At 36.4% G+C, this 273,338-nt stretch overlaps 3 protein-coding genes across 4 annotated transcripts; 2 read left to right on the top strand and 1 right to left on the bottom strand.

Annotated features, from left to right (window-relative positions):
• The first annotated feature begins 5,017 nt into the window (after positions 1-5,017).
• On the top strand, positions 5,018-30,835 carry LOC145688361 (tubulin alpha-3 chain-like). Its single transcript, XM_081762512.1, has 5 exons — positions 5,018-5,093; positions 9,848-10,070; positions 15,639-15,940; positions 23,527-24,054; positions 30,438-30,835. The coding sequence occupies exons 1-5, from the start codon at positions 5,091-5,093 to the stop codon at positions 30,732-30,734; spliced, it is 1,353 nt and encodes a 450-aa protein (XP_081618638.1). The 5' UTR covers positions 5,018-5,090; the 3' UTR covers positions 30,735-30,835.
• A 50,291-nt stretch (positions 30,836-81,126) lies between these two features.
• LOC145688342 (E3 ubiquitin-protein ligase RNF38-like) lies at positions 81,127-213,029 on the bottom strand. Of its 2 annotated transcripts, none has more exons than XM_081762491.1 (13): positions 212,619-213,029; positions 195,595-195,793; positions 191,759-191,885; positions 189,515-189,606; positions 184,810-184,970; positions 158,878-159,019; positions 108,594-108,752; positions 104,811-104,951; positions 104,458-104,655; positions 102,863-102,990; positions 96,548-96,718; positions 92,413-92,548; positions 81,127-87,570 (listed from the first exon to the last, which is right to left on the bottom strand). In XM_081762491.1, the coding sequence occupies exons 2-13, from the start codon at positions 195,778-195,780 to the stop codon at positions 87,508-87,510; spliced, it is 1,704 nt and encodes a 567-aa protein (XP_081618617.1). In that variant the 5' UTR covers positions 195,781-195,793; positions 212,619-213,029; the 3' UTR covers positions 81,127-87,507. The 2 variants fall into 2 exon arrangements, with proteins under 2 accessions (XP_081618617.1, XP_081618608.1); XM_081762482.1 differs by having other exon boundaries at positions 212,629-213,029.
• A 288-nt stretch (positions 213,030-213,317) lies between these two features.
• On the top strand, positions 213,318-216,666 carry aqz (aaquetzalli). Its single transcript, XM_081762502.1, has one exon. The coding sequence runs from the start codon at positions 213,976-213,978 to the stop codon at positions 214,498-214,500; it is 525 nt and encodes a 174-aa protein (XP_081618628.1). The 5' UTR covers positions 213,318-213,975; the 3' UTR covers positions 214,501-216,666.
• Positions 216,667-273,338: the final 56,672 nt, after the last annotated feature.

The raw sequence follows: 273,338 nt of genomic DNA, 5'->3' as shown, positions 1-273,338 counted from the left end.
TTTGTTTCATAATTTCATTATAATTTTTAAATATAAATTCAGGGCTTTTTTTTTTTTTTTGCTAAGATTTGTTTCATGAAGTTTTGTTAATGTATAATTTCTTTTATTTATATAAAAAAAAATCTACAGTTGAATACAGTATAATCAATCTCTATTATGCCTGTGGATCAACAGGTACTTTTTTTCTTTTTTGATCTGATAAATTGTCATTGGTGTTAAAGCTGTATCGATAATTACTTCGTATACTTATTTTGGATCTTATCCAAAATTGTATGTATAACTAAGATTTCTGTGTCTATTATATCGCAATAAAATTTGAGAGAGCTGATTTAATTAATTTTTCATTTTCCTTTATTGTGTGTTTAAAATTACAATAAAAGCACACTTTTATTGGCATTGCTATCCCAGGGTCACATGCTAATTTCGTTGCCATATCATATTGTAAACTATATTTTAAGTCGAGTTTACTTCAGTACATAAAAATTAATACTGATCTTTTTTTTAAAAGAAATAATAATAATGTTCCCCTCAGCTTTTGAATGGACCATCCATGAACTTTTAATGGGACTTTTCAAGCTGGACTGACTCCTGTTGATCCAAATCAGCACCCTTTCTCCAGCACGAAATCACCAGCGCTGAGTCGTGCTGAATCAGACCTATGAGTGCCTAGTCGAACCATGTTTGGCCTAGGACCATAATTTGCCGATTCCAAGAGTTTCGTCCAATATATGGCTCAAGCAGCACTCTTATTGGCCAAATTGAATAATGACGTGTATATCCTTAAATGAGTTTCTGTCCAAGTAGAAAGAGCACTACACATTAATTTTATTACTGTCTGTAATTTTAACATTGATGGTGTTGATGGTGATTACAATTATTACATTGTCTTTTGCAAAGATCGTGCACTTTGAAATACAATACCTTGTTTTGTTTTCAAATTCATATACAAAATTTGCGTTCCAGTCATTCGACTATGCAAATTGAAAACGTCTTGGGCTTGTTACGTTTACTATAGAGGTAAAAAAAAAAAGTCTCAATATCTTTTTCGAATTAACTTTACGTGACAGTTCAGTTTGTAAACTAGTCTTGGTTTAGAACACAAACAAACTATTTGCTAAGCAAAACAATATATTCGCATAAAACACTACATACGTGTTAAAGTTTTTTATGTGAATATATTGTTTTGCTCAGAAAATAGTTTGTTTGTGTTTAAGTATATACAAAGCATAGCTTCTACTTATGGAAAATATTATAGCTGGTTTAGAAGTATTTTGCTACAAATAGCGTTGTTGTATCTTTATAGATAAGCCATGTTCAGTGAAATTTCGCAAGAAACGCCTACCAATTTGTACTAGGTAGTCACTATTATATTAGCTAGCATTGTTCGTGAACTGTAAATGAAATGAAATCTTTCAGTTTTACGTCCCATGCTAATGCCGGATAGGTTAAAGGAGACGATGATTATGAAAAATGAATGAAATGGTGGAATAAAGAAAGTGGGAAGAAACGGGAGAACCCGGATAAAACTCACGAGCATGGTGTTTGTCCACCACAAAGTCCACATAGCGTGAGCTGGGATCGAACCAGGACACCAAGCACCGGAGGTGAACGCTCTACCACTGAGCCACCGCGCCCTCGAAAGCATTGTTCGTGTCAACATAAGGATAACAACTGGAGCAAACAATGTAAATTGCATTGCCCTCCATTGGAGCTTAACGTCCCTTTCCACACCACGTTTACATTCAAACGTTCAACTACTGATTAACGTGGGATCGGAACCATAAGAGATTTCACGGGAATCGAATCCGGATCTCCCGGGTCAAAACGCGCATGCTGACGATATAGTCACGAGGGAGCTCTTGATAGTATAAAATTAACCCCCTTTTTCCTTAGAATGAATATACTTGAATCAACTTTACATCACACGCTCCACTATAGGTATCCTTAAGCTTAAACTTTAAACCAGTAGCTCATAGGGGCTCGTCTACTGGAAATATTGTGAAGACTAAGCGAGGGAATCGCAAGCTGCTGACAGAAATAAACTGTGAAATTACGAGTAAAGTACAACTTGCAATTACAATTTAGCTTTAGCAAACTTCACAGACGTGTTTGACATTTTGTGTGTCCTATTCCTATTCAATAGCTCCCTCGTGGCTAAGCGGTTAGCCTCCGCGCCTTTGGTGTAGGAGATTAGAGTCGATTTCCGGCTGAAGTTCGTGCAGTTCGGATCCTACATTAAGCTGTAGGTCTATGTCTCATATATTCTCGTTGCTAAAAGGAACACTAAACTCTAGATTAAATCAATTATTCGTATTCAAGATTTTACTAATTAAAATTTTATTAAATAAAAACTAATGAAAATATGTTGAGTAATTTGAGGTTTAGCATCCCGTTCAGAATAGAAGCTATGAGACGTGGGCCTATAGCTTAACGTGGAAGGTCCCTCTGGAAATCGAAGGCGTAAGCTAACCATATAGCCACGAGACAGGTGAAGATAAAAATTTATTATTATTATTATTATTATTATTATTATTATTATTATTATTATTATTATTATTATTATTATTATTATTATTATTACTTGTAGATTTAAGATTTCAATGGCGAATCTTAAATCGAAGATGGGTCAGACAAGAAAGGCAGGTAAGTAAAGTTGAGAACCATTGCTTTAAACTATATTTCTGCAGGTCTTTCCTGCTTCGCTCTGCCCTGGTACGGATTTGATGCAATACTAGCTTCTAGTGATTACCTGCTACAAACAGGTGCGTGTTTCACACACTTAACGACATAGTTATACCCTGCAATCCTTATCAGGAATAGGATCCTTATCTGCCACAAAATACTTCTACATTTCGAATACGCGAAGAACCACCAGTTTTTGTTTTTCTTACGAAAATCATATTTTAATGTTTTAAATAGGCCTAATCCATCAGCGGATTTCCATTTTGCTAAGAATTCTTGCCAGCAAGCATGTTTCATAACCCACTGTAGGCTCTGAGAAAATGTAGGCACGTAAACATCACATGGGGCGATGGTTAAGTGCAAGGATGGGAGCTATGATGTCACCAACCCTTCCATTAAGTACTGCTTTGTGTTCGAACTATTCAGAACACGAAATTTTAAATTAGTTTGTGAATGTGTGATTAACGTACGTGGAGTCGTTGTGTTTCACATTGACTAAAATGCATGCATTCACTGTCGAGAATAAGCAAGGATGTTATAAAATAGAGGATCTGCCCATACGAATCTTTATCATATGAACTCAGTGAAACCAAAAAACAACCGAGAATGTCTGAGCCGGCAGATCTGATTGGCTATTCTCGTTTCCCGCATGATTGATCGCTCGAAACATTGCAATCTTAGTGGCGCAGAGTGGGCAGAGTAGGTATGGCGAAGTTGTGACGTATGGCTTCACGATTTTGTTGTATGGGCAGATCCTCTATTTTATAACATCCTTGATAATAAGTCTATTTTGGTGTTTTACTTTTGTTACATTGATTTTACTAAACTACGAAGGGGACCAACTTCCAAAGCACCACTACGAGTTGTAGCGAGTTCCCAACCAGTAGTCTTTCGGAGATAGAAAACATGATAGAAGATACCAACTTTTGCATAAAAATGAAGTATCTACAAAATTTGAGTAAGACCATACATAAAGCGTACGGTCAAGGGATCGGACCGTATACCGTACGAGAAGACAAATTACCGTATATGTACGGACAAGAACGTAGTTGGCAAAGCTGGCTCGATCATAAACTGAACAAGGTACTGATCAATGACATAATAAGAAACGAGAGCTGATGTAGGCCTAATGTCACTATTGGATCATTCCATATAGGATCTCTTGGGATGAGCAAAAATGCGCCCAAGTATGTAAATGTTCTAACCCGTGCCCTGATTATCGCATTTATACAAAATTGAATTTTTTCTATGTTCGATATTCGAGAATTTATTTACTGCTGCTATTGCAATTTGTTTAGGCTGGTCCTTTTAGTTTATTATACAGATAAACCGCACAGCAAAGTTAGACTATTTGTTTCCTCAATAACATCATGGCATGTCAATAAATGAAACTTTTAATAAATGTGTGATAGTAGGCAAAAATTATAGATATGTTGAACAATTGCATCCGAAATCAGGAGCAAAATTTAGTATTAGTCTTCCCAAATTTTCCGGACAACAACCCAACGCAAAATATATTTGAGGAATTATGGACGTGAAAAAAGTCGCGGAGTTGCTATTGGCGTCATATAACAAATTAACAAAACCAATATCTTATATCGAATATTGCAAATCAATATGGTGCGAGGCCCCAGAAAATATGGCATTATTTCGTACAGGTTGCTGTCACAAAACATTGAGTAGACACTAGCACATTGCCGGGTTAAGATTAAGGAGTTGAAGCAAGAATGGAGACGAGTGAAGGAATATTGCTCCGAATATTCTTATCCATCAATGTGTAAATTAAACAATTCAAGGGTAAAATGAAGCCATTGAAAATAAAAAGGAGGAAAAGTTGTTGATAGAAAAGTAATGATTTCATTATCTTTCATGGAAGTGTTATTTCAGAGATAGGCCTATATCAAATAACAAATTCTTTGTCACAACATTACATTAAAGTGTATATTTATCAAACTACTTTTGAACGTCACATCTCGCGTGAAGCGTGTTTATGTATAAAGCTTGGGATAATCATGGAATGAAAGAATGATGGACAATTATTTCTTCGTTTCTTTTTAAGGTTCCATTATTTATGTGTTATCCAACCACCAGTCAAGCCACGAATTCTCCAGAAAATACTGCCTACAACCCATCTCAAGGTGTCAAAAATATGGAGATTTTCGGCTTAAGTTAGTTTGCTTTTATGCAAAGTTCGTATATACACTTTTACGGTTGCGATGTTCATTATAGTGGTGCGAGAATATTCAAAAACATCAATAAAGGTGAAGAAGAAAGAAAGAAAAATGTTCATTAATAATATATGTCTGTGATCATATGATAACATTTTCTACACTTCAAAATTGTTTATAGTCATATTTCGGTACAAAATTTTAAGGTTTAGTCCTGTCAAATTTATTGAAAAATTAAATATGGTAAGTTAAAAAACTGATAAGGAAACAATTACTTAACATTACATTTAAATAATAAATCATAATGTAGTTGTGCAGGAAGAAAATATAGTGTCGTAAGAGTATATTGTTTCAGTCAACAAAATTTTAAGTTCTGAATTTTCAGACAATATGATCTATTAGCTTACTCAAACTTTTGTATCGCTTAATATATATTACCAATATATTCATTTATTTTATAAGCTATAGCAATGAACATTTATATAGTTCGCATATGCTATAAATTTGTTGCCTTTACTAACAATATTTCCTCATTTTTGAATCTGATTCAAAGTCGAGTAGTCAAATTCTTAGTATGCCCTACGTTTATTTTTCGTGAGCGTGTTTCTGAATATTGGATATGAAAGATACTCTATCAATATGTTTCGCATATGATTGAGAGAGTGTCCTGAGGCATTTCTGCGTTGTGATTCACTGAGATTCTATATTTCGATGCATTGCTTCGAATACGAATGAATCGCGTAAACGAACCATAGTAATTGGAACAATGAATGAGAACATTATCCAATAGATAATCAACTACTAACCGGTAAATTTGCAACCAGAAGAGCGTATCAAAAAGTTCGTACAATCACCTAGAAGGAGACGAATCCCTTGAACATACGTACAGTGGCGAAGGGTGATAGTTTCAAGAGGGTAGGCCCAATGTTCTACTACTACTACTACTACTATTACTACTACTACTACTACTACTACTACTACTAATAATAATAATAATAATAATAATAATAATAATAATAATAATAATAATAATAATAATAATAATAATAAACAAATTAGACATAAATATTTTACTACAGAAACACAAGAAGACAAATTCACATAAATTTAACGTAATTGTAGTCCATCGACAGCACTTGTTCGATCTGAATCTCAATTTTCATATTGAAATTCACGTATGTGACTCATAGCTTATCTTAGGCCTAATTTGCCGTAATGCAGTTTGTTTTAATTGAGCGTAATCGGGTTGGGAAGGTGGATTATCACATTATTTGCACTTTAAAGAAATATATGAGGCCTTATTCAGAGTCGTTCTGACGCACGATTAGTGCAATACTAAAGAGCTCCGCTAACATATTTTTCCTGCAGTAGTCAGGCTTTTAGTATGACGCAAATCATATCCCAAAACTACTCTGCATAAGGCCCATGTTGTTTAGTCTATGACTGAAACAAACCCTGCTTGTAAAATTTCGTCGTTAATTATATTCTTCAAAACACATGACAAGCATTCAATCAAGTCATTTTGTGTGTCACTTAATTCCCCTTCAAAAGCAGAATCATACTTAAATACTTTTCATACGTTGCTCTTTATATGTCAACAACCCGAAATATTTTTTGTACCAATGCATGCAAAACTCTCTTGCCCTCTGTTTGTTCTATTTTCAACACAGGCGTTAGTCTTCGTTCCTTAATAACACATGAATTTTCATAAGACCACTGATATAGAAGATTCTTTAATAGAAATTATATTATGTTCATCTTCTGCACTTACTGACATTTTCTCTCATTCACTTTTGCGAATGTAAGAAAAAAATGTCACTCACAATATCTCAAAAACGCACACTCTCTACTCAATTCTAATGAACTGAATGAGTCTGATTTCGTACAGGCTTGCGTCAACGTAACGGAATAAAGAGGTATAGCACCTTTCGAATAGCTTGCTCCAGCTTTTGCGTTTCGTTAGAGGCCGCAAAATTAAGCAAAGTTGGTACGGAATGGGGCCCTACAGTCTCTTGCTCTTTATTTGTTTGACATATCGACTTGAAATCGAAGGTCGCAATCAAAACACTTTATGTAGAAACGAAAGTCGATAAGCGCTGAGGCCGATCTCTTTCGCAGGTTATTTCCAACACGTTTTCTCGCGGGATTTTCTGAGTAGCTTAGCGGTAATTCTACTGCTGCCTGAGACACTGCTCGGTGAGCCTCCTAGCAGTGGTGCTAACCACGATTTCTTTATCAAACAATATTTTTTTCAACTTAGAAAACTATCATACTTTCTGTACAAAGGAATTGGATTAATTATAAATTATAATTTCTGAAAGTAAAATGGGTAGGCCGGCCTCAGGGCCTCTTACGACCCTTCGCCACTGCATACGTATTATTCCTTGTTTCTTTTAAGTTAAGTATACAGGATATTGATTCCTAGGTATGTACATTTTTTTACAGGCAAATCACTCAAGGCATAATGATTGACATATTTGTGGCATGGCACATTATCAAGTTCCTGCCATCTCTAGGGAAATCGGCTAAAAATATCAAGAGAAGATAAAAGAAGTGTATGGGAATGATGATCTTATGTGATGGTATCTAAGTGGAAACAGAAATTTCAAACTTGACACATGACCACCTCAGATTCCCTAGAGCTGGGCGATCATCTTTTATAGATGATGTCGTCATGACGGACAAAGTGGAGATCATTCTGGAACACAGAAAGATAGCCATTGGTGTATTGTGGCTGAAACAGTTGCTAGTTATAGATCTGTTTGGAACATAATTCATAACCAGCTGCATCTCTAGAAAGTGTCTGTACGCTGGGTGCCTTGTATACTTATCCTTTTCCACTAGAGAATTCGACAGTGAGCAAAGGGAAATATTGGATCGTTGTGACTATAATGAAAAGGGCTTTGTTGGCCGACTAGTCACAATGGATGTAAATTTGACTCAGAAACAGAAAAAATGAGGAAGCAGTAGAAACATTCCTAAAAAGGCAAACGTGCAAAAGTCTGCAGTGATGCTGTAAGTATTCTGGGACTGTGAGGGGATTATAATGACAGACTCCGCCAGAGGATCAAATTATCATCAATGTAATTTTCATTTTCTACTTCTGTTACGAGACAGACTGAAGACCACATATCGAGGAATGCTCAGTAAAACGGTGCTGCTACTGGCAGACAATGCATCAGCTCATTCGCTCAATGCATCCACAACGAAAATAGTGCAGTAATGACATGAAATCTTGCCACCTACATGCTCACCGAAACTAGCTCAAGTAATTTTTTTTATTCTTCCAGAAATGACGCTTTCATTCTAATGACGCCAGAGCTCCTTCGTGGCTAAGCGGTTAGCGTACGCGCCTTTGGCGTGGGAGACCCGGGTTCCATTCCCGGCGGGAGCTCATGTGGTTCGGATTCCACGTTAATCAGTAGGTCCACGTCCCATATAGCCTCGCTGCTGAAAGGGACGCTAAACAAAAAATCAACTCAACTAAGGACGCCATTTGGACAGCAGATTGACGTCAGTTCTAAAGAAAACATAACCCTCTCTTCTGGTTTATAGGCAGGCGTTTGGTGCACATAGTTCGATTTCTGGTAGGAGAACAAAAAATTTAATTTCAAAATCTTTCGGTACAATTAATCATCCGTTTCTTTAGCCTAAATGGCATAACCATGAGGTGTTAAACTAAAGAAAGGTAAAAGAAAAAATGTGTTTCCAAGCTAAAAGTATAGACTTCAACAAAAACTACTTATATAAAGAAAGAACCGCTGGCAAAAATGATCACGAAGCAAGATGACTACTTAGAGATGGGCTAATGCCATCATGGTCTCAAAGGTTTTCAAGAAAGGACACAGTTGTTTTCTTCCAGGTGATGAATTTTCTGATATATCCTGGTTTTTATTCTGGTCAACGGGCATGGTGGGTATTGGTTCACTTTATTCTTCTTGACGACGTTGGGTCCACGCTGTCTTCAGTTAGAATATACCTACAAGATTGCTAGGGGAGTACTATTCCGCCAGCCACATACTGATGGCAATGTGGAACAGCCAATCTCAGGCAGAGAAGATACGGAGAAAAAGGCCTGTTCTGTTCAATACACATTGAAGGCAGTCAATCAGTATGCAATTGAGGGAAAGAATTGGTGTATCGTTTGTAAAGCTCCACGATGAATGAAATCGTGGAAAGAACAGTAGTTTGTTACTTATAAGAGATATGCGTGACCTTGAATACTCAGAACCGCACGAAAATGTGGTTAGATTATAAATCGCTCATCCCAAAAACAATGGTATCAGTCATTCCCATGCAAAACGCAGCTGTTGTCTGCTAGCGCCATTCGATAGTGGCATGTTCTACCTGCAGGAAGAAGTACTTACTTTAGTTGTGTGAATAGTATAGCTGCAGTAAGAGGCCTTATTTTGGAGAGTTCGGTTGTGAAGTGTAACGAGTGTACATCGGTATCATGAAACGAATTAATCCCATGAATGTTGTCAAACTGTTAGAGGCAAAGTTGTGACGTGCTGAATAGGAAAACGTAAACTGAGTTGAGGATATGGAGTTTACGAATATGTTATATAGCATAATAATTCACAAATTTAATGAGGATGACGAAGAAATGCATGAAAATACGTTGGATAGATATAGTGATTCTAAAGCATAGGCAGAGCCCATACTTGAAGTTGGCCCTTCCAGCAGTACAAGACTTTCATCCCCAGAGCAACAGGAACCTTCAAGTGAATGTGAGTACGAACTATCTCCACCCAAAATGTCGAGAGCCAGTATATTATGAGAATCGATTACAACATACTGGAGAACATTTATGAAGACTATTACAATGGTGGCTTCAACTCTTATAGCAATCGATTCTCTCCTTTTCTATTGAATAACAGCCCTGAAATGTGGGTGAGGGCCAAATTTTCATAGACTCCTATTACATATAACAAAAACTTTAAGGAAAATTTAGAACGAGTAGTAAGAATTATTTTGTTTCTTTCCTTTCTTGGCAGAGGGAATGTCTTTCTATACACGTTGGCCAAGCTGGAATTCAAATAGGAAATGCTTGTTGGGAGTTATACTGCATTGAACATGGGATTCAACCTGACGGATCCATTCCTTCCGACAAAGCAGCTGGCGAACATGATGATAGTCTTTCCACTTTCTTCAACAGTACAGAAGCTGGTAAACATGTACCCAGAGCAGTTCACATTGATTTAGAACCAACAGTCATAGGTACAGTAACTATTTAACATAGCTTTCATTGATAGTGTGTCCCACTTTGTCACTTTATGTGATGATAGCTAGTATTATTAATAAAATCAATTTTAGGATTTAGATTTCTGGCCTTCACGATTTGAGAGATGACGTCCCTTGGCGAGCACACAATCCGGGAAAAGGGAAGGAAGAAAGGATTGGGGAAGGAAGGAAGCGGCCTGGGACCTATAAGTTAGGTACCACCCCGGCATTTGCCTGGTGTGAATGAGGAAAACCAAGGAAAACCTCATTCAGGGTGGCTGGCCTGGAAAAGCGTGTTACACTTTATCGACCGAGTGATCCCACCGGGAATCGAACCCAAGACCGCTCGCACCGAAGGCGAGAGCGTTAGCGACTACGCTACGCGGGGCCACTAATAAAATCAATTATTTTGCAGTCTGAGAAGAGGGGTGACTTATAGGAATAAATACTTTTACTTATTTGATGTTTTTAACTTTTAGATATGACCAATGACTAACTTACACTGTACACTAGAAAATACACCCACATGTTACTGCAGGCAACATTTTGTGTTCTTCCTTCTGAATCTTTCGTATCGAATTAATCTGAGCTCAATATCTGGCACGAAATTCGAACGTCTCGTATGAGCATCTTAGTGAACTATTCTCATCCCTTTTTTCCTTCCATTCTAGGTCAAACGTTTAAAAATGCTTAATTGCGTATTTAGTTGTTTTAAATTAAAAGTTTAAATATCAAATTCCATATCTTTAACCCTAAGGAATACCGAGATATAGACAACTGAAATCCCTACCCCATTTTTCCACATCTTTTCTTTTCTTCCTAGCTCAAATTCTTCGGCGCGGGAGACCCGGGTTCGATTCTCGGCGAAAGCTTATGTGGTTCGGATTCCACATTAAGTTGTAAATCCACGTCTCATATAGCTTCGCTGCTGAAAGGGACACTAAACTAAAATCTTATTCAATTTTATGGACAATAAGTGCTTAAATACGTGTTTAATTATTATAAATGACAAGTGTACAAACTAGTGGTTTCCAAACTGAAGAAGCTCTTCCCCTGAGAGGCGTGAAAAATCAAGAGGACACAAGCTACTAAAGAAACAAATGATATCTAAAAATATTTTTAAGTTGGTAAGATGTCAATTATTTTATTTTATATCTTACTACGGTTATCTAAACTTTGTATTGAACAAAACTCAAACTAAACACTGAGATTTTGTTTTCCCATTTCAAATATGTTGAGCAATAATATATTGATCAAACGAAAGGGATGAAGACAGTGGCGGCTTTAGCGGGTAGACACGCGTCTACCCAAAAATTTTGAAATAATATATAAACTCTGAAAGTTACAAAAAAAAAAGAGTAAATATATTTTCCACTATTTATATTAATGGTAGATAATTATTTAACAAATAGCATCAACCATTACTGTAAAAGTAATTTCCTAGTGTCATTAATCAATCAAATGTATATATGTATCCATAAGTGAGAGAGTTGGCCTACCCGAAATTAAAATCCTTAAGCCGCCCCTGGATGAAGATCATTAATACACAATAACTACCTACGTACAATCAAACTCTAACTTATTTGAGAATAATTTGAGTGAAAACAAAATAATTAAACTCTCGTGTAATTTATATAAACTCAATTAATATAAACACTTTTTACATTAAAAAACACAAAATAACGGCATCAAGCTACAAGTTATTTAAGAAATAAATATACAAAATATGCTTGCTTATGAATATGGATTATTGATTGTTACATACTGTAATTAATCGATGCATATGAATCACTACTTTAAAAATCGAACCTGGAACGCATACACATTGATTTTTCACGACACGGTTTTGATATTAATCTTAACGCGAAAATTCAATGGGTGCTAAGCACCCATCAGAAAACTTCAATGGATGCTTGAGCCACAGAGCACCCATATAGTCAGCGCCTAAGCATCTCTAATCTTAAGGAATTCCGATATATGGATCTCTTATTGCAACTCCCGCCTTTCTCTGTGTGTGTGGGGGGGGGAGGGTGAGAGTGTGTGTGTGTGTGTGTGTTTACATCTTTTTCTGTCTAGGACAAATATTTTAACCAACGTTGGATCACGCACTTAATTATTTTAAATGAAAAGTCTAAATACAAAATTCCATGTATTTAAGCTTAAGGATATGGACATCTTATTACCCCATAATTGTGGAACATGGGTTTAACTATTACAAATAAAAAGTCTAAATAGCAAATTTCATGTCTCTAACCTTAAAATCTTTAAGCTCTACGTCCCACGTTTATGCCGTTTAGGCTAAAGGAGACGGTGATGATGAAAGACGAGTGAAAATGGTGAAATGAAGAAAGTGAGAGGAAACGGGAGAACCCCGAGAAAACCCACGAGCACGGTGTTTGTCCACCACAAAGTCAACACGGCGCGAGCTAGGATCGAACCAGGGACCCCAAGCACCGGAGGTGAACGCTCTACCACTAAGCCTCCGCGCCCCCTCTCTAACCTTAAAGTAATCAGAGATGTGGACATTTTATTATAATGATTTCAACCTCATTTTTCCCTTCCATGTTGAATTTCCAAATACTCTTATTTAGTGGTATCATACGTGATGTCGCGAATCCTATGTGCTGTCCTAATTTCAAGTTTCTAGCTAGTCCTTGATCTGTCATTCATTCAGTCAGTCAGTATTTCTTCTTTTATATCACCTCGCCACTAGCCTTCGGCTAGTGGCGACTGCGCTCCCAGACCTCCACATTTGCTCGTCCTACGGCCTCACACCTCTTATACTCCAAACAGGTCTCTAATCTTAAGGGATTTCGAGATATGGTCATCTTATAACAATTACAACCCGCACCCATTTTTCTTCCTGCTTTTTTCCTCCATTCTAGGGGAAATATTAAAAAACACTGAAACACTTTTTTAATTATTTTAAATTAAATCTAAATACCAAACTTCATGTTTCAAACTTTAATGAATTTCAAGATATGGCCATCTTACTTTAACAATTGCAATCCCCACTTTTTAGTACCTGCCTTTTTTTCTTACCTTGTAGGGAAATCTCAAAAAACGCTAAAACATGCCTTTATTTTAAATGAAAAGTCTAAATACAAAATTTTATTCTCTAATCTTAAAGGATTTCGATATATATTCATTCTGTTGTAACAATTGTAAATTCATTCTTATTTTCTTCCTTTCTTGGTGAAATATCTAAAAACGGTCAAACACGTATCTAATTATTTTAAATGGGAAGTCCACGTACCAAATTTCATATTTCTACCCTTCAAAGATATGGACATTTCACTATATTAATTGCCACACCATCCCCGTCGAATTTCCAAAAATCCTTTCTTAATGATGCCTTATCTTACAAATCCTGTGCACTGTCAAAATACCAAGTTTCTAATTTAAGTGATTTGGCCTGGACGTTGATCAGTCAGTCAGGACTTCTTTTATACGTATGTGCGGATATAGAGATTCTCATGGTTCTCAAATTACTTACTACTTCTCTGTAGACTTGTCATTTTATTGTCTCGAAGACCAACGGTCTATTTTACTCAACTAACTGAATCAATTAACGGACACTTGCGCGTCAAATATTGATTTGATACACTTCGTCTTGCGTATATTTTGCACACATTTCAAGAGCACGCATATTTATGATTTCCAAACAACAAAATTATACAAGAATAAAATTATGCTCAAAATCTTCAAGAAGTCCAAGTAATCCTACGTTGATCTCTCTCACACCATATCATACAATGCAGAAGTGTTGCATGAGCCAAATTTATCTTTAAGAAAGAAGACATGAAGTTGTTAAATGAACTAACTAGATAAATACTAAATTTGCTTACTAAATTATCATAATTTTAACAAGAATGATATCTTTCCTCGTATCATAATTCAAATTCCACCACATAAAAGCGTGATACAGAAAATGCTCGTGTTTTGAGCTAGTGGTTATCTTTGGCTCACGAGACAGTAGCAATGCGGTTTGTTATGGAAGCAATGAAGCCTTAGAAAATGGTTAGACGGATTGCGCGCCACATTTGCACACAGAAGTCACTTAATTCATGTAAATTCCGCGGAGGGAGACGATGAGGTTGCATCTGACGTTCAATGAAATCCCAAAGATGTTCAATTGGGTTAAGAGATGGTGAGTTTAGGGGGTTATGACAACAAATAAAATTCACCACTTTGATCCTTGAACCAATGCAGCACAGCGTTGGCTTTGTGACAAGGAGCATTGCCTGCTGAAAGATGCCATTTCTAGCTAGAAATATGGACCGCATGAAAGGTGTACATGATCAGGAATGACCTGTCAATAGCTAGGATCCGTCATGGTGCCCTACACACAAACATTACCTGGCCCATAGATGAACATGTGAAAGTTCCCCACATTATGATGGAGCTACCACCACCATCTTCCTACTATGCAAGTCTCGAGCAGTTGTTTCCTTGGAAGATCAGATTCTGACTCGGCTATCGATCTGATGAAGGCAATATCGTGTTTCATCGGACCATGCAACAAGGTTCAATTACGATGGGCGCGTGCCTATTTTGAATTGTAATCGATGATGTCGTGCGTGGTTCATGTGTTGGACATTGACTGTGCAGGCCCATATCTAACAATGTACGGTGAACTGTGTGCTCAGACACACTTGTGCTTTGTCCACTGTTGAAGTCTGCCGTTAATTGTATCACAGTTGAACGAAATTCTGTTGTACCAACTCAACAATCAACGACGTACGAAATTTTTAGTGAGGTGTAGCCGCCCCATTTCTTGCGGTTTGGTGCTTGTTTCACTGTGCTTTTCTCACTTTTGGAAGACACTAACCACAGCAGCTCGTGAACACCCGATAAGTCACGCTATTTCCAAGATGCTCCTCAGTCGTTTGGTCATCACAATCTGGCCCCTATCAAACTCTGATAAATCGCCGGTCTTTCTTATTCTACGCACGAGCATCACACTCCCTGCTCAAGTGAGACCCCTGTTACCATCTAACGAGCGGTTTGCTGTACCCTACTTTTTATGTCAGCCCGACATCTGTTAATAATATGACTTCATGAAAATGGTACGAGGGGGCTAGGGGTGCCATTCCTCCTGCCTAGAACACTGTTGGCTCCCTAGAATACGTTTGGGCCACAGGCTTAAACGACCTGTGGTCATTTTGAAAATGAAAATTAAATTCAATCTTTCAGTTTAACGTTCCACGATTGTGCCCTTTAGGCTGAGAGATCATTTGAATGATTCCTTCAATTCTCGTCAGAAGTAAGGACCCATGACTCCCTTGCATAATACTCTAGTTATGCCAATTCTGCCAGGAAATACTTGGACGGAAAAGGCAGATTATATTTTTATCCCCACAAGGAAGAAACTGTTCCCTCTACCTAGCCCAAAGTTTTCCTCTCCTCTCTATGTAACTGGGTGATCACTATCAATCAAGGAACTGGTGTGCACATGCTATAAAAGTACTTACAGTAGTGATAATAGAGGTTCACTTATGTTAATCTCATTATATAATAAGCCTTCAAAAAGATTATAATAATAAACTTTATTGATTATTTCAGATGAAATCCGTACAGGTCCATATAAAAAGTTGTATCATCCTGATCAACTTATTTCTGGGAAAGAAGATGCAGCAAACAACTATGCTAGAGGACATTACACCGTGGGGCGAGAACACTTGCAAAATGTTATGGATCATATTCGAAAACTAGCCGACCATTGCAATGCTCTTCAGGGATTCTTAGTTTTTCATTCATTTGGTGGTGGCACAGGTTCTGGTTTCTCATCACTGCTGTTTGAGCATCTATCTTTGGATTTCCCAAAGAAATGTAAACTGGAGTTTGTTGTTTATCCAGCACCTCAGGTATAAGTTAATCCGTTGCGTGTTACTTGCCACGGTGTTACTTGCCACTATTGGAATTTCGTGTTACTTGCCACGGTTACCTTATCGCATATTTATCTATCTATGACAGCGTGTCCGTTGCCACGCACCTGCATCTAGATTTCACCTTGAGAGGGTGGAAGTAATTTACCTTTTTTTTTTTTTTTTTTGGCTGGAAAACTCATTCTAGTTTCTTATAACAGCGAAACACACTTCCTTCCACAAATTCTTCTTTATATATATTTCTTCTTTAATGCTGGGCGTTTCTCTATTTCCTCAATTAATTTTTCATAGTTTTTATCACTAATTAAAGACATGCTAGTCACTAATCAAAGAATGTGTTAGTTTCCATTGCGAACACTTCTTTTCACGCGCTACACACGGAACGAACTGTTACGTGAAAAAACTTGTAGAAAACGTTTGTTTTTTACCTTTCTACTTGGAGATATCTAGGCAACTTTTCTGTTGCCGTCGCCTCAGTGAGCTAACTCCCATAAGACTCAATGCATTTAGCCAGAGCAACAAGGTGGTTGCCCGACAAAATGTTGCCAGTGAGCGGTAGACCTAAGGCCTACCGCTCACTGGCGACAAAACAGTTGCGCAACTATCTCGTCGCTGTCGCCTGCAGTCAGCAACTTCACGGAGACAAAACAGTTTTGTTGCCATACCTTCGCTCACTGGCGACGGCAACAGAAAAGTTGCCGAGCATTTGATATCACAATTTACATAATCGGCAACCGGAACGGTTCGCATAATCGCTGGTTTCGGACATTAAAAAAAAAAAAAAAACTACCACCCATTCCAGTGGTTAAATAAATAAATTTAAATAAACTTTCGAAGGTAGCGTCAACAGGGGCGTTATTTCAGACTTCACTTGAGGGGGCAAGACCACCACCGATATAAGACTTTCATGTTTTGTACTAGTATATTAGTAGACAATTGATTAAAGTATATATATTCCTCAAACTCTTGGGGAGCAATTGCACCTCCTGCCCCCCCTAAATGACGTCCCTGAACGTCAATGAGTGACAAAAATAACAGCATTGTGTAAGCTAATATCAACGGGAACAATTATTCGAATCAAAAGATAAGATAACAAAAACAACGAAAATATAAAACGATTGGAATTAACTAACGGAACGAAATTAACAAAAGCGGCAATCCGACAACACTGTACAGTAACTGTACTCTCGATGTTCTACGTATAGCCATAAAATAAAAATTGGCTTTCTTCGTTCTTCCCGCGTATGCTTCACGTTTTAAAATTGGCCATTTTTATGCAGTAGGCCTACAGTTTTTTTTCTTTTTTATATTTGAAATGGAAAGAAACTTGAAAATGATAATTTTATCTGTATTTTTTTCTAGTTGTGGGAAATTAATGAAAGTAGTAGTGTGTAGTATGACAGCGATATGTCATTATCGAAAAGTGTACCTACCTGTGTTGTTTTTTCTTGGCTGGAAAGCTCATTCTAGTTTCTTATAACAGCGAAACACACTTCATTCCATAATTTCTTCTTTATATATATTTCTTCTTTAACGCTGAGCGTTTCTCTATATCTTCAATTAATTTTTCATAGTCTTTATCACTAAAGACATGCAAGTCACTAATCAAAGATTGTATTAGTTTCCATTGCGAACATTTCTTTTCACGCGCTACACACGGAACGAACTGTTACGTGAAAAAACTTGTAAAAAACATTTATTTTTTTACCTTTCTATTTGGAGATACCTCGGCAACTTTTCTGTCGCCGTCGCCTCAGTGAGCGGACTCCCATAAGACTCAATGCATTTTAAGATGTTGCGCAACTGTTCCGTCGCCGAGCTGTTGCCCTGCTGTCGCCCTGCTTGGCGACACCTCGGCAACTTTTCTGTCGCTGTCGCCTCAGTGAGCGGACTCCCATAAGACTCAATGCATTTAGCCAGAGCAACAAGATAGTTGCCCGACAAAATGTTGCCAGTGAGCGGTAGGCCTAAGGAAGGAATTATGGAAGGAAGTGTGTTTCGCTGTTATAAGAAACTAGAATGAGCTTTCCAGCCAAGAAAAAACGACACACGTAGGTACATTTTTTGATAATGACATATCGCTGTCATACTATACACTACTACTTTCATTAATTTCCCACAACTAGAAAAAATACAGATAAAATTATCATTTTCAAGTTTCTTTCCATTTCAATTATAAAAAATAAAAAAAAACTGTACTGTATAAAAATGGCCGATTTTAAAACGTGAAGAATACGCGGGAAGAAAGAAGAAAGCCAATTTTTATTTTATGGCTATACGTAGAACATCGAGAGTACAGTTACTGTACAGTGTTGTCGGATTGCCGCTTTTGTTAGTTTCGTTCTGTTAGTTATTTCCAGTCGTTTTATATTGTCGTTATTCTTGTTATCTTTTGATTCGAATAATTGTTCCCGTTCGTATTAGCTTACACAATGCTGTTATTTTTGTCACTCACTGACATTCAGGGACGTCATTTAGGGGGGGCAGGAGGTGCAATTGCTCCCCAAGAGTTTGAGGAATACATATACTTTAATCAATTGTCTACTAATATACTAGTACAAAACGTGAAAGTCTTATGTCGGTGGTGCTCTTGCCCCCCTCAAGTGAAGTCTGAAATAACGCCCCTGTTGACGCTACCTTCGAAAGTTTATTTAAATTTATTTATTTAACCATTGGAATGGGCGGTAGTTTTTTTAATGTCCGAAAATAGCGATTATGTAAACTGTTCCGGTTGCCGATTATGTAAATTGTGATATCAAATGCTCGGCAACTTTTCTGTTGCCGTCGCCAGTGAGCGAAGGTATGGCAACAAAACTGTTTTGTCTCCGTGAAGTTGCTGACTGCAGGCGACAGCGACGAGATAGTTGTTCAACTTATTTGTCGCCAGTGAGCGGTAGGCCTAAAGCAACAGCTTGGCGACGGAACAGTTGGGCAACATCTAAAAATGCATTGAGTCTTATGAGAGTCCGCTCACTGCGGCGACGGCGACAGAAAAGTTGCCGAGGTACGTCCAAGCAGAGAGAGAGGTAAAAAAATAGATGTTTTCTACAAGTTTTTTCACATAACAGTTCGCTTCGTGTGTAGAATATGAAAAAAAGTGTTCATAATGGAAGCTAATACATGTATGTCTTTAATTAGTGATAAAGACAATGAAAAATTGATGAAATAGAGAAACACCCAGCGTTATATATATATATATATATATATATATATATATATATATATATATATATATATATATAAAAGTTAGCAAGAATATTCAGATATATATTGAAAGAAGAAACTGCAGGAGGAAGTGTGTTTCGCTATTGTAAGAAACTGGAATGAACTTCCCAGCAAAAAAACAGGTATTTACACAGGAGTCTATTACATTTTGAAATGAAAATGAAATGAAACCTTGGAGTTTTGTTCCACGGTTATGCCGGGTAGGCTAAAGGAGACGGCGATGATGAGAATGAATGAAATGGCAAGATGAAGAAAATGGGAGGAAATGGGAAAACCCACACGGTTTTAGTCCACCACAAACCCCACTTAGCGCGAGCTGTGATCGAACCAGGGATCCTATGCACCAGAAGTGAACGCTTTACCACCGAAACCTATTAGATTTTGAATCTGATATCACAGTACAACTAAATGGACCAATATCATTAGGCGTCTAATTATTATTAACGCTTATATTACAGGTAAATCATTCTAATACACACATAGTACATGCTTACCTTAGTGTCACTATTAGCCTTTCTTCAGGTGGTACAGCTAGTCTGAAGTTTGTGTTTATCTTTGTTAAAGGTGCTGAAGGAAGACGCTAAATTTAGTTTCCATGCCTTTATGAGACAGCAAGTGCAAGGTATACAGCAAAAGAGAAGGAAAGTATCTTCTATAAAGTTTGACGAGAGAATACAACGAATTCTCGAGAATCTGAGAAGAGGCTGTGATTAAAAAAAAAAAAAAAAAAGTATCAGAAGTTTGAGTTACGTACAAAAGTTGGAATAGTTGATTAAGAAGAAAAGGGACACGCTGTTGGATTTTGTAAATAATTAATGTTTATAATCATAATCATTATGACGTGCGACGCGCAAGTGACAAGGTTCCTATTGGAACCACCTAGAAGTATGGATCGAATGTGATGTAAAGATAAATCATTGCGTTTCTTCCATGCTTTCAAACGGCAAAATGAGCGCTCGAATTACTGAAGAATTTCAATTGTTTGTGTAGATTTGCAAGAATACTCCTTTCATCAGAATCTTGTTTTGTTTCTTGTGTTTCGTCCGAATTTTGTGAGTTTTGTGACACACATAAATGTAACAAGTTTCCTATTTCTTAAATCATAAATTTGCTTTGTTTCTTGTGTTTCAGATGATTGTCTTGCTTTAAAAATTGCTTGGGAAATTACTCCCACCCCCTCAAGGTCAAATCTAGATGTATGTGCGTGGCAACGGACACGCTGTCATAGACAGATAAATATGCGATAAGGTAACCGTGGCAAGTAACACGAAATTCCAATAGTGGCAAGTAACACCGTGGCAAGTAACACGCAAACAGTTAATCTATTTCTCAATCTTATATTTACATTTCTAATTTATGATATTCTATCTCAGATAGCGTCATCGCTGGTTTTCAACTGCATAACTAAAATTAACATGTCGGTACTTAACAATCTTGGCCGGCCGTGACACCAATACCTGTGATTTGCTGATCGTAATCAGATAACCCATTTTAGCTTAATGAGTGTTTAAAAATGTTATATGGTGTCTAGAGAATTGAGGACCGTTTTTGTAAAATTTGCTTTCTGAAGAAACAAAGAACAAAGATGGGAGAGACAAAACCTACTTTTCAAGAGAACATTAGTAGATAAATCTCATATTTCAGTATATCATAAAATTGAATAAGTCATTGCGAAAAGGCCATATGTATGATACATCCCCACCATATTTTCATTTTAGTGTAAATTTGACACGTACGCAAAGAAACGCGCATCCCCTGTGAAAAGACCAATTGAATGGTGACATTATGTTACATATCCTAAACTATTGCCTCAATATCATCGATGCCATTGTACACGTCGAGTTTGTAATCCCAAAGTTTTTTTTCTTTCTCCTTAATAATTTACTTTGGTGGATATATGGCCTTTCAAATGACTAATTCAATTAGACTTTAACTTCGAAGAAACTTCGAACATACTGGATTTTGTGGAGATCTTTATTTTGATATCCTCAGCATATCCTAAAAAGTATCCTTAATTCGAGCCGTGTTTTTTTTTTTTTTTTTTTTTAGGGGGATGATCATAGGCGTAACTAGCTAGGGGGTCAAGGCGTTGGCCTATCAATAGCAAAGCTGGCCTTCTCGAGAATTTTTAAATGTACGAAAATGTGTAAGTTTATCTCAATTTAGGAAGCGTATATTCGACATATTTCGTCGTGACTCTACTTCGTTCACCCAGCGACATTTTTTTTTCTTTTTGTTAATGTGGCGTTGATGCCTGAATATAATAAACGTGACTGGGCCACTGTGATGGCATGTAGTATAGCGGATAAATTGCACTACATAAACTCCATCAATAAACATTATTTTTGCATTGTTTCAGTAATTAACATTCTTGACGAAATGCAGTTTATTTCGTTTATATGTGTGGTAAAGGATTATTATTATTATTATTATTATTATTATTATTATTATTATTATTATTATTATTATTATTATTATTATTACTGGTGGTGATGATGGTAATAGTAATAGTAGTCTTTCAATCCCTCCCAACTAGAACGTATAACGAAGTCATCTAGGGATTTGCAAACGTCTTACCTTGTCCATATTGTCAATTCCATGCTCAAACACGTCCGGTAACGTTAGGTGCGGGCATTCAGACTATATACCTAAGTACAATTATTGTTGCTAAGTTTATTAATATAATATTTTGTTTATTAATGTTATCAGATAATTACACGACACTAACGTTCTTTTGGTTATTATGCGAGAAGTAAGAAATGGACGGAGGCTTAACTAATTCAAGACTTTCATAGTATTTACGAGGAAGGATCAATAGGTTTTCAGTCTACAGTAGAAATTAAAAAATACGATCTTTTTATTATTATTATTATTTCTCAATGTGTTCTCCCTAGATCACAATATACTTGAGCAATCAATGTTCCAAGATTTGCATACCCTTCACACACACACACACACACACACACACAAAAAAAAAAAAAAACTTTCGTCGAAACTGTCAAAATACTCCTCTACCGCACACATGCCATCGTTTTCACTGTCAAATCTCTTTCCTCCGCAGTTGCTCCTTCAAATTTGGAAATAGGTCAAAATCACTTGGGACCAAGTCTGGTAAATAGTGTGGGTGCTCGATCAATTCGACGCCAGCATCATAAGTGACTGCCATTGCAACTGTTGACTTGTTAACCGCAGCATTGTCCTTTGGAAGAGCACTTTGCCTGTCAACTTTCCTCTTCGTTTCTGCTTGATGGTTTCGCGGAAGCTTCGCTTTAAGTTGGCGTAATAGTCACCTGTAATGGTCTGTCCACATGGCAAATAGTCAATGAATAAAATTTCTTTCGCATCCCAGAAGACTGATTCCATTATCTTCTTGGTGCTGGAACAATGCGCAATTTACAGGCGCATAGGGAATCATGGTGTTTCCACTCCATAAATTGCTGTTTCGTCTCCGGATCGAAATGATGGACTCAAGTCTCATCCATGGTTACAAATTGCTTGTAAAACTTTTCTGGATTACGCTTTATCCTAGCCAAAAATTCTTCGGAACAAACCCATTGCTACCTCTTCTGATCTATGGGCAACATTTTTGGCACCCATCGATAAGATAATTTTTTCAAGTGTAGAACATCAACCAATATTGACAGCACTGTACCATATGGAGCGTTAGTCTCCTCTATGATTTTGCGTATAGTCACTCTTCGATCAGCCATAACGATATCATGGATCTTGTTTCCTTTTTTTCTTTCGTCACTGTGCATGGGCGACCGGCACGTGGTGCGTCCATACATGACTCTCTGCCAAGTTTGAATTCGTGACACCATCTCTTTACAGTTGAATATGATAGAGAAGAATCATGGAACGTACTCACCAATTCTTCATGGATTTTTTTTAATAGGAACTTATCATTGCATGGTACTCGTCAGAAGGCTCAATTTTCAGCAAATGGCTCAAAACGGTTCATTCACATACCTGTAATTTGAAAAGAAAATGAGTTAGATATTTGAGATTTTACGTGTAAGACTTACTAAAGACTACAACACAACATATTAAATTTCCGAGGTTGGATCTTATTTATAAGGGCATCAGGCCGAAGATTTATTGATCCATCCTCATATAAAAATACCATATTATAGACAGTTTAGTATGAGTTAGTTCTGAGGTATATACAATAAACATTTTTGATAGCCTAATCTTGAGCGACTTCCGCAGACGGCTTGAGTAAACAAGTTATTTTGATTATAATATTCCTACGTATATTAGTAGACTAATAAATTTGTTTTGTGTAGATGTTATATAGCAAGACTATGTTTAATATGGTCAAGATTTTTTTTCTGTTTCAGATGTCGACATGCGTAGTTGAACCTTATAATTCGATTCTGTCCACTCATATTACCTTGGAGCATTCTGATTGTGCCTTCATAGTAGATAACGAAGCTATATACGATCTATGTTCCAGAAATCTAGGAATTGAGCGTCCAATGTACACTAACTTGAATAGGTTAATTGGTCAAGTTGTCTCGTCTATAACAGCCTCTCTACGTTTTGATGGTGCTTTGAATGTTGACCTTACAGAATTCCAAACTAACCTAGTCCCATATCCTCGCATTCACTTTCCGCTTGCAAGCTATGCTCCTGTTGTAAGTAGCGAACGTGCATTTCATGATCAGATGTCTGTTGATGAAATTACAGCATCTTGCTTTGAACCTACAAATCAATTAGTGAAATGTGATACACGAAATGGGAAATACATGGCTTGTTGCCTTCTATACAGAGGAGATGTTGTACCAAAAGATGTTAACTATGCTATTGCAGCAATTAAGAATAAACATCGTGTTCATTTTGTTGATTGGTGTCCTACAGGTTTCAAGGCAAGTGTGATATAAATTCAATTATTTTATACTTTCAAATAATAATAATAATAATAATAATAATAATAATAATAATAATAATAATAATAATAATAATAATAATAATAATAATAATAATAATCCAAAACCAAATTTAGATTTAAAAGGCCAGAGAAAATTTAGTTTTATTTGCACAGCTAGGCGAATCTTCTACTTTGCTGAGAGACGCCTAATTAGGGAACTATGTACACTCATGTCCAAAATGATTGTCGCATACCTACAACTGTCTTCTTGTAAGAATATAATTTGATAATGATTTTCTAGAGTAATTTTAATACTGATACTATGTGTATAATAGGGAAGTGTATATTTGTGGTAAATTTCATAGAAAAAGAATTATAAATACGAAAATTAGAATGAGTAAAACAAAATGTTGCTAAATGGATAGGAAAGTTTTATTTTCGTTTTATTGTTCTCATTTACTGCTCTTTTGACATAAAATTTGCCACAGACATGTCGTTGCCGATTATACACAAACTAACATTATAAGAAATATCGGGATGCGACAATAATTTTGGACATCAGTGTACAAACAAAAGTTTGTCTGTCAAATATGTTATTTTGAACTTAAATTCGGAATCTATTAGTTTCTCAATACGAATATAGTTGTCCTGTTAGCACCCAATAGTTTGGAAATGTAAAAACACATTGAGAGTGAAAAGTGAAGGCGGCGCAGCGGGGGAGAAGAAATTTTCTCCAAAAGTTAAGTTTCAGAAGTTAAAATCAACTTTGGGAGCACTAAATTACATGACTACAGTCATTAAAAAATTTACTGCATCAATTATTTCACCATTGAGGCAAAGCAGGTAATTAACTACAGTATAACTAAATCTCTCAGACTATTGAACTCCACGATCATCTATCATTATTCATAGTTTGTAATCACTAAGGTCGCATTTAACCCCAATTGCAACACTATGTACGCGTCGATGACATTATTTAAAGAGAATGTCCAAGGGAGGCTCTTAACAGGTCATGCTTTCGAGTGATGGATCGGAAAATAGGCTCTTCTATGAATTATCGTGCAAAAAAAAAAAAAATACTTGGAGCCTAAAGAATAATATGACCCAGGAGTAAAAGTGGATCTGAAAAGGTAGTGGGACGCATGACGTCACGCCGTGCCCGTGCCTGTCTTTGCCCATTGTATTTTTTAGGAAGTAAGGGAACGCCATAGATATTTTTTTTTGGAAGTGGGATAATGGCGTCCACCCGCATTTCCTCTCACTTTTACCCCTGATATGACCACAATGCATATAATTTACAAGACACAACGACGTAATTGTTTTTGCTTTCCTTTAAAAGCAACATCAACATTACATTATAGTTTATGTTGTTGAGGAAAGCACGGGGTGGAAATGTTTAATTCTGAACTGGTTTTGTTGATAATGCAATGTTTTGGTATGGTATGTTTTTAGTCTAGACAATCTAATCCTTCCACCTTTTTTTATTTTTACTTTTTTTTTGCATAAATTGAGAGGAAGAAAATTATTTTCCCCCTTGAAACAAAATATCTCATGTTTTTCTTTATCAACTGGATGAAGTTTCATTCTTTTGACACTATTCATAAAGGCTAATTTGTTATTGATAAAAAGTCCTTTGGTGTTTGGGCTATATATTTATTATCTTGGTAAGTCATCACACTTTACAATATACTTACCACAGTGTCGTGAAGACAAGAGTCAGGTTATTATTATTATTAGGTATTCTGCTTTTTGGCAGGTACTGGGACTAAACAGTTTTTTTTTTTTAATTATTATTATTTATTTATTTTAGATTTAGACCTGGAAATGTTTCTTCCACATTTCTCGATCTTCAGCTTCCTCTTTTAACTCTCAACATTTTCTTCTGTTTTTCAGATCATCTATCAGTTGTGTTCTTCTTCCTATTCCTCGCTTTTCTTCCATCATTCCTTCTATGGCGGTATGAAGAAGACAATTTCTTCGCAAAAAGAGTCCAATTCATTTTGCTTTCCTACGAACAATGCTGGTTAGAAGTGTCCTTTTTCTCCTATCCGTTTTAAAACATCTAGCTCTCTCTGTCCATTTTATCTTCTCCATCTTCCTCCAACACCACATTTCGAAGCTCTATAACTTTTTCTTCTCTAACTTCCGTAATGTCCAAATATCTGAATCATACAGTCCAATGCTCCAGATATAACACTTGACCAACTTCTTAAGTTCAATATTAAGCCTGCTAGTTAAGAGTGATCTTTTCCTGTTGAATGCTTTTTTACCTATGACAATTCTTGACCTGATCTCTGGTGCAGTAAGGTCTCTCGTCAAAATACTTCCCAGATACTCAGGCCCCTATTTATATATTGTGCGCCCTTGTGCTCTAAATAATTAGCCGCCCCCGCACAAAATTTTCCGCCCCCTTTCCGAAAAGACCAATATTAAAATTCAATTCATAGTTTTTGGGGTCACTGAGATGAATCATCATAGGTATTCTGCCTTTATTGGCAGGTCACTTGCCGCAGCTGAGAAGCTTCAATGCTCCACGGTCCTCCGCTAACCTTTTCGTCTTCGCGTATGATCTTTCTGTTTTAATATCATCCATTAATTGTAGTCTCCTTCGCCCCCTCCCTCTCTTTCCCGCCACCATACCCTCTAGGATGTCCCTCATGATACAATCTCTTCTCAGGCAATGTCCCAACCAGTTTCTCTTCCTCTTCCTAATAATATCTAGAAGTGTTCTTTTCTCACCCACCATTTCTAACACTCTCTCATTCGTTTTCCGCTCGACCCAACTAATTCTTTCCATTCTTCTCCACACCCACATTTCGAAGGCTTCCAGTCGATTTTCGTCACCTTTACGTAATGTCCACGTTTCCACCCCATACAGTACAACACTCCACACGAAGCATTTTATAAGTCTTTTTCTCAACTCTTTGTTCAAGGTCCCACAAAACAGACTTTTCTTTCTTTTAAAGGCTTCTTTCGCCATTCCTATCCTTGCTTTTATTTCACGTTCGCATTTCATGTCATTACTAAGAATACTACCCAGGTATCGAAAACTATTCACGTGTTCTATTTTCTCCTCTCCTACTTTTATATTTGACACAGACCCCTTCGTTCCAATCACCATGGCTTTTGTCTTTCTAACATTTATTTTCATCCCATATTCTTCAAAGTCCTTTCTCATTTTTTCTAACATTTTATTGATTTTCTTTTCAGATTCTGCAACAAGCGTCATATCGTCTGCAAATCTTATACATCTAATCATTCTACCTCCTACCGAAATGCCATCATCATCATGTAGGCTCTTTTTCACTATCTCTTCTAGATAGACATTAAATAGTGTTGGCGAGAGGCAGCATCCTTGTCGAACTCCCCTTCCAATTGCACTCTCTTCCGTCAGTTCTTCCCCTATCCTAACACTTACTTGTTGGTTCATGTATAAGTTTCTTATTAGTCTTCTATCTTTCCATTCCAACCCTATCTTTGTTAGAACTCCCAACAACAATTCCCAATTCACGCGGTCAAAAGCCTTTTCTAGATCAATAAATACAACATACACCTCTTTCCCTTTTTCTATAAATCTTTCACCGATCACCCTTAATAATCCAATAGCATCTCTTGTGCCCTTGCCTCTTCTGAACCCGAACTGCTCTTCCTCCACATCTTTATTTGTTCTTCCATATAACCTTCTGTTCAGTATTCGGAGCAGAATTTTAGCTGCATGAGATATGAGACTAATAGTTCTATAATCCTCACATCTCTTTGGGTTCGATTTCTTAGCCATCGGTATCATGATCGTTTTCAGAAAGTCTCTTGGCCATTCTCCTGTTTCATATATTTCATTGCATAATCGCCACAATTCTTTCTTTCCCTTGTCTCCTATATTTTTAATGAATTCTATTGGTATGTTATCTATTTCTGTTGCCTTTCCATTCCTAATCTCGGATATAGCATTTTCAAACTCATCCCGAAGAATACTAAATCCTTTATCATCCTCGCCTACTTCATTTTCCACTTCAACATTTAGGCTACACGGTCTATCCCTACTCTCATATAAGTCTTCAACGTATTCTTTCCACCTTCCTATGACCTCATTTCTCTCGCTGACTACCTTCCCATTGTTATTTTCTACTGCCATCATAATACTCCCTTGTTTCCTCCGAAATCCCATAGATTTCACCTCCTTGTACATTTCCTCATATTTCCCAACTCTTTCTAATTCTTCTATGTCCTCGCATTTTCTTTTGTAAAACTCATCCCTCGCTCTGTCTGTTTCTCTTCGTAATTCATTATTTAACTTTCTGTACATCTTTCTGCCCTCTTCTGTATCAACCTGTTTCCACATCTTTCTCTCCCTCATTTTCTGCAACATCTGCTCTATAACCCATGGTTTCTTAGCAGTTTTATGTTCACGGTAACCTACTGCTTCTTCTGCAGCCTGCTGTAAGCAACGTTTAATATGTTCCCACCGTTCGTTACTACCTGCGCCTATCCTTTCCTCGTTTGAACATTTTTCTTTGAATTTTTCAGCAAAAAGATTTCTTATTTCCTCGTTTTTCAACTTTTCAGTATTCAACACTTTGTTACCTACTTTTCTTCTGCCTACATTTTTCAGTTGAATATCTACTTCGGCCAGCACAAGATTATGATCAGAGAAAATATCAGCCCCGGGAAGGGTCTTCGCGTTCTTTAAGCTATGCCGATACCTGTCCTGAATCATAACATAGTCTATCTGATATCTTCCGCCATCTATTGGTGATTTCCATGTATATCTTCTTCTCTTGTGCTGATTGAACCAAGTGTTTCCAATTACTAGTGAATTCTGTCTACAGAAATTCACCAGTCCCTCTCCCCTTTCATTTCTTTCGCCTAAACCATATTTGCCTACGATACTCCCTTCCTGTTTTTCTCCCACAACTGCATTGAAATCTCCCATTAGAATTATGCATGCACCCTCCTTCTCCCTATCTATAATTTCTTCTATTTTCTCATAATTTTCCTCTACTTCTTCATTTGCATGCGAAGTCGTCGGTGCATATGTCTGTATCACCACTAGATCCTTCGTTTTCCCTTTAAGTCTTAACATCATAACTCTATCATCAATAAATTCTACTTTCACTACCTTCTCCTTTAAGCGCTTTCCAAGAATTATTCCTACGCCATTATGACCGCCCTTTTCATTACCTGAGTAAAACATTCTATATCCTTCGCTCTTCAATACGCCATTACCTTCCCATCTAACTTCACAAACGCCTACCAAATCTAAATTATTTTGTTTCATTTCTTCTTTAAGATTTTCTAATTTTCCTCCCTGTAACATAGTACGTACGTTCCATGTTCCTATCCTAAACCTTTTGCTCTTCCTTGTCTTTCTTTCTCTGTTTGTCTTCCCCCCATTATTACTTTCTCGTTCAATAGTCCTTCCCAAGCCATCCCCCTCCCGGAGATCCGAATGGGGGGATATTTTACCTCCGGAGTGAGTTTTAATCCAATTCAACTTCAAGGTCATACTCCACTCCCCAGAGAGGGAGCAAGATTTTAAAAGTAAACAAAAACGACAGATATTAGTGTTGAATTCATAGTTTTCGTGGTTACTGTGTTTAACGGTATCAGTTTTCATGATGTTCAAGTTCATCCTCACCGCTTGGGGTGGAGTGAGAGAGGATGACTTTTTAAAAATAATCAGATAAGCTAGCTAATTAGTAACTACTGTAATTAGAGCAAATTAAACACATTAACCTATTTTCTCGCACTTGAGCGGGACTCTGCGAGTTGCTAGTTTTAAATATTACTTTATTGTGAATCTTAAAAAGAATTCCAAAATTTTCCCGCCCCCTAAATTCTGCTGAACTGTGCTCGAGCACAGAATAGCACTTACCTAAATACGGGCCTGCAGATACTTGAAATTCTCGACCTCTTCAAATTCTTTTTGTTCTACTCTGACCCGTAAGGGCGCGTTTCCTCGGGATATTCTCATGACTTTCGACTTTTCGATGTTGATTTCTATTCCGTACCCGAATAAAATAGTGGGCTCTTGAAATCAAGAAAATATAAATAATGTTGGGAGTCAATAGACCGATAGTAATTACTTAGTTAAACGTGTGCCATTTTCTTCATTGTTTATCTCCAACAGCCTCGAGTAAATCTTCAGTTTAATTACCCACAATCATGTTCTGTGGGCTAAAGGAGATATTTGGTTACTGATATTTAGGCTAATGATTTTTGAAAAATTGATACAATGACGATTTACAAGAATATCAACACACACACACACACACACAAATCTCCTAACACACCTATAGTTGGCCTGGAATCAAAAGTCAGTCCCCTTATAGTAGAGGTGAACACATTTTAACTATTTTACTTACACATTTATATACATTGTAGGTTGGAATCAACTATCAGCCGCCATCAGTGTTTCCAAACGGTGACATGGCGAAAGTGAATCGAGCGGTTTGTCTGCTGAGTAATACAACATCAATCGCTGATGCCTGGCGTCGCTTAGATCATAAATTTGATTTGATGTACAACAAACGGGCTTTTGTTCACTGGTATGTTGGGGAAGGAATGGAAGAAGGAGAATTTTCTGAAGCAAGAAATGACCTCGAAATTTTGGATCTCGATTACCAGGAAATGCAAAAAGAGTCATTGTCCAGCGAAGTCATTTCCGAAGATGAATACTAAACCCAAAAAAAATCTGATCAAGCATATGATTTTTGTATGTTAATATTTACTATGTATTTTTTGTAATCCTTGTAAACTGTACTTCTAGGAATGTCTAAATTGTGTAATAAAGTAAAAGATATTTAAAGAATTACGATCATTAATGAAAGTTTAACACAACAGAACAAGCAAAACGCTATACGTGCGTTTGACGGACATTTGAAAATAATATTGTTCTTTCTCACTTTTCTCGTTGTATGCTAATCTACTGATTCATTAGTTGTATATAAATAAGGAAAGTTTTTAGATTAGAAATTATCAAGTTAGTATAAAAATGGATTTTGATTACAACTTGTAACCAGTAAATTCCAACTTTGTTTACCTTGTGGCCCCCTTTGTAAATCCTGCATACTTCATACACCCGTCCTTTCCGCTCGTTAGTCATACACACTTTTTCTCTGTCCCCTTCTACGATTTCAAATCAAGCATTGAATCTTAAATCTTCAATAATAATAATAATAATAATAATAATAATAATAATAATAATAATAATAATAATAATAATAATAATAATAATAATAATAATAATAATAATAATGCTATGCTATGTTCCCACCTTGCCTTTATAAGGGTCCTACTACATTCAAATGAGGTTGTAATTATTTACCTAATATCCACAAATATTTATTCCATGTTAAGCACAATATCATTTATAGTCCGGTGGTTAAGAGCCAAAATTTTAGCGAACTCTGCATTTTGTGACTAAAAGGTCACACTTCGCACAAATGTTTTTCAGACTATGCCGAACCATTTGCGAAGGGGAACCAAGCTGAAGTTCTTGGCGGATGGCTTTGCCAGGCATGGTTGCATACCTATAAGAGTGGATAACTATTTGCTGCATTTTATTCGGTATTTGACGTTCCTACGTATCCACTACGGCACAAAATGTGTAAAAATGATACGAATTAGTCATTAACTGAATCTACAAGGTGTGGCTATTAATTTCTAGGACTGCTCTAATGACACCAGAGCAGATCATGTGAAAAACGTACATTTTAATATGTTTCGAAGTAATCCCCACCTGCCGTAATACACTTGTGTGCTCGGCTGTATAGGTTGTGGAAACAACTTTTAAAGTCCTCTTTTGGAAGGCTCTTCAATGTCGACGTCACGTTCTTCTTGATGTCTTCAACATCCACAAACTGTGTTCCTTTCATGACTGTTTTGAGTGGAACAAAAAACAGTCTGCGGGGCCAAGTCAGGATAGTATGGCTGATGATGCAGCTCCACGATCTCATGCTTGGCCAAAAACAGGTTCACTGGCAACGCAATGTGAGGGCGAAGTTGTCGTGCAACAGAAACCAACTCCCATTCTGTCGAAAACGGGGACGTACTCTGTTAATTCTTTGTCGGAGTCTGGCAAGAACTCCTGCCTAATATTGTCCTGTAACAGTTGTGTCAGGTGTTGAACAAATTCAGGATGAATAAGTCCTTCACTATCGAAGAAAGCGATTAACATGACTTTGACCTTTGATTTTTGAAATGGAAACTTTTTCTGTTTAGGGAAGCTGGGAGACAGCCATTCTGCGCTCTGTCTCTTGGTTTCAGGATCGTATTTGTAGCACCAAGATTCGTCACCCTTACTATCGAATCCAGGAAAGCAGGGTCAGCGTCAGCGTTGTCGATGAGTTCACCACAGCGTTCATACTGAGTTGCTTTTGTTCGTCCGATAAACAGTGCGGAACAAATCTGGAACACACTTTGCGTTTCCCTAGGTCTTGCGTCAGAATTTGGCGAACCATTTCTTTGTGGATGTTCAGTTCACTGGCCAGTATTCGAATAGTCAGTCGCCGATCCGATGTTATAAGCTCGCGAACTTTCTCAATTGTTTCAGGCGTACGCATGGAAATCGGCCATCCGGTGTTGGCGTCGTCATCAACACTTTCGGGCCCGTCCCGAAAACGTCCATACCATTCAAACGTGTGGGAACGGGATAATGCTTGCTCACCATACACTTGCTTCAACATGCATGTGTTTCTGTCGCGCCTTTGCCCAGTTTGAAGCAAAATTTGATGCTCACCCTTTGCTCCATTTCTGCACTTCCACAACACCACTTTACTACTTCGACAACACTGCACCAGATACGTTTCCAAGCGTCTTTCGCAGCCAAGCTCTTGTTTCCAACTGGCGCTCGCTTCGGGGAGCATGTGAAGATGCACTACCTTCCGGACACAAGCAGCGCCTCTCTCGGGCAAGTGATCGGTTTCGTGCTGTGACGTCAGTCCTGGATATTAATAGCCACACCTTGTACAAACAATATCGGCATTGTTCGATTTAAAGAGGGCAGTCTGTGTGCCGGATTGCCTACATTCGAAGATAGCTCTTCGAATTTCAACCCTAAAAGTGTTTTATCCATCATATGTTTTGTCGAATTATAATTAGGTAATAGAAATCAATTAAACTAAAATAATGCTATTATGTTGGATTTCAAGTGTTGTTTCAATCAATTTAGATTTCAAGTATTGTTGTAAATTTGACACTAAATGGTACAGGAATAAAAACGGATACTGAAACTTCGAGTCGAAAGCAACCAGTCATTACAATTCCTTAACTTCTATGTTTTAATGCAGTAAAAAGAACAAGGTATAGCCAAGCTTCAACAGGATCTTCAAGACATGATCGAGAAAGAGAAGTGCCATTGCCTACTTATCTTGCCTTTAAAGTACATCGTCAGAGAAGAAAGCAAGACATAGTGGAGACAATGCATAGTTTAGGACTTTCGATCTCGTATGACCGTTTAAGAATTCTATCTACTGAAGTAGCTAACAAGGTTTGTCGATTATATGAAAGAGAAAGCATTGTGTGTCCTGATTTGATGAAGTGCAATATTTTTCTACCATCTGTTGCAACAACAATAACCACAATCCAACCTCATCGACAGCAACTAATTCATTTCACGGGACAACCATTTCGATAATGCAGCATACAGCTCATAAAGATGATGGGACTCCTCGTTCTTGCGAACATTGACGCTGTAAATGACAGATCAAACCCAAGGAAAGTTCACTCACTTCCTACGAAGTACACGAACGTTCCACCAAGTTTGTTAACTTTAAATGAATTATCTTCTTTTGAATATAATCAGCTTGTGATTCCTACTATTTCAGAAAATGCACTTTTATTGGATAGGTCTTGGGCAGATCAGGTCACATCTGAATCTGGGAAGCACCTCAATTAGGCATCCTATCATGAATCATTTCAGAGACTGCCAAATAAATCGACAACAAAAATTGTAATTTTACCACCGTTTGCGGAACCATCTCATTCACCTGCCATGATGCTGCATTCTGTCAAGAGAACTGTGAAAGATATCGTAAGACATGTCAATGAGAAGCAAACACCGGTTCTTGTTCTCGATCAGCCACTGTATGCTACATGCAAACAGATTCAGTACGCCCTTTCAAACAGCTTTCTTGGAGAAAATAAGTTTCTACTAACGGTGGGTGGGCTTCACATCGAGCAAGCAGTCATACGAGCTTCGGGCCATCTTTTGGAGATGGGTGGAGATTTTAATTCAAGCTGGAATTACAACTCAAGGCAAAGCGGAACCTACGCTTCGCGCTGCACATATCAAGAGGTCTTGTTATGCCCATGAAGTCACAGGTGCTGCTCTCACAGCTTTGCAATAGAAAGAATAAATCGAATCTTCTGATGGAGATAACTCAATGGTTGACGAAATTTGGAAGAAACATCGCTGTGAAACGCAGCCGCAGTTTCGATTCTGGATTACTATTTTGACATTGGAGTTGACTGTGCCCATGTTTGTTCGAGCTATACATGAAACAAACTTTGACTTGTACGTAAAACCTATTACCAACATACTTCCATGGTTCTTTGCATTGGGCCACATACACTACGCTCGATGGCTTGCAGTGGATCCCGATGTGATTGCAGCTTTCAAACGAGGTATCTTTGTTGCACGAAAAAGTTGTCGATCTTTTTCGGCGATGGCTCTCGACCAAGCTCTCAAGTAATTTAATTCCACGCTCAAAGGTGATGGGGGAATTATTGGACTGATGGAAAGTTCGGAAACATTACGGAGATTTCTTTTAGCATCCCCAGAAATATGTCAATACATTGAACACACGGAATTCACTTTTAAATGCGCAGATGATATTAAACATCATGAAACATCTAAAGCATTTACTGAAAAATTTCAGAAACATGTTCATTCGTTAATAATGACTTTCGAATATGCAGGTAGGTAATCCCTTCCTGGAAACAACAGGGGAACTTTACCGGATCGACAACAAAATAATAGTACAATCTGAAGCAGCTGACACCCTCGGAATGATGAAAAGAGAAGGACAATCGCAATTTACAATATTTGTTGAAGAGAGGCTGAAGAACAAAAGTAAGAAAGTTACTGATGCGATGAAATGCAAGAGGTTTTCCATATTCAAGAAACAATAGAAGAGACGGACACGTCTTGGTGAAAAGTGCACCAGCCTTACAAATGACTGTGTTGTTTAGTCGTCTCTACATTGCACGTCAATATCGATCAGGCGATTTGGACGAATTCTTTAAGCATGAAAATGAGTTGCAACCTCCGTTACTGACAGTAGGAGACTCTATACATCTGAGTCACAAATCTAGTTTGCTCAAATGCCTTGAACTTCTATAAAAGGAAGAAATTTTTCAAGAACCTGAAGTAGACGTGAAAATTTTTGATGGAGCATCAATTATTCATATGATTCCTCGAGGAGCAGCAAAAACTTTTGAAGAATAAATCGACAGTAATATTGTTGAATACTTCCGAAAACAGCTTGCAACAGTGAAACGACTCGGTGTGGTATGTGACGAATATTTTCCCAACTGCATAAAAGAAATGACACGAAGATCAAGGGGAACTAGTTGGAAATATCGCGTCTCATCTAACGCTCCAATTCCCAAGAACTTTCTTCAGTTCCTGCGAGGAAATGACAATAAGGGACAACTTTTTCGTTTAATCATTCCAAAGTTGATGGAGATAGGACAAATGAACAAAGAAGTTTATACCACCAAAGAAGAGTTTGCACTGACCACGGCTACCAGATCGAACATTAATTCTGTAAGTCCCTGCAACCACGAGGAAGCGGACACACGGATGATGCTTCATCTTAAAAACGCTGTCTCTTTTGAATATTGAAAGATGCTTTTTCGAACTGCGGACACAGATGTAGTGGTTTTAACTATCAGCGTTTTCGACAAACTGGCACTGGAGGTCATGTTCGTTGACTTTGGAATTAGACAAAGCTTTTGGTAAGTACGCAATGCCATTTAATGACGGATTTGATGTTATAGAGGTTGTTTCGCGAAGGGTGGAATCGGTGAAATCGTACTCAGTTGGTATTGGACTCAGCATTAGCTGTCAGTATACATATTTCACACTACCCACAGGGATAATTTCTTATTTACTGTATAAATAAGATCAGGTATGGTGTACTATAACTGCTCCAAATATAGACTATCCACGAATAATCACTTGACCTTCCAACAAATATATATGTCTATAAGTGGGACCACTCATGCTGTTGTTCCTTGCGAGCCAGCACTTCCCTCAACGCGAGAAAGTGTTTGCTTAAATGCACTCACACACAACTTCGTAAAATATCCCTTTATTTACTGCTAATCTAGTGTCACTGTATGCTGTGCTTACTTAAGTGATATTTCTTGTGATATTTCTTTATTCCAGATACATAAATGTGGGAGAAATTTCAGTCATTGCGACTATCAAAGGCAGAAGCACTTCCGATGTTCTATGCATTTACGGGATGCGATACCACATCATCATTTTACGGAAGAGGCAAGAAAACGGCATTTGATATTTGGAACTCAGCACCAGAAGTTACTGGAGCTTTTAGTGCAATGGCCAACGGGAATATAGATGAGGCGATTAGATCATTAGAAAAGTACGTTATGCTACTATATGTCATCGATTATAGATTCTGTAAATGAAACATGGAAGCATTTATTTACAAAGAAAAGAAGAACGATTGAATCAATCCCACCTACACAAGACGCACTGATTCAACGTGTTCACAGAGCATTTTATCAGTCTATGATTTGGGTTCAATGTTTGAAACCACTCCATGCCCTTCTCCAACAAACTATGTGGAGCTGGAAAGTAAGTGAACTAGACCACGATCCCCATTGCTGCAGAGACCTGTTTCGAGTTCGTTAAATGCGATTGCAAGAGAATATGCTCTGAGAATCGACGCAAATGCCGGAAATTTTTACTGATCTGTACTCCACTTTGCTACTGCGAAGGAGACTGCAAATGAACTGTTTTGAGTACTTTTTTCTAACTTCTTTGGCATCTATATTTCCTTTTAGCAATTACTTTATAGTGTAAATAACGTTGTGACAGCACACAGTATTGTTAATGACAGTTAACTATGGATTGCTCTTGTAAAGCAAAAATGATGGTATTTCACTTATATTTGTGCTCATTTTAAAGATATTTTTATGTTATAATTAAACAACTCTTGAAATCTGACACGAGTGACCATTATTTTCAGTTTAATTGATTTCTGATTACCTACTCAGGTATACAATTTGACAAAACATATGAAGGATCAAATACTTTTAGGGCTGAAATTCGAAGAGCTATCCTTGAATATAGGCAATCCGCCATAAAGACTGCCCTCTTTAAACCGAACAGTACAGAACTGTAGATTTAGTTAATGATTGACTCGTACCATTTTTACACATTTTGTGTCGTAGGAGATACGTTTGAATGCCAAATACCGAATCAAACGCTGTAAATAGTAATCCACTCCTGTTAGTAGTAACCATGCCTGGCAAAGCCACCCGTCAAGAACTTCAGCTTGGCTCCCCTTTTTAAATTGTTGACTAGACTTCTAAGTATGTAGCAAGTGACCTACCAATGATGGAAGAATGTTATGTCATTGATTGTACTTGTATAAATATAAACTTTATCCGGCTGCTCCAAGTAATTTCCCATTTACCTCGCAATGTTTTATGTAAATTTAATTAGGGTCTACAAGCGTTCTTCGTTGTAGTCGCCCTCCTCAAGTTTTACATGCCAGAGACGTCCATGATTCCAAATATAGGTGGACGAAGCGAATAATTCCAAATGCTATCGGTACCGGCATACTTTTTTTTTGGGGGGGGGGAAGTTTCAGTGTATTCTTCCTAATGTGTCAATACTAATACTAATACTAATACTAATAATAAAGTAGTAGTAGTAGTTCAGAGTATTTGTTCGCTGAACTTCTGTCAAGTCGAACATATTGGACCCTTGAAAAAAAAATCCTGTGCACGTCCCTGAATGTGCCCATCCTCTTGAAAGAAAAGTTTCATTCATTAGTTCATTTGAGAGTGCTGTTAAACAGTAAATGTTTCGTATTCGGCTAACTCGCTGAAATTCCGTACACCAGCTCTTTCTGGTACTTCCATGAAGTAATCTCTCCGTAATTTCTTAAGTTGGTCCTTCTCTTTCTTATGCGTCTTTTTACTGTAGAATCCTTCAAAGAATAGCAGTGTGAAGTGTGACCTTTTAGTTATAAAATGCAGAGTTACACCCCTTAACCGCCGGACTATTAGTAACTAAGCAACATGAAGACAGTAGGCCTATATAAACTGTAGACATTTGTTATCGTTTATTTTTAGAACAGTGCTACACTTAATAAGCTTTACCGGCACATAAAGCATACTACCATCATCAGCTCATAAACTTAATTAGATTTGAGCATGAATATTTATGTAACCCCAAGTTAGTTGGCGGGCAAACTACAGTAAAAAGACGCATAAGAAAGAGAAGGACCAACTTAAGAAATTACGGAGAGATTACTTCATGGAAGTACCAGAAAGAGCTGGTGTACGGAATTTCAGCGAGTTAGCCGAATACGAAACATTTACTGTTTAACAGCACTCTCAAATGAACTAATGAATGAAACTTTTCTTTCAAGAGGATGGCCACATTCAGGGACGTGCACAGGATTTTTTTTTTCAAGGGTCCAATATGTTCGACTTGACAGAGGTTCAGCGAACAAATACTCTGAACTACTACTACTACTTTATTATTAGTATTAGTATTAGTATTAGTATTAGTATTGACACATTAGGAAGAATACACTGAAACTTCCCCCCCCCCCAAAAAAAAAAGTATGCCGGTACCGATAGCATTTGGAATTATTCGCTTCGTCCACCTATATTTGGAATCATGGACGTCTCTGGCATGTAAAACTTGAGGAGGGCGACTACAACGAAGAACGCTTGTAGACCCTAATTAAATTTACATAAAACATTGCGAGGTAAATGGGAAATTACTTGGAGCAGCCGGATAAAGTTTATATTTATACAAGTACAATCAATGACATAACATTCTTCCATCATTGGTAGGTCACTTGCTACATATTTAGAAGTTTCCATATACAGTATGTCAGTAAAGTTGCGCAACCCAAAGTTTGATTGTGTATATCTTTTTAACCAAGAAGGATAAAGACCTGAGACTTAAAACAAATGTAAGCGTGTTCTATGTAGATATTTTCGAGATCATGACCGATGTTGGAATTTGTAACGTTTTGGTGTAGTAACGAAAGAAAAGTACCGAAAGTATAAAATAAAAAATGTACAAAATTAAGAAAATCAATATTCAGTTGCAGAAAACGGATTTCCTGCGGGTGATTCCCTGTGTATATGTGCAGTATGCATCAACATTTATCCATTGGTGTGGAAATGTAACCAAGTTGATTCAGTGTTGCCATGTAGAAAGGCTATTCAATGCAAATCCGTATTTTTTTAAATATAGAAACGCGGGCCCTGCCAACGCAGTTGTAAAATTACTGCAACAGGTGTGTTTTAGGTTAATTAATGATAAGCAAAAGAATTTGCACATATTGATAACCTGGGTTTTTATGCAAAAAAAATTGAGATTTTTTATACATTCAGAATATAATACGTTTTATTCCAGAGGTCTACAACAAATCGACTGACATATTTACAGTTAAAAGAAACTCTGATTATATTTCCCCTCCCCTAGAATTCTGATACCGGATCAGGCCTGCAACCAGAGGAGGGCTAGGGGGCCTGGCCCCTCCTAAACTTTTCGTGGCCCCTCCAGATCTCAATACAAAATGCTATTATTAATACAAAAAAAAGTTTTTAAGAGAATTTTTAATGACTTGGTCCTCCCTAACATCCATGGCCCCCCAAACCTCTGTGGCTGGTTTCGGGCCTGTACTGGAGATATATTAATCAGGTGGCCCTCTTACTTTACCAGATACTTACAAGAAGGAAACCAATTTCTCATTTAGAAACAACCAGTGGCATTATTTGGGGGGACTCACCTGACTCGAGCCCACCATTGAGTCCAATTTTTTTAAATGTATTTTCAGCAATAAGAAAAACTCTCAAAATTCTCACTTAACGTTTCTTGTCGAAATGCAGAACAAAACAGAATGACCCATTCCTCTTCACCTCCACACCCCAACACACACACACACACACACACACCCCTGTTTGTCTACCCTACAAAAGGTGTCTGCAAGCTGGGCCATAGGAAAACCGAGTATGCACTCATATCTGCTTTACCAATGGAGCTATTTTCCTGATACGCTCTCAAAAGTTGCGCCAGCGATAAAGCTACATTTCCAGAGGCACCAGAATGCAGTATCTCGAACCTGACTGGGTACGTACAAGTGAGCACCCAAACCAACTGGGCATTTGCAAAACGAGTAAATGTAACAAACGAAGACACTAACAAACAAACAAAGATATTGTGTGTAAAAATGTGTAAAATGCGAGTTCAGTGAGTAAATGTGAGTAATGCAATTAGAGCAATTCCTTTAAACACTAGTTAACTTTGTAGCAAATGAATCACATGGATATATGCTGTTGACTTTTTTGGGCCCTCCAATTTCTTTCCACATTTTCCTTTCCACCAATTATTTTATAATCATTCACTCTCATTAATCACACGTCTATTATAAGCTATAGAGGATAACCAAGGGGTATAAAACTAGAAATTTCATTTGATTTCAAATGGAATACTGCATTGATTCAATCCCCGAAAAAGTTAGTTTGTGGTGGACAACATCGTTTCCATGGGTTTTCTCGAAACTCTCCCATTTCCTTCCACATTCTCATTCTACTAATTATTCCATCATCATTCCCTTGCCTTAATCATCGCCTCCCTTAACCTAACAAGGATATTTGTGGGACGTTAAACTGTAAGATTTAATTTCATTTTGAAATGGAATGGCGAGACTAAAGTAGGGTTATATCTGTTTGTTTTTCGATGAAGGTTAGGGTTTCTTTTCAGCACCGAGGCTGTAAGAGAGACTTATAAGTTAAGGTGGAATCCGAACCACTATAATAGTTCAGATTTTATTAATGCTTCCGTGAGACCATGTGACCAAAGAGGCACGTGCTAGCTATAAGGCCAGCGGGAGAACAATATTATATGCCTAAAGAAACATGAGACAAGATACATTATTCATACCAGGTAGGAGACCCGGGTTCGATTCCCGGTGGGATCTCATGTGGTTCGGATTCCATGTTAATCAGTAGTTCCCGTCAGAGATGTTCACCCTCGCGAGGGTGGCCCTCTCGAGGGCATCCTCACCCTAAATTTCCCTCGCCCACAGTGACGCGAGGGCGAGGGAGCGCGAGGGCGAGGACAAGTTTTGGCCGCGAGGGCGAGGGTGCGCGAGGGCGAGGACAAGCTTCGATGGCGAGGGTGCGCGAAAGCGAGGAAAAGCTTCGACGAAGAGGGTGAGGGTGCGCGAGGGTGAGGGCAAGCTTCGATGGCGAGGGTGAGGGTGTGCGAGGGCGAGGAAAAGCTTCGACGAAGAGGGCGAGAGTGCGCGAGGGCGAGGACAATTTCGGCAGCGAGGGTGAGGATGCGCGAGGGCGAGGATAAGCTTCGATGGCGGAGGTGAGGGTGCGCGAGGGCGAGGAAAAGCTTCGACGAAGAGGGCGAGGGTGAACGAGGGTGAGGGCCAAGTGTTACTGCGGGAGCGAGGGTGCACGATGGCTAGAGACAACTTCCTTCAGGAGAACGAGGGCACGCGAGGGAGGAGGACAAGCTTCCTTAAAAGAAACTGTTTTGGAGTTTGCTGTTTGACCTCTTTTGGAGAGAGGCAAAATTTAAAATATTATCTGCCATGTCCCCTAGATGAAAAGTTAGTGTCATAGCAAGGTTATACATTAATCGTATTTTTTCTTTCAATTAATTGCAGTAGACAATTTCTCGTGTGTAAATACATAATTATTAAAAATAATAATGCAAATAAGAATAATATTTGATTTTTCCCATGAAAGTTTCCAGGTAGAAATAGCGCTACATTAAGAAGTAAGTGTGCCTCATTGTGGCCCTCCCTGTGCTGGAGACGTTTTAGATAAGAAGTGTCCACTACACTGTCATGTTTAAAGAGTGTTGGTAGACAGACAGACAGTCACTCACGTCATTCAGCAGTAAATGACAAGAGCGCTGATATCTGAACAAACACAATCAATGAGAGAACCATCAGAATGCAGTAGATCAGATGGAAAAAGACTTGATGGAATGACTTTGGTTCATAGATGGCCATAGAAAACTAAAAACGAAAATATTTATTGCAATTAAACGATTAACACGATTGGTATTATTGGACGTGAGTACGTTGGCTCAGTGCTACAGCCAATCTCTGGTTTCAGGGGTCACTCGTTCGATCCCAGGCCAAGTGAGTTCGTGGAGGACGATAGCGTATACTTGGGTTTTCTTGGGATTTTCCCGTTTCCTCCAGTTTTCTCATTCCACCTATTCTTTCATCATCATTCACTTGCAATTCCATCAGTCTCCTTTAGCCATCGATGGCATAACCGTTGGATGTTAAACTAAAGATTTATTTTTTTTATTTTTTTATTTATTTATTTATTTTTTTTTAAGATTGGTATCTTTGAAAGCGTTTTTAATATAGTGTAAGAATATGCAGCGCACAGTCTTGAAAAGGGAGACTATTTAGGGCGTCCAATAGGCTTCTTTCTGTGATCTGTTACCCTTCATTATCGACGTTTTTATTATTATTTTTTTTTCGCTAAATAGGATATTAAAATAGAATGATTTGGTTCTATATCGCAAGTTTTAAAGCTCCCTGACAACTGATATTTAGTCAGCAAAGCATAGGAAAACTTAGAAATAAAGAAACAAAACTACCTGAAGTATTCGGCTATGGTTCATCTAATCATGGGCGTCGTAACGAGGGGCTTGGGTGGTCGCGTTCCTCCCAGATTTTCGTCACACGTATGTAAGTAAACTAAGAAAATAAAAGCATATATTCAGGGGTGTAGTCGAGAATATACGAAGGTGTATTGCTCAATCTTAGTCATTTGCGCATATTTTCTGCTTCAAGGCGTGTAGTACTATATTCAAAACTAGCATAGTGAAATTTTTAAGACTAGCGTATACTCTGTGAAAATTTTAAGACTATGGTGTACGCCGTGTGAAATTTTAGGACTTGAGTAGGAAGATTTTGATAGTCTATTATTGCAACACAGCCCCTGCCCGCTGCAGCCCCTAGTTATTCGCCTCTACTTTCTAAACATTTTCTATATATTTTACATCCCTGGAGTTGGTGGCCCCGCATCGTGGTGGTTGTGGGGACATTATCTAAGCCTTTGGTCAAGTGACCTTACATTTGGACCTGTCAAGTGACCTTACATTTACATAGATTACTATTGAGATAAGTGGGTAAAACTGCATTCAGGTTTACACCTATAATTTCATGATTCTTAGTGTTCATCCTCCCGAAGGGGAACTTTCGAAGATGTCCTCAATTCTAACTATAGAGAAACGTTCTCACACAACAGAATAAACATAATTTCAAACCGTTCATGATCTATATTTAGAAAAAATAGCACTCTACTAACGTAATTTGCTGTTTTGGAAAATATAAGTTTTACTTATGAATATCTGGGAATCAGTCGATCTGTCTGTATTCTGACGTATTAGAGTTAATGTCCCTTTATAATTCATCACCGATGCCGATGCAAAATAGTACGTGAATCTATAGTTTATGGTAGGATCCGAACCACCATAATGCGTTCAAACTTCACTCAAGGGAATCGAACCTGAGACTTGCTGCAAAGCAGACATGCTTGCTAAACACTATACTAACTTCCTTTGTATATTTCAATATCATTAACTTTCAGTAATCACCGGTAATCGACCTATAACCAGAGTCGAAGTCTAAGAGGGAGTTATTGAAAATGTTTAATTATCCTAATTTTTATGTAAATATTTCACTTTAGAATATTAGCGTTTAAATACTCCTCTCCCCCATACAACTATTACACACGCTAATACTATGTAACAAGCAGTAACGACTACATATTATCAGGTGCAACATTTAATCAATCAACATATAACATATAAAGCTTATAAAATTTTAATTAGTAAGCTGGATTACATCTTATGAAAAAAGTTGAATAATTTCCACCTTATATGTTAGTTGTTTGACGTAACGTAAGCATGAAGGTAAGCTTAGATCTTTGTTCGAAATTCACATTGAAATGATATTCGCAAAGAATCTTCACTGGGCTGAATCTCTTTCGTTCCAGGTTGGCTACAAGACTGCGATAATCGTAGGACGTAAAAATGAAGAAACCAAAAAGAAACCAACTTAGCGAAGACCGCAATTTAAGTCAAACTTGAAACTTCTTTTCAAAAAGCAATACATTATCGTAGATGGCTATCTGGCGCTAGCCGAAATAAAGGTGCTCTATAAGACAGAGCAAAGCTATCAATCGTAAATTTCAAAATTAAGCTCGCGGTCTACATTCTAACTCTTCTCTCGCTCCATGTCGACTGTCCCTTCCAATAGTCTCTCAATCGTTTTTGTCTGGCGTTCCTTCCGGGTTCATATCCTCGGTTATTCACTCTGATTTGCGTCTCGATGAGAAAAGTGCATGCTCGTAGATTAACCAAGGTGAGGTGATGATAGGAATGCGGACGGGGAAGCAATCTGTTATTTTATTAATTGAAAAATTACAACGTAAGAAATGAATGACAGACAGCAAAGGCAAATGAACTTAGAAAAAAAAGTCGATAGGTGATTTAATTTGAAACGAATGATGATTCTTTTGACTGAAATGCTCTTTTAAAATAAAATGTCCCTTTGTTCAAAATAAGAAACTTTTCCATATGTCCAAATACACATGTCTTCACAATTTTATTCCCCAGTCAGAATTTTTAAACTATCCTATCTCTTCAAGTCAATAATTGTCTGTTTTGCGTTATTACTTTTCAACCACAGAGCAAAATAATTCAGTCACTCTACTCCTGTTTTAATGATGTATGGTAGCGTGTAACAAATTGTTGCGAGGTCCTGGGCAAGAAAAGTTTGTGATCGCCCTTTCAGTTTTTAATTGCTAATTATAATAAAATTTCTGGAAATCAATTAATCTACACATTTAATTATTTGTGCTAAAGAAAATAAAGTTTGTTCTCTTACTTTCCCGTTCCACCATTTCTTTCATCATCATTCACTTGCAATTTCATCCATCTCCTTTAGCAGTTACATAACTCTGGGGCGCTAAACTAAATATTTCATCTTTTCTTTCATTACTACAATCTTAAAGTTTGCACGTATTAAAGTTTGCACGACATTATTAATTGTTGAATTTGTGGATTTATAAAAGTCAGTGCTAAATCATTTTAGGCTCGATAATCTTTCCAAGGCCCCTGGAGGTGCAAAGCTCTGAGCGTGCCATTTAGGGAGGAACGGTGGCTCAGTGATAGAGAAATTACCTTTGTTCGAAGGGTCGCATGTTCGATTCCCGTCCAAGTAAGTTCGTGGTGGAGGACATCGTGTTCGTGGGTTTTCTGGGGATTCTCCAGTTTCCTACCACATTTTCATTCAACTATTTCTTTCATCATTCACTTCTGTCTCCTTTAGCATTTAGCTTGCATAATAGTGGGATCTTAAACTAAAGATTTCATTTTTTATTTGCTTTTACGTATTTGTAGTGTAAGGAATCCTTGAGACAACGTTTGAAAGTATCATTTCATAATTGTGGGAATTACTGAAAATAAACTTTCCAGCAATGGTAGCTGCCAAAAATGAACCAAAACCAAAGTGATAAAGTGCACAAATTAGCCCCTAGGGTAGTTTCTTGAGACAAAGTTTCATATTTATGGCAATTATTGAAAATAATTAAAAATGTTAACATTGTTAAGGTAGGACAAATGTATCTCTATTAGTGGTGAATATTAACAATATTTGAGCATCGAAATTAACCTTACAAGCACATTGACACATTTCAGTTTATATTTTAAAATACCAATTAACTTAGATTCACATTCAAATCAATGAAGTCATTCATGTTATAGGTTAGAGTGGGTATATATTTCCGAGTGATAATTCAACAATAGTGTTCTGAAGTATTTTATTTGTTTGTTGACGGAGTTTCAAAATTAAGCTCTTTAGATCTTTCCCTTTGAATTTGTTCAAATTCCTCAGTTACGCTACATACATCAGGGATGGCCAACGTGTTGACTGTCAAATTCTGACAGATATTCCGCGGCAGTCACTATGCCGCCACTCATCAAACCTTGATTTCACCCTCACCCTCATGAGAGCCGCCCTTGTGTGGCTGAATACTTATGCTTGCATCGTAGTTCAAGGAACATTTTGAAGTAAAGGCATTGGATACTGTTGATAAATGATGTAAACGTCACTATCGACCGAGATCTCTATTGTAACAGTTGTTCCATTTTAGGTGTTCCACAGTAAGTTATACGATGATATGTTTAGTTTCCTTTCTTTAGGACGTATGTTAAGCAAGGTCGGATCCAGGACGGACTTCTGGTGGGGGTGGTGGGTTGTAATACTGCTACTTAGAGCTACTTTTAAGAGCTCCAAACTCTGGGATGCGTTTTATTTGTATACATAAAATAAAGAAGTTTCCTCTTCTGGGGAGGAGCGATCGCCCCGATCACCCCCCCCGGATCTGCCACTGACGATAAGGAAATAATTCAACAAATAGGTTGAATAATTGATGCTCTGATCCTCACGAAGGAGGCCCTCTCGAGGCCTCCTCACCCTCAATTACCCTCGCCCTCAATGATATGAGAGCGAGGGTGCGCGAGGGCGAGGAAAAGTTTTGAGCACGAAGGCGAGGTCGAGCGAGGATAATGGACAACTCCTATCCCGAGGGCGAGGGTGCACGAGGGCGAGGACAAGCTTCGACGGCGAGGGCGAGGGTGCGCGAGGGCGAGGACAAGTTTCAACAGCGAGGGTGAGGGCGCGCGAGGGCGACGGACAATATCATTCGCAAGGGCGAGGGTGAACGAGGGCGAGGGCCAACTGCTACTGCGAGGGCGAGGGTGAGTGAGGTCGAAGTAAAATGAACATCTATCGTTCCCGTCTCATATAGCCTCGCTGCTGAAAAGGATGTTAAACTCAAAATCAACTTAACTGAAATATTCGTACCACCGAATTTAATATTTATGTTATAACGTCGAAAATGAAGTACTAAACGGTAAGAATACTGCAAAAGAAGACGAAAAAGGCAGTAAGTTTAAAAGTGACAAAGGGTGGATTTTAAGAGGTTAAGACATTATCATGTTACTTCAATTAACATTTAGCAACAAAACACAAATATACTATTATACTATTGAACGTCGTAATCTTGTATCACTTAAAATGTTTGTTTCTCTGGAATATTATAATATATTTGTCTAATCGAATCAATTTATCTATTTTACTGTTTTAGCCGTACTAACTATGAAACAAACCATAGCTTATGCTAATATGCAATGTTGTCAATTTTAATGCGAATGGTTAGCAATAATCTGTGCCTTCACTTTTCTGATAACTTTTTTTTTATCCATTTGTCTCACATATTTACAGTACTCTTACAGAATTTTTTCTACTTCGATCTCTTCATGAAATTCATACATATGCTCTTAAAGGATTCAACTGTTAATTTAATGAAAGAATAGCGAGACCATTGGAAACCAAAATTAGTCACCAACAAAACTTGATCCGTGGCTTCTACATGTGCACAATTGTTCTCTCGGTTTTCTGTCTTACCGACATGCTTCAAAGACTCACTGCCCTACGAAATATTGCGCAGCTCAAATGCTACACAATGCTTAATATATGAGCATTATATAACTACCTATGAGATTTCGTAGTTGAATTTCCCATCTTCAGGGAATAAAACCTAATTGCAAGATTCTATTCAATAATAATAATAATAATAATAATAATAATAATAATAATAATAATAATAATAATAATGTGTAACTGTTATTGTTCGACTACTAACATTTGTGCTAACCACTTGATAGACATATACTTTCAGTTGAGTTGATTTTGAGTTTAACATCCCTTTTAGCAGCGAGGCTATATGAGAAGGGAACTACTGATTAACGTGGAATCCGAAACACATGAGCTCCCGCCGGGAATTGAACCCGGGTCTCCCACTCCAAAGGCGCGCACGATAACCGCTTAGCAACGAAGAAGCATATTTGCTTTCGGCGCAGTTTTCATTTCTCTATTGCAAAAAAAAAAAGAAAATCGATATATTATTTCGCACTATACTTGTATATACATAAATGTACTACCTCAGTCTCTTGAATCATTACAGGATAAAGTTAATGTCAATTTAGCAGTACCTATACAAAATCCTATTTTTCAATATAATCCTCTCTGCTATTACATACTCCAATATCACCACCACAACTAGAGAAAGATCATAAGTCTAACCTCGACGTCGTAGAATCTCCACAGCAGGAGAAAACTTGTTTAAAACGATTTTTCTTCCCTGGCCAATAAAATAGTAGAGCCGTATTTAATAGTTGCACAAACCAGTTTGCATAACCAAAACAGAAATGGGAATTAAGGAAATAATCGATGAAGCAAAAAAAAAAAAAACTATTAGAACGGGGAGAAGTATACAGGAATCAGGGGTCACCACAAAACCTCCAAAAAAGTCCACAACAGAAGATGAAATACTGGACTTCGCAAGATGCAGAAAGCGTAGGCACTGTGCTTTTACCCATAGGCGCCGACACGAAGAAAACATTGGGGGGGGGGGCTCAACTACTCTAAATAGAAACAATGATTTAGGGTTAGTTGGTTGAAAAGCAACTGGTTTTAATCAGAGTGGATTTAGACACCTTGTAGCCAGGGACGTAGCAGGAATTTATTTCGGGAGGGGTCCAAAGCTTTTCGGGGGGTCCAAACACAATTTCAGGCTAAATTATATTAAAAATTGTAAAATTGCCCCTAAAATTAGACTAAATTTACAAAAAAGTCCGGATTTCGGGGGCGGGATCCGGACCCCCAGGGCCACCCCTGCTTACGTCCCTGCTTGTAGCCTAAGTTCTCCCTCCCCCCGCTTCGTTTGGTTAACAGTTTTCATTCACTTTCTCACTATTTACGTTCCCTGTTTCTGTGCGTCAATAATGGACTACTGACAACTCGTCACAATGCAGTTGCAGTCCTCTCAACTGGTCTAGTAGCTAGCGCGCGTCCATTTGGTGCACATAGTCCCGGATTCGATTCCCGGTGGGAGAGCGTTGAACTACAGTGGGTCGGATTTCAGCTTAAATTGTAGATCCATGTCTCATATAGCCTTGTTGCTGAAAAGATACGATGAATAATAATCAAATCAACTCAACAATACAGTTGCAACAATTCAGAAACGATAATGGCTAAGAATTCACTATAACCAATAAACTGTTTAACCTTTTATCTCATAATAAGTTCAGTTAAACCTCTTAATAACGGACATCAATGGGACATGACTATTTGTTCATATATGAAAGGCGACTGTAAAAGGGAGTGTTCTCTCCCGTAACAATACATATATTTGTTCCACTTTTCCACGCATTTATTCCGGTGATAGCAAAAAGACAGATTGATGATTCTACATCTTTCTTCGTATCGTTTCTCCAAGACTTCCTTGACATATACAAGCTATCGAGCAAAGGTTACACGTAAACAACATGACTGGTAATGTCCAGTCCAGTTATCCTGTAACTTTTAGGAAAATACGCCAGTGGTGGAACTTGTGGCATGTCAAGATTAATCTTTTGCAATAATGAAAGCAAACTCAATAGAAGAAAATAAAAATTGTACAATAAAATAGGAGATTGACAATTCTTTGAAGTATAGATAAAAATTTTCAAAATTGATGTTTTTGATATTAATCCTAATTTAGACCAGTCGCAGAAACATGCCATTCACGAGTTATTATACAAATACAAAAATGTTTTTATACACTCCGGACGGCATTGGACATTATAGGGCTACAGTCATAAGAATCCCTAAATCGGCAGTGTTCCAGAACAAATCTCCCTGTTCCAATGCATGTTCGAGATCAGGAAAACAAACAAATTCAAGACCTTATTAATGCTAGAATTATACAACCCACAGACGATAATAGCTTCGCCTCGCCACAAATTATTGTCAAGAAACCAAATACGAACGCATTTAGAATTGTTTTGAATTTACAGCAGTGTGAAACTTACATTAAATACCTGTGGGTGCCATTCCAGTCAATTGAGTATGTGTTAAACCCTTTAAAAGGCAAAAAATACATAACCACCTAATAAATTAGCACACAAGCTCTCTTAATTGCATCTAGGATGATTTTACATTGATTAACGAATAAGATCTTTTGCCGATGACATCGTGCTGAGAGGCTACACTTTTCAATAATACCTAAGGGAATTTTATTTTAAAAATTAAGAAATTTTTGTGCTTCACCTAAGACAAATTTATTTTACTCAGAGTGAATGTTCTCGTATATTTAGTATCAGGTAATTCTTTTAAAACCTCTGCAAGAAAGCTAAAAATATAGAGTTCAAGATTCCACCAAAAGAGAATTTTGCAGTTTTACGGGCTTATGTTCCTACTTACTGGCACATATCAAGGATTTTGCCATGAAGATAGAACGTTTTTAACAGATGTTTCCAAAGCAATGTTTGTGTTTTTCAAATAATCTTGTGAATTCTGTTCCTGATGTGGGGGATGTAAGGTTCAGTATCTCAGGTGTAAGCAACTACCATAAAGCATGCTTCATTCAGGAGCACGTGTTTTCTATTCAAAACATAATCACCAACAGACGGTGGAAGAAGGATACCATAAAGACGCGCAGTTGGTTCCGAAGGAAATTGAAGATGGTCAACCCTCTCTTCACCAACTTCCTCTTCAGAAGACAGTCATAAAAGAGGACCTCAAGTGGACAGAAGAATAAGTCCCAGTGGTGATCCAGTGACCTTCCTAAACTATTTCTGAGATCGTTTTGTGTTCCGGAGGTTTTGTAAACTCCGTATTTCTATAACTACCTGCCGCGGAGGTTGCAAAAGGCAAAGAGATACAACTATACTGTCTCCTGAAACTACGATGAGTAAGAAAGATATCCTTTCAATCACCAACCTAGACCGCTGTGGGATAGAAGATTTTACCTTTTAATCTTAAGTTACTTATCACCATCGACTTTGGTAGAGGCAAAAGCATTACAGCTAAGCCGCATGGTGTTGCTACTGTCGTTGCAACCACAACACCGATCTGAGAATAAGCTAGCAATTATTTATTTCTAACTAATTTACGGCTCTTAACTTGTTTCAGAGGCATATTGAAACGTGTGTCGCATGGATATTGTTCTCAATAGATTAGCGTGCACCGGAATATATATTCACTGAACCCTCTGACATTTACAGACCCGGCTATCTGTCCGCAAATTTGATTTGTGTTCCAAGATGATACTAGGCCTACCTTTGAAGACCCACAATGCGCAACTTCGGTTGGGGTTGAGGAAAAGGGGGATACTTCCTGTTTGTCGTCAGCAGTGATTCATTTTTTGTTTGAAGTTTCTACGTGCACTTCGAACAGAAAAATGCCTTTACCGGGTGGTCTCTCTCTCTCTCTCTCTCTCTCTCTCTATATATATATATATATATATATATATATATATATATATATATATATATATATATATATATATATATATATATACATACCGTAAAACTAAAATGATAAAAGTCATTCCAGCTCCGAACTATATCCACGTTGAAAATTAGAATGAGATCGATTCAGTGGTTCCAAAGTTATGAAGTTTACCAGCATATATTTACCCGCTTCGTTGGGTAAAATGAAAATTTAAATGCACAATCCCGTCTCTCATGTGTTCAGTCACCACGAAATATGCTGTTTCGTTTTTAATGGCATCGAATTAAACGGCATCGGAAAGATCACTGATCATCTCGGCTACCCCGGAAATCATGAATTCGACACTAATATTAATCGTTTTCGATCATTTTATTATCTCTCCCTCTCCCAAGTTGCGGACTGAATTTGGTTTTAAACGGGATCTGAAGTGTCATTCTTCATCTCAGCGGCCCTAAAAACTACGGATCAAACACTTATATCGAAAAATTTTGACCATTTTTATATATCTCCCCCTCTTCTATGTTGCGCGGCAGGAAATCGGATGTGTCACAGGTCATCTCAGCGACCTCGGAAACTATGAATTCGACACTAATATGGCTTATTTTTTATCCTTTTGATTTATTTCTCTTCCCCTCTCTCAAGATGTGGGGTTGAATTTGGATTTTAACAGCATCAGAAGTGTCACTGTTCATCTCGGCGATCTCAAAAACTATAAATTCAAGACTAATATCGGTCATTTTCGACCATTATATCCCCCTCCGCCATGTTGCAGCCCATGTCATTGGAAGTGTCACCGTTCATCTCAGTGATCCCCAAAAATGTGGATTCAGCACTAATATCGGTCATTTTCGATCATTTTAAATCTCTTCCTCTTCCAAGTTGAAGGTTCGAATTTGAATTTAAACAGGATCAAAAGTATCATTGTTCATCTAAGCGACCCAGGAAACTTTACATTCGATACTGATAGTGGTCGTTTTCGATCATTTTTATATAAAACTTTCTCCCCCTCCTACGACTTGCGGGGATGATTTTGGATTTAAACTGGATGGAAATGTCACTGCTCATCTGAATGATCGCGAGAACTACGGAATAGACACAAATATTGTTCATTTTCGATCATTATCATATATAGCTCCCCTCCCCCTCAACAGTGCTGCTGCACACGCCATCAAAATTGTCACCGTAAATCTAAACTAATCCTAAAACTATGGATTCGACACTAATATTAGGCATTTCCAATCATTTTTAATGTTTATTCCCCTCCCCTACGTTGTTTTCTTTCCCTCCCCAACTATCAAGGTTGAACTTGGATTGAAAAAGCATCAGAAGTGTCACTGTTTCTCTCATCGACCCCGAAATTTATGGATTCAACACTAATATCGGTCATTTTGATCATTTTAAATTTCTCCCCCTCCCCCTCCCCTACGTTGCATCGTGAAACTCAATAGCCTAAAACAATCCCTGCCCGAAAACTCATGTATGTTGAAAATTTGATTGAGATCGGTCGGGTGGTTCAGGAGTGATGAAGTCACAAAGCAGTCTTTTTTATTTTAATTTTCATATACTTCTCCTCCCTCACCCTCCCCTATGCTGGCTCGTCAATGTGAAACGATAAAAAACACCCAACGGCCGACCTTCATACATGTTGAAAATTTGATCGAGATTGGTTGTGTGGTTCAAAAGTTATTAGTTTTATTAATTTTTATTCATGCGTCCCCTTCCCCTCCCGCTCCTCTAGAATATACCGTTGAAGTGCAATTACAAAAAAGTTTCCACATCCGAACCTCGTGTAACTCGAAAATTTGATTGAGATCGGTCGGATAGTTCAAGATTTATTAAGTTACAAAAATAGTCACTTTCATTCTTATATAAAATGATTTTTATATATCTCCCCTTCCTTCTCATCCCATACATTGCTCCGTCAAATTTAAAAAATAGAAACGATTCCAGGCCTGAACCTCATCTATGTTGAAAATTTGGTCAAGATCGGTTGAGTTGTTCAAGAGTTATTAAGATTTATTTATTTTTATAGCCACTCCTCCTCCCCCAACCCTCAGTTCTACCATTAAACTGAATAGCCTAAAGCCAGCCCAGCCTCCAGCCTCAAACCTCATCCATGTTACAAATTTGATCCAGATCGGTCAGACGGTTCAGCAGATTTAGAGTCACAAACAGTTATCTTCAATTTTATCCATCTATCTATCTATCTATATAGATTTATTAGCATATATTACCCGTTTCGCTGCGTTGAAATAAATAATTTAAATGCACACTGATATTGCTCATTTTGGATCATTTTAATGTATGTCATCCCTCCTCATCCCCCAAGTGTCAGGGCTGAACATTGACTTAAACAGCATCAGAAGTGTCACTGTTCGTTTCGGCTACCGCAGGAACTATAGATTTATTAGTAGTATCTGTCATTTTTGACCATTTATATATATACATTTCCCCCAGCCCCATGTTGCGGGCCATGACATCGGAAGTGTTACCGTTCATCTCAGCGACCTCAAAAAATGTGGATTTAGCACTAACATCGGTTATTTTCGATGATTTTTATATATTCTCCCCCTCCCCCAAGTTGTGAGTTTGAATTTGGATTTAAACGGGATCGGAAGTACCAATGTTCATAGAAGGGATCCAGAAAACTATAAATTCGATACTGATAGTGGCCATTTTCTATCATATTTATATATCTCTTTCTTCCCCTCCCCCAAGTGGCGGGGCTAATTTTAGACCTAAACCGGATCGCAAATGTTACTAATCATCTGAATGATCTCGAAAACTATGAATTAGACACTAATAATATCGGTGATTTTCGATCATTATTTTATATAGCTCCCCTCCCCCTCCTCCTTCCTGCGACATACGGCATCAGAATTGTCACTGTTAATCTCAGCTACTCCTAAAACTATGAATTCGACACTAATATTAGTCATTTTCGATCATTTTAAATGTTTATTCCTCTCCACTACGTTGTACCCTCCCCCTCCCCAACTATCAGGGCTGAATTTGGATTGAAACAGCATCAGAAGTTTCACTGTTTCTCTCATCGACCCCGAAAACTATGGATTCAACACTAATTTCGGTCATTTTGGATCATTTAGAAATTTCTCCCCCCCCCTTTCATACGTTCCATTGTGAAACTGAATAACCTAAAGCAATCCCTGCCCCAAAACTCATGTATGTTGAAAATTTGATTGAGATCGGTCGGGTGGTTGAAAAGTGATGAAGTCACTAATGCAGTTTTTATTGTATTATTTTTACATATATATCTCCCCCTCCCCTCCGCTACGTCGGCTCGTCAAAGTGAAACAATAAAAAAAACTCTCAAGGCCCGACCCTCATATATGTTGAAAATTTGATCAAGATTGGTTGGGTGGTTCAAAAGTTATTAGGTTTTATTAGATTTATTTATACGTCCCCCTCCCCTTGGATCTAGCGCTAAAGTGAAATTGCAAATATGTTTTCAGATCCGGACCTCATGTATCTTGAAAATTTGATTGAGATCGATCGGATAGTTCAAGAGTTATTAAGTTACAAAAATAGTCACTTTTAGTCTTATATGAATTGTTTTTATATATCTCCTCCCTCCCCCTCCCCTAGGTTGCACCGTAAAAGTTAAATGATAAAAACATCCCATGCCCGAACCCTATCTATGTTGAAAGTTTGATCAAGGTCGGTTGAGTGGTTCAAGACTTATTAAGTTTTATTTATTTTTATATATGTCCCCTCCCCTCCCCCTCCCCTTCTTTGTACTGTAAAAGTGAAATGAAGAAACCATCCCCACCCAAACCTTATCTATGTTGAAAATTAGATCGAGATCGGTAGGGTGGTTCAAGAGTTAAGTTTTATTCATTTTCATATATTTCCCCTTCCCCCTGTCCCTCCCCTACAATCTACTGTCAAAATGAAATGATAAAAAACTTTTCAGGTTTTAATTTCATATATGTTGAAAATCTGATTGAGATCGATCGGGTTGTTCAAAAGTTATTAGTTCACAAACATGGTCACTTTTATTTTTATATTTATTGATTTCATAAATTTCCCCCTCCACCCCCTCCCCTACGTTCTCCGTCAAAATGAAATGATGAAAGTCATCCCAGTCCCAAACCTCATCTACATTGAAAATTTGATCCTGATCGGTCATTTGGTTCAAGAGTTATTAAGTTTTATTTATTTTTTATACGTCCCCACTCCTCCCCCACCCCTAAGTTCTACTGTCAAAGTAAACAGCTAAAAAGACTCCCAGGCCAGAACCGCATCTATGTTGCAAAGTTGATCGAAATTGGTCGGGCAGTTCAAGAGATTAAGTCACAAACATAGTCACTTTCAATTTTATAATATAGATTTTTTAAATATATACACCTCTCCCTCCCCTCAGTTCAAACGAAAAAAAAATAGGCATAGGGTTATTTTTACGTAATATTCATATCCTAGTTCGTACTGTGAATAATTCCTCTGCTATAGCTGCTAATTTTCTTTAACACTTCAACAAATACTTCATTGGCAACAATGGTGAACGTTGCTGCAGGGAGTTTGAATTGCTCTAGTTCCTGCTTGCAATACACACGTAGATGGCACTGCGTCGGAATACACACCGATCGAAAAACGAAATTTTTCAGTCTGGATACACACTTTTCACACACAAACCGGCTGTATCCGTATAAACGAGCGGAGTCAAAAGAACTCGCGGGGGGACCCCTATAATGGTCCTGCACGCGTTAAAAGTGAAAAACTTTTCGAGCAACCACTAAAAAATTCTCGCTTTGCAAAAATTGCTCAGAGTGCTGCTCTGTAGCCGATCGACCTACAAAGATTGGCGGGTTCACCAACGCACACACACACACACACACACACACACACCGACAAACACTTTTGACAAGCGAGTGTTATTGCAGCGAAACGCTTTAAAGAAAGACCCACTCCAATTCGGCTCTCTCTTTTCTTAGCACATTTCTCCGGCACTTGTTTGTTAATGTATAAATAGGCCCTACAGTATATATATATATATATATATATATATATATATATATATATATATATATATATATATATATATATATGTGTGTGTGTGTGTGTGTGTGTGTGTGTGTGCGTTGGTGAACCCGCCAATCTTTGTAGGTCGATCGGCTACAGAGCAGCACTCTGAGCAATTTTTGCAAAGCGAGCATTTTTTAGTGGTTGCTCGAAAAGTTTTTTACTTTTAACGCGTGCAGAACCATTATAGGGGTCCCCCCGCGAGTTCTTTGGACTCCGCTCGTTTATACGGATACAGCCGGTTTGTGTGTGTAAAGTGTGTGCTCAGACTGAAAAATTTCGTTTCTCGATCGGTGTGTATTCCGACGCAGTGCCATCTACGTGTGTATTCCAAGCAGGAACTAGAGCAATTCAAACTCCCAACGGCTGCGTTCACCATTGTTGCCAATCAAGTATTTGTTGAAATGTTAAAGAAAAATAGCAACTATAGCAAGGAATTTTTCACAGTAAGAACTCGGATATGAATATTACGTAAAAATAACCCTATGCCTAAAATCCTTTTTTTACTAGAGCTGAGGAGAGGGAGAGGGGAGGGAGACGTGTGTATATAAAAATATATCTATATATATATATAAAATTGAAAATCACTATGTTTATGACTTTAAATCTGCTGAACCGCTTGATCGATCTCGATCAAATTTGTAACATGGATGAGGTTCAAGGCCGGGCTGGTTTTAGGCTATTCACTTGAATGGTAAAAGTGAGGGGGAGGGGGAATGGTTATAAAAATAAATAAAACTTAATAACTCTCGAACCACTCAACCGATCTTGATCAAATTTTCAACATAGATGAGGTTTAGGCCTGGGATTTTTTCTATAATTTTAAATTGACTGAGCAACGTATGGGAGGAGAAGGAGGGGGAGGTATATAAAAATCAATTTATATAAGACTGAAAGTGACTATTTTTGTAACTTAATAAATCTTGAACTATCCGACCGATCTCATTCAGAGTTTCAACATACATGAGATTCGGATCTGGAAATATTTTTGTAATTTCACTTTAACGGTAGATTCTAGGGAAGGGGGTGGGGAGGGGGACATGAATAAAAATTAATAAAACTAATAACTTTTGAACCACCGAACCAATCTCGATCAAATTTTCAACATGTATGAGGGTCGGGCCTTGGGTGCTTTTTATCGTTTCACTATGACGAGCCAGTATAGAGGAGGGGGAGCGGGAGATATATGTAAAAAAATAAAAATGACTGTCTTTGTGACTTCATCACTCTTGAATCACCCGACCAATCTCAATCAAATTTTCAACATGCATAAGGTTCGGATGTGGAAACATTTTTGTAATTTCACTTTAACGGTAGATCCTAGGGAAGGGGGTTGGGAGGGGGACGTGAATAAAAACTAATAACTTTTGAACCACCCAACCAATCTCGATCAAATTTTCAACATGTATGAGGGTCGGGCCTTGGGTGCTTTTTATCGTTTCACTATGACGAGCAAGTATAGAGGAGGGGAAGGGGGAGATATATGTAAAAAAAAAATAAAAATGACTGTCTTTGTGACTTCATCACTCTTGAACCACCCGACCAATCTAAATCAAATTTTTGAACATGCATAAGGTTCGGATGTGGAAACATTTTTGTAATTTCACTTTAACGGTAGATCCTAGGGAAGAGGGAAAGGAGGGGAACGTATGAATAAAAACTAATAAAACTAATAACTTTTGACCCACCCAACCAATCTCGATCAAATTTTCAACATGTATCAGGGTCAGACCTTGGGTGTTTTTTATCGTTTCACTATGACGAGCCACCATAGGGGAGAGGGAGGGGGAGATATATGTAAAAAATAAAAATGACTGCTTTGTGACTTTATCACTCTTGAACCATCCGACCGATCTCAATCAAATTTTCAACATACATGAGTTTTCGGGCAGGGATTAAGGCTACTGACTTTGACGATGCAACGTAGGGGAGGGGGAAGGAGGAGAAATTTAAAAATGATCAAAATGACCAATATTAGTGTTGAATCCATAGTTTTCGGGATCGATGAGAGAAACAGTGACACTTCTGATGCTGTAACAATCCAAGTTCAGCCCTGATAGTTGAGGAGGGGGAAGTTGCAACGTAGGGGTGGGGAATAAACATTAAAAATGATCGGAAATGGCTAATATTAGTGTCGAATCCATAGTTTTAGGATTTGCTGAGATTAACAGTGACAATTTTGACGCCGTGTGCCGCAGCACGGTTGAGGGGAGGAGGAGTTGTATATAATAATGATTGAAAATGATCAATATTAGTGTTTAATCCATAGTTTTCGGGATCATTATGATGAACAGAGACATTTCCGATCCGGTTTAAATCCAAAATCAGCTCCACAATTTGAAGAAGGGGGAGAAAGAGATATATTAAAAATTGTCGAATATGTCCACTATCAGTAGAATTTATAGTTTTCTGGGTCGCTTAGATGAGCAGTGATACTTTCGATCCCGTTTAAATTCAGGTTCAAACCTTCAACTTGGTTGAGGGGGAGTAAAACGTTTAAAAATGGTCGAAAATGACAGATATTAGTGCTCAATCCACATTTTTGGGGTCGCTCAGATGGACAGTGATACTTCCGATGACATAGGCCGCAACAAGGGGGAGGGGGATATAATGATTCGAAATTGGTGTTGAATCTATAGTTTCTGGGATCGCCGAGATGAACAATGACACTTCGTATGGTGTTAATTCCAAATTCAGCCGCGCGTCTTCTGAGAGGAGGAGAGGGAAATAAAAAATAACCCATATTAGTGTCGAATCCATAGTTTCCTGGGTCACTGAGATGACCGGTAACACATCCAATGCCGTGCCGCACAACATGAAAGAAGAGGAGGGGGATATATATATATATATATATATATATATATATATATATATATATATAAATGTTCAAAATTATCCGACACTAGTGTCTGATCCGTAGTTTTTAGGGTCGCTGAGATGAAGAATGACACTTCCGATCCCGTTTGAAACCAAACTCAGCCCCGTAGCTTGGGAGATAATGAAATGATCGAAAATGATTAATATTAGCGTCGAATACGTGGTATTCGGGATCGCCGAGGTGATCAATAATCTGTCCGATGCCGTTTAATTCGATGCCATTAAAAACGAAAACAGCATATTTCACGGGTACAGAACACATGAGACACGGAATTGTGCATTTAAATTTTCATTTCACCCAGCGAAGCGGGAATATACTAGTAAAACCTCATAACTTTGGAATCACCAAACCGATCTCATTCAAATTTTCAACATTAATGAAGTTCGGACCTGCGATGACTTTTATCATTTTAGTTTGACGGTCCAATGTAGGGAGGGGAAGAGGGTGTATCAGACCACCAGTCTTAGACATTTTTCTCAGCTTCTAGCGCACATAGACGCTGGAAACAAAAAATGAATGACCAAATGGTACATGAAGAATCAAATGGTGATACTTCCATATCCAGTGGCGTAGCGGGAATACACCAAGGGGGTCAACACCAAAATTTTTAATGGAAAATGGTATCAATTTCGATTTTTTAGAAGTAATATTGAAAAAGAATTAACTTTTACGGGAAACACTTTTCGTTAAATTCTACGGTTTCGGATCTACGTCTATTATTTGTTGTATTGCTACTATCAGACAACCTGGTAAACTCATTTTTCTGTTCATAGTGCACGGAGACACTTCAAACAGAAAATGAATGACTAAATCGTATCTGAAGAATAAAATGGTGATACTCCCATATCCAGTGGCGTAGCGGGAATGCATCAAAGGGATTAACTCCAAAATTTTTAATGGAAACTGGTATCAATTTCGACTTCTTTGAAAGTATTACTGATAAAGAAACAACTTTTACGGGAAACACTTTTCGTCATATTCTACGGTTTGGTATCTACTTATGTTATTTGTTGAATTGCCACTTCAGACCAATTGCCATCTCAGTCATTTTCCTCTGTTCGTAGTACACGCAGACACTTCAAACAACAAAAAACTGAATGACCAAATCGTACGTGAAGAATCAATGGTGATGCTTCTATATCAATTGGCGTAGCGGGGATACATCCACGGTGGTCAACTCCAAAATTTCAAATGGAAATTGGTATCAATTTCGATTTCTTTGGAAGTATTATTGAAATAGAAACAACTTTAACGGGAAACACTTATCGTTAAATTCTGCGGTTTGGGATTTACGTCTGTTATTTGAAGTTGAATTGCTACTATCAGTCCACCGGCGCAGGCATTTTTCTCTGTTCGTAGTGCACGTAGACACTTCAAAAAAAGGATTCAAACTGGACCAGTAGTGTGCGTTGTGTATGCTGACATCTCCATTACTCTTGAAGGTTGCTACATCCGTCCACAGAATGTCCCGGTGGAAACATGGGTTTCCTGGCACTCATCCACTGACAAAACTAGACGGATATGTAAATCTTGTTCTCGGAGTTCCTGATTCAGATGAACATGGTCAAAATGGAGCACGTTGTTGAGCAGAATCCTCCAAACCGTCATGTTGCTTATCGCAGCATCCCTGGCGAATCGTGTTTTCGAGATTTGGGGAACCACATGGACTGCAGCAAGGATGCCGGGAGACCGTTTATCCTAAACACGGCGCCTGATCTGCTGACGTCTTTTGTGTTGAGAAGGGACATGCCCAGTCCTCTGCATACCAAGTGCAAGACGAAACGCTTTCCTCGACTGCCCAGCACGATTGAGAAACCGTTGATCATATAGCCGCGCAGCCTCGCGATAATCCTCCCGATTTCACTCAATACTATTAACATATCAAAAGCTACGATATTCGAAAGCATCGTTTGAGTTCCCTCAAGCACACGAAATAATAGGCAATAGGAGCCGAAATCAACAAACATTCAACACTTTATCTTTCAACTACAAACAACAAATATTCAACTGTTTTATATCGGAACTTTTTTTTCGTTTTCTTCTCTTCTTCTACTTTGTCAGATGGCACTTCATTAATGTATTTTTCGCTACTAATAACCATCATACAAAAATTTCTCCCTTTCCACTCCCTTTTGCAGCTTCTTTCCCTCTTAACCCCCGTCTTCACCTGTATCTCATTCTTATGTGCAGGTGTAGCTTTGGCGCACGACACTTTGAACTATTTACATGTAAAATTCAATTCTTTGTATGGATAGGCATGTTTATAAGGAACAAATGGCGACAGAATGAAATACAAAGTAATACTCTGTATTATAGGTTTACAAGTGTAGTGTTCTAGTATAAAATGATCACAAGTGATTTACGCCGGATATAATAAGTGAGTGTATATAAAAGATGGCACTATTAGATGTTATTTTCCACTGGCAGCATATTTTTGCACAATGTAAAAAACCTGTATTTTATATGTTCAAGTGCAACGTTACTGGAAAAAAATTACAAGTTTTATTGAAATTCGTACCATTGACAAAACCCATTCCTTTTCATCTTGGCTTGCGCACATATCCCCGACTGCTGACAGACTTGTTCCTTTCGGACGCACTCCCGCGCTAGCGTACGGACCCACCAACTTTATTCTTCCCTGACCCGAGTGGATAGCATTCGTGTTTTAATGGCCACCTAAGGCAGGTTGGTTTGAGTTTTTGCACTATAATATTTAATTATTCATCCCTGTATTTTATCTATGCCAAGTGAGACATTTTCATGTCGCCAAGGGAAACCTTTTAGGGGATAATAAGAAGGAAATTAGTAAAAGAATTATAAGTTATAACAATTGTTTCTAATGGTGCGCCAAAAGTAAACTTGTACGCATTCCTTTTCTCTCTGACTCTCTTTTTCACCTGTGTCTCAACGGTTTGCTTTAATTCTTCAGACTTCCATCCATCATCTTTTTGTATCATTTCTTTATACTTATTCTCTACATCTTTTTTCTTGACTAATCTCTTTATATCTTCGCTTTCTCTTTTATTTTTACACATTCTTATTATTTTACTATCTACATTTCTGTATTGTTTTCTTCTGTTTCTTTCTTTCGTAACTTTATTTTCTGTTCTCACCTGTTTACCATATTTGTTTTGGACTTCTATTATTTGTATTCTTTCCTTCTATTATTGTTGACCTTGTACGTATTCCCTGACTCATACTAAGGTATTCCATTTCTACTACCTGTTTGTCGGTGTGTCGGTGTGTCTACAGACCTGATTCCTCTGTTATCGATTTTCTGGTTCAAGATTCTCGTGTTTAACCTCTGAGTTTCGTTTTACCAATTAAATTCGATTAATTACTAGTGAACATATTTTCTTCTCTGTATTGGCTACCTGAATGGAGCTTAACATAAAATCTCCACTGAACTAAAACTTCGTTCATCTTCTACATTCGTATTTGCTTCTGTCATCTAATTCTTCTGTAATTCAGTAAGGATGAAGATCTTGTCTTCCTTCTGAATATCTTCATCAGGCAACTCATTGATTCTTCTTATGTACCTATTTGTATACCTTTTGGACAATAGTGTGCAAAATGATTATATTCGTTGCAATCCCTACATTGTGCGCTCCTAGCTGAACATTGATATCTAAAATGTTTTCCACATGCTAAACAACCATATTGATAACATCCATATTTTCCTGTGATTGTTTCAGAACGAAATCTATTGATTTTATATAGTTTGTCCTGGTAGATATTTGTATCTTTGGTTGGTCTTTTGCGTAATTCACTTGTAGCGAGAAAAAATGCTTTTGTACACTGATTTAACAATGCACATCGCATAGATATAGCAAATCATGTAGCAATACTGCAAAGGGAAGTAACCTTTTGTGAATTTTATTCAAGAGTAGAAAAATGAATGTAGCTGCTCTCACTCTATTATTGATCTTCATTTGGGCCTAATTATCTGTTCTATACTAGCAGCCTGTGTTAAATGGATACAAAATCTTTGAAAACATGGTCGTCCCTGCATCAGGAATCATAAAATTCGTAGTGGCGTAACAAGACGGAAGAGTGATGTAAGGGAGCACTGCCTCCTCCAATTTCAGGAGGGGAGTTGACTGGTGTCCAACTTTTTGTTTTGCACAAATTAGTACCTAACTCAAGAGTGCTAAGCATTTTCTGAAAGTAAACCTGGCAAGAAAAACATGTATTAGTTTACATTTTTATGGGAAAGGAGGTAGCCCCAGACATTTTAACACATTGAAGTGCCTCTTGGTAAAAAGATATAAAATTGCCACGAAATAACCCTGAAATATGGAATGTGAACTTTATTAACAAACTGAAGATATCGACATAAATGCCAAAATAATGAAATAAACAAATGGCAACACAGATCGCTAAATTTAACATATTTGGAATATTGGCGAGGACTAACGAACACGTAAGATGATTGAAAAACATCATATTCTACACATAGAAGGAACAATAAGAAAACCTACCCACGAAGCTAACAATGGTAACGTGTGTAATGATATCTGTTGATTTAATTGAGGTGCCGTTTCATGTACCCAGCCATCGCAGAATTCACACTACACCCAGCCTTCATTGAACGTTTCACCACAAATTATGAATTCAGTGATGCTTTCCTGTTAATATTTTCTCGTAGTCCGTGTGGTGGTTCATTAGCTTCTTGTTACGTTACTTTGCTACTTCGTTTGCTGAAGTCACTTTTTCTTTCAATTTGCCTCATATGGTATCGAAATCTACCCAGTTCTGGTGCGTGACGCTAAATGCCTCTTGCGATTTACCGGCAATGATTATAACTGTTCACTAATGGAGAGCACTTTACTAGTTGATGAACGATAAGATTCTGATTTCTCGGGCATATGTGGAGAACATAGATTCCCTGCAGACGATAAACAAGAAGTACCCCCCTTTTCCTCAACCCCTACCGAAGTTGAACATTGTGGGTGTTCACAGGTAGGTCTAGTGTATCACCTTACGACACGAATCAAGTTTCTGGACAGATAGTTGTGTCTGTAAATATCTGAGGGTTAAGTAAATATATTCCGGTGCACGCAAATCTATTGAGAGCAGTGTCCATGCGACCCACGTTTCAATATGCCTCTGAAACAAGTTTAAAGGCGTAAATTAGTTTGAAATAAATAATTGCTAGCTTATTCTCAGATGAGTGCTATGGTTGCAACGAAAGTAATGTTTTTGCCTCTACCGAAATCAATGGTGATAAGTAGCTTAAGATTAAAAGATAAAATCTTCTATCCCACAACGGCCTAGGGTGGTGATTTAAAGGATATATTTCTTACTCATCGTAGTTTCAGGAGATAGTGTAGTTGTATCTCTTTGTTTATTGCAGCCTCTAGGGTAGGTAGTTAAAGAAATACTCCTTTGCCTATTACGGCTTCAGAAGTTGGATTTGAGGAAATCTCCGTAACACAAAACGATCTCAGGAATAGTTTAAGAAGATTAGCGACAAGCACTGGAATTTATTCTTCTGTCCATTTGAGATCTTCTTTTATGGCTGTCCTCTGAAGGGGAAGTTCGTGAGGAGAGGGTTGACCATCTTCGATTTCCTTCGGAACAACTTCGCGTCTTTCTTGTATCCTCTTTCCACCGTCTGTTGGTGATTATGTTTTCAACAGGAAACACGTGCTCGTTAATGAAGCATGCTTTATGGTAGTTGCCTACACCTGAGGCACGGAACCTTACAGCTCCAACACCAGGAACAGAATCCATAAGATCATTTGAAAAATACAAATATTGCTATGGAAACTTTTGTTAAAAAGATTCTATTTTCATGGCAAAATCCTTATGTGCCAGTAAGTAGGAGCATAAGCCCGTAAAACTTTGCAAAATTCTCTTTTGGTGGAATCTTGAATGCTCTTTTTTGGTTTCTTGGAGAGATTTTAATAGAATTGCCTGATACTAAATATCCGAGAGCATTCAGCTCTGACTAAAATAAATTTGTCTTAAGTGAAGCACAAATATTTCTTAATTTTTGAAATAAAATTCCGATAGCTATTGTTGAAAACTGTAGCCTCTTAGCACGATGTTATCGACAACAAGATCTTATTCGTTAATCAACGTAAAATCATCCTAGTTCCAATTAAGAGAACTTGCGTGCTAGTTTTATGACCCATCACACATATGAGAATTTTGTACGATTTTCTTGTGTGATTGACCTCGAAGGTCATGTATCAGGGGCTTTTCGGATGGAGCAAGATTTGGTGGTAGCTCGAGGAGAGATCTAAGGTCGTTATGTATTTTTGCCTTTCAAAGTGTTTAACACATATTCAGTTTGGCATGGCACCCATAAATATGTATGTTTTACACTGCAGTAAATTCAAAAAAATCTAAAGGCGTTCGTATTTAGTTTCTTGAAAATATTCTGTGGCGAGGTGAAGTTATTATCAACTGTGGGTCGTATAATTCTAGTATTAATGAGTTCTTGAATTTGTCTGCCTGATCTCGAACATGCATTGGAACATGGAGATTTGTTCTGGAACACTGCCGATTTAGGAATTCTTATTTTGTGATTGTAGCCCCTGTAATATCCAATGCCGTTCGGAGTGTATAAAATATTTTTATATTTGTATAATAATTCGTGAATGGCCTGTTTCTGCGACTGGTCTAAATTAGGATATCAAAAACAACAATTTAATTTTTTATCTATACTTCAAAGAATTGTCAACCTCCTCTTTTTCTGTACATTTATCCTTCTATAGAACTCGTTTCCATTGTTGCAAAATATTAGTCCTGACATGCCACAAGATCCACCATTGCCGTACTTTTCCTCCTGTAATTATTCAAGAGACTGAGCTAATATATTTATGTATACACAAGTACAGTGCGACAATAATATACGGAATTGAAGTTTTTGCAAAAGAGAAATGAAAACTGCACCGAAAGCAAATATGTCTATGAGTTTCTTCGTGGCTAAGCGGTTATTGCGCGCGCCTTTGGAGTTGGAGACCCGGGTCCGATTCCCGGCAGGAGAACATGTGGTTCGGATTCCACGTTAAGCAGTAGGTTCCGTCTCATATATCCTCGCTGCTGAACTCTAAATCAACTCAAATGAAAGTATATGTCTATCAAGTGCATAGCGCAAATGTCAGTGGTCGAGCAGTAACAGAGTTACACATTATTATTATTATTATTATTATTATTATTATTATTGAATAGAATGTTACAGTTAGGTTTTGTTCCCTGAAGTTGGGAAAGTCAACTACGAAATTTCATAGGTAGTTATATAATGCTTATATGAAGCATTGTGTAGCATTTGAGTTCCGCAATACCTGGTAAGGTCAGTGATTGTTTGAAGCATGCCGGTAAGACAGAAAACCGAGAGAAGAATGGTGCACACGTAGAAGGCACGGATCAAGTTTTGTTAGTCACTAATTTTGGATTCAAATCGTCCCGCTATTCTCTCATTAAATTAACAGTTGAATCCTTTGGGAGCAAATGTATGGATTTTATGGAGAGATCGAAGTAGAAAAAATTCTGTAAGAGTACTGTAAATATGTCAAAACAAACGGATGAAAAAGTTATCAAAAAGTGAAGGCACAGATTATTGCTAACCATTCGCATTAAAATTGACAACATTGCATATTAGTATAAGCTATGGTTTGTTTCATAGTTACTATGGCTAAAACAGTAAAATAGATAAATTGATTGGATTAGTCAAATATGTTATAATATTTCAGAGAAACAGAAATTTTAAGTGATACAAGATTACGACGTTCAATAGTATATTAGTCATAGTATATGAACTAATAGTATATTAGTTCAATAGTATAATAGTATATTTGTGTGTTGTTGCTAAGTGTTAACGCAAGTAACATGATAATGTCTTAACCTTTTAAAATCCTTTCTTTGACAATTTTAAACTTACTGCCTTTTATTGTTTTATATTCTATCTTGTTTTGCAGTATTCTTGTCGTTTAGTACTTTACTTTCCACGTTATAACAAAAATATTAAATTCGATGGTACGAATAATTGAGTTGATTTTGAATTTAACGTCCCTTTCAGCAGCAAGGCTATATGAGACTTGACCTACTCATTAACATTGAATCCAAACCACATGAGCTCCCGCCGGGAATTGAATCCGGGTCTCCCACCTGGTATGAAGAATGTATCTTGTTACGTGTTTCTTGTAGGCATATAATATTGTTCTCCCGCTAGTCTTGTAGCTAGCATGACCTTCTTTGGTCACATAGTCTCATGGTAGCATTAATAAAATATGAACTATTATTGTGGTTCTGATTCCACCTTCACCTATAAGTCTTCGTCTATTACAGCCTCGGTGCTGAAAAGAAACACTAACCTTCATCGAACAAACAAACAAATATAACCCTACCTTAGTCTCGCCATTCCATTTCAAAATGAAATGAAATCTTACAGTTTAACGTCCCACGTTATGCCGTTAGGTTAAGGGAGGCGGTGATTAAGATAAGTGAATGACGATGGAAGAATTAGTGGAATGAGAATGTGGAAGGAAATGGGAGTACTCCGAGAAAACCCATGGAAACGATGTTGTCCACCACAAACTAACTTCTCCGGGGATTGAATCAATGTGCTATTTCATTTGAAATCAAATGAAATTTCTAGTTTTATATCCCTTGATTATACTTTATAGCTTATAACAGACGGGTGATTAATGAGACTGAATGATTATGAAATAATTGGTGGAAAGAAAATGTGGAAAGAAACTGGAAGACCCAAGAAAGTCAACAGCATTAATCCATGTGTTTCATTTGCTACAAAGTTAACTAGTGTTTAAAGCAATTGCTCTAATCGCACTGCTCACGTTTACTCACTGAACTCACATTTTACACACATTATCTTTGTTTGTTTGTTAGTGTCTTCGTTTGTTACAGTTACTCGTTTCGCAAATACCCAGTTGGTTTGGGTGCTCATTTGTACGCATCCAGTCATGGACGAGATATTGCATTCTGATGCCTCTGGGAACGTAGCTCTATTGCCGACGCAACTTTTGGAAACGTATCAGGAAAGTAGCTTCAATACTAAAGTAGATATGAATGCATTCTCGGTTTTCCTATGGCCCAGCTCGCATACGCCTTTTGTAGGGTAGACAAACAGGTGTGTGTGTGTGTGTGTGTGTGTGTGTGTAATAGCCATACTTGCATATCCGGATTCATGTTAAACACAAAATAGGGCTATGTTGTATTCAGTTTTGCCCCAAAATTTTCATCCCCCCAATTGAAAATTTCTAGATATGCGCCTAGAAAGAACAGAAGCTTCGTGTTATTGCGATCAAGAACAACTACTTCTCGACAGAAAACACGACGTATATGTTGTATTTCTAATTATTTTTCAACAATATTGAAACAAAACTGCAAAGTAGTTCGATAAAGGAAAATATCAGAATCTTGGAAGCTCTTCTGCAGCTATTAGCTATCCTCTGTTTTATCGCCAATGTTCGCAGTTTTCTGCCAAATAGCGTCGTATACACACATCTGTATAGTAAGGTACTAAACTGCAATCAAGCAGGTTCTTTCTTTATATATTTCTAGAATCTGTGATATCCTCAAATGGCCTAAATTATTTAAATTGACCTCATATATAAGCGAAGCTTACTATGAAATACTAAATTCAGTGATGAAATTTTGTAAAAATATTCTGTTTGTTACTTTCTTTCAGATTTTGTACTGTCATTTCATTAGTAAGAACAATTCAGAATTCTTCGAATTATGTGAAATTAAATATTGCTTGTAAATTATTCATTGTAGCCAGGGCCGGCCTTAGGTGGTACGGGGCCCGATTGGGAAAATTTTGCGAGGCCCCAGCTCTACAACCAATTTGCACCAAGGTCCGTAGAACCAATATATATATTCACTCTCTGTGCTGGTCTAGTGGTTAGTGCGTGCGCCAGTGGTATACATAGTCTCAAGCCCGATTTCCGATGGGAGAGCACACAAAATTTAATTTCATAATCACTCCCTTTCATTAATCATCCATGTCCTAAGAACAAATCCTGGGACGTCAAATAAAAAATATCATTTTCATTTCATTTCAAAAGTTTAATAGAAATTTTGCAGTCATAATGGATCTCAATCAAAATGTGCGCTTAAATTGTGTGTGAAAGTTGATAAACTACATATGGAACATTTCAATAAAAATTATATATATGTAAATCTTCAACTAGCAATATTAGTATATCATATCTGAAAAGGACATAGTCATAATACTACTTCTTTTAGTGATTGTGAAATGATTTATTTAAACAATTAATTTAGTTTAGTTCAGAAAAGACAAGACAAGACAAGACAAGACAAGACAATAGTGTTGGTTCGTCCCAGCGAAGTGGGGCCAGAACGTCTAGCCCTCCGGCTACTTTGTCCAGAGAGACAATTGTTGAATGATCAGTGGGCTGTTATCATGGACAAGTCCCATTTCCCTTTATAACGTTTTTCCATCTGCAAAATGTTCTGATGAAAACGCTCACCCTGTTCATTGCTTATAGCAGCAAATTTTTCAGAGAAATAACAAATGAAATGCAGACAGTGAATGAAATTTTAAATACATATTTCATCCTCTTGCTTCGCAATTTTTCGCGTCTACACGGCGCGAGCTGGGATCGAACCAGGATCCCCAAGCACCGGAGGTGAACGCTCTAGCACTTTTTTTAAAAAAAAAAAAGCTTTCTGACTTAATGTTCTATTTCCAACACTTTTCAGGACTACTAGACTCGACAGGGACACGAACACAGACACATCGAGAACAGTTAAAATTCCACCCTTGCTACTACAGAGAGACTCGAACCCCCCAATGGGCCACTGAGACACCGCGCCCCCCACGTTGGGAAAGAATCGAAGGTAATTATCAAGAACTACAACCTGTTTTTGATGACGAGAACATTGCCCCTTTCATAGTAGAAATTGGCGAATCCACATCAGAAAATGAACAAGCCAATTCTAATTCGGAATCAGAATGAAAAGTAATTATTATTTATTTTGTAACTTTGCTTATTTGTTAACTTCCAATCTCTTTCAACAGATCGTTTTGTAAAGCCCACGCCATCTTTTGATGCGCTAGATAGTGGATCCTATTCTCGATTGTAGAATTCAGCTTTCAGTGTCGTTCCTGTATCTTAAGTAAACTGAAGAGCCATTTAAATTGTGAAGTAGTGATATCGTGTCAAGAAACTCAGCAGTAATTGTGCTGTGCTAATTATACATCCTTGTGAAGCTGAAATTTGCCAGATTTAATAACTTTTCTAATACTGATTGCTCTAATCTCAATTATGAATCGCATGGTAATATATATATATATATATACATACATACAGGGGTGTAGCCAGCAGGTTTGTGTAGGGGGGGCCCGTCGTTTTTGAGGGGGGGCCAGCTACAATGTACAAAGCCAAAAAAAAGTGTTGCTGCTAGTGTTTTTGAGGCATGAAAGAAAGGAAAATTTCGGTTTTCTTCTGGGAAACTAAAAACGCTATTTTAGCTTATTATTATTATTATTATTATTATTATTATTATTATTATTATTATTATTATTATTATTATTATTATTATTATTATTATTATTCATAAATTATATTCAAGATACTTTTTATTATGCTTAATCAAGAACTACTGCCCGGGACCAAACGCTATACTTTTGTGCATAACTATAAAGGTAACCAAGAAAGTTCTGTCCCTTTTCGTGGAAGTCTGTGTTCAATTGGACCTCACACCGTGAGTTGAATGCGAGTGGAGATAAGGCGAACGTCAGTTGTTGGTGTGGGTATATCCAACATACTACCATGGGACATCCACAGAGCGTCATAAGAGCATGTATGCTGAACGAGTTCAAATGGAGGTCAAAAGCCGCTGTAGCGGGACAGAAGATATTCCAGGCCTTTGGTGAGGGTGTCGTGACGACGCGGACATTGTAGCGATGGTTTAACAAGTTTAAGGACGATAACGAAACACCCGAAAAAATCACGTGCCGGAAGACCAACACATGTACAAAGAGAAACTGGGACTACAATTCAGTGTGTGGAGAAACCAATCGGTAGCACATCCATCAACTTGTGAAGCACTACAAGTTGGGTCAATGGGTCTCACATATTTTGACTCCGGGCCAGAAGGAAACGCGGCAGTCGCCTGTGTTTATTTACTGTTTCGGAGCCATTTCTGAACAGGGCGTTGACATGTGATTAAAAGTGTGTCCTATACGAAGCTCCACAGCTCCATCATTGGTTAGCATCCAATGAACCGATTTCAAAACAGCCGAAACCAGCACTGTACCAGAAGAAGGTCCTTCTGTGTGTTTGGTGCATCGTGCATCGGGAACTGCTAGCAGCTCGACAGAGTATCAATGCAACTGTATAGTGTCAGCAGTTGAGCTGTGCTCAACAAAAACTCAAAACTCTGGAGCCATCGCTTCTGAATTGCAAATGGGTCCTCGTTTACGGGACAACGCTAAGTCCCACGTGGTTAAGATGACTCAGGACACCATTTTCCGCCTTGGATGGGAAACAATATTGCAACCACTATATTCCCCGGGTATTGCACCGTCCGATTATCACCTGTTCCATTCTTTGAACAATCACCTTAGAGGACGCCAGTTCAAATCCCTAGTAAAAGTCCAAAATGCACCTGATACTTTCTTCGTTTCACGGCCCACCAAGTTCTACCGCGATGGATTCCATGGCCTTCCAGAACGTTTTCAGAAGGTCGTCGATGCTGATGGGGACTATTTTTGATCTTCCAGGTTAGGTGACACATCAATGTTCGAAGGTGGTGGGTGAAAAAGCAACAAAACTTTTCTTGGTTTCCTTTAAATTTAAGGCCTTGTATACAGAACCTAACATGTGTTATCTACACAAGATTGATTTTCTTTGAAATTTCACTTAATTTGTTTACGGTTTCCTGACAAAAATATTTATTATTCGTGACTTAAAAAAAAAAAAATATTACACTAAGTAGAAATAAAAGAGGGAGCGAATGAAATCCAAATTGAATAAAAGCATTGTTTCTCACCAAATTTTCCATCCTCTGTCTTTTAAAACACTTGCTAAAGCATACAAAAATATACTTGTTAAAGCATATAAATCGCAGTAAATTGTGTAATCTGCTGTCACAAAAAAAAAAGTATCCTATTTTTCGATCGGTATAAGGAAGAGATACTATACTATTTTTCGATCGGTATGGGAAAACAATATTTCTCCATACTATTTTACCGTAAATTATTATTTGATCTAGGAATTAATTCGTGCGGTTGGTACGCACACATTGAAGCTGTAGTACAAACACAAAATACATAAATACCTTAAGAAAAATATTGTCCATCGCTAGCCACCACTTTCGCCCATCTGTCAGGCAATGTACGGATTCCGTGGCGAAAGAAGTCCTCATCCTTGGAAGCGATCCAGTCAGAGACCCATGTTTCGATATCTTCTGAAGAAGTAAACCGCTGTCCAATCAAATCGTTGTTCATGCAATCGAACAAGTAGTAGTCCGAAGGAGCAACGTCTGGTGAATACGGCGGGTGGGGTAAAACTTCCCATCCGACATTTTCTAAATAGGTTTTGACCGGTTTTGCGACATGTGGGCGAGCGTTATCATGTTGAACAATAAGTTTATCATGTCTGTTCTCCCATTCTGGTCGTGTTCTGGCCAGAGCTTGCTTCAAACGCATTAATTGTCGTCGATAACGTTCTCCATTCATAGTTTCACCCGGTTGCAGCAGCTCATAGTACACCACACCTTTCATATCCCACCATATGCACAGCATAACCTTTGCACAGTGAATATCTCGTTTTGGTTGTGATGGACCTGGTTCACCTGGTTTCACCCAGGCCTTTTTTCGTTTAGGGTTCTCGTAATGGATCCACTTCTCATCACCCGTAATAATTCGATGCAGAAACCCCTTTCTGCTCTGTCGTTGAAGCAGCAATTCGCAAATGGTTTTTCGTCTTTCAACGTCTCTGTCTTTCAATTCATGTGGAACCCAATGTGACATCTTTTGAATCATTCCCATGGCTTTCAAGCGTTTGGAGACTGTTGTTTGATCAACGCCTAATGCTGCTGCAAGTTGTTCCTGCGTTTGACACGAATCCTGCTCGAGCAATGCTGTCAATTCTTCGTCTTGAAATTTTTTTGGCTGTCCAGCTCGCTCTTGGTCTGCCAAGCCGAAATCACCACTTCTAAACCGTGCAAACCACTTCTGACACGTTCGCTCAGCTAGAGCATGGTCACCATACACTTCCACCAAAATACGATGACTTTCAGTCGCACTTTTCTGCATGTTAAAGTAATGCAGCAGGACACCCCGCAAAAACACTTTATCAGGCACAAATTGCGCCATGTTCACTTAACTACAAACTGGTGTTGTTGACGCTTTAATCCACTGCCCTATATTACGAACGATACGCGATGACAGGGGTTTGCAACACATGTGTGGATACACGGAACTGTGGGACGCTCCGTTCGTTGCGCCATCTCTTGTCCACCCGCACGAATTAATTCCTAGACCAAATAATTGCCAATAAAATTTGTTACTTTTAAATGAATGAAGTGAGATAATTTTACTATGATGTTTTAAAAGCTGGTCATTTGGGGGGGCCGGGAAACCATTTGGGGGGGCCCGGCCCCGATGGGCCCCCCTTGGCTACACCCCTGTATATATATATATATATATATATATATATATATATATATATATATATATATATATATATATTTTAAGATATGCGTAAGTTATTGTTGTACAACGAATTTTGAACTAGATTTAAGAACATTATATTTGAAATCCTTCATTGAAAATAAAAAAAAAAATGAAATGAAATCTTTGAGTTTTACGTCCCACGGTTATGCCGGTTAGGCTAAAGGAGACTGTGATGATGAGTGATGAATGAAATGGTGGAATGAAGAGTGGGAGGAAACGGGAGAACCCCGAGTAAACCCACGCACACGGTGTTCGTTGAAAATAAGTTTCTACTTATGTCTGTCGGTTATGGCAACACAAGTGAAACAGAAATATGGCAACATCGAGAAGAATGACACTTCACATGCTTCCGAGGACTTGCCGAGTATTGTGGAGATGAATATGAGCAGTGGTTGGAGAAGACCAGTAAGTTTGTCCAGAACATTAGGAATTAAGAGTTAACAAAAATACTTTGTGTGTGTTTCTGCTAACTCCTCTATACTTCACATACAGTCAGGGATGCCCACAAGGGGGGGCTATGACGCAAACTGCGTCATTGAAATATTTGGGGGGGTTAAAAATCTATATAAATATGATTGAGGGGGCGTAAAAGTTAATCGAAAAGGTTTTTTTTTTCATGGAAGAACACCTACGGATAGAAAATTGAGTGGGGGTGCGTCATGGACATGAGGGGGGGTGGGCACCACTGCATACAGTACATGCAATTAGCAATTTCGATCTTGCGCAGGTTCCTTTCGCTTCGAAGACTAAATTCCGCCACCATTCGTTAACAAAACCTATTACCAATCGTTTTTACTGTTATATCTAACAGTAGCATAGCGTGGTATTCCGAAATGGGGATGCCAAAGTTAGTCACTTGACTGATATAATACAATACAATGCAATGCATGTTCAATGTGTATTTTCCTTAACAAGTGAAAAGATTCACTATGCAGCAAATGTTGTTTCGATGACTTATGTTTTAGTGCTTTCTTCATGAAATTACCCAAATCAGAAATACCGTTTGAACACCACTCCGACTCCTTTGCCCCAAACACAATGCAGACGAAACATAACATTTTATTCCCTACAGAACACCCAGAAAGTCAAGAAAACCTATCGTCATACCACGAAGACTGAAATATTTGCGACTGATTGCTAGTTGTCGTTTTTATGAAAAGCTTTGGGGTAGGTCATATCCCTTTCAGAGAGCAGCGCTGCTCGTAAGTCAACCGAGATATGGTAGTTGTTAACAAAAGAAATAAATTAGTGTCTGGTACTGTTATCGTAGTCATCATTTGCTAAAAGTTAGTAAGGTAGCCGCCGAACACTTTCCAAGCTTTGTCTCTTAGTTATAAATGTAATTTTATTCATACTACAGTAAAAAAAAATTAAAAAAAAAAATTCATTTCAAATCACAACGCAAAAAAAAATTTATACCGCCAATTTTTCTTGACCACCAACGATCAATGTTGCTAATCAAAAGCATAAATCTAGTACAGAACGCAAGGGCATAGCCAGGGAGAGGTGAGCCAATAATTTATCACAAGAAAGGAGTGCAAACCCATGTTCATTAAACAACTTGCAGAAGCTTTATATTTAGCACGGCATAATTTGCAACCATCCCATACGATTACACAACACAAATAGCAGATTAACAGGCTGTCTGCTCATTAAGGCCCGCAACCAGCCATTAAAGTTTAGGAGAGAGGCACAAATATGCTAGGGGGTCCAATCGTCACAATTCTGGATCTCTTTTATCAATAACTACTCTTAATAATTAGGAGGCCAAAACATTTAAGGGCCCAGGCTCCCGTAATTGCACGCCTGGTGGGGCATACAGTAGCAAATGCGTAGATTACGTTAGATTACGTCTCAGCTCCTTTTCTGCCACTAGCATTGTAAACCGGCTCCACTTTTGTATAAATATTGTTTTCAGTATAATTCCCTTTATTTCTTTCTCCGCATACCATACTTCAATCTTGTTTTTTTCTTATTTTAAATGTCACCCCTAGAAATTTGTCATCTTGGGTCCGGACCTCAGGTGCCCGTTCGTGAATATGGGCCTGTTTATATCATTTGAAGATACAAATAGAAAGCACTTAAAGCAACTCTGGGGGCCTATTTCTGTGTATCTACTTCATTGTCAGATACCCAGATATGGAAGAGCACAAGTAAACTTTTTGAAGGGCAGAGGGTGGCCTACCGAATCGGTGACCGTGATTCTACAGAATGCATTATAGTTATGCTTGTGTGTGTGAGTCCTCTCAAAGAGTATCTGGCTACACTCTGGGACATGATATGTATTTATGATGTAGATTATTAGTTTGCCTTTAATTACGATTACAATTACGATTAAACCATAACTATTTTTATACTATCACTTACATAAGCAACATGCTTCATAATGGCGTTGAACTAACTATTTATGTTTTGTTCTATTTCCTTGACAGCGCTCGTACGTTCTATACAGAAACCATAGCTTAGTTCAAAATATATAGAGTTGGCAATACTTGAGCATACGCCAGCTTATATCTAAAGCAAATGTTCGGTTCCAAGGGATGACGGGGAGTAGTAAAAGAAGTAGTTGGGCATGCGCATTCGACAGAAAGCAGACGAAAACTCCGATGCTTGCAGTAGGCCTGGGTGCCCAAGGAACATAGCATACAACAAGAGGAAAGACAGAAAATGAGTGATGCGCATGCGTAGGTTCCGCTTGCCAAAGTAAACCGAGAGAGCGCATCCACAAGATTGCAGTGGAAATAATTGTGATAATTATAAGCAAACAATTTATAAATATAATGAAATACGTACTTTTTTCTTATTAACAGGGGATGCCGGGCATACATGCGTTCCCTTACGCTACGCCGCTGATATCTAATTAAAAGAACTGCATTTAACTTACGATTGCTTAGTATAAGTTGCGGATATTAGTATAGTCTACATACGCTTATCCACATCATAGGTATTCTGCAATATTGGCAGGTCACTTGCCACAGCTGAGAAGCTTCTACGTTGCATGGTCTTCCGCTAATCTCTTAATCTTTATGTATCGTCCATTAATTGTAGTCTCCTCGCCCTCTCGCTCTTTTTTGCCACCATACCTTCTAGCACATCCTTCATAATAAAGTTCCTTCTTAGCCAGTATCACAACCAGTTTCTCTTCCTCTTCTTAATATCAAAAAATATTTTCTTCCCCACCATTTCTACACACACACATTCGTTTTCTGCTCGACCCAACTAGTCTCTCCATTCTTTTCCACATCCACATTTCGAAAGCTTCCAGTCTTTTTTAATCATTTTTGCACAATGCCCATGTTCCTGACCCATACAATATAATACTCAACACGAAGCATTTTATGAGTCTTTTTCTCAATTCTTCATTCAAGGTCCCACAAAACAGTATTTTCTTACTCCTAAAGGCTTCTTTCGCCATTCGTATTCTTGCTTTTATTTCACCTTCACCAGTGTTCGAAGTGGGGGGAAAAAGCAGAGGCGGTATGTTTTGTTACAATTTTGACTCAACATACCGGCTATTTAAATATTATCTTGATCACTGAAAAAACAGAGACGGTATGTCCTCATTACTGAAAAACCAGATGTGGTATGGCATACCACCGCATACCGTCTCACTTCGACCACTGACCTTCACACTTCATATCACTAATACTACTACTCAGGTATCGAGAACTAGATACTGTCCTATTTTCTCCCCTTTTACTTCCACATTTGACACCGACCGCTTCGCTCCAATCATCATGGTGTTTGTCATTCTCATATTTATTTTCATCCCATGTTCTTCACAGCCTTTCCTCAAGTTTCTAACATCTTATTTTCTCTTCAGATTCTGCAATAAGCGCCATATTATCTGCAAACCGTATGCACCTAATAATTCTACCTCTACTGAAATGCCGTCTTCATTATGTAGGCTCTTTTTAGTATCTCTTCTACATAGATATTAAATATTGTTGGCGAGAGACAAGAGCCCTATCGAACTTCATCTCCTATTCTAACACTTACTTGTTGGTTCATATATATGAGTCTTCAATCCTTCCATTCGAACCCAACTTTCTTCCGAACTTCCAACAATTTCTAATTCACGTGATGAAAAGCCTTTTCTACATCAATAAAATAGCATATACGCCTCTTTCCCTTTTTCTATTAACCTTTCACCGATCACCCTTAATAACCAATTGAATCTCTTGTGCCCTTACCTCTCCTGAACCAGAACTGTTCCTTCTCAACATTTTCATTTGTTCTTCCATATAACCTCCTGTTCAGAATTCGATGGAAAACTTTTGTTCAGTGAGATTTTAAAAAAAAAAGACTAATAGTTCTATAATCCTCAGATCTCTTTGGGTTCGATTTCTTAGCCATCGGTGTCATGATAGTTTTCAGAAATCTTTTGGCCACACTCTTGTTTCATATATATTTCAATGCTGAGTCGGTACAATTCTTTCTTGCCCTTATCTTCCATATTTTTATGAATTTGATTGGTATGTTACCTATCCAGGTTGTCTTATCATTCCTAATCTCAGATATAGCTATTTCAAATTCATCCCGAAGAATACTAAACCCTTTATAATCCTTGCCTACTTCATTTTTCTACTTCAACATTTAGGCCACACTGTCTATCCCTACTCTCATATTCTCATAGAAGTCTTCAACATATTCTTTCCATTTTCCTAAGACTTCACTTCTCCCCCTACCTACCTTCCTATTTTTATTTTCTACTGCCATCGTTATACCCCCTTGTTTCCTCCGGAAGTTCCATTGATTTCACCTCCTTGTACATTTCCGCATATTTTCCAACTCTTTCTAATTCTTTTATGTTCTCGCATTTTCTTTTGTAAAATTTTTCTCTTGCTCTGTTACCCTTCGTAACTCGTTCTTTAACTTCCTGTACATATTGCTGCCCTCTTCTGTATCAACCTGTTTTCACGTCTTCGTTTCCCTCATTTTCTGCAACATACACTTATTGAGCAATGAATTTCACCTGTAAATTTTCAAATTTGTGACTGTCAACTATAGTTAACTCAAACTGCACAATATCAAGCTTCTGCTTCTACTGCTTCGAAGGTACGTACGTAAGTGATATCCACATTACTACACAGTATGTCGGAAAAGTAACGGAACCTTTTTCTTTATAGGCAACCACTAGCTCTATCTATTGAAGCAATGTGTATCATCGGAAAGCTGGATATCTGCTCAATAAAACAAGACACCACAAACATGAGAACCAACTAATAATGAAGTGTCAAGTTATAGCAAGAAAAGTGAGTGTATCGGGTCTCATCTCGTCACAAAAACACGATGGAGCAAAGAGCCAATATTAAATTTTATTTCAAGCTAGGTAAAACATTTACACAAACATTGGAAATGATGAAACAAGCATATGGTGATGACTCCTTATCTCGTACCGTGTGTTCGAGTGGAGTGGATTTTAGTTTAGCGTCCCTTTCAGCAGCAAGGCTATATGAGACGTGGACCTACTGATTAACGTGGAATCCGAACCACATGAGCTCCCGCCGGGAATCGAACCCGGGTCTCCCACACCAAAGGCGCACGTGTGTTCGAGTGGTATACGCGATTCCAGGAAGGTCGTGAGTCCTTAGAAGACGACACAAAGCCAGGGAGACCGAAAAACTGAAATCGCTTTGAGTTAGTGGAACAAGTGCTTAAAATGATCGCCCATGATGCGAATTCGACTGTGAGATGGATACTGAAGGAAATGAAATCTTTAAGTTTAACGTCCCACGGTTATGTCGGTTAGGCTAAAGGAGACGGTGATAATGAGTGAATGGTGGAAGAAAGTGGGAGGAAACGGGAGAACCCCGAGAAAACCCATGACCACGGTGTTTGTCCACCACAAAGTCCACACGGCGCGAGCTGGGATCGAACCAGGGACCCCAAGCACCGGAGGTGAACGCTCTACCACTGTGCCACCGCGGCCCCTGGATAGTGAAGGAATTAAATACGTCGGAAGACATGATTTACCAAATTTTGACAAAGGATTTAAAGAAACTGAAAGTTTGTGCTCGATTTGTTTCGCACACCCTAAATGACGACCGAAAATTTGCTCACGTTGAAACATTGCAAGGACCTGATTAAAACAGCAAGACGGAACAACATTTCTGGAATCGATTGTAACTGGTGATGAGACTTTATGCTTCAAGTACAACCCGCAAACAAACGCCAAAGTGTTACGTGGAAGTCCTCAAGTTCTCCGAAAGCGAAACAATTGCGTTTTTAAAAGTCATGTAAGAAGACAATGTTGATTTGTTCTCACAATTCCAAAGCTACTATACTTCGGGAATTCGTTCCACAAGATCGAACTGTTAATGGTGGATATTATATGGGTGTTATGGAAGCGAACGTTCGCGTAAAACCCGAGTATCGAGCGCTAGGCAGTTGGTCTTTATTGCACAACAATGCACAATGTCACAGAACCGTCGCAGTTCGTGACTTTTCTCTTAAGAACAAATGTGTTTGTTTCCACATCCTCCGTATTCGCCTGATTTATCGCCGTGTGCCTATTTCCTACTTCCAAATTTAAAACTGACTATGAAAGGAACATTTTATAACAATGTTACACACGTCCAGACTGCCGTGACGAGGGTCATTGAGGCGATTCCGGAAAAGGACATTAAAAATTGTATGCTAGCATTGGTTGAACGTGTCCAGCGGTGTATTGATGCAGAAGGGATATATTTTGAATAAAAAGAACTACAGTTGGTAAAATATCTAATTCGTTTCGTTTAATTTAAAAAGTTTCGTTATTTTTTCAACATGCCATGTATAGTAAAGTTATAGCATAGGGAAGGATAGTAGGGTAACATGAAAATATGTAGTTAGCAACAAATAAAAATACATATATTTCTCATATTCAGGTAAAAAGATTTTTATTAGATGGAAGTCATGTGCAAGCTTTGTTTTTAACCCACTCATTATCACTGGCTTCAAACAATTACGAAATAAATTGTAAATTCTACATAACAAAGGCTTTAGCGCAATAATAATAATAATAATACAAAAAGGTATTACTTTTTAAAAAAATTATTCTTTTTTTATACATACACACTTATTTTTGTTTTACCTAGATGTGAGATACCATCATAGGAAGAGAGATTTGGGAAGTATCTTTTTACACGAAGCTTACGAACACAAAAACTGAAGCTTCACATAGTTTCAATAACTGCTGTTGTTTTTCACCTTCAGTGCACCGTTTTTTAAAGCTTTCACACACACACCCAAAAACGATAATTTTAAATATCTACAAACACACATGTACATACAATTTTTCTTATTGCTTATATATTGATATACATTTAAACTCATTCTTGAATATAGGAAAGTGAAAATCAGAAACTACCCACAAATCGTCAACTTCAATATATACATTTAAAACTCACTAACTTGTTAAAATGACTGTCTTTTGTATATTCTATTGTCAAATTTAACGACCATAAAAGGGGTATGAAAAAATCATTTAAACGACTTAAAGCAAACTCATCGGAGATATATTTCATGGTAGCAGAACTGCTTTTAACCTTAATGATCATAGGAAAAAAGCCTAAAAAGCGAGAATTAATGGCTGGTGTACTGATTATACATCACTCAATGTCTGACTATTCATGGGCAGGTAACGAAGTTCATAACAGACAGCTACAGTAAAATAGAATACGCTATTAACTCTAACTTGCCAGAAGAAATACATGAAAAATTCATGTAAAAGGAGCGGAGAAAATTCTTGTAATTAATTGAGCAATTGTATAACGTCTTTGCGACGAAACCACTGGAACTTCATGGGAACGGGGTGCTATATTTTCTTGCTTCCGGTTAACCATGTTGTTTTCGTATACTGCAGGAGAAATTTTTCTCGTACTGACAGGCCCGTGACATCACAACAACGAAGCGTACCACCCACTTAGAAGCCCATATAGAGATAGAATGGGAGCATAGTTTAGTATCAATCCAAAAATGCTCACATGAACAAAGCTGAGTACATATCATTTTGCTTTTCGCAAAAAAGATGAATCATCAGCAAAAAATTTTCTCCCATAGTATAATTAGAAAAAAGAATCCCAGTGCAAGTACATGATGACCAAAATACATATGATTATATTAAGTATCATATAAAAACTAAGTAAATTAAATTTCCGATCTTCAATAAATCCTCAGGAAAAATTAAACGAACTATTTTCCTACCGCATTTTTCCCCTTTCTTTATAGAAAATCGAACAACCAAGAATAATTTAGTGTTGTGTATATATATAATACTGAATATAATTATGTAAGTACTTAGTATTTTGACACATTCATAACATACGTATGTGTTTTGCACAACATATAACCAGGATTCGGTTCTATATTTCAATAATTAAAATTATCGTGATTATCATTACTTGACCATTGATAAGTTACATACAAATAAATTAAAATTTGGAAAAAAAAGGGGGATAGTTTTAACTGCAAAATGTGACATACTCAGATCACTTAAGATGTATTTTATGCTTCATCACTGATCATATTGAACTGAGTTTTGTGGAAGCTAGGACAATGTGGCTACTACGATTTCCCGTATTACAACGATATTAAAGAGCTTATTCTTCATTTTTCAAATTTACGATTTTTTTTAAACCCCTAAAATGGTTCTATATCAGAACATAGTAACTTATGAGAAAAATTAGATCAGTTGAATAATATTATATGGTGCCCAAAGCGATCTGTTTTCAATGCACTACAATATACAATATGAGAGAACGGTACCTTGTACGTTTGAAAAGACAATAGTCAGCTATTCAACATATATCATGAAGGACAACTATTAAATGATAATAAATAAGTTGGAAATAACATCAAATGTGTGTTCGTGGTGTAAAGCATCCCAAAGCGTGTCACATGACCCCTTCTGTTAAAAATTTTGAACCTGAATCCAAGATGGCAGACTTCAAGAGCGCCGCCATGATTGTACTATACAGTAATAGACGCGGTTCTACCTTATCACTCCTGTCCACGAGATTATGCCACCTCCTTTAGCCGTTCTAAATTTACAAGGTACCTTTACCTCATAGTGTACTGATATATTGTGGATGCATTAAAAACTTGAAGGTCGCTTGAGACACTATTTAATATTATAATTAGAGTTATTTTTTAATGGGTTAATTTGGTAGGATATGGAATCATTTTAGGAGGATGAGATTCAAAAAACCTTTGGCTGCCAAATGTCGGTAGTTGATTATCGCAGTATGTGCACATTTCCGTCTGACCACGGATAGAAACTGCTCCTTTCAGTTCGTTTCTTCATCTATACAATTTTCAAGTCGGGCAGAGTAGCATCAACTAATTATTCACTTGCCGTAATATTATTAATCGTTTCTATACACTATGAAGTACCACACTGGGAAACAAATTATGTAACTGTCGAAAGAACTTGTACATGACGCCTTGCTTCTAAAAAAGAATTTGTACAGACACTAACAAACGAATCAAAATAGGGAAGTGAAATATAAAAAATAGTGACAAAAACCAACTTTTATCTCGTACCATACTAACAAGGTTTTTCTATTTTAAGAACCGCGAAGGACCGCATAGAAATGCCAATTGCGTCGGAATATTAATAAAATTTCTTTAGACAGTATTTTAGTAAACTTTTTTTAGATTTAGCAAACGTAAAGCAACAGGTTACTTAAAACACCAAATATAAAAATGATAAACCTCTTCTTAAGAAAGGAAAAAAAAATATATCTGAGATTATGATCTTCGCCAAATTCATTATACACGAAAACTACAGAATTTCTTCTTAGATACAACATATACTTCATAACAAACTATAAGTAATATTCAGGATAATTAACGTGGCACATTAACAAACAAAAAAGAAAATCTAATAAGTAAAACAGATCAACCTTACAACAACTTCTTCCTCAGAGAAATAACAGAATGTATATTAGACTACCACTTAACAAATTTGAATTACTTAAGAAAAAAAATCTGGAAATGGAATATCTTATTTGTAAACGCAAACTATTATTAGAAAATGGAGATAATTGTGGCTTGAAAAATCTCAATGAATTCAATGTGAAAATTGACGTTATGCTATCTAAGTAACAGATGGATCAGTGCCAATGAACACTAAAAAAGCCACGTGCCTATCTCATTTCTATTACAGTATTATTAAAACTGTTGCAAGTTGACAAAACATATGCTTACACGCCTTGGTTGGTTGTCCAGTTTTCACTTATTTACTTACTTTATATCGTTCATTCATGATTTTTAGGTCTAAATTTCAAATTAACAGCAGGAACGGAGCTAACAACCTATACAGGAATGAATATTTTAGCAGAAGTTTTAGTAATTATTCGTACAATCTTGTACTCGTCGATGATAATCTAAAGGAACTTGGAAGAACTGGAAAAAAGCTGATGTATATAATGCTTTAATTATTGTATGTCATATGTTTTCTACTTAACAATACATGAAAACCGTTATTGCACAATATATGAATCCCTTAAACAAAACACACAACACACACACATACAAACACACAAAAGATCAACGTTGTATCATCATATTTCAACGGTTTAAACTCAGTAGAAATAACAACGAAATTAAAGCAAGAGTGTTGTATCCTTCAATCACATTTTTTAAAGTACTGGATTATTTATGACTCATATTAAACAATGATAATTACGAACTATTTTCGTAATGCAATAATCTTGTTCTCAGCAAACAATTCCTTCTGAAAAGAATCTAATAATTCTCACAGATTCAGTCACAAAGATAAGGCAGAATAATATTGAAGGGTTTTAACCGAAAGCAGCTTCACACAACCAACAAATTGTAGTGAGATGGACATATTTTAAGATTTCTCTTTCTTTTTTCTAATAGTAGTATATACTGTTTAGAATGACGATTTGGGGTAATCTTCTGTAAAGAAAATAACAATCCGGAACAAAATGAAGTATAACCGGCTACTATGACAGCGTTAATCCTCGTATAGTTTGGTGTTATAACAGGCTTAGTTATTATATTTAGTCTATGAAGGAAAGACATTTTTCAATCATTTGCATATGTTTTCTTTCTCGTAAAACTCGGCGATGGACAGATTTCACTACGTACTTTGTTTCACACATGACAATGTTATGTCACGTACTAACTAATAATAGGGATGAAAAGAAAATAGAAAAATTAGGAACAACATGTATATAAGCAAAGCATACACTTAATTTCCAAATAAATGCAATGTTGATTAATATTTATGGTTTCAAAAAATAAATCACATCAAGTTAACGGAATGCATAACATTTATGAAATTTGCATCATTTTTTCTTTTCTTTTTGCAACAATGTAAAGAAAACAAAACAAGAGGGTGCACTAAAGGTAATCTCGAAAATATCTCCCTCTTCCCTTACAGGCATCGACAATTGATGGAACACGAGCGCTAATCTCAGTTCCAACAACAATATATTTTTTTCCTTCCGTTTTAAGCACAAATTTCATCATTCAACAACCACAAAACAGTCACAACACAGACATATTCAGTCTCATATCAAACAAACCTTATACACAAAGAATTGATTGTAGTAATGCACGAACATTATCCAGGTCTTATGCGAGCAGCCTGCTTTATTATTATTATATTATTATTATATAATGCATATCAGTAGTTATCATTTCCAATACTAAAAATAGAAATGCACAGGTTGGCAGTAGTTACACAAAAACTGCATATTATTTATTTTTGCCTTGTTATTTAGGATAAAGTTTAGGCCACAACAATAATGTTAACTTGAACCACTTGATCTTTTTAATATTCAAACGTGATATTTAATTTCTGCTAACAATGACAACACATTGAAAAATAAAAGCCAAATAAAACGTACATTTTTGTGCAATATTTCTTTTCTTTACAACTGATCTAGATTCAATTTCCTATGTTTCTATTAATCTAACCCTTGGCACAACTGCAAGACCTGGTGCACAGCATAATAATGCCCTTATGGAATGCCCCTATTTAATTCTCCCCCGTACAATACATTTTTAAAAAAAATAACAAAAAAAAATGGCTGAGCGTATCTATTTTCATGTTTGCTTTCAGGAAGCTTTGTTATTAATATTAGGAGGTAGCCAAAAAGTATTGAGGAAAACTAAAACAAAAAAAAAAAAAAAAAAAAAACCTACTTTCTTTGGCAGATACATACATACACATTCGCTCTCCGATTTCTTAAAATGTGAAGTCCAGACATGCGTATTCCCTGCTTTCTTGAACAAACTTTCCTTTGTTTTACTTTGTAATTTTTATTTTATTTTTATTTTTTTAATAATAAAAGTGAAATTTATCATGTACAGCTTAGAAGCAAATACTGCCTTTTTTCTGCATGCAAAGATTCGAACAACGAGATAAAGATGGAAAATAAGCCCTAATGTTTTTTTCATATATATATATCTTTAACGATCGACGTACTACCTACTTTATTTAAATATATATATTTTTGGCCGTCAGAAAGTCTTTGTCCTAAGCTGCAGACGACATTTTTATTTAAAACATTTTATATATATGTAGTATATATATATATATGTATATGTATAATCAGCTTACCACGTTTTAACACGGATTCACAGGGCATTAAGTTTATTTCTTTTAATAACACATAGAAAGTAGATTTCGTGAAGAAGATCATAGCTTGTCTCATAAAATTTCATTTTCTTAACAGTAAAAATCGTAAAAGAAAAACACAAAATACTCACGTTACACATTATTGGTGGTATGGTTTTAAATATCCTGAAGCTTTTATTGCCAATAAGTTCCTGTGCTTCAGACACACTCATTAAATCAAGTACACTTAAAGAGAACTGACCGATAAAAAGGCAGATAGAATCTGGATCTAATCGGAAATTCGGGCCGCCTATCCCACAAGGAAAAATTTTATCACAATCCTGAAGTATTGTGTTTGCACAAAATACATATTATTATTAATAATAATAATAATACGAAATGGTTAGTGCCAAGCCGGACAATTGCTATACGAAAGAAAAATTATGGTCCTGAAGATTTTTATTTAAATTTGTTTATATATAGATACTTGTTAAGGAAGCTGCCGAATAATCGAGCATCTTCATTTCAGAAAAGGTATATTTCTTTGTATTTCAACAGGAACTTCACATATCAACACAAAGTTTCAAAAAAAAGACGGGATTTTTTGTTCACATCTTTCAATTAATTACTTATTAATTATTGATGGCACTCTTTTTACTCCGTGTCCACTACTCCATGTTGCTCAAGTATTCGGAGGCATCACCTCGACAAATTGGGCAGGTTCTGTTAGACTGTAAAGTTTAAAAATATAATATTAGAACCTAGCAAATACATGGAAATGAAATCTAACCTTAGAATTCATATATGCTTATTCTAGCTCTGCATCTAATCAATAATCTATAGCTTTAAGAAAGATACAAAAAAATTTCGACAAAAGCAAAAACTCTTACATTAATAACTTTGGTTATATGAGCAGCAATTAACAACCATTAATCTTTTTTATGTGCCCAGGGAAAAAGGTTAGATTTGTCAATCTTCCCAAAAATATGCCAGATTTTATTCAAGTTAAAATATATCATTGCCTTCATTAGAATCATTTTTAAAAAGTTATACTCTCAAAATGTGTGTGATGAAGGCAATGATATATTGACGAAACTATTAGCACAAGTTTCTAGTTACAGGATTTTTTGCTTCAGGTTTTAGAATTTACTTAAAGTTACCCATTACAAATCCATTTTTATCATGGAATGCGTGAACTATATTCCTTATTAGGTTGTCTAAAAAGTATTGAACCTTTGGAAGTCAAAACTGAGAAGACATTGCTTGTGATTTGAAACTAAACTATGAAACCACACACACACACCATTTTATTCGTTGACTTGCCATTTCTTCAACACGATAAACCCGTTGCTATATAACTTTTGTGGTCTTTGGTCAAAAATTTATGACACGTAGTTTTCACAAACCACTTTTCAAACTAATTTAACAATATTCTGAAAGACCGAAACCAATGATAATCTGACGGTGCCAGATCTAGGTTATACGGTAGAAGTCACACCTTCCCAGCCAAGCTCTCTCAATTTCTGACCGGTCGTTAAACATGTATGCAGTCTGACGTTCTTAGCAAGATATATGACATCCTTTCTGTTGACAAGTTCAGGCCGATTCTTTTAAACCTGCACTCGCGCTAACTGGCGACAGTACAGGTCCGAGTCTATCATTCTGAATGGCAGCAGCAGCTCGCGTTGCAAGGATGCCCTTCCAATCCTACCAAACGCAAAGCATTACCTTCCTGAGCGTCAGTAAGAGCTTTGCCATAGACTTCAGAATTTCACTTCGCTTTGACCAGAATCTTTTTCGCACATTGTTGTCGTACGTTATCCACTTTTTATCACTCGAAATCAATCACTTCAGAGAAGACTCGAGTTCGTTACGTTCCAATAGAGATTCGCAGATATAAACGTCGAGCTTCTTTCTGTAACCAACTTTCTCCAAATGATTTAACACTGTTTGGTGGGATATGTTTAGATTATTGGCGGCTTACATGCCGGTCTTACTCGACTTTTGCCAGTATATCATCCTTTTTTGCTGCGATTGGTCGCCCACTGCGAGGAGCATCCTAGACGTCGAAATTTCAAGAACGAAAGCGAAGAACCATCTTTTGGCTCTTGCTTTTGATAACGTATCTTGCCCATGAACAGCACAAATTTATTCACGAGCCTGCGCAGTATTTGCGTCTTTACTGCAACAAAATTGTAATATGCAGCGCAGTTTTGCGGAAAGTTCACTCACCTTCACGACACAATACCTTATGACTAGTTATAAAAATTCAAAACTTTTTGCATATCTACTAACTATCAGCTGTCGAATGAAGTTAGGTCTGATTTGCTTCGACTTATATACCGTGGGATTTGAGACACTAACGTCAACTTGTGTGCAAAAGACTCAGTACTTTCTAGATTACCCGAAAATGAAGCTAATTTAACATTCTTGTGGCTACAGTTTTTTCCATTCTTTGAAAGGTTTCAAAGAGAGTAAATGCATATGTCTGGACATTGCAGCAGGGGAACATTCAAATTAATAGTCTTTATTCCACTTGGACTTCAGTTAGATGTTCTTTATTATGGGTGATAAACAGAAAGTTGTTAAGGAGATTACTTTAGAAGTATGTTACTTAGGAATCTGTGCTATAGTTGGTTTTGGTTTTGTAAATTTGACTTGGACTCCAGAAATGGCATTTCCGTTCTTGTCAATTGAAAACATTGATGCTCTACATGGATCATGTATAACCGAAGTTGGAAGTGGTGATGAGAGGATAGATTAAGTAAAGGAATAGAAGAGTATAGGGCTTAGACATGGCTTTGAAGACAGAGTACAAATGAGCTGCAAGATGACCTCGTCTTTCCTGTTGTATGGCAGAGAGCTTATCAATCACGAAGCCGAAAGTGAGGGTATAACAGTGGCCAGTTTGTGGCTGTACATAGAACCAAAAAATGGCTGGCGTCCAACTTCAGAGTGATACACACTCCGCACTTTATCTTACGAAGGCATTTCAATTTGTTGTTACGAAGAGAATCTGCAACGGTTTCTTCACTGAACAACAAGCATTGAAGACTCAATAGACTACAAAACTATGGAATTACATTCCAAGGCGCCATAGTATCAAGAAAGGTAAATAATTCCTGTATATCCTTAGAAACTTGCACTTCGGGAGTTACAGAAAATCCTAGCCCAAATTCCTTGACGTATGATTGTCTCTCTAAATTTGAGTGTTCCTCTGAAATGATCATAGTGCATGGATAAAATGAAGTGGGTGTACATACTCGTTTGAATACGCTGCTATTGATGAGGTTATTAATAATTATTTTCGGAACAAAATTGAATTCAAACAGTACTAGCTCGAACTAAGTAATTTGAACAAAATTATTTCAAATCTCTTCATAAAATGTGAGAATAAATTACGCGTAGATTGGGAAATATTAAAGCATCATTATTTTGCAAACTAATTTATACTCTATGTGCAAAACACATCACAAATTAAACTCTAGTTATCTTATTCTATTGATAGGATGATAAGTTTTTAATTTATAAAGTGTTTTGTATATATTATTCTGTTTCGCTTTTAATATTTGTATTTCCTGGTTTTAAGAATTTAAATGCGTGATTAGTAAGTTAAAAATAGTGAATCTGTATTTAGTTTCTTATAAGAAAAGAAAAGATTTGAATATCAATGTATGACTTCTGTATGTCGGTATTCTTCATTTTGAAGTTGGCTAAACACGAAAGCAGCAGTCGCTTTCGAAATCTCCCCAATTAAACCCAACTAGGGCACAAAACATGAGTATATTTCTTCAGTATTACTTACAAGATTTAGTACCAATAGAGCATAGTATTTTATTAAATCTTTGCTTTTGTAATTGCTACTGGTATATTCCTAAATTAGTAAAAAGGATAACTGTGAAACTCACCCATTGTTCCTTTCTCATGCATTTAAGACACATGCGAGTGGTGGTAATCAAAATTGATAATTAGGGTATGAACAGCGGATTTTAAAGAGGGTTAATGTTTGAAAATGTGCGATTAGACTGTGAACTGAACCCTGTCCTCAGCTTATCACGCAGATACGCTAACTGTACTGATTAGTGCACCAACATGGTAGGCCGAATAACCAAATTGTCTCCGGCAAAGTCGCACATTCTTAGCCTAAACGTAACTGAATCTACACTTATAAAAATAAAAACACCAGATGCTATAAAAATATCAGTTGACTCTTCTATTTCTTAATACGAGGGCGGATCAACAAAGACTGAGACTGATTATTATACCGCAGTTTCTTTTGTTGCCGAATGCCGGCACGTTTGATAGTTGAAAGAGTTATGTTTCATCTATACTCTCAATAGGTGGCAGCATTGTCTTATCGCTAAATTGGGGGTAATCCATTGTTTTAGACACTGCTTCTATTTCGCCTCACAACGTGCTTTGTATATGCATACAATGGAGGTTACACGAGGAGAACAGTATGGAGAAATAAAGTTTTGTTTTCGCTTGAACCATACAGCTTCTGAAACATACGAAAAGCTCAAGCAAGCTTGTACCGGAGTTAACAGTCGTGGTATCCAACGGGCACAAACACGGGACACATGGAGATGATCGTGCATTATTGAAAAAACACTACCATATGAAACTTCCAACACTTTACTTATTTACGTAATGTTACCCTTCGATCCTCACGGATAATCCCAGCAGCAGTATTGATGTTTCTTTCTGTCACAGCAGAGGCAGAAACATCAGGTCCACCTTGCTTAACGCATGAAACTCATGCTTCTTTGAATTCTTTGAACCACTGAAACACTGTTGCTCGAGGTAATGTACTTTCACCGTAAGTTTGCTTTTCGTATGTTTCAGAAGCTAAGCTACAGGCAAAAACAAAACTTTATTGCTCCATACTGTTCTTCTCGTGTAAACTCCATTGTATGCATATACACAGCACGTTGTCAGGCGAAATGGAAGCAGTGTCTAAAACACAACGGATTACTCCAACCTACCGATACGACAATGCTGCCACCTAGTGAGAGTATACATGAAACAACTCTTTCAACTATCAAACGTGCCGGCATTCAGCAACAAAGGAAACTGCGGTACAATAATCAAGTCTCAGTCTTTGTTGATCAGCCCTAATATATGCTCAGCAATACTTACAGATGAACGTCCATGAGAAATTTTGGTAAAAATATAAAACAATAAACTTCATATTAGGAATGAACTATTTGAAGCTCTCACTAATTTTACTTGCCTTAATCAAGCCTCGATCTACTTACATAGTAGGAAAGAAATACTATAAAACAAATGGACACTTCAAAATATACTTACCATCTGCTAGCACTTCTTTATATTTCCTTTTACGATTTTTTCTTATTCTTAACTCCATGTACAAAGTTCCAGGGGACTCAAATAATTACGTATTCAGAAAATCAGGATTTAAAGTACGTGCGCGTATGATTACTCGCGTACAGTTCATAACCTATATGAAACTACCGTACGACACACTTCTCTCTATATTAATGTCATGGGTTTTCTTTCGTTTCTTCTGTATATTTCTTTCATTTGGATGAAATTCAACTGAAAACACTTACCTTCAACCATTTGTCTACACACTTTGCATGAAACTCGTGAGCACAAGGAAGGACACGCAGCAATTGTCGTGCTTCGAAGTCACACATGCAGACAACACATGAAGTCTGGTCTGTCTGATGGGTGACAGCATTGTACCTTTAAAAGATGACAATATTCTTTTAATATTAGAGAACTCAAATTTTCTTTCCTTAAAAACAAATAGTTGTACATATTTTTATCACACTTTCATTACATTTTGGTAGCTTAAATAAGCAATAAAACTTAAGACGTAAGACAGACTTAAGATGGAAACGAAACAAAACAAACAAACTTAAGAAACAGTAGACAAAAGCATTACTTATTATTTATTTTTTAGTTTCATGTCTCACGATTCTTCCCGAACAAAATAACAATAATGAAATGAATGGCGAAAGGATAATACAGAACATTCACGACCTGAGCGGAATTCAAGTCCGCGACGAACAGGTCTTGAAATTTGAAAGATGACACTCATTAAATCCTTAACGACAGAAGCTTACTAGAAGCTCGTATTTCTTACTTATATTTTAAACTTATTCCTATTTTAGAATCAAGTAAACAATTCTTAAATCGAAAGTCGATTAAAACCGCTGTCAACAGTTCCTAGATTCGAAGCTTATGACCGTATTTCATTATACATATCCCGCTTTGTGTTTTAATGAAAATTACTGACGTCTTTTACAGAATAGATTTGTCTGATGGTTGGATGCTCGACGTCCCTTTTCAAAACCAATGCTATAGATACGGGAATTAATAGTTTAACATGGAATCTGGAATAAAATCATATAATATTCTGCTTTGCTTTTATCTTCTGTCTTCATACAATGCTCCTTTTAGTTACGTTTCATCATCTCAGAAAGGTACTATTACTGTAGCGAAAACATATATTTTGTATAGGCTTCACCTTTACTTCAGTAGAATTCAAACTGAAATATTCGATTAATGTTAATCCCTGTAAGCTAAAAATGATGCAAGTGAAAGAACTGAGTGAATGAAAGTAGTGAGAGAGAACATGCAAAAACACCGCGAAAGTCAACTGACATGATGTTATCCACTTCGAGCTTACAATATAGTCTGGCATTAAACCCATGTATTCCTTCCCACTGGAAACTAAAGCCAACTCTTAAGTACCAATTTAGCAATGATTCTTAAGAAAACATCCTCTAATTCTTATGTCGCTGGATGCTTAAGGATGATTCTGAAAAATACGCTTGCTCCCCCCTCATCTCTGACTCCAACAATTCGCTGAAAGGGTTCACTTCATATATCCGTCGACAAAAAGGTGTCCTGACTGAATAGAAAATCGTGGAGGCCCTAATGGAGCTGTTACTTCTCTATATGGAATGTTGATTTCTTAGCCACAACAGAATTCAATTTATAGAATTAACTTCTGTGCAAAGAAAGAAATCCTGCGACGATCATAAAAGATGAACTTTTTCGTAACGTACAAAATAAAAGAAACTATTGAGAACGTCACAATACAATGACTTATCTTAATCTTCGACATGAAGCATTTTGTTATCGTCTGTTGAGCTAGATGTATTTATCATATAAATACGAATGTGAGTTTCTGTTTGATTGCATCACGTAATGACTACTGAACCAATTGAAATGATACTTGGAATGATTATCAACCTTAGGACTCCAAAGGATTTTATAATAATAAACTGATTAAAATGCAAATCCTAAAGGGAAGACGGGTAGAGGTCATAACTTATGCGAAAATTTGAATGATGACATGTAAAAATATTCGAAAACGACAGATATAAGCGTCCAATCCATAGTTCTCGAGGTCGTGGAGATAAATAGTGACACTCTCGATCCCGTTTAAATGCAAGTTCAGACTCCACTGGCATGAGGGCGGGGAACTGAGAGGTGGAAAAATGGTAACATTACGTTTATTATTATTATTATTATTATTATTATTATTATTATTATTATTATTATTATTATTATTATTATTATTATTACACTTCCATTGCAACGTATGCTAAGAGAGAATCGGGTTCAAATACTTCCCATAAACCTATTCCTATTTTCCCTGTTCAATGATAGGCGTTTCAACTAGTCTGTACCACAATATTTAAGACAAAATCTAAAGAAATGAAACATTTTAACACTTCAACAAAACCAACTGATTGATTCACTTGTAAAAAGAGATTTAAAAAAAAAAAAACCTGCTTATAAAAACTAAGAAAGAATGATTATTTACTTATGGAAAGCTATAAAATGCATATATTATTTTAAAATATCTTACTTTACATTCTTATAAGGCACACTTATTTCAAGGTTTCGTTATTACTAATACAATATTACTATGAGCACAGTATTACTAGTAGTTATAATAAAATAATTTTTTCTGTAGACCAATCATTTGTGCAACGCTCTTCTGCCTTGTAACGGTCTTTGAGAGGACATTTCAGCAATTTCTCTATCACGATTTATGTTAGATGTATAGAATGAACTTGCATAGAACTTAATTTTATAAGTTGCATAGAACTTAATTTTATAAGTTCTTTCACTTGAATTACGAGATTGTGCAGAATAAAAACTCCCACCAACATGTTCTACGTTTAGGAGTGCAATCGTACCAATCATACAGAAGAAACGTGTGCAGCCTTGAAAAAAAGTATTTGTTAAACTTCATTATAAGGATGTAAGGTAAGATGTTTATACCTTTTAAATATTAAATATACGAACGCATTTAAAATAGTATTTTCACTAACTTACTCATATAGTATATATATATATATTTATTAAAATCACATGTTACGTACAGTAGTGAAGAGTCCTGAGTAAATGCTATGTAGCTTGCCTTATTGGTGACGAGCGCACTACTCTTGCGTAACTGTACAGACACAATCCCTTATATGGGGAGGGAGTGAAAACCACTGAGAACACACGTTGTAATCAATTGAATCTTACTTGAGTAAACATGAAGAGTGTGTACACTTTTATTTTAATTTGCAAAACGAGACAACTAAATAGAAAAACCAATTTGACACGAATAGCGTAACCACGTGGCGATCTCATATATATAAGACCTTAATGTATCAAAACTAACCTGATATTTGGCGCCATCCTGGTTTAGAACCGAAGAAAGCCTGGACAACGACGGAAAAATAAATTTTGTTTAAAAGGAGACAGTTTCAACATCGTCAACACAAGGTAGGAAAAAGAAGCTGTTTTCAAAAATTAAAGTAGTCTGCTTTTTCCAACTGAAAAGTCAGGTTTTTACTGCAAGAAAAATCTTGGCATTCGATAATTTTGATATGGTAACTCTAGGCTGACGAGAAACTTAGTCTTGCCAATTCACACCTTGCAGTAACAAGCATATCGTTCGGAATACTATTCCGAAAGGACATTTCTAGTTGCAGGCTTTCGTGTGATCGTTGTCATTGATAAGGAACAAATTGATTCTGGTAATTTTTAGTGAACTGTCTGTCAAATGCTGAAGTTTCTCTGGACCTGAAACACGCACACATAAAACGAGATAATTATGTTCCGTGGAATCTTCCTAAAAGTAGGATTCCCTCCCTCACAGCTGAGGATCTTACGTGGTGGTGTTGAGCATTTTTCTTCCTTCAGGACAAGGCATCTGGGAACCAGAAAACATTTCCACATGCGTCAGGGATCTTTGATAAATAAACCTTTATTGATGTATGTGTCATCAAAGTTCACTAGTTTGTAAAAAATTCTAAACTTTAATATCAGTGATTTCACGTTATAGGAGAGATTTGTTTTGGATGTATAATAATTTATGTCAGTGATAGTTGCTGCTGAAATCGTGGCATAAATGTAGATATTGGAATGGGTCTATCACACAACTACAGTTGTGTTTTTTTAACGTACGAGTTGGCAACACTACTTGAAATCGGGTAGGAAGAAGCTGGCGCATAATACTAGAAACATAATCTAGTATTTGGCTTACTATATGTTATTGAATTTGCTGTTTCTATATAGTTAGAAAGCTGATTATTATTTCCCTACATTTTACACGAACTTCCGGACTGTAATACAACTGAAATCGTTAAGGAGAAAAAAACCAAGTTCACCATCTACTTTCTGCCTTATATTAATCAACATAAGGAAGAATAAATATTTATTAATACTTACTTGTACGAAGGAAGTTGCTCAATCTCGGCCTTGGCCAGCCCACGAGGCTTTGCCTCTCCCAGCCTTTCTGCCAGGTTGAGCAGTGCCTCATAGTTTTCAGTCTCTGTGGAATCAGGGCTTCCCATTTCTGCTTGGCTATACGGAGAGAGAGGTGGGTTGGAGAACATGGCCCTGTAAATACAGCAAATAGTATCAGTAAACAACTGTTATTGGAAATAGTATTGGCCACTTTTTACGAATATGTGAGGAATATATTCCTATCTAGAACCTATATACTGACAAATTTGACATATATGAAACAATGGATATAAAATGAATGAAGAAGAAATTCAAGAGAGAAAAGTGAGTGATAAGGAAGGCTTCTAGGCTACTGTTACAACTCCTCTTAATCTTCAATATTCATACTAGAATATGTTCAATTTACATTTTGAATATCTAATACGTAACGCTAAAAGAGATCATGATTAACGAAATGGTAGAATAAGAGCGGACAAAAATTAAGAGACAAAACCCACTGACATGATTACTTATAACGGTATTTTTATGGTGAAATTCGAACTAGAATTTACGCCAGGACCGCTGTAATCACTACGAATACGATATTTATGATGAGGAGAAAAGAAAGTCGTTTCTTATAATCTTTACTCCAGGGTTGGCAAAAAAAAAAAAAAACCTATTTATTTAGCTTACTTATGGATAGAAAAAAATTGTGTGGCTTTAAAGTTCTATGCAAAACGGGGATATGAAGAATGCGACCTACAGCTTAACGAGGGCTCCCAGATTTACATTTTTCCTTACGAATTACGTTTTTCTGGCACGTTATATATTTTTATTTTCCTCGTAAAACGATTTCTTCCAATTTTAAAAAAAAATAAGTTAAAGAATCATAATCTAAATATTTTAAAAATGTATTATTCGATTTCGTTACTGCGATTTCATTTTAATTAGAGGAACTGAATTGATTTCTTATACACTGTTAACAACGCAACCCAGCGAAGTAACTTAGCATTCAGAGAGAAAATACGACAGGTTGCGTTTTTACCTCCTATCTAGGCGGCACCCCAACTTTATGATTAAGAATAATTTGTTTTGGCATCTCACCGTCTCGATTAATATTGATATACTGATGTGAGGAACGGAAGCTACTGTGAATTAATAAAAGCAGAACTACAAGTGCTTGCGAAATTAGTAAATATATCCTGAAAAAAGTTTTGAACGTATCGTATAAAAAAAAGTGTGTGGGAGTATGGCAATGTTCATCAAAATACAGTTAAGAGATAACAAAGATGTGTGTAATATATAGTAACTATGGTAACTAAAATAACATATCTGAGAAATTTTAAGAAATATAAATTAGAAACTAGTCCATATTCATCTGAGTCCGCAGATAATAGAAAAATTCTAATTGAGAGTCAAATCCAAGTACCAGTAACCTTAGGGGTTAATGTGAAGTTACCAATAACTGCAGCCAAAATCAACGGAATTAACCATATCTTGGGACGCAATTGGATCGATAGGATGATTTCAGGGTGGCGAAAGACTTTCAAAACCTATTTCCAGACTATAACGGAAGAACGTGAAGTATTATTGTTGCCAAAACAATCCGAAAAACGGAAGGTACGGAACGGAAGGAAGAAAGAGGGAGAGAGGAGGGGAGACGGCGTAGATGAAGCTTGAAAGCGTGGAAGGACAGAAAACCCAGGAGTGAGAGAAGAAGGAAGAAACATGATGTGTAAATGTGTGTGTGTGTGTGTGTGTGTGTGAGAGAGAGAGAGAGAGAGAGAGAGAGAGAGAGGGGGGGGGGACGTAGATGAAGGTTGGAAACAAGACTATGTGACAAAAAAAAGAACGAAGGAAGAGGTTGACGAGGAGGCACATGGAGGATATGATTGACTTACGACAAGAAAAAAAAAAAAGGTGAATGTTGTTAGAAAGTAAAAATAAAGAATATGGTTAACTTGGAGATGGGTCTGTATCAGCTGATAACAATACTGAAAATACGTGGTGTTAGAGTTTGAGTCTGAGATTATTATTAGTCGATATTATTAGTTGCACTAGTCGATTGATTAGTTACAAGATGAACAACTGCTTTTGGGTATTATCATTATAGAGTTATACTCTTAAATAAAAAGGTATTGGAGATTATATTTGTTGTTAATTATATTAAAGTTGCAGTGGGGAATTAAAACCTTAACATGAAGAACGTAAATTACTATGAAATGGGAAGAAAAACTGAACTATTGAGCACGTGATTCGGCACAGTGTTATAGAATAACCACTATTCGCTCAGTGGTTAGAGAACTCAGTCAAGGCAACGCATCTGATTCTTGAAACATAGTCATAAACTGGTGTAAATATTGCACGGAAACAAACAGGTCGTCCAGAAATAATAACTTCTCGTAAGAACAAGTTCATCAGAACTACAAGCAAATGGAAAGGATGTGTAATCGCTTCAGAAGTAGCATAAGAACTACAGAAGAGCCGTTCCCAAATAATATCAGGTAGGACGATGGTCCGAAACCCGCAGATTTATAGTCTTGAGGGTGTGATTGCAGTAAGAGAACTACTCCAAGCAGGAAACATTGCAAAAAGGTACTCTTGGGCAAAACCATACAGACTGGACCGATGAACAATGGACGAGAGAGTACTCTGCACTGACGAATCTAAATTTTAACTTTTCGGTACCCAATGCAGATGTTTGTGCGTCGCCTTTCCGAAAAGCACTTTCCGACTGTGTAATACAGTAAAACACGGAAAAATAGTGTCATTGTGTGGGGATGTTTTACATGCAAACAAGTTGGTGATTTAAATCAAATCAACAAAATAATTGACAAAAATGTATATCACATTTAAGTGAAGCACGCAATTCCACTACGAACGCGGATTTTGGGCCGTAACTTTGTACTACAACAGGATAACGATCACAAATATTCTCCCAAGTTATGCAGTAATTGTCTGAAAAGCAATAAACAACCTCTCATCATCACAAAAACGGAATAGCAGCCACAATCTCATCATTAGTCTCTCCATCCATCTCCTGTGGGATGAACTTCACGGGACAGTCCGTGACCACATACTAACGAATAATGAGTATCTATGAAAGGCTATTCAAAGCTGTTGGAATCGCACAAGTTGTATAAATGTATCAAACAAATGCCTGGGATTTGTAAAACTTTTATCAAGGCTCAGGACTGACACTTCGATGAACGCAAACTTTCTCAATAAATCTGTCTCAATTGAAGCAAAACAGTATATTTTCGTTTCATTATGTGAGTAATTATGTTTATTTTGCGAAACAGATGCATACAGAGGTTTGTATGGATACAATGTATTTTGTCTGGAAAATTCTGAAAAATCAGTAGTGTGCTCCGATTCTTGACTGACACTTACATATGCAGAAAATAATTTTGATTTAAAAAAAAAAAAAATACATTCATGCTTCCTCAGTTCGTAATGTATGAGAAAAGAACAAGATCAGAGTTTCCCAGTTTTCCTGATGTCGCAAACTTCTTGCGCGACTGTTAATTCTCCGCAGCTCTCCATGCAATCAACAAACATTTTTTAAAATATATTTTACGTATCATAAAATAGGATGATAAATTCCAACTTCACAACACTAAATGTGAGTATTCTTATAAATGGAGATATTAAAAAAATGCGATTATACCAGTTAGGCTTAACATTATGAATTTAACATCACCTAATTCCGCCATGTTAGTAATTTTACTTCTTCCCTTATCTTTTGGTATTCTATTCTTCTCAATTAACAAATGTACACTACAAATACCCCAGGTATGAATAACACGATAATCAATTTTAATGAAAATGAGAAGTCTCTCGCACCCCCTTTCAGTCTCTCGCACTTCTCCCGTGTCTGAGGATCACAGAATGGGAAACACTATTCTAGATGATTTGAGATACGAGGAAATTTCACTAATTCACACAATTTATGGCATTTGTGCTCTTATTTATTTATTTTTTTTTTTTTTTAATTTACTTTCGCTTAAACAAATTTAAAGAAATGGTTTAACCAGCCAACCCTGCTTTATTCGAACTAAACCTATGATATTACATAAAAGTGAGACGCTTCCATCTGTATTAATGGACATTCCAAAATAAGCTATAGAGTTGGATGGTAAGTAAATACACTACAGAAAACTACAGTTAAACTTCCTCCATTCATTCCAAAGTTGAGTTCCGAAGATAAAGCGATTACTCCCAACATGCTGGCATTGTATGCGCTGAAAAACCCAACTCCCTTTTCATGTTTTATTAATATTTTATGTTATTTATTTATTTTAAATCAGCTACGGTAATCATAAATTTCATTTGAACTAAACTGATTTCCACTTTGAACCACGATCTACATTTTTTCTTTCTTTCTTTGCAAAATTGAATGGTCATATAAAAATAATAATCTTCAGTAGAGACCTACGTACTATCTTAATCAGAACAAAACAGATATCAATACCATAGTAATAGTGTAGTAAAATAAATATCTGCTGTTGTACTGTAGAAAAAGAAACAATCTTCTGTAAAGCATTAGTATTGAGTTTTCTAACAATTTATCAAACTCAAACAAACAAACAAACAAAAGAAAGAAAGAAAGAAGGAAATTGGAATTCGTGATTTAATAAGTAAAGGGTACAACTATTAAAAAGTAGAAGCAAAAACGGCGGATTCCCCCCCCCCCCCTAAAAAGCTCCTTTTCAACATTCGGAACCTGTGAGTCGTATGTTCAGTTCGAGGGTGGCTGTCTTGCTTTTCAAACTGGCACTGCATTGGTTCTGAACAAGTCAAAACCCAGTTGCAGGTGTCATTTTCGTTGCCTAACCATTTTACCAAGTTCATGGAAATTACGTATCTTGATATCTGCGTTTCTAAATAATAGTTGCTAAAATTCATGCAGGCAAGAAAAAGGTAATATTAACGAAGAAACAAATAGAAACTATTTCTGTTTCGATTTAAAATCTTTCTTACTTTCGTTCTCCGTTCGGTAAACATTTATTCTGAAGTTTGTATCTATTCTACTAGAACCTAATATATGTTCAGTTTACAAAGTAAAAGCCAGAAACAGACATTTTGTATATGATGTTAGTTTAACATGGTAGTAAAACTTCATTATTCACAGAATTCCTTCTTTCTTTACTGTTGTAGAGTGTCAAGTGTTTGAAATAAGAAACTTGTTGATAGCGTTTAAAACTTTCTACCCCTCGAACTTCATCAGTCCAAACAAATGTTATATAAAGTTATAATGAAGATTCTTTATTTATAAATTTTAAATAGTAATTTTGTTCTACGTAATCTACTACAATTTCAGATCAGTTATTGATAAACTTTTTTTTTTTTTTTTTTCTGAAACACACTTGTTTTGGAACGTTAATCTAATAACTCTACAAACAATTCGTTCAAACTAGAAAACCACTGCACCTACCAATTGGTCCATTTTCTTTTGTGTCAAATGACCGATTGTTATTCTTGAATTTTTCAAAAGTTCTTCTTCAGAATGTAGTAATCCAGTGGTTCTCAAATTTTCTTTGAGGACCCCTTCCTACCTTCGCAACATATTACGAACCCCGTAATATCCAAAATAGATTTCAAGTCATAAATTTAAATTCTAATAAGCACTTACTGAATTGAACATCATTATTTACTTACCAAAACATAATCATTTTTTTTTCTTTCTTTTAAATTTTATTTAGTCTGGTGCTTTGTAAGATGACGGCCGGTCACAAAATAAAAACGAATAAGTAGAGCCTATCGATTTGATTATGTTTATTAATACAATAATGTTTACTGAAGGCTAGCTTAAAATAAAACCTAATTTCCCAACAGTAAGTCGCGAATCCCTTAGTGACCTCCCGCGGACCCCCAGGGATTCGCGGACTCTCTTGGGAATCACTACAGTAATAAAATGCTTTTTCGTTTTATAATGGAAAAAGAGGTATGAAACATACTGTTATTTCTTCATTAAACTTGAAATATTTTACGTAACTCAAACTTCCCAGGCAAAAACACTAAGAAAAGAAATCATTCAAGAAAGATTCCCGAGTCCTTGCATCTCTATTAAAAAGTAAGGAGAATTTCTTCGATAGTAAGTACTCATTTATGTATGTTATACAGACCAGTTTCTGCTCTCTGCCTACTTCAACCACCCCGACCTGTTGGAAGTTTCTCTCTTTACGCAAATAAACCTCAATGTGAGTCTCCCCTTCATGATCTTTCTTTTTTAAAACCGAAGATTGTAGTTTATTTCTGAAAGTCACTCTGGCAAACACAAAACAAGACAACGCTACCACAGAAACGTGTACTTACAGAAAATGAAGAAGGAACCCTGGGTACGGTGGAGGTGCAGGTGGAAGAGGTGTTCCACGCCATCGTCGATTGTTCATCCGTCGACTGGCTGCACTTGGTCGACGCATTTCCAGTTGACTGCTTCGCGTCTTTAAAAATAAAGTTCAAATGTAAGAAAAAATTATTACTTTGACAGATTCTGAAACAAAATCAAAACAAAATGAGTAAATATAAGAACGGACATTATTATACTTTGTAGCAATTTCACGGAGACTACATATAGTTGAGATGATCATGAATCCAATAATAATAAGATTAACGGTACCCTGAATTCTGCACTTCTATTAAACTATTGAAGAATTCATAATCTCTTGCATTACTGATTATTACTGAACAGAATATTATGGTTTTGAATTAAAATGTATTATGCTAATTCCAAGTTACGTTCTTTCTTACGACATACGTATCTTAAATATGCCTCATATCTGCTTTGTGTCATACTATCTGTTTGTTATAAGAGCAAATAGTGTATTATATGGAGCTGGCTTTAATGCGAGGCTGAGGAATTCAGATTTGATTGACAGGAACCCCCCCCCCCCCCTTCGTCAGCAAGAAACGGTCACTCGATGGTCCCGGGCAGGGTTGCCAATGTGTTGTCAAAAAATTCACCTAATACTCACTTAATTTAAAGAGTTTATGTAAATTATGCAATCCCTATCGAAAGATTTTTTTAAAACTCGTCATTTACAAATTTGCATAAGCAGTTACCGTATTTGAGTACATTTTGCATATTACTCACCTTCTATATTTTATAACCACCCGCGTGGCGGAGCGGTCTAGCATTACTTCTCTAGCTTCGTTGTGTATAGTTTGCCCTCTCTTACGCTGTGAAGCCATTGTCAAATGAATAATCAGCAACAAAACCACAACAGAACTCAACAAATAACCAACTCACACTAACTCTTCAGAATGACATTCACGTGACAATTTTCTACCCCTGGCAACGCTATTGTTGAAATTTTCCCCCTTCTGCCTCAGCCCTCGCTAGTAAACAAGCTAGCTCCCTATAATACGTGAAGGTTAAATATGTCACATTTTACTTTTATCGGCAGTTTAGTATCCATTTTCTCTACTTTTTTACTACGTATGAGTTTACGGCAACTAAAGTCAAGGTATCATTCAGCCATTAATCAGCAACTGATTAAGAAAAAGGAGAGAAAAAAAAAAAGTATTACACCCGACTGCAACAAACTACTCGGCATTGAGCTAAAACGTTCGAAGTCCAACTTTTTGTTCCTGAAAATATTATGATTTTCGATGCCATTGAGTCTGAAGTTAATATTTTGTTAATGTTACACATACTCAACTTCATGACATCAACACTAATTACATAGAAGTGAGGACAAATTACAAAATTAATTATGATTATATAATAATCCAAAGACAAGTTCATTCGGCACAAAAAAGTGATAACCAGATTACTATTAAAAACATTTCTGTAGTTTAAACTCTGATTGGATTATATAACGAGAAATAAAGCATTATTAAAAGTATACTTAAGAAGTTAGAATGAAAACAGCGTTCTTACCTTGTACCTCAGGCTAGACAATACTTACCTCAGGAAGGAAAATCGGAGCTGTCTGCGAAACTTGTGCTAGGCCTGCACTGGGATGAGCATGAGGATGCGGGTGAGGAGGTGGATGGCCATGAGGATGAGGATGAGGATGAGGATGCAGTTGACTGCCATGGAGTGACGGGTGGAATGTTGGACTGGGGCGACGTTCTGTCAGGAGATCCAAGTCACCATCTTGCCTCTGCAAATCAAGAAGAAATAAGATCAGAATTTATTTCACACGAAGGTCATGCACACAGAAAAAACGAATTCGTAGTACTATTATTATGATACTGTTGATGAATTTAATTTCTACGAGATAAATGGTTTTGAGCCTAAAATTTAGAAAACACCTACCTGCGGCTGCAAATGCTGGGATGGATAATGACTCCCATGCACCTGTAGCGCTGCTTGTTGTGGACTGAATCCTGTAGGCTGAGGTTGAGGAAGAAATTGTGGATATGACTGGTGTGGCATACATGTTCCGAATTGGGGCACCTGTGAAAACAAACAAAAGTATATATGAAATATTAAAACCCTTCCTTCAAGTTTAAAGTCAAAGCAAGTTAATTAGACAACAAAATGGCTATACTATCAAGATTTATTATTTTAAATAAGGATTATTATTATCATTATTACTTAGCAGTATCATAGACAAATTTTGGTGCAAGCTGTACACTATGTTGAGCCTTCTTGTGGAGTGCAGGAAGACTTAAGTCATTACTAGTTCATATGCAGAAGAAAAAGGTGGTTTGCGTAAATAGTAGTCATGGAATGCGGTGTTGCTATAATAGCACTATGTAACGCAAGAAAGGCAACAGGGAGATATATTCAAGCTTCTCCAAAACCTGAAAATCTCGAGAAAGTTCGCCTATAGTGCTATACAGCGATACACTAAACTTGAACTGTGGAAGACCGCGTTAGGCAATGTGCGAAGAAGTCTGTTACAAAGGCTATCAGTCATGATCTGCAAATTTCCAAAACGTCTATGTCGTAAACTGTAACTTGGGACAGCAAGCTTACAAAAGACGTACAGGACAAATTAAAGCGTCACTAGTGAATTAAAGCGTCAGAGGTTAATAGAAACGCAGTGCTTGCTTAACGTTACGCAGCAAATGGGCACAGACTAATCGTCTTTACGGATGAAAAACTTTTCACTGTTGAAATGTTCAATGCCCAAAATGATACGGTTGATCTCACAAGTTTACAAGCTGTTGCCAAAAAGGCTTCACGGCTCCAAAGGGGTCATCATACTGCTTCAGTCTGGTGTGGTGGGAGGTCACTTTTAAGGTCACTACCGAGCTCCATTTCTGTGAAATACGGGTTATCAACAAAGGTGTACTAGCAGACTGTCTTGGTAACGGATCTCGACACATCTCTCTTTCATGGTTTGGACCTTCTAGAAACATTCGGCACCCACTCATAAGGCTAAGAGCACTTACGAGTGGTTGGAGAAGAATGTATCAGATTACATTTCGACATGTAACTGGGCTTCCAGTAGTACAGAACTCAGTCCTCTAGACTACCAATTGTGGAGTGTATTGCACAGATGGCCTGGAAGAAACGACAGAACAATGACAGTTTGAAGCTATCTATTATGTAGGCAGTAGCGGATTTTCCTAAACAGTGCATAATAATGTGGCCACAAAGACTTAGGGTTTGCGTGCTAAAGGTGGTTATTTCAAGCAATGATCAAGTTTCACTATTCACAATGTATTGCTGTCCAACATAGTATTCAGACGTTACAATATCTCTCGCCTTATTGTGTCTGTTTACTGATTACTTTGTGACAGTATTTATGGTAATACTAGGTAATAATAATAATAATAATAATAATAATAATAATAATAATAATAATAATGAAGAAGAAGAAATAAGATGGTAATTGTTGCTGTTAGTGAGTATCTGCAATCAAGTTTTATGATTTCACAGAGTCAACCAAACATTTTCCAGTAGCCCAGTTTATTATATTTCATCACGTTTGAAATTTAGAGTCCTTTTTCATCACCAAGTCAATATGAGACGCGGACCTACCGAACCATCGCAATGCGTTTAATGCTCTCTAACCTGGAATCAAGGTGTGCGGGAATTTTGCCACAAGATGAATGATAGACTAATTTGTAACTTCTTCAAGGCTTGTTATGTAGTTTTCGTATTTTTCAAAAGGAGTTTCTTGCTTTTTGTATTGTTTTCAGCCTACCGAAAAACGTTAATTTCTAGCACTACATGTAAAATATTAACTGTAACTGTAAATTATAACACCAACTCGTAAGTGTATATAATCGTGTGTATATACATGAAATATTCAGTGGCTTCCGACCTTTTCGAGTCTTGCGCCCTGTGGTTGAATGCGGTTGTCCTAAAGTCCCTAAGTCATCTAGCCCAATTTACCCACGCTGAACGTAACACCTGAACAAAGCAATTTAAGAACCAGAAAAAGGCTTCAATTCTTAAAATTAGCCTTGAAGAATACATATAAAGGGAAAGGAAATTTTGTTTCTATAATTTGTCTTACATTAGCCATCTTTTCCCTTACTTTTTTTCCCGATTTTTTTTTTTCTATTTATTTTTTCAAACATACACTTGCCCTGCTCACTTTCCAAAACAAAAGGACCAACGTGCGTTTCTTTGACATACTTTTAAAAATCTAATAACCAAATTTTTAAGTGGGATTTGATATAGTTCATCATTACAAACTGATATAAAAGTCAGGATACGGATATGCAGCAAAAATTCAGGTTTTACTAAGTGGCTGAACAAAAGAAATATTTTATCAAAGAATAGAAAATTTTCTTTTGTAACAAGCTCAATTTTAAAAAACATATCTACTAACCAAGAAAGATTTAACCCCCGAGACAAAGTAAAAAGTAATTAGAAAAAGGACAAATCTCTTATTAGAAACCGGTAGAATAATACAATATTACTCATTTGAGAAGAGCTAAAGTACTTTCTCCTACAGTATTCCTAAAAGTCATTGAATCGTTAGCTGTTGATCGGATAATTATTATTTAAAAAAAACTTTTGATAATTTGTAAACGAATAATGGATTCCATCCAAGAATAAGAAAAATAACTCAAGAAATCTCAAATGCTCCCTAAATAGTCTATTGCCTCCTTTTTGTTCCAGCGCCCCGTTTGGGAACAAAAATACCCTCTTGGGGGCGTTAACACCCATGCTGAGAATCACTGAGCTGTGTAAAAACCTTTGTAATTAGAAATAGATCGCAATGAACTCATTTTGAATAAAGATTAAACATATAACTGAAATACCTTAATTATATATATATATATATATATATATATATATATATATATATATATTAGTGCGTTTCACGAATAACACTACCTGAAGAAACCAAGGTAGACAGAAACATGAAACCTTTTGTAACCTTCAAGGGACATAAAGGACAACATTATATTGATATGGAGAATCCCCTATGAGGTGCGCTCAAGGGGGTTACGGGGGTTAACTAAAAAAAAGGTTAAATAGCAACCCCCACTGTGTGGTACCTCGTTTGAAAGGTAATCACATGCAGAGACCACTTTTGGAAACTACATGTCGCTAGCGTGTCTCTATCCAACATCGCAGCCATCCATAAGTACGGTCGAAGTACGTTCCACGCATAACACTAAGGCCCATCTCCTGAAGAAACCAAGGCAGATAGAAGCATGAAACCTTTTGTAACCATGAAAGGACACAAAAGACAACATTTGTGGTCATTTTAGACAAGGCGTAGATATATCTGAACGATTGTGCAAATGATGGAGCAATTATGTTAGGAAGTGTTGTTGCAAAGGGTAAAGAAATTTCGTTCGTCAGTGCACTGATAGTTATCTAGGCGGTCTCATAGTTGCGGTTGCGTTTGTTACAGGAGCAAATTATAGCTACATCATATTTGAAACGACGAAATCTCGATCGCCTTTCTTGTCGTAAGGTGAGTACAGTTTTCTCTCTGGAAAGGAGTAACACAATACCTCTTGCTTGTGCAATATAAAATGGAAAAAAAAAAAAAAAAGTCTTCTTCGTAATTACGTAGAACACAACTGGAGACGCAAGCTCATAGGTGAGTGAAAATTTAAGAATCGTTCACATGGAAATCTATCACCATCTATACTTGCTTTATGGAAGAAAACAAATTACCTGGCATGTTGCTCCAAACTGAGGATTACCACAAGCATATACTTGGCAAGGTGGAAGATGAGACGGAGGTCCACTGGCCCCTGAACACACAGACAAATGTGGTCCTGAATACAACGAGAGCGGATGGTGGGATAAACTTACAGGCAGAGAGACTGGGACCTGAAAAAATACAAAAATAGTGGTCATGAAATATACACAAATATTAAACAAAGTATTTTAAAAATTACAAGAATCGGTTTCACATAACATATGCCTAATAAAGACGGTACAGAGTTGGAATGTGCAATATTTATCAGCACGCACATTTTAGAAGGATACAAATCGGGGGGGGGGGGGGGGGATCACCAAAAATTGGCATTCAGTTTGCTAATCTACAGAATTCTGAAATAACAACAGAGCAGAAATTTTCATATAGTAAATGAAATAAAATATTTCTAGTTTTACGTTCCATAATTAAGCCCTTTAGGCTAAAACGGACGGATGATTAATGAAAAGGAAATGACTTGAAGGAAGAGATAGGAAACAGAATCCCGAGGAAAGCTAAAGACACTATATTGCCCACCACAAAATCGCTTGAAAAATATTCATATAGTGTATATTTGTGACCTTTCCTGTTCCCATTAATACCTTCTCTATTTTTTTTCTCTTTTAATATCTAATTTGGTCTTCCTTAAGAAGTAAATGAACATTTAAATTTTGATGTTTACAAGTGAAGAGCAAACCTACTGTTTTCGAAACAAAAAGCTTGACATATGTTCTTAAGACATTTACTAAAAGTAAAAGCAGCCTGAATGCAAATGTATTTACACAATCTTGACAATGATTTACGCGCAACATAATTTCAATAAGCTAATATTTTGTTACTGAAATAGAGTATCTCAATATCTTCCATATTTTCGAGAGATGTACGTTCGCATAAGAAAAATGAGGTTTTACTGATTTGAAAATGTGTGTACAACATACAGTTACGAAGTTTTGTAAATGATCAACTGCTACAAAACAATAAGCAACATTTCCTTGATTCTGGTTTTTTTTTTTTTTTTTTTTTTTTTTTTTTTTTTTTTTTTTTTTTTTTTTTAATAACCAATTGTTCTATTAAGATGTTAATAATACAAAATATTATTTTCAAAAGTAAAAGTTCTCTTCAGAAATTCTGTGGGGTGTAAATTCTCTTAAATTACGAGGATTACGTCGTAAGTCACAACAACTATTTGCTTTTCTTTCAAATGGATCATAATAGGACAGATCGAAAGATACACGTTGAAAAGCTTGTGGCATGGACCGTCAAATGACTTTAGTAGATGAAGGAGGCCCTCTTGGAAAACAGCAAAACACAGACACCTGGACAACATTGGTTTATAATCGTATGAGCTACATTACACAAAACTGGACAGACTTAATCGTACACAGTACAGGTCTCGCAAGTTACTCTGGATGTTTAGCAACCTTTGAAATAGTTCATCTATGGTACATTGCCAGCGATGACAGAGTGTCTACTAAAATTCCAAAATGAAATTTCGTGACTTTTTCGTGACCTTTTCTTTACCAAATCCTAAAATTTCCTAACTTCTCAAGAACGAATTTGGATGCGAATTAGAACCGAATTTTCATGCATGCGATAGAAGCGTGCTTTGCTTGCGATTTAGTTGCGTCTACAGCCGACGTCACATTTTTGGTGGTGACGTTTTATAGAACAAAATTTTACAGTCTGTACTTATATCTGTACAGATTTTTTTTTTTAAAAAAAAAACCTTGACCCAAAAGCTAAATTTGTTGACTTTTTATTGACTTTCATGACCGTTTTCTGATTTTGTGATTTTTTGGGGACTTTCGTGACTTTCCTGACTGATAGACACCCTGGATGAGGAAGGCGTTGAATACTATTTGCTTTATGTGAATGCTAACGTGAGCCACCTCGCGTCGAAATGCTGTCACAAGGTCTGGTTTGTTAGCAAATTGTTTCCCACGCAATGGCTGTTTCACTTTGGGGATCAGATCATAATTGCATACACTAATAGAAAATATCGCAGGTGTGGAAGACCTTCCCATTCCCACCGCAGTAAAATAAATTTGACACTATCTGCTGTGTGCGCTGTTATGTTATCATGTAGGATAATGGTATTGTTCAAAAGTTCTAGTCTTTGATGCGTATTGCACGACGCAACTGAGACACTAAAAAAATACCTGTAATGATGCGCATTTAAAATGCTCCCCTCATGCACTCGATGACACACAAGAACACCTTGACAATCATACGCCAGAATGACCATGACCCAGGAGAACGTGGGGACGCGGCAGAAGTCCTAAACGGCGGAAGTCCTAAAAATCATTTCGCGGCACAAGTCCTAAACGGCACAAGTCCTAAACTGCAGAAGTCCTAAACGGCACGAGTCCTAAACGGCACAAGTCCTAAACGGCACAAGTCCTAAACGCCAGAAGTCCTAAACGCCAGAAGTCCTAAAAATCATATCGCGGCACAAGTCCTAAACTGCAGAAGTCCTAAAATTTAGGTCTAGTGCCTATATTTTTAGGACTTCTGGATGTCATCCGAGAACGCTATTCATCTGACTCTTGCTTGAGTTTTGGTTCATACGCACGCGCCCATGTTTCATCAACTGCAATTATGCGGTTTCAACATGGTATCTCGTTCTTCATCAAATCTCTCCAGATTGATGCGACATGTTATGTAGCGAGTTCACTTCTGTTATCTCACTTAAATGATGAGGCACCCACTTTGTACAAACTTTCCGCATGTTCAGGTCCTTTCATAAAATGTCTGTTTGTGGAACCCTGTTTGCACTTCTAATTCCGCAAGTGTCCAGCAACTATCATTAGCTAAACACTGTTTCATCACTTTCACCTCAAGGTCTGTGGACCCTACTGTTCCGCAAGAAACAGTAGGATCGAAGGACCTTGGCTTACTTGTCCGCAGACATAGGACCTTGTTCATCTTTCACATCCTTGTCCGTGGACATAGAAAGCCCACTGCGTGGCAGATCGGCAGTGGATACTGTCCCGTTTGAAATCTGCTATCCACCTCGGCACTGTTCGATAGGGTAGGGCACGCACACCTAGTGCTTCCCGGTAACTCTTTACTAGTTATAAGCACCCATCGTTCAGAACCTAGACAAAAGGTGAGGAAGATGAATGTTCTTAAAGAATTTCTCCACAATAATTTCATTGTCTGAGTATTTATCCTATGTTATGTAAGCTCGCACAACAACGACATAACGTTAGTTACAGGTAAGGCGTTCTTAGAAATCGAGAAAAACTTGCATACATTTGCGCCTCTCCGAAGACGACCCATCCCGAGCCGGAAATAGAAAAAAAAAGGCTTTATAGGCGATTAGATCTGGTAAAGATCTATCTAAACATAATTTGGTGGCTCTATGTCACTATGCATAAAGCTTATGACAGACAGACACACATTATTTTAATATTAATAAAGATTACTTATGGAATCTGTAACAGAGCTACAACTCCTTTTACAAAGGGTATATTATGCTGACAGATATTACGTTAACACAATGCAAGAGTCTGAAGGTTCATCATTAATATACAAATATTAAAATACAATGGTACTTCTAATCCACTTCAAATACTTATTTTTGTGTGTTATGAAAAAAAAAAGTGTTCCTACGATTTTGCCTGTACATGCCATTTACACTAAACAAAAATTTTTACGAAAAAAACAGACTCTTCCTTTCGATGACTTTATGTCTTATTATCCTGGATTTCATTTCATATCTAGAATTGATTGTGCGTAACAAAAATACTGAACACAAAGCACCTGTATTTGCTAACAAGAAAAAACTCTTACAAAGAAATAAAGCTACGGATGTGTAACTGAAACCGTAAAGTTTTCTTGTTTCACTTTCCTTACAAATGATTGTTGAGCCCAAGTTTTCAGCACGCTGCACACTATAAGTTAAAATAATGCCTAATTAGAATCTCTAATTGTATACCAACGAACATGGTTACACAAATAGCAATGTTCAAATCTAAATATGGTTACGGCCCTTATCTTAATAATAAACAGCAAAGCATGTTCAGAATTGAAATAAAATTAAAATGAAATCATTCAGTTTAATGTCTCACGATTATGGCCTTCAGGCTAACAGAGACAGATGATTAAGGTAAATAAATGATCATGGAAGAATTGGTGGAACGAGTACCCCGAGAAAACCTACGGAAACAATGTAGTCCACCACAAACTTATTTGGCTAGGAATCGAACCAGAGACTCCTCACCAGAAATAGCGCTCTTCCACTGAGCCAACGTGCCCCGTATGTTCAGTGTTATCAGCATCCATTTTAAAATAATTACATTAAATACAGTTTAAGTTGCAATTAAATCGTCTTAACATTTTTAAATTAGCAAATTCCCACATGCTAGTGATTTATTGGTGTCAGGGAATCGGCAGTGATACCTACTGGCGTGTTAGCGTGACTTTACTCTTGGGAACTGCATTGTTTGTCTTTTACAAATAGGATTAATACAAGTTATATTAATCCTAATCACTATGAAATGAAGTATTAATTCCTTCATAAATTTAAACATAGGACATTATAGCAGGGTTTTTCAATCTTTCGTAGTTTTAGGACACAACCGTGATTGAGAGCGAGCGAGTGAGACAGACAGACAGACAGAGAGAGAGAGAGAGAGAGAGAGAGAGAGAGAGAGAGAGAGAGAGAGAGAGAGAGAGTGTGTGTGTGTGAGTGTTCCTCCTTAGTCCTACTGCATATACACTGAAGATAACATAAATACATGTCTGATAGAGCTAAGACGTTCAATCACGATAACTAGTTCGAGAAATGTTCGACTTTTACAGCACACACACACACACATTATATATATTAACGATAATAGCACCTAAATTTGATTTTTTACTATATTTACGTGTGGAAGTGTAGTTATTATTTCTATCGAATTAAATTTGCGTTAAGATTACTCACAGAATTAAGAGTATTAATCAATTTCGATAAATTAAAAGCAAGGTATAGAAAAGAATATATGAATAAAATTGTTTAGCTGCAGATGATGCTTTTAAAAGAGTGATATGTCTCATTACACTGCTCAATCCTTCATGCCTAACATAGAAACGTACTGTCGCATGTACTATCTCCTAAAAGAACAAAATGATAACAGTATTTTCGCATCACTGGGTGAATTACGAGGTCGGCGACCTTGGATCGATTTTGGGCAAGTGCAGAGAGGTAAGCTGCGCCTACACCAAACTCACTACGTATCCTCTGTTTGCCACTCAATATTAAAATTCTCACAAAGATCACTAACAGGAATATGATGTAGCGAGGAGAAATAGGTAACAATGCTATCCTATGCTTACAACACATACCGCATTTAGCATTGTTTTTTATTTACTTTTTAAAAGTAAATTCGTACGCTATTCATTGTAGTTTCGACGACGTAGTTTGCCATGATGAGGTAGCTTAACAAAGGAAGTAGTCTTTTTAAAATGAAATTCTAATCTTGGATAAATATTTGGGATGTGTCTGAATGAAGTTGTCTTCATTAAATCGAATTCTTTTTGCCAATTTATATCGAAAGCAATATCAATATTAAACACTTTCAAACATGCATTTTCTGCGCTGGTATTATATACCAGTGGTTCCCAATAAGAAACAAAATTTGACACGGATCCTTTGTTCCTCGTGATCCGCCATCTCACCAATCAATCAAAAATCGCCATACTCTTGTCGCAGCATCAAAAACAATACAACACAATGAACGAACCGCTCAGCACAGAATAATGTCAACTTGCAGATTGATGTAAAATATCCCGTACTAATGGCACCAAGCGGCACAAGCCGCAACTCATCTATAATCTGCTCAATATTATGTTTCCAGTTTTTTTTTTTTTTTTTGGGGGGGGGGGAAGGAAGTACCCTCTCATATTTACGGGAAGGATAGCCTTAGATGTTATGTGGGACTCTTTTTCATAACAGAATGCATTAATTATTCAGATATTGACTTTAAAAAAATACAATCCTTTGCACATACTCTTTAGCGGATGCGATTGTTATGGAAATCATACTAATGAGATGAATCTGCCACTCCCAAACTATTTCTATCAAATGCATACCAAACTTCGCAATTACAGAATTCCTTAAAAATAAATAAATCAATCAAAAACATAGAAATGAAATATTTCGTAAGTAGACACTATCCAAATGATGCACCTTTTAGATTTGTGTTATGATGTGTAAAATATATTAGTTTCTGATATATTTTAGTTTCAACTCACTTGCATTCCCTTCTAGAAAGCAATATTTTGCGAAATAGAATGATTATTTAAAACAACGTACAGCCCTATATTGTAATTGATGGATGCGTAATTACATCCTTTGTCAGTAGCAAGACTATATGGGACGAAGACTACAGTTTAAATTGAAATCTCCCACCATCAGCAATCGAACCCAAAACATTACCACAGAGCCACAGATACTATTCCCTAGACCAGCGGTTCTCACCTTGTTTACCTGATGCCCCCTTCGTGAACCCTGCATACTTCACGCCCTCTCCCTTTCTTGCCGCTGTTTAGGCGATTTCAAACGAAGCAATTCTCGAATCTTCAAAAATAATAATAATAATAATAATAATAATAATAATATTTTTTATAATATTTTCAGGAAAACTTCGGCATACCATTGTAGTGTAGCTTTTATACTAAGCTTTGTTCTTCATGAAACCACGTTTCTTACCCAATTGTTATTTTGTATTTGTACGGCAGTTAATTTAACGCCTCTTACTTATAACATTCGTAATATTTGTAATTACGAGTGTAGTTTATTTTTGTCAGTAGCTTACCCCCCCCCCCCCCGTTTCTTCCCGCCTACCCCTCTAAGCTGAACTACTGCACTAGACAAACGAGGAGCCTGTTCAAGTTTCGAGTTCAAATGCTCTTGTTAAAATAAAAAGAGGGAAGTCATCTTGCTTTTATACCAATATCTACCGAGAATGAAACGGGAAAAAACTTCTACAGTATTAGCAGCATTAAACGGGGAAGCACGAAAATGTCTAAAGACGAGCACTAGGGATGGCCAATTCCGGGATTTTTACTTTCCGAAATCCGGAAAGTAAAATCGGAAAACTCCAGATTTCGGAAAAATTCCGAAATCGGAATTTTCCGGAAACCAGGAAGGTTTTGGCCATCCCTAAAGAGCACATACAATCGATACATCTTACTAAGCTGGACAGAATTATATGCATGAGTGTAAAGAGCTCATATGTAGTTTTCGAAAAGAATGGAGAAAACTAATTTCTTTCCTAACCTAAAAACCTGCTGTACAAGAACCATAGCAGAAACTCTCATCAAGTGGTACCTCCGATTCCAATTCTCTCTGAAGTCTTAAATCTTTAGTTTTCCTAACTCTTCTTGAGCTACAGGAGAGATAAATAAGACATCTTACCCCCACTTTACTGGTTTAATAGCCCCACCTATGTTGATGTAAGTTGGCTAGAACCTGCCTTCGAGCAGGACATTCATACATACAGACGTAAGTTTATTTAGGACCTATCGACAAGTTTTGTTTCCTCCGCGTTAAATATGTGGATTTACTAGTTACATATTAAATTAAATTATTTGTGGTAAATCTATTATTTTCATCTAACAAAGATGTTAATAAATAAGCAGACCTCTTACCAAGGAGAAAAACCTCGAAACAATAATAATCGTGGGGGAGAAAAGAACACTTTTAGGTATTATTGAGAAGAGGAAAGAAACTGGTTGGGACATTGCTTGAGAAGAAACTGTATCATGAGGGACGTGCTAAAGGGTATGGTGGCAGGAGAGAGAGGGAGAGGGCGAAGGAGACTACAATTAATGGATGATATAAACAGAAAGATCATACGTGAAGACGAAGAGGTTAGCGGAAGACCATGGAGCATGGAAACTTCTCAGCTGCAGCAAATTACCTGCCAATAATGGCAGAATACCTCCTACCTACCTGTTTCACATTGATATCCGTGCTCAAAATCTTTTGGGCATGTATGTAACAAATGTATGTTATAAATGTATTTTGTTCGACGCGACGTGGGAAAATAAAACTTTCAAATCTTTGCAAAAAAATAAACATTTTGGTAAAATTATTTTCTTTCGTATTTTGTAGCCTGAAACATGCTACCATAGTCCTTGCTATAATGAACTTATTTCTTCAGAGTTGTATGACACTACAACTCAAGTTGCACAAGAAATATCTAGTATTGACACTGATAACAGGTAGATAAATGTCCTATAATACGTCACACCAAGACACCAAAGTTCGGACACGCCGTAAAAGAAATAAGGGAAAGAAAAATAAACGAAGTAATAAAATACTGAAATACTGTCCAAATTCACGTTGTCCCTTTTCAAATGGCTCTCCCATGTTCTTTCTGTGTAGGTTAGTCCCGGGTTTGAGTCCCGGTGAAGTACTTGCGTCTGATACAAACCCAAGTAATGGGTCAGACTACGTCCAAACGAAATTTTACTTATCTTCAGTCGCTTTTGCGATATGAAACAAATGGTAATTTTCCTTACAGGAATAAATCGAGGTTCTTAGTTTATCAGGTCCTAGCCTTTCATGTACATATTTCTGTTATTCATTTCCTTAATTCAATGTCTGTTCTACTGTTGATTTTGTTCTTTTATTAGATCTTGAAAATTTATCTGTGCCATATATATTTTTAAAAGTTGGATTAAAAGTTATTACTTTCATTTAAAACCGTAGATGGTATCTTACAATGCATTATTATTATTATTATTATTATTATTATTATTATTAAACACAAAGTCACATTTTTCAAGTCCATCGTAACATGTATTAAATAGAAATTTGCCTATAACGAAAATACAATACCATCCACATGTCTTGCATTTATCACTTTTCTTAACATCTTTTAATAACATTTACCTAGATATTTTGTAGCAATTGTAACACAAAATTCCCTTAATTATTTTTAAGTCGCGAAAAACTAATTGAAATTGACCCAAAGTGTGTCACTAACATTGTATAGGGATGGAAACGTATTTAAATCAGTTAGCAATTCAAAATTTATATACAAAATTGTATAATAAACATATCAGCAAAACTGTTAACATCTTAAAAATCATGAATCAGTGTCTGATTCCAGCGCTCCTTGAATCAGTGTCTAGGTGGTATCATTTAGCTTTTCCTTCTCTCGCTATTCACTTTACTCATAAGGTTATGGGCTACCATTTACATATGGAACGTACACTTTTCCAAGTCATATTAGCTACAAAAAATGGTTTCCTTGGTTCGAAAAACTTCTATACATACCTACTAATTATATTTCAATGAAACTTTGTAGAGAAATAATTCTACGACACGTAGCATTTTATTTGGGTACTTTCGTGTAGATACTTGAGCGTGAGGCATACAAATTTACAATATATGGTACGCTTTTCAGAGAAAAGTTGGGAGAATTTACCGACCTGCTTTCGAATTTATGGATTACAACAATGTTTGTAGTATCATTCGAAAGCCTGTTTAATTCTAAAGACAATCACGTATGAACCATGGAACTACGATTATCAGGGTGCGAGCAGGAAATGTTATATATATATATTAGTGGCGGATCCAAGGGGGGACTATAGGGGCTATAGCCCCCCCCCCTTGACGCTGAGGTATACACTGGATAAAATGAGTTTCAATCCTGCTTTACACTGGATAAAACGGCAAAATATGGTTTAGCCCTCCCTTGATTATATCCTGGATCCGCCCCTATATATATATATATATATATATATATATATATATATATACGGATTACTTTAAATTATGGCATAAGTTAATCAGTATAAGCCAGTAGTGTTTTACCGTTATTAGGAATTATCTTAATGCACCTAACAAGATATTGTGTTAATCGTTATGTCCTCAGTATTACTGATTTTACACAAATTACAAGCAACTTGATTCAGATTTGACACTTGTTATTTTTATCTGATTTTCATTACGATATAACGGTATGTTTTGTATTTTAAAATTGTGAAACGAGATCTTCGATCTAGAAACTATGTCAACTAGATAGTGTCTTAAGAACTACTTCTATATACTCCGACAAGAATCAAGACATATTGCTAAGCCTGTTGTCTACATTGATTTAAATAAGGAAATTATATCCTAGAGATTAATTTGAATATCGCTATTATTCTAAATAGCTAGAAACATAAATAGATAGTACTGAGAAAAAGACACAATATAACTTCAAACTAAAAGAAGTTTATGTTAAGAAAATAGGAACTAATATAATCTGGGATTTAGATACCCAAGGAGTTAAACGCCTGGGAATTAGTAACTAAAAGAATAAACTTGTAACGGGACGGTCCTTAACACTTGATTAACACTTTAAAAATACATATTTTAAATAGGAAATTGCAGACTGGGAAGGTCCTACTCGTACCATAATTTCCGTACATTCGTGATTCATAGTTAATAGTACCTCCAGGAAAGATTTAAAAAAAAAAAAAAAAAAAAAAAAAAAACATGTCCTTGCCTACAAAGGTTCTTCCATTTATTTGAAATATGATTAGTGAGTATGAAGATAAATAATATCAGAACGTACATGCGCTGTCGAATTTTAAAAGATAAGTACACTTTAGGAAGCTCCTGTTTGTGCATTAATTGCCGTACTTCATGGTTCGTACGTCATTGTATTCAGAATGACTTAGGCTTTCAAATGATACTACACGCATACTTCACGGGTGCAAAATTCTGAAAAAAAATAAATAATAATAATAATAATAAATAAATAAATAAATAAAATAAAATAAATTTAAAAAGTTCGGATAGTGTGTTTTCTTTGGGTGCTGTTAGTGGGGTCCTATTTCCTCAATAGGTACCTCAAAAAATATTACATGCCCTAGGTTATATTTTTTGCCAAATTTCATTGATGTAGGTTAGTAAGTATGAATATAGAAGAGTTTAAAAAAAAAAATCAGGTTGCGACATTTTGACAAATAAATAAAATTTCCTGCTCGTACCCTGATAATCGTAGATCCATGGTTCATCCGTGATTGTCTTTAGAATTAAACAGGCTTTCGAATGATACTACAAACATTGTTGTAATCCATAAATTCGAAAGCAGGTCGGTAAATTCTTCCAACTTTTCTCTGAAAAGCGTACCATATATTGTAAATTTGTGTGCCTCACGCTCAAGTATCTACACGAAAGTACCCAGATAAAATACTACGTGTCGTAGAATTATTTCTCTACAAAGTTTCATTGAAATATAATTAGTAGGTATGTATAGAAGTTTTCCGAACCAAGGAAAACATTTTTTGTAGCTAATATGACTTGGAAAAGTGTACGTTCCATATGTAAATGGTAGCCCATAACCTTATGAGTAAAGTGAATAGCGAGAGAAGGAAAAGCTAAATGATACCACCTAGACACTGATTCAAGGAGCGCTGGAATCAGACACTGATTCATGATTTTTAAGATGTTAACAGTTTTGCTGATATGTTTATTATACAATTTTGTATATAAATTTTGAATTGCTAACTGATTTAAATACGTTTCCATCCCTATACAATGTTAGTGACACACTTTGGGTCAATTTCAATTCGTTTTTCGCGACTTAAAAATAATTAAGGGAATTTTGTGTTATAATTGCTACTAATGCAAGACATGTGGATGGTATTGTATTTTCGTTACAGGCAAATTTCTATTTAATACATGTTACGATGGACTTGAAAAATGTGACTTTGTGTTTAATAATAATAATAATAATAATAATAATAATAATAATAATAATAATAATAATGCATTGTAAGATACCATCTACGGTTTTAAATGAAAGTAGTAACTTTTAACCCAACTTTTAAAAATATACATGGTACAGATAAATTTTCAAGATCTAATAAAAGAACAAAATCAACAGATTTTAACTAGTAAGTAAGAGAAAATAATGAGAAAATGAGCGTCTTGTGAGTTTCTTCCATAGCATTTTTTTCTGAATCGAAACCTCTGTCTCGTTTGGGACTCAAATGACGGGTCTGCTATCCTGATCATAGGCACCCGAAGGGGGGAGGGCAGGGTGAGTCCCGGTCCCCCTGGCTCACGAAAATGTGTACATAATATAGCAACCATGGAATGGGCCTTCCCTAGAAAATTTTCTTCGGGCGCCCATGATCCTGACTGAGGACCTTTGGCTTTTCTTCACCAGTATTTTTTATGAAGGGACTAAAATTATCAATTGAGTATGAGTAGTACAAACCAAGGCGTACACATGCATAACGAAATCGTGTACCTGTTCGGAAAATGTATCGGTAAATATCAGTGTCCATTTGCCGATATCGATATATCGGTACATTCCTAGAAGATATGATAACGCATCATCGGAAGCCCCATGCTTAGTAGATGTTATCTGGTGTATCACCTTGTAGACCAGTAATTCCCGATCATCTTTACTTGGTGCCCCTCCCCCCGGTAAACCCTACATACTTCACGGTCTCCCTTCTTGCCGCTCGTTCGTCTGACCCGTTTTGCGATTTCAGATTCAGCATTGAATTATAAAATCTTAAAATAATAATAATAATTCTGACCAATCTAGATTCCAGCAAAGCCTCTGCATACTATTTTAGTGCATTATTATTATTATTATTATTATTATTATTATTATTATTATTTTACCAGCTTTGTTCTTAATGGAACCACAGCTTTTACTTAATAGTTATTTTGTGTTTTACGGAATTTAATTTAACGCTTCTTTGTTACAACATTCGTTATATTTGTAATTTCGAATGTATTTCTGTCATTCCTGTCAGTATTTTGCACCCTCTTGCTCATTCGTCACGTTCCTCAGATTGGGAACTTCTATGTAGACGGACGACTTCCCTTAGCAGAGAAGAATTTCTTATATGATACAACCAGTTACGATGTTGAACAGTTATATTTGACTGTCATTGGAATAGAAATAACTCTCTCTCAGACATACATTTTAAATATATATATATGTGTGTGTGATTTTTTTTCCTAGTATATATCTTCTATTATGCGTTCTATTCAAATCTCAATTACTTACCAATTTACTTACTAGCAGCCATAATTCAGAATTCGCAATAGGTATCGAATAACTAATTGTAATACCGAAAAAAATAAATAATATGGGAATAACACATCAACAGTTGTAAACGTTGAGTAAAAAATAAACATTGGGGTTTAGCATTTAATTCAACGTATTACATAATACATAACGCAGTGAAGTTACTTTTTGTTTTACACTTATAATCATTAGGGAACGAAGCTTCATCATTTCATAGTCGCATATAACATACATATCACATTAAACATACCATTCATCTTTATATTAAAATGTTAGGTTTATATGTCCGTGGCTAATTCCTTTCGATATTGAGGTCTCGAAAATCACAAGCTCTAGAAGCCTGCCGCTTTTCCTGGTCGATTCAAATTTTTCTGCAGATTTGCCAGTTCTCATTGAAATTTTCGGTAAACGTGCCATTCTTTTTCCATTTAACGTTTTTGGGTTGTTTTTAACTTAAGGGATTAACATTGTCGCTAGGGCGTTGCTAAGGTGGATATCCTTGTTGTAGGCAACCAGTAGAAGAGATGTATAGCAGGTTGAAGGACGTTGCAGGGGTTTTGCTTTAATTTGAATCTCAAAATCTGTTGCAAGCTGACAACTTCAAAGGCCTGTAGAGCCACACTGAGGTGTACTCGGATGAAATGGATTTTAAAAAATGCATTTGATATCATCTATTATTTCTTCAAGTTTGCCACAAACTCAATCCAACATCTATATATTAAAATGCTATATTTATGTTTGTTTACAGCGATTCACTCCCTTTGTGAGTCCTTCCATCCTTCACTTGTCTGTAAAGGGACGTGTACAAACATAGTGAGGAAATGGGGAGGAGACTCATGTTCGTATTAAAATATGCTGCTAGCTAAACCTGCGTATAAACACAGCTTATTCTAAGACAATCTTTATATAATACACTAAATGCAAACTTTATTGTTACTGGTTACTGAATATATCCAGTCTGAAATGAGACTAATTCCTTTCCTTCATATGATTCGATACAGAATAGAAATAGGATAATCATCCCAGACTTTCTAATAATACTGACATATTTAGAGCATTATATATATATTGAAATGAAGATATAATCAGTGGTCACCGATTACTACTTGTTAACAAAATGTTCACCATCCTCTTAGGTATTGATCAACACCAATATCATCTCTCTATGACTTAAGGTTCCCGAGATATAGCTCCTTAAATCTCCCGAAATCGGGACTTTTTTGGCCAATATCTTGGGAACGGTAAGTCATAGAGATATGTTGTTGGTGTTGATCAATACCTAAGAGGATGGTGAACATTTTGGTATTAAATAATGACCGGTGACCACTGACTAAACTGGCCACTAGCCAAATCACACAATTTTCCAGACAATTTAAAGATGTTCATGAGATGGAATCAAATATCTTCTTAGATCTTTGTTGTTTAAGAGTACAAAAACGCTAGTGCCTACTTGCGTTGCTCTTGTCAATTTACTTAATAAAATATGATACACGATACACGGTATTTTTACTGAAAAAATAGTATCTTATTAATTATACAACCTTTCGTCAAACAGTGTTAGAAACAATCAAGAAAACTAACATTAATACACAAATGTTCAGATCATGTCTTGCTCCTCCCACTTTTAACGTCCAATTGCCAGCACTGTATGTATGTAATAGAGACTAGTAAATGCAATATAACTGTCAAAGTACATTAACCCTAAATATCAATCACTGACTCTTAGAATTAAGTTTACACTATGTAAGTATTTGCTGCATTTTAATTCATTTTATGTGAGTTCGATTAAATTTAGAGGAAATACATTTATTGTGTGCAATGTAATATGAAATTCTGCTTTTTGTCTTCGTATGTCAAATTTTGGCCTTATATCTAATGCACCCTATTATAATGTAGATCATTTTATTATTGTGAAAATTCCTGATAATATATAAGAAATGTGTCCAAAAGTATCGGTGGCAATATCGGCCTCTTAAATATCGGTATCGGGTATCGGTACATCCCTAATATCTTCCACTTAAAATCAAGAAACGTCTATTCTCATTCAAGATCTAGTCTGAGGGAATTAGGAGTGTTTCACTGGGTTCCACATGCATTAACAAAAATTAAACAGTACCGTACTTCATAACTAAAACGTAACTATTTGCTTTTAGCGATAGCTATACCATAAGAGGTGGGAGTTATTCGATGTTAAGAACTTTTGAGAATGCTTAAATGTCAAAACGGGTGAAGGTACGGAAATTGGAGGCATTGGTACCTTTAAGGGAATTATAGAAAAATGAAAATGTGTTTAAAGGGTCCATAATCTGAAGCTCTTATCTATTCTTCGAACATATGTAGAAACTATAATATAAAGTAGGTTTGTCACTATTGAAAAAAAAAAAAAAAAAAGAGAGAGAGAGAGAGAGAGAGAGAGAGATTCGTTAAGCTTTCGTGATCCCCGCTACACAATAAAAGTCAAACGAAGAACGAATATGAAATCGTCTGGCTTTTAATGTACAAAATAAAGAAACTGAAAACAAAGAGATCCAAGGTCAAATAAAGATCAAAGCAATTTCTGAGTATACAAGCAATACCAAACTCTCATGTGAAGGTCGTAATTTTTCGTTCCATTGCTATCCACGGATTTAAATATTCCAAAACTATGAAAAATTGCGCAGAAAAAATTACAGCGTCATCTATTTCTGCAGCCTGTCTCCGGAACAATAAGTCTAAAACAGCCATGGTCAACAGCAACGACACAGTATACAGAGCTGACCAGAAATAATGGCAGTACAGTACAATACTGCTTCGTGAAAAATAACCACGAAGCAAAATGCAGTACCGGTTGGTAACAGGTTCTTGCTCTTTTGTATCCTCGCAGAATTGCGCATCACTGTAATGACGTGATATCTCTATAATTCCATGATTGTCTACTACATACTTTCTTCTTAATATTCTATGAGTTACTTAATCCATTCCATCCATCATACATCATTTTCTGATTTAAAGAAAGTACGATGGCTCAATGATAAGTGCTTACCTGTAGTGCGAGGGTACTCTGGGTTTGATCCTCGGAAACAAGAGTTAGTGGTGGACATCATTACGTCAGTGGGTTTTCTCGGGATCTCGTTTCCTCCCATATTTTCATTCCACCAATTATTTCATAATTATTCACTTCCATTAATCATCCGTCTCCTTTAGTCTAAAGAGCAAACGTGATGGACTAAAACTAGAGATTTAATTTTATATCAAACGGAAAACTAATGACGATGTGTTAAAAATAACAGAAAAAGATATCTAAATAATTAAAGAAGGAAAAATAATGTATCTGAACGGAAATTGTGTTCTACGGAATGATAAGAGAATGTAGAAAAAAAATGATGTATTGCATCAAACGACATAAGCACAAATAGGTTCGAGAGTATGGAAGCTACTTCCTTTCTCCCCCCCCCCCCCTTGCTAATAGCCTTTCTTTTACATACACACTGAAAAAAGAAAAACTTCCTCAGAAACAAATAAAAATGAAACGATATCCAACTCATCATGCGATAATCTGACATCTCAATCTGAATTTACGTTCATGCAATTCGATGTCTACTTTGAATACAATTATTTTTACCGTTAATTTTAATACAGTTTTCAAATAATGAATCACGTGGTAGATTTCCCTTTATACACATGTCTGTTTACTTAGCCTATTTATCTGGTATGACAAGGCCACTGCAATTCTGCTGAGTTCCTATCCCCAGAAACTGCCAACCGTTAAGATATTATTATTCCAAGAACTATGTCAAAACATCAATATATTCTATGAAAAAATTCTATTCAATAAATTTTGAGGAATCTGTCCGATTTTTATTTTTATTAAAATGTGAGTGAATTTAATGCATTATTTTTCAAATATGAAACACTTAGACCTTTCTTGGACTTAAATAACTATACCAGCAACTGTTAACCTAAGTTAAAATACTGCATCAGCAAACGTCTTAGGTTGTGAATAGTTGGCTCACAGATCTTGTTTCAAACTGGCATATATAATCAGGGATGTCTCATTGTTTGTTGTTGTCCGACAGACGGACGACTACTCTCTCCACCTGGTCTTACTGTCATCACAGCACGCTCCCAAGGACATACGTGACGATAACAAAGGAGGTCAATGATACCAACAAAAAGAGGGGAACGGGCGGTTGGACGAGGAGGGAGGAATAGTCGACATTGAAAAAAACCTTCAGTCAAAGTCATTTGCAAACACAACCTTCTGAATACCACTTTTGCTGTAGAAAGTAGTATGTTCTTGTAAACCATTGATTCAGTACTGTAGAACACTACATATTCTTTGTATAAAAATGTACACATTGGATTCATTTCTTAAGAAAAAAAAAAGTAATTACATATAACTGCAGCAACTAAAGTGTTGTATATACGAATATCACATATTCTATAACGAAGACAACAATTCTTTGTGTTTTTACCTTTTGATACATAGATCAGCATTCCGTAATCGGTGCGCCGCGGCACACTGATGTACCCTGCAAGGTGAAAGATCTTATCGAAACTTTAACCTGTTGTAAGCTGTCGAGTTTTACTTTGCGATTTTTTTCGTTATTGTTATTTTATTCCGATTACTGTATTCCATATACTTGAACACTTCATTCTGTACACTAATTTCTTCTGCCGTCGGTTGTGGGAACGAAACCAAAGACTTGTTATGACTTGTAAAATACTTGTTTCTGAGAAACTAGAGGAAGCAAGTTATGAGGTAGCAGAACTGACCGTAAAGGCCAAATAACAACACACAATAGCTAAAATGTTGCTAATGCTTGATTATAAAGAGATGGTAAAAATAGTTCAGGGTTTACAAGCTGCTGGCGAAATTTGAAAAATTCCTCTCTATGCTAATACAATCACTCTATGAGTTCATTTGTTACCAAAACTACTTAATATATTTATTATATCTGTCCATGTGTCCGTCTGTTTAGGAGACGGAAATTCAAGAACTATTCGATGGATTACCACAAATTTTAACCAAAATTTGAAGTATTAAAAGCTAGGAATCGAGTTCGTTGATGCAGGTAACCCATCCACTTGATTCGAAGATACGCCGCTCCCCGCCCATGTATTCCCCTTGTGGGTTAATATATACCCCTTGGTGATATGCAACTGAAGATGTACCTAAAAATCAGATTGGTTTGCAGAGTTCTTCATGAATAATTTATGTGACGTCACTAGTAAAAAGTTACGGAACAGTGTATTAGATAAATGTTTAAAATGTCTAATTATGATCAAGAAATGTCAATTTCACAAGAACCCTCAAGTGATGATGCAATGAATATTTGTAAATACGTTCGGTGGCGTATGCAAGGGGGTTCAGGGTTCAAAACTTCCTTGACAAGATAGTGTATTATGAAAACATAAAATATTATATAAAATTACGCTTGTCCTAAAAGGACTGAAATTCAGTACTTCAACCCTTCTTGATGAGATTCTGTATACGCCACTGTTTACCTCCCACAGTCCTGTCCTTTAGACTAAAGGAGACGGATGATTAATGAAATTGAATGATAAAATAACTGGTGGAAATAGAATATGAATGAAAACAGGAAAACCCACGGACATGATGCTGTTCACACTAAACTCACGTGGTCGGGGATCGTACCCGAGACTCCTCACATCATAGGTGAGCGCTCTACCACTGAGCCACCGTGTCTTTCTCCCATGAACATTTGTATGTGTGATCTTTTCTCATACGCAAAACTTACATTTAACTGTCACATAGTCAGTAAGGAAGAAGCATACATAAAAATTAAAAATAAACACCTATTCAAAATACAAACGCACTGTATTAATATATTATCACAGATTACTTTCGGAGAGCACCGGATTAAATGCTTGTAAAATATATGGACTGACTGAGTTTCAACGTTCTTTCTTAGCACAAAGGCTACATGAAACGACACTTACTGTTTGAAGTGGATTCGAATACTACTCGGGTTTTAATCCAAGACAAGCACTATACCAGGAATCAAATCCAGAGCCACTAGCACACACAGTACTGATGTTAGCCATTTGGCCACAAAAAAGCACCTTTGAGAAATATATTATACAAGAATTTTATGTAGTATAATCGTATTTTATGTATTATTATTTTTCTTCAGTACGACACTTTAAATTTACTGTTCACCTACATGACCGGTCTGCAGTATTCATATTTTTAATTACTTCTCTTCCTACTCAACCGAAAATTATTATTTATCAAACAATCCACATAAAACTGTTATTTATTTTTCATGTATTTTAAATTCCATATGTCTGTATGCTTGTAGCACACTGGATTCGTTATATGCAAAACTATTTTTTAAAATACCTGGATCTATTTATTATTACCATTATTCGATCGAATGTTGTTTGACGGACGGTGAATGATAATATGAAGGTATTCCTCTATTAATAAAATAATTTAAAGAATCCATACAAAGCTTTACCTTAAACTTTACTTTTCTACCTTTAACACGACTGGATCAGACTTCGCAGTTAACCAACACTCAGAATAGAGATAACATAATAATAATAATAATAATAATAATAATAATAATAATAATAATAATAATAATAATAATAATAATATAATAAACAAAGTTTTAAAAGTTACAAAAAAACGCCTAGTAACGAAAATGGCCATTATCAAATTATAAACTTGTTAATTCATACTGATTTAAAATATTTAATTTCTTACTGGAACTGAGTTATTTATAAAAAGTGTCTTTTTACTCTAAATTTTATCAGTTTTCTTTAGACCGAGTAATTTTGTTATTACTCATATACAGAAACTAGATTTTAAAAAAAAATGCTGAAAAAAACTATTTATTTTCTACTAAATTTTCAGATTTCATCGTAGTAGTTTTGGTTGTAAAGTGCATAATAATAATAATAATAATAAACTATATTATTTTCCCATAATATGTTCTATTCGGGTAATAATAAAGCCCTTCGTGAGATGTAAACCAATGGAGTTTAGTTGTAATAGTTAAAATATCTAAAAACAGAAAGGTTTATATATATATATTACCTGCCGGTATGTAATCCAATTGAAGTTAAATTTAAAGTAACTGAACTCCATTTAGATTATCTGCTGGTAAGTCTCTATTTATAATTCTTTGTTCACAACCGGGCACTGATACTCTATGTAGTACGACATACACTACTTTCGAATAGTATGAGTCTCCATTATGAAACAATGACAAAAATATATCTTTTATGCGTCCAACGAAAGTCTCTCCCGCGGCTTGTTTACAAACAAAAGGCAAGCTTCACTTTCCGATGTACTCTCTGACCCACGAAGCAAAAACCACACAACCTCCACTCTACAATTATGATAGAATTAACAAACAAACAAAAAAATCACTTCAAGATTTTCTGTTTCCTTCGATTACATTAAAATTTCCAAACACTAAACACTATAGTTCTTCGTTTTGTATCATACTTAACGAGGAAACGATACTATGTTGTACGGTCTTCTGTTGGGAGTATCCTACAATAACAAAAAATGAAGGAGTTCTCACATCCTTTTCATACGAAACGGCGAAAAATGCTTCTTTCTCAGCTCGTTCCAAGCACTCAGACAGGCATATTGGCAAGTTCCATTTGATCAGAGGACGTGAAAATTCATGGAAATAAATAAATAAGGCTTCTAACAAACTGTGATACTCACTGGCAAACAAAGCAACATTCTGGCAGGCTGTTCCCAGCTTCCTCTGCCTCTCTCCCTCGCAGCCTGCCTTGCCTTGCCTAAACACTTCCCGTCCCCGAGTTTCTGCTCGCTCGACTCTGCTTCGCTCGATACCGTACAAAACCGACCCACTCCCAGTCGAGATGGCAACGCCGCGCCCCTGGAAACGCCTCAAGCGCGCTCTGTTGATGGAGCACACATACTACCAATTCTCTTTCTAACGGGATCGATTCGTTTTCATTCCGTGTGGTAACCGAAAAGCACAAGAATAGGCTATATATCCATACACACACTATATACATACACTACACACATCTACGCAACGTACATATAAAGAAAACCTTACATCCTCATTGACGTCTCATTGTTTTATTTCAAAACTACATAAAAGTCAAACAAAAATTAAAGAAAACACGACAACTGATCTCAAATTTGTATCACGTTTCGACAAAATTTTCATAAATGCTTAACAAATCTGTCAAATTCTCAAACATCTCTACTCATCCATTTCAATAATCGTAAATTCCCCCTCATAAGAAAGAAGGAAGAAAAAAAACTAAACATTATTTAATGTGGATATTGAGGGCTATACCAGCATATATATCTCATACTATATTCAAGTGCTACACATTGCAATTATTTTTCTTGTATAGATGCTTAAACTAAAGCGTGAATTGTGCTGTCTTGTGAAACAGCTCGACACATCAACACTGATAGGGAGAGTCGATTCGTGCAGGGTAATGGTAACAAATTTTCTAACAACCCTCATAGCATCAATACACTAATGAAAATAAATATTTTTTCTTTCTTTTTTCTTATTTTAATGAAAGTTAACAAAAGATATAAGGTGAGACGGCCTAATATTCTTAGCTTTACAAAATTAATATCAAAGACCTTCCAATTTTCCTCGATTATAAATGTTCAAAGACAGACAATAAATGTCCTGATACAGACAATGATACGATCTTATCATTTTTAGTACAGCCACGGTAGAAAATTTCTGAAGTTTATATTATATATAGTATTAAATATATATATATATATATATATATATATATATATATATATATATATAGGTGGAAGCGAATAAATGAAATCGACGCGTAAGGTTTTTGTGGTTGCATATTTATGAGAACAAAAAATTATACAACCAATTACTGTTCTAATAATCATCTGCAAAATTTTCTTCATATAAGAATTCCAAAGAAATTCTCTACTATGCAAAACACAATATCATTTGAGAAGCAAAAGCTCAGTATATCAAAAACTAAGATATAAAGGGTTGCGATCAGTATTGTACGTTTCCCTAACCGTTTCCTCAAACACAACAGTCATAACGGAATTACGCATTTCAGTTTTTATTCAACGGAGACCATTTTACAAGAGATGCAAAAAAGCCGGCTTTTTTGAATCGATGGTTTTTTTCACATAAAAAGCCGGCTTTTTTTTTTTAAAAAAAAAACGAGAATTTTGGAAATTTTGGCTTTTTTCATTTTCATGATTTTTCTATCTAAATAGCTTTCTCATAGTATGTTCTATAGTTAGATAAGAATTCCATGACCTAAATGCGATATTTCGCTCTGAAATTCACCATCAAGATGGATGGAGCACATGTTTTACGAATTAAAGCTAACATGAAGAATGTAGTATTTGAGGGCAATTTTAGAGGCTATTTAACTTTATTTTAACTTTTGAGTTATCGACATCTTTTTTCTTCTCTAGATCATTTTAGTTTGTCATCCGTGTTTCATTTCTAAGAGCTTAGTACTCTAGCTTCTAGCGCCAAAGTTAAACTTGCCCGTTTTTCTATTTATCCGTCAAAGCGTACGTTTTTCAATATATCCGTCAAACCGTACTTCCACATTTCTGTTATACTGTAGTTGTGGAGTGATTTAGCAATAATTTTCCGGATACAACCTCGAATACTAATTTATACAAATAATCAATAGCGGATTTAGAAAAGTACTTTAGGAGGGGTTTTTCTGATTGTTTCGTTTTCTTTAAAAAAAAAAAAAAAAACAAAAAAAAACTCCTAATTTTATTTGGGAGGTGCTTGAAGTTTATGAATACAGGCATAACTAATATTTCGTTTCGCTTATATGTTTAGCAATAATCTTCCGGATACAACCTTAAAGATCATTTTATACTGAGAATCAGTGGCGGATTTAGAAAAGTATTTTGGGAAGGATTTTTCTTACTAATGTTTAGTTTTTCTAAACATTCGTAATTTTTATTTGACGGTAGCTTAAAGTTTGAGTAAAGGCATAACTAATAGATATTTCGTTTGTTGCAGACATTCCTTAACTTTGGGGTACAGGCTTCAGTCCGAAAGACCGCCCCCCTAACCTTCGTAAAACTGTCACTGCTGGTAATTAGTAATAATAACGATATAAAAACAATAAGAAAGGAAGTCGGCCAACTCACAGTACACGCACTATTTCTACTTCACAGATGGAATGAAGAAAAGCTTTGTCAGAATGGTCGAATGCTGGATTGAACTCCGGACTTCCCAAAAGCTAATCCCTCACTCATGTTTGTTGTGCAGTTGTATTTAGCTTAACTTAAATATATTCCGTAGTCCTTTTTTTTTTGGGGGGGGGGAGTTCCGTAATGATATGTTGAATCCCTCCTGTTAAAAATTCAGAAAACTTGAGGATTGGGTAAGCCATGATGGTGGTTATGTAAAACTTAACTGTAGAATTTCAAGAATATACAGAACCAAAAGCTCTAGATGTGCAGCTTTTAAGTGTATCATATAAATCTAAGTATTTCTCTTATGTTTTATTTTAATTTTATTTTGTTTCAAAAAAAGGGTATGGAATATTTTGAAGTAAAAATACTACATACAATTTTGCTAGTTATTTGTGTATTTTTTAAAGAGAAGTGTTTACTTTCAGGGTTGGCTGGTTTACCCCAACTTTTTTTTTTAATAACTGGTTTAAACCAAAAAAAAAAATAAATAAAAAGAACGAAAAATGCGAATCGTGTGAACTTCATGGTGACATTTCCAAATATCACACCACCTGCAATAGTTTTATTTCCCTTTCACCTTTTAATCAAGGTGTCCCATGTTCAATTCTCGGTCGAACCATAACCCTTCTTTTATGCGTAAACCAAGTAGCGGTTCAGATGTCAGTTTAAGCGAAAGTCTTCTCCTTGATAACCTCGGTATTTCGTAAGGATGTTAATCCTAAACATACGAAACGAAACCAAATTGTATATTCCTGCATGCCTAAATGCCTGTTGTTTTATAAAGAAGCCAAGATTGCTTAAATATATTGATAGAAATTGGCAAAATTTATCGATTGCCTACGTAGCTTCCACCATCAGCTTGGATTAGACTTTCAATGATATCTACGCACTAAATTTGTAATTTAATACCTCAGTTTTAGCGCACTGATTATGATACGTTGACCTTTAAATTTTATATGCAAAGCAATAACAGGATTTTCCCGTTATTGTCTTACATTTCAAGTAATGACAGGATTTTCCCGATGGTTAGGGCGGGAGCTTCTCAATTTAAGAAATTTACTGACCGGACTTCTTTAAGCTTATGGGAGTTCTTCCGGCATAACCCCGCTGTTGCATAATGACACCAAGGCGAAACAAACTTATTTCTGTGAATATGTAATACAAATACATAAAGCAAAGAATCTAAATAAAAAAAATCTGGTTTAAACCAAAAAAGCCTGGTTTAAACATCCCCCCAAAACGAGTTTTTGGCATTTTCTAAACAAACCATGGTTCGTGCCAAAGGAGGTTAAAAAATTCTTATTATATACATTGGTTAATCCTTTGGAATTCATAATGTAAATATGTTGAAGAAAAATCGTTTGAAATATCTTTTCGAAATTCATAGTTTATTTTCGAGGTTTTATATTATTATCAGCATCAACCACTAATTAAATGACTTTTTGTTATAGAGAAGCGAAACAAAGTCTGCTTTATCAATTTAAAGCAGAAATTTGAAAAAAGCCCAAAATTTCCCAAGCAAAAAAGCGAAGCAGAAAAAACCGAGTTTTTTTTCCAAAAAAGCCGTATTTTTTCCGAGCCCTTGCATCTCTACATTTTACACTTCAGAAATTATTAATTCTAACGTAGTATTAGAAGCGTTACAAAATACTGGTTTAAAAATGCTTTTCTCTTTCCTAACGGAATGTAGTACTTACAAAGCAATATGGAATAAAGTGATCAATGTTCTTTCAAATCTTGAATGTTTACCATTATTATTATTATTATTATTATTATTATTATTATTATTATTATTATTATTATTATTATGAACAACTTACAATTCAACAATGATTTCCAATTTCCCTCGTATTGCCTCGAAAATATGGACCATTTATTTTATAGTATTGCATATAAAATTAAAGTTGTTATTTCTTTGTCCATCACTATACAGAAAATATTTAAGAACAACTGTTGTCGGAATCTACAATTTCTTATGAATATTAGCTAAACCTGCGCTCTCTACACAGCGCATCATTCACATATGAGCATGAATCTCCTTGTCATTCCTCACATCTGTACATGTCCCTTTACAGACACAAGTGAAAGACGTATTGATACAAATCGGAAAGGGTATCATACAGGGGAGATTTTTTTCAATATCTCGTACCGTTTGTAAGATTTGAGTCTACTTCCGGTATGATCAGTCTTTTCTTTCTTCTTGCATGCAGTATATAATAAGCAAATACATTGCATACACAATTCATTATAATGTCAGCGATATGGTGTTCATTGGGCAAAACACTCCAAAAAAATAATTTTAGACTGGAGAAATGGTTATCCTTCGTTTTTCATTATCCTTTGACCATGAAACAAACACCTGATCACTAAAATTGCAATAAAAACAACGGCCACGTTTTCTTTTTTTAAAAAAAAAATCAATTAGAACTGGACAATCTATACAAAATTTGCAATTGATCAGTAAAAATAGCATTTTTCTATGTTTCCCGAGAACTCACTGTCGAAAGGATTGGCCACAAACATATAAACGTTTCTAGCATATGAAGTGTACAACCTCTTCTGCTTGTATCAGTACTTTTAAATATAGTGTATAGGTAGTGAGAATGAAACCGCGAGTGCTGGAACCTGTTGCTTTCATTTCAATATTGTATTTTCAAAGAGCCAAAATTGTAACTGACAATGAAAACTTATTAATTCAGTATCTCAAGAGTAGATCCAATCTCCTTTCTTTATCCGCCTATATTGAAAGCGGAACTGATAAATTTATTGCTTGTGGTTCGACTATTGAGAGCCTATAGTTTGGAAGACTACAGTGGTTTCACAATGTGAAACGAAACTCACTGTGTGAAACAAATCCATCCTGAATTGTAATTAGTCAAAAAAAAAAAAAAAAACTCCTCTATAGGTTTCTCACTAAGATCTGCTATCTTTGATTTTCCTAATAGCGTACTCCAGGGCAAAGTTTAATAATAATGGCGACAATATATTTCCTTGTTTCAGGCCATTCTCGACGTGAAAGTTCATGGACAAAAAAAAAAAAAAAAATCCTACTCGGACTTTACTTTGGGATTCATTTAAACGTATCTTAAGTTTATATTTCAATAATATAATTTTCAAGACATTACGGAGGGAACAGTAATCGTCAAATTCTGAAAGAATTTTGCAAAATGTTTATAATTTCAGAACCCTTCTATCGCTCCACCATCTCGCTTTATATATTACTCAAAGAAGAATATCTCCAGGAGAAAGGATAATGGAAAGCAAATGGTTTGTGCCGTTATTTAACGTACAATCTCATCATTCTCTTGAATTCATTAAGATACTCAACTGCATTAATTTCATCTCATGCTGCTCCGTGGGAAATAAAGGGAGCACGGTGGCTCAGTGGTAAAGCTCTTATCTCTGGTGGTAGAAACTTCTGGTTCGATCCAATGCCAAGTGAATTTGTGATGGACAACATCGTGTTTGTGAGTTTTCTCGGGCATTATTTTGTTTCCTCCCGCATTATCATTCTGCCAATCATTTCATAATTGTCTTCTTTCATTAATCATCCGTCTCCTTTAGCTTAAGAGCGAAAACTGTCGGACGTTAAGAGAAAGATTTCATTTCACTTTTTCTACGGGATTACAGTGATAACGGAAATTGTAGAATATTTCTATTTTCGGTTTCAATAGAGGCATTACAGCCAAAACTGTATTTAATCTTGGACCAATAAATTCATATGTATCCATCGATGATAATTTTTGCTTTATAAAGATCAAAATTAAAAGCAAACTTGTGAATTTCAACGTCTTTACGTTTCGGAGAGGGTAAAAGCCGAAGGTGGCATATATGTTTGGAACACTCAATTCATACAAAGAAACCTTTTCTCAACAAAAGCAAACTTGTAAATTTCTACCACTTCAGGTTTCGTAGAGGGTAAAAAGCGAAAATGCTCAATCTATCTCGGTATCTCTTACCAGTCTTTCGTCGCAGAGATCAATCTCCAAAACGGAAATAGTCATTTCTGCTACTTCCAGTTTCAACAGCGACCAAGAGTCAAGCTTGAACATATTTGCTTCACACCGGATGCCGAATAAATAGAGAGGTTTTGCTCATTACGGGGAAAACAATTTGAGGCACCCAATTCACATCAAGAAACCACTTCTCGCTAACTCTTACCACTTTTACTCTATGATGATAAAGACTGAAATTCACTGATACTTCCGGTTTCAAACACTTCTGGTTTTAGTAGTGATATAGGTACAAGAAGTGAATCTACTTTTGGAGATGCTGAATCCATATCAAAAACAGTTTCTCGCTATTTTTCATAATTTTTGTTCTATTCCAATTAACATTGAAACAGGAAATTGTAGTCTTCTACTATTTCCGGTTTGAATAGAGAGAGATACGGAAGGACGGAGATGGAACCTATTCTGGGGGGTCCTAAATTCCTATTTTTCACTACTTGCTATAGCTTTTGATCTTTATTACTAGTTTATTTAATAGTACTTTATTTATATATGATGACTTTTTTTTCTTCACTGTTTTTGCGTCATCACCTACAATTGAAAAAACTAAATGGGAACATAGTAAAGAGCCGTATAGATTTTTAAAAAAGTTCTGCCCGCATACTGACTTCAGTAGCGAATAGTTTTTACCACACCTGAAGTTGCAAGTTTGATATTGTTTAAAACTATTTGTTGGTAAATTTGAAATATGATAAATTATTGTGTCATATATACGTCACTGTTAGGAGTATGCGTGTTATTGTTGGAAGTACTGCGTCAGCATTAGGAGTATATATATATATATACACTCTGAGAAATCAAACAATAAAAACCATCTGGTACTTAACAGGTATAATATACATTTCTTACATAAGTAAAAACAACCTGTTCTAATAGAATAACAAGAATTTTAGGAATGATCCAAAAAATGGATCAAAAGATTGCGATCTTAGCCAAGAATTTTAGGAATGATCAAAAAAATGCATCAAAAGATTGCGACCTTTGCCAATAATTTGTTTTTGGATCAGGGTCCACAAAATTTTTGAACGATCTCTAAATCGAGTTTTCATATTTTTTACGGAATAAGCACATTATACTGAGTTAAGTGATAGTTTGCTACACTATATGCAGTTCTCCAGTTCTCCATTTATGAGGCCTACAAGAAAATATTTGATTGAGATATATTGGATATTTTGATCCAAAAACTATTAACTGCAGGAGATTGGAAACGATTGATACACCCTTTAACGATACAAAATATTCGTTTATCTCGGTTTTATTTGAGACTACACATGAGAATTTACCCTCAACCATTTTTCTTTTTTTGTTCAGCTCTATCGTTTGGTATATGCCTGCCTGCCTGCCCCCCCCCCTCTCTCTCTCTCTCTCTCTCTCTCTCTGTGTGTGTGTGTGTGTGTGTGTGGTGTGTGTGTGTGTGTGTTTGTTTGTTTGTTTTTGTTGAACGCAATGTTATGCACTTCTATATTTGCTGAATAAGTAATTTTCTTCTGTGAAGTGGGTAATAGATAGTTACATGTGTATATGAAAACCATTTATGCTTATTCTGTGTGTTCAAACAATTCTTTTCAACATGAGTCATTTCTCTCCTGACCTTTGCCTTAAAATAGAAATAATTCTTATTCTTTCCTTCAGAGCCTGTCTGAAAAAGTTTTAGTTTGTTAAACTATTTTTTAATTCGTTTTGTTTGTTTGTTTGTCGAAATTTAGTGTATCTTTTCCGACCAAGGTATATAAGACCTACAGGTTAAGGTGGAATTAGAACCACAATAATGTACAGAGTGCTCTCCGTGTGGAGATGAAATCCGGGACAACGTACACTATCTACTAGACCATTTATTTTTTCACAATACTGGTACTCCCAGGCACGCGTATCAAAAATACTGTATTTTATTACTTCTTCCATGTTTCTTGCATCAATAACCACACTCATTGTCTAACCATTTTCAACAACAAAATTTTAAATATAAACAAAAAAGTCCTTCTTCCTTTCAGTTATGTGTCTTCTTAACACAAAGGTAAGTGTAAATAGTTGGTTACCAAAACAATCCTCTTACTTATTTTCCTGCCACTTCTACTGCTAGTAGGACTACAGTGGTTCAGTGGTAGAACTTTTACCTCTGGTGTATGGGGTCGCTGCTTCGATTCCAGCACGCGCCAAGTGGGTTTTGTGGCGGACAAACACCGTGTGAATGGACATTCTCGGGTTTCTCCCGTTTCCTCCCACTTTCTTCACTCCACTGTTTCGTTCATTTATCATCATCATCATCTCCTTTACCCTACACGGTATAACTATGGGATGTGAAACTGAAAATTTAATTTTTCTTACGCTGGGACATTGGCTGAGGAGGAACTGTATCATGAGGGACATGCTAGAGGATATGGTAGCGAGGAAGAGTGGGAGGGAGGGAGCAAAGGAGATTACAATTGATGGACGATATCAAAACAAAATAATCGTGAAGATGAAGAGGTTAGTGGAAGACCGTGGAGCATGGAAGTTTCTCAATTGCGGCAAGTGACTTGCCATTAATGGCAGAATACCTGATGATGATGATAAGATGCTATTTTCTCCTAATTATCATTATGCAATTTTTGTTTTTCTCGTCTTACAATCCATTTTACAAATTTCTATGATCAAGGTATATTTTACGCACAGATGTTAGCTTTTAGTACAATATTTCTTACTTATATTTTTCGAGTGAGTAAATAAATTATATTACTATATTTTCTATCATTACAATGTCTTTAATATAACAATTAAATTCAAATTTGAGAATTCATCTCCAATGTCAACAGAATAAGGGGTATCAGAGGGTATTCAATTTTCATCCGAAAGTTATTTCCGAAGTTTAATTATCATACAAAGAAATTATCTGTCACGAGGCTGGCTTCTTGGCCCCGTAAGAAGTCAAGAGTATATCTTACGGAAGGAATAATAATTGATGTAATGAGGGGCGGGATCTGGAGTTAAACACTCCCCCTTGCAACAATATATTATAGAAAAACAAACATTTACTATACTAAGATATAATGTACATATAAAAATTGCACTTGTCCTCACGAACATGAAGTACAGTAGACATTTGTAAAATAAAAATGAAACTATCGGTACCTTCTAAACAGGATGAATCAGTTTCACACTTTATAGAGGGTTTGATAGCCTATATTATATTAACCTTTGGACAGCTGGGGTCCCCGCCCCAAACCTCTGCGTTTGCTCGGCCTAAGGCCTCGCAGCTCTTATGTATCAGCCTTTGCATCAAGCACTTGCTCTTATATGTCCTGAATTTGGCCAGTTGAGGGTTTCGCCCCTAGGCCCTCGCATTTACTTGGCTACGATCTCGCACCTTCAACCCACAATTCTACCGAATGTCATGTTTCTTATCCTATTTAAACTATCTAAAAGATAAAATTTTGTATCCCACGAAAAAGCTTATTTAAATAAAAGGATATTTCTATTGCATTTGATATATCTATCACTTATCCAAGTTTATCATGAACTCACCCCAACATTCTATATATTTGTCTATAGCTATTCACTTCCTTTGACAGTCTTCCAGTCCTTTACTTGTGTCCGTAAAGGGATTTGCACGAACATCGTGAGAAGTGGGAAGGAGATATACACTCATATTAGAACTGAGCTCTGAGTAAATAGGTTCAGCTAGTATAAGTTAAAAAAAAAAAAAAAAAAAAAAAAGGAACTAAGAACTTCCATTGTAAATCTGCACCACATTTTCGTTTGTCAATAATAAATATTTGAGTCGCAGAATTAATGTAGCTAATGAGAACAGAAGTAATTAACGTAATACTTAATTACCTTTATCACATCGGTAAATATTACTTGAGATACAACCTATGCAATAATATTTCCTTCCCTGGGAACATCCATAAATAAACTTACAAGTCAACTGTCGGGCTTCATTTTGTATCAGTCTCCGCAAAATCTGCGGATCATAATGCAAAAATTTCCTCCACAGGAAATTATATTATTTGAAAGGTCATCGAGGTATTACTCAGTAATTTCTTGACCTCTCTTTGTAACGATTGGCCAATTGCAACATACAGTAGTTACTAGAAATTTTTGAATGTGACCTCGAACTTTCATAGATGTTTCTGATGCACTAAGTGTTGACTCATGTTTTTTGAAACACATTTAAACGTCTTACATTTCATTTGCTGATACATTCATAATAAATAATACACTGAAAAAAAAATACTACTTATCTCCTTAACCCTTTCGCCTCTGTGTCCAATCCAATACTAAAGTTTATCGTGCTATTTTTTCATTTTTATAAAGAAATATTTGAGTTAAGAACATTTGATATCCTAGATTGACACAAGATGGAGCTATCCAGGGGGTAACTTGACTTATTTACACCTCTTAACTTCCTCGAATATATAAATATTTCTTAACGGTTAAAAGAAAATCAGGTTTGAAAGAGTTAAAATGGCATGGGACTTCTGTTAGCCTACTCAATAGCTCTGATTTACTCGTAGAATAAAGGCATAAGTCATGAATGGTTTCCAGTGAAATACTGTACCATTCCTCATGCAGTTCATAACTCAGTTCCGTCAGCGAGGATAAAGGATAGCTGTTCCAGATTCTTAGTTCCAGAACTGACTACAGGTATTCAATAATGTGGAGATTTGTGGATTATGTAGGCCAAGGGAGATGATGTAGTTAATTCCTATGTTCATGAAAGTAATCCTCTTCAGCTTCAGCAGTGTGAATTCGCGCATTACCATCTTGGAAAATTGCGTCATTGACCGGAAACATCTACACCATAGGGGATACGTGATCACCTAAAATACTAACATAACCACTGACAGTAATCAGAGGATCCACGGAATACTAGAGGGTTGCGGTTCATAGTATCACAAACTCACGAACATATTTCACTGTAGGAAGGAGACAGCTCGAAAGAAAAGCTTATCTGGGTGTCTCCACTACATAAGCACGACCCGTTATTGGAAACAAGATGAAGGAGGACTTATAAGACAATATCACGTTTCCAAACATCGACGGTCTACTTTCAGCATCAACTGCTCTACAACATTGGTGGTGTTAAGTATTTTGGAAATTGCAACCCGCCCAGATGTTCAGGGTATGCAACTCGCCTCAGACTATGATTGTCGCAGTAGGTTGTTCTAAGTATGAAAGAATTCTGCAGTCATTTTAGCCGCGTTCGCTCTACATCCTTGCTGGCAATTCTCTTTAACAGTCGGCGATCTCTGTCACTGATCTTCTCTTCCGTCTACTGTCATATGTTTTATCACGAGTTCTATAGGCCATAATCACCTTGGACACAGTTCCTCACAACACACTTATTACTGGTCACCTTAGACGCACTTGCGTGAACTACCTCCGCAATTACAGTCTGACCTTTTTGAAACTCAACGCCTCCCATTTTGCATCAGCACCTCTGCCTGGTCCAACATATGCATCACTTCTATCCCACCTAACATACTATAGACGACTATCCAACACACCACTAACAACAATCGGGTGCTGTACATTTATTCTTACTATTACCATCTGATTTATCTTACGTGATGCAAAATTCACATTTCCATAATTTTGATAACCATCTGTACTTTGGAAGGACATGGGTTAGTTATAGATCATTCGACTGCCTGCTGCCCGTTGAACTACATGCGATGATAATGAACACATGCTACTGCTTACGACGAAACAACGTCAACTAACGAAGTTTGAACAGGACATGGTGGATGCCAGAAGGAAGGTTCATTTCAAAAGTCGTACATACATTGAACTTTCCGCATGTCATGTATGGATCGAGAATATTGTATGGACAGTCCTACCATCCACCATGGACAGCACAGAAGCCGACACACGGTTGCTTAATAAATAACATGATCAACTGAATCTTGCTTGAACTGACTGAAGCAATCGTCGAGTCACAGTGACTAGTAACGTCATAAATTACCCGTATATTCAAAATAACTGTAGGCTATAGGAACAGAATAGCCACCAGTGTCTCTGATACTGCAACGTCACAGAGAACAGATTTCACTTCGGCTCATGATGTCGCTGCTTGATCTATAAAGAACTGAAAACGTGTGACATGTCTGATGAGTTACGGTTCCAGTTGTTTGAGCGGACAGTCGGCTTTGTATTTCGCGTAGAATCATGAAGCAATGGATCCCAGTTATTAAAAAGACATCCTGCAGTTTGAAGTGTCTTCTCGTGATCTGTTTTGGGTAAACTGGCCTGCTTAACCCAGCTAGTAAATGATACCTGTTATGTACAATTGCTTATTGAACATTTACAACCTTATATGATCTTCGCCTACCTGTAACACAATGAGATGTTTTAATATAATAATGAACCCGCTTATCGAACAGATGTGACTCAAAATAATCTCGAGATTTCAAAATACCACAGGGTGTCCACTCTCAAAGCGTTTTGAAATTCCCGGTTTTCCCGGCTCTACTAGATAAATTCCCGGTTATAACAGGCACTAAAAGACGAATATTTTGCGAAAGAGGCGGAAGGATTATTATTTAGTTCCCACCCGAACAACATAAAATTATACTATCGAAAGAAATTATATTTTCTTACCTGTTTTCATTACTTCCCGATAAGTGCATTGATTTTTTCTTCCAGAAGAGCAGCTTCTTTTTTTTGCCTCAGCAATTACCTTTACCTTTTTAGCTTCCAATTCCAGTCTTTCTCGCGTCACACGTTTTCTCTCTCTTTCCATCTTTTCCTTTTCACTCAAATCCTTCGCCTTTTTCTTCAATGTTCAGTATACCAGCATGTGCATTTCTGGCCGCATGTATCATATCTTTGTTTATTTTAATTAACTCCAATCCACCTAATGCACTCACACCATCATACACTTGTCTCATGGCAATAAGGCTCTCCTGTTTGATTCTCGAAAATGCATTCAGAATTTATAGAAAATCTTCTCTCTACTGATGCATTTCCGTGTGACAGTATCAAAATACATTGTATAAAATCATTGAGTTCTTGTACACTGTCCTCACTGAATACGCTAAGAAGTTCAACATAAAATGCATCCAGACGCTTCTCCTTTCTCTTAAACGTTTTGCACTGATGAATAGATTCAGGTGACGAAAATATCTTTCAATATTGTCCCATAATTTTATCTGCTTTGCTTCCGTAAACCATTGTTTAGCTATCATCTCCTCCAAAGATAATATCAAACGCTTCTCCGCTAGTGTCAGGTTGTGACCAATAAGCACCCGGTCGAGACACGAAATAGCTCGAGTAAGTTTGTATTTCAATGGTGACCTATCCATTATTTTACTAATCATCGCTGCGATAGCTTCTCTGCACGTTCGTCGCAGTGTTAGCTTGTCTAGATCCGTTATTTCCTTGATTCCACACATGGCATCCTTAGTTGCAAAGCCTATGTCCACATCCCTAGCAGGAAGAAGATTGTTTGGATCTGATATATCTATTTTTTGAACAGATGCACCTACTTTATTAAGAACATCACCCTTCACTATTTTTTCCATTAATCTTTGTACGAAAGAAGTGTGCTCTTCATGCAAAAAGGGTCCCATGGGTTGGTCTGTTTGAAATTCGGTCAGAAATGGTTCCACCAATAGTTGAGAAAAATGCTAATTTTGGTGCTAGCATTTTGTCGTGCAATTTTTTTCTCTACAAATGAGAACGTTGTCGAGTTAGGTGTTTTCTTGTTCTTCTTGACACACGCAATATATATAAATGAGGCAACATTAATAAGGCTCGAGATGCAACGTCACTGTTTTCTACCCATCTAACAGCACAAAACTTCTTTGGGAAAATATCAGATTCAATGTAATAAGCGTAGTCCGACCTTCGTGCTGGCGAGTCTTTGAATAAATAAGACAAAGCACGTAAAAATCCCACTAAGTCCCAATCTGTCTTCTGCATGTCGGTTTTGAACGCCCCATTAACTACATGAAGACCGCAACTACCAATGCTTAACAACACTGGACTTCAAGTATGTTGCAGTTCAAGTTGCAAATCTGACAATAGTTTAAAATTGACACTTGGCCCATCCTGAATAAGTTTCACCTGAATGAGTTTCTTTAAAACGTTTGAAGATACCTTTTCACTGATACCTTTTAACACATCTGACGCTGTTGAGTATCCGAGAAAAACAGATGTAAACATCTTGTTGTAACAAGAGATTTATTTGAATCCCAAAATCGTACATGTAAATCCATTTGTTGCCTCTGAGAAACTTTACTCAATGATTCGTCGAAACAGATCACAACGTAGGTACAGTGTTTTAATAACCTCTGAAGTTCTCGCTCGAAATAGGGTGCTAATCCAAACACTACTGTGTACCCCACTTTAGTTCAATGCTATTGCATTTTTTCTGCAATATCACTGTCAGAAAACATCAATTTAAATGTTGATGCACAACGCTCAGCTTCTCAGAGACACAATTTGTAAACACCAAAGCACCTCAGCTTTAGTAACTGAATCTGCTAATAGGGAACGTTTAATAGTCGGTTAAGAAGTAGAATGAATACTGCCTGACCGACAAGAAAAAGATGTGTCATTCTCAGTCGAAGAAGCAGAAGCTGACGCTTGACAATGATCAGTGGATGAACTTTGCTTACTATTAGTGTCGGACGAGTTGTTATGACAGTAATCGGTGGATGTACTTTGATGACTATTAGTTTTGGAGGACTTCTTAAACGCAACATGAGTTAATCCATTCACTCCGCAAATGAAAGTCCTCCAGCCGATTTTTCCACTGTATTAGGCAATAAAAATAATAAGAAAGCATAATAATATCTCGGCATATGTCGGCCTGATAGGGGCCAGAATTTCTTACCCAAAAAAGTTGCTTTTTTTAAAAGAAAAAATGCCTAATTTTGGTTACATAAGGTCAGTTTTGGTTAGGTTGGGTTAGGTCAGATCTGGTTAGGTTAGATTTGTTTCGTTATTTATGTTTGTACTTACTATCACAGTTAGTGATGTGAGGTGGAAAATTTTCCGCTATATTTTTCCGGAAAATTTTCCGTTCTAAAAAAATATCAGTAATCAAGTAACAATTCATCAGTAATCATAAAATTAGTTTAATTCATGTACAGAAATGTAAAAAAGGGAAAGATCGTTTAAAAATTCTGAAAATTTTCATGGCTCACACAATTTTCAATACTATGTAAGAACAAGTTAAACAATTTTTAATGAATCGAAATATTTTCTGTCTTATATGGAAAATTTGAACTTTTTATGAGTCGGAAAATTTTCATCATTTTGAAGCAAAGAGTAAAACAACTTTTTGTGAATCAGAAAGTTTTATTGCTCTGTAGAAACAAGTGAAAGGAATTTTCATAGATCGGAAAATTTTCATCACGATGTAGAAACAAGTGGAAAAAACTTTTCATAAGCTGGACAATTTTGGATATTATGTATGGTGATGTTAGGTGGAAAATTTTCCACTATATTTAACTGCACATTCAGCTACAAAATTGATTTTTTGTAGAGGCAAGTTAGTCAGCAACAAATTATAATTTTCCAATTAGCTTTCGGGAACCGGAAAATTTTCTAATATTTCAAGTTGGGAAGTAAAATTTTACACAGTATTTCTCTCTCTTTTTTCATCTGTGAGCTCCTTCGTTGCTAAGCTGTTAGCAGACGCGCATTTGGCATGGAAGACCTGGCTTCGATTCCCAGCGGGAGCACATGTAGTTCGGATTTCACGTTAATCAGTTGGTTCCGTCTTATATAGTCTCGCTGCTGAAAGGGACGTTGACTCAAAATCAACTCAATTCAACTCCTCTCTCTCTCTCTCTCTCTCTCTCTCTCTCTGTGTGTGTGTGTTTGTGTGTGTGTATGCCAAATGCAGAGAACATGAGTTCGTAGAGTACAAATATCCCATTCTATTATTTAAAATTTCAATTTATTAAAAGTCATGAATGTTTTCCGATTCATAAAAACATACTCCACTTATTCCTATATCGTTGTTTAGCTATAAAATTTATTGGTAGTAAATATTGTCTTAAAAAGGTTCATGAAGTGAAAATCTAACGATTCTTCATTTCAAGCATGTTTCAAAAATTTCAATGCGTTCTTCCCTCAGAATCCACCTTTCATCTTACAATATTAAATTTCGTCAGTTTAATACGCATAAGACGGTTTTCTCATAGATTTTATAGATTTACATTCTGCAACATTTATAAATAAGTAGATACAATAGAGAGAGAGAGAGACACTATGTAAATTTTTACTTCCCAACTTGAAATATTAGAAATTTTTCTAGTTCCCGAAATCTAATTGGAAAATTATGATTTGTCGTTGTCTAATTTTCCTCTACAGGAATTGTATATCTCAATGTGCAGCTAAATATAGTGGAAAATTTTCCACCTAACATCACTATACACAATATCCAAAACTGTCCGGAATATGAAAAGTGTTTTCACTTGTTTCTACATCGTGATGAAAATTTTCCGATCTATGAAAATTCCTTACATTTGTTTCTATAGAGCAATAAAACTTTCCGATTCACAAAAAGTTGTTTTACTTTTTGCTTCAAAATGATGAAAATTTTCTGACTCATAAAAGGTCCTTCAATTTTTCCATACAAGACACAAAATCTTTCGATTTATGAAACTTTGTTCACTTGTTCCTACATAGTACTGAAAATTGTGTGAGCCATGAAAATTTTCAGATTCTGTAAACGATCTTTCACTTTTTAACATTTTATACATGATTTCAATCAATTTTATGAATACTGAGAACTGTTACTTGATCATTGATATTTGTTAAGAACGGAAAGTTTTCCGGAAAAATATAGAAGAAAATTTTCCACCTCACATCACGGCTAAACAACGATGTAGGAATAAGTGATGTTTTTATGAATCGGAAAATTTTCCGTTTGAAAATTTTTCGGAAAATTTTCATCACTGTGCAGGACAGACAATTCTTCGATTCATGAAAATTGTTTCACTTGTTCCTACATAGTACCAAAAATTGTCTGAGCCATGAAAATTTTCAATTCTTTAAACAATCTTTCAATTTTTAACATTTCTATACATGAATTTAATCAATTTATGAATACTGAGGAATTGTTACTTGATCATTGATACTTGTTAAGAACGGAAAATTTTCCGGAAAAATAAAGAAGAAAATTTTCCACCTCACATCACGGCTATACAACGATGTAGGAATAAGTGGAGTATGTTTTTATGAATCGGAAAATTTTCCGGGAAAATTTTCATCACTGATCACAGTTTGTATAGATTGGCCCACAAGAATTTGTGCAAGAAACTTCAAGAATTTGAGCAAGAAACTTCAATATTTCGCTTACATTAAAGTGGATTATTACCGGGACCGGAGTGGCGATTGCTCATCAAACGCAATCCCACATTCGCTGTTTCATACATGTTCATGAACAATTTATTTATTTTCTGTGGTGTGGAATCACTCTAACAAAAGTCTTTCTACTGTTATTCCATACTGTTAAGAGAATAATGACCATCAAGACGTATTATGCTCCCTTGTATTTATCGTGCTGATGTTACCACGCGTGATAAAAAAGTTGGATTAATGACTTTCTTACTGGACTATTTTATCTTTTTTAGTCACTTCGTGATGCAGAAGTAACTTTTACCTAATCCAGAAAATTAATGCCCCCCTTTATTTTAGCATTCCGCACCTGAAAACTGCTTTCGTTTTACATATTTGCTCACATCCATACATTTGAAGTATTTTTAAAACCAGTTTTAAAGATACTCAATAAACTTGAACGCCATCAATAAATGTTTTATGAGAACCAGTCCTACAATCTCCTGATGCCACTTAAATGTCAGACAACGGAATGATCACAATATTAATATATTATGTAAAATGAGAACTACTGCCGCAACATCTTGCTAAAAGTTTTAAATTAGGGCAAGCCCTACAATTTCCTGAAGTCTCTTAATCATCAGATAAGATAATGGAATGATACAACTTACCACAGTACTAATGTGTTATTTTACGTAAAATAATAACTACTGCAGCAACATCTTGCTAACTTATCTGGTGGTTAAAGATATCAGAAGATTGTAGAACCAGACCTATTACTAAACAAGCAATTATAACTGCCAACTAGACAATCTCATTCCCGCAATTTACTATTCGCATTCATCTTTACATTGCTATTCATTTTAAACAAAAATAATAATAAAGAATATATCAAAGAAACAATTCGTGCTACTTAAAGTTGAATTGTAGTTAAATAATTATCCATATTTTTTTTTCTTAAAAGACCAAGGCCAAAACAAAAGACCGCACACATGATTGCTAACTACAACACAGCGCTCTTTCAGGTTTCAAACAACCCCCTTTGACGCATCACTACTCTATTCTTTTTTAAAAAATACAAAACATGGTCGATACGCGAACCACAACGTAGGATTCAAGCGGGCGCCTGTTTCACCGTTGCCACGTTCACTTGCGATTCATCATTGATCTGAATTCGGACGCTCCAAACGGTGGATACCGACAGGATGACGCTGGAACCGACCCAACGAATCATGAATTCAGAAGCGCCCAGCGACTTATCGGTAGAAAACAATTGAGCTACGCCTTGCGGTTTTAAATTTTGGCCTTCTTCGGCTATTATCGTCGTGTTTCCCGGTTCTTTGGAGAAATTGACGGCTTTTTTCCGGTTCATGAAATTCCCGACTATTTCCCGGTTTCCCCGGTGGGTGGACACCCTGTACCAGTAAGGCTCTATGTTCGACAAATACGAATGAACCCCTATCAAGCATGTATTGGATGTTGTGGAGAGATCTCTTCGTGCCAAAGATCTTCCACCTGCGAATACCAAATAACTGTAGGCAGCTACTGGTACAGCGCAATTCAATACCTCTCCAGAGCTCTTACGTTCGATGCCATGTCGTATTGCAGCACTTCAAGTTATGAGGGATTCTACATCATATTAGTTGCCTATGTCATATTTCCTGTTCTACTTAGTGTAATACTTTCATCTATTATATGTTGTCAGGTATTATGCATGACTTAGGCAGTCACATCTCTCACTATTAGAATTAGCTGCGAGACAGAGCTGGCGGATAAAAACCATCATACTTTCTGCTGCATTGTACATTAAATAAAACCAAGCTAATGGTTAGAGTTCCTACTCGATGAGGAAGATATGAGTTCGAATTCCAGAGGGATCCATGTGGTTCAGAACCCACACTAACCTCTTAAAATAAAAGTTTCAAGCATGTAAGTTTATTGTGAAATGACGAAGTCTTTTGCTCCAAAATAAGTGTGCAGAGGACGATGCCGAGGTTTCTCCTGCCGTGATTCATGCCACTTAGACGTTATGTTGATTCCCTGCGCTTTTAGACGTAGTTTCATAATAAACTTACATGCTCATGTTGCAGGTTTTTTGCTGCGGACTGTACCTAAGCTTTATTATTATTATTATTATTATTATTATTATTATTATTATTATTATTATTATTATTATTATTATTATTATTATTATTATTATTATTCTACAAAGGCTGTATATAAAAGATGACCGTAGTTCGATACCTACTACACATGCACTCCTGACAAAAAAGAATCAAAAATAATCGCCCAATTCAACTGCAATTCCATACATGCGTAGCGCTATGGAGGGTGTGTACACTACCAGAGTTTCAAATATCGGGAAACATCGCGAATGGCCACCAGACAGTAATATTCCAGTTACCATTGTATATGTCTGTTCAACGTTTATTTTTATTCGATATTATTTATTGTTTTTCATTTCTCTCTCACGCTTTCTAACATAAATTTCGAATCAGGATCCGCAACAACAGCCATATCATCTACAAATCCTATATCTAATCCTTCTACCTTGTATTGAAATACAGCCATTTCTACGTAGATCTGTCTTCATTGTTTCCTCTAAATAAATATTTAATCGTGTTGACTAGAAGTAAAACTTCCGTCAAACTCCCTTTCCAATTACACTTTCCGCTATCATTCTTTCCTTACTCTTATCCGTGGCCTTAACGACCAAATCTCTCGTCTCATATAGTTTAATACGAAATGGGTCATTTTCTCCCTTCTCTCCCTATTTTTAATAAACTCAATTGGTACTACCTATATTAACTGTCTCCCTGTTCCTTATCTTGTATATCGTATTTTCAAATCCATCCAGCAATATCATAAATCTATATTATTCTTACATTCTACTCACATAAACCTAATTACTTTCTTTTCATCTTCCTAATCACTCCATTCGCTCGTCCATTTTTAAACTGAATTATCATCGTAGTTTCTTTTTAACATTTTCTTTCCAAGAATTTTCCCCTTTTGCTTTTCTATGTAATTCCCATATTAGTCCTGTATATATTTTTTATCTTCCTCTGCACCATCCTGTTTCCATATCTTCCTTTCCCTCATTTTCTTTAACATCTCTTCAGTTATTCTTCATAATTTTCCTGTACTTTCTCAATTGTATACGCAGCAGTTGATGCGTAGATCTATACTAATACCAGATCCTTCTCCTTCCCTAAAGTATTTCTAACACAACTTTATCACAGACTAATTGTACTATTATTACCCTCTCTTCCAGATATTTATTCGAGTTATTCCCACATCATTTCGAGTTTATTCTCGTTTTCTGAATGTAAATTATTATATTCTTTACTTAGTAATTTCTTTACCTTCGTACTTATCATAAATTCCTACCAAATGTAAATTACTTTCTTTCATCTCTTCTTTTAGATTTTCTATTTTTCCTCTCATTTCCTTCTCGTAAGTTCTAGGTTCTTATTTGCAATCTTTTGTTCTTGTTTATCTACCTATTGTTACTTTCGGTCAATTGTCCCTCTCAAGGTATACACCTTTCCCGAAAATTCGAATGGGAGATATTTTACTCTACGGAAGATCATTGTACATAGTTTCCTCTTTCCTTTCCGGCAAATCTACGAAAAATAACAATAATAATAATAATAATAAAATAATAATGAAGAAGAAGAAGAAAAATGTTGTTGTTGTTAGTGTTTTCGTACTTTCCACATTACAACGTTCCTACTGTCCACGTTTGAAATTATATCAAGCTGCCGTACCGATCAATATGATTGCTGCAGCTACTACTGAAAGAACTGCTGCCTTCTCCTATGATACTGTCTGGCCAAACAGCATGGGTGTCCCGTAGTAGTTGTAAATGTCACCGTAGCACACAATTCTCTCCAACTGACACAATAGAATAAAGTAACCAGACTTACTGATTTTCGCAGCACAGTACTGTTTTTCACAGAGCTGTCCTGCGTGTTGTAATGACAACTAGAAATGTCTTTCTTTTTAAAAATGTCCAGATGTAACTCAGTTGCAATACTCTAATGAATCATTCATTATTCACAACATTTCGAATCACAGGCACTTTTTCTGAATGATAAACCGCTGTTTTCCAATATTCCTAAATAAACTATTGTTAGGAAAGGAAAACAATCAACAAATCATTGTTTCGCAAAACATTGTTTTTACTCAGAAGGCCTTGTTGAGATGTCGGTAAGGCAGGAAATGTTTTATTTCAAGCTACGACAGTGATGCCAAGCAAACTAAGTAGAAATTTCCTCATGCCAATCTAAATTTTCCCTCATTCCTGAAAATAAACCTATGCTCCGAAAATCAGTAAAAATAAATAAATAAATAAGTCTTTAACCCTATGTAAAGTTTCAATATACGTTCATAAAAATAAACCACACGCGCAAATGTTAATTATGTGGCTAATTAATTATAATAAAAATAAAATTATTTGATTATAATACAAATAAATTTGATTCGCTCATGTGCGACTTAGGTGCAGGGTATTTTCGCTTCCTTCAGTAGTGTTGTTTGTCTAAGTACATTGGTGTGAACAGAGAAGACGAGGTGCCGCCTGCAAGAAATTTTGATTGATTCATTGACTGTACTTTTGTCTTTCTTTGAGATGCCTCCAAGACGAAAATGCGTTCTAAATTTAACACTATAATTTCTATACCCATTCATTAAGAGAGGGAAGACAGTGATGTAAGATGAGAAAAATATTCAGCTGTTCTCCATTGCCAAGAGTGGGAAATCTGAAATAGATCGTCATTTAAAACGAGAAAATATAAATTGGCAGTTAGTACAGCAACTTCCAATGCAACGGTTTCTACAGTTTTTCAAAGTAACGATTTCGGATACAAGGAGCAAATGCTCGCGGCAGCAGAAGCATTTTTTGCGTTTCACACAGTGATTTTGTTCAACAGTCTGTGGTTCTAAGCTTATCAATTAAGTGCTTCGAATCCCACTATTCGTGTACAAGAACAAAATCTGAAACTATTGTAATGAATGTGATTAGTACAGTATATACAGTAATATTATAGTACAGCTTATATTACAGTATATACAAATTCTTCAAACAATTAATGAAGGTTTGAAAAACAGAAAAATCGTACGTGAAGACGAAGAGGTTAGCGGAAGACTGTGGAGCATGAAAGGTTTTCAATTGCAGCAAGTGACCTCCAATAATGGCAGAATATCTATGATGATGAGTATGAGCCTCTCTGCTACAAATGCTCCGACTGAAAGAATATTTTGTATAATGAATAATTTGTGTGGACTGATGAGAAATCTCAATTAAAAACAAACTCTTAAACACCTAATAATAACCAAATGTAACTATAATTGTACCTGTAGTGGATTACATGACGATTTTGCAAAACAGCACGTTACTGCATGCTGTACATTCAAACGAAAAATATGTAACCTAGCATTGTACTCATGTTTAGTTGGTAAACAGATGTTACATATTAATGAAAATAATTTATTATTTTTGGAAAAAGTTAGCGAGATAATGGATAAATAACAATTAACATGAACCGCAATTTTATGTTTCGTTAAAATTTTACGCTTCAACATATTAAAGTTTCCTTTTTCATTAAAGTGACTCCTTTATGTTACTTAATCGAATTGCTTTAAATTGCTTAATTAATCTTGTATTTGTCATTCATGAAAACATTTGTTGTTGTGCTAAATTACAAGGTTAACGTTAAATGAAATAAGGATTTGCGTATTACCGACGCAGAAGGCTATCAAATACTATTAGACATATACTTATGTCCTACTTTTCGCTTGTCAGAATCTGGTCACCCTACAATAGAAAAGATATAAATAAAGATATCTGGTATTAATGATTTCATAATCCGCTAACAAATTTTGCGATAAGGAGTAGTAAATTATATTTAAAAGTCATTTTTAAAGTACAAATACGGATTATTTATTGCTTTAGGTGTTCAATCGCCTTCTTAACTTTGATATGTAAATATATACCGTGGAAACGTATTGAAGAACATCCCGATATACATCGTCCGATTCGAAAGAAATTTGCACATAAAATTAGTGTCCGATAGCAGTTTGTACGTCGTCGGATAAGCGAGTGCAGCTGTGTGTACACAGCGATATGTGATGTACAGTAGACACTCTGTCATTCGGCATTCTACGGTTCGGCACATTCTATAATCTGGCGCCACCGAACCTGCAGTTTCTTCGGAAGGATTCGGGCACTGCCCTTGACGGCCAGGTCGTGCCATTATGCTGCTCGAGTTTTCTAGTTCGTACAATGTTTATCTGACTGTCAGTTTCCATATCAGTACAGTGATTTCTGCTTTCTAATGGGTTACATATTACATCTGCATAATATCACAGCTGTGTACATACAGTGTACTGTACTGTAAGATATTCTCAAGGTCCAACACAAATCCTTCATGTGCTAATTAACACTCAGAATGTGTGTAAACACGTAAAATAGTTTGCATTTTTACCTAGGGTGACTTATATTTGATATTCCCGTTAAAACTATATTGACGTTTGGTAGGCCGGCAAAATCGTTAATGCAACATGGCCATGGTCTTAACGTGGCGAATTAAAGAGCGCCTACTGTATGTGGATCGCAGCCCTTGTCTACAATAACAAAACTATGCCAGGGAACGCATATTGTGCAAATTAAGCTATTTCGAATGTTTCCGTGTGAGGCTGCGAGGTTGGATTGTTATTTCGTAGAATAAGCCAGCTGATCGCGTAGCTGACGTGTTAAAGGTTTGTTGATGGCATACTCGATTGGAGGTGGAGGATTTCCACAGGAGACGTGCTCCTGCAAAGCACTAGGGAGTTATTTGAATACAAGCACACAGGACGGAACCATTAAAGTAATCAAAAATACCGCGATACCCATATGATCACACGAACATTAAGCAATCGAAAGTTAGAAGAAGGGCTACATTTCGACGTTCCTCTCATAAGATTACCCCTGATATCTCATTGCTAATAGTCTTCTGTGGGGTCGAGATGTGAATGGAGGGGGTTGTATCTCATAACAAGAGTGGTTTCTTTTCCGAATACAGCGATAGTTTTATGTTTCCGTAGACGTGTAGGTAAGCGAGAAAATCTAACGTGTCTGCGATTGACATACACGGTCCAAATCTTGTATTCTGGTGTGAGAGACAGGCATGTTTTTCTCCTTCTACCCCTGACAGGTCCTATCGAACATGTGACATGGTACGACGGCGTCCGGCCCCAGCCGTGTTCCAACAACGATCACCACCCAAGTATGCCACTATACGACTGGCTGCCTGCCGAAATAGCTACTTGTTTCGCTGCTAAGGTGTCCCACGTAAAGTAAATACTGTACATTTCTTGAAAATCTTACATAATGCATTCGGGATGTGATACAGGCGCCATGTTGGGATCATTATCACCTATCATCACCATCTCCTAGGGGAAGAGTGTACAAACTCTGACCCAGATCCGTGAATTACCACTGGTCCTTAAATGAGTTTCCACTAGTGTATATATCTAAAATCGACGACAAAATATTCTAATTTCATTATATTACTTTGTATAATGGCCTACAAAAATCACTATTGCTCGAAACTAATATAGCCCAGCCACAATAACTGAAGTCTAAGAAACCAAATTCACTGGCACGTTAATAGTTTTTATAATATTGTACTGATAAATTATTTACAACAGTCTACTTAAAGTAAGTAATTTCTGTCTATCTTCTCTGTTTAATCATGTAATAGCTTATAATAGTATTCCTCTATTTGCTTCCTCATTTTGTCAGCGAACCAATTACTGTGACAGGATTGCAACTATTCAGTGATCGAAAAACCAAAGGTGATGTTCTTTCTAATTACATGTGAGCAGCTGACACTGCCGAAAGACAACTAAGAACAGGCGGGCGAAGCTGTGGCTGGAAACCATAAGAGGCGACCTGGGAAGATCAATAGGCCATAGTGAATTGCAAAATTGCTTTATAAAACGTGGAAACCAGGTTGATTCACGATGTGTAGCGTTTGACGTGTACGTCACTAAGTGAAGAGATCTAAGTTTCAAGAAACCCTATTACAAGATCCGAAAACTTTCCACGAATATGAACTGTTGATTCTGTATCTAACGAAGGAAATCCCTGATTGCAGAGTTCAAACACGTGAATGTTTCTTGCTCCATATACAGGGTGTCTACTGTAATTTCAAAATGAAATTTCGTGACCTTTTCTCTACCAAACAATAAAATTTCACAACATTCTCAAGAGAAAATTTGGGTGCGAATTAGGCCTTATTTTCATGCATGTGATAGATGCGTACTTTGCTAGCGTCTAAAGCCGACCATACACATATTTGGTGGTGAATTTTGTCGTTTTATAGAACAAAATATTTTCTAGTCTATACTTATGTTTGTACAGATAAAAAAATCGTGACTCAAAAGCTAAATTTCGTGACTTTTTCTTCACTTTCATGACCGTTTTCTGATTTCGTGACTTCTTCATGACTTTCGTGACCTATAGACACCCTGATATATACAGGTTTTTTTAAAGAGTTATATTCTGCAACAAGATTAATTTTTCCAGGAAATTAGTCTTCAAATATTCATACAGTATTAAGGAATTTTTAGCACAAAAGGCCTTATCCAAATATCAGACATTTCTTGTAAATATTGTGTAGATATTTTATTATCTATAAATGTTATCACACGTTTTAATTTATATATATATTTATTACAATTCAAAAGTATTCGACATTCAAATAAAATAACAACAGGCATAAATAAGGAACGGAACAATAATTGCTAACAGAATAACAGAAATATAATAATTTGAGTAAAATTGTAACAATTGCATTAAATAAATTTATGAAATAATTACGAAAAAAATAATTAAGTAAACAGGAAATATATTTCGATAGTCGAACGAAAGGAAGGGGTAGAAAACCACCTATCAACGGCATTATATCTAGTGTTACTGTATGCTTTTCTACGCATTCCAATGATATTATACCTTATTTGTATAGTATGTGTTCCAGTTGTATAAATGTTCAGTGTTGTCCTTTGTGTCAGAGAAGAAACACCTCATCTACTTCTTTTCCATGTGGTAAGGTGCAAAGAACCGACGACACGTTGCCACGTTGGATAGCAATAGATAATCGATGAATTGGGAAAGATGTTGAACGAATATCTCCAGTAACGATAGAAATGCGTCTGCCTACTTCTCTAATAAAATCAAGGCTTGCAGATCCCCAAACACCAATAGTCTCGATGGCAACTGGAGCAAAAATAAATTTATCAAGGACGTTGTTATATTTCTTTTGCTTTTGTACTTCTCTACGACTAGCAACAGCTCCAGCATTCACAACAGATAAAGGGAGACTTGAATGGGCAAATGTATCTGAACACGTAAAGTCCCATACTAGTGATTTGACTTTCAACCAAGGAACTAATGTCATGCCATCAGGTCGTTTACTATCTGAACGACAACATCCTGAAGGTTCACGCATGGAAGGAATTCCAGCTGTGGTAAGGGCTCGTAAAATGATATCATTTACAGAGGAGTGTCTAGCGTGTCTACCCATGTTCTTCATGCATGAAATGCCATGCAGGCCACGTTGGTTAACTTGATCCCCGCAAGCTGGACAGCGATGTGGCTCACAAATATCTGCACCTAATCTTAAGGCGATAAAGATTCGAAATGCCTCATTAATCATATGAAGACCTAATGGTGGGGAGGGTATTGCATTCAACCATGCCCCAGCATGTATGGATGAGGCAGCACGAATCCTCGCTTTATCCTCTGGAGCAATAACTGACTGTAAGAGAAGTTCATGAAAATGCGCTGCAATTGGTGTGTACCAAGATGCCTGAGAACCTCTTTTGTTAATTTCTGGAAGATCTGTATCTGTTAATTTTTTCCATTTGGTAGAGCCTTCTTGAACTGTGCCATCTGGGTCTAGGTGGTAACCTTGTGGAAGAAGAGCCTCGACTAAACGAAGAGATCCGTGGTAGGACGCTAAAAAGGGAGGAATCGCCATATCCACGGATCGCCGAATACCAAGACCCCCTAATCTCACACGTAAGGATGCTTGAATCCAAGATTCGTCGCTTAAGGAGCAGTTTAAAATTGACTCCAGACCCATTTTAAGGATATGATCATATTTCTCCAGTAGTGGAGTCTCAGCTTCCTGGTTAGTTAGGAGACTTATTCCTGGGGCAGTTTCGTCAATTTTTTTTAAATAATAGGTCGAACTTGGCTTCGTCTGACCCAAGAAAACCAACTTCACACTTTGAAAAATTCAAATACAGGCCAAGTGCAGATGCCTTCTCATTTATTTGTGCTAGAGTTGAAAGAACTACTTCAGGTTCATCAGCGATAGTTCCATCATCCAAATACCAAATATCAGTACGTTTTAATTTAATATTTTCATTGCTGCATGTACGCTCCCTAATGCAGTAAGTAGTGCCACAATTAGTATACTAGAATCCAGAAGTTTGTATAAAGATATGCTTCTTCTTCAAGATAAGAGTATGTTGTTTTCAGTGTCACTAGAATAATTCTCACTGCAAGAAATGCCAATATGAAGGGATACTGGCTTTTTTTCTTAATTCACCTTTATTCGACATTCCATACGTAAGCGTAAAATATAATTTCTAAGAATTAGCTAGATGTGCTTGTGAGTAATCCTGTTCTTTTGGAAAAGTAGTAGTAAGAACTACCGAACTGTACAGATTTAACGTCATTAAACGCAAGTAAGGTAAGTGCAATTAATTATTATCGATAAACGTCATTTTCTCTCTTTAAGAAAGTAATTGATGTTATCCATCGCGAAAACGAAAACACCAAATATATTTTCCCGATAGGTGCAAAAAAAGAAAGAAAAAAAAAAATACTGCGTGATCATAATTTTCCTTCACTGTATACAACCAAACTATATGCACTCAATATGCATAATGCTAGGGATTGACATGCATGCAATATCAGTACGAGACCGCATGTTATTCCACACAATTACGTGTATGACATTTATTAGGAATGTTTGTAGAAAATTTGAAATATAATTAATTAAAGTCAGAGAAGCAACAACGAAATTCGACTTACGATAGTGCACGAAATTTCAGGCCTGAATCCAGTAGCCGAGAGTTTAGTCGTTATTTTTTCTTCGAAATTCGAAGGCAAACGAAGTAAAAATCAAATGCCTACTTCTTAGCTAAAGTATTTGATCGCCAATAACGGTCTAGTCGCGTAAATACGTGAAACATATTCAATTTTCTGAATACAAAAATGCAGCTTTAAAAAAAATTCATCTCTTTTATATTATGGATAGGAGGAAATAACCGATTTTTAACACTGAATCCTCTATAGCTGCAAATTCAATGACACACAGAGTGAATTCAATGGTACACTGTTTCACTTTGTGTATCATTGAATTTGCACCTAAAAAGGATTTAGTGTTAAAAGTCGGTTGTTTCCTCCTATCGGTAATATAATAATACAACCATCAGAGGTGTTCTGAGTATGGACACTGGATTGTCTAAGCACAACAGGAAGTTGTAGTACAAACCATGTGGTCTGAGTGAATATTACAGAGAGTGGACTGGGTAGCGTAGTCGCAAACGCATCAGCATGGTACGCCGAAAATTCCGGGTTCGAGTTCCGATCCAGTCATGCACTTTTCACTCTTTGTGTAGCATTTCTTTTAGCTTAATACAGATCAGGTTACAATGACAATGGCAGAATTTTAATATTGAAAGATACACTCACCTGATTAACGTCTAGCATGATTCCAGGTTGGTGCGGACTGTTTGCTAAAGAACTCGGCGGGTATGAAGGATGAGGTAGTGTAAAGCCATCTTGACTCCAAACTGCTGCACGCTCCCGAAATCTGCTTCTTCTTACAGGAGGACTAAAAGAACAAACCAAAATGTCTAGGTTATCTTTCAAGACTGTCGAATATTTCCTTATTAACAATATTCATGAATGATTTACAAGGACTTAAGCTATCATATTTTAATTACTGTTGAAAAGATTAATTAGCTACCCAAGAAAAAGGAATCGAAGAAGTGCTACGATCTTAAATAGAGCTCTAACGCCGCACGATAATCCGCTAGAATGGTGTAAACGTTGAGGTGCCCTTCACTTTCCATTTTGGCTAAGAAGCACCTGTCTACCGTATACTCGTAACGTCAGACGCTCACAAAAGGGTTTTTTTTTTTTTTTTCAAAGAGTTTTCTTCACTTCCGGAAACCTTATTGTAGAAAACGAAGTCAAGTTCAAATCCGGTAGAATTTTTGCAAGAAAATTTGAAGAAAAGACTCAGGTTTTTCAAAATTCTTAAAATTTAAAATAAGATTTTCACATTTAAATATGAATCAAGATTATCTTTTAGATATAAGTATCTACATGATGTGTTTTAATGATGTGATAAACACATATACTATTAGTTACGTTAAAAGTAAATATAATGTTTAATAATATATTGTTATTAGTAGTAATTTCACGGGTATTTCCTCTTTGTACTTTTAAATCGTATTTGAATTACATTGTATCGTATCACACTTTTTATTTATAGAATATCTAAATTTATTTACATAATTTCTTTCTCCTATTTTTGAGTACAGTTATGTCGTAGCACGATAGAAGTGTTTTTAAATAAAATGACGTTTGAAACTGAACTATACCTACATAATGATAATAAATAATCTGATAAATAAATAATCAGTTCTTTGTAATGCAAACTTTGACAGAATAAAATTAATGCCTTACGTAATATAAATAAAATTTAATGTTTTTAAATCATAGCTCCAGTTACATGCTGATCATATAGCACAAGACAGCTCTCAGTTAAGATATCAGACTGTTCTTTCTACATATATTGTAGTGCTAAAAAACATAAGACTACCCTTATAAAAACTGTTTTTCGACTGTTACAGTCACATTTGTTGTTTTACTGAAAAAAATAGTTACGAATTCTGAAAGAACAAGTCATTTTACACAAAGAAACACTCCTTTGAATTGGTTTGGTGGTTTCCCCGACTTTAGGCGGCATTTTTTACTTTTGGATAATTTCCCGAAGATGAACAAAGTCATGTCTATGAGCCGAAGTCATGGATTAATATCAAACAAAAAAACGCAATTCTTAAGTAAGAAGGTGTGACAAAATAGCAAAATCTTTTTTGGAAAGAATCTATCCGTGTGCAAGTAATTCTAACATAAATCGAATTTTTAAGCTTCAGAATCTGTCGCAAAAATCTGATTTTCACGGGTTTTTACTACAAGCCGATAAAACTGCCATCTGTCGTACAATTTCATAAACTTGATGGCTGCCATCTGTTATCAACTGCAGGCCAACGCATGGGCAGTCGATTTACACTTGTTTACATAAGACAACGAAGACAGGGACAGTGTTTCTTTCGAAATGGCGAAAGGTACTGTTTCAATTAATGTTAAGTGGCAGATTATTGGTTTAAGAAAAGCTGGTGAAAGTGTGAGAAACATAACATAATATATATAACATAATTATCGAAGCATTTCTCTTCTGTCAACGTCCTATAAAATTCTTTCAAATATTCTATTAGCAAGACTGACTCCATACGCAGATGAAATGATTGGAGATTATCACTGCGGATTTAGACGAAATCGATCGACTATCGACCAAATATTTACCATTCGCCAAATAGTCGAAAAGAAGTGGGAATACAATACCCCCGTACATCAACTATTTATTGATTTTAGAAAGGCTTACGACTCGGTTAGGAGAGAAACATTATACAACGTTCTTACAGAACTTGGAATACCGAGAAAGCTAATTAGATTAAGATATGTTTAAATGAATCCCAAAGTAAAGTGAGGATAGGAAAATATTTGTCTACGGGCTTTCACGTCGAAAATGGCCTGAAACAAGGAGATGCATTGTCGCCATTATTATTAAACTTTGTTCTGGAATACGCTATAAGGAAAAACAAAGATAGCAACCAGTGCCTAGAGTTAAATGATATTCACCAGGTTATGGCATATGCTGATGATGTAAATTTAATAGGGGATTATAGGAGAACAATAGAAAGAAATGCAGAGATCTTATTAAACGCTTGCAGGGACATGGATTTAGAAGTAAATGCAGAGAAAACTAAATACATGGAAGTGCGTCGGAACCGTAATACGGCAAATTATGGATGCGTTAAAATACTAAACAGTACTTTTGACAAAGTGGATACTTTCAAATATCTAGGGTCAATATTAACACACGAAAATCAAATCCACGAAGAAATTAAATGTCGACTGAAAGCAGGGAATTCGTGTTATTATTCAGTTCAAAATCTCATGTTGTCGCGAATTCTGTCGAGGAATTTGACTTAAAATATATAAAACGATAATCATGGTTGCGAAACATTGTCGCTTACTCTGAGAGAAAAACATAGACTAAACGTATTTGAGAACAAGATCCTGAGACGAATATTCGGATTCAAGAGAAACTGGAATGGGGAATGGCGGGAACTTCATAACGACAAACTACATAATTTATACAGTTTACCAAACATGTTAGGGTCATCAAGTCTAGGAGGCTTAGGTGGACAGGTCATGGTGCAAGGATGAAGAAAGTAGAAACGCTTTCAAAGTCTTGACTGGAAGATCAATCGGAAAACGACCATTAGGAAGACCTAGGCGCAGATGGGAGGACAATATTAAGATGGATCTCGCAGAGATAGGAAAACAAAGTAGAAACTGGATCCAGTTGGCTAAGGATAGAAGTCAGTGGAGAGCTTTTGTGAACGAGGCATTGAGCCTCCGGGTCTCATAGGCCACAGAGTGAGTGAGTTAAAGAGTTATTTGATATATGTGAAAGTATTTGAAAACAAATCCTAAGGTGAATAATCGTCTCAACGAGGGGTGAGAATGAGAAATTATCGAACTTTCAGGACTTGTACCGTTTACTTATATTGTTACGATTATTAAAGCTAAGAGTGTGTCATGTAGTTAGGCTGCAAGACAGAAGTTCTTTGTAGATAGTAGAAATATTGATTGGAAACCCGAAGAGAAATATATCATTGCAAGACAAGATAGATGTGAGAGAAATTGTAATAAAATGTGTAGAAATGGATCAAGTTGGCTAAAAATAGGGTCAGTGAACAGCTTTCGTAAAGGTAGTTCTAGATAATTCTTTTTAGATTCATAGGCTACAAAGTGAGTTAGTTTTTTCTCCAAAGTCAAGTCACAACCACATTTAACTAAGAAGCAGAAAGAAAACGACATAATTGAAATAAGATTAATACACGGATGGGAAGGTACGGAAGGTCCAATTTCCACGCTTGACCCTGGAGCTCGATACACTACTGCGTGTAGGAAAAGAACATGTAGAGGAAAGGTAAAGGAATTACTGGCATTTTAGTTTAAGCTTGATTGCGAAAGAGTTGGAAGAAAATCGCTAGAAGCTTGACAGAAATAATATATTTCCAATTCTGACAGTTCAATCTTTAAAGAAAAAGAAAATTTCCCATTTCGTATTTTCCTTCGTCAACTGTTCATTTTGAAGTTAATATTAACCAGTATAGTTATTCTTTAAAAAACTAGGGGAATGCTTGGTGACTAAATACGTTACGTTATATGCAATGTTCGAAACGAGCCTTGCACTCCAACACCTCTTATTTCCATTCACTTTAATGATTGGCCATTTTCGTGCTAGTAGGCCCTGTATCTCGTAATTCAAAAGAAGCTTATAACCTAAGCTTTGTTCACTTTCTTCATTCGATATTATGTTCATGTTTGTGGAAAGAATAATTCTGTGATTTCTTTCGAGTTTTAATGTTTTTGTTTAAAACAAGACTGTAAACTTGGAATACGAGTTTGTTTTCATCACGGGAATCAAGTCTTTCACAAGACCTTTGATACTTCTGAAAACATATTAGACACATCACCCACCAAACTATCCTTTCGTTTCAGGGGTCACGACCGCCACTGGGGCAAGGGAGGATTGTTATGTTCTAGTTTGTAGTTATTTTTCACTGTAGAAAGAGCGAAAGAAGATACTCATTGAACCACGACCCGCAAGAAAGAAATTAAATTTTGGTACAGTGACAGGATGCTGAAGAGAAGAAATAATATCTCGATTACTTTCCTTTATTTTGAACACTCAACGCATGAATAAAAGTTTCCGTGAACCAGCACACTTCCAAATACGAAAAAGATCTATTTCTAATTTAAAGATAACTTCCTTCTCTGGAAGTTTAAGAACAATTTTTCTGTAGATACAGTGAAACCTGTCTATGTTGGCCACCATCGGTTCCATCAAAAAGTGACCAACTTAGGCAGGTGGCCAACTTACAGAAAATAAGTGTGATTGGTGCATTTTTAGAATAGGATTTCTAGTATTACTTGATGGTAAAATTTTAATAAGCAGTGGCACGAGAGCTACTTATAAATAATGTACAGTATATAGAGTAATCATAAAAATATACAGTACTAGAAAATATTACTATAGTATGTTTAATATATGTGCATGCCTTTCTCTTGCTGAAAACTAGTCTGGTATTGGATTATTCGGATTGAAAACACAATAACACAAACAACCATGAAATAGAAGCGTATGTACGCAGTTTATTGAAATTGATATTATAGCACACTGATTTATTCAGATTGAAAACAAGAAAAGCTAAGTTATAAACTGAGAAATTCATATGCAATTTATATAACTTCTCTTTAGTTGTTACTGAATGGTGGTTCATTCTAGACGTATTTCTTTTGTTCTTTTTGGCAGATATGCACATTCTAATATTGTAGTTAACTACCTCTTGTTAATGAGCTAGAAGTGTTTCCCTCGGAGCAAAAGATGTTTTGAGAAAATCTTGAGGGAATTCATATCTCAAAACCTCAGCTATCTTTTGAGAAGCCAACAGGTGCCAATAGTTGACAATTGAGATGGTTGGTTTTAACCTTGAGAATTTTCCAGAATTACTAAAGCTCCCCACTGATGAGAGGAGCTGATATAGCTAATGATTTTACCAATACAGACAGGGTAAACAAATATTACAACCATATCCTGAATTCCTGTACGTGCTTTTTCTTATTCACATCTTCCTTCACCACCCCTTTTTCAGGATAGTGTTCTGGCCATTGACCTCCAAGAGCAAATCGCGGGAATCCTTGCTTCTTTTCTCCAGTCACAAATACAGAACATCTGCTTCTCATATGGGAATACGAAAGAGTTAAGAAAATAACAAAACGGTATTTTGCGTGGCCAAGATACGCAGGTAAATATATCATTATCATCATAGGATAAACATTACTTCAGTGTGACCAACTTCCAAGATAGACAGGTGGCCAACTTATATAGTAGTAAGTAACGAATGTCTTATGGGGAAATGCAGGTTCAAGACGAACTAGGCCAAGATAAGCAGGTGGCCAAGTTCACAGGTTTCACTGTACTTTCAGCAATTTTGGCCAAAATCCAAAATGTCCAAATTCGTTATGGGTTGACATTTCTTAAAGGAAGTACATTGTCATAATCTGCACGTGTTCCCAACACCACGTGCTGGCAGTAAACAACTTCAGATGACAACCACGAAGACGTCGTCAACCATCGTCAACAAACGTCAAGTAACAAAGATGAATAAAGTCAGCAACAATTCAGGATAAAGAGAACCACAGCACCGCGGAAGGTATCAATCTTCATCGACTGATCGTCATCTCTACTCTCTAGGACGCTTGGTCTTTGAGAGCTTCCCTTTGCTTGGACGCTTGGTCCTCGCAATATTCTTATTACCATTCTCTAAGATTCTCGGTCTCTGAGAAGTACCTACATATACCACTTGGCCTCAAGAATCTTGGGCCTTGTTACCCTAAGACGCTCGGTCTCTGAGTTCCTATAATCTTACCAACAAACCATCGAATATCTAAGAACTTAGTATTTGAAGCTGTAATTATTACTACTCAACAAAGGAAGAACTTTACAAGAAAAAGTGATTGCGAAAGTGCAAAATTCCTGTGTACCACTTTTAAAGTCTACCCTAAAAAAGAGAATGATAGAGGCGCTGGGTACTGGGCTACTTTACATGTAGCAAAACCAATATCACTGATTTTCACAGGAAGTAACTTTTCGTCATTTTCCACATCAATTCGTATACATGAACTAGAAGAATTAGAACTTTTGGTTTCACAAACTTATTTTGCATCACATTTTTATCGCGTCCGATCTAATGTTGTAAAGAAATGGACTAAAAGGAGAGTTACTCTGAATTTCAGTACGGAAAGGTTCTACTTCTGAAATAAGAGCTTTGAAAAAATAATAAGCATTTTATCTTCTTCCAACATACCGGACACGATCTGAGAGTTCAGAACTTCCTTGTCCTTCCTGACACGTTGAATATACAGCAGAAGATATGGATAAATGTCAATGGCTCGCTTGGCGACACTACCATTTTCAAGCCAACGAAGAACAAAATTTCACTGGAAAATTTTCTGAACCTCTATACGACTGTACTCCGCACGGCGTGCTGGAACAGGCTTAATTAGATATGCAGAGTTCTTAGAAATTCAACGATTCTCCAGTTCGTTACCTCAATTGCAGCATTACATGCTCCACGTAAAGTAAGTAACTCAGAGTTTCTTATATCAAGTATTACAGGATCATTTGCACTCTTGATATCTGACTTGAAAATACGCAGAAATGTAAATTGGCCGTTCATTAAAATCTGAATGAACTTTTAAGTTTCAAGGATGAAAGAGTCTCTTTGGAAGCGATAAAAAGGTCAGAAACTCTAGATAACTCAAAGTGTATGCTATTTTGTAACGTTACAACTGCATTTCGCGGCAATTTCACTGTCTGAAGGCATAAACAACACTTTTACATCTTTAGCACCAGTGTGCATTGTCATTACAATTTGAACACATCATCATAATTCTACTTCTATAATGCTATCTTTTACTAAGAATCCCTGTAAATTAATCTGTTTCGCCCTGAACTCTTAAGCACTTGCATCGTAGAATCTATATTTAAGCACGTAACATCACCAAAAACATTTAAGTTCTGTACAGATGAGGTACAAATAGGATGGGACTCGAAGTCAGAAGGTATTGGTTTGTTTTCTTAAATCACAAAGGCATAACTGTTCCTAATATTGAAATGAACGTGGCCATCTGAATGCTTTTTGCCTTTCATATGACCAGCTACCGCTTTCTGTCCTATGTTACTCAGTGAAACGACACTCTGACAAATGTTGCAGAGAGCAAAAATTTGTCACCTGATACTTCTTAAATTTATGATAAAGAATTATCTAACAACCAGGAAGGATTGATTCAACATGGTCTTGAAATACTTGGAAACTGGCATGCTTGTTATCTGCACAGAAACACTGGATATAATGAACACACCATATTTACAACACCATTTTTTGACCCTGCCTCTCAACTCGGAACAACCACGCTAAACCAGCAGAAGGTTGCTACTATACACTCCACCCCTCCGCTTCTCAACCGCCTTACTATACAACAATATGCAGTGGTAAATGAAAGCATATTGTTGATGACTGCATTAAATATTTTTTCTTCTTCCACGTACCCCGTTTCGATCCTCCATCCGTTGAATAAATCAACTGTATTTGATACTTCTTTTCCCTATAGGAATACATTCAGTATTTGTGTTTAGTCTAGGCGTTTAAAGCATTGTTTCTAAAAACCGAACTTAAACACGTAAGCAATGGAACACGATCGCGCACTTAATACATGATAGTAAAGCGTACACACTCATTCTCAGGTTCCTATTTATTCATTTTAGGTTCACGTATTTGAATGTTTACAAAATTACATTTTCCAGCAAACGAATACTATCGCGAAAATAAACTAAATTTCCACGCCAGAAAGCGAAGCGACTAGAGAAGAGCTTATTCCTGAGAAAAAACAAATCATGTCCTGGAATATTTACATGGGTGAAACAAGTCACTCATTACAAATTCGTAGTTTCGCAATTCCCCAAGGTACCTTACAGTTGTTGACAGACCTAACACTTATGCTTCATATTAAATCACTAATTTAAAGTCTAACTAACAAGATAGTAATTACTGAAATAATAATGTAAGAACGAAAGGAATGTCAAAACTTAAGAACCCAGAGAAAACCAGCCCATTCGGTGTTTATTCACTACAAATCCATATCGCACACTCATGGTTTGAACACAGGAAATTTGGCCCGAGGTAATCACCCTACCGACTAAGCCACAAATTTGAGTTTAAGTTAGTATCAACATGCACAATATTTCAAACTCACAATTTGAAATATGATCGATCGCTTGAATCAGTTTCCTTCATTTAATGTAACACGTGAAAATGAACCATTAATATGAAGCAATTTGTTTGTTTCCCTAGTTCCAAAACCCGAAAAACAAGGAATATCGATACCTACGTTCTTGGAAGGGGGTGCTAGAAAAGCACCCTCTAATCCTCAGACTACTTTTTGTGCTCCTCTCTCAAAAGCTGCATTCCAGATACAAAATATTTTTACAAGTCTTATCTGAAGGAATCTCGGTTTATAAAACTTTTCACCTTTCATATAGGCATTGACAAAACATACAGAAATTTTGCTCAAAGAATGACTAGAGAGAGAGAGAGATTGCAACTTCATTTGAACTTATTTACGATAAATACTATTCGAAAATTGCTGCATCGTTTTTTAATATACAGATAATTTTAATATAAGAACAAATGTTTATAGAGTTACGAATCGAAATTATCATAATTAAATCATAACAAATGTATAATTATTGATGGAGAATGATTAAGTATGTATCTATAAATGTATAATAATTAATAAATATTGCGTTATAAACACAAAGTAGAAAGTACACTTTGGTATCTATAGACTTATCCCACATTTAAAGATCAAAGTCCGATTAATTTAGTCCACTGAATACTGACCCACTATACAGGTTATCTACTGAATACTGACCCAATGCATACACTGATATACCTAGGTACAACTTTGTCAGCTACTTTCGTAAACTCGTACGCACGTATCAAACAAACCTCTTTGCAAACTTAAACATATTACAATGAAACACACAAACTCAAATACGAGTAACCATTGTAGTGTGCCACACGCGCCATCTCAATTGGCGCCAAAATTTTTGCCACACTCCACAATTACTCAAACAATTAACGACAATTATTTTTCTAATTGCGTAGACAAGTTTATTTTTTTCCTTAAATCTTAAAACAAGGAAGAACGAGAGAGCAGGGAAATGTTAGTCATTCTCTTCGCGCATTCAAGTTCCTCCCGCTGTCTTTATTTTTTTTTGTTGGATGAAATACTATGTCTGCTTCATCCCTCCCAGCCAGCTGACTGTCTGCTCAGGAATCAGTTAAACTATAACCTTTCTCGTCTAGAGAAGATAATATTTTCTACTACAGGAAAGTAATAGATTCCTACTTTTTGGTTATCAAAATCTTAAATAAATAGAAACGACAGAATTAATATGAAATTCGTTTAGTTAACTTAAAGGTTAAAAAGGTTATTTTGTTAGTCAACCATATATTCAATAACTATGACACAGAGTCTCATCTTCCCGTAATACGACCACAAGTGTTCGATTATAAATTTGATTATTCACTCTGTTTTTGGACGTTTTAGTAATATAAATTGTCACAGACATAAGTCGTTAATTTTTAAAGCACACTTGCAAAGTTTGAACTTTTGAACTCTTGAAATTTTATTGAAAATATAATGTGTCTGGAGAGTCACGGTGTAATTAAAATTGTCTCAGTAAATTGTACTATCTGTAACTAAAATTGACTCTTTGTACACATGAGGTCAAATGTTAACCTTCTCAGGTTATCAGGGTTTTTGTATCAGTAAATTTTTCCATGTACAGGAAGCTTTTAGGATACGCCCTCCGCCTGCTTACGCAGTCGCAGAAACTTAAATTCGTTTAATAAATAATTCGAAATCCAATCAGGTAAAACCCTGACTTACCCCTGCCTTCACACGTCCCTACCCTAGTGCCGTGTGAAAATGATAAGGTCAAACAAAAAGTGAGTACATCTCTCTTGAGAGAGTAGAATTAGTCAATTCGTCAATTCGGGGGATCATCATCGAGTTTTCGAAGAGGCGCGGGCCTCCGCCCGTTGCCCCCTTCGGGGGAATTCCGATCACCTTTAGAAGTGGCACAAGCTTCCGCTTGTTGCTTCCTTCGGGTAAAGTTCCATCAAACTCCAAGGCATGGACTTATCGTCCACAGTCTAACTTGGAACTACGCCGGAACGTTGACACTCTTGTTATAGCCCGTTCTTCGGTCGGGAGAAACTTTGTTACATCCCTCACCGACTTGTGCTATTGTGTCAGCAGTGACTGTTAACTTCCATCATACGGCGTAAGGACGGTATTCCTTCCACCACGGACATTTCGTAAAGATCCATCATTGGAGACGAGCAGTGTGTGTTATCACTAATTCCACCTTAAGTGCTCAACTGGACAGTACCTCTGTTCTCACTGTGAGTATACAGACAACCTACAAACTTAGTTATTACTACTCAGATTCTGCTTACCTAATCTGAACATTGGCTCTACAAGGATCTCTTTAAGATCTCTCATTAATTCAACTTTTGTGTACCTAAATGCTTCCTAAAACAATATTCGTTAACCTGTGCTAACGCTGAGTTACGTAGAAGACCTCATGTAGGAAAGTCACCCTGTAATGTATTCAGTCTACGGACTTATTCGAGCCAGCTAATAAAATTCTTCCTAACTCGAACTTGCATTGTTTACGTCATTCCAAAAACATTCTCAATACTTCCCTTTTGGTGAACGTTTCATAATTCTTTCTCAATATCTATATTAACGCCTCGTATCGACGTGCCCATGTTGTAGTCTACTGGAGAAGGCAGATGACCTGTGGAATGAAATCCTGTTGGACGTAGTTCGAAACTGGGAACTGCATTCACCATTCGTCTCACCTCTATTCCATCATCCATCCAGGAGAAGACCAGCCTGTGCGAAGTCCCAAATATTCCGAAGACTTCTAATCCCGTACGAAGCTCAGTGACGACATCGTCTTACATGAAGTCCTGATCATCGTCCGTCTATCCTGTTCTTGTATTTCAGCCGCTCGAAGTACAAGTAAGTTTCTCGTAATAGTGTTCTTAGTGCTTTTAAGTGATTGTGCTACCTGGTGCGTACGAAACGGCTACAGCAGCGTCGAAGATAGCCCCGGAGTCTTCCCATCTCGACTTAGAGTGCCTGGAGGTAGGACCACGGACCTCAGGTGGGTTATCACTGTTTATTTAATGTTTTCATGTAACTGTCATTTGCATTATCTTTTCATAAAGTCGCTTAACTGTAAAGGGGATCACCTCCCAAGTAGTTTCAAAATTACTTTGAAACCTTTTGTTGCTTAAATATCGTTTGTGTGAATTGCTAATTACTTTTGATTTCCTAGATCTCTTTTAATTCGAGCAGCAATCTCGTGTCTAATTATAATGATATAATATGTCTTTGATATGCTAATTTGCTAAGTATTCTGAACTGGCTGATAGCAGTGGTATTCCAACTCGCTGACGCCTTCTCGCTAATATCGTAATACTCGTAATTATTGTTCTTTTGCGTACTGACCTCACTCGTCCTCATTCAGACGAAAACCGCCTTGCTTTTGTTATCTGTATTGTTCCGGGACCCTAAAGCTGTCCCCTTGACGAGTGGTCATTCGATAGCCTGTTTGCTTGAGATGGACATCTGCGCCTTTGCGCCTTCACTCGGTTGTTATTGAAATTGTATGTCATTTAACCATCTATCATCCGAGCTGCATAGCTCCTCTTTGACTCGGACTAATTTAAAGTCCCTATATAAACAGCCTTTTTCAAGGCTACCTCTTGCTATCAATATAAACAGCCTTTTTCAAGGCTACCTCTTGCTATTGTTCATTATTATTGTACTAATAACAACCTCCTCCACCAAGACATACTTTGGTGACAGATTGGTGGAATGTGCACGCGCGACATAATTGTTGTCGGCCTGTGACATGCGATACCTCGCGTCACGCACATAATTTGATAACTGAATCGTTGGGATATGTACCCGCTGACATAAATTGGTGGCTACATTGAGATTCGAACCCTGGCCCACATAAATCGTGGCCCTTATATGAATTATTCTTGTTGTGATATAATTATCCTCTGGCGGTATATAAATACTTGTTGTTCTTGGCTATCGTTCTCTATATCGGTGTCTTCACACCCTGTCAGTACGCCCATAAATTAGTTAAGCGCTCATGTATATAAAACCTATATTTTGAATTCTACCTGAGCTTACTTGGGAGCGTGAACAAACTATTCGTTGTTCTTTAAATGCAAATGATAGAATCGGTGTTCTACAACTTTCTAACACTGAGAATCCTACCAGTCCACCACGAAGGTCTAAGCTTCCCCTTGAGACCGTTCGTGGCCGCGACAGAATTGGTGGCAAGCGGAAGGGATATGTCACCGCCGCGACAAAATTGATGGCAGCGCGTGACATGCGAACCTGCATCACAAGTGTAAATTCTGTTAATTTTGGTAAATTTTGGTAACAGCTTGTGATAGCGAAAAATTTAATCTATCTTGTAAATTGTTACACTGTATTGATTTAATCTTGTAATTTTAGTTAAAATTTAAGGAAAGTGTGTTTCAAAGTAAATCAAGTTAATTTGTGTGTTTTTGAATAGTTTGCACACCTCATTCAAAAGATTTTGTTCATTTTTAAATCACAAGATAGTTGTTTGTTAGAGACACAACAAATCTCTCATTTTGCTTTGTTGACGTAAACGTAATCTTACATTCTTTTACAAATTTAAAAAGAGAGTTAGGTATAGTTTCATTGCAGAACTTATTGTTCCAATCTTTTAAGCTAAGATAACACTCACAGAAACATCTTGTTCGTTTATTCTCCAACCCCCCCGTGGTAGTTGTAAATAAAGAAAAACAAGATCAAAGAAGGTTCACACCTAGAAAGAAAATAGGGTAGAAAATTGACCGCGACAGGAAGTTTTCAATCTTTTGGACAGAAAGCCTTTCCTTTTGCGCTCGCCGTCAACCCACGGCTGTAAAAAAAAAAAAAAACAGCGAAAATAGCGGAACGAAATAGTTGTTTCCCTCCGCAACCTTTCGAAGAACGATCTGTTTTCTTTCAACTGGTGAAGTTTCTTTCTTCTTCCTAGTAACATTAATAAGAAGGTATAATAGTAGTAGTAAAGAAAAACGGAGGCGTGAGAATTCTTAACTCATTAAGTGAAGTGCAGTTATTTGATTCATGTAAAACTTAATTACTTAAGTCATTGATCATTGAGAGAAAGTCAATTTGTTTTATGTTTGTGACGATATCCACTCGTTCGTTCATTTATTCGTCACTCGTTCGTATTTCAGTAGTTTAGTAGAGAGAGAGAAAGGAAAATTAGTTGTCAAAATGTTTGGACATCATAAATTGTATTACCCTGTCTACAAAGAAGACAAAGTTCTCATGCAAGATTCTTCATTTAAGTACCTACTTGCGCAACGTTCAGTTTTGCCTAAATTTGAATTGTTTAATCCCACTTACGGATTGACAGAACAAGAGGAAATTGTTCAAAATCTAAGCGGCTTACGATTCCGAAAATGGTATGAATTACATTTCCAGACTAGCCTAGCGAATAGTTCAGAAATTATATTTCACGGCATCAAAACCATGTCTTTACATTATCTCTCTAATTTAATTGAGTATCATGAAGAGTTACGACCTTCAGTTCTTTTCGCATTCTCTGGTCCGAATCCGAGAATACAAATTGTTGCTTTATTACCGCTAGTCGCCAAAAATCTTGTTGTCAAACACCTAGAATCAACTCTTATTGATTTGCGTTTAGTTAAATGTGTCAAAACGGCTGACCCTTTGAAATCTTTGAAGTTGTACAACGATTTAGCGTTTCTAATCGTTTCTAGTAGCAGAAGTTATTTAAACCTCACGGCAAATGTAGAACTTTTCAGTGAAAATGTATCCATTTATGAGTATTATTAGACATGAAATGAGAAATTGCGTGCATTCATGTATGTTTGTTCAGGAATATTGAAACCTATTAATTAATGAAAATGTAGTATACCGTTCTAGTTAAATCTCTTGTATTGCAATGGCCGTATAGTATTAAAGTAATGTGGAAAGTATCAATTCGAAAATCTAATTGCAACTGTGTCGGACGTAAAAATGTCGTCAGCCCATGTGACGTAATCATCAAACTCAGGTGTTTCCGCTCAATTTATAATCTCGCTAATTTTCAATTGTAGTGTTTTGGGTTAAGTAGGACTTCCCCTCGCATCTTGAAGAAATTCATATAAATTGCGTTTGATGTGTAGGATACATATCTCCCTTTTGTGCTAAATTGCTATCGACAGTACCTTCATACTGTCCTCGAAATAGCGATTGCAAATTGCTGCCTACTTGCGTCAAACAGCTGTCGTCATCTTTTCGGAGTGACCACACCGCTTTGCGTCAGTCTAGGTCCAGCCATGCTTATGTTGATTCAATAGGTCCGTAAATTTACCGACCTGGGCGCATTTTCTTGCAGCCCCTCTGTCTTCTCCCAGAAGGCAAAAATGCGATTAAAAGGCGAATAGAAAGCAAGGAAAAGGAGGCCAAGTGTCTTGTTTCCTTTGCAGAAATATGTAAATGTGGTAAAAGTGCTAATAAGCGGCCCCTTCTGAACAGGCCTGCTATACTGAGTAAGTTTTCTGTTGTATTAAAGTGATTCCGAGCGCCATCCGCTCCAAGGTTAGTGTCAAGCGAGAAAATCTTTCAGGTATATTGAAGTTAGTATTATGTGTTATTTCATTACGTATTAGTTATCTTAGGAGCACCAATGACCAGTTCCATTCCTTCTTCCTTGAGTAAAAGGTTGTCCGCACCAGAAAGCCTAGTAAAGTTGCCCACGGCCGAGTTAATTGTGTATTTGTCTAAATGTTCTACTAAATTAAGCCATTATTATCTTTTTCTGCGTTAAAATCAGACGCCTAAAAATTGCTAATGGAATTCATGCAATTATTACTAAACGTAACAAGTCATCCAATCTCATTCAAAAAAGCCAAGCCGCCCCTCTCAAAAAGGAAAATCTTAATGTAAAACTCTCTCATCCGAAGTTTAATTATCGTTAATTTGTTATTTGAAGATCAATTGTTTGATCTACAACAGTGACTTAAGGATTCTCGAGCTCTCGCCATATGTAATTGAAATCATTTAATCTAGAGGTTAATTGTAAAGCGAATTTTAGTAAGAAATTCAAGTGTAGCGATATAATTGTGTATAATTTGTGCCCTTAAACAAGGATGAAAAATGTATGAATTTAGTATGATTAAGTACCCATATCTGATGCCGATTAATTGAAAACCTCATATTGATTCCAATAATCGTCTATGCTTGTTAACAATGTAGTTATAATGTGTTGAAAAAGCTTTTAAGGTAATATGTATAATTAATTATAGGCAATACATATAGAAATATTATGATAGTTTAAAGGTCTTCTAACCGCTCATCTAGTCCAGTAGCGTGGACGAGCTCACATTAATTAGCTATTAGCGAATTAAAACCATTAGTATTTTATCGTTAATTGTAAATGTTCAATTATAACTCAAATATTCCTATTTCAAGCGAGAATTGTCTATGAATTGCCTAATTATTAAACTTTAGTAGATTTATTTATGTTGAGTCATTAGTACGAAAGGCATCATCATCCCTTTCTAGAATACTCTATTTAAACAAAAATTGTGCAACTTGCGTCCCACGCGCAAAGAATATAATTATTTCAACCATACTAGAAGTCAGTATGTTAATTAATCTTAGAACTATCTATTGTTTGTTGTTCAGAAATCTCCTTAATTACACGTAAGTTAACATCATTGAAGTAACAATTAACTTACTTAACTTACTTATGCGTCATTTAACGGATTCATAAGATCATAACGCATAAATAGCTTATATTTTTCATATCTGTAATTTCTTGCTCTGTATCATAATATCATTGTGGCATAGTGATTTTATATTTCCCACATAAATGTACAAAAGGTCTTTCACCTGTACTCTAAAACACTTTCAGTGAGAGAATCAATTTTCATGTTATCTCGTAAGCTTTGCCATTTTGTAAATCAATTATGAAGGATTCATTATCAATTTCTATAACAATTGATACAAACTGATCAAACTAATGCTTGTAGCTATAAATTCGAAATAATTAAAGTAACAAAATGCATAAGAAATAGCCACCATAACATTGTTGCTAGTAATAATAGTATTAATATTGATGTTGCCAACAACATCCATGCTAATAATAATCGTATTGAAAACGATAATGTTTCAAATCAGGAGGTCTATAATACCTCGTACGTTATATTAATTATATAAGAATAAAAGTGTGACAATAGTATTCTGTCTAATCCAATGCAATGATAATTTGCATCATTAATTTGTTAAACGTACATCTAAAAGGTAGCTGTAATTTACACTTACAATATATTAGTCATATGTGTAAAAGGTACAATCTCGAAACATCTGTTTCCAAATAGAATGGTTCCGTTAACGTAGGGACAAGAAACAGTTTAAAAAAAAAAAAAAAAAAAAAAAATATCTCAAAGTTTAGTTGTGTAGCTGAAGAATATATATATGAGTCTATATACAGATTCTTGAATTCTTTCATCTTCTGTGGTTTACCCCTCTGTAGAAAATATCATATATCAGCTCGAGACCAAGCTGAATGTGTTAATGGTTTAGGGTAGTTTTTTTTTTTTAAAAGAAAAAGAAAAAGTTAAAAAGAAAATGTACCGTTAAGTCTAAAAAGTAGGTCAAGTTCATCTCTTATCCTTTAATGGTTTGTTTGGGTTCAGTAAGGTCAACTATGTGTCTACTTCCTTATTATGTTTCCGTAGATAAACAAGAATTTGGTAATTCTGTTTCCTTTTGTTTTTGTATCTTTGCAAATACAATTCGATATTGCTATCGCATACGAATTACTTGGTCTCATATTATTTTTATTCTATCAGCACAATTGTTAGAAAATCTTAATAATTTTGGAAATTATTATTAAAAATAAAATCATTTAAATTTACATGTAAAATTTTAAGGTACATATGGAGAAAAGTTATAAAGGTTTAAAGAATTAATGCATTTAGTTTAAGCTCATATACATACTTTGTAAATGTCTATAGGTATAGCGTATTGATTAGCATCATTGAGTTTATGATCCAATCATGTAGTTTAAAGTTCACTAATCGTGTCATTTCTTAGTTTTATGTACTTATTATGAAATTGTCACTATATACTATATGAGTTCTCTTATATTGAGTTAGGGTATGTTCTATTTCAATTTTAATTAACCTTAGTATGTAGTATTGCTCGAACATACAACAGTGTTGCGACCTACCATAGGTAAAGTCAATGTTGCCAACCCAAAGTAAAAACTCATTTAACATGAAAGTGTTGCCAACTCTGAAAATTTATTTTGCCATTAGCCCTAAGTAAAAAAAAAAAAATGTTTAGATTTGTCGGAGCAAACTAAAATTTTTTTTTTCCTTAAGGGGCGTCGACTGTAGTGTGCCACACGCGCCATCTCAATTGGCGCCAAAATTTTTGCCACACTCCACAATTACTCAAACAATTAACGACAATTATTTTTCTAATTGCGTAGACAAGTTTATTTTTTTCCTTAAATCTTAAAACAAGGAAGAACGAGAGAGCAGGGAAATGTTAGTCATTCTCTTCGCGCATTCAAGTTCCTCCCGCTGTCTTTATTTTTTTTTGTTGGATGAAATACTATGTCTGCTTCATCCCTCCCAGCCAGCTGACTGTCTGCTCAGGAATCAGTTAAACTATAACCTTTCTCGTCTAGAGAAGATAATATTTTCTACTACAGGAAAGTAATAGATTCCTACTTTTTGGTTATCAAAATCTTAAATAAATAGAAACGACAGAATTAATATGAAATTCGTTTAGTTAACTTAAAGGTTAAAAAGGTTATTTTGTTAGTCAACCATATATTCAATAACTATGACACAGAGTCTCATCTTCCCGTAATACGACCACAAGTGTTCGATTATAAATTTGATTATTCACTCTGTTTTTGGACGTTTTAGTAATATAAATTGTCACAGACATAAGTCGTTAATTTTTAAAGCACACTTGCAAAGTTTGAACTTTTGAACTCTTGAAATTTTATTGAAAATATAATGTGTCTGGAGAGTCACGGTGTAATTAAAATTGTCTCAGTAAATTGTACTATCTGTAACTAAAATTGACTCTTTGTACACATGAGGTCAAATGTTAACCTTCTCAGGTTATCAGGGTTTTTGTATCAGTAAATTTTTCCATGTACAGGAAGCTTTTAGGATACGCCCTCCGCCTGCTTACGCAGTCGCAGAAACTTAAATTCGTTTAATAAATAATTCGAAATCCAATCAGGTAAAACCCTGACTTACCCCTGCCTTCACACGTCCCTACCCTAGTGCCGTGTGAAAATGATAAGGTCAAACAAAAAGTGAGTACATCTCTCTTGAGAGAGTAGAATTAGTCAATTCGTCAATTCGGGGGATCATCATCGAGTTTTCGAAGAGGCGCGGGCCTCCGCCCGTTGCCCCCTTCGGGGGAATTCCGATCACCTTTAGAAGTGGCACAAGCTTCCGCTTGTTGCTTCCTTCGGGTAAAGTTCCATCAAACTCCAAGGCATGGACTTATCGTCCACAGTCTAACTTGGAACTACGCCGGAACGTTGACACTCTTGTTATAGCCCGTTCTTCGGTCGGGAGAAACTTTGTTACATCCCTCACCGACTTGTGCTATTGTGTCAGCAGTGACTGTTAACTTCCATCATACGGCGTAAGGACGGTATTCCTTCCACCACGGACATTTCGTAAAGATCCATCATTGGAGACGAGCAGTGTGTGTTATCACTAATTCCACCTTAAGTGCTCAACTGGACAGTACCTCTGTTCTCACTGTGAGTATACAGACAACCTACAAACTTAGTTATTACTACTCAGATTCTGCTTACCTAATCTGAACATTGGCTCTACAAGGATCTCTTTAAGATCTCTCATTAATTCAACTTTTGTGTACCTAAATGCTTCCTAAAACAATATTCGTTAACCTGTGCTAACGCTGAGTTACGTAGAAGACCTCATGTAGGAAAGTCACCCTGTAATGTATTCAGTCTACGGACTTATTCGAGCCAGCTAATAAAATTCTTCCTAACTCGAACTTGCATTGTTTACGTCATTCCAAAAACATTCTCAATACTTCCCTTTTGGTGAACGTTTCATAATTCTTTCTCAATATCTATATTAACGCCTCGTATCGACGTGCCCATGTTGTAGTCTACTGGAGAAGGCAGATGACCTGTGGAATGAAATCCTGTTGGACGTAGTTCGAAACTGGGAACTGCATTCACCATTCGTCTCACCTCTATTCCATCATCCATCCAGGAGAAGACCAGCCTGTGCGAAGTCCCAAATATTCCGAAGACTTCTAATCCCGTACGAAGCTCAGTGACGACATCGTCTTACATGAAGTCCTGATCATCGTCCGTCTATCCTGTTCTTGTATTTCAGCCGCTCGAAGTACAAGTAAGTTTCTCGTAATAGTGTTCTTAGTGCTTTTAAGTGATTGTGCTACCTGGTGCGTACGAAACGGCTACAGCAGCGTCGAAGATAGCCCCGGAGTCTTCCCATCTCGACTTAGAGTGCCTGGAGGTAGGACCACGGACCTCAGGTGGGTTATCACTGTTTATTTAATGTTTTCATGTAACTGTCATTTGCATTATCTTTTCATAAAGTCGCTTAACTGTAAAGGGGATCACCTCCCAAGTAGTTTCAAAATTACTTTGAAACCTTTTGTTGCTTAAATATCGTTTGTGTGAATTGCTAATTACTTTTGATTTCCTAGATCTCTTTTAATTCGAGCAGCAATCTCGTGTCTAATTATAATGATATAATATGTCTTTGATATGCTAATTTGCTAAGTATTCTGAACTGGCTGATAGCAGTGGTATTCCAACTCGCTGACGCCTTCTCGCTAATATCGTAATACTCGTAATTATTGTTCTTTTGCGTACTGACCTCACTCGTCCTCATTCAGACGAAAACCGCCTTGCTTTTGTTATCTGTATTGTTCCGGGACCCTAAAGCTGTCCCCTTGACGAGTGGTCATTCGATAGCCTGTTTGCTTGAGATGGACATCTGCGCCTTTGCGCCTTCACTCGGTTGTTATTGAAATTGTATGTCATTTAACCATCTATCATCCGAGCTGCATAGCTCCTCTTTGACTCGGACTAATTTAAAGTCCCTATATAAACAGCCTTTTTCAAGGCTACCTCTTGCTATCAATATAAACAGCCTTTTTCAAGGCTACCTCTTGCTATTGTTCATTATTATTGTACTAATAACAACCTCCTCCACCAAGACATACTTTGGTGACAGATTGGTGGAATGTGCACGCGCGACATAATTGTTGTCGGCCTGTGACATGCGATACCTCGCGTCACGCACATAATTTGATAACTGAATCGTTGGGATATGTACCCGCTGACATAAATTGGTGGCTACATTGAGATTCGAACCCTGGCCCACATAAATCGTGGCCCTTATATGAATTATTCTTGTTGTGATATAATTATCCTCTGGCGGTATATAAATACTTGTTGTTCTTGGCTATCGTTCTCTATATCGGTGTCTTCACACCCTGTCAGTACGCCCATAAATTAGTTAAGCGCTCATGTATATAAAACCTATATTTTGAATTCTACCTGAGCTTACTTGGGAGCGTGAACAAACTATTCGTTGTTCTTTAAATGCAAATGATAGAATCGGTGTTCTACAACTTTCTAACACTGAGAATCCTACCAGTCCACCACGAAGGTCTAAGCTTCCCCTTGAGACCGTTCGTGGCCGCGACACCATATTCCTTTCATTTGTGAGACAGGCTACACTCAATGCAAAACAGGAAACTCCGATAAAATCAAAGCTAGTGGGAACGAAAAAGAAAAACAGGTCGGAATTCTACGTGTCAAAAATTTATTTCCCATTGGATCAACGATCCAACTGCATTTCATGGATGATTCACCAATCTGGTGTTCCACTGCACAAGCGAAAGCAAAAAATAGTACACACAATTACAGAACACAAGTTTGTTACACATCGTTAGTAGGCAAGACAGATTAGTTTCTAAGTTTGGAGTTCCCAATTAAAATACGTCAATACTTCAAGTGAATCTGTCTCTTTATATGCCACATCAAAAAATGGGTACAAGAATCCAAGCATGGTAAGAAATGCTGAAAATGAACCGAGGTCAAAGAAGACTATCAAATGCTATCACAAAGGAAACACTACCCTCGTATTTGATATCATGCACGATCGGAGATTGTCAACTTGTGAGATAGGACACAGGTTGGGCATATCACAGTAGCGAGCGATCACATTCTGAAAAATTAACTTAGTTTATCAAAGGTCTAAGCTCTATGGACCCACGTCTTCTGACTCGTTAACAAAAGTGCACACGGTACAGCACACCACTGAACAATTTGAAACTTCTAAACGTGATGTGAATAATTTTCTATCGCGATTTATCACTTGAACGAATGCTGGGTTTATGACTACCACCCCGAAACCAAACAATAATCTAAACAGTGAAAGTACCCTTCATTTCCTACTCCAAAAAAAGGTGAAGGTCATTCCATCCGCTGGCAAGGTGATGACATCAGTTTTCTGAAGATTTCCGAAATGTGATATAGATTGATTACCTTCAAAAAGAGGTCACACCATGACAGCAAAATATGATGCTGACCTTGTGATAAAACTCATGAGCTCAAATCCAAGAAAAAAGGATACAAGTGCTCACCAGGTCTTCAAAATATTCATACCACTGACGATTACTAACTAACTCTATGGACTATGGAACCCGGAGGTTCAATGCCGTGTTCACAGAAGCTCTCCACTGACTTCTATCCTTAGCCACCTGGATCCAGTTTCTACTTTGTATTCCTATTCCACTGTTGATTACATCCGAATTAATATCACAACAGTAATTAAGTGCATTAAGTTCAGGAATGCTTCTTTCGAAAATATTCAGAGGCTGACGCTAGCCCTCCCCCTTCAAAAACGTTTCTCGGAACGGCGATAGGATATATAAAACAATTCCACTTAGTTTATTTTCATTTAATAGTCGTCGTAGAAGAAAATGTTGCCTGTCTTGAGATAAGTTAGCACGTGTCGTATACATTCATTTATTAGCATTCGAACTGTTAGAATAAACAGAACAAATTTTTAATTGATATATTACAAATGTTTATGGGAATAAAATGTTCAAGAATAATAATGTCTTAAAGCAAGCAGCAACATATGCAATACGTGAATAAGTAATAAATGAATACATGAATATTAAATGAAAACAGGAAAATTACCGTAACTAAAACTTTCATATTTATTGAATAGATTGTAATAATCACAAATGAGACCTATTATAGAGCAATACATAAAATACTGGAAAAGAAATCTGAATTTTTGAGTTACACATCATCGCAAGTGAAGACGACCTTTTTCTTGTGTTAATAGATCTTTGTTCGTCTCTTGAAATTATTAAATAAAATATGTTATAAATCTTTTTTAGACAAAAGATAATGGAAGAAAAGATTTCTTACGTAAACTTTTAAGTTGAGGCTTCTGGTTCCACAAATCATACTACACCGTTTATTAGCCATTATGGCTGACTAGCACTTCGAAAGAGCTGTTTATATATATATATATATATATATATATATATATATATATATATATATATATATATATATATATATATATATATATTGATGAAATATATATTTCACCACGAGAGAGAGCGAGAGATGGTCTTTGCAATTTGTTTTTTATTTTTATTTTCTACGTTGCGTAAGAATTCGCTTATTGTGAACTAGAGATCGCTACTTTCCTCAAGTTTTATTTTATCGAATGCAAAGGATTTCTTGGGGTCTTCATGAAGCCCAGCCGACAATCTTTTAGATCTTCTAAAAAATTTGATAATGCATAACTTGTGGTATAATCCTTCTCCCCTAGTAAGAAACAGAATGACTTCCAATCTTCTTCCCCAATCACCTTGCTCACTAGCTTTCTGTAGCAATTAATTGTTACATGGAAGTGTACTTACTTTGCCAAATTTCCACGTCTTCACAGAGAATTTATTCTCGGGTTCGCAACATTCTTCCCCACAGAATAGATATACTTTCTTGAAGTTAAAATGCGATTCAGTTGATCTTAATTTCTGCGTAACAAAAGATCTATAGTTACCTATACGACTTTTTTAATAGTTTGAACACTTGACATATGCCTTCTTGCAATCGCTGTGAATGGTAATAATAATAATAATAATAATATATATATATATATATATATATATATATATATATATATATATATATATATATATATATATATTCTCACTTGACACCTTACTTGCATTTGTTAGTATGACTGGTTGGATTAGAGATAAGCGTCCTTTTTAGCACCGATGCTATAATTTAATATGGAATTCAAATTACGAGCTCCCGCCATGAATCTAACCCAGGTCTCTCACGCCGAAGACGAATACGAAGGCAATATAGGGAAGCTCTGTTAGTAAAGGGAGGTTCTGATATAGAGACTTAGGTTTAACACAATTTTTCATCACACAAAATACACAATTTGTCACAATTCATTTCTATATTACTTTGAATAAAATACGGAAATATCCTGTTACAAGAAGTATGGTATAAGTACAGATATATCTAGAGTGACCAAACGTACTGATTTTCGCAGTAGAGTACTGTTTTTCAAAGAGTTGTCCTGTGTGTTGCGAAGACGCGTACAAAATCGAGAAATGTCTTTTTTAAAATGTCCTGCGAAATGTCCTGAGTTAACTTATTTGAAGTATTTTAATGTTTCATTCTTTATTCACATTTTGAATCATAGGCACTCGTTTCCTGAATGATGAACTGCTGAGTTTTTTTTTTTTTTTTAACACTCCTCAAAAGATTAGGGAAGATTAGGCAACAATTAATAAATTCTGGAGATATTTGAAATTCGAAAGAAACTTTATCCATTGCGTGAAAAACACATATGTAACAAACTTGCTCAAAAAATTACAGACGACGACCAATGTCTCGAGATGATAATGCAGACAAATTAAAATTAATACAGTCATAATTTAAATATTTTTATGTTACACTGTTAGCTACATTATATATTTATCGTACTTTAAAGTCATAAAACCAACTCATCCGCTTAGACAAGTTTATTATTGTTAAGTTAACTGGTTAATCGGATCATTGCAATTTAATATAGAGAAACGATCAAGAAGGGGTCATTCTTCATTTTTGTATTCTTCATTCTTCATGTCCTCATTTTTCTATTAGATACACCTTACTACCAAAAATATACTGTTTACACGTACCATATTGCGCAAAAAAAAAAAAAAAAAAAAAAAAAAAGCTACATTAAAAAAAATCCGACATAAATGCGAAAATTGTGATAATTAATGCTACAAAAAAGATCAAAATTGTTGCGAAAAAGTTTCGTCTCTAGCAATACGAAATGCAATGGCTCAAGTTAAGTGCTTGTCGACTCATTATTTGGACTAAATTCCTCTTTAATTGAAGATTATTCTTCACTGTCTTCCGAATATAGCATAACGCCAATGCGCCGGGACTTAAAAAAGAGCTGCAAACTCGCCTCAAAATAGTCAGAAACACTTCCGCGGTCAACGACTGTTAAATGAAAATAAATTACGGAAATTTGTTTTGTATGAACATCGAAGTACTCTCGAACACTTTTAAAGAGAGAGGGATCATCGACAGGATATTTTCGAGAAGCATACCTGAGCTTTATGTACTAACTTAAACAGAGAATATTTAATATATCTTTGCGATATTAATTAAGGTGGAATTATTGCAACTATAGTAATCTTAGTGGCATTTTCGGGTTGTGTGGCCATTGAAAAAAAAAAAAAAAAATCATTAGCTGAAGAGGAAGCACAGCGTTATAGATTCCTTTTGTTCCACGCTGTGTCAAAGACAGAATTGTACGAACAATTTAAAAAATGACAAATAACACCTGTGTTCGTTACAAAAAGCGGAACACACATTATACTTTTAATAGCACAGGTGATGAGGGGGGAGAGGAGAAAGAACATCTACCTGCTTAACAAGAAATATCCTCTAATCTACTCTTCATAGTAAAATCATCATTTGTAGATGAATAATGATCATTAATCCTAAAAACATTTCAAATGTTCCTGAAAAAAGCTGACGATTTCTTAGCTAATTTTTCATTTAATTTTCCGGAAACATTTTTGAGGAATTATAAGCATTAGGAAAATTCAGAAAAACTACTTGACAGGAAATTTTCTCTACTTTCAAATAGGTCCAGTTCATTTTCTCTCTAAAATTAAATGTTTTTGAGAAATTAGTTAAAAATTGATGAAGGTGCCTTGGCGGCTTTAGCACTAATCAGATCCGTAAGAACTTTTAGTATGTTGACGATAAGTACTATTACAGCAATTCTACGAAGGAAAAAATTATTACTATTGCCCAAGATTACCAAAGAAGTAAAGCTTTCTTGTTACCAAGAAAGCCTATGAAATCAAGAATACTGGACTAAGAACAGAAGAAAATATTACATGTACGAGTATAGTCTTTTATCGCTGTTAACTAATACGTACCTTCCCCTATGTCGAGGTTCTGGCCGCCTAGGTGTAGGTAACCTTCGCCGCTGACTGGAGGGCATATCCCACGGAGGAGACGAAGGGTTACTAGCAGAAATATCTACCATACTATGACTACCACGAGAAACACATCGCCTCTTCCGAGATGGACTCTCACTCTGAAAATACAATAGTAATTCACTGGTTATAATCCTGATATAAACAGCCATAAAATAACTTTACATAACTAACAGCTACGTAATACGTAATGTACACGGACAAGAACAAGTAATCGATTTTCCAAAATGCTATTAGAACTTTGAAGGATCATATCCCATTATTTGATATTTCACGTGATCAGACGAAATAATTCCCACTATATAAGTTAGACACCACATAACACATTGTTCTGAGTAGACAAAAATGCATATTCCTTTTATGCATACATTATGACCACTCCTCTCAAATTATGTTTTAGTTTAAAAGCACACGAAAATCTCTTCACAGAGACAGAGCCCAACTGTGAACTGTACACATGGAATGCTCTAATTTTCTTTTTACGCACGGTTACTCATTACAAAAACTGAAAGCTGAATGAGTTTCATCTTTCCCATCAGCAGAGATAATATTCAACCTTAAAAACTGGGTAAAAATATAGTATTTTCTTTACCTTCTAAAGAAACAAGCAAGAAGCTTCTTTTATAATTAATTACGTATATATTTATCTCAAATTACTCCATATCAAAATTACAAAAATATGGATTATTTTTCACAAAAATAATTTTTTAACGTACGATCTTGTTAACTAACTCTACAGATGTGCAAAATATGAATCAATGAACGATGCAGGAGTAATCACGTAAGTAATACTTTGTACATATTTAATATTTTTCTTTCTCAATTTTACGATGTTGAATATTTTAATATAACGAACAATTCTAATCATTTGGCATAAAAGTAGCGAAAATTTGCAGCAATACAAGTGAGAAGACTAGCACGTAAGCAAGTTCACAAGATCTATTATTGAGCTGAACAACACGAATTTAGCAGTATTATTACAATTGGTTAACATGTAAAATAAGAATGTGAATACTCTAAATACAGAGATGCACCGACTAACAACGATGATATTAATCAACGAAAGAGTTTCAGAACTGATTAACAATAGTGACGCATTAAGTTATGCACTTCATATTCATTACCAGCTGAAATGCCCGTTCTTCGAACGGATAAAATATGATTATGTAAAATGTTTGAAAGGTTTATTTGAATCTCATTATGTTATTGCTAATCGACAATGCACTTGCATAACTATTGCGGAAAGAAACTTTTGTTCGGGGTTGCGGCTGTGAACCTTTATCCTTCACCATGCATAAAGACCTAATACCTCCAGATTTCTTCCTCTTCACAAATTTTAAGTACTATTTTACGGGGTCAGCGTTTCCACAATGTTTGCGAGATCATTACATAAGTGAAGAGCTGCTCTGATAGCAAATTTGCAGGCTTTTGCGAAGCTGGTATCGAACTCTTTCACAGCTGTAACAAATATTGGAAAAAGATGAAGCATACAGTCAGTGGCTAACACATCAAATCCCTAGGAAATCTGAATCACTCTACTCGCAACCCAGGTGCATTCTTTTTCAATAAAAGTTACCTGAGTGACCTGACGCTCTGAATTTTTCTGCCACCTAGCGTGAAACTCTGAAAGCAGGGGTGTGACGTCGTCGATGCACACTTGAAACAGGCATGAAAGATTCGTGGCGAGTTCTTCTAAAATATCTACTGACATCTTCTATGGAGGGTGTGCCAATCAAGTGATATTTTTTTCTTTTCTTTGTTACAATGTCTGAAACAAGCTGACATTATGATATTATCTGGTTTTGTTCTTGTATGTACAAAAATCAACCAAACAGATATGTCCCATGTAGTGGACAGCATGCACTTGAAGCACATTTGTCTGCAACAATCTGTCCACTGTAGTGGACTTTATACATCTATTGAAGATATGATTGTTTTTGCAAAAAGTGGTGTTTGCCACTCACAAAAATATAATTGGAGCCTCTATGGCAACCAATGAGCTTCTTCAAGACTTCTGACTAATATATGTGTGAAATCTGGGTTCGATTTCCAGTTGATGTCACTACACTTGACTCCAACACGTTATGGCAGACAAAATTGGTATGTTTAGAACACCTTCCAAAAAGATAATCTTTTCTGAAATCAAACTGAAATCAGGAACATGTAGACCTGTACACACAAACTGCCTTGAACATATGTTACTCAGCATATTGAGGATGAGGGAAGTGAATCAGCATAAACGAATGAAGACAAAGAAACTAAAGATCCTCCTCTGCATAGAAGCAACCAAAGACAAGTAAAAATGAGGTGGTCAAAATATGGCAATAAGTTTTCTCAGAATGTTTTTCCATTTCTTAAAAATAACAATGTAAATATTACAGAAAATGAACAAATTGATTTGTTTTCGCAGTTATTTATAGATTATGATGTAAATGACATTGTTTCAGAACAATCTGTATGCGAATCAAAATGGGAAGGAACACGACAGTGTTGGTCTTACGATGAAGTTTTAAGTTGTAAAGTTGTACCTGACGTAATGTCAGTAAACCGGTTTGACCTCATATGGAAATATCTTCATTTCTATGATAATTCGCAGCCTCGAGATGCGATCGACAGACTTTATAAGTTACGATATGTACTGAATAAACTGAAAAAGAGGTTCGAATTTGCTGTGAATGATGAAGAGTATCAATGCATTGTCGGGCAAATCATGTCATTCAAGGGTAGACGTAACATAAACCAATATATACCCACGAAGCCGAAAGCTTGGGGATGAAAATTTCGGGAAGGTCACAGAGCAGTGGTTACATGTACGATTTTGTTGAATATGTTAATTTTTAACTCTTATTACTTCTACCAAAACCATTTTGGCAAGTTTTCTACAATATAACGTTTATTCTATTTATTTTTAGTATAATTTTGCAAACTTTGTGTGTCACAATTCAAAAATGATTCTCTTACCCAAAATGCATGAAGTCCATTCAAGTGGACAGATAAAAATAATAATTAAATTCTGCTAAGAAAACATCAAATTTTAAAATTTTCGGTTTTACATGTCATAGTACATCAAGAACAATTTGTAAGAAAAAAAATAATCATCACATGTCAATGAGAACATAATTCATGCACGAAAGGGTTAAGATTTGAATATCAATAGTAGCTGAGGGAATGAAAAGGGGTGGAGTAAGATGGACGTTCCGAGTGTTTGCTGGAACTGACCTTTTTAATAGATTATAATCTGGTAACTCAGCAAAGCAGGCAAAGATACATTCTCTCTTTTAATAAATGGACATCAATTAGTATCAAAAGCAATGAACAAATACTGTACAAAACTATTCATTGTAAAGTATTCATTTTTATTTTCATACTTGTATATTTATGTATGTAAAGTAAATTATCCATCTGTACATGGTTTTGAATTACCCTATTTCGGTAATTATTGTTATCTTTTGCGAGGGATAAAAAGTTTGATGAAAACGAGATTTTCTTATGGATTACATTTTCCAAATTCTTGTGTAATTTATTGAGTAGTTTGCTGAATTTCTAGGCAGTGTTAATTCTGCAGTTTATTGTTTGGTTGATTTGATCCCATAACCTATCTAACACTCCGTTACCAAGGTTTAATTCAGAGTTTTTGTTCTTAATAAAACACGCTTATTTAATTTGTTCTTTGCGTAGACATCTTGTAAAATATGTTCACCTTCCTTATGGAATGTTTACTTTCCATTAGATGTCTTTATATCCTCGACGCATTGTCTAGACCTAGATCTACATATGATGTATATTTTATTAGAACCCATAATTTAACCATAATCCCAGTGTTAGATAAATTCTGGGATTAAATAATTTAATACGATAAACTGCAGAAATAACACTGTCCAAAAATTAAACTAATTACTCATTAATATTTTAGTAGTATCTTGGACTCATATTAATAAAAAGGTGGAATCTGAAGAATCACTGCCACAATAGGTGGAATTGCAGGAAGATTTAATAGTGTGCTTTTATGCTCAAGATCATCATACTTATTGTTTATTTATTTATTTGTGGTGATTAATACAAGACACATTTATAATGAAAGACTTGGTGCTATTTTCAACAGAATTTTTTACGACATGACAAAAGACCAGGAGTTTGGAAAAATAGAAAATACAACAAGAATGTAATCCATAGGAAAATCTCAGTTTTGTCGAACTTTTCATCCTTCGCAAAAGATAATAATTACCGAAATAGGGTAATTCAAAACCTATAGTGAATTAAAAACCAAAGATGTGCAGGTAAATAATTTACTTTTTTATTAGACACATAAATATACTGTCCACACTGTTTACTAACACCGGGAAACATTACTAATGGCTCTATTTTAGAAAGAAACAATGTTGCGCTTATAAGTAGACTGTGCTCAGTGTATTTGACATGTTGAGACACGCCCAATCCGACACGAAAATTCATTTAGGTACGCCGTACGTTTAGATACGTATAACGATATATGATGCTGCAATTCATAAATTGGTGAGTGTATCATTTACTTCATTATCATTTGAATGCAAGTCTATGTTTCTCTGTTAAGATACTATTTGTACTATTTCACGGATTTCGTGAAACACGGTGTATACTTGACAAAGATTGGCGAATTACATCTTACCTTTCTCCCATCGTCTTGACTCGTGTTCCGATAATATGGCGGGGAATGCGTCATTTGTACCGGACTAAGACGTGTACCCCCAGCAAATAGTTCTGAAAGAAAGAAATAAACAATAGATATCAACAATGCACGAATAGAAGTTATCAAAAACCAAAAATACTGTACTATACTATTCAATACATATTTTGAATGAAATTTACTTCTCTTACTATGACCTATACGCATCAGCTCCTTAAAACCAGAGTATAGCTATTATGGAGACAATTTCGATTCCCGTCCAGTACACCTCCCCTCTTAATTTTAACTCTGAATTTTATTATTAAAGTTGCTGATTTACCATGTAGCAGTAGTACTACAGACAGCATGAAAATTTTGAAAACGATGAAGGAAAGTACGTTCAGAAGTGCCAAAAAATTATTTCAAAGAAGCGCTGAAAAAACAAGAGTATGAGCCAATACTTCAGGGATACCATTGCCCATTAAAAAATTAATAATTAAATTAGTAAATATTTTTATTAATTTTCTTTTTTTCTCTCTCTTCTTATTTATGACATGAAATGAAATCTAAGTTTTACGTCTCACGATTATGCTGGCTAGGCTAAAGGAGAATGCGATGATGAAAAATGAATGAAATGGTGGAATTAAGAAAGTAGGAAGAAACGGGGGAACCCCGAGAAAACCAACACATATGGCGTTTGTCCACCACAAAGTACACTTGGCGTGAGCTGGGACCGAACCCAAGACCCCAAGCACCAGGTGAACAATCTACCACTGAGCCACCGCCCTCTTCTTATTTATGAAACATTGTGAGCAACTCCATAACTTTTTGTGGGCAATGGGAAGCATACTTCCCGCCAAGGGAGCCTAGGTGTGCTTTTATTTGCTGCAATGGGAAGCGATATTTCCATTAGTCATAAGTTTTTTTCAGTATGGAAGTGGGAATTACACTCAAGAAATGATTCTGTTTGTTTGTTTTGAGTGTGTACTGGGGAGTATAGAGGAGGTATCGTGTCATCCTTTGTGAAAAAATTCGCCCACGAAAGGGTTAATAGGTGGAAGTAGTGTACTATAGTTCATGTTTCCCAAAGTGACATTTATTATGATTCTGACTTGTCCGTTCATCACGCATTGAATCTTGTCTGTTTTCCTCCAACTCTTCTGATAGCTAAATTTCTCCAGCGTGTGAGTCCCTGAAATCTTTTACAAGGTATGTAAACTCTCATTCGAAATCAACTAGGTGCCACTTTAAGACAGTTTCTGAAGTTCACTGTTGCAAACTGAATAATGTAAAATGAGACAAAATAATTACACTGATTTTACAATATTATATAATATATAGTGGATCTTTAATTTCTGTTTTGCTAAGGTGCACCTTGCTGTTTGTATACCTATACTATAAAGTTGAAAGTTGATAAGTGATCTCTTTTCGTTACTTAAAAAGTCACGTATTGGAATCTTACATAGTTAAAAATCATCTTTATTTCATTATTTCCACTGGAGTTGCAGCATCTCAGCATGTGACTGACTTTTGCATAAGATTATATAAATGATTCACTACTACTGACGAAGGACAGTCATGTCTTTCCAAAATACATAATTCATTCCATAATTTATGGTGATCAAATGAACATGTCATAGATCAGTAAATGAGTTGTGTAATGTTTCGAAGACTCAAATAATCTGGAAAACCATCGACAAAAGATTACAAGAGTCCTAGTTTTACAAGAACGCAACTTCATGTACGAAATACTTCTACAGCTTATACAACGTAAGGACTCCCTACGATAAGTTATTACTTTGTTTATGTATTGATATTATCCTTCTCGCATTACGCGGATTGTGAAAAATGTACTAATATTATTACAAGTTTGAACAATAATGCACTATTCGCATGTACTTACAAGAAGTAAGCATGTATAAGGTGTCGCCATACGCGTACTCAGCTAGTATATATTCAGCCAAAAAATGTGAACGAAATAAATGAACAATGAAGTAGGAATACAAATAATTTCACAACTTTATTATTTATTTCTGTATTGAATAAACAGTGAATTGATAAACTCTTTCGTTCACAATCTGTTTTCAACTGATTGAAAAACTGGGACCTTTCATGGGTATAGAGAACTTGTATTATTAAAGAGTAGAGTTCACAGATAGATACTATTTTCAACTAAAGACAATACGAATATATGTAAGGTAACTTTCCCTCCGAGCCAAATTTATACGTAACAGGATTGTTACTTACCTTCAACAGTCCTTCTCGGTGAGAAATCCACTCCTAAAGGGCGCGGATGTCCCTCTACTGCATTCGGAGCAAGGCTTGGACTCAAACTTAGTAAAGAAGCTGGTCCACCAGAAAATAGGGAACTTTCCTAAAGAAATTACGAAGAACGGAGGATAAATATATATTTAACATGGCGGTAAACACAATTTATTTTAAATAATTCAAAGCTACAGAAAAATTTAACCACAACGTTACCAAAACAAAAACAATGCGTACGTACAGAAAGTAAGTACAAGGATTAGGTAACTTACACTGGTCGCAAAATAGCAAAAATTTCAAACATCTCTCTGGTTTATTGCTAATTACTCTCTGCCTACTTATACTTAGTACATACGACAACTGATATATTTACATAATGTTGCACTACTTTACTACAATATTATACTTACACACTGAACATAAAAATTAACTGCAATAAATTATCACTTCAAATAATAGATTTTGCAGACTTTTACCCATTAAGAGAAATGAGGGACAAGGTGCTTCAGTGGTAGAGCGCTTACCTCTGGTGCGTGAGGTCCCTAATTCGATCCCCGGTCAAGAAACTTTGTGGTGGATGATGTAGGTTTTCTCGAGGTACATCCGGTTCCTCACACATTCTCATTCCACCAATTATTCCATCATCATTCACTTGCCTAAATCATCTGTCTCCCTTAGCCTTAGTGAATGTTTATAGATTTCTACGTTCAAATGATTGTGAAAAATCTGAGATTAACTAGTATGATCATATGACTTACGAAAAATGCTATTTTTGTTTGGATGTGAAATATTATTTACAGAGTAGCCTATTTGAGTTCTTCAATTATTTGACTATTTAAAAAAAAAAGCAGAAACTGAACGTCCATGTCGTTTACGAACAATCAGTTTGCAGGTGAGAATTCCTATCTATATATTTAAATGCTAGGTTTATGTTTGTCTCCAAAGAAAAGTTTATAGTTTGTCTCCAATCCTTTCGACAACGAGATCTCGAACACCACAAGTGCTAGAAATATGCAGTTTTCACTGGTCTATTCAAAATTTTGTGTGGATTGTCCAGTTCTAATTGAATATTTAAAAAAACATGGCCATTATTTTTTATTACATTTTTTTAGAGTAACACTGGAAGTGATGAAATTTTAAAGAATAATCACATCCTACGAGTTATACATTCCAATACCACATAGTTGTGTACAGGGGTTGTATATCTCTCAGGTGTTTGTTTCATGGCCAAATGATAATGAAAAGCGAAGGATAACTATTTCTCCAGTCAAAGATGAATCTTCTATCGTTTGGAATGTTTTGCCCAATGAACACCATATATCGCTGACATTATAATTAATTGTGTGTGTACTGCATTCGCTTATTGCATACTGCATGCAAGAAGAAATAAAACACTGGTCATACATGAATTAGAAACTTCAATCGGAAATACGCTCAAATATTGCAAACGGTGCGAGATATTGGAAAAATAATCGAAAAAATCTCCTTTTATTATTTCTTGCCATTTTGTTACCAAGACGCCTTTCACTTGTGTTTGTAAAGGGACATGTACAGATGTTGTGACGAATGACACGGAGATTCATGCTCATATGTGAATGATGCGTTGTGTCGAGAGCGCAGGTTCAGTTAGTCTACATAATAAAATGCTAGGTTTATATGTTTGTGGCCAATCCTTTCGACAATGCGATCCCAAAAACCAGATGGTAGAAACGTGTGCTGGTCAATTCCAAATTTTGTGTAGATTTGCCAGTTCTCAATCAAATTTTCAAAAAAGTTTTTATTTTTCTATTTCACATTTTAGGCGTCGTTTTTGACACTATTACTTTAATATGGTCACTAGGACGTTAAGGCTGATACCCTTGTGAAAGGCAACCTGTAGAGGAGCTGCGTATAGCGGATTGGACATTTCAGGCGCTTTGCTTTAATCTGAATGACAAAACCTATTGCAAACTGCCACTTCGAAGGCTTGTGGAACCACAATGAGGTGTACTCGGATATGGAATTATAAGAAAAAAAAATATTTGTATTTGGTACCATCTAGTACTCATCCAAATTTTCCACAAACTTACACCAGCATTCTATATATTAAAATGTTACATTTCTATGTTTTCTATACCAATTCACTCCCTTTGAGAGTCTTTTACTTGTGTTCGTACAGGGACTTGCACAGATATAGTTTGAAATGGGAAGGACGTATTAGAACTGTGCACTGTGTAAATAGTCTATACGTGAAAATAACACATCATCCAAACTTAGATGGTCCGTAGTTCATTGTGTTTTGATAAGTTATGGTGTATTTGTTTGAATATAATGATTTATGTATCAAACGCTGTTGTTGTCATAGTAACAGCCATGAAATTCTGAGTGGTAAATTCACACCTACAGAGTACATGGTGTTAGATATATCTTTATCTTTCATATCCCATACAACAATCAAACATATTCTGACAATATCTTTACACGATTAACGAGTCTGCATTTTGACTAAGCATTTGTCTGCTTTAACGTGTAGTATGTAAAAAATTTACAGAACTTCATCACAATACAGTGTAGGCTTATACGGAAACAAGGACAGGCACGAACAATTATATTCCCAGGACTTTCCAGGGCTAAAATTTCCCAAAACAATACAACTATTATTATTTAAAATGCAGACTTCAAACTTCCCATATACCTCCTTTCTAGAACTTCTATTTTATAAGCATAAGACTACTACTATATTTTTATTCCAAGAAAAGACATTTCTAGCATCGAGAAAAGTAAATTCCCTGGTCATGCAGTGATGGATTGTTAGTTCAGAGACTTAATTTATCAATTTTCCCAAAGATGTTTTACACACGTTCGTATTGTGTGGAAACAAAATGATTTTATACATTTATATGTACTGCATTTTAAAGCATGAAGTGGTTAACCTCTATAAAATATTACCAGAATATATTTAGTGAACCAATATAATAGTAATAATTAAAAATCCAACACTGACCTAAAAAATTCGAGAGAAAACAAGTTCGCAAACAGTTTCAACGATAAATTCTCGCTATGATCAGTGCGTTGCTTTTTAAGAAAATCTAGATGCTCGAAAAACTATCTTTGAAATTTCACCTTCCTAACACAAATAATGGTTGGAACTGATGAACAATTATTCTTAGATGTCCTTACTTTATGACAAAAATAGTCTTCCTATTACCAGCATCTCTAAACCTGAGGTATATAAACGTAGACAGATCATTCATCTATGCGCTAAATACAATAAAATCATTCTACACCACTTTTGTCCTGAATGATGTATATGTAACTATTCCACCGTTTGTAAAACAGTAACACTGAAACGTTATCGTTGATGGTTATTTAGAAAAAATAATTACGAAAACCGAAGGAAACCCAGCCCTGTTTAACTCATAATTTTCTCCAATGAAAAATACCGAAACTCTACCTTCAACCTTACACCACGTCCACCAATTATCATTCTATGTAGTACCACGCAAAATCATTCCATACTACGCACTCCCAAAAGGCGTATTTGAGCTGTTGTATCTCTTGGGAAGTACTACCTTGTGGCAAATGGTCAATATGACAGATTAATAGATGTGTTAACGCAATTTTCCCATATTGTATTCTGTATGAAACTGTTTGCGAACAGATCTTCACTCTTTTAGCTAAACGTTACTTTTATTATTAAAATTATTACCAGAAGACACCCGGTTAATAAAGCTCCAGAAACAAGAACACAGAGAACTGATCATGTTGCTGGCAGACTAACAACACACCATAAAAATAAAACAAATAAGCAACTACATAATAATAATAATAATATTTACCTGGCCACATACGATATGCAGTTGAGGAGACAGTTGCCTCCGTTCTTGAGAACCTGCCGTGGGATCATTTGAGTAAACAGGTACTCCTGAGCCCGGACTTAGCTGAGGTCCTGACCGTACTGGCTTAGGATATGACTGGGAACAATAAGCAGAATCCTTCTGTCCATTAGATGCTGCTACAGGCATTGTACTAGCCTTTCTAAAGAAAGAAACAAAAATATAGTCATATCTTCTTATAAACTAATGGCCAGATAACACTGAAATCTTGTCCCACTAGATATCGGTAAGGGAACATTGCTCGGCTTATTCTGTGATACCGCAACATTAACAACGTTGCCAACCCAATAAAGTTGTAATTTTTCAAATGACAACACGTCAGGTTATTACATATTTTAAATCTCCATATAAAACGAAGACTTACAACAGCACATTTGTCATGCAGTATTGCAAACTAAGGACGCTAGAACATTTAAAAATGACCACATTTTGCAGAGTTCTACAGCAGTAATAATGCTATGACACGTACGGAACAATACACATCCAAAGTGCCTTATGTCAAATACTACGACTATAGTATGAAGCATTTCCAACAAGCAGAACAAGGACTTTTCATTGCCCATAAATTAAGAAAGAAGAAAATTTTATTGCCCAACTATAAACATAATTTTAATTATAAACTTATCCCATCACTTTTATTCTAGAGAATGGATAAGCAGAGAATTTTATCATGTCTTTTACGTTAGTAATAAGTTATCTTCAGATTTACTGAAGGAGATGTGAGTGCTATCTCAAAATCATTCGTAGATTGTGTGTATTTTGGATATTTTAATACATGAAAATATTTATTGCTGTTAAGCATGACAGACTCTATAATTCAATAGATTCTCTTCTCGTCTTGGGGTTAGTTTTACACCCAGATTTGGAAATGCTTCGTAAAACACGGAACCCTCTGAAAGATACCTTTTCTAGATCGATTTTAGTTGTAATTTTAGGCGGTTGTCTTAAAGAAGTCTCACTGTAATTTGAAAACTCCTGTGATATTTCTTCTTATAGGATATTTATTTCCTATTGCACCAGAACAACACATTTCTTTTCTGGGAGAAACAAAGTTTGGCACCAATCCTAAAATCCAGTGTATTTAAGTTCCATAAGTGTCATACTTATGATTAAATTATGGAATACAGACAGACAATTGGGATAATATTAACATTTACTTATTTAATCTATCTACAATCTGTGCCTACTAGCAGTTGAATGAAAAAAAAAAATTGTTGTTGATCTTGAGCATGCAACAGTAAAAGTACTACCCAACATTTTGACTGTCACATAGAAAATAATATTTTCGTATTTTTTTTAATTAGACCGAAGAATCTAAGTTTAAATTTGGGCAAAAGGTGCCTTGGGAAGCAATGGAACAACATGAATAAAGAATCACAATTTTAAATTAACTTCTTACTTTTCATATCACCTAAATATAAAAATTACACGCATAGGTTCATGTCATGCTAAACACAATTACAGTTGTTTAATTGCGTAAGTACTTCACAATGAAGAAAGGAATTTTGTAACGAAAATTATTTGCATCGAGGTTGGCCACAATCACAAAGGAACATAGGAATCCCCTATAACCTGGCAAGTAATCTCTATGTTCCTTTGGAGAATCCCTCACACACATCTTGCGGAGGTTTGAAGCGTACATTCTCCAATCGAGCAGGTATGATTTCAAGTGTCATGTTCTAAACCGCACTATCTACGTATCGCTGTTTTTGAATTACCGCCCTCTGAAATTCATTTTCCCCACGCTTTAGGCACCTTATATCGCCGAAACAATCCCTCACTGATCAAAGTTCCAGAGGACTTTTTTTTTTTTTTTTTTTTTTTTTTTTTTTTTTTTTGCTTGTTTCGGTATCAGGAATCAGCTCCCGAAGTTTGTTCAAATAGTTTCTTACCACCCTGTACTTAAAACAATCTGTAACAGAACGAAATTTTCATACGGAAGAATTGCTTGATTTTTTACAGAATGAGAACATTCATTCTGCGGAAACGAATGCCAAACAACGCATCAAAATATACTTGATAAACAATAACAAAACATTGAAAGAATAATATTCGCATATAACCACGTATCTAACAAATCAACTTAACTCCCGAATAATTTGAAAATGTATAAGATGCCTCTGTCGCTCCCAAAGGCTTATACATAATGAATAAAAGACAATCTAGTGTGTAATTCCACCGAAAACTAAGCAGGTTGGAATACGTGGCGACTTTTAAAATCACTGATACTTTCGCTTGCATGTTTAAATGAAATCCTGATAGGCAACGGTATAGATTTCTTCACGTCGGCGGCTAATTTTCCACTTTCCAAAGTCTCACAAATGAAAACCATATGAAACATACGGAGATGCGGAAGTCCTATACAGTACACGTCCTGTAGAAACAATACAAATAGGCAGTGAATACTGTCATATTCTATCGAACATTAAGTTTGTAGCAGAAGTGGTCATAAGAATGAATGAAATAATCGACAATGTGTTATTAAAACTTTAGGGAATTATTTAAAATCAAGGAACTTAAAGTTATGAGAAACTTAAAAATATATTTAAAAGGCCGCATCTGCGTTTGGAAGGGGGGAGGGAGTTTATACTGAAAGTATGAGCACTGAATCAGTTTGGAAGAAAAGCTGAGATTGTTTGAGTGTGTTCTGTGCCCTTATGCAACCTTATGGTTACAAGGGGTGGGATCTACTATTAACGTGGACTTCAAACCACAACTGAGGCTTGAATCCAGTGGAGTCGCGACTGTACAGAATATCTACACGATAACCCTCACAATATAAACTGTTCCCCACCACTTTCTCTCACCTTCACGAAATTATAGAACCATGCCACTGTCCCCATAAGGGTAAATTTAGGAAAGGGAGTGATACGTATCAAAGCAGACCAGAGTCAAACTCCAGTGGAAAAAGAACAGTCTCAGACTGGCGAAAGCCGGAGGACCGGAATTCCCGGCCGGGGACCCACTCTCAACTTCGTTTCTATTTTTAATCCTTATGTAAGTGTCTACAATATAACAAGAACCACGAAATTCGGGCCTACATCAGATGCACGTCAATGAGTATTCCCACAGACATAAGAAAGATAACTGTAGATCTTACTACGTCTAGAAAGCTCAAAATACCTTATGGGCTCCTTTCCGAAGGTTACTACAATGAACAACAGAAATAGCATATAGAAAACATAGCACATCCGTCATTTCTCGTTCAATTATGATCATTATACCCTGAATTAACAATAGAGCAAACAAAATGGGACCTCTATTCTACATTACAGTAATTGAATTTAGGTTATTAGTAGGGCTAGGATAATTACACATATTGCATATGTAAATACAGATTTAAGGACTTTAGTGTAAAATGAATATTTCGGTTATTTATGTTGCTACTACAACTAAACGCTAAATTTGTCGAAATAAAATAGCTATTGTCTGTCCGTTACTTGAAAGTAGTGGAAATTAAACGACTTTGTGGGAGAAAAAATGAGCTATCGTGTTAGTTTTTGCTGACTGATCTCGTTAACAACTATTGACCCTGTAGTTTGTATTCCATAAACAAAACACAAGACATTTTAGCAATCCAGGAAATGTTTTTGGGACACCGGGGCAGAATTCTAAGAAAGAGACGATCCCGTATTTTACGAGATGTATACGACTTCTACCGTGGGGCCCCTAAACTGCTCATCCAGCCGGGGCCCAAGTCCAACACACACACACACACACACACACACACCAAAAAAAAGTTCCGAAAGACGTTTTCATCAACTTCAAACCCAACCAGTAGGAGTAATTTCTAAGAACCTTTATTACGTATTGCAACTTTATGCAGTAGTGTTGCGCATCAAACTCAATGAGAATCCACTGTTCATTTTATGCTTGTTGCTGCTGCAGATCTGCAAGTGAGTTTTCAAAAATTTGCTGCAGTGTTTTTGAAATCGTACAGTACAAAAGATGCGTAAATATTATCTAACTCCACAACAAGCAAATAGTTTTGTTTATAGAGGAGTGACGTATCATTGCTACCTTATGTGCTGTAACGCTAGAATTTTTGGTAGGTAAACGCTCGATAGTTGTCACAAGTATAGCGTATACGCAAGAATACTTGGCGTATACGCACCCCAATATACGCTCATTCTTTCGTAAATTTAAGTTGAGTACACGCTGGACTATATAACTTTTAGGTGGGTATACGCCATATACTCCCGTATATGCCCCATTACATCCGTATATATATATATATATATATATATATATATATATATATATATATATATATATATACAGAATTCGTGCGGAGAATTTTAATCTTTGTACTAAGCAAAACTGGTCAGCACAAAAGAATGCAACTTTGTGGGATTACGGATGACCTGAACAGGGCCGTCCAAACTTGGGAAGACGTGAGGAGTTAACACTAATGGAGGAAACAAGCGGTCGCGGAGTCGAACAGAAACACTAACTAAAAGTAGTTCTTGAGTTTTGTATTTGTAACTGAATGGTAATATAACAAACAGAAAGTAATGTGTACAAATATTCCCAATATTTTAGACGTATGTTAGGGTACCAATTGCTCAGGGTAGGAATGTCATTTTGGGATAGCAGAGACGGTAACTTCTTCTCCTCAGTGAGTAATACATACATTTGAATGAATTGTACACTAATGAAAAAACATGAAATCATGTTGGAGAATGTAGTCCCCGAAGCAAAATCTGAGTTAACACTACTGCAACTTCTCCCTGACCCTGACTGTGTAGTAATCTTAATACACCCTTGTGACTTTTAAACTAATGGATAGAAAACGCTGAAATTTTGTACCATAAATATCGGCAAGGAGATATTGTTTGGCATACTCTGTTATGCCACAAGGTTAACAATTTTTTTTTTTACGTGGCACCACGTCAGATTTTACCCATTTCAAGTCTACATGTAAAATGAAAATTTACAAGGTTACATTTAGTATTCAGTGTTGCAAACTAAGGACGTTGATGGTGGCAGTAATAATGCAACTGAGATAGACGAGATAATGCATATGCGAAATACTATACTGTCTACCACTATGATCATGATATGACGAATTTCAAGTGAATGCGAATAAAGTTACAGACAATTAAAAATTCAACATTTTTCAAAAAGTCTTTATCTCGAGAAACGCTCAGATAAGTACCTCATCCAACTGTATAGATGGTTTTCAGTAATGTGAAGATCACAAAGGCGTTTACAGCAATCTGATATTTCAAACCATTCTGGAGATATGGTAAAAACTGTCAAAGTTTTCAATACTGTTTAAAATTATGTAATTATGAGAACTTATTGGAATTACACCTGCCAAAAAATATTATTATCAAGGCCCGGGAGTTTGTTATAACATATATTTTACATGGAAATTGGATAATGGGGTGAGGTCACGTATCAGGCGAAAAACAGCTGAAATAAACACAGTTGATAGGACATATTTTCCACATTTTCCAATTTGGAAACATATTTTTTCACTTTTCTAATATAAGACATATTTCTAGATATATATATATATATATATTGCAACATACTTGAACGAAATCGATAATTTTTTTAAACTTTTTCTTATATGCTTTCTTCGTGTTTTTGGAGGAGTACTGCGACAAGGAAATCCCTAACGAATCCACACTTAGGAAGGCCTATGTGGAAAATGTCTGTAGTGAAACTACGTAAAATCCAGCAAAAAGTGAAAAATAAAAATTTCTGGTTATCAGTGGACGAAACAACAGACTGTTGCGGACGTTATATAACCAATGTTGTGCTTGGTATTTTGGAACCGGAACAGACTGGAAAAATATTTACTTGTGCATGTTCCTCGGTTGGAGAAGGTTAACCATTCTACAATCAATGGCTGTATTGAAAACGCAATGCAGGTGGTTTTTCCACAAGGCGTTTGTAACGGATGCAGCTAGGTATTTGGTGGAAGCAGAAAAGGCCTTGAAAGTTCTATATCCCAAAATGATCCACATTACCTGTCTACCACACGGAGTCCACGGACTATGTGAAGAAATTAGAGCAAGATACCCCAACGTAGATCACTTTGTGTCAAATATGAAGAAAATTTTCTTGAAGTGTCCATCACGTCGACAGGCCCTAAAAGAGGCTGCCCCGGATATTGCTTTGCCAACACAGCCGGTGGTGACACGGCGGGGAACATGACTTAAAGCAATTCAACATTACTGCGCCAATCTGCCTATTCTTGCTGGATTTCAAACTGAAGATGCAGCATGTATTAGAGTTGTTCAGTAATGCAAATTTTGGGTTTCTGGTGTCATCCATTGAGTGATAGGAGACAAATGGTCTCAGTGTGCAAGACTGTCTTGAAACCGTAGACGATGTTAGAACAAAGTTGTCAACAGCAGATTTGGTGAAAGACCAGTTCACTGCCATCCTGAACAATAATCCTGGATATGGCATTTTCACCAACATCGCCGCTGTTCTGAATGGTGACGGAGAATTAACTCTCAAAAATTTTGAAGATTTAACACCTGCAGATACAGTATGTTTGAGGTTTGCTCCTTTGACTTCGTGCGATGTGGAACGTACATTCTCACGCTACAAGTTGCTGCTTGTAGATAATAGGCGAAGTTTCACAGAAGAGAACCTGAATAAGGTCTTCGTGTCACAATGCAATGTTTAAAATTACTTTTTGTCTATTGATTTGTCCGATCTTTATTTTTCATTTTCAAGTGTATAGCATAGTATGACATTGAAATATATACATTCTCTCCATATGCGTGTGTATGTATGTGTTCAACTAAAAGAAACTGAAATCACAAGTTCTAGAGATTCGTTACAAGCTGTTCAAATTAACACGAAAAACCTTCTATAATTGTTTATTGAAAAATGTTCCTTTTGTAACCGTAAGCTAAGTAAAAGAAAACATTAAGAAATACGATGGAACTTTCCTTAAAAAAAAATAAACTGTTTAGAAACACAACTGGAAAATGTTCCTTTTGTAGCTGTCAACTAAGTTCAAATAAAATATTTTAAAAAATACCAAAAATTGAAACCACAAAATGTTCCCTACAAATGAGTTTGTAAATTAAGTACTCATATTCTCATTTTTTTCTGTGTTTTGGAAGATTACATTTTTTGACTTGTTTTTATTTTTTGTGACACTTTTTCAAGCTTTTATAACATATTTACATACATATTTTACAATTTTATAGGCATAAAGTCCCGGGCCTAATTATTATAATACTACAGAAGCAAAGATAATAAGAATTTGTTTCATAAAGTTTCTATAAATGCATCATTTTAAGCAATACAGCAAATTTTACCTTTTGTTTTCCCAAGTAGTTTGCGATATTAAATTGCTGTTAACGACATTATGATCTTTATGTCTAATGGAAATCATCTACGTAGTTGGATGTATACTTATCTCAATACTTCCTCGAAAAACGTCAAATTTTCAATTGTTTCTACTTCTTGAAATACATAATATTATGACACTAGTTTTCGATATTAAGACAGATTGGATGTGCATTACCCCGTCCGTGCACCTGAATTATTATTGCTGTAGAACCTTGCAAAATTTGGTGCTGGTTGATTTCAATGTTTGTGACACAGCAGTATCCTTAGTTTGCAACACTGCATGACAAGAGTGCTACTGTGAATTTTCGTTTTAAATGTAGAATTAAAATATGTATTTTAATAACCTGACGTAGTGTCATTTGAAAACTTATAACTTTATGTTGGGTTGGCAACACTATTAATCTTGATGTATCACAGAGTACACCCAGCAATTTCCCCCTTCCGGTATCTAGAAAGACAAGATTTCAGTGTTTCCTAGCCATTAGTTCATAAGTTGCAAGGACTATCAAGATAAATGGTTCGCCCTGTGTATATATAAATAAATAGTATTGTATAATCGCATACTAACGAAAAAAAATGAAATGAAATGAAATCTTTGAGTTTTACGTCCCATGGTTATGCCGGTTAGGTTACAGGAGACGGTGATAATGAGAAATGAATGAAATGGTGGAATGAAGAAAGTGGGAGGAAACGGGAGAACCCCAAAAAAACACACGCACACGGTGTTTGTCCACCATAAACACTTGGTGGGAGCAGGGTTTGAACCCGGGAACCCACGCACCAGAGGTGAATGGTCACCGCAGCCCCGCATACTAATGAAAACGTGGAACTACTTACATCGGTGAAAAACCCTACCGCCCCCTCAATCACCTGAAATGACGCTATTGTTATATACGTATTACAGACGCGCCTAAGAGTTACTTTTGCATTGCTTTCTTAATCCGTAAGTACTCGCACCTTTTTTGTGACAGTAGTATTTGCACGGGGGTCCAGTAGACCCTCAAATTGATATTTTTCTAATAATTAAGACAATGTAGCATAACTCTAGACATGTTTTTAAAAGTATTTGCTGCAATTAGATTTTTGTATTCGTTTTGAGACATTTTGTTATATTTTTCATCAGGACTTTTCGCTAGCAACACAAAATTTACCTGTTTGGAGGTCTATGTACACCCCGCGAGTACCTAAGGGTTAAAAGAGATGGCGATTAGTGTGACTTTCAGGAGATGGCCCAGAGGAAATTCCCCCGGCTCCCGAGCTACAATATTTCAAGAGGACATAAACGTGGATTAGTAATATTCTTGCTCTACTTCTTTCATTCTTTATGCATTGAAATCTCCTCTCCAGAAAATCTGAAATCATCAGTGGTGGTTATGCAACTCATGTTTTGTGATTGTGTTCTCACTTCGAAAAATAAAAAGAGAAAATACTATTGATAGTTTTAGGTCATAATTTTCACAAGATTAAAAGTGACAATGAACTCCTTAGGAAGTTTTTGTTGGCAGCCTGCGACATGAGAGTAGCAAGTTCACGTGTATAAATGCTACATTCAGAACAATGCAACTTTTTACGCAAAAGTTGTGGGCATAAACTCTCCAGAAAATACATGCCTTGTTTCAAGATTTTTATTTATTTATTTATTATTAACGAAAGCCACCGTGAAATATGAACTAAAAATAGAGCCTGTTGCCTTTAAGTGATGTTAATCAACAACAACAGGTCTTGTTGGAAAGCCTGAGAGAAAACCTAGGCATTTTTTTTTTTTGGGGGGGGGGGTAGAGTTATTGTTAACCTGCGTCATGGCGTGAATCAATACTTATCCCTCTAACTTCACCCCTAAACAATACCAATAATTTTCTGATCTCAAAGAAAACACGCCCTATGTTCCATACAATAGCAAAATCATCATGAAACTTTCCTGCAACACAAGTATGGTTTTAACTTCCATAATAAAATGAGTTTATCTCTAAGTCATCATTGGGAAAAAGGGAGGTAAATTTACATTCTTCGCCAATTTCAACCTCAAGCAATGGGAATGATGGAAAGTCGTAAAGAAACTATCTAGTACATTCTGTCAAATTTGGATCATCTTGGTGTATGTTTATTTAATTATCGTTTTGTTACCGTATCACATTTACAACGATACTTTATTTTAACATCTTTATTATATCTTTATTTGTATTTGTGGGCAAAATGTACTTTTAAATTATGCACAAGCTGTTCAAGAAAGGAAGAAGAAGAATATGAAGAGAGAAATAGATGCAATTTCTTTTCTGGTTGTTATGAGATTATATTTTGTTATACTGTAATAGTGATTCGACGATGTGAGTTAGTTGTCATAGTAACGGAATATAAATAATGCATAAGAAAGGATCCATCTCGTGTACGATTTTTACATGTACGATTTTTAAAGAGTGTATTTGTTTAACTTGTTACGTACTACAATAAAAGGTAATATCTTGATGCAGTGTGTAAAACGGATTTTGAATATCAGTAGCCTTGTTTATATAAATATACGAACTGTGGTCGTTATAAAGTATATATGCAAATTTCCAACACGAAGTTGACTTTAGCCATTTCTTTCTCTGGTAAAGAAATGTTCATTTCTGATGGCACAGTCCTTTGACAAGTAAGTTCGACTTATGAAAATCTATCCCCTCCTGGTGACGCTTTGTCTACCTCTTTACGAAATCAGTTTTAACATTATCGACTAAACTAGCAGCGTTCACCCCGCTTCGCTGCGGTCACCCCGGAACGCAATAAACCTTGTTAATTAGATAATTTTTACTTTTTCGCTTTCAAGTGATATGATAAAAACCATAGTAGATTCCAGTAAATGTTAACATTATATCGCCTGTCATTTATGTTAACCCGCCGAGTCACATGGTCATGCGGGTTGCATATAAATACGTTTATTTTTACCTATGATGAACTAATAACAAAGGATTTGTACGTATGGACACTTGAATGGTCAATTATCTCAAGACACTGGTAATTAAAAATTAAAGTGATATGATAAAAAACATCTAGGGTCCAAATCCTAATAACCCCCCAAAAATGAAAGAAATTGGTTCAGCCGTATTAGCGTGATGAGTTCACAAAGGATTTGTGCGTTCTCTTTTATATATATAGATTTATACGTATGTAGGAAAATATCTCAATTCATCCTCACAATGAAGTGTATTATTTTATATATAACTAATGCATAACTGCAGAATAGATAATAGTTTCAATATTAAGCTGTTAATGTTAGAATTAACAACGTTCATAATCCGTAATAGCGTTGTGACCATTGCTGCACTGTCATAGTTGTGTGTGTGGTGTTTCACAACTAAATAAGTGACACGAACAAACCCAAGTCCTGAGATGTAAGTCCTAAGCATTACAACTCCTAAACTGCAGAAAACCTAAAATTTAGGACCTGTGCCCATATTATTTTAGGACTTACGAACGTTACCCAAACACTACATAAGTAATAAAGTGGCCTCTAAAGCAAGACTGGGAACATTCATCCAAATAAACACATAAATAATCTTATCTCAAGCATATATTAAAGGTCGATATTACAGACGGTTTCGCGATACAACGCGCCCCTTCGTCAGTATATCTGTTTAAATACCACTACTAAATGAATTTCATAGTCATAAAATAAATAGTATCTAAACTGCAGCGAAGCATACATTTAAAAAAAAAAATCTATTTGATACTCTATATGTATCCATATCCAAAAATATATGTTAGTAAAGTACTCAAACTGGTTAGATGCCAAAGAAACCTTACTAAAAGTTGAGACACTTCGCAGTACATTAGGTATCATTTCACTTCATCAGAATAAAAAATTTGCTCAACATAAAATTAATTTAACAGCAAGACTTGACCAGCTACACTCATGAATAGGCGAATTGTATCCCGAAACCGCATATGAGAGGAGTGTACAGATTCACTCCAGGTGAATGTGTGTATGTGCTACTTTATTTTTCGGTAACCACTGGCCGGACCTGAACGAAATTCGTTGGTTAAGTGACCTATCCCCTAAGAACTAAAAGATGGCTATATTTGGTGGTCAAGATTGGCTGGACAACCGAGACTGTTTTCTACACCTTTGCACGCTGGGAGCTTCTGATTCGGTTCATCTCGGCTTGTTTCAATATTTAACATGCATATAATCGAATCTTGGTCATCGGATATGCTTCAAATTCCGCATAACTGCTAGACAGCATAATCACCATTATTAGACTGAAGACAAGACTTTTCCTTCTAGTATTATGTATCTTGCTATTCTTGTCATGGTTAGCTTCATTTTGATATATTGCACAGATATATGCTCTTTTACTGCAAAGTTGAGTTCACATTGCAACGTGACTGCTCTAGTTTACAGTTTGCATACTTGCAATCTAAAACTAGTTTTTAAGCAAGTACACTATTACGCTAATTGGACTTCATTTAGCTGAATTTTAAAGTTCTGGCACTCCCCTCAAAAAAGTAAAATTTCATGCGTAGCTATAATTGTTGATATATTAAAATAATAATGATTAATTTCTACGATCCCAAATTTCATATATCTATTTACAGTGTGGAAAATACCACTACAACCACATATTAAGTACAAGGTTACACCTCTTTTTATTATTATTATTATTATTATTAGAATAAATACCAGGATCCTTTGGTTTACTTATTCAATTAGATACTTTTAGATGGAATCTTTCCTGACTGCCTTAAAATGACAGTTACAGTACCTATACATAAGAAAAATGATAAAAGTAATCCTAATAACTACCGTCCTATATCATTAGTCCCAATTATTTCAAAAGTTTTTGAACAATGCATCAAAAGTCAATTATCAATGTACTTTGAACAAAATAAAATATTCCACAGTTCGCAATTTGGATTCAGATCTGGCCTTTCCACGATTAAGGCCGTAGAAAACGTAGTATCACACATATTAGATAGCTTCGAAAATAATTTAAATACGTGTGGAACATTGATAGATCTAAGTAAAGCATTCGATACGGTGTTATATCATATATTGGTTGAAAAATTATATTATTATGGTATTCGGGGAACTGAGTTGTCATTGATTAAGTCCTATCTTAGTAATAGACGTCAATCTGTCCGTATTATTAACGAAAGATCAACATTTTTGGATGTAAAAGCAGGGATACCTCAAGGTAGTGTCTTAGGACCTTCACTTTTTCTTATCTATATAAATGATTTCCCGAGTTTTCTACCTTCTAAACCTGTATTATATGCTGACGACACAACTCTTCTAAATACGGGTAAGAATTTAGTAAGTGTTAAAACTAAAAGCAATGAAATGCTTGAAATACCATCTATATGGTTAAAGCATAATAAACTTTATATAAATGAATCTAAAACAGAAACTATATATTTTTCTCTTAGTAATCATATGACTGAGGTAGATATGCACCATTCCGTAAAACTACTGGGAATCCATCTAGATCCGAAATTTAACTGGAGTGAACATACTGAAAACTTATGCAGGAAAGTATCTAAGAGTGCTATTTTTATTACGTAAACTGAAAACAACAGTTACAGAAACAGTGCTTCTTGCAGCATACTATGCCTTTTTTCATTCTCATCTACAGTATGGCATAATATTGTGGGGAAATTCACCAGGTGCCCAGACTGTCTTTAAATGGCAGGAAAAAGCCATAAGAGCAATAAAAGGTTTAACTGATAGTGTATCGTGTAGACAATATTTTACGGATTTACAAATTATGACAGTTCCCTCTCTATATATTTATAGTTGTCTTATGTACGTTAAAGAAAATGAGAGCAGTTTAGTTTATCGTAACAATATTCATTCATATAATATTAAACATAAAGATGACTTAAATACGCCTTATATTAGGCTAAGTATAACACAAAGAAGTTATAAATATATAGGAATAAAACTATATAATACAATGCCAGTGCATATACGAATGATGTGTGATAATGATTTCAAAAAAACATTGTAACATTGTAAGTAATTCTATTTATAGTATCAACGAATTTGAAGACAAGTGTAAATTGTAATTTTTTTTTCTTCTTTCTTTGTATATATTTATTTATATGCTGACAATGTCTATTGCAACAAATGTTTAATGACAATAAATATTCTATTCTATTTATAGCTTAAACAAGGATTTCTAGCTGAAACTTATCAACAAATTTGAGACACTTAGAATCGATGTAGGTAAATATTTGTAATATTCAACTAAAGAAAAATTATGAACTACGTTTCAAATGTCGAACGGGAAATGAGTATGAAATTTCAAGACAAAACCGAAGTATGTATTTAAGATGTTTAAACATTAAACGAACCGTATTTTTTTAGTACTCTCATCCTCGGATATGTTGTGCCTTACCTCTCTATACATATCATCGTTGATACTGCAATATGTGATATGTTAAGAAAAAAGTAATATAAAGTGTTTTACAATTTTGTAATCAAACCTGCTGGCAGCCTGAAAGATATCGCACCAAAGCAGAGTTACTTCCACACTGGAAACAGTCAATGTGAAGCGACTTCAGGTTTGGTAACAGCCCCCCCCCCTCTCCCCCAAAAATTTGATATACGGCACATTGTAATATCAATGGCGATATACAAACGTAATACATAAATTACCTTTATTTCCACAAGAAAGAAAAAATGTCCCATATCTAATACAAATAAATGGACTTATCAACCCTGCATACGTTCCTATGACTATCACGAGGGCACAATGGCTCATTGATAGGGCGTTTACTTCTGATGCTAACCATCTTTGGTTTTATCTTAAGCTAAGCGAGTTTGTAGTGGACAACATTTTGCAGTTGGTTTGTCCCGAGGCACTGTCGTTTGCTCCCACAACCTCATTCCACAAATTCTGTTATAATCACTTCATTTACCATGAAACTGGTCTATGTTGACCACCGTCGGTTGCACTGAAGACTGCAGAAAATAAGCGTATTTTGAAGTAATAACTATTATATAGTGTAACGTACATATTTCTAATGCAAGGACTAATTCGACTGTGTTATGCACCAATTGACCAAACACCATTCTTTGATTTTCGAGCTTTTACATCAGTGAGCAGAAGACAATGTAAATAATGTTAAAAAAAAAAAGTCTGATACCCTACCATTTGCTTAAACGTTTAGGAAAAGCTACTGATCAGGCGCCAAGAACTGGATCGTAATGGTAAAATGCTTGTGTTTCCTTCAATATCTCTCCAATTATTACTAACATGAGATTCTGAGCACTTTCAGTTTTTCAGCTTTACGTCCCACGATTATGCCGGTTAGGTTAAAGGAGACTGCGATTATGAGAAATGAATGAAATGGTGGAATGAAGTGGGAGGAAACGGAAGAACCCCGAGAAAACCCACGAGCACGGTGTTCGTCCACCACAAAGTCCATACGGCGCGAGCTGGAATCGAACCAGTGACTCCAAGCACCGGAGGTGAACGCTCTACCACTGAGCCACCGCGCCCCCCATTCTGAGCACATATGTAACACTTTGAATCTTATAAATATATACAAGAGCTTAGAGTTCCCTCGTCGCTATATGGCTACAGTAGGCAGCTTTGATGAGTAAGACCAGAGTTCGATTCCTGGTGCGAGCCCATGTGGATATGATACCACGCTAAGTTGTAGGTCATGTACGGCTTCCCGCGCCAACGTTGGATACACTTACACTACAGCCACGATATATATATATATATGGTTTGCTCATAAGAAACTAACTTATATGTAGGTAATAACTAGTTATTACATTCGAAATGTGTATGTCACTATCTATACTAGTATGGCTTAAAAATACTTATTTTTGTGAAGGTAGGATCTTCCCAATGGAACTTAAAAATAAATAAATAAATAAAAAGTGGCCAACATAAATAGGTTTCATTATATTATGAAATAAAATAGCCTGACTGTTTTTATAGTTTGCTCTTCAGCCATGCGAAGATCAACCGTAGTGAGTTTGGTGCAAGATTACAACATGTGAAAAAACTGATTTTTCTTATGACAGCCTAATAAACTGATCTTCCCATACACGGGAATCATTGAATAGTAGTCTCCTAAAATGTAGTAGTTGCATGCGCCGTTAGGGCATGTGGCCCTAGTTCAATTCCCTGTTAAAGCGCATTAAAATTTTAACGCATCACGGTGGTTTGGCTTCCACATTAAGCTGTAAGTACACTCACATCTCATATGGCTCCGGTGTTGAAAAAGGCCGATAAAGTTTTTTAACAATTTTCAATGATTGCCAATCAAAGGGCTAAATCAACTTTATGGTACGGCGCACGAAACGCAGGCAGAAGAAAAATGATAAGAAGCACTCCAAACGTGGATCCTGTTGGGTGGAACAGAAAACCAATAGAAATGTCAGAAATAGTGAGGGGGACGAAGTAACTGAAACAATTCAAACTCTCCATCACGACTCTGGAACTCACTAAAGGAATAATTAACACTTCTGACCATAATATATACACTTACCGGTACTTATTAAAAATAAAATACAGTGCAAGGGTTTCGGCAACTTATCATTGAGTTAGCGTCTGATGAAGATAACATTAAATTGTCAATACCGTTACACTGTATTTTAGTTTTATTATAAATAAGTGCATATACTCTGGTCGACATGGTAGTTATTCCTTTAGCTCAAATAAATAGATCTGCGAAGAAATTGAGCTTGTCGGATGCGATAAAAGGTATACGGGAGGAATATTAAATTTCTCCCATTATGCTCCAGTTATGCCCTGTAGCTAAAGGAGACGGGTGATTAATGAAAGTGGATAATTATAGTGGTGGAAAAATAATTTTGAAAAAATGAGAAAATCCAAGAAAACTCATGGACAAAACGTTATGTAGGGCCTACCTCAAGCTCACATGGTCTGGGATCGAACCTGCGGCCCTCCAGCACCACAAATGAGCTCTCTACCACTGAACCACAGAAATTTCATATATAATGGAGAAAATAACTTAGTCTAACGACAACAATTACGTAAAAGAACAATTTTTTTTAAAAAAAAACTAGCGCCCTAATTTCAAGGACGATCCCCCAAGAATCAGAAGATCATACACTAAATTCTGTGATCATCATGAAACTTCTTTATAAACACTTATCAATGTCCTTCATATTATTCTTATTATGCGTCACTTAGTGCAAGGCTAACATACAGGTAACGTAGAAAAGTTACGCAACAAGAACAAAAGAAAAAACCTGCAATGGAAAATTATTATTACGAACGCACTTTATGTTTATATTTCCCTTGTTTTACAATACTTTGTGATTACAATATTCCTTCCCTCTCTGTACAAAGGTAAAATGAAAACGCCTACAAAATATGCACGAAGTACAAGGATCATATTATTGACGTTAAAGATTAATCACAGGCTAACAAATTTTAGTTCCACATTCACGTGTATATTACTCAAACCACATAAAGTCTATTTCATAACGCATTCAAACTACTTTCAAACGGAGGAGATATTCCTGTAACTTTCGAAAATAATTTTACAACAAAAAATCTAAGTGATTGCAAATCAAATACCTACATACCTAGTAAGTTACAATTATACAAAATTAAATGTGTATAGCCAAATCAAATATCGAGACATATCGTACAAAATTAACATGCGAACACTGGTACCTGCACTAACCTTCGGCTGGAGCGAATTTTAAATTTCACGTCCCTTGCGTAATCTACGTAATTTCACTTCATGAAGCAGGATGTTTACATAAAAGCATGCACTCGAAGTACGTAATATAGTGCTTTCACGTTTGATCGGTAGCCTTCGTATACCAGAACTCACATGTATTTTTCTATTTGCTCAATTTACTATAAACAAACTACACTGTGTGCGACATTACTCAACATTCAGCAACTACCTACATCCGCGCAACTGTATCCACCCTACCGCTTGGCTTGACCCTCTTGTCCTACACGCACACCATACACCATACATTTCGACGCATCTCCTCCTCCGCCCCCCCGAGACTAGTCTTACTTCACCACGCTAAAACTTCGTTCTGACACTAGTGCCATCTAGCAAGTAACTAGGTTCCACCTTATCTCCTAGACCTCTCCAATAACTAAAATGTGTACCTTGGATGACTCCTCCCACCAAAATGCTAAAGCTTCCTGAATAATACAAAAATTATATTTGTGCTATGCTTCATTTGTTCTTTAGATAGTGGTTAATAAATATAAAGCGAAAGAACTTTCTAAAACATAAAAATCTATGAATTATAAAGTTTATAATTGCTCAAGCTAGTCAATAGTGTTTATTGGTGTTGGATCACATGACCCAGTATACTCATTCCTATTGGTTGGCATTTCTTTCTTTATGTGTCGGAGCTTGTGACGCGTCGATTCAGTTAGGGTGATGTAGTGAGAGGAAGGTAGATCTGTTTGTTGGTGCTTGTTGGATGTTTACGAACTTTTCAATTTTCCCCTTCAATAATTGGTATGTAGAACAGTCAACTAAACCGTTAAAAAGTTTATTTGGCATTATCTTCGGCGAAACCTGTACAGTAGTAAAATTTCTGTCTTTAGCACAACAATTCAGGATAATTGCTGGTATTGCAGAAGTATAGGACTGCCTGGAAGTAGAGCGCGTCAGCCATTTTGTTTGCGTTCAGCAATAAGGACTTTTTATGCGGGTGACCTGTTGTTTGTGCATAAAGTGAGCTTGTACAGCATATGTTGATTTTATTACATAAGAAAAACAAACCTAATAATTGTGGTGCTACGTATTGTGATACGAGTGACTGTGTATCGCGCTTAGAAGAAACTAGAAGGTTAAAGTGTCTACTTTTGAACTTTGTTTACCTCCTGTTTGGTGAACAGAAAGTTGTTACGTCAAAAGCAACGAGCATTTCTCTGCGGAAGTTAATTCTGTGTGTAAACGATTGTGCAAGTGAGTAGAAAATTTTGGTGTAGGATAATATTGTTTAAGAAACTGGCTGTTAGATGAGGTACGTATTTGTGTAAGGAAGCGAAGCCAATGAGAAACGTAAAAATGGTGGGACGAGGAGGTGAAAGACACTTGAGCCCCAGTTTCCATGGATCTCATCATTGTGGGCGCACTGGACGCCAAAAGGGTCACGTACGTGTAAATAAGGGCAACAATTACATTAACAGTATTGTTACTCCTCCAAGAGGTAAACATAGACAGTACAAAGATGAGAATCAGGACAGCAATGGTGATAGACAAAGGTCACAATCGGATTCTGAATTTAACGAGTTTTCTACAACTGCCAGTGTAATAAAACCAGGCTCCCCAAAGCTGAAGCCACGAACAAGTCCGTCCAAGGAAGGGAGCCCAAGAACTTCCCCAACACTTGGAGGTTTTTACGCTGGTGCCAAATTCAGTGATCCACCTTCTCCAACGGCTTTGCCAAAGCCACCATCTCATTGGACCTCCTGTGTGTTGGCATCAAGAGGACAGTTTCTTCTAATTCCAGATGGAACTGAGAAGTGCAGAGACATTTCAAATCAGCTGAAGTTGCTCCTAAACGTGCAAGCTTGACCCGCCTTTTAAGCCAAGCATTAAAAAAAACAAACTGATCCAATGAAAGTATTAATAATAAAGATATGTATTTTAGAGTTATGTATATGATATGGGAAGTTAACTGAACTTTTTTTGTAGTTTCCATTAATGTGGGAAGGTTTTATTTGATGCACAACTTGTGAGCTGGACAATGTTTCTTTGAGGTTACCAAAGTGTCTTTTAAAAGCTATGGATAATGTTTAAAAAAACAGCTGCAGTGATCTGGCTATTCTCACGTAAGTGATTTTTTTTAATAGAATTAATTGGCTGACGGATTTATTGGTAATTTTTTTTATATATATATTAAAATTGGATTTTGTATTTTATTAATACAGTTAATATTGATCATTGTTTTGCTCACTGTTCTGATCATGGTAAAATATGTAATCTTTGTACAAACAGCTTCACTGCAGCATCAAGTTTACAAGGATTACTCTTAGTACGTAAGGTAATTGTCAAATTTTATAGTTGTAAGATTTAATCTGCTACTTTTCAAGCTTTTGACCCCAAAATTCAAAATTTTAGGTATAAGATTTCGGTAGGCCTAATGAGAATTCTTGTCTAATAATTTTCTCTTTATAGTTCGACATTCATTACAAAAAAAATTTTTTCAATAGTATATTTAAGTGTAGGATAAGTGTATTGAGGAAGTTTAAGTCGTATCAATTGTTTAAACAAATCAAGCTTTCAAAAAAAAAAAGTGCAAATGTAAATCACAGTTACTTTGTGGATGTTAGGATCGGCATATTGACTGAATTGCCATTGTCGTTAATATATAACTATCTAGCTATATATATTTTTTTTAAGTTTTTTTTTTCTTTTTTTTTTAAACTTCATTGAAGTAAATGACGATTTAAAATGAATTTGAAGGTCCATGAAGTAAGTGTTGTTTACAAGCGGAAGCTCTTTATTGCCTGATCTTTTAAGTTTAGTGTTTTCATATCAGTCAAAAAAAATGACCTTGATTTATTGAACAAGTTTTATATATATACAAATATCTAGTCAGAGGTCATTAGTTTTTTACTGTGCAGTGTACATATGTGTAGATGAAATATTTTTTAAATTGACTGTGATGACATTGAAAGTTGCCTGTAAACTTGATACATTTTTATCAGGGGTTTGCAATGTCCACCCTGCTTTCTGATCATGAGAGTCAATTTCATATAGAGATACTCAGGTTCTACAGTTCCTTCCATGTGATAAACAAGGTACAAAATCTTGTCATCTGCCTCTCAATTAGTTAATTGTATGATTGGTTGGACATATTAATGTTCTAGCGGGGGTAAGACCTCCAAAAAAATATATAATAAATTTTTAAAAAGTCAGAAGCAAGGAAATAGGAGTAATGAAGTCGCAGTATTGTTGGATTCAATTGAGAGTCAGAGACAAGCTTGTATTGTAAGATCCCTTCTATCAAGATGTGAAGCTTTAATGTTTTTTTGTGTCATTGTGTTTGCGAATTGTCAGAAAACATGTATTAAGTACGTAAGTCGTAAATGTTGAGGGATCTTGCATCCCAGGGGTCACAGGAAATCGTACGGAAAAAAAAAATACATGACATTCCCCTTGTGGCCTGGTGTGTGTTGCTAGAGAGATGAACTTAAAAGTCGGGGTGCTTGCGGACTCATTTGAAAAGTCTAAATCTTAAAAAGTTTACTGGACAACTTTCGACGAATAAAGAGAAGTTAAAGGAACCAAAAGCACTGCAAATTTTGGACTCTCTTTTATCAAGATACAGCACAGTACAAAAGGTTGACGCCTCATCGTGTCTTTCAATCCTCGTATGGGCCGCCGACCCATTTCAGTGAAAATCGGCAGAACTATAAATTGTGCCAGTGATCTCTGCGGACATAGATGAAGAAATATATATATATGTATCCAAGTGACTCGAACTTTAAAAAATATATATATGTAAGTTGGGAACAAGTCTTCCATGAACAACGTAGTCACCTTAAAGAAGAAAACTGTAAGATCAGATCAAAACTTACCAATCGGCATGTACAAGAAAGAAAAAAAAAAAAAAAAAAAAAACAGTATCTCCATTCCCAGTGTAACCTTGTAATCCTGTATTAACCTCCAGTTCCTTAAATTCCCTCCCCTATCCCATCCTTATTCCTTTCCCTTTCAACCCCCGGGTCCTTTTTAGGACCCACAAATTATCTTAAAAGAGCTAATTTATCTTGAATTTACCAATATATATTTATTTTTTTTTTACATGTGTTTATATGCTGTCAATTCATTGGTTGAAATTTACTAGGATCATTTTTTTTTAACGTAAATATAACCAAATGGATTGAACAGAGCATATGGTGAGTAGTATTTAAATCTTCTAATTTAATATTCATTGTTTAGTGTAGTCTTTTTGTGAAGTGTTTTGTTTCGGAGCATTTTTCACTCTAAACGATACCAGGATCCGTGGATAGACGTGGAATTTTGAGAGGTGTATGAGCCTGCTTGTTCCCGTGTAAGATATAAAATTACAAATTAAGGTAAGTTGACATCTTGTTTGGTTTATATTGTTTGTATGGGTTATTTTTTTGATGTATTAATTCGTAGGTACAGTGAAACATCTATTGAGCTACCACCGCTTGTTGTACAGAAGACTGGTTGTTAAGAAGGATGGTAGCTTGATATGGCTTTTATTATTATTATTATTATTCAGTACAATGTCTGCTTCGTGCAGGGTATTATTATTTCGACTAATGAATATCTATTTTCCACAATTAGGATCAAGGTAACTGTACAAAGGAGGTGTCTGGTTTCTTATTGTTTCTTGAGATAAGTCATAGACTGTGCGGAGTAGCATTGTTTTTTTTTCTGTTGTATGCTCGAAGATTTCATTCCCCCCTGCAGTTTTACTATAAGGATCCATAGGAGAGTAGTAGGAAGCCGCGCAGGTGTTGGTTGGGTTCTGTTCTGGACATAAAATGGGCAAATTAGACTTGCCCAAATTTTTCTGTATATTTTACAATCTGTGGACTAGATTGTTTCTGAGGCCAGGAAGGGAAATTAACTTTTACAGTCGTCTCATTATTTAAAAGATGTACTCGCATAAGAAATTATGTACCTTCCTCCACCTTGCGGTGTTCGGGTCGAGGATTTTCGTGAATAATAATAAGAAAAAAAAAGTCCAATGACAAGGGCGATAGTTAAGAGAAGTTACATTGCAATTAATTTTATTGCTGTAGTTTGATTTATATTAAAATATGTGTCGTTCAGTTAAATGCGGAGTTTGTCTACAATAGCAGAAAGTTTAAAAAGTTTATTCTGTTGTGCCTAAGTTTACCACGGATGCTGTTATGATAAATTTCGTAGCTGTGTGTGACTATTGTATATGTTGTACTATAGAAAAACCGATAAATTTCTCTTACACGGTTTGTCTCAATTTTCCAAGATAACATGCTTGCTGTTAACTCTAGCACCCGGATTCATATTGGAAATAAACAGGGAGTGCAAGTTACTTTTTATTCTACTGGCGTTCGAAAATTCATGTTAGTTCAGTATTAACTTTCGTTTACTCGCCCGTGAACTAAAACTATATTATAAACATATTCTTTCGGTAGATTCTTTGACGGTGTAGTTTATTTTCCCGTGACGACATGTTTTACATAATGCGGCTGCTTCAGGTAAAGTGTATTCCTTCTATACATGGGCAGTTTGGCAAATTCTTTGACCTTCCTCTGCTGGATTTTACAACAATATCTCTTCCTCCCCCTAAACCCTCTTTTAACCGCATTTGCGAGGGTGCTATGTCGCAGCACTCACTGTGTCTCGTGTTCTGTCTCTCAATACAATCGCTAATGTGAAACAGATGCCAAGTCTCCACATTTTGTTGAAAACTATATATGTTGAACAGCAATCTTTTAATCACTGACTGGAAGGACAGCGTTTGGCACTGTGGCAACTAAGTACTCCACGTGGACTTGATGAGCGGTTGTCAAATGCTGGAAATGAGGGTTCTGTTTGGCATTTAGTTATCGGGGGTGTTTTCCACAAGTTCCTGCGGACGATGACTTATTTATGGCACTAGCTGCCACACGTAGAAAGCGGCATTCTTTGTATACAAACTGCACACGTATATATGGAACACACTTAACTTTTAATAAGTAGAATCGAAGAGATGTTAGTTCTAAAATACCATTTATTCAGAAAATTCTAAGCATTTCACTGCGCTGAATTTTTCATTAGTTTCCTTTCAATTGATGTCATTTGTTTTCAATGAGTGACGACTTTGTTCTGATTACTAAATAGCTAAATAAATAAAATACATTTACGTGATTTGATTTCATGTGTGATAGACAAATTTCTTCGGTTGTAAATACCAAATAAATGAGGTAAAGGCTAAAGACTAAGGAAAAATACAGTCCCTGCTTCTTTTTGAAGAGCGTGATTATAGTCAGTAGAAACAGTGCGTAATCACTTCATGCACAGTATTATCAACAACATTGTCGGAATGCATATTTTAAATTTTAGCACGATGCGTAGAGTGACGTATTCTCTTGAATGGTTCTTTGCTTTTTTCGTAACTTGAGAAACTGTAGACCATTTCAATACGAATTTATGTAACATCATAACGAACTGGATTGGCCAGTGTATAGAAGCTGCTTGGTGACACAGTTCATGGTTTGGAAGCTCACTCTCTTGAAATGCTGACCGTAGACTACTTTTTTTTTTTTTTTTTTTTTTTTTTTTTTTTTTTTTTTTAATGCGATAGTTTTTACGTAGTAAGATCCGTTTATAATAGGGAAGATTAAGAATTAGTGTACTAAATGAAAGTCAACGTGAGATAAAGAATGGTGGCTACTTGTGGTGCATTTTGCATTGTTCAGGTAAGTTTGTTTGAATGGCTATTTCATAGACTCGAAGCTTGAAGATATTTGCATAGAAATTGAAGTGGCACGTACTGAATATTCTTATAATGGTTTCATTTGTATTAGTACTTCATTTGTATGTTCAAAATCAGTGAAACTGTCAATTGATAGTACGTGTAGTTTTTGAGAAAGGATGTGCTTTCTTCACCGTTTCTTTTTTACTACATGGCATAACAAAAAGCATTGGTGTGTGTGTGTGTGTATCTATGTATGTATGTATGTACAGTAGTTCTGGAGCCCTTGCACAGTCAGTAAAAACTAGTAGCATTAAATACTATTACTAAACGTTATTCAGTTCGGTAGTTTTTTTTTTTTTTTTTTTATACGATAAGCAATGATTTTTTTTTTTTTTAACGCTTATTTGTCCGTTACAGAGATATTTCAGAAATTATATTACTGGCAGCTTGTGTAATTGTAAGCAGTATAGGGTAAATGCACTAGTTTTATAAACGTAATTATAGGATACCAAAATATTGTATTCAGCAGGGTTGTAAAAGATGCTTTTTTAAACCCCAGTTCGGTGGATTTTATTAAGGTTTGTGGATGGATATATTTAAAGTAATGGTCCTACTTCAAGTACCATTTAAACATTCATGTTGTATTGTACACTTGAAACTATGGAATTCCCTTGTGGGGCCGTAGTGGCACACCTTTGGCACGGGTTCCTGGTTCGATCCCATTTCCTGCCAAGTGGACTTCATGGCAGACAAATAACGTATGCATGGATTTTCTTGGGGTTCTACAGTCTCACTTAACTTCGGTGCATAATTGTGACGCATTGAACCAAACTTAATAACAATTACGGAAAAAAAATCATATAGCTCCGTTTGACACTGCATATATTTCGATTTGTAAAAAGAAGAAAGTAGACAATTTTGTAAAGTAACAGAGATAGGTAGTTCTATGTAATGTAGAATAGGAATAAAATCTCCTGTTACGCTCAGTTCAAATCACTGTGCCGGCCGTCCTGATTGAATATTCCTTTAGTTTCTCTCAAAACACGCCAGGTAAATACTGGAATAGTACTTAGAGTTCAGGAGCGACCTATAAAGCGGCTTTATTGAGTGAATATTTATCTTTTTAAAAAGTATAATTTTTTTTCTGATTTCCAGTTGCCATTCCTTACATTTCCTTTCTTCCGATAGATTTTACGATTGAAGGGCCTTTGTAATATACGATAATTGTACTGTACTTCACATACTCTTCCACATGCACCATAGTGTCCCTGGTTCGATCCCAGCTCGCGCCAAGTGAACTTTGTGGTGGACAAACACCATGTGTGTGGGTTTCCTCGGGGGTCTCCCATTTTCTTCATATTCCACCATTTCATTCATTTCTCATCATCACCATCTTCTTTAGCCTAGCCGGCATAACCGTGAAATGTTAATCTCAAAAAATTCATTATTTACCTCCACATAGCAATAAGAGTTCGGGAGTTCCACGATCTGTTTACCGTTAGTGTTAAGAAGATAAAGTATATTTCTGGTAATTTTCTTAAGTGAAGCGTTCTCGATTTAAAATTGATACATAGAGAAGAGATTATTTGATACTAGTTCGAAAGTATGTACTACAAAAACAAAGGGAATGTAGTCGCATTACGTTTTTCTAGACTAGCTGACATGACCGTTCTTTGGTCGAGGAGAATTAGGTTCAAGGAAAATGTTTTGGCCTCCTCTTCCCCGTGGGATACGCATATAAATGAAAGTGTAATTTTAAAAAACTCTGTAAAATTTTCTATTTTGGCATGAATTTTCTCCTCACAGTATAACAACTCCATACGGTTTTCTATTGGCATGAATCTTGAATCCTCTTCTCCCTTAGAATACACCCTATAAGTAAAGTGATGTTAAAATCCCAGGTTGAAGTAGAGACTAAGTATGTTTAAAAACTAATTTTGGACTGTTCAGCCATTTCCCTGTGACGATCACAAACAATAGGCAACGTAGATTTAAATGTGTAGAAGAAATTGTAAAAAATGCTCTCCTTTACTTAAAACGGAAATTTCCAAATACGGGGCGTCACACGTCCCCATATTTTTAATTAGCAATTTAAATACCGAGCTTCATCTTCCTCGGCGGACTTGTTATATTGTGTTTTTTACGTAAATTTTGACCTCTCTTGGCCTAAGATGCGCCCTTATGTCAAAGTAATAAGCTAGAAACTCAGCTCAACGATTCATTTCAAAGTGTGCGATTACAAACAAGATCCTGTTCAGTTTTATATATTAGGTTGCGGTTGAACATTGCTATAACGAATTTGAACGAAAGCAAACAAAATTCGTTATGCATGATTTCCAAACTTTTTCGGGGGGGGGGGGGTCATATTCTGTGCTGGTGATTCTCTCTGGTGATAAATATTTTAAGCCAACTTTGGAAATTGCATGTACTAAGATGCACGGTTGTAGGAAATAGTTATAATCACATTGAGGTTACGATTTGAATCCAAGTTTTGAAGTATATTTCTGCAAGTGTTTTTTATCTGGGTGTAATACACCCTCTTTAAAAAATATGGAATTTTTGGCTGGAGATAGTTCCAACAACCCTGTACTCATTTTTCGAATTACTAGGGGTTTCGGAGGAAATATCTTTGTCAAGAAATAATAATTTTAAGTGGGGGGGGTTTGTGAGCGTTACTGCAAAGTTTGTATAATTTTCTTCTGAAGCAAATCATACTTGTGCAAAAGCTCCGTTCTAAAAGTAAAGTAAGCTAATAAGAACAGTATTATTGACTACTGAAAATACAGATAGTACCAATCAGTCATAAAGATTTAGGAGTTTTTGAGAAGTGAAATATATATACAATATGTCTAATCTTGCGGACACTAGTTTCTGATCAAAACTTGCTGGATAACTGAAACTGGACTGATTGAAGATTTTTAATGCAGAAAGAATTTTTCTGTACTAAATACGTGTCAGCTGAAAGTAATTGTGAAAATGTTTATACAATGTTTGGGGTAAAATAAGACTGTCCGTAAAGGGAAGGTTTCTCTCCCATAAAATTACACGTATTGGTGGGACGAACAATTATATTATGGAGGTGTCCCTTAAAAGTTGTTCCATTGTATTACTAATGTCTACACAGTATTGCCAATATCTGTTGAAGATAGTGATATTTTGCCGAAACTAACAGATTGGAATAAATGTTTTCTTAGATCAGGTTTTATTAGGATAACGCAAAGAGACTTATTGTAATGTTAGTACGTATGCCCGTTACTCCACACTAACGTACAAGATTTTTTTTTTCTATTTTGCAATAGATACCCAGACGAGCTATCTCAGTCACTCCGTTTATATCTTAGCGACCCAATGATGATTTACGTTTGTGCTGTACTCCACACGATAACTTAATACAAACTTGAATTTTTGTTGATAGCTAGAACAATAGACTGAAATAGTATGACGTCCATCCTTTTCGTTGTCATGGTGATCGCCATTTTATTTTCTAAACAAGTAGCTTAAATACCTAAAGAACTCAAATGCAAAGTGAAAACAGTAATGAAATATATCGGAATTGCAAACATTAGAATGAATGAAATATTTGTTTCTTTTAAAATATTTCTAATCAATGAAGCTAAAAAACAAAGCTATAGAAAAAGAGAAAACAAATGTATTCATCTTGTTCATAATCAGGTATTAACGTTAAATTCTGGAAAAATTTTGATTCATTAATGTAAGTATCATAACATTGCATACGTGTACAGGATTAATGTTTAACAGTTGTTTAGAATGTATGTTGAACCATTCATAATTGAATGTTTTCTTATTGTATTGTTTCTAGAAGATTTCTTTCTTTTTTTAAAATGTTAATATGGAATATAAGAAAAGATCTTACCTATATCCATCCACTGATGGTTCGGATTCAAAATTTCCAAAACTTGCTTTTTCTCCTTTCTTTTGTAATATTGGAGATTTCTATTATCAAGAGTGGACATAAGAAAAGTAAATGTCCCAATAGAATTAACACTGTTTTAAAAAATATCTTTAAAAAATCGTATATTTTTACAGTTTTCCTTGTGCTAACAGTTTGTCAATCTGCACGTAACGGAGTTTATACTGTGTATAATTGTTTCACATGATACTGACTTTTACATTAATTATTTGATTTCTACCTTATCACTTAGAGATGTGGTACATTTAGAAATAAGTTCCTTAGATATTAGTTTTTCTTTATGATTTCTTTGATTTTATTTGTAGTTTCCTAAACGCATTTCCATGTTCTAAATCTGTACCCGTTCCCACCAACTTTATTAGTTGTTAAAACATTTTATAATTGTAAATAATTTTACAGCCGTTGTCCTTGTTCGTACTAGACTTTAAAATATACCATTCGCTTCATGCGTTTGTATAGAAAAAAAACATGGCAATCACCATGGTAACGGAAAGGAAATGACGACATCACTATTTCAGTCTATTATCTTGGCCGAGTTTGTTAATGGAGTGAATCAGTTTCCCTGGGTGTTCACCGGTATCGGTGACTTTAATATTACCTTATCCATATGTAATCTCGGTCGAAAAAGTGTGAAAAGTCAACCATGCTGAGTGAGGTTTTGTTAGGTTTTTATCGTTCACACTAGGCAAATGTCGGGGTGGTACTTAACATAAGGTTCCAGGCTGCTTCTTGAATAATGTGAGGGGTCGCGGTGGCTCAGTTGTAGAGCGTTCACCTCTGGTTCATGGGGTCCCTAGTTGGATCCCGGCTCGCGCCAAGTGAATTTTGTGGTGGAGAAACAACGTATGCGTGAGTTTCATCTGGGGTCTCCCATTTTCTCCCGCTTTCTTCATTCAACATCACAGCCTCCTTTAGACTAGCCGGCATAACCCTGGGAAAGATTTTATTTTTGGATAGTGTGATCGCAGAGGGTCATCTTCCGTTATACGTGATGGGCTAGCATGGCCATAGATGCTGAAAGCCCAGAAATTAATTCCTAAATCCTGCGTTATTTTTGAACCAAAAGCAGTGGAAGTTAGGTGGCAACAAACATTCTCCAGTATTTATCTGCTGGACGAAATTCAAACTTCTCGTGTTTGGTCGTTTTTAGTGTCTGGCAGAATTTATTTTTATTTAAAGTTAATGTAGTTCCAAAGCGAGAATGGGGGGGCGCGGTGGCTCAGTGGTAGAGCGTTCACCTCTGGTGCTTGGGGTCCCGGGTTCGATCCCAGCCCCCGCCAAGTGAACTTTGTGGTGGACAAACACCGTGCTCGTGGGTTTTCTCGGGGTTCTCCCGTTTCCTCCCACTTTCTTCATTCCACCATTTTCACTCATCTCTCATCATCACCGTCTCCTTTAGCCTAACCGGCATAACCGTGGGACGTAAAACTTAAAGATTTCATTTTTTTCCAAAGCGAGAATGCAGTGGTGCCCCCCCCCCTCATGTCCATGACGCATCTCCCCTCAATCGTCTATCCGTAGGTGTTCTTCCATGAAAAAAAAAAAAACTTTTCGATTAATTTTTACACCCCCTCAAATATATTTATATAGATTTTTACCCCCCAAATATTTCAATGACGCAGTTTGCGTCATAGCCCCCCTCCCCTTGTGGGCACCCCTGGAGAATGAACAGTGTACCGGCGTTGTTTGTGATATTTATTTCTCCACATGCATATACAGAGATCTTAAAAGTAGCTGCAAGTGTATGCGGACGATAGAGACTTGATAGGAGGTCATGTAAACCAGTGTAAGAAATCACGAATATCCTGTTTAAAGCATGTAAACAAATCGACCTTGAAATAAACTTGAAAAAATCTGAAGTAAATATTGAAGTGACCACATCAATTGATATGCCGAAAGCATTGTAACCTAATCGATGCTACTTTAAAAAGAAAATCAGTATTTACTTCCCGCTTTTATGCTCTTGAGGCTTTTAAAAAAAAATTAAGGTTCTGAAATAATTGGTAACGTGAGAATGTGGAAGGGAACGGGAGATTCCACAGACATTATGATTTCTTCACTAGCGTGGACGAGGATTCAACCAGGGAATTGTGGCATTCAAGAAGTAAATAGTTTGAAGTACTTAGGTGCAGCTAACTGAAGTTACCGCTTAAATTATAGAAGTAGCTTAATGATAAGAAGTGTATATTCTTGCTGGTGAGGAACTTTCTTATAAACGAAATGATACATAAGTGTGAATAGTAGTGGCGAACACACTTGTAAAGTAATACAAAAGATATTACAGGTGCCTTCCATTTCAATTCAGGCAGAGCATGTACCATCACCATCTCAGATATTGTTGAAACTTTTTTTATAGCAACTAGACATGTTTTTAAGAGACCCATATTTTTTTGTTTTGTCGAAAAAAAATTTCCCGCCAAGTAATGGACCATCAAAGACGGGGAGTACAATTTATGAATTGTAGAAGACATGGAAAATGGTCAATTTCGGAGCCTCACCATTCGGCTATGGAGACAGGTAGAGTTATAATTCTTGTCGTGGTATGTACATAGGGATATAAATAAACTATATTTTATTATAGTTTGGTTTGCGCATGCGTATCTTTTTGTACATAAATTAACAAATGAACGTCAATTTATCTGAAAAGTCGAAGTTTGCGAATTTTTTTCGAGCACTTCCGGTTCGAATTTTAAAATTCTGTTTTCACGGTTGGTAAGACCTAGTTACCCGCTTTCCGAAAAAAATTTGTATCGCTTCTGTGATCAACCGTTTTGTCGCAAAAAATTCGAGAAATTGTAAAATTTTCAAAAATCGCCATTTTTGGGCGCCATTTTCTCGAAAACACCATTTTTTAAAATTCTGAAATTTTGTCAGATGGTTCAACTTTACCTGAATAATAAACACACCAAATATCATTCTCGACCAATGCTTCATGGATTAACTGCAGCCTTTTAAAGTTGGCGAAGTTTCGCTAATTTTGATGTTACAGTTAGCAACACTGGGAACAATAAAAGTGCAATGATTTGATGATGTTTGTGGTTCATATTCATTAAATGAAGAATAAAAGGTTTTCTTGGCTGGTTTTTTATTATTTTGAACAAAGAGGCTCTCTGAAATAGTAAAATGAGCCCCCCCCCCCTACTCCTCCGTTTTCTTAAACTGAAGTAATCTGAGGTGGAAATTACGATTACGAAACACACAAATTTTAAGTTTACTTGAAATGGTCATCCAATGAATTCTGATGATCTATAAAAGGCCTAAACTATTACCTCAGTATGATTTGGAATGCTCCAGACAGTCTCAATTAAGTGCGATGTCATTACAGTGATCGAAAAATGACAAAAAGTTAAAAAAATAATCGAAACGTTTTCTTACGCGTTCCAAAGAAATTTACTGAATTTTTAAACAGAACAATCCCAGCATAAAAATGGGTCACTCGGAATTTTATAGTATTCGACTAAACTGTGTCAGTCCGCAACCTGAGAGGGAAGTGTGTGTGTGTGTGTGTGTATTGTGCAAATTTTAAGTTAGCTGCTACTGCGTTGCTACAAATCAAAGGTGCAACCTGTATTGAAGCTGTCATGAGTGACCTATTTCCTTTAGTAGTATGATCCGTAGAAAATGACAGCTGTCTTCTTCAAGAATGTGGTGAATGTCCTGGAGTGGAAGAAATAAGTGTGGTGTCTTTAATTATTGATCCTGATGAAAATGAAAGTGGTTACGTATGCCATATGGGAGAATAATGATCTCGTTTAAAAAAAAAAAAAAACTGTGCCACTTTCCGTTTTCGTATCGTACATTGCTGGTTTAACTGTAAGAACTGTAATTCATGACTACATCAAGAAAATCCAAAGATAATCAATTGCTACCGAAAACCACCGTATAAAATTTCAAGATACAAATTCTATTTTACTTCATGTGGACTTCGTTGAAAACTGGACTGTTATAATCTGCAAAGTGAAATTCAGAGTTATCACCGAAATATGAAACAATTGACAGTTTTGTTGTAATAAACGACGATAAAACACACGATTCGGCTCATGTACTCATAGTCATAGACAAGATTCTAAACATACTCGAAGAAAAGCGAAAATATATTTTATAGAAAAAGGTTTGAATACGTGAAAATAGGTGTCTACAATTTCCCAAACCGTGTCAGTGATTTCTGATGGTGCTGCATCCCACTTTAAAAATCGCTTTCAGATGTTCGAGATGCAGACAGGTCCGATAAAGCAGTGTTTTTGCAGTGAAACCGGCCATGCAAGGCTCTCTGCGACGGTAGTGGGGAAGGGGGGGGGGCGGAAAGAATGTGGCAACGCGCCATAGCCTTAGGCTAAAACAGATACACAGTATTAAAACCGCAGAAGAAAAAAATGGAAACTTTAAGTTTTACGTTCCACGGTTATGCTAAAGGAGACGATGATTATGAGAAATGAATGAAATGGTGGAATGCAGAACGGCACGAGCTGGGATTGAACCAGGGACCCCAAGCACCGGAAGTGAACGCTCTACCACTGAGCCACCGCGTCCCCACTAAAACCGCAGGAGAATTCGTGAGTATAGTGCAAGTACAAACTCCGGGTATTACTCTCGTTTTGTTACCTGGAACTGAATTCGACGACTTCCGGAAGAAAAAAGGGAAAGTATGCGACCGGTAACTGGTATTTAACGAAGTTATCTTTGGCTTTCGGAAAATTGCGAAGTTTTTATGGCAGTAACGGGTCACCATGAACTAACTTCATACTTCCCCCAAAATCGAACTTTTGCAATTCAAAGTGTAGATTTAAGAAATCTGCAAAAATGAACTTTTGCTATATACATATATGTATGATAACCAGTGGTGCGTAGCGGAATAAATCATGAATTACGTGAAGTTTAAGTGCTGTTTATGCTTCCACATGAACCTTCAGCAGGGTACAGGTTTCCAGAAGAGCATAAGAGAAGTGAAAATAAGTGTTTTGTGACAATCGACAATGTGCTACGCAGGGGCGGATCCAGGATGGACTTCTGGGGGGGGATTGTAATACTGCTACTTAGAGCTACTTTTAAGAGCTCCAAACTCTGGGATGGGTTTTATTTATATATAAATAAGAAAGTTTCTTCTTCTGGGGGGTGCGGCAATCGTCCCCCTAGATCCACTCCTGGATGAGTTATGAGTGAACCAACATCTATTGAAGCATCTGCACGGTTACATGCTATTAGCAAAGAAGACAACAACCAAGCAAATGATTGGTCCATGTAAAAAATAAATAAATAAATAAATAAATCAGTGAAATTTTGTTTCCGAAGACAATTTTAAGTAAGTGAACTTGAAATTTGTGTTCTTCGTAATCGTAATTTCCACCTCAGATTACTTCAGTTTAAGAAAACGGAGGAGTAGAGGGAGGCTCATTTTACTATTTCAGAGAGCCTTTTTAATCAAAATAATAAAAAAACAGCCAAGTAAACCATTTATTCTTCATTGAATGAATATGAACCACAAACATCATCAAATCATTGCACTTTTATTGTTCCCAGTGTTGCTAACTGTGACATCAAAATTAGCGAAACTTCGCTAACTTTAAAAGGCTGCAGTTAATCCATGAAGCATTGGTCGAGAATGATATTTGGTGTGTTTATTATTCAGGTAAAGTTGAACCATCTGACAAAATTTCAGAATTTTAAAAAATGGTGTTTTCGAGAAAATGGCGCCCAAAAATGGCGATTTTTGAAAATTTTACAATTTCTCGAATTTTTTGCGACAAAACGGTTGACCACAGAAGCGATACAGATTTTTTTCGGAAAGCGGGTAACTAGGTCTTACCAACCGTGAAAACAGAATTTTAAAATTCGAACCGGAAGTGCTCGAAAAAAATTCGCAAACTTCGACTTTTCAGATAAATTGACGTTCATTTGTTAATTTATGTACAAAAAGATACGCATGCGCAAACCAAACTATAATAAAATATAGTTTATTTATATCCCTATGTACATACCACGACAAGAATTATAACTCTACCTGTCTCCATAGCCGAATGGTGAGGTTCCGAAATTGACCATTTTCCATGTCTTCTACAATTCATAAATTGTACTCCCCGTCTTTGATGGTCCATTACTTGGCGGGAAAATTTTTTTCGACAAAACAAAAAAATATGGGTCTCTTAAAAACATGTCTAGTTGCTATAAAAAAAGTTTCAACAATATCTGAGATGGTGATGGTACAATTTTATATTTTTTTGCCTGAGTTGAAATGGAAGGCATCTACACAGTTCTTAGTTATCCCAGGTGGCCTAGTGGCTAGCGCGTGCTCCTTCGGTACACAGGTCCCACGTTCAATTTCCGGGGGGAGTGCACTAATGTACTTTTACCAATCTTCACTTTCATTACTTATGCGTTTCCTTTATCCTAGAGAGTTTTAAACTAGGGCGTTAAAGGAATTAATTTTCGTCGTACAAAGTGATTATTATTAGCTCTCTCCTTTGGTGCACGGGGTCCCGGATTTGGTTTTCAATGGAGGAGTCTTGAAAAATTTGAACGCTTTATGATTAAGATTCCACCATAAACTGTAGATGCGCGTCTCATAGCCTCGGTCCTGAAAAGGGGCGCTAAACTTCAATAAGTATCGAAGATAGAGGGCGAAAGGGCTGAAACTATTAACATAACAAAGCATTCAATTCTGATTATTTCTGAAGAAAATCATTGAAAATACAAGTTCACAGGTGTTTAAAAATATCATTAGAAATATGAGTTCATACAGGCTACATAAATGAATTAACTTCAGAATTTTTCAGAGTAGAGGAGGACAGACACCTTGATATGTTCCTAAATTTAAAAACGTGTGATTTAAGAGGGCTTTCTCGTGACTATGTGGTTAGCGTATGCCCATTTGACGCACAAACTAAATACAACTTTCTTACAAGGCTGTCTATAATCTTTATTATAAATTAACTAGAAATGTTAGTTTCGGAAGTATATCATAAATAAATAAAATCATAAATAATATTCAGTTGGAGTGAGTAGTAGTTTGAATAAGGAAGTGATATACTTCCGAAGCTGTAACATTTGTAGTTAATTTATAATAAAGATTACAGACAGCCTTGTAAGGAAGTTGTATTTAGTTTGTGTTTAAGATGGACACAAGGCCTTTTTATCACCATTTGACGCAGTAGACTCGGATTCGATCCCGGAGGCTCATGTGGTTCGGGTACCACATTGAGTTAACAGGTCCACGTCTCATACAATCTCGGTGCTGAAAGGGACACTAAACTCCAAAATAATCTGTTATCTGTGCCGGTTAACTCTTTCGTTTATTGACCATTTTATCCTTTGCACTTGAAATGCGAAAAGTAGACTGCGGTCCCCGTACAGGTCAGGTCTACTGGGCCAGAGGCCGTGTGAAGATAAAAATATTTTCACATATTTTCTTAACTTCGGGGCACAATAACTTCGGCACATAGTGGGAATGATGTAGTCAGCACCACGCACTATTAGTGCAAAGTGACTTTCGCACATCCAAATATCGTCCAGTGACAGGTACTCTCATGTTTAAAATTATTGTCGCATATCTATAACTGTCTTGTCGTGGGAATGTAATTTGATAGTGATTTTACAAGGTACTTTTAATACTGTTACTATGTGTATAATCGGGAAATGTATATTTGTAAATTTCATATGAAAAGAATAATGAATACGAAAATTAGAATGAGTAAAACAAAATGTTGCTAAATGGACAAGAAAGTTCTTTTTTCGTTATATTGTTCTCATTTACTGTTTTCTTGACTTGAAATTTACCACATGCATGTCTTTGCCGATTATATACATACTAACATTATAATAAATTTCGGGCGAAATCGTTATCAAATTATATTCCTACAACAGCATATTTATAGATATGTGACAATCATTTTGGACACGACTGTACAATTTTCACAAAGGAAGGGGTGAACCTTAGGATTCGTCCCGCGCTGAGGATCGAACTCGGGCCGCCATTCCGAATACATTACTGCGGCTCTTTTTTTCACTTCACACAAGGCTGCTTACAAACAAAAGAATATATATTCAATTTAACATTCAATACTACGGCTTGTAGCATTTTACATTAGATATTTCTGTTGCTTTTAAATAGGAAACTTGAACAATAACTTTTATAAGTGCGTAGATATATATATATATATATAAAGTAATTTCTCAAGTTTTTTCACGAACCTAAAGTAATCAAATGCTATACTATTTTATTTATTTTTTAATAAAATAATGTTTCAAATACTATTTCAATCAAAACAAAATTAGTACTGCATACGTTTTACATATCTTGCTTATGTGACTGTAATATTCATAGTTTTCCACATCACCTATAGTGTACCGCGTTGTGAATCAGGGGTGGTCTACGGGCTACTCTTTGTAGAAACACAGTTCTACACATTGAAACTAAATTTGAAAATTGTGTTACATACTACGATGTTAGTGCTCATCTTTATCAGTAGAGATTTAAAAGCTATAGTTGCGATTTACATTTTTTTTCTCATTTAGGAAACTAGGCGCTTTCTTGTGTTTCTAACTTAATAATGCACTTTGGCATAATAAATTGAATAATGTTACTTGATGTTAAACGTCTTTCTGCAATCCGTTTTTATTTTAAATATTTAATGCTGTTACTGGTTTCTGCGAAATATAAAAACCCTTCCAAGAGGGATTGAATTAACCTAGGATGGGTGATTTCCATTTTGCCGCTTGTTCCATGCACTTTTTACTTTTAATGAAACTGTTTTACTTTGCGTTATGAGTCAGCCCGAATTAACTGTTTTCACCTGTTTAAACAGTCTGCCCTCCTCGGAACTACTTGATATCACAAGTATCGAAGTGAAAGTCCTGACCTGACGGCAATTACAAATGCCGTTGGTCTGTCAGGCTTGGCGTCAGTTTAATCTGGCAAATCTAGTGAAATAAGTTGAGTGGGATATTCCATTATAGTCTGTACTTTTAGTATCTTCATACTAATATAGGTCCGTAGCTGGCCCAAAAATGTAGCGGGGGGGGGGGGGGAACCAACCATATTATAGTTCATTTGTAAACCTACCGTGAGAATTTTAGGGGGCCGGGCCAACCTAGGCCCCCGTGGATAATTGCCTATACTAATGAAAACGCCCTTTGCTAGTTTGTGCTGGAAGATCGTGCAGCCATGTTGTAAGTACAGAAAATCAGCTATAGCTCCCACTTTCAAATATGAGTAAATACCGTGAGTCATAGGCCGGTGGGTGCAAAAACTTTATAATTTTCCTTTTATTGAAGTTTTGTCATTTTTTCTTACCATGTACCCTAATATAAGGAAACACATATTAACCAAGCAGCTTTAGTTATAAATCGAACAAACCCCACGATCATTCAATAATTTCAGGGTAAAACTTAACACAGAATTACATGATGCAATGTATGTTTGGTTGTGGTGGTCTTCGTTTCGTGTGTAAAGTCACTGTGCTGTCATTGTCCCGGAGGCATAAATCATAATTATTGCACTCATAGTAACCGGAGGTTTCAGGTCAGGATTTATCTGGGAACTTAGATTTTATTTTTGGAACACTGTGGCGATCACTTGTCGTTACCGTGATTGCTAGAACGAAAAATAGAAAATGTTTTAAAACAATAAATTGTGGAAGTTTCAATGAAATCAAATAGATTCATTGAGAAAGCTTAAGTACGAAATGTCATTGATGTATTTTTTATTTTAATGACGAATGTGGAATGTAAGCTACATGTTATTTTACTGTATTCCTAGTAAGGTAGTTCAAAGTTGTGTTAGTGCTTTAAGATATGTATGTAGTGAGATTGTTAGGTTAGGTGAGAGTTTCCGAAGATCTTCCATTACCTCAAGATTTTGCGCTCTACAGCATTTGTGCTTGAAAGCTTCTGTAACTACAAATGCAATGAACGTACGAGTCATATTTCTAATTACAACCGCCATTTAGAACTAATAATTCAGCAATATCTCGGTAACAAATTTCTGATTCTGTAGCAGTAACACACCAATTCTGTACTCCTAAAATAAATTCTTTCACTCCAGCAATTGCGATAAGGTCGTAAAAATTATTGAGAGTTCTCCTATGCCTCCCGACCTGTTACGAGTAGTTGTTATGAGTTCGTTTAATTACATTTTGTCATTGATTCTGGTGTAGGGTGACTATAATTTTAACAGCTAAAATTGAAACACCTAAAGATGCAGCAAAAGTTTATTTTGGAATAAAACCATTTAGTGTGTTGGGTAGTTGAAAATATAATAAACTAGTGTTACATAATAAGCGTACAATTGTAGTAGTCGAAATTCTTCACGCGAGAGTAGTAGTTCCATTGAATGTAAAACTCGAAATGTGAATATTGTGCAAACTGGTTCAATAGTACGAACTTTTTCCCCACTTTCCCCTATAGGAAGGGATTTTCGAAAACGTTCAAATAAGTAACCCCTTGTTTAAGTTTTTTTAAACAGAAGGATATCTTCAAATTTTGACGTTTTTAGCTATAGATGTATTGCCTGGACATTGATGAGCGATTCGATTCACATCTACTTGTTCGATATACCGCATAATAGAGTAGTATTCTGTAGTCTAGACGAAATAAAAATCCTGGTGTTTTGTAGTGACAAAAGATCTGTCAAGTATTCTCACTAGCTTATTAAGTCAAAATGATATTGTTTTCTAATCGTACTTCCATGAAGTCCTTAATGAATTTATTAAGACGAAAGTACTATTAAAGTCGCTACAACTATATTTCCGAAGTTAAAACTAGCGAGCAAAATACACAGGCTTAGTAATGCCTAATACTGCTATATTATATACTCGATTAATTCCGACTAATCGGAACGTATTGTCACCCTACACCAGTTATGATTTCAATGTTGGACACGATCGAAAATTTGTTACTGAAGCATAGAATTAAGATTAATAGTTTTAGATACTTTTGGTATCATCTTTGGCTTAGGTGCTCTGATTCGATTTCTGATTGGGCATAGTGGCTCAGTGGTAGAGCACTTCTGGTGCTTGAGTTCACTGGTTCGATCCCCGGCCAAGTAAGTTTGTGGACAGCATCGTGTCCGATGGTTTTCCTCGGGTGTTCCTCTTTTCTCCCACTTTCTCATTCCATCAGTTTTCCCCTTGTTCACTTGCTTTAATCATAGTCTCCCTGAAGGGCTAGTTGTGGGACATTAAACTTGGAAGATTTCATTTTTTGATTTCCGATTGTAAAGCGTGTTACATTTATGACTGTCCCGTTTGCATATTCTCAAGTGCTTCATTGAAAAGCAAATCCCATCATTCTACTTATTTTGTGAGATTTATTTTCTTATTTCGCGAGTTCCATATATAAGAACACCATATAGAAGTGCAGTGTAATTATTAATTATTTTTCTTTATATGTAGGCTCTAATATCAAGGAAGCACGAGTTAAGACCAGGCCGGTAGCCAGCCCAAAAATGTAGGGAGGGGGGGGCGATCCAACCATATTATAGTTCACCACTATATTATAGTTCATTTGCAAGCCTACCGTGAAAAATTTAGAGGAGACTCGCCCCCCCCCCTAGACCCCCTGGATACGGGCCTGGTTAAGACCTTAGACTGTACTTTTGTATGTAGTTCTCAATATTGTACAGTAATAAATGGAAACAAGAATACCATTTAGGCTACTTAAGATCAAAACAGCTTTCGGACCCACTTCTGTAATCTTAAATGGATTGGGAACTTTCCAGAATTAAGTGTACCTGGGTAAGTTGGTAGGGAACTTAAGGCATATGCCAGTATTTATTCTTTAATTTTCTGTGATTTCTTAGGTAATACAATCAAAGCATTGTTAGATGCACTTTTTGAATATTGCTGTAACCTCTGAGGAACCTAGCTATGTGCTTTTAGTTTATTTTGATACCATATTTGTTCACTGTATACAATAGACAGTTGTTACAATTGCGATATCGTCGGGAATCTGATTGGGCGTTACATTGAAGCCACATAAGTATTTCTAACTCAATGGCGATATGGCACTTACACGGTTCTCAGAATGATGATCCAGTTGCTAGGTGCTTTAGTGTTGAGATTATATACAGTCAAAACGTGGATTCAGCATAATGTAGAGTCCTAAATGCAACATATTGAATGATGTCTCTCTTCAGTTGGGGTTGAGGTTAAAACCCTCAGTTAGCGCCCACCTCTGATGCAGGGGGTCCCTGGTTCGATTCCAGGACATGTGAGTTTGTAATAGATATCCATGGCTTTTCTTGAGATTCTCGTTTCACCAATTTCATAATTATTCAGTTTCATTAATATCCGTCTTTAGCATAATCTTGAACGTAAATTAGGTAGTTCATTATTTGCTTCATTTTCAGATCATTTGAGGTGATTGACAGCATTGTGTGTGTGTGTGTGTGTGTGTGTGTGAAATTGATCATTTATTTGCATTTAACATTTGTAGTCTACAGAACATCAAATCAGTTAGTTTAGTTTCATAAGCATGTGTAATTCCGATGTTTTCGGTTTTCAGTGTTCAGCTTTTCGTGTGCTCTGATGACTTTCCGAGAAACATGCATGAGCTTCCTTGCGAGTTCTCAGGAAAATTCCACTGTTTTAGTTGTTATCTCAGGAAGGAGAGAAATATTTCGCAAATACAAACATAGGAAATTCCTCTATCGGGACATTAATGAGCTAGGGGTGCTTTAAAAATTTGTCTATTTATGATTTCTCAGAACATGAGACTTAAAAGTATGAACTTGTAGGCAAATAAGTATAAATCTTTTTTCTAGAGGGGCTATTTATGAACACTCGCAATTCTTACGTCAGAAAGTTGGGTACGTCACTCAAGGTTGATAAACTATCAAGGTCAGGAGTGACTGAAATGGATGCGATGCTTATCGAGGGTAGTGGTGCTGTAGGTGAAAACGTATGTTGGAAATATTTTAGGAGTCTACTGGTTGCCAAATTTACGACACGTCTTCAAGCTCCTAACCAAATTAACTGGAAGTGACGTATTCTGATAGGTCAATGCTCTTGAAGCAAGCATTTAACAAAGTAATGTTGAGTTCTATAAGGTAAAAATAGTTGTCTTTGCTAGTGTACGTATGTTTCCTGACAATAGAAGCAGTGTATGTACACAGTTGTTTCTTGTTAACTTTTCTTCCGAAGAATTACCTGAAATAAGCTATATATGAATGTTTACGATGAAAATTTATATTTTCAATGAAATTCGGAATTTCTTTACATTCTAAAGAAAATTGGTTATGCAATTTTTTCGTAATGACCCAGGAAGGGTTACGGTCTGTCCATTGCTGTTGGATTGTGTGTCGTCAGTAGCGATTGGATGTTAGGTAAAATACCCGTTCCTTGATGTTAGAGAAGCGCATGATAAAAGTTGAGTTCTGAAGTTTATTTGGGAGTTTTCAATTTTAACAGAGGCTTAGTAATATAGCGCTCATTTTCGAAACAAGGGATACCGGGTTCGATCCCAGCCTATGAGAGTTTGTGGTGGACTACAGACTGTCCATAATTTTCTCCCGTTTTCTCCCACATTCTGATTCCACCAATTCGTATATAATCATCCGTATCCTTTAGCCTAAAGGGTAAAATTGTGCGACATTACGTTAGAAATTTCAATTTCAGCGAAATTTATTCTACTTTTTCCATTTGTGTATTCTTTGCATTTTCATCAGAATCAGGACTTAACGATAACTACATAGATCTCTTACGCAAGAATGGTTTCTTTGTGTATGTGGGGGCGCGGTGGCTCAGTGGTAGAGCGTTCACCTCCGGTGCTTGGGGTCCCTGGTTCGATCCCAGTTCGCGCCGTGTGGACTTTGTGGTGGACATACACCGTGCTCGGGGTTCTCCCGTTTCCTCCCACTTTCTTCATTTCATTCATTTCTCATCATCACCGTCTCCTTTAGCCTAACTGGCATAACCGTGGGACATAAAACTAAAGATTTCATTTTATTTTTTTTTTCTTTGTGTATGTGAAGAAATTTCAAAATAACAGCTAACTTATGTTCAGGTCAGATCTGTTCCAGTACATGCAGAAATTTAAGCTGCTAGTTAATAAGAAATAAAAATAATTTGTTTGTGTCGTATTACATGAATATAATATCAATCTTTCTTCACAGTACTGTATGTCTTCTGCAACAAATTAATTCAGTCACGTTTTTATGGCATAATCTCAATATTTGTATATCATCGTACATTATTTTTCTCTGATTTTTTAAAATCTAAACATCCGGTCTCTAGCAATTATATCCGTTTCCACTCGTCTTCTTTTCTTTCTTTCTCCTTGGAAAAGAAATGACAGAAGGGGGAAAGCGAAAGGATATATATATATATATATATATATATATATATATATATATATATATATATATATATATATATATATATATATATATATATATATATATATACAGATGGTGATCAGAAAAATGGAAACACCTGTAGTTGGCAACACGCCAGATGTATGGGTTGGCAGTGGTGTCGTGGCGCCCACAGCACATGACCGCTGGTGGTGGTGTGTTAGGTCGATCTCCATACTACGTCAGGCGCAGTGAAACAGCAGTGTCCAGTGGCTGCAGCAGACGGAGGTAGTGTAAAATGGGAGACCTCTCAGATTTTCAAAGAGGGCAAATTGTTGGTGCGCGGTTATGTGGTGTGAGTGTGACGGCAGTGGCTACTGTGTTAGATGTGTCGAAGGTGATGACGGCCTACACAATACACGGAAAAACCACGTCGGGGAAGCGGAACAGTGGGTGGAAGAAAATCATGAGTGACAGGTCACGCCGGGTATTAAAGCGCATTGTCACGCAGAACCGTCGTGCCACTGCGGAGCAAGTGACGGAGGAACTCAATCAGCACCTCCCCCACCCTGTTTCGACAATCACAGTCCGCTGCGAATTACATGACATGATCTTACGGGGTCGTGTTACATGGGCCAAGCCGCTCATCAGGGACCATAACGTTTTCGCACGCCGCAAATGGTGCCGCGACCATGCAACGTGGACGTTGAGGACTGGAAACGTGTGATATGGTCGGATGAGTCATCCTTCACCCCATCCCCAACCACGGGCCGTGTTTATGTATGGAGAACGCCCAAAGAAGTTTATTATCTGCAGTGTCTCCGCCCAACTGTGAAACATGGCGGCGGCTCGGTGATGCTGTGGGCCGCCATATCATGTTTTTCATTGGGTCCTGTGGTCACACTTAGCGGACGAATCACTGCCAACGATTATGTCGCAATTTTAGGAGATCACTTGCATCCTATGGTCCGGAAGTTGTTCCCGGACAATTACGCCATCTTCCAGGATGATAATGCACCCATTCACACAGCTGGCGTTGTTACAGCGTGGTTTGAGGAACATCGGGAAGAAGTTCAACACCTCCCCTGGCCCACCCAATCCCCAGATCTCAACATAATTGAACATCTGTGGTCCGTCTTGGAAACACGACTCCGGCGACGATTTCCACCTCCATCCTCTCTCACAGAACTGGCCGATGCCCTGCACGAGGAATGGTGTAAAATTCCACTTGCTACCATTTACGACCTCTGTGCCTCCATCCTACGTCGCATCAAGGCTGTTCTGAAGGCGAAAGGTGGCCCGACATCATATTAATCTGGTAAGTTGCAATTTCGTTCAGGTATTTCCATTGTTCTGATCACCATCTGTATATATACGAGGGTCATTCGGAAAGTAAAGAACGTTTTTGTATAAACACTTTAATAACTGATATACAAAGGCGAAATTTGTGTTACATACTATGTGATACTTAAGTTACTTTTCGACATAGTCGCCGTGTAAATTTAAACACTTGTCATACCGTGGTACAAGTTTTTCTATGCCTTCGGCATACACAGTTGCCGCCAAACTGTTGAACCAATCACTAACAGCTTCCTTAAGTTCATCATCACTGCCGTAGTGGCTTGCACCCAAAAAGTTTTTCATCCTCGTGAATCGCCTATCCTCTTGAATTTTCCGCTCAATTCTTCCTTTGAGTTCGTCAGTCACAACAGAAGGCCGGCCCGAGCATTCCTCATCGTGCACATTCGTCCGTCCGTCATTAAACATAATGCACCACTTACGAACTGATGCTTCATTCATTACATTTCCATACACCTCAGTGATTTGTCTATAAATTTCTATCGGGCGCACTTTTCTTACATTCAAAAATCTTATCACACTACGAACCTCACACTTGGCGGGATCAGTAATTGTATCGCACATTTTACAGTCGCACAGCGAAGCAATAACGGACCGTAGCGGATCGCAGCTGGTGCCAGACTGAGGCTAAAGCATGCCCAGGTCAATAACCCAGCGGGGGTGGGGGAACACGCGCTAGCACAAAACGTTCTTTACTTTCCGAATGACCCTCGTATATGAGAGAGAGAGAGGGAGTGCAAAAATAGGTATACAGTTATAAGAATTCTTGTTCTCTTGATTAGTAGTAATATAATGGAGTTCTTGATTACGAAGAGCAATAAATTTGAGGTCACAATCGGGATGATACAGGAATTATGATTGAATGTAATCTCCGGGGTTTTCAAAGTACCTGCTTTCAGCATTTACACATTCCTGCAGTCTAGTTTCTACACTTACTTTGGCACAGAGCTCTTTATTTTTATCGATTCTTGGTACGCTTCTCTTATGAAATTAGTAATGTCGTCAATAGTGCGTGATTCCCTCGAAAATGATTTATCTTTCCAACACCCTAAAAGAAGTCTATTTGAGATGAGGTCTGTTGATCGTGGTTGCCGTTCTACTGGCTGTCGTCAACCTATCCTGCGATTGGGTTCGTTGTCGAACTCGCGCAGTTACAGCATATTGGGGAGGATCTCCATCCTACTGTAAATACAAGTCATTATCATAGTTTTGCTGGGTAACAGTTTCATTAAAACAAAATAAATAAACCCAATGACCCGACCCCTTTACATGAAAGGCTTGTCCAAACAGTATCCGCAGACTGATTCAATTGCTGTTCGTGTTACATGGGGATTTTCTCTTGCCTAATATTCCATTTCCGTCAGCATTCTCTGTCTTCCAATGTTTGATTTTCCACTTCCGTTGATCGATGGTTAAATTACCAATCATGATTATCTGAAAAAGAATAAAATTGTGTACCTATTTTTGATCCTCATGTATGTTAAATAAATTACTTCTTTGTGTAATCTCCAAAATTGGCTGCAGTTAAGTTTGGCATTCGGTACTAGTAAATACTAATTTATATAAAAGTACAAGAATTACAAAGCTATATACTGTACTTGTGTTCGGTGTTTTCTATTGTTTCATATATAACTTGATAGTGTTGCAAGTAATCAAATTTAGCTACAAGTCTAGAAAATTTTAATTTTGTAAATAAATTCATGTTTCTATTTATTTTCGCATTCGAGCGACGATAGAGGAATGTATGGAGATTATGAACAAAAAATAAATGAAGTTCGATGGTTTAACGGATGTACACGTTTCGTGGCCCTTCTATGTCAAGAAAAAGATTTGTGTGTGTACGTCCGTTCGTCACGGTGTAAATATATTCGCTCTACGGGAGGCCATATCGTTCAACTTACCGAAACAAATTGTAAACTTCAGATTTTTAGAAACAAGATTCTCTAGGGGCGTTTTTCGATCTTCCTACTCCAAAAAATAAAGGTTATTGACTGATGAATGAAGATCAAACTTTCTCCCTATTTTCTTGAAAATGGCTCTATTTTGTTCATATTTCACAAATCAGTTTCATTAACAACTGTGTAGTGTGTAGTTTTTCTAGGGAAAAAGTCTAGAAAGGATAACTTACTTTTGGAGGTTGGTTCTTTATGGATGATTTTCTCAACTACGTCGACAATTTTGTTCATATTTCATAAATTATATATATATATAGACTGTTCCATAATTCGTGTTCTACAGCGCTGGGAGAAGATGAAGTTTATACACTATTAATGTAAAATTTGGCACTCTTATTGAGAAATATCTGAATTTTTCGAATTTCTAAAGAAAATAAGAGAAAATTGCTGTTTAGCCCCCCTTTTAGGGGTGTAAACACGAAAGTTCGTTTTCCTTATGCGAGATTCAATGTTAAATTTTAGAAGCAGTTTTCTACAATAATTATTCGTGAAGATTTTGGAGCAAATGAGTTGTATTTGTTACAAAATGCAAAAACACTCATTCACAAAGCTAGTAAAGCCGTCTCAAACATTATTTTGCGAAGGTCCCCCTTTTGGGGGGCAAGGGGCGTGAAAAGGTGGTGGGTGATATGTTACCAAAATCCCAAAATTTATTTTCGGAATACCAGTAAGCGTGAGATTAATCACAAATGTCACAGAATTAATGCTCCAATGTCCTTACATGTAAGAGTGACTGATAATGGGGCTACAGGCCCCTTTTAAAAATAAAAATAAAAATCACCATAAATATCCTTAGTAGGGAGATACGAGAAGATGATTTTTTTTAATTAATGTGATATTTGGCTTCATTGTATCAAAAGAGTATGCGTTTTTCAAATCTGGAATGTTATTTTGCTAACGCACCGCCTTAGGGGGAAGCACAGGGGGCGAAGTACTCGATGATGGATCTTTATAAAAATTCAAAATTTTGTTCCGGAAATGCCAGTAAGCGTCAGATTTTTCACCACTGTCACAGAATTAATATTCTAATGCTCCTTGCATGTGCCAGTGACTTATATGGGGCTATAGCCCCCTTTCAAAAATAAAAAAATCACCATAAATATCCTTAGTAGGGACATACGAGAAGAAGTTATTTTTTTAATTAATGTAAAATTAGGCGTCATTGTATCAAAAGAGTATGCGTTTTTCAAATCTGGAATGTTATTTTGATAACGCACCACCTTAGAGGGGCACAGGGGGCGAAACATAATATGATGGATGTTTATAAAAATTCCAAATTTTATTCTGGAAGTGTGAATGAGTATTAGATTAATCACAAATGACACAGAATTAATATTCCGATGCTCCTTGCATGTGCCAGTGATTGATGTGGTGCTACAGCCACCTTCCACAAATTACCAAATAACACGATAAATATCCTTAACATGGACACACCAGAAGAAGGTTTTTTTCTATTGGTCGATTAATGTGAAAATTGGCGTTATTGTAATAAAAAGTTCTGTATTTTCCAAATCTGAAATGTTATTTTGGTAACAGGGGACAAAGGGCGCGGTTGGTAATTTTTGGCTTTGGAGGGCACAGGGGCCGAAGTATAAAAATTCCAAATTTTATTTTGGTAGTGCCAATGAGCATGAAATTAATTGCAAGGCGCACAGAATTAATGCTCCTATGCTATTTCCATGTACAATCCGCAGCAAAGAACCTGCAACATGAGCATGTAAGTTTATTGTGAAACTACGACTAACAGCACGGGTAATCAACATAACGTCTAAGTGGCATGAATCACGCCAGGAGAAACCTCGGCGTCCTCCCCTGCACACTTATTTTGGAGCAAAAGACTTCGTCGTTTCACAATAAACATATATGCTCATGTTGCAGATTTTTTTCTGCGGACTGTACCAGTGACTGATATTAGGCTACAATCCCCTTTCATAAAACAATAGAAATTCATGATGAATGTCCTTATACGCAAGGACCTACTGGCAGAAGGTAAATATTTTCCATTATTGAAGTGAAATGTGGCATTATTGTCGAAAAATGTTTGTTTAGAAAAAGAGCTAAAGCGACAATATGATAATGGTCATGCGTTGATCTCTTTTAGTGGCGTCAACTCAAAATTTGATTGGCCTAACTGGAGTTTCAATGTAAAATACGGAAATCAGTTTGCTCTATATTTATACGAATTTTGCTGTAAATTAGCAGTTTTAGGTAGAAAATACGATACCATTCCTCTTCTTCCTCCCCTTTCATCTATGATGGTACATGCGTTTCTAGTTTTATTACGTCAAACCTCCAAATTGGGGAAGATAGGCAGTAAGAAAAATTCAAACTTTTCTTTATTTCCCGTAAGCGTCAAAATATTTGGAAATATACCAAAATTAATGCTTAGAAGCTACCTCCATGTGCTAGCGACCACTTTAATGATTCAATTCCCCCTTCCCGGTCCCAAAATCATTTAACCTCTTCAGTCCCCTTGTCGAGCCCGCTGAACAAATTTCAAGGTCACGTTGTATTATCGCAAACGGGGCAAATGCATTCAAGTTCCGTCATCGAGCTCGTTGAACATTGTACTTTATCTGTATGTATTAGTAGTGCGAGTGTCGCTTTTCTTTTGTTCGTTTTGTGTTCGGGAGTATGGCTGGACGTCCAGAGAAGCGGGAAGCTGCATCGTCCTTACACAAAGGTACGTCTATTCATTATAAAACCTATTTTAGGGAATACATTTCGCTTCTTTCTTATCAAGAAATGTCTGGTGTGTATTATTAGTAAGAAATTTCATTGATATGAACTAAAGTCTGTAAATATAAGACGTCATTGTTGGCGTGTTCAGCCGGCTGAACAATCGTACGCAACTGATAAAATTCTGGCTAATCCTCGTACTACTGCGTCGTATTTCATTTTTATTGTTACTTCCTAGAAACATTGAACAATTGTATGTATAATTGTTTAGGCTTGTAGTCAGGGTTGGGTGCTTAACTAGCTGGAATTGTTGCTGTACTTATTTAATGTTGTATGAATTATTTTAAATGTTAATTTGGCGTTTCTTTTCAACGAATTAACTCTAGAACTTGACAATTCTGGTTAATTAAAGAGAAAACTTGTTTCGATTTCTATTTCAGGTCGAGGCCTTGACCAAGATGATGTACTTCAAATGATTGATGAAAGCGATATTGACGCTTATGAAAGTATCGAGAATGAAAGAGTTAGAATTTAAGTATTAAGCTCTGAAGAGGAAGAGGAAAAAATAATGTTGCTCCACATTTTTTAATTTTTGAATTTAGGCTGCATTCATTGAGGGGATGAGTGTACCCAGCTTATTAATATTTGTAATTTACCAGTTTAGTAATTTGTATGTATGACTGAGTTGGGGGAGGGGGGGCGTATGGGGACATCAGCATTGAGGCCGTATGCCCATGTCACGATCGACACGGCTGCTCGCACAAATACTGTATCAATAGAAGAGCAAAGGAAAGCTAAAACGAATATATCAAAAACAAAAAGTGCTGCAAAATTAAAAACAAAAAGTAATGATAAAAGAATAAATATATGGAATAAAAATAGATAACAACAACAATAAATATAGAAAAAAATAAAAAGATAGAACGATAGCTAAAAGCGTAGCAGCAATTAATAGAATAAAGAGACTAGAAAGCACAGAGAATGTAAGCAACCTCAGAAGCATGAAGAAAATGAAGTACCAAGCTAACAATACCATCATCATCCACCAAAGCGCAGGTAAAGGTACAAGGCAATCCGTGACGTTCTCTGAGATCTGAATATTCAGAACATTCCACAAGAATGTGCTGAATACTCAGAGGGACAATACACTCCTCACAATATGGACGGCCCGAACCACGCAGCAAATACTCATGTGTCAGGTGAGAATGTCCGATACGAAAACACGTCAGAAGACACTTCATCTAGATGACTAGAGTGAGAAGATGTATGTCACTTTCCTAGGAGCGGCTTAACTGCGTACATTTTCATTAGGCTGGTCCCAAACTGCTTGCCAATGAGTGCGTATCAAGGTGGAAAAATTAGTAAAGATCGCAGTAAGGAAGAATATGCTCCAATGCAACTTCAGCCAAGGCGCCGTTCTTGGCGATTGTGGCAGCACGTTCGTTTCCCCGGATGCCAACATGACCCGGCACCCAAGAGACAACAATGACACAGTCCTGGTGTTAGAGCTGATGGCTGGATCTCAGAAGAATGTCTTCAACGAAGGCGTGCTTAATGAAGACTTGTGGAGGCCCCTAATTATGCTCTGAGAACCGATGCAAACCAGCTCACGACGGAACGAGAGCGTGAGAGCATGTTCACGGGCAAGCATAATGACAGTAAATCAAGCAGTATATACGGAACACATGCGATGTAAGCTATATTCTGAGTTGCTCTCATCAATGACAAAGGCACAGCCAACAGAATTTCCCTCTTTAAACAATCCGTATAGAACACACTAAAATTAGGGTACTGTTCTGAGAGTGTTGTAAACTGTTGCTGGTACAGCTGGGAATTAGTATGCTGCTTGGGGTGTGAAGACAAGCGTAATTCAAACCGTGGTGATCGAAGCAGCCTTATTGGGACAACAAAAAATTGAAGCAACGAAAGAGAGGGCCACACAAATTCGTCAAAAAGGAGACTATCACACACATGGATATACCATGGACGGACCATGTGTACAGCGACGACGTGCAGCATAGAGGTCGTAAATCCGGCCATCACACAAGAAAATCTACAGAGGTGATTAGAAATACAGAGCACGTATGCAGAATAATTAAAGAGAAGCCTCCTACGACGATATATTAATGAATGTTCGTTGGCTTCAACACAAGGGCTGGCAACAGGACTAGTACGAAGCGCGCTAGTAGCTAGTCGAATGTCCAGGTAAAGAACTCTTTCTAGTTGTTTCACCAGAGAAGAGCGAGTGGACATATAAACAATAAACAAGGGTGTTCAAAATCAACACGTCCCAAATGTATCTAGTGCAATATTATACTGCATTCAGGAAAACAGGAACTATTTCTATGATTTCTATGGAAAGTGAACCGGATAATGGAGTGCAGAAAGGGAAATGAAATGGAATGAACTAATAGTTCACAAATTATCAATATAAACACATTATAAATATTGTACACATCAGGGGCGGATCCAGGAGGTCGATCGCCCTCCCCCCCCCAGAAGACGAAACTTATATATATATATATATATATATATATATATATATATATATATATATATATATATATATAACCCATCCCAAAGTTCGGAGCACTTAAAAGTTGCGGTATGACCTCCCACCGCCCCCTCAGAAGTAAGTCCTGGATCCGCCCCTGGTACACATTCTATATTAGTTAACATAGTCAACATACATAACTGAATGTACGATAAATATAGGAATAAATTTACTCAAAATTTAAGAAGGTGAATCTCACTGTTCTTCCAAAAATAAGTATCCGATTATGGACAGAAATGTAGTGCCTTGTTACAAATGTTCAGCCGGCTGAACAGGCCCCCCACCCCACCCCGTCAACCCTACCCCAACGAAACTGACATTTATGTGTTTCATAGCACCCCAATTTCATAATATATAAAACTCCTATCCCTGCGATTCCAACTAACAGCTTGGGACTGAAGAGGTTAAAAGAACCACACCACTTTGTTTTATTATCTTCCATACTTCTCTGGCCTATTCAGAATGCATGCTAAGAGATGTGTGTTTAAGAAGCACTGGAACACGTCCGAATCATTTGTTGGCGTCCCACTGTAAGGTGATTTTAAGCAATGTCAACAAACTTTTGTTTATAAAACACCCTCTAATTCCTGACTCAACTTCTTGTTCATGTGTGATGACAACAGTTTCAGACCTTTTCTTATCGCAATATCGCAAAGGTGGTGCGTTATCGAAATTATACCGAATTAAAAAAAAAAAAAAAAACGCCAGCGGCAAATTTCACATTACTTGATTTAAAAAAATAGATTCTTCCGGTGTGTCCCTGTTAAGGATATTTATCGTGATTTGTGGAAGGGGGCTGTAGCCCCACATCAATCACTGGCACATGCAAAGAGCATCGGAATCTTAATTCTGTGTCATTCGTGATTAATCTGATACTCATTCACACTTCCAGAATAAAATTTGGATTTTTAAATAAAGATTCAAATGCTTATGCTACGCGCCCTGTGCCCTCCTAATCCGGTGTAACCAAAATAACATTCTATGTTTCAAAAATGCATACCTTTTTACTAAGATAACAAATTATTTTACATTAATTTGACAAGAGATAATGGTTTCTCGGATGTCCCTGCTCAAATATTTATGGCTAACTTTTTATGTGATTTTTGGAAGGGGGCTGTAGCCCCATATCAATCACTGGCACATGCAGAAAACATCGAAATATTAATTCTGCGAAATTTATGATTAATCTGATGCTCACTGGCATTTCCAGAATAAAATTTGGAATTTTTATAAACATCCATCATTTTATGTTTCGCCCCCTGTGCCCCCTAAGGCGGTGCGGTACCAAAGTAACATCCCATATTAAAAGACGCATACCTTTTTAGCACAATAACACCAAATTTAACTTAATTGATTTTTTAAAAATAGTTTCTTCCGGTATGTTCCTGCTAATGATATTTATGATGAATTTTTAATATGATTTTTGGAAGGGAGGCTGTAGCCCCATATCAGTCACTGACACATGCAAGGAGCATCGGAATATTAATTCTGCGAAATTTATGATTAATCTGACCCTCACTGGCATTCCCGGAACAAAATTTGGAATTTTTATAAAGGTCTATCATCCTATGCTTCGCCCCCTGTGCCCCCCTAAGGCAGTGGTTACTAAAATAACATTTCAGATGTGAAAAACTCATACCTTTGTGCTACAATGACTCCAAATTACACATTAATTGACAAAAAGTACCTTCTTTTCGTATGTCACTACTAAGGATATTTATGGTGATTTTCTTATTTTTGAAAGGGGGCTATAGCCCCATATAAGTCACTGGCACATGCAAGGAGCATTAATTAGAATATTAATTCTGTGACAGTGGTGAAAATCTGACGCTCACTGGCATTTCCGGAACAAAATTTTGAATATTTATAAAGATCCATCATCGAGTACTTCGCCCCCTGTGCCCCCCTAAGGCGGTGCGTTATCAAAATAACATTCCAGATTTGAAAAACGCATACTCTTTTGATACAATGACGCCTAATTTTACATTAATTTAAAAAAATACCTTCTTTTCGTATGTCCCTACTAATGATATTTATGGTGATTTTTTTTATTTTTGAAAGGGGGCTGTAGCCCCATTATCAGTCACTCTTACATGTAAGGACATTGGAGCATTAATTCTGTGACATTTGTGACTAATCTCACGCTTACTGGTATTCCGAAAATAAATTTTGGGATTTTGGTAACATATCATCCACCATCTTTTTACGCCCCTTGCCCCCCCAAAAGGGGGACCTTCTCAAAATAATGTTTGAGACGGCTTTACTAGCTTTGTAAATAAGTGTTTTTGCATTCTGTAACAAATACAACTCATTTGCTCCAAAATCTTCACGAATAATTATTGTAGAAAACTGCTTCTAAAATTTAACATTGAATCTCGCATAAGGAAAACGAACTTTCGTGTTTACGCCCCTAAAAGGGGGGCTAAACAGCAATTTTCTCTTATTTTCTTTAGAAATTCGAAAAATTCAGATATTTCTCAATAAGAGTGCCAAATTTTACATTAATAGTGTAGTGTATAAACCTCATCTTCTCCCAGCGCTGTAGAAAATAACACGAATTATGGAACAGTCTGTATATATATATATATATATATATATATATATATATATATATATATATATATATATATATATATATATATATATAATACTATACTGTGGCGTAAGTAGTTCATCTTTAAAAATAGTTTCTTTTTTAACGTTTTTTTTTTAAAAACGGTTCAAATATTTTTTTTTCGTAAATAAATGAAGGGTACAGGGAAAAAATGATGTCCACTTGTATTAAAAATGTGGATGGAAGTGCTTTTGTGTTTCATAGTACGTAAAGAATGCTCTGAAAGTTGTAATAGAGGAGGACAGGATATACCCTTCAAATGTTCCATTAATACCTGATGATGTTGCATTACTGATTTGTCCTGGATAGCTGTCCAAGAGGTAGTTTATTCTTGTGGGTGAGTTTTACGATTTCCCTGAAAACGACTTGGGTGGTTTTGTTTATATTTCATAAACAAATGTTTCGTTAATGACCTGATAATATGGAATAATTCATTTATCCTGAAAAAAATTACAAAAGGATTTTTTTTTAAGGATATTCTCAAACACGTTATTTCAAGCCTGCGTAGCCCAATGATTAGCGCTCGTGCCTTCAATACTGTAGTCTTGGGTCCGGTTCCCGATGCAAGCTCAAGAGATTTTCGGTGTTGATCCAGCATCGTGTGGCAATTGGAGAGCTGTCTTAATTAAGACGTAGTGGTCAAGTAAGCCAGTACTAATTGTATTGTGCCACGAAGGGTGAACGGACCAAAGGTGGAGCAGACAGCGCCAATTGTTTTGATTGCAGAATTTGTTTAAGCCAGCCATGTACCGTATTGCGAGGTTTTTTTTTTTTTTTTTTTTTTTTTCATGGAAAGAATGTTTATTGAACATGAAACCAGAAATTTCAATACTGGACAAATAGCGTCCTTTCCGCCCTTTAGCAACGAAATTTTCGAAATTGCAGAAATAGTGTTTACGTGTTTCTAATGCATACTTTATATGCTAAATTTCACTCCAAACTTCAGCAAATCTTAAAATCCGGTATTGTATATATCTGGCAAGTGAGAAAGTGATTAAATTTTTCGCGTCACTCTTACCGTTCCCAAGATATGGGCTCGAAAAATGGCCGACTTTCAGATATTTAAGGAGCCATTCTCGAGAACCGTAAGTCATAGAGAGATCATATTTGTGTTGTTCAGTACCTAAGAGGATGGTGAACATTTTAGGAGCAAATAGTAACCGTTGGCCAACTGGCCACAATTAATATCAGTACCAAAATGTTTATCTTCCTCTTAGGAATTGATTAACACCAATAACATTCTCTATGACTTACCGTTCCCATGATATTGGCAAAAAATGGCCAATTTCTAGATATTTAAGCAACATAGCTCGGGAACCATAAATTGTAGAGAGATATATTGATGTTGATCAATACCTAAGAGGATGGTAAACATTTTGGTACCAAACAGTAACCGGAGGCCACTGATTAACTGTCAACTGGCCACCTTTCCCCAGATGTTGGCCAAAAAAAGTTCGAATTTCTAGATAATTAAGCAGCCCTATCTCGAGAACTAAGTCATAGAGATGATATTTTGCTAATTTTTGCGATAAAGAGAAGATGCGGATAAAAAGATTTACATCTAGGAACAATGACAGTTATCCTTTCCGCTCCATCTCTCCATTCTTTTTAAGTTCGTTCTGGCAATGCTCTTGGAGCATTCTCAACTGGTTTATTTTTATGAAGTGCTTACATATTGAATTTCACAGATCTGACTTAAGCAAATCGTCACATTGTGCCTTTTCTGAATAAGAAATTGTAAATATGAGTATTATATAGATTCTTCTCTTTTACATCTTTAGAAGCGGAATTCAGAAACACTGAAACACGGCTTCCCTTATACTTAAGAGTTTGGGGGCTCAGTGGCAGAGCATTTACCTGTGGTGCGTGGGACCCCTGTTTTGATCCCCGACCAAATAAGTTTGTGGTAGACGTCATCGTGTCTGTGGGTTTTCTCAGGATACTCCCGTTTCCTTCCGCAATATCATTTTTATAATCATTCGTCTTAATCAGCCATCCCCCTTAGCCTAAAGAGCATAATTTGTGGAACTTTAAATTGAATACTTTTTTTTTTCAATTCATGTATCGGATTTCAAACCTCCAACTTTAGCTAATCTTTGCAAGAGATTTTCTGAGTAAAGAATCGGAAATTTTAATGTTGTAGAAATGATTCCCTTTTAGAAGTAGAATTTTAGAAATCCCTGAAACAAATGTATGCTTGGTTTTAGTTAAAATATCAAATTTTATGTTTCTAAATTAATATTGAGCATTTCTAGACAAAAAAATAGAAAAAAGCGGAAATTTGAATATTATAGAAATTCTCGCTTTTCTGCTTTAGGAGCAAGTATTCAGTTTATTTATTTATTTTAGATGGAAGTTTATATGTCTAATTTCACTTCTCTAATTTAGGGACTCATGAGATAATGTAAAATAATAATAATAATAATAATAATTACCCTCTCTAGGGTTAATATTTTATTTTTCGAACAAGATGAAACCTAACCATCCCCGAATGTTGACCCTGCGTAACCGGAAAAAGATATTTTACTTTTGATATAAATTTCGAAACATCCTACCCACTAGAATACACTCTTTAATAAAGTTGATATGATTTTTAAAAAACGAGCTTGAGGTTGGTACTATCTTCCAAAAATCATTTAAATGGATCAGCAGATTTCCCCAATTCCGAAGACTATGAATTCAACACCAATCTCAGTCATTTTGGACATTTTATTTTTCACCTCTTTCCACCGTCCATGGCGATGGTGCTAAATTTAGATTTAAACAGCTTTGGGAGCGTCACTATTGAATTCAGCATTCCCGAAAACTATCGGTTGCATACTAATGTCGGTTGTTTGATTGTCATATGTCAGTCTCTTCCAAAACCCACCTCTGGGATGTCTTTCTTCCCTAGTAATTTTTCCAGATTGTACGTTGTGTGTGTACGATGTTTAGTTGAAATTGCTTCAAGCCAGTAAGTACGCCAGAAATTTTTAGTTAGGGGGGTGTTCCAAATAAATGGGGAGTGCTCTCTTTACTACTACTATTACTACTACTACTAATAATAATAATAATAATAATAATAATAATAACTAACTCTATGGCCTATGGAACCCGGAGGTTCAGTGCCGCGTTCACAAAAGCTCTCCACTGACTTCTATCCTTAGCTAATTGCATCCAGTTTCTACTTTGTATTCCTATCTCTGCGAGATCCATCTTAATATTGTCCTCCCATCTGCGCCTAGGTCTTCCTAATGGTCGTTTTCCTATAGGTCTACCAGTCAAGACTTTGAAAGCGTTTCTACTTTCTTCCATTCTAGCTACATGACCTGCCCACCTAAGCCTCCTAGACTTGACGACCCTAACAATGTTGGGTAAACCGTATAAACTATGTAGTTCCTCGTTATGAAGCTTCCGCCATTCCCCATTCTCGTTCCTCTTGGGTCCGAATATTCTTCTCAGGATCCTGTTCTCAAATACTTTCAGTCTATGTTCTTCCCTCAGAGTAAGTGGCCATGTTTCACAACCATACAGAACAACAGGCATGATTATCGTTTTATATATTTTAAGCTTCAAATTCCTCGACAGAATTCGCGACGACAAGAGATTTTGAACCGAATAGTAACACGAATTCCCTGCTTTTAGTCGACATTTAATTTCTTCGTGAATATGATTTTCGTCTGTTAATATTGATCCTAAATATTTGAAAGTATCCACTTTATCAAAAGCATTATTTAATATTTTAACGCCTCCACAATTTGCCGTATTACGGTCCCGACGCACTTCCATGTATTTAGTTTTCTCTGCATTTACTTCTAAACCCATGTCCCTGCAAGCGTTTAATAAGATCTCTGCATTTATTTCTACTGTTCTTTTATCATCCCCTATTAAATTTACATCATCAGCATATGCCATAACCTGGTGAATGCCGTTCAACTCTAGGCCCTGGTTGCTATCTTTGATTTTCCTTATGACGTATTCCAGCACAAAGTTAAATAATAATGGCGACAACGCATCTCCTTGTTTCAGGCCATTTTCGACGTGGAAGCTCGTGGACAAAAATTTTCCTACCCGGACTTTACATTGGGATTCACTTAAACATATCTTAATTAATCTAATTAGCTTTCTCGGTATTCCAAGTTCTGTAAGAACGTTGTATAATGTTTCTCTCCTAACCGAGTCGTAAGCCTTTCTAAAATCAATAAATAGTTGATGTACCGGGGTATTGTATTCCCACTTCTTTTCGAGTATTTGGCGAATGGTAAATATTTGGTCGATAGTTGATCGATTTCGTCTAAATCCGCACTGATAATCTCCAATAATTTCATCTGCGTATGGGGTCAATCTTACTAACAGAATAATAATAATAATAATAATAATAATAATGATGTCCGCTCATCGCAGTGGCAGGTTCAATAAAGGAAGTTCTCACATTTGAGCATTTATTATTATTATTAAACTAAGTAATACAGTGAAACCTCTCAAAACGGACATCAGTGGAACCGATTATTTGTCCGTAAATGAGAGGTGTCCCTAAAAGGAAGGGTTCTCTCTCATAACACCACACCACACATATTTATAGCATGGAAGAATAAGGAAATTTGTCCTCTTATGAAGGTGTCCACTATTGAGAGGTGCCCGTTGAGAGAGGTTTCGCTGTATTAGGAATTAACCACCACTATTTTACCCAGTAATTACATGTGAATTGATTACATACGAATTATTGTAATTATTTTGCAAAATTCTGCCATTATTTCAATTTATTCACCCCAGCAAGTTTTAGTGAGTGATTTTTTTTTTTCGAAAATATTAATTCCCTCGTCCCATGCTGAAATCACATTCGTTTAATAATTAATACTATACATACTTGCAATTTCATTATTTTAATATTCTAACCCTGTTGTTAACGTTAATTATTGTAATATTATTTGATCTCTTAGTTTCCGTTCCTGCGCCTGTCTGGCTACGTTATTGGCTCTGAAAGAAAATTATTTGTTGATTTAATTGTTCTAGAAATCCAGTTTATCAATTTACAAATATTTTGTATCTTTCTATTTTGTCTTTATTAATATAACCTAATTTAGTAATCCCAGGGCTCATAGTGGTCTGGTCTCTTGTAAATAGCTGAAAAGTGGCCAAAAACACACGAAAAAGTGACCAAAATCTCATCGTGCCCCTTTTTTCCTTTCTCAATTTCTCCATCACTTCTCTGTTTGTTGTTTTGTTTCTTCTTTTTGAGCTTCCTCCTTTCTTAGGTTTTCTAAGTATGCTTTGTAGTTACGGTAAGCAAACTTAGCAGATGTAAAAAGCTTCTGAGTAACTGGAACCAGTTCTGGCATATTTCCGAATTTCTTCATCTCAGACATTATATTTAACTTAGCATTGAGAGTTCTCAAAAACGTGAAATATTCAAATTCATCACCTACTCTTAAGAAGAACATACAAGAAGCATAACACAAGACGAACATGATGAACCACACAATCACACACACACACAACGTTGAACGGAGCGTTAACTATTACGAGAGAAACTAAAAGATTATTATGATAGAAAAAAGAGTAGACACAGAAGAGTTCTCAACCCCATCTTGAGAGCTTAAGCATCCACCGCTCAACCACTGTGCTTTAGAAAGAATAAAAGCTGAAGTGAGAATGAAGCTGACTGTTTCACATACTGAAGCTTTCAGAAAAGTAATGAGTAACAAGTGTCTGCCCTTTTCCATTTGTTTTTATATTTTTCTTAGAAAACTGCCAATGCAAAACATAAATCACACGAAAAAGTCACTTTACCTCCCCAAAATGTACCTTTTAGTGATATTTTTTTTAAAATGTACTTTTTAGTGACCAAGTTAAAAAAAGTAAATTTTAGTTAAAAAATGTGACTCGCTATGAGATCTATTCCGCTCAATGAATTTATGTGAATAAAAATATACTTTACAAAAAATTAAGCTAGCGACAAATGCCTTCCTCCATAACACTAGACTCAGTCTAAAATATATATAATTCTTACTTCGATCGGTCTCTTTATTTCTAAAAAAGTTTTGACTACCCCCATCTAACTTCCGTCCGTTGATACACCACTTGCAGGGCAGGTCCGAAACCAGCCACAGAACTTCGGGGAGGGGGGGAGGGGTATGAATATGTTAGGAGCCAAGTCATTAAAAATTCTCTTACAAATATCTAAATTGTGCATTTTGTATTGAGGTCTGGAGGGGCCATGAAAAGTTTAGGGAGGGCCAGGCCCCCCTAGCCCCCCTCTGGTTGTGGGTCTGTTGCAGAGTAGCACTTACCAACTGAATCTGGTATAGGCTTATTATTAAATTGTCACATTTTTTCTTATTGAGGAGGAGGTAGGTGAATGACCGCTCAAGACGTTGCCAATTTCAGTCATTTGTCCATCTGTGCATCTGTCCGTCAATCTGTTTTCTCGAAAACGACCGCGGAGCCCAGAAGGGTAGGTATGAGCGGTCTGGTTTGTCAATTGTTTCGATCGAAACACCACCCGAAACAATGAGGTCATGTGGTTCTCGAAGCCGTACATGAGAACGAGGTCGCTTCGTATTTTGAAGTGAAATAAATAAATAAGAATATTACCTATACGCTAAACCTTTTTTTTAACTTGATGTAATAAATAACCTATATGATACTGATTGATACAGTTGTATTTGGAGGAGTACTCCTTTTCCATCCAGGGGTGGGTGTAAAGAAATTTGGGGGGGGTGTTGGAGGAGTGTAGATTACTCCCTGCTTCAAGCGTTCCAAAGTTGTGCTGGTACATACATTCATACACATATATCCAATATATAGATTATTAGCAACGCCTTTGGCGTTGTCCTTGTCAGAAAATAAAGGATGAGTAAAACAATAAACAACGAACAATGCCTTCGGCATCTTTTCTGTAAATTCATGAGCCCACTGACATGCTCGTTCTGGCCTGACTTGGGCTTAAATGTCATAGGGATTGGCACCTGAAAGCTTAGCGACCCCGAAATCTATGGATTCAAAGTCGTAAACGGTCATCTTAGACATTTTATTTTTCACTTCCATGCAAATGAGGACTGCATTTGAACTTAACGGTATCGGGAGTGTGACAGTTCATCTCAGTGACCCTAAAAACTGTGGATTCGGCACTAATATCGGTTGTGTTCGATTATTCTTATATATCACTTCCCTCAGGGGTGTTAATGGGACCTATGTTTGGACTTTAGCGGCATCAGGAGGGTCACTACCTATCTCAACAACCTCCGAAGATATGGGATTTGGCACTCATACGGATATTTTTTATTTTCACGTTTCCCCTTCCGACACCCCCTAGGGTCTTAGCGCCCTGGAGCTGATTTTGAACTTAACAGCATGGAAACTTTCACCAAGTAACTGCGACCCCGAAAACTGTTGATTTGGCACTAATGCCGATCGTTTTGGTTTATTTTACACGCCACTCTCCTCAGGGGTACTGATAGAGGTTGAACTTGGAATTAAACAGCATCGGGAATGTCACATTCACCTCAGCGATCCCGAAGACGGGATACGACACTAATATCGCTGTTTTCGATCATTCTATGTCACCCTAGGCTTATTAGGGAGATCTTACCTCCATATTTTTTTTTTTTTTTTTTAGATTGCAAATGTGTGTATGAAGTATAGTTGAAACTTTTTCACAGAGCTAATGCTGGAAAAAAAAATATATATATATATATGGTTCGTCTACGAATTCCCTGCTCGCTAGCGACATCTCTTGATATCAGGTAAAGGGTTGCGCAGCTAGCGACAACTATTAACCTGACTGAACTAGCGTAACTGACACAGTGAGGCTCTCTACGCAACCCGTAACTTAAATATTTTAAAATTTTCCTATTAATCTTCTTCACAAGCTGTTTTGGGTTATAAATAGGATTATTATACCAGTTCTACCCGTTTGGGGAATATTCAGTGGGCGATCAGATGAAAAAAAAAACGAATTGAGGATAGAATTTTTAAAAAAAACTACCTGGCGCTCCGATCGAATAAGAAGTAAATCGTCTAAATTTCTCCACCATTGATTGATCTTATGAGCTACGATCTTGGGTGCCCGAAGGTGGTACCCACGAAAATGTATTAAATTTCTTAAGATTTTCTTAATAGAAATTTTAAAAAAAATATCAAACGTAATATATCAACCAGGAAGATGAGCACCCTAGAAAATTTTCTTCGGGCGCCCATGGCTACAATCACTTGAGCGGCTAATTAGCTCTTGTTTCCACTTTGTTGTGAATTTTCTAAGTTATTTTTTTTAGAATTAAATATTTTTAATCAAGACAGAATGGCGAACAAATTCATGTGCGTGTGATGTCCTTCAGGTTTAGTGCAGAATGTAATAAGTCAAGTACTGATGGACTATATTGTTCAGTAACACATTATTAGGGATATGGATGAACAGAATTAAATGCAGTGGTCAGCAATTTTGTAATGCAATTGACCTCGAGTTATGCCAATCGAAAACTATATTTTCCTGACCCGGTTATCAGCAATGGCATGATGCCGGAATACACTTTTGTTTATGCGTGATCTTTTGCCCTTAAACTATCTGCATTTATGACGAGCTCTAGCTTACGTATTGCAATAAATGAAAAGAGATAATTAAATGAATTTTAGCTTAAGTACGTGTTATTAGTCTTAAATGAATGGAAACTTAGTAATTTCTATTAATCAATATTTTTCGACATAAATCAGTACGACTGAAATTTTTGGGACTAGTGTCTTGTTTATTTAGGGGAAATTGCAGACTTCGGGTGCTCCGAGAATTTTCCTATCTTGAGAATTTCTTTTTGTGTAGGTAAATAGTTTATGTAGCGATGGGAAAAATGAAATTTGTAAATTAACGTACCACATTTATGTTCTTATAAATTTTCATGGTAGAATGTGGAACGAAACTCCGAGAAAACCCACGTACACTTGCTCACCATAAATTCATTTAGTCTGAGAATGAACCAGGAAAATAGTACCAAAGGTGAACACTCAACCACTGAGCCATCGTGTCTCCTGTGTGGTTATGAATTAGGGATGGCCACATTTTTTCGAAAAATTGCTTTTTCGAAAACGAAAAATTTTTCGGAAAACGAAAAACGAAAAATTTTTCGAAAAAGGCCATTCCTATGATGAATATGTGCACTAGTAGAATCAGATTGTTTAGAGAGTGATGAAGTGGGTGGGTATCACAGAGTCAAGAAAGAAAATGATGGGGAGAAGTGGTTACAATATAAGATGCAGCGTCCAGATAGTAAAATACAACATTTTTATCAATTACACAACTGCAATACGAGGTTACTCTGTATATGAATCTGGAATTAGGTTTTGGTTTGACGATGGCGCTGCAATGAAAGATTATTATTCCTGGTTGAAGTACTTGGAATTAAGAATATTGGTTCGGATCTAGGAAAAAGTTTTATTTAACAAGATTTCAGATGCATTGGAATAATTTAAAGCAGCAATAATGGGAAAAGGGGGAGTGGAAGAAAATCGGTCGGTAGTATTTAAAGTTACTCAATTCAGTAGTACCCTCATGAAGTTGAGCGATATACTTGAGTCAAAACAGTCGGCGAATGTATTCGAACACGGAATGATGCCGGTGCACAAACACGAAAATGCAATTCAGTATCTTAATAATCATTATTAATAATTTTCGATGAGTCAATTTTATCTCCTCCCTTGAGGAGTGGTTACAATTAACCATTTCTGGTTTCAACATTAATTGCCATAGAGGTACTAGATAGCGACAAGCTTTTTTCTGCAATCTATTCAGGGTGTCAAGAGAACATACCATCGCAACCCGCAACACTACCAAAACTAGAAGTGGTTGAAATTTCCACTACTTCCAGTTTCAATACTGATTTCCGTAGAGCAAAAACAGAAAGTTATGTAGAGTTGCAGTTTTTTTTTTTTTTATTCTGGTTTTAATTCAGCTTTTCAAGAGTAGGTTCTATCTCTTTTAATCATCTGCTCAAACCGGAAGTGGTTCAAATTAACCGGTCTCAACCTTTATCTTCATAGAACAGTAAAGATTAGCGACTAATCGTTGTTTGATATGAATTCAGCGTCCGAGGAATAGGTTCTATCTTTGATCTTATTAATATATTGCAACCAGTAGTTATACGTGTACTACATGAAGTTTGAGTAGTGATTTGCATAGTTTGGAAGTCTACCGTAGTTTCAAGCTATGAAACGAAATCCATCTCTTCTTTCTGGTATCTTTGGTATGCTGATAACTGAAAAAGATGACCAAAATGGAGATGAGGTTGAAGCAGCGAGCCATCCTTGAATTCCTGACATTTAAAGTTGCGAGCCTATCCAGATTTATCGTCGAATGATATAGCTGTCTACGACGATGCTATCGTTGACGTTAACGTCAATATGAGACAGTGGGCCAGGCAGTTGGAAGAAGCAACCTCGTAGTATTGGGTGCAAAATTGTTACAGCCTAAGTGAGGGAGGGAGGGAAACGAGTATTAGAGAAAATCTCTTTGCACTGGATATTTTCGATACAGAGTTCACTTATTTGAACATTCATAATTATTAAACAATGTAAGATTAGGGATACCGTTAACCATTAGTCATTAATTAATTACATGTGAAATACTTATTAATCATATGAATTGCTGTAATTAATTTATCTTCTGACAGTGTCACTTCATTCATCCCCAGCAATTTTTTAGTGGTGGGAATTTCCCTCACCCCCCAGGATTTCGCACCTTCCCGTAATAGATAACCTTTCACTGGAGCTTCAATATCGTGTTAATTACTTCCAGTAATCATCGACTCAAACAACGATAGTTTGCCACAAAACTCGACATTTCCCAAGAAAAAGTGCACTTTATTGTAATCGAGGTGCTCGGGTGGTGAGGTAGAATGTGTTTCTGAATCTCCTAAGGTTCATATACGAAGGAACCATACTTGACGATAGGGCTGTGCGATATGTCGATATATCGATATCGTCGATATCGATATCATCTTATATCGATAATCGATATCGCAAAAATATCGATGTCGATATATCGATATCGTCGATATTCGATATCGATATCCGATATCGTCGATATTCGATATCGATATCCGATATCGTCGATATCGATATCCGATATTGTCGATATTCGATATCGATATCCGATATCTTCGATATCCGATATTGTCGAAATCCGATATCGTCGATATTCGATATCGATATCCGATATTGTCGATATCCGATCTCCTCGATATTCGATATTGGTGTTTCAAACTTCCTCGAAAAAATTGCGGCGGGTTTTGCTTCATATATAACGCCCCGCTTCATGAGTCAAATTAATGTAGGGCTTGGGGACTATGCTTTCCAACATTCCATGTTAATATTTAATTTTCTCTTTTGACTTCATTTCTTAACAGAATGAAGCCAAATTTACAAAGGATTAGTAAGGGTTAAAAATTTGGTTCCTTTTGTAGATAGTGCAAATCGGCGGCGGTGGGGTAGGGATGTTTCTACGTCTACTTAATCCACCTAAATATTGTGTATTTAACTTATCGGCTACACTTCTTCACCGAATCAAACCAAACTTTGTGCAAAAATTGTATTGGGCAGAAATGATGTTCCTTTCGAAGATAAAGTAGTGGTGCCCACCCCCCCCTTATGTTCATGACGCACCCCCCAAAATTGTCTATCCATAGGTGTTCTTCCATGAAAAAAAAAATCTTTTCGATTAATTTTTACACCCCCTCAAACATTTTTATATAGATTTTTAACCAGCCAAATATTTCAATGACGCAGTTTGCGTCATAGCCCCCCCCCTTGTGGGCACCCCTTGATAAAGCCAAAACCAGTGCAGAGCCGGGGAGCTATGCCCTCCAAAATATTTCTCATCATTAACATGGCTGCATTCCTTAACCGAGTCAACTTGATATTCTCACTAAAATTAATGTTTGTGCTGTATTGCCATTGCGAGTGAAAAATCAAATGCCTGTGCTAAAATTTGCTTAAATCTAAACAGACAGGGAAACAAGAATTTACTAGTTTTTTGTGCAAAGTAATAATTTTCCGTTTATTTGTATGTGGTTACTAGATGTAAGTTGAGCCACATAACTCAGCCCACTAAAACAAACAAAAGCCTCCATTCTGTCATTTCACTACACAGACCTACATATTATGTTTAGGTACTATTAACACTTCCCTATTTCTTTGTATTTGCTTAAGTATTAGAATATGCATTATTAGGTGCACTGTTATTAGGAATGACTTAGAACCTTTCTAAATTGATTTCATAAGCAAAACTGAATAATGGTATAAGACGTAAGGTTTAGCCTAAATTTAATAAAACATGAATACTTTTAGATACGGTATGAATTTGCACAAAACCATTAACAAGAAACCTCTTAAGTTCATGTGGGAGATGTCAAGTCTTTGCATATAGCTCTTTAATGCAAAAAGATTATGAAATTAATAATAACATGAAAGAGATCTCTATTGATCGCGTGCTTTCTTTTAATTGGATATTAAAATAGAGTCCAAGTGTTAAATTTGTAAAGCCAACGGATTAACTTAGAAGAACACACACACACACATCACACATACAGAGAAAAATGAACAATAACTGTCTTGTTTAGAACTATGCCTATTAGCACTGAGTATTCAACTAGAAATGTATGATGCATTGAAGTTCATGACACTGCAATTTAGGAACGAGCTCTTTTGTTCATGGAAAGAAAATCAGTTGTTTCGCATGTTCTGCACTAACTACTCTTTCCGATAGAACGCTGGTACCTACACAAATACTTACGAGCCAGAAGAGCTAATTTTGGAAATTCACTGTCATGAGATTTCCTCCAGTGAAGGAGGTTTTCTTCCATATCTGTAGGCAGTGGCGCTATACTAATTTTCGGTGACTGGTTATATATACCGGTATATGAGAGAGAGATAGTAGATAGATACATAGAAAAATAACTCTCTCCAGTGGCGTAACTAGGGGCTTGGGGGCCACCCCGCAGACAACGTGGAATGGGGCCCCTTTTCTACGTCCTACATCACAATTTGGGGGCCCCGTGATGGCATGGGCCTCCCGCTATGTGGGGTCTGCGGGGCCCTTATTTACGCCCCTGTCTCTCTCTCCCTCTCTCTTAGGAAGCAAATCATACAAGATAGACAAAGGCAAATTTTTCACTGGATGCCACAAGTGACAAGTAGAAACCTACACAGCAACCCAATATAAGGTGTTGTGACGAAATTAGGTAGCACTGGGAATATCTTGGAAACGAATTATCCAAAATAGATGTTTGTCAAGAAGTATTGGAAACACTTTAACCCAGCAATGGATCAACAATTATTGATAATGGTATGTATGAGTTTCAAATGTAAATAACCCTCACCACTGCACTCATGTGATCCTAGTTTTCATTCTTGATATCTAACCAGCCCATTTAAAGGAAATTTGAAATTAAGGAAAAATCGCTTATATCTTATTCTGAGAGATCATATATCTAACCCTGTAGCTGTAAGAATTTCTTAGAACAAAGCTAAACAAGCTGAAACTTGCTCGTTCTTGGGTATAACTGAATAAAATTTTTTGTTATGCCTGGGTATAACAAACGGTTTAGCAAACTTGAAATATATTAACAACCGGTTCGCTAGAACCGGTGTGAACCGGCTGAATAGCACCACTGTCTGTAAAAGGCACTGAAAGATATGCATCGATTTCCTGTTGCAGTGAGGCATCAAATGATTAGCACAAAAGAGAAACGGCGATTCCCCGATTTTGCTTTTGTTGATCGGGTACGTCATTCGTCCATATCTGAAATGAAATGAAATTTTTGAATTTTACGTCCAACGATTATGCCGGTTAGGCTAAAGGAGACAGTGATAATGAGAAATTAATGAAAATGGTGAAATGAATAAAGTGGGAGGAAACGGGAGAGCCCCGAGGAAACCCACGCAACGGTGTTTGTCCACCACAAAGTTCACTTGGCAAGAGCAGGGTTTGAACCCGGGACCTCATGCACCAGAAGTGAACGCACTACCACTGAGCCACCACGGCCTCTATCGTCCATATCTGGATCAAGTATTATTTGTGCGTGAGCTTAATATACAACACACGCACGTTTTATGATATAGAAAGAACTTCTCTCTCTCTCTCTCTCTCTCAAACGCATACCGCCACACGCGCACATTCACAAATGCATATACATGAAATAAACACCTACACACAAATAAAACACGCATATTCTATGTCACCGTGTTTCATTGCAATGATGACCAATATGATAACTGAGACAATTCAATGAATATTTTTATTAACTTTTTCGGAGAAAAGAGTGGTGGATTAGAAGGAACACAAGTCTGTTTTCTGTGACTAACAAGTATTCTGAGATATCCCCCATTGAAACGTTTTGAGACCAGATTGTTTATATCAACATGAATGAAATGAAATGAAATCTTTGAGTTTTAGGTTTCACCGTTATGCCGGTTAGGCTAAAGGAGACGGTGATTATGAGAAATGAATGAAATGGTGGAATGAAGAAAGTGGGAGGAAACGGGAGAACCTCGAGCAAACCCACACACACGGTGTTTGTCCACCACAAAGTTCACTTGGCAGGGGCTGGGATCGAACCCGGAACCCCAAGCGCCGGAGGTAAACGCTCTACCACCGAGCCACCTCAGCCCCCATCATCATGAATATTCAAGACCAATCAATATGTTGAATATCCATATTTGATGTTGTCGATATCGATATTGGATGTTGTCGATATCGATATTCGATATCGATATTCAATATTGTCTATACTCGATATCGATATTCGATATTGTCGATATTCGATATCGATATTCGATATTGTCGATATCGATATTCGATATTGTCGATATCGATATTCGATATTGTCGATATCGATATCCGATATTGTCGATATCGATATCCGATATTGTCAATATCGATATCGATATTGTCGATATCGATATATCTATTCGATATCGATATCAGAAAAATATCGAATGTCGATATCGAAATTTCGATATCGCACAGCCCTACTTGACGATAACACAACTCAGAATTGGGAACGAAGAGTTTAATATTGTATCCTCGTCACCAAAAGTGCCTTTACATCGCCGTGACGGGTATGTGACCGCGCAGTACTCCAAGGAAGGGATGGTTGCATAAGATATTGTGATTAATTTAGAAGAGTTTTTTATTTTGACTAGGGAAATAACGTAGGTATAGGGAGGAAATGCATGGATTTGAAGCATCAGCGCACTGTCATCTCTGAAAAGATTCGTATTCTCAGTTTTTCAATTTATTGTCTTATATGTTAAGTTAATAACTGCTAACAACTGATACTAGCGCTTTTCACTCTTCAGGAATTTACAACAACATATTAGCAGGACACTTTTTTCTAAGTCCTAAATGTGTGCGTGAATTATTTCATTCGCCTCACTGTAATCATTTGAGAATGGAAACTGATTACGCTGAACGTGAATATGTTTCGCTGTCGTAAACCAAGGACCGTAATAAATGTAAATAAGATTCTTATTATTATATAAAACACAGAAGTATTTATTCCGTGTATAGAACAATATAATACAGTAACTAAGCAAAATCATAATCACTAATGCCCGCAGGATTTTTCCAACGGGGGGGTGGGGGTACAAAAGGCCGATATAGAGTTTTTCGTTTTATTGCGCTATATATGTTGTTAAAGGTCATAACATCATTGATACCGTATATAATCTTTCGCCACTGTAGCCTATTAGTCAGAACATTTATCTCCTGACATAATGTCGAGAGAATAGAAAAAAGATATATGAACAGTGGTACAACTAATTTTACTGTGCTCTGGATCAATCGATCATCGACTTCCTCATACTCCCCCAGGCCCCCTGCCCCACGTATTTCAGCTACCGTGTTATATATATGGTTAAATGTCAAAACGGCAAAGACAGGAAGGTCCGAGTCAGAACGGCCGCGATAGAAGGGCCCTGCGTCAAAAGGTCTCCGGAACAAAAGGGACCCTGCTAAAAAGGGATAGACTAAAACGGCGCGGCGACAAAGGTCGGGTCAAAAGGGCCTAGTAAAAAGAGCCCGGGTCAAAAGGTCTCCACAACAAAAGGGCGTGAGACAAAAGGCCCTTATAAAAAGGGCCCGGGTCATAAGAATCCTACGACAAAAGGGCCCGAGTCAAACGGCCCCGCGTCAAAATGGCCCGGGTCGAAAGATCGAAGCAAAAAAGAGCCCCAGTCAAAACACCTTTCATCAAAAGGACCCGGGTCAAAAGGGTCCCACGATAAAAGGGCTCGAATGGCAATGGACCTGCGTCAAAAGGGCCTGAGTCAAACGGCCTCGCATCAAAAGCTCTTCGCAACAAAAGGGCTCAAGTAAAAATTGCCCACGCTACAAAGGGCACGAGTCAAGACGGACGCGCGCCAAAAGGGCTCGTGTGAAACGTTTCCGCAACAAAAGGTCAGGAATAAAAAGGGCTCGAATCAAAACAACCCTCATAAGTAGGGCCGAGTCAAATTAATTCCACGACAAGAGCCTGAGCCAAAAGGGACCTGCCTCAAAGGGGCCCCGCTGCAAAAGGGCTCGGGTTAAAAGGTCTCCGCAACAAACGGGGCCGAATCAAAAGGTCCGGGTGAAAAGGATCCCACGACAAAAATTATCGAGTCGCAAGGGCTCTGCGTCAAACGGGCTCTTGTGAAAAGGGACCCCGCTAAACAAAGGCCCGAGTCAATAGGGGCCGAATCAAAACGCCCCTCATCAAAAGGACCTGGGTTAAAAGAGTCCCACGACAAAAGGCTTCGAGTAAAAAGGGCCCTGCATCAAAAGGGGCATCGCTACATATCTCCGATCATGCATAAATTGAAAATGAAATCTTTCAGTTTTACGTCCCACGGTTATGCCGGTTAGGCTAAAGGAGACGGTGATTATGAGAAATGAATAAAATGATGGAATGAAGAAAGTGGGAGGAAGCGAGAGAATCCACGAGTACGGTGTTTGTCCACCACAAAGTCCACGTGGCGCGAGCTGGGATCGAACCAGGGACCCCAAGCACCGGAGGTGAACGCTCTACCACAGCCACCGCGCCCTCTAGATGATCGATCGATCCAGGACGCAGTAAAATTAGTTACACCACTGTTCATATATCTTTTTTATTCTCTCGACATCATGTCTGGAGATGAATGTTCTGACTAATAGGCTACAGCGGCGAAAGATGATATACGCTATCAATGATAAATGTTATGACTTTTAACAACATATATAGCGCAATAAAACGAAAAACTCTATATCGGTCTTTTCGTCCCCCCCCCCCCTTCGTTGGAAAAAATCCTTCGGGCGTTAGTGATTATGATGTTGCTTAGTTACTGTATCATATTGTTCTATACACGGAATAAATACTTCTGTGTTTTATATAATAATAAGAACCTTATTTACATTTATTACGGTCCTTGCTTTAGGACAGTGAAACATATTCAGCGTAATCAGTTTCTATTCTCAAATAATGACAGTGAAGCGAATGAAATAATTCACGCACACATTTAGGACTTAGAAAAGTGTCCTGTGAACATGTCGTAGTAAATTCCTGAAGAGTTATAAGCGCTAGTAGCAGTAATTAGCTCAGTCCCTTACAAGTCCCTTAGTGAATTACATAAATCTTACAGATGTTGTATCTCTTTCTTTCTCTTCTCTGTACATCGTGTCTGGAGATTAATGTTTGAACAAATAGGCTACAGAGGCAATTTTAAAAAGATGATCTACGCTATCAGTGATAGATGTGGTGTTTAACTTAACATATAAAGCAATAAATTGAAAAACGGAGAATACGAATCTTTTCAGAGATGACAGTGCTCTGATGCTTCAAATCTGTGCCTTTCCTCCCTATACCTACGTTATTTCCCTAGTCAAAATAAAAACTCTGCAAAATTAATCACAAATTCTTATGCAACCATACCTTCGTTAGAGTACTGCGCGGTCACATACCCGTCACGGCGATGTAAAGGCACTTTTGGCGACGAGGATACTTGGTTATTTATGACAACCGTGAATGAAGTATTTCTTAAGTAATGTTAGAGGGCGAATTGAATATTTATTTTAAGGCTAAAGTATAGCAGGAAAGAGAGATTTCGATTAAAAGTAATAGAAATTTACTGCCAATACGTGGGAAACAGAAATAAATTACCAGTTAAAGGAACACTAGTGCAAGTTAAAGTTTCATAAACAATTTAAATGTTTTGTATGTCAATAACTGGCCAAAACAAACTATTTATCCTATACTGTAAATAGTTTGATACAACCACCCCAAACATTATTTCTCGATTCTGTGAAGCTTTCATGGTACGGATAACTCTGTACCAGAGATGAGTCTCCCTTGCCTTCACTCTTATGTACTGAAATGATGAGAGTGCCTATCTCTGCTCTGTATTGATAAACAAGATAGTTACATTGAACAGTTGTAATATCTACAACTATAGCCAGATAATATCTGCGTCAGTTATTCAGTTTCACTTACTGAATTCTTGGGACATCAAGCTTTTCTAATGTATTCATAGATTAGGGAAGGATGAACAATTTCTAATAGTTAAAGAGTACACTATTCCGCTGTCGACTGTCATCGTTAAAACTATACTGCTCAAACACTAGAGGTAGCCCATCTTACCAATCAAAGTTACTATGACGCGCCCTTAAAAAGAAAAAGAAAGGAAAAGGTCACTAGGATTCAGTCGTTCAGATGACTCAAGTAATTCAACTGATTATATTGCACACCAGGATTTAAATAAAGGGAAAAGAAGAAAGCTACTTGCTCTGAAGCTAGCTGATGATGCAACTATTTTCTTTCAGTTTTACTGTTATTATCAGGAAAATTGCTGTCAAGTTATACATACATATGTATTGTGTTTTTATTTTAATGATGAAATATGTTGTAGTAGAGGAATCATTATGTTGGAATGGTACATTGCTAGTGATATTTTAAGTCAGCTCGCTGTATACTGTTCATATTCATTAACTCTCCGTCGTAAATTATCTAGTGAGAATATTGCTTAGTAGAAACTTACCAATGTTTGAAAAAAAACTATCGAGTAGACTTTAAAAAAAAGAGAGAGAGAGAGACAATCATCCGTGTCCCGATAAAACATATGTATTGTGTTTTTATTTTAATGATGAAATATGTTGTAGTAGAGGAATCATTATCTTGGAATGGTACATTGCTAGTGATATTTTAAGTCAGCTCGCTGTATACTGTTCATATTCATTAACTCTCCGTTGTAAATTATCTAGTGAGAATATTGCCTAGTAGAAACTTACCAATGTTTGAAAAAAAACTATCGAGTAGACTTTAAAAAGAGAGAGAGAGAGAGAGAAAATCATCCGTGTCCCGATAAAACCGCAAACGGGATGCGAAATGTTCCGTTTTTGACTTCCGTTATGTAGTATATTAGTACTTGTATGGACTTCAACAGTCTTTCGTCAAGGAAAGACCAACTCTTCTGTAAGAAATCTAGTCATTAAATAAAAGAATTCAGAAGATAATTGGTTCTGATTCCTGTTAAGAAATTAAAATAGAACAAGTTTAAGTAAATAATTTTAAAAAATGTTTATTTTGAAAAGCCAGATATTTCTTCCTCACTGACACTAACAACATAAATACACTTTCAAATTATGCCACTTCGCCAAGTCGTCGTCTTTTTGTTTTCTAAATCTGATCAACCTCCCATATGTGCCACCTCTGTTCTAAGCAATCATCTTGTTTTATTCCTATTATTATGTACAGAAATAACCCGCTAAACTCTGTAATTGATGTGATCTCAACAGGCATATACATTTAATAAAGGTGTGTAATGTAACAATTTTCCCCCCGAAGGGTACAGGCATGACGGGAGGTCACCTTTTATGCCATTACGATTCAAACTACAATAAGCAGCAAGAAACACACTTTAGCGTGAATCGAAAATACGGGGATATACTTCCAGCCTTTGGTCACGGTGGCTCAGTTGTAGTGCGTTCATCTCTGGTGCGTGGGATTCTTGATTCGATCCCAGCTTGCGCCAAGTGAGCTTTGTGGTGCACAAATACCGTTCGTGGTTTTTCTTGGGGTCTCCGATTTCCTTCCACTTCATTCGTTCCACCACTGAACTTATTTCTCATCATCACCGTCTCCTTTAGCCTAGCTGGCATAACCATAGGACCTAAAACTGAAAAATTTCATTTCAGTTCCGATCTTTGTTAATATTAGGTAAAGATTTGTTTTATTGTTTTGCTTAATTACTCAAATTGTTTCAAGCGTTACAAGAAAAACTACAAGATTATCTATTCATTCGTTTTTCATTTCAGTAGATTACGTTAAAATTAGAAATCTAGTGGTACAGGAGCGGCCCGATAAGCGGAGTGTGGGGCATATATAGGTGATTCTGTATAAAAGATCCATTTCGTTGAAAAAGTTATATTTTCTGAATTTCGTATTTACAATACATGGAATGTGTTACTTATAAAAGTTCACTTAGAATGACAGAAAATGTTTGGCATATAGTTCGTCATGTCTATCCTGAACTATAATCCTTTTCCCCCAGCGATTCACGGCACAATGAAACACTGTTTACCATTCGTGGCATGCTGTTTGCTGCTTCTGCCCATATGTGTTTTTTCACGTCATCACATATCTCATCTTTGTTCGGTAGGGGAGACCGGGGCACGTTTTCCAACTGGTTTTAGTTCTTAAAGGATCTGGTAAATCGCTCCTGCGGGTGGACTGGCTGAAGCAGCAATGCTTGGCACGCCATCTACGCAAGTTTCAGTTGAGTAGCAGTAGTAATCGCGTCACTTTGCCTAACTTTTTGGCCCCTGGGTCCCTGCCTCAGGACCCATGGTCCCTGGCCGGGGTCAATGACCTAGGGGTACCTAGGACCAGATTTTTTCGGACGGAAACTAAAATTTTCCGTTTTTTCAGGCCTCAAATTTTTTAACCTTTGTATATTGTAACTGCCCCTCCTAGATAAACCTGCTGGCTACACCCCTGCTCTAGTGTAATGCAATCCGATCGACATTCATCCCCCACCCATGGGCATAACTACTATGGGACAAAACTAAAGGGGCCCATAGACGATCCATGGTTTGTACAAACATTAAGTTTGTGCAAACACTGTGTTTGCGCAAACTCTCTGCCATACACGATTCTACTGTTTGTACAAACTTCAGTTCAATTTTGAGTTTGATCGCGTAAATATGTCCACTGAAGCAGCTTGTTTAGCTATAATAATGGCTTGTGCATGGAAGGGGAAAAACCCGCGAAACCAAAAAGGAAGAACAGGTTGTGGATGAGAGAGTGGTTCAAGAAACGGTCTAGTTTAGTATTCAAAATTTAATTGCCGACAGGCACGTAGCCAGGATTTCGTAATGGGGGAGGACCATGATATGAAATACGGTGGTCAGGGGCTCGATCATTCTAAACTTTTTTACTGGAACATATATTGGTTTGTTTAGCAAGGATTTCGTAACGGGGGCGTGACTTGAAATTCTGAAGGACCAGGAGCTCGATCAATCTAAAGTGCTTTAGTATCAACATATTTCGGTTTGTTAGGACAATAAAATGAGGATATGTTGTCAAGTATTTAATAACAAACTATGAAGAAATTTCGAGCAAAATAATAATAAAAAAACGTAGTGAAAAAAATTATAAACTATTTACGCCCTTCTTCTGTTTATTCAAATATAACAATTTTCCTTACATTACGATCTCAACTATTATAAAAAGTACATATTCACTATTATAAACAGTACATACTCAATAATGTCTTGTAAAGTATTTTACAATATTTGCGTTCCTTCGTTTCCCTGCGGGAGCTCATGTGGTTCGGATTCCACGTTAATCAGTAGGTCCACGTATCATATAGCCTTGCTGCTGAAAGAGACGATAAACTAAACTCAACTCAACTATATTTGCGTTCCTTTCTCTGTTGAATCAAATGTTAACAGAACTTTCTTTCCACATAAATTTTTGTTTTTATTATTCGTCAACTACTGTCTGTTCCAAATAACATATCAAAAGAGCAGTAGAAAATTGTTTTTGAAATAACATGTTTGATACTGTAAGGATGCGATGAAAAATTATGATTTTAAAAAATGTCCACGCAATTACACAACGGCACTATGCTTTCGGAAGCTTGAAATCTCCCTGACTAGTAGCAGAAATTCTGACAATTCCGTAACTTTTATAGAAATTACAAATTCCCTGCCTCTTCCAGGATATCTCGCTCACCTCGCCACCATGTATTGCAAGCAATACAAATTTCCTCATGAGAAAAAGTAACCAAAAGCTACCTGTAGTTTATTTTTAACGCTGATCCTTTTTTTCTAATTTCATTTTGTTTAATCTTCCCTTATTTTTTTTCATTTCTGGACTCGAAGGAGGGATTCTGACCCCCCTAAATCCCCCTTGGCTACATGGTTGTTGTCGAGCTTGAGATAAGTTCGACTGTGGTCTTATTTACGAATGGATTCAACTATATTTGGTGAAATATTGGAAATGGGTACTACTCTTATTCGAGAACAGGATACAAATATGAAAGATGCAGTATCTCGCGAGCGAGTTCTTTGACACTTTGCATTATCTTGCATGCGGAAACACGTACGAGAACTTAAATTTGAAACAGCCATTGCACCCCAGACGCTTGGACAAATTGTTATAGAAACGTGTGAGGCCGCATTTTTCAGATTCCTGTTTTTATAATCTTCACTCTTTACCTTCCACAGTTCTGGTAAATTTCGATAAAGTTCAATAAATTCTTGCCAGAATTCTTGAATCCTATTCATTAACGCCACAGCGCGAGAAATAAGCGTTTCTACATAAGGTCTCCTACCTATAGGGCCCATACACGGTCCACGGTTTGTGCAAACAAGGCTGTTTGTGCAAACAGTTTGACCGTGTATGGAGCTGTATGAACTGTTTGCGCAAACGTATTGATGCACCCTTTAAATTTTGGAAGGGGTACCATGGCCAACCCCTTAAATTTTGGAAATTTTCCAATTTGAGCATTCGGTATCATAGTACATGCCTCAACATGTATCATGATAAATTTGGGTGGTCCACCTCGTTCCCTTTTAGGGGTACAAAATTGCCAAAAATATAAACGTAAGCAATACGTTGTACCACGTGTTTGGTTTTTGGCCCAATTTCTCCCCTTTGATGAGGTTCTATTACCTTATATGGTTATATGGTCATGTATATGGGTTCATTTCCTATCATAAGACATGGGTACATTGACGCACCCTTTAAAAATTTGGGAGGAGTATCTTGGCTCATCCACTCGGTTTTAGAAATTTTTTAATATAAGCATTTGGTATCATAGTACAGGACTTCAATATGTACCACTATAAATTTGGATGGTCCACATCGTTCCCTTTCATGGGTAAAGAACTACCAAAAATCAAATTTCGGAGGTTATTGACACCTATTTAGCACGTTATATGGGTATGTACAGAGGTTTATTACCTCTATATGTTTATGTTCTCTTTTAAATTTGGGAATTATCAAATAACAAAAATCGGTAAACGTTTTCTAGGACCCATTGGTATTCCTCTTATGGCCAAATATTCAAAATTTAAAGGTTATTGACCGGCTTTATTATTGAATAAGTACAGGATTTATTACTTTTTCATAAGACACAGGTGTATTTGTGTACCAATCTTAAATTTTGGGAGGGGTACATTTCTTATTGTCATATCAATAATTGGTAATTGTTCTTTGGGTAAATCATTGTGATCACGTGATCAGTTATTAACCTATGATGGGATTAGGAGTCCAGGACATTGGTACATTGAAACTTTGTAGGATAATTTGAGAATGCGTCATTGGTTTTGATTATTCCCGCCAAATATAAACGTAAGCAAGACGTTGTACCACGTGATTGTCCTTGATGAGGTAGTGTACAGGGATTCATTTCCTTTGTTGTGGTACTTCTTAAGTTTGAGTACACACACACTTCTAGAAAACAGTTGGTTCTACTCAGGTAAACAATTGACAGACATTATTGACCTTATTGAACATATAATGATATGATTAACTCTAAGACTTAGGTATATCAAGAGAAGTATTCTTTAAATTTGGGAATGATGATAAACAGAATTTTAACATAAGGTGCGAAATTTGAAACAATACATTGAACTTTAGTCACAGCTCATAGTCTAAGATCATTGGTGGTGATTGATTTGAAATCTGATAGCTAACCTTATTGAATCTTATGACTCATAGACGAAAGGCAATACATGCTACAACAGTTTAAAATTTAATCATAAGGTGATGTAATCTGACACTAGCAAAGTTATTGTTAATGCAATTTGATTGGATGATCACTATCTTTCCTGCAATCTGATTGGTTGATCACTATCTTTCGTGCAATCTGATAGGTTGATGAGTTTTAAATCTTTTTCTGCATTCAGTTTTGTTTTAACATTTAAAAAGTTTTTGAATTTTTTTTGTTTGAAACTATGGTTTGAAATTTTTCGTTTTAAAAATTTTTTGTTTGGGATTTTTTCGTTTGAAATTTTTTGTCTGAAATTTTTTTTCGTTTGAAATTTTTTGTTTGAAAATTTTTGTTCGAAAATTTTGTTTAAAATTCTTTGTTTGAAATTTTTCGTTTCCAAATTTTTTGTTTGAAATTTTTT

Source organism: Thermobia domestica, chromosome 1, assembly GCF_964235325.1.
Source record: "Thermobia domestica chromosome 1, izTheDome1.hap1.1, whole genome shotgun sequence".
Classification (NCBI taxonomy): Eukaryota; Metazoa; Arthropoda; class Insecta; order Zygentoma; family Lepismatidae; genus Thermobia; species Thermobia domestica.
Note: the sequence above shows the minus strand (reverse complement) of the source record. Positions and strands in the feature narration are given on the sequence as shown.

Coding starts and splice junctions, on each gene's coding strand:
- LOC145688361 (XM_081762512.1), top strand. Junction 10,071..15,638: donor TTTAGAACCAACAGTCATAG/GTACAGTAACTA, acceptor TGATTATTTCAG/ATGAAATCCGTACAGGTCCA. Junction 24,055..30,437: donor GGTGTCCTACAGGTTTCAAG/GCAAGTGTGATA, acceptor TATACATTGTAG/GTTGGAATCAACTATCAGCC.
- LOC145688342 (XM_081762491.1), bottom strand. CDS start 195,780: ATGCCTGTAGCAGCATCTAATGGACAGAAGGATTCTGCTTATTGTTCC. Junction 104,952..108,593: donor AGTTTGGAGCAACATGCCAG/GTAATTTGTTTT, acceptor TTGTTTTCACAG/GTGCCCCAATTCGGAACATG. Junction 92,549..96,547: donor GAGCAACTTCCTTCGTACAA/GTAAGTATTAAT, acceptor CATCTTTTAAAG/GTACAATGCTGTCACCCATC.
- aqz (XM_081762502.1), top strand. CDS start 213,976: ATGAGAAACGTAAAAATGGTGGGACGAGGAGGTGAAAGACACTTGAGC.